At 44.3% G+C, this 288,358-nt stretch overlaps 3 protein-coding genes across 4 annotated transcripts; 2 read left to right on the plus strand and 1 right to left on the minus strand.

Annotated features, from left to right (window-relative positions):
- The first annotated feature begins 35,263 nt into the window (after positions 1–35,263).
- On the plus strand, positions 35,264–139,566 carry CCNY (cyclin Y). The gene is made up of 10 exons (XM_081882676.1): positions 35,264–35,593; positions 99,598–99,672; positions 106,569–106,603; positions 117,158–117,258; positions 119,247–119,282; positions 123,576–123,633; positions 123,759–123,878; positions 133,114–133,280; positions 135,041–135,203; positions 136,134–139,566. The coding sequence occupies exons 1-10, from the start codon at positions 35,440–35,442 to the stop codon at positions 136,248–136,250; spliced, it is 1,026 nt and encodes a 341-aa protein (XP_081738802.1). The 5' UTR covers positions 35,264–35,439; the 3' UTR covers positions 136,251–139,566.
- A 1,779-nt stretch (positions 139,567–141,345) lies between these two features.
- Positions 141,346–148,764, plus strand: GJD4 (gap junction protein delta 4). Of its 2 annotated transcripts, XM_081883527.1 has the most exons (3): positions 141,346–141,437; positions 142,868–144,005; positions 146,542–148,764. In XM_081883527.1, exons 2-3 carry the CDS (start codon positions 143,942–143,944, stop codon positions 147,717–147,719), a joined length of 1,242 nt encoding a protein of 413 aa, XP_081739653.1. In that variant the 5' UTR covers positions 141,346–141,437; positions 142,868–143,941; the 3' UTR covers positions 147,720–148,764. The 2 variants fall into 2 exon arrangements, with proteins under 2 accessions (XP_081739653.1, XP_081739652.1); XM_081883526.1 differs by lacking the exons at positions 141,346–141,437; positions 142,868–144,005 and adding an exon at positions 145,600–145,884.
- Positions 148,765–158,589: 9,825 nt separating this feature from the next.
- Positions 158,590–161,531, minus strand: FZD8 (frizzled class receptor 8). The gene has a single exon (XM_081931725.1). It carries the CDS (start codon positions 161,396–161,398, stop codon positions 159,290–159,292), a length of 2,109 nt encoding a protein of 702 aa, XP_081787851.1. The 5' UTR covers positions 161,399–161,531; the 3' UTR covers positions 158,590–159,289.
- Positions 161,532–288,358: the final 126,827 nt, after the last annotated feature.

Below are 288,358 nucleotides of genomic sequence, written 5' to 3' on the forward strand. Positions count from 1 at the left end.
GTTTATCAAGATATGCTTTAAACATGAGATGTGTATGCAGCCACAATTGCTGTCACAAACAGGAGCTAGGGGGGATTTCCTTTTGCGTGAACATAGCCGTGCTTCCTTTCTCTGTGATAGCATCCTTGGGCCTTTTTTAATGCCTGCAGTTAAACCGGATAGAGTAAATCACAAAAGACTTTGCAAACAAATATTTTGAAAAAGAATACTAGAACAGATTCATTCCAAGCACCTTCTTAGATGATGAACTGTGGATATGTGCTGTAATTAAAATGCATTGCAGTTTATTCTTCTGTTTTTAAAAAATGAAATAAAAACAGTAAACAACGAGTACCAATTCTACCGATTTGATGATGGATCTGCTAGAAGAAATTCCTCTAGTTGGCTGCCATTTGCTTTTCAGAAGATAGTGGAAAATAGATATCTGGAGCACTTCTCAAGACTTCAGCTCATCGCATTTGGCCAAAGAAAAGACCAGTGTTTCAGTTCTTTTAAAGTATATGTGAAGTGCAATAAAGATGTCATGGTGAGGTAGGTGCTTGTTGCTTCCACTTTACAAATGGTAAACTTGAAGCTGAGAAATTGCAGTGTGTCCAGGCCTAGTCACTGGAAACTTGCAAGGAGACCCTGGAACTCCTGTCTTTTGCAAACAGGTTACTACAGGCTGCACCAAAGCAGAAGGAGTTGATAAATGTTTTATGTGCCATAGAATCCCAGAACTGTAGAACAGGAAGGGACCCTGAGAATCATCTAGTCCAATTCCCTTCAATGCAGGAATATGCAGTTTTCCCATATGGGATTGAACTTACAACCTTGGCACTATCAGCACCATGCTCTAACCAACAGAGCTATCCTTGGAGTTAAATGGCCAGCAGCAAATTGTTGGTACATGTAGTTGTTCTAGAGGTTTATTGGAAGGAATGCCTTATCATTTCAAGTTCACAGCTCTAGCCAGACAAAACAACAGGCAAGAGATGTGGCAGTTAACCTTCAATAAAATAAAGCACACAATGTTGTTAGAGAAGAACAAAATACTTGCTTAGAAATAGGGTACTAAAGGTCTAATGAGTACGTAATTCTTGCAAAAGCTTATAGAATTGGTCGGTAGCTTTTGTTATAGTCTCAGTGAGATTGATAAAAATATTCATAGTAAATAATAAAGGATTTTGTCTGTTTCCACACTATTTTTGCCTACAGTTTTACTAACAGGTGTTCCTAGAGGTCAGACGTCTTACATTTTAGCAAAAGCACACGCAAGGAGGATTCCATTTGTTCTCCATTTTTATAGAAATGTTTGTCCCCATGTGTGCTCTGTTGTTTAACCTCCTCCAGTGTCCCGCTGATCCTGTGAGGTAAGTCATTACTCCTTTTTTTCCTGGTTTTGTTTTACCAAGAAACATCACCAGCTGCGAGTTGGTAACTTATCCAAAGCCATCTGATTTCAGTCTAATGTTCTAAATGCTACGTTTAATTTGATTTCACCAGTGAGAGGAAGTAGGTGTTTCCTGTATAGGTGACGGTTTGATTCTGGTTCTGAAGTTGCCGGGTCTGTCCTCATCAGCATTCTGTTGTAGCAGGATTGCAGCTCCTAGTGTATAGGGTTTCGATCCTGGGTGTTTCCTACTCATTCCCAACATGTTCTTGCCATTGCACATCACACATCTTTGGTCACCGATGACTAACACAGCTGCTGGCACTAGGAAATATGACTCATGTAGATTTAACAGAGAGGGCTCTAAATCACGTTAACTGCATCTTGAAGTCTCTTTAAAATCGGTGGCAACAACAAGGGAAAGGAAATGCTGTTACCCACTGAGGCTTTTCCTGCCCTTTTAATGACTGCTGATTGTGTTTGATGTGGGTAGCCCAACACAATGATGGGTTTGGATATTGATGTCACTCTTACATCTTTGTTTTTCCAGCCAAGATGTTGTTTTGGCATGTGGTTCATTGCAGTTTGAGGGCTTGTAATTTCTCTGTGATCTGTTGTTTAAAAGTTTGCGGTGGCAGCTGCAACCACATTTTGAAGCTCACCTTCTGAAATATGGGCAGGTTTATGATGCCGGATCAAGAAGCGTTGGGAGATGTATTCGTGACACTTGTTAAAACCAGCCTGAGTTGGGGAGAGAAGTGTATGACGTGGGAGGGGTGTTCTACTAACTTTGGAAGAGTAGATAGTGCACATGTTATAATTTTGTACGTCTTCCGAATGTCCCAGTGGCATTGTTGTTGTTTAATTGTTTAGTCGTGTCTGACTCTTCGTGACCCCATGGACCAGAGCATGCCAGGCACTCCTGTCTTCCACTGCCTCCTGCAGTTTGGTCAAACTCATGCTGGTAGCTTCGAGAACACTGTCCAACCATCTCGTCCTCTGTCGTCCCCTTCTCCTTGATCTTTCCCAGCATCAGGGTCTTTCCCAGGGAATCTTCTCTTCTCATGAGGTGGCCAAAGTATTGGAACCTCAGCTTCAGGATCTGTCCTTCCAGTGAGCACTCAGGGCTGATTTCCTTAAGAATGGATCGGTTTGATCTCTTCTTGCAGTCCATGGGACTCTCAAGAGTCTCCTCCAGCCCAGTGGCATTAGTAACCATAATAACTTTTATGTAGGCAAAATGGTGTGGATTACACAAAGTAAGATTAAGTTTTCAGGCCAGAGAATTTCATGATATTTGAGGATTCTGTGTGGCTGGGATCTCAAATCAATCCCACGAACATAAATAAAGTTGGGTCAGTGTGATTTGGGTCACTGGATAAAGGCCACTTCTACATCATTGCCTTTGCTAGTTGCATACATAAAAACCTAAGAATCCAGCTGAGTCAGTTGAAAAGGTCCATCTGGACCAGAACCTTGTTTTCACAGGCACCAGCCTCTGGGAAGCCCACAAACTGAGCATGAAAGCAAGAGTACGCTCCCAGCGTCTGTTCTCAGCAACTGTGTCAGCATGTAATGCTAAACCATGGTTTAGTGATATGTGGACAAAACTTTTGTCAGCATCCTTCGGGGATTGAGATGCCAGCTGGCTAGCCCTCAGCTGGATCATGCCCTTCCAGCCATGACAATCCCCCGATCTCTGGTGCCGTGTAAATCAGCGACCCAGGCTTCAAAAGCCTGAGCATGCTATATCAGCAGAGCATACTGCGCAAACAGAACAGGCATGAGGTTTGTAGAAACATACTAATAGCTAAAGATTTATTAAACATAAATCAGGACAAAGAAAACATGTCGTCTCCCTTTCTTCTCCTCAGAGAGACAGAGAAAAGCAAAAGCTATACACAAACGGAAGTTCCCAGCATACTGTGCTGGAATGTAAACAGACATGTGACATGTAACAATCCCATGTCTACTCTTTAAGCTGGAATGGAAATTCTCAACAAAAACTACCTTGAGGCAAATGTTTGGCTCATGTGTTCCTCTTCATGTGCCTGGGAGGAGAGCTTCAGCATGGTTTAGTTTAAGTTTTTACAGAATCTCAACTTCGACAGTGTTCACACTTCTGTTTACTATGTGCTCACTGCATTTCCAGTGCTGGGATTTTAACCTGTTTTCACACAATTTAATACATGTTAAATTATTGGCTGCAACTGAAGGAGGTGCTGAAGGAGGGAGAGGCAAATGTGGACCTCAATTGAAGTGTTTTGCCGTGGCCTGTTTAAGGATTTCTCTGTGGTCAGAAGGGCTAGGACTCCCACACCCAATGTGCTTTATTGGGGTGGGGGGATGAGATGCCTGGGATTACAGCAACAGCCATCAGGCTATATAAGAGCAGGGGTGTTTATTATAAATACAATATCGATATGAAGTTACAAGTATTTCATGTGTTAATGAATTTGGTTTGTATGCAATGACAGAATTGTATGCAATGACAGAAACTTCTTCAGCTTCCCTGAAAATCTATTTTGCTTCTCTATTCTGGAAGAAGATGCTCTCAGACATGCAAAAAGCTTATATTCTCTCCCAGAAATTCCAGTAAAAGGTATTAAAGATACCAGCGATCAGCATTTTAAAATGATTTTAGTCTAAAATGCCCTTCTTTGCAAAGAAGCGTTAATTTGATGAGTTTTGAAACATCCCCACTAGTTGGTATTCCTGACCATAACTGTTGAATGGTCATCCATTTGTATGAAGAAATGGGTCTTAAGATGAGTGTCTGAAAAAGTTATGTCAGACGCCTTTCAAATTCAGTTGCTGGCAGTTGAAATTTTAAGGGCTCTTCAAGAATAACTATTTAATTTACTTCAACCTCTGACTTGTCCACATATTTTAAGATTGAGGTGAAGCGAGCAGCTCCTGCTGTTGACACATCATTTTTTCATCCTCTGATACATCACGGTCTGCTAAACAATAGCATTTTTATCTCTGATGTTCTTTCACAATTCTCTGACAATGCCTTGTGAAACTTTCAATATTAGTTGTACAATGCCATCTTGTGGACACAAGGAGCCTAAAATATAGATAAAAGTGTACAGCAGTGATGGCCAAACTTAGCCCTCCAGCTGTTTGGGGACTACAGTTCCCATCATCCCTGACCACTGATCCTGTTAGCTAGGGATGATGGGAGTTGTAGTCCCCAAACAGCTGGAGGGCCAGGTTTGGCCATGACTGGTGTACAGGTGTAGAATTAAGAGGTCAAAAATGTAAATGTCAGGGTGTACTTCCTTAAATCTCTGAAAGTGGTAGCTGTATACTTTATGTTCCAGTATATTAATTAAAATTCCTCTCCGCTAGAGAGCATTATAACTGCTCCTCATCAGCTACATACCATAAAAGGGCATGGCACCAAATGAAATAATAATCCCTTTTCCATATAAGGATGTTTCTTTGTTGGAAATACTTGGTTGCATTTTGCTGTTTCCATCGACATACCTCAGTGTGTTGGAAGCACTTAGCTTTGGCAAAAGTAGAAAAGCACTTTGGTTCTCCAGAATCCTGCTAAATGGACACTTTCTGTTTCATCCTGCTTTTTTGCTTCAGGTAGGTAGCCGTGTGGGTCTGACGCAGTCAAAATAAATTAAAAAATTGTCCAGTAGCACCTTAGAGACCAGAACAAACTTTGTTGCTTTTTAGCTGTGAGAATATGCTATGTTTCCTTAATTTCCTTCTATACCTAAATGTATGCCCTGTTCTCCCTCAGTAATCGGATTCTTTGTTTAATAATATTTCTGAATTTTGTAATGGATATTTGGGTTTAATTTGGCCTGAGTCCACATAGGATTAAAAATTAACTATTTTGGAGATTTACGGTGTGCCTTACCACTGAATAATTCTTAAGGCAGTTTGCAACAGGTTGCATTAATACTGGGCCCCCTCCCAAGCTTACACAACCCAGTCTTCTTGTCTTCTTATTGATTGATGGGGTCAGAGCATCCTGATTCCCTTCTGTTATGCATACCCTCACAAGTAGCAGTTGAAGTAGAGAGCTCTTTTAAGCAGAGAATTGGAGAAGCATGCTGTCACGGCCACCCAGGACTGGTCCCAGCTCACAAGAGACCTCACTCCGTTGCAGCTTATTTACAGGAAAAGTTTATTGAAGATTTCTGCTTCTCATACAGTTCAGCATTGTGGCCGTACGTCTGCCACGTTAGACCGCTGAAGTCCCCTCTGACTCCTCCCCTCTTCCGCACCAACTTAATAGCCTGGCTCTAGACCACCTCTTCCTCTCCTTTCTTTTCCGCAGGGTCTTCCTGCCCCCCTGGGTTCCCTCTCTCCGTGACTCGCCTGAGGCTGAATCCTCTGCCGCCTCTTCCCCCCTCTTTCTGGCTTTAGGGCCGGGCTCCTCCCCTGAGCTCTCTCCACTTCCGCGCGCCTCTACGTTTGAACTTGGCGCGCGTACGTTGCTGCTGACCTTTCTTTCGACCGCTACACCACCCCCTGCTCTGCTCTCCACCCTTTCCGGCTGAACACCCTGCTCCAACCCCCTCTCTCTGTTCTCTCCTAATCCTGCTCCCTCCGAGAGGCTGACGACTCCACCCCCTTTACTCCGTTCCGGCTGAGACGTCTCTTGCTTCCTCTGTCTTCCACTGGGCTCCTCTCCGCTTCTCCCTTCTCCTCCCCTTTGCTTGATTAAGGTAACCCCCTTTTGAGAATCCTCTGACTCGCTGCTCAGACTCGTGGATTCCCTCAGAATTCCGTCATCTTCTTCCTCATCCTTCTGCCCCTCCTCCCACTCGCTCTCCGTCTCCTCTGTCATCTCCTCCTCTCTCCCAGAAACCCTGACATCCATCCCCCCCTCGAAGCCCCCCCTTCCCCCCTCCCGCTCGCCGGGGACCGGTTGTGGAAACTGCGGCTCTTCGGGGGTAGGCTCAGGATACAGGTCGTCTACGTCAATGTTCTCTGCTGGCAGTTCTGTGTAAGCGTATTCGAAGTCGGGTTCTTCCCCCAAATGCTTCTCAGTCTCTGCTTCCATCGCTACTTCCTCCGGTGCTGCCCGCCAAGGACCTATCAGCCACCTCTTACGCCATTCCTCCTCTGGCTGCTCCTCCCACCAATAAGGGGTTTCCGTGTCCACCCCCGAGCACGATCCCCTGGGCGGGCTTGATTCTGGTGTTCTTTCCTCGGGGGAAGAGAAACCCCTGAACGTGCTATCTGACAATGTGGGTGTGAAAAGCCAGTCATCAAAGTACTCAGCTGGCATGGGTCTATGTGGGAAAAGTGCATGGAACTCTTCTTTCAAAAGGGGTTCGTCTAACTCGTAGCCTGGCACCCAACTATTAGCAGCGGCTGGTGTGCCCTCCCTGGCGAGAAAATATTCAACTCCCTCCTCCCCCCATCTCGAGTCCAGTATCTCTGTGACCTCGTTAAGAGGTCCTGGTCTTGGCGATTCCCCCCTCTCAGGCGCCCTCCTACGTGGCTCTGGGGGTGCTCCTGACTCTTGAAACCTGTGTGGGGTTTTGTAGGGAGTGAGCACCGACCTATGAAAGACCGGGTGCACCCTGGAACCTTCCGGAAGGGCTAGACGAAAAGCCACCGGATTGATCTTAGCCTCAACTTGATATGGCCCTAGCTGCCTGTGTCCTAACTTCTTCTTGGCCAATGACCTGGCCGGCATCGCGTGGGCTGCTAACCACACCCAGTCCCCAACCTGGATGTCCTCTCCCGCCCTCCTGTGCTTATCGGCCTGCACCTTATACGCCTGTTTTGCCAGCTCCAAATGTCTCCGCAGCTCCTCGTGCACCTCTTGCAACTCCGCTGCAAACTGGTCGGCATCTTGAGGCCCCCCCCCTCCTGGTGCCGCAAATCTCGGGAAGGTTCTGGGATGACGGCCATTGTTCGCGAAGAAAGGCGTCACCCCGGTGGAAGCGTGTTTCGTGTTGTTGTAGGCGAATTCAGCCATCGGCAGATAGTCCACCCACGCCGCAGGTCGCTGGTTGGCGTAGCACCGCAGGTACTGCTGCATGATCGCGTTGACCCTCTCCGCTTGACCGTTGGTTTGTGGATGCCTCGCCGATGTCAGGTTGATTTTGACGTGCAAGATGCCCAGAAGCTTTCGCCAGAAAGTGGAAACAAACTGGCGCCCCCTGTCGGACAAGACGGACTGCGGAAGTCCATGCACTCTGAAGACGTGATCGATGAAGAGCTTTGCGGTCTGTTCTGCCGTCGCCACCTTGGCACAAGGGATGAAGTGCGCCATCTTGGTGAACAAGTCCACCACCACTAACACCGCCGTCTTACCTCTGGAGCTGGGCAGGTCTGTAACAAAGTCCAACGCTACCCTCTCCCATGGTTGCTGCGGTGTCTCCAGCGGTTCTAGCAATCCCGCCTGCTTCTGGTGCACCGGTTTGGACCTCTGGCAGATATCACACCTGGCGACGTAGTCCGCCACCTCTCCTCTCATCTGGGGCCACCAAAAGTCTCTAGCCACCAACTCCATCGTCTTCTCTTTGCCGAAATGGCCTGCACTAGGGGCGTCATGCAACTGTTGCAGAACCTTGGCTCGAAGATCGTCGGTGGGCACGTAAAGGGCACCCTTACGAGTCAAAAGTCCATCTTGTAATTGAAACTCATCGGTGTGTCGCGACCCTCCGCGTAGCTCCTCCATCTTAGACTGTGCAAACTGATCCCTTTGCAACGCGCGTCGCACCGCGTCCAGGTCGACTGCGATGGTAGCGCACGTCCACGCCTGCGGTGCGAAAATGTGCTTTGCTGCGATTGGAGCTGCTTCCTCCAAGTATTGCGGCTTTCGGGACAGCGCGTCTGCAATAACATTGGAGTCTCCTGGGATGTATTCTATTTTGAAGTCGAAATCCGCAAAGAACTCCGCCCAGCGCATGTGTCGCTGGGTCTGCAACTTAGCCGTCCGCCAATACTCTAAGTTCTTGTGATCCGTGCGGACCTGCACCGTGTGCTTGGCTCCTATCAAGAAGTGTCGCCACGCTTTGAAAGCTGCATGAATGGCCAACAACTCCCTGTCCCATATGGTATAATTGCGCTCCGCCTTGCTGAGCTTCCGGGAGTAGAACGCACCCGGTCGCCAGTTGCCTTGCGAATCCTCTTGCAAAAGAACGGCCCCAACCGCTCTATCTGACGCATCGGTCTCTACCCGCATGGGTCTGCCGGGATTCACGTGGAGCAGCTGCTCTTCGGAGGCGAAAAGACCTTTAAGCGTCCGGAAGGACCGCTCCGCTTGTTCGGTCCAGACGAACTTCTTCTTCTTGGAACTGAGGGTGTCAGTGATCGCCGCCGTCGCGTTCGCAAAACCTTTAATAAACTTGCGGTAAAAATTGGCAAAGCCGATGAACCTCTGGACCTCTTTCCGATTTCGAGGGCTTTTCCAGTCCAACAGCGCTTGAACCTTAGCCCTGTCCATGGCCAGTCCCTCGTCGGACAACTTGTAGCCAAGGAAATCAACCTCTCTGACATCAAACTGGCACTTTTCCAACTTGGCGTACAGCCTGTGTTCCTTCAGCCTCTGCAGGACCTCCCTCACGTCCTTATCGTGATCCTCCGGCGATTCCGAGAAAATCAGGATATCGTCGAGAAAGCAGACACACTTCTTGTAGAGGAGACCTGCTAGCACGTGGTGCATAAATGCTTGAAAAACGTGGCTGCCATTTTGGAGTCCGAAAGGCATGACTCTGTATTCGTATGTGCCCAGAGGGGTGAACATGGCGGTCTTCCACTCATCCCCTTTCCGGATGCGGATGAGATTGTAAGCTCCACGTAGGTCCAGCTTGGTGAAAATCTTGCCCCTCCTGACGGTCGCTAAAAGGTCGTCAATCTTGGGCATGGGGAAAGCTTTGGGCTTAGTCAAGCTGTTGATGAACCTGTAATCCACTATAAGCCTTTTTTGGGGCGTGTCCTTCTTCTTCACAAAGAAAACAGGGCTGCCTCCCGCTGCTTTAGATTCCTGGATGAAACCTCGCTTGAGGTTATGGTCTATGAACTCCCGAAGCTCTTGCATTTCGTCCTCCGACATGGAGTACAGCTTGGCAGCAGGCAATTGCGCCCCTGGCACTAAATCAATCGCGCAGTCGTAAGGTCTATGAGGCGGCAACTTGTCAGCTTCCTTCTCACAGAAAACCTCCAAGAAGTCCTGGTACTTGTGAGGCACTGTTTGCACCATACCCAGATGCAATGGCTGCTCAGCTTCTCCTCCCTGATCGGTCTGAAAGCAATGCTGAGCACAATACGATGAACAAAAGTTGATCTGCCTCTGGTACCACGCAACCGCGGGACTGTGCCTCTCCAGCCAACTCATGCCTAACACGATGGGTGTGTCCGATAAGTGGGTGACATTGAAACTAATAAGCTCTCGATGGTTGCCAATCTGCATCATCATGGGAGGGGTTTGCTGCACCACTTGCCCCCCCAGCAACTTCCTGCCGTCCACCGTGACCACGTTCAGAGGCGTCGTTGCAGGCAGGAGCGCCATGTTGTGCTGCTTAACGAACTGCAGTCCCATGAAGTCGGCGTTGCTTCCCGAATCGATCGTTATTGGAACCTCGAGGAGTCTCCCATCAGGCAACTGGAGTGTTGCTGTGAGCAGAACTGCCGGTTTGGGAGGCAAAGGGTCCACGCTCTGCAGTGATGCTGGGGGCTTGTCTACAGATCCGCCTGGCTGAGCCCCAGTAGCTCTGCTTCCAGCCAGGCACTGTCGTTTCCCTGAAGCTGCTCCCCTGGTTGCACCTCTGCTGTTACAGTTGCCAGCGCCGCAGTGTGCTTCTGGAGCCTCTGGGGGCACTCTTTCGCCATGTGGTGCGCACTGTCACAGATGTAACACTTCCTGGTTCCTCTAGGAGGCTGCGCTTTGGCTGCACCAGGGACAGGGCTCTGGGATGGCTTCTGAGCCCTAGCACCACCAATCTCCATTGGCTCCTCTCTGTCCTTCCCCATTGGCGAGGGGTGCGCACGGCTGAAGTCCCTGTGCACAAAAGGGAGAGTCCTTGCTTGCGCACGCGCTTGGGGCCCGTCCTCCTCGTGCCACGGACGCCCCTCATGTCGAATTCCAAGAGCTAAAGCCCGTTGCACCACGTCTTCTAGGGTCTGGGGTCTGTCCCCCCTAGCGATCTCATCCTTGATGGGGGGGCTCAATCCCTCCCAAAAAAGATCTCTGACCGGTTTACTGTCCTTTGGCCAATCTAAGGCGGTGAGCAATGCAAAAAATTTAGAGTGGTATTGGCGCACAGTCGCTTTCCCCTGCCTCAGCCCGTGCATTTGACGGCGCGCAATGTCCACATCCACAGAGGATTGAAAACAAGAATCCATCGCTTTGATGAACGCAGTTGAATCGCGACGGGCCGGTCCATCTTCGCGCCACAAATTGCGTAGCCAAGCCCTGGCCTCCCCATGCAGGTGCGAAACAATGAACCCCACTCTCTCCTCCTCATCTTTAAAATCGTGACGGAGTAAGTGCAGTGCATATACAACGTCCGCTCTGAAATTGGGATAGTCTTGCAAGTTGCCATTAAAATGCGGAACTAGGGCACCCCCCCTTCGTCCAAGCGCAATGCCCTCCGCTCTGGATCCTGGGGCCCCCGCCTTGTCCGCGCGCTCCCACCTTGCCTGCAAATCCTGGCACGTCTTCTCCAAGTCGTCATTCTTCTTCTGCGAAGCAATGACTGCCGATGTGAGAGCGGTAACCTGATCCCGCAGTGCAACCAGCTGCTCCTCAGCGCTCATGGCTGCTCCCGTTCGTGAGCTTCGCAAAAAAAAATTTTTGCTTTCAGAGAGGGGACTTACTGTCACGGCCACCCAGGACTGGTCCCAGCTCACAAGAGACCTCACTCCGTTGCAGCTTATTTACAGGAAAAGTTTATTGAAGATTTCTGCTTCTCATACAGTTCAGCATTGTGGCCGTACGTCTGCCACGTTAGACCGCTGAAGTCCCCTCTGACTCCTCCCCTCTTCCGCACCAACTTAATAGCCTGGCTCTAGACCACCTCTTCCTCTCCTTTCTTTTCCGCAGGGTCTTCCTGCCCCCCTGGGTTCCCTCTCTCCGTGACTCGCCTGAGGCTGAATCCTCTGCCGCCTCTTCCCCCCTCTTTCTGGCTTTAGGGCCGGGCTCCTCCCCTGAGCTCTCTCCACTTCCGCGCGCCTCTACGTTTGAACTTGGCGCGCGTACGTTGCTGCTGACCTTTCTTTCGACCGCTACACCACCCCCTGCTCTGCTCTCCACCCTTTCCGGCTGAACACCCTGCTCCAACCCCCTCTCTCTGTTCTCTCCTAATCCTGCTCCCTCCGAGAGGCTGACGACTCCACCCCCTTTACTCCGTTCCGGCTGAGACGTCTCTTGCTTCCTCTGTCTTCCACTGGGCTCCTCTCCGCTTCTCCCTTCTCCTCCCCTTTGCTTGATTAAGGTAACCCCCTTTTGAGAATCCTCTGACTCGCTGCTCAGACTCGTGGATTCCCTCAGAATTCCGTCATCTTCTTCCTCATCCTTCTGCCCCTCCTCCCACTCGCTCTCCGTCTCCTCTGTCATCTCCTCCTCTCTCCCAGAAACCCTGACACATGCTCTCTGTAGCTGCTCCTTTTCTGGCTGATGGATGAGGCTAGTCTTTCCATTGCTGGTGGCAGAGGCCGGAACATGTTTTTATCTAAATGCCATTGAAACAAGTCAGTTTTTCCGGGTTCGTAGCAGGGAAGGAGAACCTCTAGTCTTCCCAATGTTGTTGAACTCCAACTTCCAGCATGGCAACATGACCAATAACAAGGGATGATGGGAGTTGTAGTTAGCAACCAATGGCAGTGGATGGTGGGAGCTGTAGTTAAGACCACAAATGAACCAACCCTGATTTAAGAGATCAAAGTAAAGGTTGACTTTATGTTTATAATGCCACATGATTCACCTTAGCATTGAAAAACATTTACTGGCACATAGTTAATCTCCAATCTACTACCCAATTAAAAGTATCAAATAAGATTGCATATTAAAAACCTCTATGTACATGGCTTCTCAAAGCAATGAAGGAAGTGTATGATAACTTGCAATTTAATGCACCTCTTTAATAACATCTCTTTCATTTCCTGTTGCAATAACACATCTAGGCCCAAACTAACTTTAAAAAAGGAATCTGTGTCTTTAATTCTCAGCTTCACTGACAAACATTTACTTTAGTGATTAAAACTAGCCTCTGCTAATGAATCATCATTTTTGCAGTGGCGTAGCGTGGGGGGTGCAGGGGGGGCCGGCCGCACCGGGCGCAACATCTGGGGGTTAGGGTTAGGGGGTGCAAATCCACGGGTTAGGGGACGCAAATCCACGGGTTAGGGGGTGCAAATTACTTGCTTGCCCCGGGTGCTGACAACCCACGCTACGCCACTGCATTTTTGTTAATTTATTTATGAAACCAAAGTTTGCAGCCTAATAGAAAAACATTTAGCAAAAATTAGCATTTGCAACAGATTTATCTCAAGAAGATCACTAGAGTTAAAATGGCTCAAGGTAAAGACCAAAACAACAACACCATGATGGTAAGTGTCATCATCTTTTAAAAATGGTTCCCGTTATTTTGACACTGAATGCTTCCTGATAAAGAAAATGAAAGGTATTGTATCTGTGGATAATTTTGTGTGCATGAGAATTTCTAGGCATATGCAATTGTTCGTGGTGATGCTCTTCTTTCCAGTTAACCATGTAAGTATGGGTCAGTGTTGGCATGAATGTGTGATAACAAATTATCCACTGCTGATAGCTGTCAGAAATGAAATACTGAGTAATGAACTCTGAAGTGCAATATATGTACTAACATGGCCTGAGAGCAGTAATACCCCCATACATTAGGAAAAGGGTTTTTAGGGAAGTGGCTGAAGGCCAAATTTGTGACATCACAAAGCCACTGGCCTGCTATTCAGCCAGTTAGGCTCAAGTGTTCCTATAACGCTGATAGGAAGTGATTCAGCAAGTTTTACCTCTTCCCCATGAATGGGGAGATGGAACCAGAATAATTGGTAACTAGGGAATCCCCTGCACGATAATGTGAAGTGAAGTGCTGGAATTACTGGGCTCTATGATTGCAGCTTGCACAGAAGTAACTGAGGTTGCAGACCTATACACCTGGGAGTAAATCCCATTAAACAATGGGGCTTGGTTCTGAGCAGTTGCAGATAGGGTTGCACCGTGAATCTGTTCAGGGCATGCTCCAGCTAAAGTTAAGTATTTTTAAGTTCTGCTGATTTCATGGGATATACTTAAGCATGTGCTTCTCTGCAGTTCTGAAAGTGTTTTGCCTTAAATACACTTAACTTTGACTAAAATGTGCTCTACGTCAACCTCTGGCCTTCCAGATATTGGTTTGCATTTGATAGTCGTTTGCATTGAAACCGCTGCTAAAATGGAGGAGAAAGCTCCATTTTAGCAACAGTTTGAACAAAAAAATTGGCAGGTAGGTGGGACAACCCACCAATCACCAGGTGTTATTATGATATTATGATATATTATGATATTAGATGGTTATTCTGATATATTATGATATTAGATGGTTGACAGGTGGGTTGCGCCACTGACTGTCAAGGTTGCCCCACAGTATGGAGACAAAGATCTGCCTCCCTGGAACAAGAAGGTTCCTAACCCCTGCCTTAGAAAGTATGCAAGTAATTCTTGGTCTTGCTTGCTTGCAGAAACCAAGGATTAAATATAAACTATTAACAGATGATAAAGAAAGAGGGGGCTTCTCTCTGCCAGATCTAAAATTGTATTATGAGGTGTCTTGTCTCTGCTGGCTAAAGGAATGGATAACTTAAAAAAACACGAAGATATTAGGCCTTGAAGGTCATGACAACAAATATGGATGGCATGCATATTTGTGGTATGAAAAGACCAAAGTGCATAAAGGTTTTTTTAAATCATGTAATAAGAAAAGCAATCTATGGTATATGGGAAAAGTATTAAAAATTGTTGGAACAGGAAACACCATGGTGGCTTTCTCCAACAGAAGCAATATCCTTAAAAAGGGTTAACTCAAAAGCTGAATGGGCAACTTAAAAAGAGTTGCTCACTGAGGGAGAACAATTGAAATTAAAAAAAAATGGAAGATATAAAACATTTAGTTACAGATTGGTTGCAATATCATCAAGTAAATGATGTGTTTAAAGCAGATTTGAACAGAATTTTCAAGGTTTGAAAAGGAATTACTGGAAAATAATGAGAAACTATTATCTAGAATGTATAATTTGTTGCTAGAATGGCATACGAAAGACAAAGAAGTCAAATCAGTAATGATAAAATGGGCACAAGATATAGGGCTTTATATTAAACTTGAGTCTTGGGAAAAACTATGGAAGGAAAATCTAAAATTTACAGCGTGCTGTTCGTTGAAGGAAAACTGTGAAAATGATGTACCGATGGTATTTAACACCAGTAAAATTAGCAAAGGTGTGTAGAACTGCTTCTAATGTATGTTGGAAATGTAAAGAAAAACAAGGCATGTTCTACCATATGTGGTGGACGTGCAAGGTAACAAAAGCATTCTGGGAAATGATATATAATGAATTGAAGAAAATGATTAAAATAACATTTGTGAAAAAACCAGAGGCTTTTTTTAATTAGGTGTTTTAGGTACAGAGATTCCAAGAGAGCAGAAAATACTTTTTATGTATGCAGTGACAGCAGCAAGAATGATCAGAGATGAAAAGAATAAAAAGTTCCAACCAGAGAGGAGTGGCTGATGAAGATGATGGGCTATGCCGAAATGGCGAAATTGACCAGGAGAATCAGAGACCAGGATGAGAAGTTTAGGAAGGAATGGGAAAAAATTACAGTCTATTTAAGAGAACATTGTAAACAGCTAAAAACTTTGGCAGGATTAGAGTAATACTTGTAAAAGACAAAATATAATGGGAAAGTTAATAATCGATATAACAAATTGGGGGAGAAAGGATAAGCTGAATAAAAAGGGATTGACAATGAAAACCAGAGAAGGGCGGGGAAAAGTCAAGGGATTCTGAGAATCCTAAATGTGTTTAAATTGAAATCTGTTGTGTAAAATTTAATAAATTTAAAAAAAAAAAAAAAAAAAGAATGCAAGTAAACCAAGAAAGGTAGGGGCAGGGTCATAGCTGAGCACTTGTTCTGCATGCAAAATGTTCTGGGTTCAGTCCCTTGCATTGCCATGTCAGCTGGGAAAGACTCCTAACTGAAACCCAGAGGAACTGCTGCCAGTCAGTGTTGACATTATTGCACTAGATGTAGCAATGGCCTGATTCAATATAATGCAAATTCCTGTCCCTTGTTTGTGTACGTTCTCCACACACTCATGTGAATGTGCACCATCACCAATGCTTATTTGTGCTCTCTGCTGAATTTGCATGACTTGCTGTTTATAATTGGTGCCTTAAAAAACAATGAACGGTCAAGCTGCAACGGTCATGTGCAAACGGCAATCTGTGTGGCGACTGAACACAGAATGATATTCCAGGTTAAAGCCACTGGAGGGAGCCAAACTTATTCTGAATCTGGGAAAAGAACTGCTGTCTTCTGTATCTCTCAGACAGACGTTTGAGACTTTTAGGCAGCACATGAATGATTTGGGTGTGTTAGCGCCAGTAAAACTGCTTCAGCTTCTGATTGCCTCGTCTTCAGTTTACTGGCAAAATCGTGTGTAAGCAAACTAAGTGCTGGGGGCCAGATCTGGCAAAATCACCTTCTAAATCCGGCTCACGGATGGTCCAGAAATCAGCATGTTTTTACATGAGTGGAATGTGTGCTTTTATTTAAAATGCATCTCTGGGTTATTTGTGGGGCCTGCCTGGTGTTTTTACATGAGCGGAATGTGTGCTTTTATTTAAAATGCATCTCTGGGTTATTTGTGGGGCACAGGAATTCGTCATCGTCGTTTTTCCAAAATATAGTCTGGCCCCCCACTAGGTCTGAGGGACAGTGGACCGGCCTCCAGCTGAAAAAGTTTGCTGACCCCTGGGCAAAATAACTTTTGTGTAAAATTGCTTTCCTACCTGTACCGTGAGAGCCAACACCTTTTCCTGTGCACTGTAAATGCAGCAAACAGATGCTTTCAGTACTATCATGCAGCCCACTTTTCATGGAGCTTAACTCTCTTTTCAGTAGACACTTGGTGTCAAACCGAGTTTTACTACTGGGGAAGGTGGCCCTGAGATTAGAACTATTCAACCTTGGCACACCAGTTGTACTTGGGACTACATCATCCCTGACCATTGGCTAAGCTGGATGGGGATGGTGACAATTGTAATTGAATAATATCTGGAGAACATAAGCTGATTTCGGAAAAGGACTTAAAAAAATTACTTTGGGTGTGAGCAGTGAATGATCTGGGAGCACAGATGCTGTAGCACTATTGACAAGGTTGTTGTTGTTTAGTCATTTAGTCGTGTCCGACTCTTCATGACCCCATGGACCAGAGCACGCCAGGCACTCCTGTCTTCCACAGCCTCCCGCAGTTTGGTCAAACTCATGCTGGTAGCTTCAAGAACACTGTCCAACCATCTTGCCCTCTGTCGTCCCCTTCTCCTTGTGCCCTCCATCTTTCCCACATTTTGAAGCTCACCTTCTGAAATATGGGCAGGTTTATGATGCCGGATCAAGCGTTGGGAGATGTATTTGTGACACTTGTTAAAACCAGCCTGAGTTGGGGAGAGAAGTGTATGATGTGGGAGGGGTGTTCTACTAACTTTGGAAGAGTATATAGTGCACATGTTATAATTTTGTAGTTCTTCTGAATGTCCCAGTGGCATTGTTGTTGTTTAGTTGTTTAGTCGTGTCTGACTCTTCGTGACCCCATGGACCAGAGCACGCCAGCCACTCCTGTCTTCCACTGCCTCCCGCAGTTTGGTCAAACTCATGCTGGTAGCTTCGAGAACACTGTCCAACCATCTTGTCCTCTGCCATCCCCTTCTTCTTGTGCCTTCAATCTTTCCCAGCATCAGGGTCTTTTCCAGGGAGTCTTCTCATGAGGTGGCCAAAGTATTGGAGCCTCAGCGTCAGGATCTGTCCTTCCAGTGAGTTCTCAGGGCTGATTTCCTTCAGAATGGAGAGGTTTGATCTTCTTGCAGTCCAGGGACTCTCAAGAGTCTCCTCCAGCATCATAGTTCAAAAGCATCAATTCTTTGGCGATCAGCCTTCTTTATGGTCCATCTCTCACTTACATACATCACTACTGCGAAAACCATAACTTTAACTATACGGACCTTTGTTGGCAAGGTGATGTCTCTGCTTTTTAAGATGCTGTCTAGGCATCAATAAAGAGGAACTACTGACAATAGTTCCTCTTTATTCTATGGTAGCCATGCCTCATCTGCAGGACTGTGTCCAGTTCTCAGTGCTTCAGTTTTAGGGCCCCATCTGCATTACACATTTAAAGCAGTATTAGCCCACTTTTAAACAGTCGTGGCTTCCCCCAAAGAATCCTGGGAGCTGTAATTTGTTAGGGGCCTCTGAATAACTGTCTGCAGCACCCCTGTTCCTCTCACAGAGTTCCAATTCCCTGAGTTCCCTGGGAAGAGGGATTGACTGTAAAAACCACTCTGGGAATTATAGTTTGGTGAAGGGAACCAATGGTCTAAAGGGCTGAAGTTACAGAAAGTTAGACCTCCATTGAACTTCTTTGTGACAAAAGAGGTTTGACAATGGAACAAAACGGGTGAGCTCTCCAATCTCTGCTTGTCTTAAAAGCCTTCAGCGAGGAACAACCATCTGTTGAAGGTGCTCTAGTTCTTGATTTCCTGCATCAAAACCCCTTTCAACTCAAGTGCATAAATGCCTACATGTTTAACTATACTTTAAATGCATGCTGCAAATGCAGCCTCCACAATGCTGTGAGCATAAGCAGGTGAGGACCTCACCATCAGTCTGGGACACCACCAGTAGCTCCATGTGAGAGCAAAATATAGCTATAATAAGGGCAGAAAATACAAATTAAGGCCAAGAAGGCCAAATATATAACTGGGAAATTAAACTTTTCTACACCTTCCAGGTCATCCAGAATTTTCATATTGTTATGCGTTTTTTGTGGGGGTGGGACAAACTTCCAGGTGCAGTCAAGGGTTAGAATTTGAGTAGACTCATAAATTCATGAATTTAGCAAAGGCTGGAAATAACAGCAGCTAGTTTCATCATGAGGACAGCCTGGTGATGGCTCACTGTGGGTAGGTTGTTGAAGATGCAAAAGGCTGATAATGGCTTGGTTTGTTTGATAATGGTTAGCTATCCACAAATGTAAGACACTCTGCCTGGCATGGAGCAGAAAGTTTTTGTAAGTGGAAAGGGGAGAAGTTGTTTCTGCAAGTGGTTCTGGGAAGAAGGAGGAAGTTGGCTGAACACCATCCAGGGCTGAAGAGAAGAAGTCATAAAGTAGAGACAAGGAGATGGCATTCTGGCTACCTTTAAATCCAGTGCTGCATTTTTTGTAGCATGCAAGCCCCTCCTGAGATGTGAATGCTCTGAACTCACTCTCTCCACAGTAGACTCTGGTGCAAAAATAAACCATATATCTTAAAGGCACTGCAGTTTCTACTGTGCCTCATTTCCAAAAGAGAAACAAACCCTGGGCGATCTCCTGGAACCCCTGGAATCTTGTTACCTCTCAACAGAGATTGGAGGTGGCATGTAACTATATTTACAGTGATTATTTGTGAATTCTCCAATAAAGCTTGTAAAAGTAATAAAGCTATTTGTTTTCTATTGTTTAATGCTTTAAGTAAAATAATAATAATTCACGCTAGCACCTTCATCAAACAGCACAACTGCAACAGCCAGAGGCAACTCTAGCTGGAGATTTCCCTGCTTTGTTTGTTTGTGGTGATTTTGATTTATTGCATTGCAATAAAAAATGGAGCGCTTGGTTCATAACTCTGTGACTTCTCTGGTTCTTACATCAATCTGTCTTTGCACCTAATAGAGTTACTGAACGCATGACTGGTCTATAGCATTAGCTGTGTAACACTCATACAGTTTACCGATCAAAAATAAGAAGGAAAGAGGGTTGTTCTTCCATGCATGATGAAAGCAGGTTGCTGTGTACATTACAATTACTGGCTCCAAAGTCCATTCCAAACTATAACAGAAAGTGATGTTGACATAATCCCTCTGTCGGCTCCATCCAAGTATGACAGGTTCCCCACCATATTGGCAGGTAGGTTGCCTAAATGTGAATCTCAACCACACAAAGATCTGAGATGTGAACAAATGCATTTGCTAAACCATTCCACCCGCCTCTGCAGCCCTTAAAACCCATGGATCTTTTCTGAGAACCATGGACTTCCTAACTTTTATTTTAAAGAAAGTTTGGCAACGCGGTGGGCGTATGAGTGACAAAATGAAGATTTCCAGAGGGGTAGCTGTTATAGTCTCTTGCAGTAAAAAACGAGTCCTGTTGCACTAGAGTTTAAATAGAAATAATCCTTAATGCCTTGTTTTCCATAGTTCATTTTGTAATGTTGTTAAATCCTGAAATATAAAACACATCTATGGGCTGTAGTCTGGCATTACATATAAAACACATCTATGGGCTGTAGTCTGGCATTTCTAATATTAATACAAGGTTCTAATTCATTTCTGACCTGCTCCAACCCTGCAAACTAGCTTCAGTATGTTACTAAGGCTGATACTGAGTTTCCATCATTGGTTACATGGGCAATTCCAGTTGCTGGAAACCTCAGAAGGGGATAGTGCTTTTGTGTTCAGGTCTTGCTTGTGGGTTTTGCAGCCACTTTGAGAACCTTGGCAGCCACTTTGAGAATGGGAAGCTGGACTAGATGGGCCATTGGCAACAGGTCCTTATGTTCTTTTGTTCATCGCTGAGAGCTCCCATTAAAGAAGCACAATTTTTGTCCAACCAAATTGCAGCTTCTCACAGCAACTACAGTGGTACCTCGGGTTACATACGCTTCAGGTTACAGACTCCGCTAACCCAGAAATAGTGCTTCAGGTTAAGAACTTTGCTTCAGGATGAGAACAGAAATTGTGCTCCGGCGGCGCAGCGGCAGCAGGAGGCCCATTAGCTAAAGTGGTGCTTCAGGTTAAGAACAGTTTCAGGTTAGGTTCGGACCTCCAGAACAAATTAAGTACTTAACCCGAGGTACCACTGTACAGGTAATAATGGTACTCTGCCAAGGAACATCCTCTTTACCTGTCTGAAGTTACTGAAGGAAGCTATTGCAGCATCTTTTCCAGGTTAACCCTGGTGGATTCCTTTAGCGTGCCAGTTCATTTGATTTTATTGATGCGAGAAACAATTCCCCTCCCCCCTTACTAAATGATTTTAATTATACATCAGGGCAAGGTGAAATAGTGAGTTATGTGGGTGGTATAAACCCTCTGGCCAGAATGTTTTTTGTTGACTAAGAGGTTTTCAGTAATTTTCTGGCAGGGCACTAAAACCATGTTTAATAGTCCCCCTGAGCTTCATGTTATGTTTGGCTAAGATAATATGAGATTACTGCCTGTTTCGGAAGTCCTCTTTGCTAATCGACATTTTCCAACGTTCTCTCAATTCACTTGATTAATTAAATGCAAATCTTCTGGTTTTAACTTGCAGCAAATTTAGGACTTAATCACACACTAATACTGGTGGGATTACTCCAAACGATGTCTACACAAGTGCCAAACAGGCAGCTACAGCCATGAGTGACTTGGATGGCTGTAAATGTGGTTTGGACAAACCCACGGAGGACGAAGCTATCAATGGCTGCTGCCTCAAGTGTCAGAGCCAGTACAGTGGTACCTCGGGTTAAGAACTTAATTCATTCTGGAGGTCCGTTCTTAACCTGAAACTGTTCTTAACCTGAGGTACCACTTTAGCTAATGGGGCCTCCCACTGCTGCCACGCCGTCACAGCGTGATTTCTGTTCTCATCCTGAAGCAAAGTTCTTAACCCGAGGTACTATTTCTGGGTTAGCGGAGTCTGTAACCTGAAGCGTCTGTAACCTGAAGCATCTGTAACCCAAGGTACCACTGTATGTCTCTGAATACCAGTTAATGTCCTGCTTGGAAGGTTCATGTAGGTGTCTGGTTCACCACTCTGTGAAAGGGATACTGGACTAGAAAAGCTTTTGATATGATCCAGCACAGCCCTTCCCATGTTTTGACCAAAAGGGGCAAATGGATAGAGGAAGAAAGCATCGAAACTAGGGATGGGAAACTTGTAGCTCTCTAGATGTTGGGTTTCAACTCCCATCAGTCCCAGTCTTCAGGGCCAGTGGTCAGATACGATGGGAGTTGTATTTAATCCACATATGGAGAGACAAAGTTTCCCAATTCCTCATCTAAAAAGTGACAAAAAGTGCTAGGAGAGTGTTGTGTGCCTGAGAAACCTATCACCTTTCAGATGTTGCTGGACTACAACTTCCATCATCCCCTAACCATTGGCTATGCTGTATGAGGCTGATGGGAGCTGGAGTCCAACAATGCCTGGAGGGCCATACATTCCCCAATCTTGCTACAAGGAGAGAGTGGACATCTCCCTTTGATGAACAGAAATTGAGAGGAGGTCTGTCAACATCCATGTAGCATGGTAACAAAATGGAACTCCAGAATTCAGAAGCAATGTATCTATGAATACCAAGCACTAAGAACAAACCAAGGGGAAGACTGTTACCTGCATGTCTGTCTTGTAAGCATCTCAGAGATTGGCCAGCAATGGAAACTGGGTGCTGGACTACATGGACCTTTGGTCCAATCCAGAAGGACTGTCCTGATATTCTTCCAGTTTATTCCTTGGGAGTGTCTCATGTCTTGATTTATCACTTTACTGACCCCAGGGTGACTCAAGCGCCCTTGGTTCATCTCCTGCTGATGGGACTGGTTGACAGTATGAAGCATGAAAAGAGGAGCCAAACTTGATAATCTTTGCAAGATTAGTTACAAGATTAGCCAAGTTACAGGGAACCAGGCAGAGGGCCTTCTCGGTAGTGGCGCCCGCCCTGTGGAACGCCCTCCCACCAGATGTCAAAGAGAAAAATAACTAAGGAACTTTTAGAAGACATCTAAAGGCAGCCCTGTTTTGAGAAGCTTTTAATGTTTAATAGGTTATTGTATTTTAGTGTTTTGTTGGAAGCCGCCCAGAGTGGCTGTGGAAACCCAGCCAGATGGGCGGGATATAAATAAATTATTATTATTATTATTATTATTATTATTATTATTATTATTATTATTATTATAGTTAATATCTGATGAAGTGGTATCTAGTTCAAAAAGGCTTGTGCTACAACAAATCTATTAGCCTCTAAGGTCCCATGAATGAGACTCTCTCTCCTCCCACCTCCTTTTGAGCTAGGAGCATTGTTAGCAAGTATTGATGGTGAATGCTTTTAATTCAGGGGTAGGCAACATGGGGCACTCCAGACATTTGGACTACAACTCCCATCAGCCACAGCCAAGATAGTCAATGGTCAGGAATGATGTCCTTTCAAATGTGTTGGGGAAGGGGGAATGTCTAGTTAGTTTTTTCCCCATTTTTATCATTTTGTGTTTTTTATATTGTGAAATTTACGCTGTGAATCGCCCTGAGATCTATGGGTATAGGGCGGTATACAAATTTAATAAAACAGCTCCCCAGCAGTTGTAGTCCACATTGCACCACATTTGACTACCCCCACATCTAGTTTTAACTGTACTTGGGACTCTTGCTACCCGGTAAAAAGCTGTAAGTGAGGGAGAAGCCCTACTTTTGCTGTATCCCAGAAGCGGGAAACCTGTAGCCCTCCAGATGCTGTTGGACTACAAGTCCCATCGTCCCTGACTATTGGCCAAATCTAGATGGACTCAGTTCCCCCATCCCTGCTTTAACCTGACACAGCCAGCCGCCACTCTCTCTCATCCTTCTCTTACACTCTAGCCACCTTGTGCCAGTGTTTGCAGTGTGTGTGTGTGTTTGTGTGTGTTTGGCACTGAGATCGCTGCCTTCTTCCGTCCTGATGACTTGACGTTTTCATAGCTATAATTATCCAGTCATAGTAGGCTTTAGTGTTTATTTAAAATGGTGGGAGCTACTGCTTCCCTACCCCCACGAGAACAATAAAAGCACTTTCCAAAGGGAAATGTAAGAAACCAAACCGAGGCACAAAAACAAGCTGTGCTGCCATTAAACAGTTTCCCATCTGGTGTGCTTGCGTGACATACAAGTGTCAGGCTGTTCTGTTCCAGACCTCCTTGCCTGTTTCATCTGTCAAAGCTTAAAGGCCCAATTTTTTATTATTATTATTATTATTATTATTATTATTATTATTATTATTATTATTACAGAAGGATTATTTAACTTAATGCAGCATCCACGTTCAGTGCAACTGTCTCAACCCCACCATTTTAGTCTTGCTAAAAACACCTCAAAATTATTCATGCTTAAAAAAAATAAAATAAAAAATAGAGCAGCAAATCACACTGCAACAAGAAAACACAGATTTGATGCCAAAGGAATTGCATTACGAAGATAAATAACAGAGATTTGCAAAAACTTTTTGTCTGGGTATTCTATATGGATCCTCTTTGCATCTACAGGGGAACAAAGGACACCCCACACCACCCCTTTGGTCAAGAAATGGATTGCAACATTATCGTAAATAATAAGTATCTGCTTTTTATGCAGATAGAGGATGAGATCACCTCTTAAAAATGGAACCCAAACTTTGGGCCAGGCTTAGGGTTATCAGACGTCCCTGGTTCCCCTGAGACAGTCCCCAGATTTGCAAATTCCATCCCCGGACAATTCTGTCTCTGGAAAGGTCCCCAGATTTGCAAATCTGTCCCTGGGAAATGTGGCAGCGGCAGCCTCAGCAGCCCGGAGCCAGCCTGGTAGCGCAGTTGGTTCTGGCTGGCTCTGGGCTGTTGACTGCTGCTGCTGCCGCCACTGCTGAAGGGGAACTGGGGACATCTGGCAGTACAGATCTCCTGCCCCCTCCCCCCTTGTTTTGACTGATGGGGAAGGCTCGGGAGTTGCAGGTGGGCGGCCGTTGCCCAGGAGGGGTGCAAGGCACATGGTTTCTCTGCCGGGCAAGGTGCAAAGCCCTTCTTTTGCACCTTGTGAAACATAAATGCGCAGAGTTTTTTTTAAACTGGGCAATGGCGTGCTGCCTGCCCATGACTCCCAAGCCTCCCCTGATCTCCTTCCCCCTTCCCCCTTTGGTTTGACAGATTGGGGGAGGCTCGGGAGTCGCAGGAGGGCAGCCATTGCCCAGTTTTTAAAAAACTCTGCAGATTTATGTTTCACAGGATGCGAAAGAAGGGCTTTGCACCTTTTTACAATATGCATGCAATATGCTTGGGCCCGGGGTCTTTTGCCTCACCATCCTCACTACTCAGCTTCAAAACAACAACAACAACACGGGGGGGGGGAAAGAGTCCCCAGATTCGTTGAAAAAAATCTGGTAACCATACGTGCATTTGCCATTTCCAACTGTCGTGCTACAGAGCTGTGGCCAAGAATATGTAACTACAATACTCATTGCCCCTGAAGATGTGGCTTGTCTGCTGGTTACGGGATCATTTTAGGAAACACATCATATCTGGAGCCTCTCAAAGAGAATCCAGCAGCCTGCAGCTCATCTTCCAGTTCTTCATCCACCCAAGTGCTAGGAAAGGTTGGCCATATGAAAGACACTGAGCTAAATGAGCCAATGGTCTGACTCGGTATAAGCCACAGAACAGAGGAGGTTATCTCATACCGATTCAGACCCTGGGGCTGTTTTGCTCAGAATGGTCTACCCTAAATGACAGCAGCATACTCTTCACCATTTCTCTGATGAAAATAGGGACGTCCTATTCAATACTGTATTATTATTATTATTAACAACAAACAAATGAATAAAACTATTTATACACAACCCATCTGACTGGGTTGCCCCAGCCCCTCTGGGTGGCTTCAAACATATATTGAAACATTAAAGATTTAAAATTTTCCCTATACAGTGGTACCTTGGTTCCTGAATCAGTAAGTGTTCCGGTTTGTGAATGTTTTTCGGAAGCCGAACATCCGATGCGGCATCCATGGCTTCTGATTAAGTGCAGGAAGTTCCTGCAGCCAATCAGAAGCCACGTCTTGGTTTTTGAACTGTTTTGGGAGTTGAATGGACCCCCGGAACAGATTAAGTTTGAGAACCGAGGTACCACTGCACAGGACTGCCTTCAGATGTCTTTGAAAGGTTGTATGTATAGATATTTACCCCCTTAGCTCGGGGATCACATAACACTGATGAAAATAGGGACATTCTAGCACACCCTCCAACATTTCTTTGATGAAAATGTCCTAAGGAAAAGCGGGAAATTCTGGGATCAAGTCAGAAATCACGATGGCTTCTGTAAATCCCAGACTGTCCCTGGAAAATAGGGACACCTGGGGGGCTGCAGCAGCCAAATCTTTAAGGTTTCACCTTCCTGAGGATTGAACCTGGGACCTTCTGCATGCAAAGCAGGGACTCTGCCCCTGAGCTACAGTCCTTGCCCAAAGAGTCTATGTTGCTGTGTGCCAATGTTCCTCATCTCTTGTGCCCAAATCATGTGGCTTCAAGCAAGGCAATAGAGTGAGCAACGAGCTTTATGCCACCTCAAGGTTTCTGTTTTGAAGTCATGCTTGCTTGACTGTTAAAATTATAGGCAGATCAAGTGGGAGAAGGGAAAATCTATAAGGCTTTTGGAATCACCACTCATTTGCAGCTACAGCTGACACAGTGTATAGCTACCGTAAACAGAAAATATTGTACATTTCTGCTATCACTAGCCGTGTTTCAGTGACAAAAGTTAAGCTGGAAGTTCCAGGGTCATTGTGCTGCCCTGCGATATTCCCATGTGTCTCTGGCCACACTTCAAAACAAGCATGCAGTTAGTGTCGCTGGTATTCAGGATGGAGAGAAAGGTCCTCTTCCTCTCACCCACAGATTTAGCCTGGATCACAGTGACGCGTGATCCACTCCCTCCGCTGAATACCCATTGCTGGGAATTGCAGGTGTGCTGTTGTGCTCAGGCTCTGTTTGTGGGTTTTCTATGGCCATCTGGTTGGTCTCTGTGAAAACAGGATGCTGGAATGTACGTTCTTTCACATATGGTGGACCTGTAAAAGGGTAAGAGTATTGGGAAATAATTCATAATGAATTGAAAAAAAATGTTTAAAAATTCTTTTCCAAAAAAAACACACACCCCAGAGTTCTTTTTGTTGGGGATAATACCGATGGAAATTCCCATCTGTATGTGAAAAAGGTTATTTATGTATGCCACTACTGCGGCCCATGTTTTGTTAGCCCCCAAGTGGAAAGCAAGCGAGGTCCCAACTAAAGAAGAATGGCAACTTAAAATGATGGAATATGTGCAGTTTGCAGACCGAACATATAGAATAAGAGAACAAGAAGAACATACGTTTAAAGAAGATTGGAAAATATTTATTGAATATATGGGTGGGGGACTGTGTACACTTGAAAATGTTGGCAGATAAATTCAACAGTGTAAACAAGTTTTGATGGATGTAATAATGGAATCTAGACAGCATCTTAAAAAGCAGAGACATCACCTTGCCAACAAAGGTCCGTATAGTTAAAGCCATGGTTTTCCCAGTAGTGATGTATGGAAGTGAGAGCTGGACCATTAAAAGGCTGATCGCTGAAGAATTTATGCTTTTGAATTATGGTGCTGGAGGAGACTCTTGAGAGTCCCATGGACTACAAGAAGATCAAACGTATCCATACTTAAGGAAATCAGCCCTGAGTGCTCACTGGAAGGACAGATCCTGAAGCTGAGGCTGCAATACTTTGGCCACCTTATGAGAAGAGAAGACTCCCTGGAAAAGACTCTGATGTTGGGAAAGATTGAGGGCACAAGGAGAAGGGGACGACAAAGGATGAGATGGTTGGACAGTGTTCTCGAAGCTACCAGCATGAGTTTGACCAAACTGCAGGAGGCAGTGGAAGACAGGAGTGCCTGGTGTGCTCTGGTCCATGGGGTCACGAAGAGTCGGACATGACTAAATGAATAAACAACTAAATAACAACAACTACAACAATAATACTAATAATAAATTTTTATTTATATCCCGCCCTCCCCAGCCGAAGCCAGGCTCAGGGCGGCTAACAATAAAACAAATAATGGAATACTGAATGGTTTAGTTTATGTAAAATATGCAGGGATTTATGATATGAAAAATGAACCATGGAAAGAGAAGAAGGGAAGTCATTGACATTTTAAGGTTGTTTAAATGAATATTGTAAATTGTAAAACAGAAAATTTAATAAAAATTATACACAAAGAGAAAGAAAACAAAACAGGATGTTGGACTAGATGGGTCTTGGGCCTGATCCAGCAGGACATGCTCTATGTGCATAAACACACAAAAATGTAAATGTTTATGAGAAGGACAAGGTACACAACTCCCCAAGACTGCTTGATCGTGGAGGAAAGGGTGCAGTGTTATCTACACTGATGGTAGGATTTCATGATTGACCCTTTCTCAGCCTTACCTGGAGATGCCTGCACACCCAGCAGGGCCTCTACCACTGAGCTATGGCCTTTCCCCAAACACGAACCCCTTTGCCTGCATTCTGAAGTGGCACAGTCCTGGGAATAGCACACACTGCTTATGAGAACATGGATCGGCTGCTTGTTTCTCTGTCATACATCTCAATTACAACCCGGCAGCACAATGCAGGGGCCCTCAAAACCACCCTGATTCAGGAACCCGAACCACAGCTTCATCACCCAAGCAGGTGGGAAGAATCCATCAACAGGAGATTGGAACGCCAAGGTGAGCATTGCAATGGCACGGTTATAAAAGTTATGAGACTTGCCATCTTTTCACTATAAATAGAGCATGGATAAATCACCCAAGCTTCTAATGTGAGCCTGGGAAAAAAATTAGTCCCTGACCTAAAAACGCATCCTACTGGATCCTACTGGCTACACTCCACGGAGCGTAAAAAAAAAAAAAGTAATCACTGAAAAGAACAAAAGTAGATCAAGAAGCACCATATGGTGAAGGCAAAAATAGACTGTGTAAGCTGAGATAGAAGTAAAATGGTAGGAAGTACAAGGACATTATGTTATTATGATATAGATGTGTTTTAGGGAAATCATTTGGAGATGACGGGAACAGGTGTCTCTGAAGCCTTAACAAGCAACTCTTTCCCCAGCAGAGGGTGTATGCATGCAAAATCTACCTAAAACCAGTATTTTTTCTTAGTTCATCAGCTTGTAATTAGATGAAGGTTGCCAAGTGGCAACTTTCAAACTCTTACTTTTTGTCTGTTTCCTTCCACCAAAGTCTCTTAAGTTGGAATTTCCCCCTTTCCCCCAACCTCTGTGATAGTCAACAGGTAGCTCTTAAACCACTAAACCGCAGAGATACTCGGCTCTTAAAAAGTCTCAGCATGCTGTTTCGCATCCATCATGCAACCCCTCGCAGTGGGACATGATTAAGTACCGATGAAACATGCTGGTTCCTAAGTAAATGAAGTGTCTTCATAAACCAGACAGGCAAGAGAATGAGATTACATTTCTAATTGCCACGTAATTACATTTTCCTTGTATCTGCCTCCCATGCATCCTTCAGAAAGATCCTTTTTATTTTGGGGACTTAAAAAACAACAGATAATAATCTATTTTTTAAAAATAAAAAACCCTATTGATTTAATGACTGTGACCGCAGATCACTCATATCCACTGTATGCACTGTAAGGTCCAAGGTTCAGTCCCTGGGCTATTCAGTTAAAAGGAGCAGGTAGCACAGGTAATGTAAAAATACCTTTGCCCAAGGGCCTAGGGAGCTGCTGTGAGTCAAAGTAGGTAGTTCTGATGTATAATAATAATAATAATAATAATAATAATAATAATAATAATTTATTATGTATACCCCGCCCAACTGGCTGGGTTTCCCCAGCCACTCTGGGCGGCTTCCAACACAATATTAAAATAAAGTAATGCATCAAGCATTAAAAGCTTCCCTAAACAAATGTACAAATCGTTTGACCTGGCAGAAGCAAGCTTACATAGGAATATCGCACGATGCCTTGGGCCAAGTCAGACCATTTGTACATCTATTGACACTGACTGGCAGAGGTTCTCCAGAGCTGCAGACAGGAAGTCTCTTCCTAGCCCTACCTGGAGATGTCAGTGATTTAACCTGGAACCTTCTGCATTTATACCAGATGTCCTGCTACTGAGCAGTGGCCCTCCCACAGTCTCCTATGTTTATGCGTTACTCAGAACCCTTTCAATAAAGGCTGATTTGTCTGGGAGTGATTAATATAACTGATATTAATATAACTGAATGGCCCTGTTAGGGATGCTTTAGTTCGAGATTCCGAAATTGAGGTGGGCTCCATGACCCGCAGGGTCCCTTCCAACTCTGCAATTCTATGATTCTATGCATGGGATGATGACTAGAACTTATCGACGGATGTTGTCTACTCATGTTAATACTAGAAGAAATAGACTAAAAAAAATTACACCTGCAGGAATTTGAAAAAGAGAAACATTTAGAAATGGATTTGCTAGAATGTCGGCGGGATATTGAAGGAGATATAATGAAAAAGCAGAGTTATTATTATTATTACACCCCGCCCCCCGCAACATACACACATCTGTTCTCTTACTGTCACACTATCCAGCTTCATGTTGCCAAATTCTGCAAGGCTGTCCGCCCTCTCACAGATGTAGCCTGCTGAACTCTGTTGATCTGCAGAATCAGACCAGTCAATGGCAGGAGATTACCGTAAATCATAGCTCCTTCAAAAGCAACAGGTTTCCATCCTGGCGCTGTTCACCTGCCGCTTGACATGCTTATGATTTGCGGCAGTGAATATACCACCACTTCAGTCTTCCTCGATATACCCTTATTCTGGACTAGTAACTTGCATTTCTCAGGCCTGTCCCTGTTCATTTTCATTTAAGACTTCCAAAGTAATGGTTTGGGCTCTGTTCCAGTGTGGTTTAGGGGAAGAAAGGTTAAATACAATTTCCCATTTAGTTTGAATACAATTCTTTTTTTGTCTATGTGAACACAGCCTGTGGGCCACCCTACAGCCTCTGGACTTCCCTGATGCTCCCGTTTTTCTGCAGAGAGCTCCTCAGAGAATAGCGAAGCTCATGCATGTAAGCAGCAATCTATATAGTAAGTGGTCTCTAACTGAATGAAATGCGCCAAACAATATCACCATTCAATAACCCTTTAAGCAAGCCAACCATGGCACAGTGAAGAGGCTTTGTTTAACAGTGGCTCACATGATGACCATTTTTACAGAAGCATCCCACCTTTTGGGGTTTGGCTGAAATGAATTAATTTATCACCACCAAAGCTGGAGCATGCCTTTCTGACATTTAATTCCCACATTTATTTGGGTCAGCTGTTAAAAGCAGCAGCAGCAGAGGTGTGTGACATTTGCTTTCAAAGACATAAGGTGACAACTAATCCCCTTTTTATTGAACATTCTTTTGTGTTGACTTGTGTTGGCAGAAATGCATTTGCTGGCAGATTGATTTTAGAGATTATAAACTGCTTTTCGAAATCTCAAAGTGGCACACAAATCATATGATCAGATGAAAGTAAAACATCAACAAAAAAACACAAATAAATACGGAAACCAGCATCAGACCCTAAATCAGGGATTGGGAACTAGTGGCCCTCCAGATCTCATTGTACTACAGTTCCCACAATCCATTGCTCATACTGGCTGGGGCTGATGGGAGTTGGAGTCCAATATCTGGAGGGCCACAGAATCCCCACCTTCTCCTTAATTTAACCAATTGGTTGCTGACACAAGTTTCAGCTGTGAGAGGTGATTCTTCCTCTTGACACTGTCGAGGCAGGACTTTGGGGCAGAAGTGCAGGGTCCCATTCAGCAGGATTCACAGAAGGGGCTTACAAAGGCAAGAATGTTAACTCGTATCACAGTTTGAAATAAGAAGAGTAAAACACATCACAGTCTAAAGAGTCCTTTTCCATTAGACTAACTGCAGCACTAGTCCTTCAGTACCAGGCTCTGAAGGTCTTTAGAGGCCAAAACTAGCACTTTTAATGGAGTCCAGAATTGGTAGCCAGTATAACAGGAAGAAATGGAGGCAGTGAGAGATTTTACTTTCTTGGGTTGCATGATCACTGCAGATGGTGACAGCAGTCACGAAATTAAAAGACGCCTGTTTCATGGGAGAAAAGTGATGACAAACCTAGACAGCATCTTAAAAAGCAGAGACATCACCATGCCGACAAAGGTCCGTATAGTTAAAGCTATGGTTTTCCCATTAGTGATGTATGGAAGTGAGAGCTGGACCATAAAGAAGGCTGATCGCTGAAGAATTGATGCTTTTGAAATATGGTGCTGGAGGAGACTCTTGAGAGTCCCATGGACTGCAAGAAGATCAAACCTCTCCATTCTGAAGGAAATCAGCCCTGAGTGCTCACTGGAAGGACAGATCCTGAAGCTGAGGCTGCAATACTTTGGCCACCTCATGAGAAGAGAAGACTCCCTGGAAAAGACCCTGATGTTGGGAAAGATTGAGGGCACAAGGAGAAGGGGACTACAGAGGACGAGATGGTGGGACAGTGTTCTCAAAGCTACCAACATGAGTTTGACCAAACTGTGGGAGGCAGTGGAAGACAGGAGTGCCTGGCGTGCTCTGGTCCATGGGGTCACGAAGAGTTGGACATGACTAAACAACAACAACATTAACTACAATAACAAGAAACACACCAAGATAAACACCCCAACCCATTTGTATGTGTAAGAACTATGGCTTGCACACCAACAAAGCATGTTCCACGTTTCTTTAGTGCTGGTGGATGTGTCCCCTTGGCAACCAGTCAGAAGTTCTGGAGCTACTATGGCTGCCGGATCCAAGAGTGAAGGCGAGCCCTCCACCTCCCAATGCCATTTGCTTCACCCTCAAATAGCCTGTGCTGTTAAGATGTTTCACTGGACGCCTGCAGTTTTCCACTCACTGGGTCTATTCCTGCCCTCAAAGAACAAACCTGCTCCATTTGCAGTGTGACAACCCTTCAGAGAGATCTGGAGACTACCCCTTAATCTGATCTTCTCCAGGCTAAACATGCTCAACTTGTCCAGCCAATCTTCAAAAGACTTAAGTTTCCAGATAATCCTGCTTCCCTTTCTTCTTGACACAATGCAGTTTGTTAGTACTGTTCTTCAGATGTGGTGTCCAGAACTCAGCATGGTACTCTCTTTCAAATGAAATAAGGGATTTTCCCCCTAGCTAATGAAATAAAACCTTTTAAACACACACACAGACACACACGCACAAATTCATTTAAAAAATACAAAACAACCACATCCTACAACAGCCACAGGAAGCTTTGGCTGCGCACTAAGAAGAGGAAAATTACTGCCAACAATTGCTGTGATTCAGGATCTCCTAACTCCTGAAAGGGTTGCTAACCAGATAATGTGCGGTCAGAGGGTATGCATGCGTGCGCTACATGCTGAAGAAGCATAATTTGAACCAGGCCTCAACAGAGCCTGCTTCCCAAGGTAGGATGTGACACATGCAATCCAAATAGAAAAGCACTGCATTTTTGAGGAGGGCCAGCCCAATACATTTTGGTGCCAGAGGCTAAGGACAGGATGGCACCCCCACTTCCACATACAGAATTTAACTGGACTGTGGCAGCTGAATTTAAACACAGACAAATCTAACAGTTTTCGTTTCTTTCATTTTCTCATTTTTCCAATCTTAAATTTTCTACATTTCCACAACCATTTTATTTTTATTTTATTTTTTTAAAAAAGGTCCTCCTGAAAATTCATTCCCTAACAGGCAATTTTTTGCAAAGTAACTTTCCTTACTATAAAGCATTTTTGTATGTCAGATTCACTTATATATGCAAGCGTATACACCCTTTATCCTGATATAAGTAATTTTTTGTGCATGTTTTTGAGAACTGCACAGCAAAATCTGAAGAGTGAGTTTTGAAGCATGGCTATGTTTCGGTTTGCATTTTATTTCAGAAAGTGGACATTAGGTAGCTTTGCCTTTAATACAAGCTGAATCAAATCTTGCCCCCTTCTCACCGAATGTTCTTTCAAGATGGACAGTGGAACAACATCTTCCATGGTATCTGAAGGCAGTAGGATGACTTAGGATATGGGTAGGCAAACTAAGGCCCACGTGCCGGATCCAGCCCAATCGCCTTCTAAATCCGGCCCATAGACAGTCTGGGAATCAGCGTGTTTTAACATGAGTAGAATGCGTGTTTTTATTTATAAAGCATCTCTGGGTTATTTGTGGGCCATAGGAATTAATTTATATATTTTTTTCAAAATATAGTCCGGCCCCCCACAAGGTCTGAGGGACAGTGAACCGGCCCTCTGCTGAAAAAGTTTGCTGACCCCTGACTTAGGATGTGCAGAGCAGACTAGCTAGCTCAAGGGAATTAGGGAACTTCTGTTATGCCTGGCATCTGTCTCTTGAGGAAGCCGTCTTAATCTGCCTTATGGTAGGGATGGCCCTGTATTTGAGAATGTGTAGTCCTCCTAGGACTAGGTGATCCAGGTGAGGCCCCATTGCTTGATGTCAGAGGTATACCTGGGGTGGGCATGGACCCAAATGGGGCATGACCCAGACCCAAATGGGGCATGACCCCCCCAATTTTTCTATGAGTGCCCACTTGAATATATCTGGGTGGGTAAATGAATTTGGGAGAAACTGAATTTGTGTGCATGCGATCTCGGTTACTGGGTAGGATATAAATTTTGGGTAATCAATTTACTTAACATAACTTTGTGGGGGTTATGAATTGGGGGGAGATAGTGTAATTGATTTACAAAAGAGAGAAATTAATGGGGGTAAAATGAATCGAAGAGAAGCTGATTTGGGGTGCTCTAGGGTGGGGTTCAAACTAAATAATATATTTACAGTGATTGGCTTTACCTATAAATGCGCATTTGCAGATTTGTGGTGATGCTCCCCTTGCCCGAAACTTTCAGGTATCCAATAACGCCCCCCCCCGCCCCCGCTGGAAGCCAGTCTTTACATCCATCTGGGGCACTGGTGGTGCCGAGACTCGAACACAAGCCCTTGTTCCCTAGCAGCGTCTTTCGGATCGGGCCCTCTCAACCCCTAAACCAGAAGGGGCGCGGGTTATCCCAGCCCCCACTTCCAAAACTAAGCTCGGGGAGGGGGGAGGAAAGCGAAAGCAGAGCAGAAGACCTCCCACAGCGGAGCCACGCAGAGGAGGATCCCGGCCGCGGAGGAGCCTCCGGCCCGTTTCCTTCCAGGGCAGCCGGCAGAAAGGAGGAAGGCGGTGCTGTCTCTGGCCGCGGCCGGCTCTGCCGCTCCTTGCCGTGCAGGGGGCTTTTCCCTCCGCCCGCGGCTGGGATCCCCTCCCTCTCGCGCTCGGCTGCGGCCGGGCCGGGCTTCCCCCGACGGGAGGAGCGAGCAGAAGAGGCGCTGCTGCTGCTTAAAGAAACAGACGCCCGCCCGCCTGCCTGCCCTGTTTGTCTGGCAGCAGCAGCAGCGAGAGCGAGCAAGCCCGGCGTTCCCACCCACTTGAACCGGAACCGTTTTCCCCCTTTTCTTTCCCCCCGCTTCTTTTTTTCCTTTTTGCAAAAGGCAGCCTCGGGGTTCGCTGCTGCTGCTGCTGCCTCTGCCGCTTCTGCTCGCTGGCGGGGGAGAAAAGGCTGCGGTGTTGCCGCCGCCGCCGCCAGCCCGCCCCTCCTGCCGCTGCTGCTGGGAAGAGGAAGAAGAGGCGGCGGAGCGGCGGAGGGCAATGGGGCTGCGGCTCTGCAGCAGCAGCAGCAGAGGCATAGCCCGGCTTTGCAGCAGCGCCTGCCTGGGCACGAGGACTGAGCCGCGCGGCGGGGCAAGGCGGCTTGCATGAGCCTCGGGGCACACCAGCAGCCGCCGGGGAGCGCGGCCGGCGGGAGCCTCGCTTGCTGCCGCCGCCACCGTCGTCTTGCCCCGCAGCGGCGCTTGCCGTTTCCCAGCACGCTGATGGCTTCTCGACGTCGCTGGTGACTGCTGCCTCCCTCCTCCTCCTCCTCCTCCACTACCATCACCCTTCCTTCCCTTCTTTTTCCTTCCTTCCTTCCTCCTCTTTCCACGGGCGGCGGAGATGGGGAACACGACCTCATGCTGCGTGTCGTCCAGCCCCAAGCTGCGGAGGAATGCCCATTCCCGGCTGGAGTCCTACCGCCCCGACACCGAGCTGAGCCGGGAGGACACGGGATGCAACCTGCAGCACATCAGCGACAGGGAGAACATCGACGGTAAGGAGAGACCCTCGATCTCCCCCCCCCCTCGCCCACAACCGCGCGAGACCCCGGATTTTGCGGCGTGGGTGTGGGAAAAGAGAGAGAGAGAGATTCCTCACCTTCATGCACGTGGGAAAGCCTCCCTGCACGCGTCAAGCAACAAGCAACATTCCAAAGACGGCTTAATAAAAACTTGAGCCTGGGAGCGGTCTTTCTCTCTTTGCAATTCGATTCTTTGCAAACTAGAGATCGGCATCCCCGAAGAAGGAATGCGGAAGAGCGCTCCTGAGCATGTTTTGGGTGTGGGTGTGTGGTTAAGCGAGCGGTAGCCTCTGAGCATGTGCTGATTGCTCTTTGGGCGGGCTCTGCCGTTAAGCGTTGATGAGGAGAAAGCCACCTGAGGTGTCAGATTTTGGAGGTTCTATTAAGGGTTGCAGATTGTCAGTTGCATAAGAGGATTGCATTTTGATTTTTTTTCTTCACCTGCCCCCCACCTCAGGTAGCAAAATATGCCTCCCTTGCCTAATGACAGAGCCTTGGGGAAAGGGCTTGATTTGGGACACTGCTGGGTGTCTCAAGGATCCTTTAGCAGAGGCCACCAAAGAGTTAGAGGTTTAAGGCCTTCCCATCGTTTTAGTTCTGTTTATTTACTGCATGTATTTATATTCAGGATGAAAAGCCTTCCAAGGCAGCTTGTGATGGTTTGTGGGGTTTTTTTTATCACAGTAAACAGCACCAACATATAAAAAGTAACCAGGATCCTTCCTGCCACAGAGCAGTTGGTAGTAGATAGAATGGCCCAGCCATGGTGGAATAGGCCATCTGGGGCAATATGTCTCTTCTAGCTCCTGAAATCTTGATGGCAGATGTGTACCATTTTTCAAACTTCCAACCTAAGTAATATGCCTTGTTTAAAAAAAAATTCCTCATGGGCTACTAGTGAGTCTCCACATGCTGCTTGTGCTTTTTGTGTGGGGGTCAGCGCTGGAGCCATGTTCTCTTGTTGAGAGCTGTGCGCCGGGAGAGCTGTGCTCAAAGACTTTCTTGAAGCAATTGTCACGGAGCAGGTCCCACAATTTGCCTGGGGTCCAGGTCACTTCCCTTGGTCTCTTCAGCAGAGTTGCGAAGGGAAAATGTCTCTCACCTCGCCCTTCTAATTTTCTTGGTGAAGCTAGGCTTACCTTAGCCAGTGTACCGCAGAACTGGATGGTGCAGTTTTGTGGTACGTTGTGCTAGGCCAACCTTACTTCATAAACAAAACCTACAACTTCTAAGGTGGCACAAGGTAGGCACATTCTTTCTCCATGCACCATAGATGCAGCTTTACCACAGCTACGACCATGTTTGACCATTGGCTGTACTGGCAGGGGCTGATGCATAGCTGTCAACTTCCCCCTTTTCTATTCGGAATAAGGAAATTTCCCTTAAAAAAAGGGGAAAGTTGACAGCTATGGGCTGATGGGAATCGGAGTCTAAACATCTGGAGGGTCACAGTTTTTGCTCTGCCACCATACCAAGGGGGAAGAGAACTAACCCTTCAGTCTGTGAGCAAGAGGTCATGGGACAATGTTGGAATTTCTGCCCATTTCCCAATCTTCTCAAGTGTTTCATGTAAGAAGGGAAGGGAGTATCCAACAGTTGTTTCCCAACTCCAGTTCACAGAGGAATGTGTGTGACCTTGAGTTACTAAGAGAAATAGCCAGTATTTGAAGGGAGGAGAAGGGGCAGCTCTAGGTCTTTTCCCCCCTGACCGCCTTTTTGTGAAGAGACACTGAAGACGACCTTGAAAATCCTGTTGTGGTCCCATGGACACTGTGAGATGGTTCTCAGGGTGTGTTTCTAGGGTAGCCTAATTTATCCCTTAACCTGGTGCACTTTGCTGGTTTTTGGACTACAACTCCCATGATGAAGGGCACTAGGCTGGGGAAGACTGTTTTAGTGGAGTAGGAAAGGGACTGGGGTGTGCCTTTCCTCCCTCCATCTCATTACTGACTGAAATTTTATTTTTTCCTCTGGTGTAGCTCATGCCTCCGGCACTTTCATTTGAAAGTGACAGTGTCAAAATACTGTGGGTTTTTTTTGTTTTTGTTTTTTGTTTTACCTCATGCTGTTCATCCATCCACATGTGAGCATCACTGTCATTCTGTTGTGGGAAATGCTAGCATTTGTTGCTCTTGTTTTTGATGGAAGAAGCTTTTGGATGTTATCATGACACTCTGGGGGGACGGCTTTTTGGGCCGGTCAGTATTTTTCCTCATACTCTAGAAGGGAAAGCCTCTCACCCCCCCCTCCCAAAATCCCATAGTTACTTTTTGTTTAAGGTGCAGTGTGTTCCTAAGCAACAAATTTCACTCATTTTTGTGTTGCCTTTTCAACAGGAAAATCTGGGTTCTCGCCCCCCCAACCTTAAAGGATGTATATCTGTGGGAAAACCTGTAATATTTAAGAATGCTATCCTTTTGAGCTTCACAACATGTTGTGGACATATACGGGTTCTTGCAGTATACAGGCCTCCCAAGTTCAATCAAATTTGTAGGGTTGTGACCAACTAACTACTCAAGAGTAGACCCATTGAAAGTAATAGACCTAAGTTAGTCATGTTTGTTAACTTTTGTTCTGGCTTCTACTCATTAACTGGGTCTATTCTAAGTATGACTAGCGCTGGATACAAACCATAGCCTTGAGAATCTGTCTATATTCAGTTTCAGAAACAAGCTGCGGTCCATCGGATCTGAATTAGTATCATGGGATAATTGTTCTGGTTTGTGCTAAATTTCACTGAGAAATGTAGACAGTTACAGATACTGGTCAGGTTTCTTCTGTGGCAGTCTTTACTGATGCCTTCCCCTGCATGGGTTGACAAGACATTGGTATAATGGATTAATAACACTTGTGCTAGAGTCAGAGAGCTATTTGAAAAGTGTCTGGGAAATCCTGAGTTGCCTGTCAAGTGGGTGTCCTTTGCATTAGTTAATTGGAATCTTGTCAGTTCTTTTAAAAGTGTGTCCATCCACACATGTGTTTCTCTTTTAAAAAAAAGCAAAACTGGTAGCTTCAACATTCAACAGCTTTCATACACCAGATTTTATTTTAACACATTATTTCCCCATGTGCATTGGTTTGATTTGAAATATTTCATAGATAGACTGTTGTTTCTTAATAGTGTGTGGATGTTGGCTAAAGTTGAGACATTTAAAACACATTTATTATTATTATTATTATTATTATTATTATTATTATTATTATTATTATTTGAAGACTTTTTTGGGGCCACAGATGAGTAGCTGATGAGCATTCCTAATGCCCTCAGAGTGATTAATTCTTATGTTGTAACGTCAGAAGTGGCCAGGTTAGCAATGAGTGCATTTTATGACACGCTAATAGGGGGGGGGGAATCTAACCATCTGACAAGATGTGCTCAGTGCTGTGTGGTATTTATTTTGTACCTTTTCAAGGTAAAATGACAGTTCTAAAAAATAATTGCTTTGTGTAAGATTTCTTTTTGTGAAATAATCTACACTTGACTTGATTTGACCCCTGGCTGAAAGCCAGAGTGTTCACAGGGTTCATTTTGAATGAAAGCAGAGGTGAGGGTGTGGCCTAGCCTGAGCTCTCTACTCAGTTAATGAGTTATTCAGGTGTGTTTATATGTGGGACTATTAACCCCAGTAGATAAGCAATGTAATATGTGTCAAATAGATCGAAAGAAATGTTGATATTTGTTGGACTTTGATAGCTCAGCAATATACAAATATTTTCTGATATATAAGAATATATATAACCATGTGTCTTTTTTGTTAATTATTTGCATTGCTTCTCTGAATTAGATACCAACAAACTTGTTTCAGGTTCAGCACCTCAAGGTTTGGTGTGGATCAAAGGATGGAAGGGAAATAAATCTTTGTCTCTCAAACAGGCATATAGCACTGTGTATCTTTAATTTTGCAGTCATAACTATTGGAGATTTCCTAGTTGGAGATGGTTAGAATGATTCCAGCATGCAATAAAACAAATCCTCTCTCTCATGCCTTTTCTTGAAAAGACCGACACCATAATTCTTGCATGTCTTTAATTGTTTACAGCTTGAAACTTCAAAAATCCCGCACATTCTCACAGTGGAGGAATTTGTCTGGCCTTGCCCTTTTACTGAAGTTACTCTTTATCACTGGCTGTTGAAGAAAAAGATTACTTCTTGACCGTAATGTTCAGCGTTCAGTTTATGTTGAATTTATGACACCTGCCCGCCCCGGTTCAATAATAATAATAATAATAATTTATCCCCCGCCCTCCCCGGCCAAAGCTGGGCTCAGAGCAGCTAACATCAAATGTATAATACATTAATCATGCTTTAGCCGTTAAGTGATATTTGCCACCATTATCTGAAGAAGTGTGCATGCACACGAAAGCTCATACCAAGAACTGACTTAGTTGGTCTTTAAGGTGCTACTGGAAGGAATTTTTTTTGGTTTTGCCACCATTAAGACCTTTTTGTGGCGAGTGTAACAACTGGTTGCGCTCAACAAATGCAGGCCCTCTCTACCTTTTGCTAAAAGCAACTGTTTTATAAATTCCATTAATTAGGGGATTAATGCTGTTAAGAACCGGCTAAAGCATCATCTGATCCTTAAAATGCTCTTGCAACACGATCCTATTAGCTGAAGCACTGGCAAATTAGCATTTAAGATTAGATGCCATGATTTCTGCACTGCTATGCCATCGTTATCTGTGATGTTCCCACTCACGTCACACGCTGATCCAGGATATTGTAGCCATATAACAACACCAGATGCTGTTTGTGGGGTGGGTTTGAATATTAATAGCGTAATAATTTCAGCTCTGATGCAATGTTTTCCTCCCTCATGCTTGGAATGAAACTCTAACACAGTACTGGTAGATCACATCTTGCACTGTCAATTCTGGATCAGAAATCTGCATCCCATATAACTGGGCCACTAATAAAATCCATTCAGACCTCCTTTTTATGACATGTCAATCGTGTGTTAAATTTTCTGTGCATGGTAGGAGAACTCTTGACGGGATTGTTTTTCAACATGATTTATTTGCTAGACAAGGGCAGTTTATTTTCTTTAACCAAGTATGTGGGAATTTTTTTGATCAAAGGCAGAATTGTACAAGAGCTTTTAGGTTTGTCGAACTGGATGCGAAAGACTCAGGGTTTCAGAGCAGCAGACAGATTGTTTTGCAGTCTTTGCATGGCTTGCTTAAAGAAAATTTAATAAAAAGGAACGTTCAGTTAGATTGGGTCGCAACATATTCAGGACGCATACCCATAGAGCTCCATTGAGTCTGTGGAATAGTGCATGTGCAGTTAAGGATGGATTGCATTGTTAAGGAATCAAAATATTTATAGTTTTTCAAAGTATTGCTACAGTATAATCTTCCTCTTATATATATACAGTACACACAAACTTTAGAGTGATTTCATCATCTGGAATGTGAGCCTTTCAGCGCTGCTGATACTTTTTTTGGTATTTCCTTGCAGTTGACGATTGAATGAATTCTGATAAATTGTATGTCTAGTGTATTATTCAGTTAGAGGTCTGGGCAAGGCATATGCAGACAAGGTGTAAGGAAGTTGGCATATCAGTCATTTTTAATAACTAGACATAAGAATACTTGAAAATGTATAAGTGATCATACTTTGTTAAAAGGCTCGCACATTGGCTGTATTGGGACGACAAGGGAAGCCATGTGGCTTATCTATGGGAATGAGTACCATGCTAATTCATGCTGCTGAGTGCTCCTGCTGCACTCATTTATTTGCGCAAGCAGGGTAATAAACCATAAGCCTTGGGTTAGTATTGCATTTGGACTAGTGATTGTGGTTGTTTCTTCCAGGGGGAAACCAAAGGTAGCCTTTTCAGATCATGATTGGTTTGGAGAGAAACCAGCTATGAGGATTGATTTGGATGTCCCAAGAACCAATGGTTTGTTGTTCCTGGTCACACCAGAGGAGGATTGTGGTTGGCACCATTTGGCAGCATGCACTATCTGCTTATTCACAACAAACCATGGTTTATGGCTTACCATGCCATCCAGATGTGATCGCTGAAATTTATATATTATAGTTGATATTGAACTGAGTGCTCCATCTATGTTGTGTGATATGCTTATGTGGTCATTCCGCAGCCATGGCACAATTTCTCCTATTGGTCTTGCTATACATGAGATGTTGCCTTGGGAACTTAGTAGTAATGGTAGCCAGAAACTTTTCCGTTTGCACATCTCATTATAAACTCTTGTCTCTTAAAACCCTTCTGGATTCAGAGCTTGCCGTGACAGAGTGGTGCTGGCTGCCAAGACCTTGCCATTCTTTCCACTTTGATAAACGGCCAAGGAAATTTTTTGTATATGCATATTTGCCATTGGTTTATAACAAAAAAAAGTACAAAATTGTGCCTTGGATTGTACTGAGCTGTGAAAGTGGTCTTAATTCATGGTACATTGTATGGGTGTAAATTTAAATCACATGCATAATTTATTCATTTTTCATTTAAAAACCAGCTGTATTACATATTTGAAGCTTGCTACTGTGTAAAGAGTAAATGTGTAGAAATTGAAATGTTTCTGGCATATATTGCCACTTAAATGTCAAGTGCAGGAAGGCACTAGAAAACCACTTTGGAAGGCAGTGTTCTGCCCCTGTGGTTGTAAAGCTGCTCATACAACAATAGCTTTGAGAGCGAAGACCTTCACCAACCTAAATCTCAGCTTTCATTCCTGGAGGATGCAGCAGTAAAGCAAAGTATAACTAAGAGACCTGCTCCTTTTAAAAGAGGGATTATTAACTCCTTGCTAGTCTTGTTAGTTAATGAGGATACGTGGTGTATGCCAGAAAGAGTGAGTAGCAAATACTTAAGTGGCTATTCAGTGTGCTCCTCCGCTGTTAATCATTATGTAGTTTGCATAAAAAGGATTATATATGATTGGCATGTAGTTGCATTTTTCCAGGTACAGCAGTGTCATTGTGGAGAGAACAGGGAAGTTGAAGAGTGAAGTGGGTGAAGGAACCAGATCAAAGTTCATTTGTTTCCCTGCAAAGTTTCCCTTGTGCATTACTGATTCAGCAATTTATGGGTTTGGGTGTCTGTTAGCAAGTTGTTCTTGCATTCCTGTGACCTCTTCACAATTTCCAAATAATCAGTAACAGAATATGTGGTGTCTCTGTCTCTACCCCTTTGCATGAGTTCTGGAAATCTTTAGGGTAAATGTAGATGTTTGAACGCGCAATTCTGCCATGTTGCATCAAGCTCTCTTGCTAAGTTAGAGGAAGATAATAAGAGAGGACTCTGTAGCTTGAAAGCCAATTTAGATTTGGAATCAATTGCTAATTTCCTTTCTAGCTATATCCATTTTGTGTTGCAGGACCTAACAGTGACTTTTTTGTGTTGCAGGACCTAACAGTGGTGTTTTTTTTTTTGAAGGATGGGTAGGGAAGAAGTTTCTTCTTCATTTCTGTTAGTACATGAACTTGCATGCACAGATTAAAATGTATTCACTTTCTCTGTAGATACTTTGCATTTTGCTCTGGGCAAGGTCATTGAGAATGTAAAGAAAGCAAAATTGATGCTTCCCTCTCTCCTTTATGTTGGAGTAGTGGTTTTTTTTAAAAAAAAAATTAAGTAGGAATAAGAATCCATTGGGAGCTCCAGTGACAGACCCTTTTCTCAGCCTCCTTGCCTGTACTTGAGCTAGTAGAGACAGACACAAAATTGTAGGTTTCATTACAGTCTTGATAGTGACTTTAAAGGAATGTTCCTCACCACATGTCCCACTGTCCCCCTTTTTGCTGATGCACATTTATTATCTCCCATTATCCCAGTCATTCCCCTCTGCCACACTTTGTTGTTGTTTAGTTGTGTCCGACTCTTCGTGACCCCATGGGCCAGAGCATTCCAGGCACTCCTGTCTTCCACTGCCTCCCGCAGTTTGGTCAAACTCATGTTAGTAGTTTTGAAAACACTGTCCAACCATCTCATTCTCTGTCGTCCCCTTTGCCTTGTGCCCTCAATCTTTCCCAACATCAGGGTCTTTTCCAGGGAGTCTTCTCTTCTCATGAGGTGGCCAAAGTATTGCAGCCTCACCTTGAGGATCTGTCCTTCCAGTGAGCACTCAGGGGTGATTTCCTTCAGAACGGAGAGGTTTGATCTTCTTGCAGTCCATGGGATTCTCAAGAGTCTCCTCCAGCACCATCATTCAAAAGCACCAATTCTTCGGCGATCAGCCTTCTTTATGGTCCAGCTCTCACTTCCATACATCACTACTGGGAAAACCATAGCTTTAACTATACGGACCTTTGTCGGCAAGGTGATGTTTCTGCTTTTTAAGATGCTGTCTAGGTTTGTCATTGCTTTTCTCCCAAGAAGCAGGCATCTTTTAATTTCATGACTGCTGTCACCACCTAGCAACCCCTTATTAAGAGAGTTAACATTCTATAACTTCTTTTTAAAAAAAATCTACCTATTTTCATTACCTCTACAAGAAAGTTAGCATAATGCATAATGTACGTTTTTATCTCCAGTCAAAAGGATTATATGAGAAGACTCTGCTTTCTTCTCCTTTACAGATCCAACTTAACTCACGTGCTGCTATAGCATTCTGTTTTCAACTGGGATCTATGGCACACAGTCTCCCTACTTGGGAGCTCACACCAGAGAGTGCATATTCATGAAGCAACATCACTCAGTCAATCTGCTGGTATACTGGGCTCAACTCCTTGACAGCTTTCCCAGTGCCAGGTCCAGCCGCTATACTTACAGAACTATTTACGCTTAACCTTAAAAAAAATGGCCTCCATGTGTAAACAAATATGACTGTGCCCAGTGGCTTCTTGTGCTTGGGAGTTCTAAATGGGCATGTTCCTTTTTTCTCCCTTTGAAGCTTTTTGATGTGTGACTGTGCAGTGTTTTGTGAATATGTACGCCCTTAGGTTTGGTCCGGAAGCTGCAGCTCGTGCAGGATGTATGGGAGCCCCTCATTTATGGCTAGGGTTGTCTTCTGTTAACACATCACCTCAGTGCTGAGGGAACTACACTGGCTGCTATTACGCTACCGAGCCAAGTTTTAAGGTTTTACTGTTGTCGTATAAAGCCCTAAACAATGTGGGACTAGGATATCTGAGGAATGACGTCAGTGTCTATATACCTTCCTGCCCGCTGCAGTCATCTACAAGGGGTCGTCCTTGTGGAGCTGCATGCCCCAGAGGTTCATTTCATGGCAGCTTGGGCAAAGTCCTTCAGCTATCCTATGGAACAGAGTGCCTGTTGAAGTTAGATTCCAGCACTGTATGCATTTTGTCAGATGCTAAAAACTTTTTATTTTTTATTTTTTATTTTCTCAGGCTTTCTCAGAAGAATGAGTTTACTCGCAGGCAGTATTTGCTTTTTTTCTCTTTTTTTAAAGAACTATTCTATCTGTTCTTGCTTTATTTTTATTATTGTATACCACTCTTGTTTTATACTGATGATACTGTGATGTGTAGTAATTCACAAACGCTTCATTTTTAAAATAAGCATTTTTATTGAAAGTTTTCAATAAATACAATAAAAATCAAACCAAATAACAAAAATTTTAAGAAACCCAAGAAATGAAAGAGAAAAGAAAAGAGAAAGGAGGGGGAAAATAACTATAAGGGGCCTTTATCACATTTCTATCATATATATCATTTCATTTATCCACACACAGAAAGGTAGACCCTTCCAGTTCCCACCTGGAAGCCTACCTCATAAACATTCCAGATCAATCAGAAAAATAATATATGCCGTAAATCGCAATGTACTTTGTGTACCAGCAAGGAAGGAATTGCTGTCAGATATGTCCAGCAGGAAATGTACAGTGAAATTGAGGCTTTGTGCCCAGTATACCTTGACAGTGTACTTGCTGAAAGTAGCAACCTACCCTTTGGCCCTGACAGTAATTGCCAATTCTCTCTTCTTTAGAGAATGTGACGACTGTGAGGGCCAGGTTGTGCCAGGGGCATGATTTGTGACTTCCCCCTCACCCTTGATGGCGGCTGTCTAATAACTGCGTCACATGTCTCCTTCCTCTTCTCCTGCTCAAGTAAACTGCGAGACTGATTTTCGTGTTACTTAGTTAGTGAAAGTAGCTGGCACTTAGATGAACGAGCAGCTGCTGTTGGCGCTAAGTGGTGGGTGTGTAGTTCTGGCACCCAGAAATTGCCTTAACCTGCTGATTGTTTCACCTTCTGGGGATCACAGAGGAAAGGGCATAAGCTGACTGGTGAATTGCTGGGAGTGAGCCTTGCAGCTGAGAGTACAGTGGACGCTCGGGTTGCAAACGTGATCTGTGCGGGAGGCACGTTTGCAACCCGCAGCGCCGGGTCTGCGCACGCGCGGGTCACGATTCAGTGCTTCTGCTCATGCACAAAGCATGATTTAGCACTTCTGTGCATGCATGAGCTCCGAAACCTGGAAGTAACCCGTTCCGGTACTTCCAGGTTTCGACGCGTCCGTAACCTGAAAACTCACAACCTGAAGCATCTGTAACCTGAGGTATGACTGTATGTGATTGTCCCTTCTAAAGGTTAAAAAATGAGGATGCAGGTCTATCCCCACTATGAGGACAATGAGTTGTATCCATGCTTAGTCCTACTCAGAGTAGACCCATTGAAGTTAATGAACACAGAGAACTTAGGTGTATTCATTGGGGGGGGGGGCTACTCTGAGTAGGAGTTAGTTGGCTACAGCCCAGTGTCAGCATCAGGCCTTGGTTATGGTCTGGATAACCGCATCCTCTCTCCTTAGTCTCCTTTTGGTTGCCTTCTCCCACTCCTGCTTTCTGCTGTGTTCTTTCCTGTAAGCCTGGCATTACCTTCTTTGGGACCTCATCCTTCAAGAAACATGTGATTTTAAGAATCCTTAGAGAGGATTCATAGCAGTGTCCAGAGGGGGAATGACTTCTGGGAGGAGCGCAGAGAGAAGAAACGCCATGGTGCATCTGCTGCAGCACAACCAGACACCTTTGTTTGCCCCGGTGGCAACAAAATATGTCTCTCCAGCATCGGTCTCTACAGCCACAGTAGGGCAAGAAATGGCGCCTTGAGTTTTTGGCGAGGGGATACCGATAGTGGCCGGGTGGATCAGAGTGTATAATAAACACAAAAACCCCTCAGCACCGTGTGCTGCCTTCAACTGAACAGTAGCATTAAGTGTGAGCTGAAAATACCAAACAGGTAGGCAAGATATCGGGACGTGGGTGGTACTGTAGGTTAAACCACAGAGCCTAGGGCTTGCCGATCAGAAGGTCGGCGGTTTGAATCCCCGTGACGGGGTGAGCTCCCGTTGCTGGGTCCCAGCTCCTGCCAACCTAGAAGTTTGAAAGCACGAAGTGCAAGTAGATAAGTAGGTACCACTCCAGCGGGAAGGTAAACGGTGTTTCCGTGCACTGCTCTGGTTCGCCAGAAGTGGCTTAGTCATTCTGGCCTCATGTACGCCAGCTCCCTTGGCCCATAAAGCGAGATGAGTGCCGCAACCCCAGAGTTGTCCGTGACTGGACCTAACGGTCAGGGGTCCTTTTACCTTTAGGCAAGAGATCAGATGATTGCAAAACCTGTTAAGAAAGTCTCCCTTCACCTGACCTTTCTGGGCTTACCTTTTCTATGACGTCTGCTGCTTTCCTAGTACGCATAGTTAGTATTCTGCAATGACTCCCTATCATCCCATAAGGGTAGCATAGGAACAAGGAGATCTGTCCTATACCAAGTCAGACAATGGGTCTATCTTGGTCATTATCATCTACACTGGCTGGTAGCAGATCTTCAGGATTTCAGAAAGGGCATCTTTCCCTGCCATGCCAGGAGAGGCTGGGGATTGAATTTGTGGACAAAAGCATGGGTAGGCAAACTAAGGCCTGGGGGGCCGTATCTGGCCCAATCGCCTTCTAAATCCAGCCTGCAGACGGTCCGGGAATCAGTGTGTTTTTACATGAGTAGAATGTGTCCTTTTATTTAAAATGCATCTCTGGGTTATTTGTGGGGCATAGGAATTCGTTCACCCCCCCCAAAAAAAATATAGTCTGGCCCCCCACAAGGTCTGAGGGACAGTGGACCGGCCCCCTGCTGAAAAAGTTTGCTGACCCCTGGACAAAAGGGACCTACCACTAAACATTCCTTTCTCCTTCCATGTGTATTTTCTTCTGTAAACCCTGTAGGTAGAAACCATATCGTATTTGCATCCAGCAGGAGCATTGGCCTCAAAGCCAAAAAATACAAATAGAGTTGTAGACAGAGGACAAGGTAACGTTTCTACAATATACGCAGGTATTTAGAATAGAAACAAGAATGCTTGGTGTGTTTGATCTACCACCTCTGCCAGGGTCATTTTCAGCTTTTTGCCTGTTGTTTTTGGAAGGAAATGAAAGTGTTTCTTGGTTGAATGTAGGAAGCCAGGGCTGAAATAAATATATAGCTCCATTTGTCGTCTTTGGTACTAAGGAGCATTGTTCCTATCCAGCAGAAAAGACTCTCTGTATTTCTGGGCCCATTCAAGGAATTGTATATTTTAGATTTCACAGGAGTTCATATCAGCTGAATAATTTTGTCTTCTGCTCCAGGGTGACACTACCCGGGGCTTTTCATTCTCATTTTCCCCCACCTCCCTGCACCACCACTGTGTTTTTAAAAAATACAAACAGTATTCACATTCAGAAAGCTGAGTATAGCTTTGTGCAAGCCAAGCTGCCCTGTACAAGGCTACATACTGTTTTGATGGTCATTTTGGAAATGGTTATTTAGACGTTGCATGTACGAGCCCTGTCTGTGCCTGCCAGATAGTTCTGCAGCACATTTGTTTGAATGAAGCCTGCCCGGCGATTGCTCTCTCCAGTCAGTGTGTGCTGACACAACTTCCAAGTCCTTCTACAGATGACTTACTGACCTCCTTTAATGCCTACAGTCAATGAGGCAAGTTGAACAACGAGACTCCCCATCCACTCCGCTGGTCGTAATTTTTCCTTAGAGGTATTTGAACTGTAGTGATGTTTGTGTGTGTAGTTAATGCTGAAACAAAAATCAGCTAACAATATACATACACCCCTTTACTGACCAATTATACTAAATGAGCTAGAGAGAAATCCCCAGGAATTTTTCCTCTTGAATTGCAATTAAGAGGTTTTGATTAGTTAAAACACTTCCTTGTTGTTGCTGCTTTTGTTTTGCATTTTAGGAACCCAATCAAGGTGTGATTCTTGATGCCCTGCATCAGTGCACTTGGGACAGAATCCATCAGGGATGCCTCCTTTGCAAAACGCCTTTGACATTTATGAGAGTTGTGCCAGATGAAGAGATGTTGGTGCACAGCTCCGTTTCATAACTTTTGCTTGGAGATACATTTGTTTGGTTCCTTCCTGGCACACCACAAGTGACTTCCCTCCTCAGTCTCTCCACAATTTCAGGGGGTGTGCAAAAATTGTGATTGTTCCACGTTGTCACAGATCCTCTGACTTTTGAACATGGTTGTCAGGTGTTTAGCGCCACAAGCAGGCAAATAACATTGCTGGATATTATTATTTTATATGACTTTTCGCCCACATCGGAAGGCAGCCCTGTTTCAGGAAGCTTTTAATGTTTGATGTTTTGCTGTGGGTTTTTTTTTTTGTAGTCTGTTGGAAGCCACTCAGAGTGGCTGGGGCAACTCAGTCTTATGGGCAGAGTACAAGAAATAATAATAACAATTATTAGCAGCATTTGGAAAAGGCAGAAAAGAAGACAAGTTAGTAGCTTGTTCATATAGGGAGAAGCTGGTGGTCTCCTTTGGTGATATATTCCATGTTGTTGTTGTTTATTGTTTAGTCGTGTCCGACTCTTCGTGGCCCCATGGACCAGAGCACGCCAGCCACTCCTTTCTTCCACGGCCTCCTGCAGTTTGGTCAAACTCATGCTGGTAGCTTCGAGAACACTGTCCAACCATCTCGTCCTCTGTCATCCCCTTCTCCTTGTGCCTTCCATCTTTCCCAACATTAAGGTCTTTTCCAGGCAGTCTTCTCTTCTCATGAGGTGGCCAAAGTATTGGAGCCTCTTGCAGTCCATGGGACTCTCAAGAGTCTCCTCCAGCACCATAATGCAAAAGCATCAATTCTTCGGCGATCAGCCTTCTTTATGGTCCAGCTCTCACTTCCATACATCATTACTGGGAAAACCATAGCTTTAACTATACAGACCTTTGTTGGCAAGGTGATGTCTCTGCTTTTTAAAATGCTGTCTAGGTTTGTCATTGCTTTTCCCCCAAGAAGCAGGCGTCTTTTCATTTTGTGACTGCTGTCACCATCTGCAGTGATCATGGAGCCCAAGAAAGTAAAATCTCTCACTGCCTCCATGGACAGAATGGACAGAACTGTGAGCTTTTGATCACTCAGTGGCACAGGATTGGCTGTTTGGTGTCATCTGATTGTCCAAACCAGGAGGTTCTGGGCCGTGGTCCAAATGTTTCAGCTTGATACACCCACTGTTTCCTCCTGGCCAGCAACCCTCGGGATGCAACGCCACATTATCAGATGGACAGAATTGCAGCTGTGGAACCTGACGACTGGTCTTTTGTGGCAGCAGCGGCACATTTTTCACTTGCTAAGGGGCGTGTGCCGCTGTCTTGTCTGGTGAGCAGGACAACCCCTTCCTCCTTTCTGAGAAGTGGGTGGGAATTGTTCTGGCAGCTGTCCTGCCGTCACCACCTCTTTCCCACTCCATGGTTGGAAACAAGGCTGAGAGGGATTTGGCCACTGTGCTACGGAGGTGATCTGGCCCCTTTTTTCTGCTTTGGTGCTGGGGTGGGGCACTTTCAGCAGGGAAGGGCAAGCACCCAGAATGTTGGGCTTGGCTTCCAAAGGCATCACAAAACTGTGATCGCCAATGGCAAAGAGCAAGCTGCTTTTGGCCTCTGTTGTCTTTTGCTGCTGACATGTTCTTTTTAGTTTTCTGTGAGATCGTTGAACTGAAGGAAAAGTACTAAACTGCATGGTCTGCAGAAAATGGCAGCATGCTTTCCCTCCTCCCTTTTTGCACCGTGTGCTTCTCCCAGCACGTGTCAAGAGTGGTAACTTCCATATGATTGTTGAAACAAGGCCCTTTGTGGGAAATAGCCCAAATTGCCTGTGCTGCTTCCTGAGCCTCACCTTCTGTTATGAGCATTCCTGTTGCTAGCAGTCATTCTGACAAGCATCTCTCCCTGTGTAAATCATGCTGGGCTAGTCCACCCTTGGTTGGAATACAGTGTGCTAGCTTGGAATACCTGGTGAAATATATGATGGCGTAAAAGGCTGCTGAATAGCTTTGCCTTCGCTTGGCATGAACTAGCAAGAGATTGCCTTGGCTGCAAAAAATATAATAATAATAATAATAACAACAACAACAACAACAACAACAATAATAATAATAATTTATTATTTATACCCCGCCCATCTGGCTGAGCTTCCCCAGCCACTCTGGGCGGCTTCAAAAAAATAAGTGTGAACCTTCTTTGACTCCCTCCCACCTTGGTCAGTTCTGGAAATGGAAACTGCAGTACTTTTCTATTGCTGGAGCAGTTGTTGAAGAAATAACACAGGGAAAAATAAAATCTTCCAGGATGCAGTTCTATGTACACTTACAGGTGCATAGATCACTCTGAATAGAGGGGTACTTCTGAGTCAGCATGCGTAGGTTTGTTGGTTTATGACCCTATTTGTTGCCGATGGCTTTTAGCAAAAGCGACAACTCAGTGTCAGCTGAGTTGCTGGGGTTTCATTTGGGTCCAAATTAGATATGAAGGTGGCAGATCTGTGTTTTAAAATACTGTCTTTTGCAATCATATAGAACAGTGGTTCCCCAAACCCCACCCCAATAGACCGCTTGAAAATTGCTTATGTTCTTGCTGGACCACTTAATTGTTTTTCTGCCTGTTGTAGCAATTGTAATGGGACGTGTTAGATGCTGTATGATTTCCACACAATTAAAATCTTAATATAATAGAAGAAATATAAGAAGAAATAAGAATACAAGTAAAAATCAAACTGAATGTTTTGTGCAATGGATGTGCTACCTCCCATCTTCAGCTGCACATTCACAGACAGACTGAGGGCCACCTGAGTGAAGCTTGCAGACCGCTGGTGGTTTGTGGGCCTTGGTTTGGTAACCCCTGGTGTAGAAGGCAGGAGGAATCTGATTTGAGCAAGACGAGCATGTGCTGAAACCCTCCTATACCTGTGAGTATTTTATTATTAGTTCTCTGCATATTTATCCTACCCTTTTATCTTAGGAGGTCAAATATAAAACCACGCTCCTGTACTCTCTCCTACAACTTGGCATGCTAAGAACAACACTATGTTTATGAGAAGTTAGAGAATGCAGTCTTGTTTTGCATATCAAATAAAGCTGTGTCTGTTGGGAACTTTTCTTTGGTGTTTTCAGTTAAGACAGAAGGAATAGTTTTGTTCATCTTAATATGGGGAATATTGGCCCAGGAGACCTTTTTAGGGCTGGGAATTTCCTGCAGATGAAAATGTTAGGCTAATGTCATTATGAATCAACTCGTTTAGCAGATAAATCTGTCATTGGATGAAATTACATGTTTTTTTCTTAAAAGTTCATGGAGCAGTAACCTAGTTTTACACACACACACACACACACACACACACACACACACTTATCTTTATCCTCCACCCAGACAAGCAAGAAGTCTTATTAGAGTTCAAGGACACATTCCAGCAAGGGAGAACATGCAAGGAGGGTACAGAGCAGGGCTGGTAAGAGATGCGGCTTGGAAGAGTGTGCAGCCCGGAAAGAGTTATGAGGCCTGGATAGAGAGGTCTGTAGGGGCCATATTTGGTCCCTAGGCCTGAAGTTCCCCACCCCTGGCATATATCCTATTATCGCAGTCACCCCATAAGCGAGAGCCCTGACCTGGACTTTCTCAAATCTCTACTACTATTGCCAAATAGAGCGCATGACTTGTTACTCACCAAGCTGAGCGTGGCTCAGCAGCCATGGATGACAGGAGTCTTGAAAACTTCATAAAGGAGGTTGATGGGGGTGTTCTCTGTTCACCTCGGTGGTTCACAAGTTGTGTAGGACTGTAGTGCTATGAACTGCACTGGAAAAAAGCAATTTTCCCTCCTTTTGACGATTCCAAGATTTGTAGTTTGAAAGGCACTGAGAAATCTATTAGCGTACAGTGGTACCTCTACTTCCGAACGCGATCCGTTTTGGAGTGCCATTCGCAGCCCGAAAAGTCTGTAAGTAGAACGCCGCTACTGTGCGTGCGTTAAGCGCGATAGAGCGCTTCTATGCGCGTGTGTGCTGTGAACCCGGAAGTAAACACTTCTGGGTTTGCCACGTTCATAACCTGAAAAGCCGCAATGTGAAGCAAACGTAACACGAGGTATGACTGTACACCTTTTAAATATATAGGTTCAGACATAATGCCAAACTGTTTTCATGTGGTCTTTGATTTTCCCTTTTACTACTTCTTTTTAAAAAATAAGTTTATTTATAATTTTCATTTATAACAAACATTTCAATTTTTAAAAAACAATTCTCACATATCAAACCTTGACTTCCTTCCCCCTCTTTCAGCGGTGCTGTGAATTTATCCTCTTTCTTCTTCTGCATATCCCAGTTGACTCTATTTATTCTTTTCCTCATCTATTTTATATGTTTTAGAAACTGCGAGTTTTTACAATAATCCGGCTAATGTCTAAATGATTTTCCTTTTCACTTCTGATTTAGTCGTGAAACATTGTTTGCCATTCAACTGCAACGGGAAACAATGGTTTGCTGCTAGATCATTAGCTGGAGAGAAATCTGATCCCAGGTGAGGGAGAACATGGAAACAGAGCTTGTTTAGTGTGATATTGCACCTCTGTTCTCTCTGTTCCTCCCACTTGTTGATGGTTTTCCAGTCCAAAGGATGGGAGGAGCAGGGCATCACAAGATAATATGGATTCCAAGAAATCAAAGCAAAACTTTTAGGACCCATTCCTGACCACATCTAAACTTCAGATGCACCATTACAACATTGCTTGGAGCCCGCCCCCCTGCCTCAAATGTTTGGCACTCTTATCTTCTCTTGCAATCATCCTTAGCTGGAATCCTGTCAGATTCAGGACCGACAAAGAAAGTAGTTCAAGGCACGTATAGCTGAACTTTGGAATTTGCTCGCACGAGATCTAGTAGTTGCCACCAACCTGAATGGCCTTAAAAGTGGATTAGACAGATTCACGGGGGGGGGGGGGAATAGGGCTATCAGTGGCCGCTTGCCATAATGGCTGTGTTGTATATCCATTGCTGGTGAGAGCATGTTTCTATATACCAGCTGCAAAGAATCATATGCAGGGACAGAACTGCAGCACTCAGGTCCTGCTTTGGGGTTCCCACAAATACCCGTTTGGCCACTGTGAGAACAGGGTGCTGAACTAGATGGACAACTGGCCTGATCCAGCAAAGAGTTGCACAGGTAGAGCACACCTCGCTTCATTCCTTTGGCCAGCAAACCTGCTGGTAATGCAGTTATATGTGGAGAATGTATTCGTCAGGTTTTTACCTTCAATTTAAACCATGCTGTAACTGGCATAGGAGAGCAACAAGTAAATATTACTGAACGAGCACTTTTCTTTCTTGGCATATGGACCTGCTTAAAAAAAAAAATCGCCAGTGTGACATTGAGCTTAAAGCCCCCACTTCTTATGAGAAGAATTTCCATTACCTAATGGTTATGTGCAAAAAAAGAAAAAGGATGTGGGAAGAAACACTCTCTCTCTCTCTCTCTCTCTCTCTGTGTGTGTGTGTGTGTTGAATATCAAAGAAATGATATTTGGCACATTTGGGTGTGTGGGGAACAAAGTTATATGTACAGGTTGAATTAGTCATGGCCTCCTCACTGGAGGATGCTATAAACCTGTATCCTCGGGTTCATCTTTATTCACATTGCAACCTAGGGAGTTGGAAGAATGCTGTGCTACATAATCCAGCCGCTCTGCAGACAGAGTCTCTCTAAAAATACTTGATCCCTTGTTTACTTGATTCCCTGTTTTTAGAACTTCAAGCACTCTTAATTTTCTGGGAAATCCCAATAAATAATGCTAATGCCATCAATTATCTGGAAGTTAGCATCCTTCTTAAAGGCTCAAACACATTCTTTAATCCCCAAGATTGCATTATGCCTCTTTCCAATCCATCAATTTGTGTACAGTAGCAGCTGATTTCATAGATAAGCACAGATGAGTTTAATCTTTCAGAGATGGATTTACCTCACTTCCCCCCTCTCCCCGTGCTCTGAGTATGATTGGGTCTATATAGTTACTTAGATGATTTTCATGCATGGCAAAAAAAAAAAAAATATTTAAAAGGTCTTGTGTGAAACAGAACTGATTTTATGGACTTCTTGGTGTCCATGCTGAATAGCTTATGGAGTTTACAGATATTTCTTTTCACCATCTGATGCACAGTCATTAAGTCTGAGAAGGATGCGAGGAAGCAGGCAGATTAATCGCTGCACATGTTAATTTTGAACAAATGATTTAGTCATGCATGTTGTGCCACATATTTCATCACTGAAGAATAAAACTCCAGTCTTTGTAAGTTGGAGGGAAGGAAATGATGTCATGTTTTGTTTCTGGTGGCTGATTCAGAATGGCAGCACGTAAGCTCGTTGGTGAACGCTTCCATTTCCAGGCCGGCTGTCAAAAGTAACAAGCACTGAAATTGGGATGGCAGCACAGCTATTAAAAATGCTAACTTCTGGAAAGATAAGCAAACTTTTGAGTGTTAAGTAAAACATAGTGCATGGACAATCTCTTTCTATAAGATTTGGAATAGTAAATTTTAGACTAAAGTTCTAAACCAGGCTTCCTCAGCCTCGGCCCTTCAGGTGTTTTGAGACTACAATTCCCAGCATCCCTGACCACTGGTCCTACTAGCTAGGGAACATGGGAGTTGTAGGCCAAAAACATCTGGAGGGCCGAGGTTGAGGAAGCCTGTTCTAAACTCCTCCTCTTCCCACCCACCCCATGCTGAGATCCAGCACTGAGGGCCTTCTGGTGGTTCCCTCACTATGAGAAGTGAAGCTACAGGGAACCAGGCAGAGGGCCTTCTTGGTAGTGGCACCCACCTGGTGGAACGCTCTCTCATCAAATGTCGAGGAGATGAATAACTAGATTACCTTCAGGAGGCAACTGAAGGCAGCCCTGTATAGGGAAGCTTTTTAATGTGTAATGTTTTATTATGTTTTTATATATGCTGGAAGCCGCCCAGAAAATAATAATAATAATAATAATAATAATAATAATAATAATAATAATAATAATAATGTCACTATCAGCTCAACAATTCACTATTAACTCTGAGCACTACTTTGCATGTTACATAGTGGCAAATCCAGGTACGGACTAAGCAGGGAGCTGCAGTCATTCAAGGCTGTGTGATATAAGAAGATAAGGTGCGCCTGCTGGATCAGGCCAATGGCCCATCTGGTCCAGCATCTTGTACTCACAGTGGCTGACCACTGCCTATTGGAAGCCCACAAGCTGGCCATGAGCACAACAGCACTCTGCCTACCTACGATCCCCAGCAGCAGGTATTCAGAGGTGTAATGACTCTGCTAATGAAAGTAGAACATGGCCATTGTGGTTTGTAGGTGTTGATAGCCTTGTCTTCTTCCATGAATTTTAAAGCCACCCAAAGTTAGTGGCCAGGATTGCATCCTGTGGGAGTGAGTTCCACAGTTTAACTTTGCACTGCTTGAAGAAGTACTTTATCTGTCTTGAATTTTCAGCTCTATTGGATGCCCCTGAGTTTTAGTGTTAGGAGAGAGGGAGAAAAGCTTTTCTCTATCCTCTTGCTCCATGCCATGCATAATCTTATAAACTCCTATCACATCACGTTTCTCTAAACAAGTGCATCTCGGCGGTAATGTCAGAGAGCCTGGTGAGAAAAGGGTGACAGGTGAAGATACTTCTTTCTGCATGACTCCTGCAAGGGATAAGCTGAGAATTGATCTGTCTGCTGTTTCCCTTTCCAGAGTTTTGAGAACCAAATGTGTGGAAGAGATTTTTCTCCCCTTCGGCTGAGTACAACGAATTGAAAAATTTGTGATTATGTGGCATCAGAAGAACTAATGTTCTGTTGCTTAAGTGAGCAGTTTTGCAAGCTGTTGATACTGGTTTGAGGTTTACTACCTATAGTAACATGGGGTTACTAGCATATAATATCTAACATATTAAAAACAGTGTGATATAGTGGATTGTCTCTTAGGGCTGGTCTGAAACTGCTATCTAGCTCCCTGGGTAGCCTTGAGCCAGCCATACCTCTCACCCCTGTGAACCCAATGGACAGGATAAAATGGGATAAGCCCCATTCTAGGGGTAGGTGGGAAAGAGGGAGATAAAGCTGACGGATATTCATGGTGCTTTGAAAATTACCTAAATGACCTTACTCAACTGTAGAATGCACTCTTTACAACGCATATTTGAACATGTTTACTTAAGCTGAAATTCGGGTTTGGAAGCATAAAGTTCACATTTTTTCTTTATGCTGCGTGTTAGGGTTTTTCCTTTCATCTTTGGGAAATTTCATGTGTGGTCATTGATGTGTAAAAGGCACTTAGGACGTCTGCCAGTCTGATGCCCTTTTCAAAGGGAGAAATATGCAGTGTCCGTTAGGGTGTGCCGGAATTTCTGAAGAGGGGCCACTAGACTTTAGAAGTTGAGGGTTTTTTGTTGCTTTTCCAGGATAAATTTTAACTCTCTTGTTGCTGTGCTAGCAGGAGAAATGTCTGTTGGATAGTTCTTGCTTGTACATACATGGTCTCTCATCTAACACATTTGCTGGTTCTGGCATCTCATTCCTGGTTTCAGAGTGGAAGGTGGTCAAGCCCGATTGGCTCTTTGGATATGTTTTAGTTACAAAAGGACACACACACCCATTTCAGTTTGTGCTTCATTCTTATTTTGCATGTGTGCTGCAAGCTTCTTGCAATGCCCACAACAACAATTAATTTCCCTTTTAATGGAAGCCTGTAACACCTTTGTCTTCAATTCCTCATTTGAGAGAATTAAAACGGGGAGGTAGCAGCTGTGTATACTCATCACAATATTAAAACAAGTCAACGGCAGCACCAGAGTAGTCTATTATTTATTTCTTTACACTCCCTTTTGCTTTGAGCAGTGGGAGCTGATCCATTGGATCCACCACCCTCAGTCTGTCCTCACCTAGCTGCTACCTGCCTACTTTCTTACTTAGCCTAACCCTGGCCATTAAGCTTCCCTCTCCTCCTTAGCCTCAGTTTTGCCCCTTGTAGAACTCAGAAAGGAAGAGGATGGGGACCAAACTGGAAGAACTGCCTGTCATGGGCTCTAGCTCTGGTTCCACCTACAGTTTGGGCTCCTTGCCTTCTGCCCTGCCAGTCCCAATGGGTACCATCCACCACTGGCTCCGAGACATTCAGACTGTAGTCCTGTTTGCATGTGTACCTGGGAATAGGCCCTATTGAACTCAACCAGAATTACTCCTATATAGGATTGCCTTGCCGGAGGAGTCTTCCATCCTGGTAAACGTACAAAACTTAAGTGGCTCAGCTTTGCCTTTTGTCTGCCCTTCTGATATTATTGGGCTACAACTCCCAATGTCCCTGAACATTTGCCATAAACAGCTGGCATGCTGCTGGATGGGGCTCCAGCAATATCCAGAGGGCACTACCTCTGCTCTAGGGTATTTGTGTTGACCTAAGAAAGAAGAGAGGGACGCAGGTGGCACTGTGGGTTAAACCACAGAGCCTAGGACTTGCCGATCAGAAGGTCGGCGGTTTGAATCCCTGCGATGGGGTGAGCTCCCGTTGCTTGGTCCCAGCTCCTGCCAACCTAGCAGTTTGAAAGCACGTCAAAGTGCAAGTAGCTAAATAGCTACCGCTACGGTGGGAAGGTAAACAGCATTTCCATGCGCTGCTCTGGTTTGCCAGAAGTGGCTTAGTCATGCTGGCCACATGACCCGGAAGCTGTACGCCGGCTCCCTCGGCCAATAAAGCGAGGTGAGTGCCGCAACCCCAGAGTCGGTCACGACTGGACCTAATGGTCAGGCGTCCCTTTACCTTTAAGAAAGAAGAGGTTCCTCCCTGCCCCCCCGGAAGTGGGGCGAGAACTTTGGAAGTAGCTTCATGTGATTTCAAGGATCACATTCTCCATGTAGGGTGTTGTGTTCATTCCCCGCCCCGCTGTGGGGGAGCATTTGAACATGTAAGTTCATCCTCAAGCCAAACTACTGTGGTCCAGAAAAGTGTTACTACTCGATTCTGACAGTGCGAACTGACCATGATTCTAGACCAGTGGTTCTCAAAGGTTGTGGTAGGAGAGGATGGCAAGAGTGGCAGGAAGATTTCAGGACAATCACAGAAACATCGAAACATTTCAGTGTAGTATAGTATCAAAAAAATAGTTTTATTTGTTGGCAGAATATGGAGATACGTCTTTTCAAAACAAGAGCAAGAGCATCAAGTGATACGGAGGACAATCCTAATTGTGCTTTCCAGTGTATTTTTTGTCAATGAGAAATTGGACATGGCGTGAGCAAATTTTTATTCTGAAAATGTGTCGCAGAGAAAAAAGCTTGAGAACCTCTAGACAGTCACTGGAAGAGTTATTCAACTTGGATAAAAAAATAGGTGTGTGCTTGTTACATTTCTATACTGCCCTTCATCTGAGGATCACAGGGCAGTTTGCAATATAAAAACACAAAAATATATAACATTGTAACAAACAAAAACAATAAACACTCCACAGTTTAAAAGGCCATTGATTGATTAATGAAGCAGAGGCCTGGGTGAAGAGGAATGCTTTTGACTGGGACCTATGATATGCAATGAAGGTGCCAGGCGAGCCTCTCTGAGGAGAGCATTCCACAAACAGGGAGCCAACATAGAAAAGGCCCGTTCTGTTGCTGCTGCCCTCTGCACACATACTTGCTGTTTTCTAGTTATGCCCAGTGTAGAAGCAGTTGGTATTAACCACCATCCATCACAGAATTTGGAACAAAAGCCCAGTGAAATCTGTGAGCATAAGTGCACTGAACTCTTGTTGGGCTGGAAACGTTGAGCGTGCAAGGTATGCATGGAATTCTATTCTGTGATACAGGAAAAGTTTGTGAAAAGCAATAGCTCCGCCCCCCCCCCCCTCTCCAGTTATCATGCTTGTGGAGTTAATCTCTGTTCTGCTGCTTTTGCTCTCAGAAAACTTTCCCCTTTTGTTTGTTGTCCTTTTTACCCCTGGAAAACTTGCTTTCGTCAGTAACAGGAAGACTGTTTTTCCTTCCTCATTGCAGAGTTGATAGCAAAACATGAAGTAGTTTACTGGGGCATGGTTCAGTAAGATAGCCACTGGTCCTGTATTTCCTCTTTTCAGCAAGTGAGTGCTCCATATTGGGTTTTAGAAATCGGTTCCTCTATTGATTATGACTGCTTTAATTTGCTTGATTGAAGGATTCCACACACACACACACACACACACACACACACACACACACTTAAGGTAGCATATGTTGTGTGGTGTTGTGTTGTAGCCCAGCCTCTGCCAACATGGTGCCCTCCAGATGTTGAGACTACAACTCCCATCAATCCCAATTAAAGCCCCCAAAACACATGGGTTGGACTGACTGATTTTAGCTGTCTCGTGGAACTAGCACCCTCCTGGCGTGGATTCCTTTTACACACTACAGCTCTGTCACAGGAACTGCTTTGAAGCATATTTTCCCATGGTGCAGCTGCAGTTTTTCCAAGACCCACAACCACAGGCTGGTGGGGTGGGTACGTGACAGGAAATTGGTATCCTGCTGGAATTGAAGTTGCTGGTTCTGTAGCTCACCCATATCACTGGCCTCATGCTTATACTTGTGGGTCTTCAAATGCTACAGCTCCCCACAGGAAGAACCTGCACTAAAAATGGACCCATGGCAGAAATGAAATACCGTATTTTTCGCTCTATAGGACGCACTTTCCCCCCTCGAAAAATGAAGGGGGAATGTGTGTGCGTCCTATGGAGTGAATACAGGCTTTCGCTGAAGCCTGGAGAGCGAGAGGGGTTGGTGCGCACCGACCCCTCTCGCTCTCCAGGCTTCAGGAAGCTATCCGCAGCCTGCATCCCGAAGCCCGGGGAGTGCTGCGCAGCGTGCCCCGGGCTTCGGGCAGATATCCGCAAGCCTTGGGAGCCTGGCGGGAGTTCCCGCCGGGTTCCCAACGTTTGCGGATAGCAGCCTCCAAACCCGACCTGGTTTGGAGGCTGGCAGTGGGGAAAGCAGCGCTTCTCCCCACCGCCAACCCCACAAGTTCGGGGGACAGCGGGGCGGCGGAGCGCCGCCTTCAAGCTGTTCCCCGACCTGGTCTTTGGGGCTGGCGGTGGGGGAAAGCAGCGCTCCCCCCCAGCCCCAAAGTGCAGGTTGAAAGGAACCCAAAGCCTCCAGACCCCAGCGGGAACTCCCGCTGGGCTCCGGAGGCTTCGGGTGAACGCACCTTGAATGCACAGAACGCACCTTGTTTTAGAGGTCCTCCTATGGTCCGGTGCATCCTATGGTCCGGTGAGTCCAATAGAGTGAAAAATACGGTAGGTGTAGGGCAATCGAAGATCTATTGGTATATGTGACTGATATACATTTTTTAAAATGGGAGGTTGTCCTCTGTTTCATTCTCTGTATTGATGTCTACCTTCCTCACCTCCATTGATGAACTTAATTCTATTTCCTTCATTGATGAACTTAATTCTATTTCCTTCATTCTGAACATTCATTCATTGTTTAGTACTGAAATGCTGGATAAATAGTTGTGTACATTAAGGGATTCCTTTTTCTTCATTGGAAACTTACCGTATTTTTCGCCCCATAGGACGCACCGGCCCATAAGGCAAACCTAGTATTTTGGGGGGAAATAAAGGGGGGAAATTATTCCCCCCCCGGGCATGGGGGTGGGGCGGGGGAAGCCTGAGCTTCCCCCGACCCCAGTCCCCAGAACAGGCAACTCTCCGCAAGCCGTGGGAGCCCAGCGCTGGGCTCCCACGGCTTGCGGAGAGCTGTGCGAAGCTTGAAGCCTGGGCGCGCTGAGCTCAGCGTGCCCAGGCTTCGGCATGCAGGCAACTCTCCGCAAGCCGTGGGAGCCCAGCGCCGGGCTCCCACGGCTTGCGAAGAGCTGCACGAAGCCTGGAGAGCAAGAGGGGTCGGTGTGCACTGACCCCTCTCACTCTCCAGGCTTCAGCGAAAGCCTGCATTCACTCCACAGGACGCACACACATTTCCCCTTCATTTTTGGAGGAGGAAAAGTGCGTCCTATAGGGCGAAAAATACGGTATGTGTATTGAGAATTTTATGCTCAGTAAATAGAACTGCAATCATGAATATGTTATCTTTCTTTAAAATATCTTATCGGATGGGGAGTCTTGCAGTCATTAGGCGCTTCGCCTGTCTGTCTTGCTCCTTGTTTCCTCTCAAAACGACTGTCTAGTGGTGTTGTGGAAGGGAAGATAGCAAAGTGCAGCTCCAGGGTTTTTCCCCCCACAATAGGAGTGATAATTTCATCTGTGTTGGAGTAATTTACAGACCACCCTGGCTCTGACAAATGAATAATGTTGAGACTTTCTAGTTTGTTTGTGATAGATTAGCATTCTGGAAGTTGGAGAAAGAAGAAAACAATTAAGCAAGCTATTTATTTCCCCCTCTTTCCTTTAGCAAGGTTAATTGATGGGCCTAGTACTTTAAAGGGCAACATTTCTTTGCTTACATTTGTAAGTAAGCGATAAGTACCCAGCTGTCAGAAGATGCTTCATTAAAGTTCAGTGAGTTTTGAAGTTGAACCTATGCAAATCAGAAATAAGTAGTATCATTAAGTTCAGTGGAGCTTACTCTCAGGGAAAATGCATAGGATTGCAGGCATGCATAAAGTGCTGCTATGTCTGCATGTGTAGAATAATAGATCAACTTAGTTGCCTGCATTTGAGAACTCTCCTTGGGGCACTGCTGTTTCGGGGGTGTCTGGTTATGGGGACTGTCAAAATTTAGCCCCTAGTTCTCAAGAATCCTCAGTTTCTGTCCTCTTCTCCTTCACTTTATCCATTATTCCCTCTTCTTGCGTGGTTGAGGTCCCCAGGGCCACCCCAATAATTCACACATCACACAGAATTTTTTGTTTAAGGTTTTTGGCATAATTTTGGCCACAACTTTATTAAAATACAAAAATGTGAGTGGTTGCTTAGGCATTGGTTGCGACCATGGGGGACAGACTGACATTCCGCACGATGCAAAAGTCAGAATAGGGGAATACACTTGGGGGTAGCGACGGAGCAGGGAACCTGCCCTCAGCCCTCCCCAAATGCAACCAGGAGCTCATTGCTATGGCCCGAGCCCCCTTGACAGAGTGGACAAGCAATAGTTAGCCCCCGATTCCTTTAACGGAATCCCTTGCAGCAGCAGCATTAGAGGGGCAGGCACAGCCAATCCATGCCCCTCAACCAACCAAACCATAAACATCAGCCTAACCGCAACCTTACAAGTTGTGACGATTTGCTACGCAGTAGGCAAAAACCAAATGGCCCCAGCCAATCAGCCAGATGGACAAAATTCCTACCGGGCCCCTGCCCCAAGAGCAGACGACCCCATGACAGACATATCAAGGTCAAAGCGAACAGCCCTAATTCTAGGGAGGGGGGGACGGGCAGTCCGATGCACGGGCGAAAAGAGGAAGCCCTAGCCTCGTGCAAGCAGTTTTAGCATTTCTGGCTGTCAATCAACAAATGGCAACATTAACTTCTTCCCAACAACAAGGGAAGCCCCAGTCGCATCAGTGGCCAACGATCAATTAGCCCGCCCCCAACTTTGGAGTGTCCTGGCGGCCCCCACCGCAACACATGCTCTCCATGAAGGAGAACACGCTTTGTCCACAACTTTTACAGTCAGATAATTCCAAATTCTCAGCATCTTAGAAGCAAGAATTAGTTATGCACAGTAAATAATATACATATAGAGCTACTTGTACATGTCATTATGGGTACATTACTATTTGAAATCTCTTGGCACTGAATTTGGATATATTTCTAATGTTTTTGGGAGGCTCCCTGGTGTATCTTTTGGAGTTGCACTGACAATCTTTAGAATACAGGCATTCTGACAATAATTATTTTTAAATACTTTGGTGTGAAATTTGAAGGGGCATGTTCCTCAGAACCGGTTGGCTGATGATTCATAACGCCCCTTGAGTTCCTACTTCAGTTGGGTAGATGTTGACTTTAAAGGCACGTCCTATACTAGAAAAAATGACCCTGTTTTTGTTTCTGGATTTAATGAGGATATCAACTGTGTTATAACTATGTTCCAATCGCTGACAAAATTATGCATCTGAAGTGAGTGCGTGGGAGTCATTCAAAGTGCTGCTCATGGGCACTTGCAGAAAATGAATAGTTACAGGAATTTTTAAAAAGTAGTCCCTGGTGCCCATGTGTGGGAGCTTGCAAGGACTATAGGATTGGTTGGGGGAGGTACAACTGTAGCAGAGTAAGAGGGGAAATGAAAAGTTTTGTTGAAGAGCAAGTAAAGATGCAACAGTTGAAGAATGGCATCAAAGAGGAGGGAGGGCAGCAGTGAGTTGTGTGGGTTCAGTTTTTGACCACTGAAATGTTTTTTCAGACTGTGCTCTTAAGCTTGGGGACTTCTATCTATTACAGTGGGGAAGGGACCTTAAAGTGCAGTTGAAACAAAGTGGTTTCAATGTGGAACTAAAAGCAAAGTGTTTGTTCTAGCCGCAGAACTAGATAGCCTTCATGGCAGAAATCCCATGATGTTTCCTACAACTGGTCACATGAAATTTGTCATGGGTCTGCTTTTATTGATGGATGAAGAGCAGCTGGTTTCCAAGGACTATCAAATGCCATAAATGTGCCAGTATGCATAGTACTAATTTGTCCCTTGTTCAGAGCGCGTGCTGTTGGATAGGGATGAAAGCTTCCTTCTCTGCCACCGCCAAAGGAATTATTTTCCAGTTGGTGTTTTGTAATTATCAAAAGCATTGTGTTCAGAATATGTGCAGTATACAAATCACAAAATAGATGAAAAAAATATGTCAGAATGTTAGAACAGCTGTGCGGTTTCTGCATAAGGGATTTCCTTGTCTCTCTGACTTGGGGGTAGTGAGGGATGCCTCAGAGAGCGGGGTCTAAAAAGAAATTCAGTATTTTCTTCTCTTCGTAACATGGCTAATTTAGGTTCATATCAATATATAACAGTTATGCAGGTGGATGTGAGCTATCCTTTCTCTTGCAGTGTATAACATATATGACTACCTGCCCACTTGAACATAAGTTGCAGCATGTGCTGGGTGCATTGAGCTCCTGGCTTCTCCAGTTGCAAGTTGAGCTCAAGGTTGCTGACCTGGAGAAGCTTAGAGGCTTGCAGATGGGGCTTTTAGGGATGTGATGGCAGCACCCCACCCCCCCAAACTGGCAGCTCCTGTTCTGTCATCATGGATGATGAGGGTCTTAGGGAAGGAGGATGTCAGTGGGGGGAAGAGAAAGTGAAGAGAGGGGTTTTGGACCTCTCAAGCATTGTGGACCAAAAGAGAGAGCAAAAATGGTACCCGTCTCCTTATGCTTAATATCAAAACAAGTGGTAGAGTAGCTTTTAAGCTCACCCCTGAGGGAAAGAACCAATAGGATATGGTTACAAACTTCATTGGGACACCAGGGAAGAGTGTACGGGTGTTTCTCCATATGTCAAAGAGGGCATGGAGCCAAATGAGCTAGAAATCCCAAGGGGTTAGACTTCACTGGTTGGCTATAGGTGGCAAAACTTGACCTCAGTAGTAATTGGGTATGGAGGACCAACATTTTCAGGGTGATATTGAAGAGGAGTATGGAATCAAATGGGCATTCAAAGGAGAAAGTGTTGTTGTTAATGGGTGACAACAACAATTCCCCCCATGCAGATTGTCAAAGTGTGTTCTAGTGATGACAAAGAGGTAAAATGCAGACACCCTAAGTGACTGTTGTAGAACAGTTGGACATGGAGTCAGCTAGAGAGGCGACCCCAAACTTAATGCTAAGTGGTGACTGAATGTTGTGGATGCAGTTGGAAACAGTGGCTAGAATGCAATTGCATTCAACATACACGTAAGTGGACAATCACCAAGAAAGTCCTTGCAATCACAGTTGACTTCAGAAGAGGAAATTTTCTCCCAAATGAGGGGATTGGTTAAAAGGAAGTTGAAAGAGAATTTGAAGCGGGCCACATCGCTCTGGAATCCTCATGGGTTGAAAAAAAATCGCAATAATAGAAGCTCAGCTAGAATGTATTCCACATGTCAAGAAAGGTGCCACTAAGGCCAAGAGGATGACAGTATGGTTATTGAGCAGACTTCCTTCAAAAATTGAGAAGTCTTTGCCCAAATGAGAAGAATGAAAAGGAACACAAACTTTAACAAAAGAAACGTAAGCAGGCAGTATGGTATAAAAAGAGGAGCATATCACTAAAGACATAAAGACCAACAATAAAAAGAAGCGTTAAATACATTAGAAGCAGGAAACTGGTTATTGAGCAATAATCAATAAAGCTTTAAGGTTTGCTGAGGAGGGGAAAAAAAGATTGCAGAGAGTCTGAATGAATTTTTTGCCTGAATTACCTTTCACAGGAAGGGAGTCTGAAGACCTGAGGCAAAAAGGGGGGATGAGAGAAGGAGGGGGGGAAAAGAACACACCATGCTTAGTGACCATTTGACAAAAATATGTCCCTAAGTTCAGCCTCTGCTCCAGATGACTATAATCAGCCCAATGGAACACTAATTTTGATAAGAGATCTAGGCTATTACAGGCCAATTAGCTTAATATATATTCTGGATAAATAAAAATTATAGATTGGTGACTAGCTGAAGAACAGGAAGCAGAAAGCAGGGATAAGTGGACAGCTGTCACAATGCATCATGCCTCTAAATACTAGTTTCTGCATAACAAGAGCAAGAGAGGGCAGTTGCAGTCATGTTCTGCCTTGGTGCTTCCTATCAGAATCTTTTTGGCCACTGGGATTTAGGATGCTGGAACCAATAGACCTGTAATGGTTCTAGGGGTTGCTCGTGCATAAATCGACAACCACACCTGGCTAGGTTACCTGGGTGAACCCTTTCTGTCTGGACAGCCTCTCACCCGTGGCTGTCTCAGTCGCTGGCAGAATCCGTCAGTGGGCGTTTCTTGAACTTCTTCCAGCAAAGAAGCTCTTTGCCGCCTACTCTCCCTGTGCAGAAGCCTTCTGTGCAGGGAGGGTGTGGGCAGCGGAGGACCCGTGCTCTCCCCGCTGGTCTCCGGCGAGGAGTCATGGAGCCACCTCGCCGATTCCTCCATCTGCCCCCCTTCTCCACTGGTGCTACGCTGAATTCCTTCCCCAGCAGATGGGCTGCTTCTCTCCCTCCCGCGACGCTCTCCTGAACCCCTCTGGAGCCCTCCCTCTCCCTCTGGCTCTGATGGCAGTTCCCTGACAAGACCTTTTGCCTTATCCAGCATGTCTTCAGTAATGAGAGGTTTTTGAAGCTATTGGGCAACATAAATTAATGCAATTTATATATTTTAAAAATCATTGAAGCACACAATGAGATGCACGCACCTTCCAACTCTTCACCGCCTTGGAGAAACTGGGCAACGTTGTAGTGGAAAGTGAGCAGTAAAATCAAGGTTAAAAAAGGAAGACCGGCAATGAGTCAAGAGATCTCATGGGTTAGAACTAAAAAGCTGTGTGACAAAAATAGAAGAACAATAAACATTTCCTGAAATGATACATATCGACCACATGCGGAAGTGCTAAACTCTTACTGACATTTTAATGTGTGACTTTTTTTGTGGGGTGTCTGCATGTTGTGGTGCAAATTTGTGTAGTACATTGGGCTATATGCCGATCCTTGAATATCAGGAAGAGAAATTATTGGTTAAATTATTTCCTGGTGTATGTTGTAGTATGTACTTGAAATGATAAATGTGGTTAATACTAATAGCCTAATCCATACAGCGCTGCAGTTGCTTGCCATCCATCTCTGTCCTGTGCCAAATAACTCGTCAATCATACTTCCTACTTAAATCTGGAAGGGGGAGCAGATGTTGTTGAACATCAGCTCCAGCCAGCATGGCCAGTGGTCTGGGAATTTGAGAGCTATAGCACAGCAACATCTGGAGCACCATAAATTCCTCAATCCTGAATCAGAGGAATGAAACATGGACAGTAAAAAGGTAAAGGTAAAGGATCCCTGACAGTTGAGTCCAGTTGCAAATGACTCTGGGGTTGCGGCACTCATCTCGCTTTATTGGCCGAGGGAGCCAACGTTTGTCCGCAGACAGTTTTTCTGGGTCATGTGGCCAGCATGACTGAGCCACTTCTGGCGAACCCAGAGCAGAGCGCGGAAACACCGTTTACCTTCCCGCCGGAGTGGTACCTATTTATCTACTTGCACTTTGGCATGCTTTCGAACTGCTAGGTGGGCAGGAGCTGGGACCGAACAATGGGAGGTCACCCCATCGCGGGGATTTGAACCGCCGACTTTCTGATCGGCAAGCCCAAGGCTCAGTGGTTTACACCACAGCGCCACCTGTGTCCTCAACATGGACAGTAGCTTTGGTAAATTCCAAAATCAGCACTGCCACGTTGTCACCAACTGTGCCATCTCCATTTCCTGATAGGTTCTGTGCAAGTGGTCCATGTCTGAAGGCCCTTGGTGGACCAGTACCATCAGCAAGGTCTGTTTTACTAATTCAGGTTGCAGTTTTCTCTTTACAGAATTACAATTCATGGTATTGCATTGTTAGGGCTCTATTGCTGCCAGAACGTTTGTATTCCTCTGCTAACGCTGTAGCATTCTATCCCTGGGTGTTGCCAGTAAATGGACTACATTTCATGTATGCTGTAGAAACAATGAAGAGACTTCACAGCACAGGAAAGACTGACAAATTTATAATGGTGAAATTTTCATGGAATAGAGTCTGCTTCATTAGGTGCTTTGTTGTAGGTTATCTTTTGCAGGTAACTAGGGAAGAAAAGGTGAAAAGCGTGTGCAATTCTGCCATCTTTTTTGTCTTAATGCCTCCAGCAGCGCTTATCAGTATCTCACAGATTTGTTTAGAATTTGGCACTTTTTGTCTCACCCAAACTAGCCTTCATTCTGCACTGTGGCTCATGCAGAACAGTAATTTGAATTTAAGATAGTGCTGGTGATTAGTTTACAGGACTATATCATATTAGTTTATATAGTAGGATTAGTTCACATAGAAGGACTGTGTTAGTTTATAGGACTATATCATAGTTATATTGTGGGTTAAATTATGCCACTTCATAACAGAGATAATTGGCAACTCATACAGTGAATGTGTGTGTGTGCTGTGTGTATTCCAAAGTTCTTAAGTAAAATTTTAGGCAATCTTAAGGTTTATTTTTTAGGAAATCATTAATACTTTTTTGGGAGGCATGTAGGAGGAGGAAGGTATACAATGTAATTATGACTAAAGCACAATTATATGCTTACAGTGTTAAGATAATTATAACATGGGCTGACACCATAGAGCTGCTATAGTTGCTAATGGGCTTGGGAACATGTAATGCTTAATCATGGTTAAACAACTGGAAGCAATCCTTGGGGTTGTATACTGTATGGTATCCTCTGAGTGCAAATTCTCTCCTGCTAGCCTTAACAGCAGTTAAGTGTGTTACTGACACTCTTTAGCAGAGTTTGTAACCAACTTGAAACCCTGATTGGTTTGAAATCCTGGTTCTTTGCTGCTGCTTGCAATCCTATAACTGTGGTTTAGGCAAGCAGGGAAAGGGGCTGGGATTTGAGCTGCGGAAAGGAGGAGCCGTGGGGAAGGAGCTCCTGATCCCGTATCCCATTTACAATTGCTTAGCCAATATTAAGTGTTTGGGAATGTTTGTGAGCTTCAGTCCATTTGTTGCCCTTATCTTGGTTACAGAAAAAGTCAGATGTCTCTGGCATCTTTTTGCACGTGGCCTTTAGTTTCTGTCCTCTTTCTCTACTCCTGACCTTGGTACCATCAATAATGTCATTTTGACATATTGTCAGAATGTCATAAGACTCTGTCATCTTCAACTAGAATCACGTGCAGAAACCTTCTCCTTCTCCTTGTCTCTCTGTTGGTGCTGATCAGTAGGTCTTTTGCACGGTGGCGTAGCGTGGGTTGTCAGCACCCGGGGCAAGGCAAGTAATTTGCCCCCCCTAACCCGTGGATTTGTGCCCCCTAACCCCCAGATGTTGCGCCCGGTGCGTCTGGCCCCCCCTGCACCCCCCCACGCTATGCCACTGCTTTTGCATAGGCTTTTTAAAGGTGCCACACTCATGGAGGAATAAGCTGCCTCCAATGATACAACTTTCACAGAGAAAACAATTTCCCATTTTATGTTTTGGCTTACTGAACTTGGCAGCAAGGGGATTCTTCTCTTATTACCATATTTATTGATTTCTGCAATATGCGTGTTTCATTCCAGACCTTTACATAATTAGAAGCTGCAGGCCTGTGGGGATTTCTGCTCATGAGAGCCATGTTCAGACTGAGATACTGCCTGAGCAGAAACCGCCGGCCACTATAAATCAGCATGAATGCCTCTTTTTTTTTATAAAAAAAAGAATATTTTTTTATTATTATTGTAATGGAGGACTCATTCAACAGCTTTAGCAGACCTTGTTGTGTATGTTTGCATAGTGTTTATTTTGAATGTAATGATATCCTCATTCAGAATTTGGTCTACTTTGACTCTTGCTCATCCAAATAGTCTTTATTTAGTTATACAGTATACCTCTTAATGTCAAAATAGACTTTTAGACTGGGTTTGGAAAGTATGAAAACCAGTTACACAATGGAGAGGAAATCTTCTCTTTCAGGTAGCCTGGTCCAGAGTTGCTTAAGTAACAGGACCTTAAAACTGACTTGGTGGCTAATAGACAAGCCAGTGCAGATCCTTCAACACTGGCCTGATATGTGCTTGGTATTCTGTACCAGCTGTAGCTTCCAGACCAAACATAGAGGAAGCCCTATGTAGAGCACACTACAGCAGTCTAAAAGCGAGGTTACCAGCGCTTGATTGACGGTGGCCAAGCCATCCTTGCCCAGGAAAAGGGCACAGTCGATGCACCAACCAAAACTGTTAATATTATTATTATTTTTTATTAAACATATGTACTGCCTACTTGTCAAAGTGGCTTCTGAAAGGTTGACAAGTGTAAAACTGGTTTTTAAAAAAACATGATTAAATGTGCAATAATGGCAACAAACACCCACAATTAAAATGTACAGTGAAACAAACTCATTAAAAGAGCACACTCATTAAAACAGTTGAATCAGTGAGTAAAACAATACAAGAGGTTCAGGTCAGGAGATCAGGGGAATGCTTGTCAGACAGGTATCTCTTCAAGAGACGGTAGATAGACACACTTTTCCCTGAGATTCAGAATATTTTTTTCTTGTTTTCCTCCTCCAAAAACTAGGTGCGTCTTGTGGTCTGGTGCATCTTATAGAGCAAAAAATACGGGTAATGCAAGATTTGTTTTCCAGAGGGCTAGGTGCATTAGTCTTTAGCAGCATTTCACTCTTATGACGCTGTATTTTTCAACAAACAAACTTTAAAAGCTTCTGAAATTTCCAAATTAGAATCCAACTCTTGGATAAATGCTATCAGTCTGAACATGAATAGAAACAAGGGTTTCTGGTCCCACCACAGGTGTTCATTAACACAGCAGGTCGGGAATAATTGCCTTATCACCAATTACTCCTGAAAGGTCACTGTTCTTATTTTGAATACGTTTAACCTTTAATTGATACGTATTTGAAAAGCTGAGAATGACAGCGGATGGAGTGGATTCTAGACTACAAAAGTTTATTTGTCTTTTAAGGTGCTACAAGTTTTGCCTTGGTTGCCACTGGAGCAAAAGAGGCTGTGATCCTTGATTCAGACGTAATTGGGATCCTTGATTCAAACCAGGGATTGTGGTTTGTTTCTCCCAGGCACGAGTAGGAAGAAACAAAACCAGCCCATTAACTTCATAATGACATGCTCGTGTTTTGATCCCAGGAAAAAGATGTTAAGGTTCTGATCTGCCGATTTCCCAGATCATGGCAGTTGCAACTTAGGGCAGATCCCACTTTTGTTCCATAGTTTTAAGAATTTCTTCTAGGGTTTTTTTGGGAAAGCTGCTTTGTTTCCCTCAGATCAGATGCTTTGCTGAGAATAAGCTCCCTGTAGCTTCCTACATGATGACCATATAATAGCAGTTCTATAATGTGTAACTACAGTGGTACCTCGGGTTAAGTACTTAATTTGTTCCGGAGGTCCGTTCCTAATCTGAAACTGTTCTTAACCTGAAGCACCACTTTAGCTAATGGGGCCTCCTGCTGCTGCCGCGCCGCTGGAGCAAGATTTCTGTTCTTATCCTGAAGCAAAGTTCTTAACCTGAAGCATTATTTCTGGGTTAGCAAAGTCTGTAACCTGAAGCGTATGTAACCTGAAGCGCATGTAACCCGAGGTACCACTGTATTACAAGTGTGTATAAAATAACAGAATTTCTGAGTAGTCAACCTTGAATGCTTTAATTAAGATCTAAGAGGTTGTTTGCAGGGCTTCTCAAGGTCCTTCCCTGACTGAAGTGCTTTGCACTCATTCTCTCCCCTTTCCCCTCCCCATTCTCTGTATGCCTGAAGCTTCGTATTCATGGAATCATAGTATTCAAAGCTGTTCAGTTGCTGCCGCCTCCCTGACAATTATTTCCAAGTCCTCCCTTGAACCTTATTGATTAAAGAGCTTTTCTGAACATTTCCCTTGCAATCATTAGTTGGTAAGTTAGCAATAGTATCATCACTGTTGCTCTTCCACAAGATAAAATTAATTTGAAGCAATATGAGACATAAAGGGAGATACAGCTTGCTGTTGTCATTGCAATAACCTTAGTCATTGCTAAGTACGTTTTCATTTATTTCTAGACTCTTATATACTGGCTTTCTTTCCTAAATGGAAAGTTAAAGGCAATTCAGAACCATTTCAATAAGTACAACTGAAAAATCTTCAGCAAGTGGGAAAATATTCCACAGAGTATGGCGTCAACAGTGTGTTAAAAGTGCATGTAAAAAACCACAAGCCCTAGCAAAACATTCTTCCAGCATGTTCTGGGCAGGGTGGGGGTGCTCCTTTTCAGTTTTTCTCCAAGAGACCTTCCTTGCTACTACCTGAAATCCACACCACCCAAACTCCTTCATTCTTGAAGATCTCTCTAGTTGTCCTTTCCCTTCTATTTAGGTCATGGGTAGGCAAACTAAGTCCTGGGGGGCCTGATGTGGCCCAATCGCCTTCTAAATCCAGCCCATGGACAATCCGGAAATCAGTGTGTTTTTACATGAGTAGAATGTGTCCTTTTATTTAAAATGCATCTCTGGGTTATTTGTGGGGCATAGGAATTTGTTCACCCCCCCAAATATAGTCCCCCCCACAAGGTCTGAGGGACAGTGGACTGGCTCCCTGCTGAAAAAGTTTGCTGACCTCTGATTTAGGTGTACACTTTTGGCCATAGTAGAGGCATAGGCTAATGCTGCACATCTGTGCGCGTAGTAGAGAAATTAGCCTAATGCTGCATATCTATGCACACATCCATGTGCATACATGCATGCAGTCACACAAACTGCTTTATGGGTAGCAAGCACAGTGCAATCCCATGGCACAGAGAGAGAGAGAGTGAGCGCCAGAAGGAGGAAGTGAAGGTAACCTTGTTTTGAACTATGGAGTGTGAGACCCTTGGCGGCAGTTATCCTGGGCACTTGTTGTCCTTGAACATAGGTGGCTGCAGTCCAGACTCAGGAGGTCTCTGGCATCTTGGTTCTGGAGTTCTCAGACATCTTGGGCTTGGGGGACTTGGGTTCAGCAAGTCCCGCTGAGTCTGTGCTCAGGTCCAGAGTCATGACAAATGGGAGCAGAATTGGTCATGCTTCTGTTTACTGGAGTGAAATATATTCCGGTTATTATTTGTCACCCGAATCTTACTGGCTGCAAAATCACGGTCTGCAGATGGCCATTCTGTTATAATCCATCATGTCTTTTCAATAATATCTGCAAATGGATTAGGTTGAAGAATGAGCTGGGCAGTAAGTCATATACAGTGTAATACACTTTTTGGAAATGAGGTCTGTGTATTGTGTTACACCAAACCCAATACCTGCTGCTTTTGTAATCTGTTTGGCTTTGGTGTGATGCTGGGACATAGATGTGATACATTTCAGATTTATTTTTTTGCCTGCAAGTAAAGATGTATGAGTTTCTTACAGTTGCACACATCATCATAGGCAGCTGATGATCTTATGACTGCCTATTTGTTCTTGGACAAGATTGAACTTTTGGGTATTTTGGTTCATCAGACTTTTTTTGGCGGGGGGGGGGTAATTGTTTATTGCCCCCTGCAGTTTCTACATTTTTTGACATTTACTGCCATATTTTTGAACATGATACTCAACGATCCTGAATGGGGTAACTGTGCCTCTGAAGGACCAGGTGTGTAGCCTGGGAGTCATTTTAGACTCACAGGTGTCTATGGAGGCGCAGATCAATTCTGTTTCCAGGACAGCTGTCTACCAGCTCCATCTGGTATGCAGACTGAGACCCTACCTGCCCGTGGACTGTCTTGCCGGAGTGGTGCATGTTCTTGTTATCTCCCGCTTGGGCTACAGTGGTACCTCAGGTTACATACGCTTCAGGTTACAGACTCCACTAACCCAGAAATAGTACCTCGGGTTAAGAACTTTGCTTCAGGATGAGAACAGAAATCGTTTATAAATACATAATATGACCAGTTGATGCAGCACAGTAGCTAAGAGATTGAGCTACAACTCAGAAGGCCCTGGTTCAAATTTTGTCTCTGCCTCTGCCATCGACTCACACTTTCTGTAAGCTTCAGTCCCTCCTCTCTGTAATTTGGGGGGGGGGTCATAATTCTGACTTCCACACAGTGTTATTGTTAGGATTAAAACTAAACCAGAGATAGCCATCATTGTGCTCTCCATATGATTAGGAACTCCCATCATTCCCAACTGGCAGGGCCAGTGGTCAAAGATGATGGAAGCTATAGTCCAAACATCTGGATGACACCTTCTTGGTTACCCCTAAACATGATAATTCATGTGCTATGAAAGCGCTGTGCAAATGCTAGGTGAACTAGTCTTTGGGCTTTTTCGGTAGTCTTCTGTGTTTTATGCTGATAACCTTGTAAACTGCCTGCAGAGTTTGAGAGAGCTAAATCTCTGCTCTTATCTCTTGATTTCTCCGCATTCCAGCTTTCAATATCCTCTTTTGGCCTTGCACGTAGACTGTTGCTTTAGTTTTCAAATATTGTGATCAACTTGTTCTGCTTTTGCATTGTGCCATAAAATATGTGGGTGTATGCCTACAGAGGAAGAGAGATCGGCTTTTGTGATATTATTAGCTCGCAATTCTGTGGAGTGGTCTTAAGATTATTATTGTTTTTGGTCCTCACTAGTTTGTTAAAGAATGTCTGAAGTCTCATGAATTTGTGACAGTTGGTGAGTGGTGTTTGACGTAAGAAAGCCAATTGAGTGGGACAGCTTAGGGACATCAGTGGCATTTGTGATATGATGTAAGTGATGTGTTGCATCTTTTTTAAAAATAATCCTTTGAGAGAGGGCTCTTTTATCTCTTTAAGTATAGCCAAAGGTGGTAGTGGTGGCTCTGACACTAAGGATAAACAGAATTTATGGCTTCATGGTGTCAGTCCATATTTTTGGCTGCTTGATGAGTCCATCCAGTGGTTGCTTGATTCTTGTGGGGAAATGATGATGTATTTAAAGAACAATTCATAGGATTAAATTACAGTAATATTAAACATCAATATAAATAGAAATTAAACTGCGTAAAAAAAATGGCTTCAGTGCATGAGAACCTCCCAAACTCTTAAGCGTTCGGAAATGCAGGGAGTGGGGTGGGGGTGGGAGTGAGGCCAAAATTTGACACCCCCCCAACCCTTCCACTGCCTTATCAAAGCTCGCCCGGCTTTGGGGAGGAGGTGCAAGGCTTTGGCAAGGTCCTAGAGCTGCTTCCCAAAGCGTGGAAAGCACTAGGACCTTGCCAGAGCCCTCACACCTCCTTCCCAAAGTTTGGCACCTCACTTACCTGGCTGTGGGGGGTTCAAATGTTGCAGAAGGTCACATGTGGCCCATGGGCTGCATGTTAGGGCACCATGATCTAGGGGCTTGCTCTGGTCACAGCCAAACCACGCCCAGGTAATTTGGCTTATTTTCCCACTTGAGCTATCTGAAGCGGTGCACAGAAAAAAATATTGGCAGTGAACATTCAGGAAACTTACCAAAACAATGTATTTTCATTTCATGGTGGAAGAGGTCTGTTGTTGTTGTTGTTGTTGTTGTTGTTGTTGTTGTTAAGTAATGTTATGTTGACTTGCGAATTGCAAGGTTTAGCAGAAACCTTGTCTTAGCAGAGCAGAGGGATTTCTCAAACAGCAAGGGAGTATATGCTTTTTGTACTCCCGCAGACTTTGTGTGTGGTATTCCAAATACTACTGTGTTGCTGAAAGGCCCCTTGCGATGTTTGTTCTTTAGAACAGCATTAGAACATGTTTGTCTACAACACAACAGCAATAAAACCTTTCTAAAAATAAGGCCCCTACAGACCCTGATTTCTGGCTCGTAAAATGAGAGCAGTAAGCTGAATTGTTAGCAACTGCATGACACCTATATTCCAGTTCCTGAGCTCCTGAAAGTGATTAGGTGATATTTTCAATAATTTGATGCTGCTTGGCTCGCAGGAGGATATATTAGGGCAGTGCCACAGAAAAACGAAGAAGATCAGAAGTGGGCTTTCATTCGCAGTCATGCCACACATGTTCTTTTCTTCTCAACAGCCTTTCATGGAAGGAAAAGGGAAGCATTATGACAGGCAACGCTCAGCTTGGTTCCGGTATTTGCTCACTTCATATTTGTTGATGATTACAGGAAGAACAGGTTGGATGCCAGCTGCTGGGCAGCTGCTGAGAACCACACCCCATCAGGAGGCCCATTGCTAACATCTGAAGACTCTTGGCTTCCATCCTTGTCCATCTTCCCCCTCTAAGCATGCGAGCAGAGGCAAGAGTGAGGAGAAAGAGCAGTGGTGCTCTGCAAGCATTGTGTTCTTCCTCTAAGCATTGTGTGGAATGTGTCCAGAGGGAGACCTGAGCAATAGTGACAATAGCAAGGGGGAAATGGGTCTACTCAGCACATTTTGCTGAATGGTCCCTCAAAACTTTGAACTGGTGCTGGGAAGATAGTTCAGTGATCTTCATAGCAGTGACAGGTAGAGGGTAGATTATGATCTTCTCTGTGTGACTTGCAGTAGATCAGCAAAGATTCTGACAGTTGTTTGACAATTTTTGATTTTTTTAGCACTGAAGTCCTCCCTCCTCCCAAAAGCCTTTTAAGTAGAGGTCTTTTTCAGTCTGCCTCTGTATTGGAATTGTTTTTAAAATGTTTCACTTCTTTTATTGCTTGTATGTTTGCTGCCTCTTTAGGGAGGAAGGACGGGATATGAATTTAATAAATACTGTAAATAAAAGACGGGAGTGGATTTTTGAGTGACAGGACTGCAAGCTCAGTGTGGGTCCTAGAAACAAAATCCTGGGCTTGGCATGTGCTCAGAGGCATTCTAGTCCTTAATTCTAAGAGGCTGTTTCTCGTGGCTGCAGCTGATGTATCTCAGGGTTTGGGTAAAAGTCAAGGCAGATCAGGAAGTCTGGAGTTTCCGACCCCTGCTTTAGTGAAGTATGTAATAGCAACGAACTCTATTGTATTTAGTCTTTGCAAATTTCTTCTGCAGTGAAAGTTAAAAACAACAGCCTGGTCCTTTGCTTTACCTTCCTTGTGTGACAAATGTAACAGATGATGTTATCATATCAATTCTGTGAAGCTTAATCTGATTCCGGTCACACATGCCGACTACGGTAAGTTATTATTTATATTGTGGAAACAGAATCGCCTCTGAAAATCTCCCCCAGAATATGAAAGGAGACCATGCAGAAACGAAGGCAGTAGGTTTTAGCTGAATTGGAAACAGGATAAATAAGGAGTACTGTCTGATTGTATGTATTTCTCCTTCTTTCTTTCTCTTTCACCTACAATAGGGCTGCTTCTCTATACCATATTTTATATAGCAGCAGAATTAGTGTTTTGCAATGATCTGTCATTATAGACCCCTTGTCGTTCAGTGTGGGCAAGAATTACTTGTGCTCCCAGTGCCTTCCTGGAAACCAACTGAAACAAACAAACATCCCCAAATGCAAATCTAAGGTCTTGTTTTTCCAACACGTGGAAAGCATCGCAAGTTGGTTGCAGAAGAGTAAGTGCTCTTCAGTAGTGCATTGATATTAATAGATAAAAAGGCTCATTTTGTCCTAGGAAATGAAAGCAGGCTCCTTTCTGAAAGAAGCTTTATTATTTAAGACTGGCAGGTGCACAATCCAGCTTCCCTTGCTCATGTTCAGTAGCACCTTCCCCAACACCAGCATACCTGTGGAGAAAAATAATTGCAATGCATATCTGGCACGGTTAGCAAACTTCTCAGTGTAAGTGCAACATAGAGATTGAATGTGGCTCAGTCCATCTCAACTTGCTTCTTTCTATGTGATCTGTGCTTGTGGCTGTGTAAGCTAATCACACGACAGAGCAGACATGCTGTTGGCCATTTACCACTGAGCTTTCATGTTTCTCCATGGATTACATGAGCTGTGTGCTGCCCTCCCGCGGTTATGGTTGAGGGGAATAGCATGACAACAGGGTACCAGATTTTTCTCTGCCCTGCTAAAATAGCCTGAACGTCCAGTTTTTGTCTGTGTTTCTCCAAAGCTCATGGCCCTCACTAGGACAGGCAAGAGGCTTTTGAGAATCAGCAGCAATTGTCTGGGGCAAATAGACAGGAAGCTCCATCTTAAATATTAACATTGCCACATCCTGTTTTGTCAATCAACAAATAGCAAGGAATAGTTTCCAAGGTGTGAGGGTCCAGGCAACAGGTTGTAGGAATAAAATGAGTCTCGTTGGAATGGTGGCTGGGGGAGCACAGAAAGATGAAACACCATAACATCGTAGAGGTGGAAGGAGAGATCACAAGGGCCATCCCTCTGCAACCCCCTGCAATGCAGGAATCTCAGCTAAAGCATCCATCACACATGTCCATCCAACCTCTTCTGAGGAAGGAGCTACACCTTCATCAGCACAACCAGACACCTCCATCTGTCCCATCTGCAACAAAACACGTCTCTCCTATATTGGTCTCTGCAGGTGCTGTAACTCTCCCGTGGTTTGACTTCACCCCTGAAGGCACACTCTTCTGTTACCTCCTGAGCAGACGGATGCCAAGCAGTTGTTACAGGGAAAAGGAGGGCCAGAAGTGAAAATCAGTCCTGGCACTCTGGGACTGGCTGGCAGAAACCACAGACATTACAGGAGCGAAGGACCTGTTGACAAGCAAGCCCTTTTTTGTGGAGTAGCCGTTGTGGATATGTGGATAGCCCCACCCCGGCTCCCCCCTTTGCTCGTCACATTGGTACCCCAGGTTGGTCTCTGGCTGCTCCTTCAGCGACGCAGTGGCAGCTGGCTGACCTAGCCTCACACTTTGCCTGCACAAATCTCAGGCCCTCCCAGCAGGATAGTAGAGCAACTAGAGTCCCAGATAGATTTGAGTGTGAGTGTTGGGTGGGTTCCAAGTTTTTGGCATCAGCTGAAGACCTTATTCACCCTGACTTCTGCTGGATCTTAGTGCTGAGCTTGTTGGTTCTTAATTAATTCTGGTTATAAAATGATTGGTTGCTTTTCTTTTCTTTTTAAAAAAAATATTTTTATTCATTTTCACCAACATAGACAATAACAAAAACATACAAAACAAGAACAACAACAACAAAACAACACAAACTAACACTAATGTGACTTCCCCAAACCTCCCCTTCACTGCATCCTTAGTTTTAAAGTGTTAATTCTTAGCAAACCTTTGATCAATTTCAAAACTCTTTTTCCTTAAGTTTTCTCATGTTTCAAATTTAACCGCTATAATTCTGTATCTCATACCTTTTGACATTTTAACATTCCAAAATTTTACAACAATTCTTAAGATAGATTTTAAACTTCCTCCAGTCCTCATCCACCGTCTCTCTCCTCTGGTCACGAATCCTGCCGGTCATCTCAGCCAGTCCCATAAATTCTGTCACCTTGATTTGCCATTCTTCCAGAGTAGGTAGTTCTTGGGTCTTCCAATACTTTTCCAGTAGAATTCTTGCCGCCGTGGTTGCGTACATGAAGAATGTTCTGTCTTCCCTTGGTACCATTTGGCCGACCATGCCCAAGAGAAAAGCCTCCGGTTTTTTAACAAATGTCCACTTAAGGATTTTCTTAATTTCATTATAGATCATCTCCCAGTAGGCCTTAATCTTTGGGCAGGTCCACCAAAGGTGGTAAAAGGTTCCTTCACATTCATTACATTTCCAGCAATTATTATTGGGCAAATGATATATCTTTGCTAGCCTGGTTGGGGTCATGTACCACCTATAGATCATTTTCATTATGTTCTCTTTTAAGGCACTACATGCCGTAAACTTAATGTCTGTGTTCCATAACCTTTCCCAGTCTGCAAACATAATCTCATGACCAATGTCTTGTGCCCATTTAATCATCGCTGATTTTACTGTTTCGTCCTGTGTGTTCCATTTCAGCAACAAATTATACATTCTAGACAGAATCTTAGTATTGGGCTCCAATAATTCTGTTTCTAACTTTGACCTCTCCTTCTGAAATCCTACTTTCCTGTCTTGTTTAAACGTCTCATTAATCTGCTGGTAATGTAACCAGTCTCGGACTTTAGGTTTCAATTTCTCCATACTCTGTAATTTAATCTTTTCACCATCATATTCTATGATTTCACCATATTTTGGCCAGTCTGGATCCATTTTAAGTTTTTTTACCGCCTTGGCTTCCAGGGGTGACAACCACCTGGGGGTTTTGTTCTCCAACAAATCTTTATATCGGTTCCATACATTAAACAATGCTTTCCTGACAATGTGGTTTTTGAAACCTCTGTGCACCTTTACCTTGTCATACCATAAATATGCATGCCAGCCGAAATTATTATCATATCCTTCTAAATCTAAGATGTCTGTATTCTCAAGAAGTAGCCATTGTTTCAACCAGCAAAAAGCTGCTGCTTCATAATAAAGTCTTAAGTCCGGCAGGGCGAAGCCCCCTCTTTCCTTTGCATCTGTTAAAATTTTGAATTTTATTCTGGGTTTTTTGCCCTGCCAGACAAAATTAGATACATCTTTCTGCCACCTCTTGAAACAGTCCATCTTATCCAAAATTTGCAGTGTCTGGAATAAAAACAACAATCTCGGCAATACGTTCGATTGGTTGCTTTTCCTGTTTTTTATGATTTTTGGGGTGTGGGTGTGTGTATAATGTTATATTCTTGACTTTTAATTGCAACCTGCTCTGGGGTTGCTTTGCAATGGAGAAATATTTTAGATGGATAAAATTCCGTGTGGATTTACATTACAGTATCCTGCTTTCACATTCAAGCCCAACAGAAACCCATTTTCAAGAAGAATTTTCATGTCTCGCGAGTGAGCAAGAAAATGATTTTGGGGCGGGGCTGCAGTTTTTGTTGACGTGTCAACACTGACTTTGATGAATGAAATGTGCATGATTTATGACTGTTGATAAAACTGTCAAGTATTTTAGAACAGTTGTGGCAGCTTGAAACTGAATCACTTTCATTTTTGGACAGGCATTTTTAAAGATCAGAGGCTATGAGTTTTATGTCTGCGTTGGTATACGTGCTTTTGTGTGAGTTAACTTTTTGATATCCAGTCATTTTAAAAAATGATTTTTTGTTTGTTGGTGTGATCTTTCTGTACATATAGAGCTGCCTAATTATAAATCTGGTCCACGAAAGCAGACCTTTCTGGCCAGTTTTCTGTTGACTACTCATTTTAGTGCCACATGTCTCATTCTTTGAGCATGTGTTCATGTTTTGCGTGATTTTGAGCACCATAATTGCTAAATGACATCACCCTCTTTAGAGGCAGCATACCTTTGAATATCAGATGGCTGAGACCAAAAATAGAAGATGGCTGTTGTTTTCATTCCTTGTTGTTTGTGGATTTACTAGAAGTATCTAGTAAGTACCTAGTAAACAATTGAGGACCAGGTTACCAGAAGCAGCATCTGCCTGTCTATAGACCTGCAAGATGACTTACATCATCTGAAGAAATTTTACTCATGGCACCATAGACTATCACAAGGCAGGGATCCAGAAAAGGACATTTTCTCCCATTGCCCCTTAATTTCGTAATTCTCTTCCTTCCGCTATGCATGAAGCATCATCCACCAGTTGCTTCAGACACCTTGTGAAGACTTCTGTTTTTTGTGACATGGATTTTACTGGCCCATAAGGTTTATATTTTTATGCTACTGTTCCAGAGGTTTTTGACTACTGCCTAGAGATTTTTTCAGTAATGGACAATTAAGAAATACTTTCCAATCAATCAATCAATCAAACAAACAAACAAACAAACAAACAATCAAACAATCTGGCCAGTGTTGGAAACTGGATGTTGATCTGCCACATCTTTGTTGCACAGCTCTACTTTTGTGGTATGTGTACAGTATGTAGGATAGGGTATGAGGGTCTAAAGGTGAGGGGGAAAGCTTCTAAGGAAAGTTTGACTTTTTCAGCCCACCCAAGCCCTTTGACTGGGCAACAGGTGGAGTGCCAGTATCCCCTCTCCCAGTTTATGCAACTTGGTTAGTGGTGGGCCACTTCTCTTTGGTTTACAAGTGTGTGAGGTATTGCACATTACTTATTTACTCAGAGGACAGTAACTCCCAAGTAAGTCTCATGAAGAGTGGAGGCTCACTATGATGGACTTCAGGAGCCTAATACACAAGTTGTGCTGACACAGTTCACAATACGTGTGTGCCCCTATTATTGTGTGTGGCTAATGAAAATACTTCAGATGGTAGAAGGTGGGTTTTCAGGACAAAATTCTTTTATGCTTGGCAATTATTTAAGGAAGGAAGTCAGTGAACTCACACCATCATCTTGGATGTACACTGTGTTTGGAGACATGTTGTTGATGTTGCTCACCTTTGCCTGTATCTATACCAATGAAACAATTGTTGCTGAGCTACAACCCACATTATCCTTGACCATGCTAATGGGCTGATGGAATTGGAGTCTGCAGGTTTCCATCTCTGCTTGTATGTGGGGTCTTGGAGCTTGCAAACAATAAAACAGATGGTGTAAGAACCAGCAGACAATGGGGGAAGTTATTTCCCAACCACAATGATGGAGCCATATATTAAAGTCTTGCAGTCTTTTGGTGTGCACCCACAGCTTGGGGGACTCCTTGTTGTCCATGCTGGTATTATATGAAACCATTCTTTCCTCATTCTTTCAAGCACCCTTATTGGAGAGGTGTCTGGATTTGCAATGGCTGTTTACTATTAAATCCACCCCCACCCCAAGAGGATGATTGGCGTGAATAAGAACTCAGATGTTTGCTGAGAGCTTGTGAACTGAGAAGAGACCTATCACTTCTTGACATTTAATTCTTAAGTCTGTTTTGATCTTTCCAGGATTCGGCTGCCTCTGTGTGTTTGTATCAAATCTGGGTCAGCTCCATTGATGTTTTGAAGTTAAGAAACTTGGATTTGTTTTTCCAATATCTGCATACCTTTTAGCAATCTTTAACCAGCAGTAGGAAATGGTAGGGGATGATAAAGCAGAATGGTGAATTTATCGCTGTAACCGCAATAACTGGCTGGGAGCCTGCTGGATCAGGACAGTGGCCAATCTAGTCCAGCATCATGATTTCACAGCGGCTAACCAGATGCCTAGGGACATGGGTGGCGCTGTGGGTTAAACCACAGAGCCTAGGGCTTGCTGATCAGAAGGTCGGCGGTTCGAATCCCTGCGACGGGGTGAGCTCCCATTGCTCGGTCCCAGCTCCTGCCCACCTAGCAGTTTGAAAGCACGTCACAGTGCAAGTAGATAAATAGGTAGCGCTCCAGCGGGAAGGTAAATGGCGTTTCCGTGTGCTGCTCTGGTTTGCCAGAAGCGGCTTAGTCATGCTGGCCACATGACCCGGAAGCCGTACGCCGGCTCCCTCGGCCAATAAAGCGAGATGAGCGCCGCAACCCCAGAGTCATCTGTTACTGGACCGAATGGTCAGGGGTCCCTTTACCCCTTTACCTTTAACCAGATGCCTGTGGGAAACCAGCAAGCAGAAAAACAGCATAAGACCACTCTCCCCTCCCATAGGGGTCAAAATATTCATGATTTCCACCACCACCACCTCATCCAGAAAAACAACAATGCATGTTCTATGTTCTAATATATTTTCATCTCATTCTATTTTCTGGTGGCTTGTGTCATCAGACTCTCTTCTGTTGAGAGTCTCTTGCATACGCAGAGTAAAACTGCGTAAAAAAAAGTAATGTTGCTTTTTTCAACATTAGACAGCTTCGCAAACAGATTACTACTGAGTGGGCGAATCATGTGAAGTTTTCCCAGAGGTATCTGACAGCACATCCTCAACTGTGAAGTTTTGAAATGTTATCTTCAAAATAGAGTTTCTTGAAACCTAGGTATGTTGTTTTATTCTCCACACAGTCTGAGCCGTTCGCCTGCCACGTGCATTTAAAACACGAATAAACCCCATTGTGCATGTGAATAAACCCTCCGTGCAGTTGAGATTTTAGTGCCTTCAACTTGGATTCTGTAATATTTGACCCTGAGTCAGGTCGGCTATGTGTAGATAGAAGCAGATCCCTAAATTGATTCAGCATCTTACAATAGCTTAGTAAATGCAAGTGGATAATAGGCAAATATCCCCTTCAAGTAAGCATTGGGGAAAACATTTTTTGCTCGTGTGTGTGTGTGTGTGTGTGTGTGTGTGTTCTGGTGAAAGATACTCCCCTCCTTATTATGGGATAATACGCACCTTGTTTTGAGTTGCAGCTGAAATATTAAAAAACCCCACAACCCTCATTGAATACAGTGGTACCTTGGGTTACATACGCTTCAGGTTACATACGCTTCAGGTTACACACTCCGCTAACCCAGAAATAGTGCTTCAGGTTAAGAACTTTGCTTTAGGATAAGAACAGAAATTGTGCTCCGGCGGCGCGGCAGCAGCAGGAGGCCCCATTAGCTAAAGTGATGCTTCAGGTTAAGAACAGTTTCAGGTTAGGAACGGACCTCCGGAACAAATTAAGTACTTAACCCGAGGTATCACTGTATAAGTCAGCAATCAACAACTCTGCTATTCTCTCCCCTGCTGACATGGGGCTATTCTTACCAGAATTAGACACTGATAGAGAAAAACAATAAAATCCCAGCAGTACTAGACTGTTGGCGAGCAGCAGTTCAGCCTCATCACATTTTATGGCAGGCATTCTGATGTTCGAATGAGAGAAGCTACAGGATGGCAGCGGATAGCAGTTTCCAAATTTTGTAGCAGGCAGGAACTGCTGCTGTAAATGGCTTTCTATCTCCTAAAGAAAATATAAAACAGAATCTTTCATTTCCTTCTTCTGGAATGTGTCCATTAAACTGTGGGAGTATGTTTCTGAGGGGTTGCTCAAAACTTTGAGGTAGCCCCTGCCCTACCTTCTGGGAATACCCTTCTGGATACCCCTGCCTTAGGGTCTTGCTCACATGAAACTTTACCAGAAGCAGGATTAGTGGGGCTACTATAGCATAGGTTAAAATAATTGATTTGCTTGAAAACTTTATTTCTTCCAAATGTCTTTTACCCTACAGTACAGCCAGGGAAGCATTTTTAGCCTGAGGGCTAGATTCCCTCTTGGACAACATTCCAAGCGCCACATCACCATCATCATCACCCTTCCTACGCCCCTGGCACCAGGTCAGTGAGGACCACTTGCTTCATTAATGATGATGATGATGATGATGTACACTGCTGAGACACTTTGTTAATTGTGGTATATAAAGAGCTTAAATAAATATTTGAAAATATGCTACAAAATTGCAAATTTTAAATTTACTGTCCAGATTTTCAATCACACCCTGTCTCTGGCTAATTTCAAGCTGCTGCCTGTAAAGTTTTGCTAAAGATCTTGAATGACTCTCTGCCACGTTACAGTGTTAAGACTAAGAATGAAGTCCTGCTTGTTGCAGAGACACTGGTGGTCAGTGTCAGGGCTGGAGTCAGACGCTGGTCAGCACGAAAGTCACAGGGCTCCATTGTCAGTGGAGTTAACTCTTTATTCAAGGAAACAGCATATAGCTCATCAACACTTCCTAGGAGGTCTTGCCCCTATGGAGCAGTTGCCAGGACTGGAGGTCCCTGCCTTCCACCCTCTCTAAGGCTCCTCCCAAATGTTTCCCAAGCAGTCTCAAACTACGCCTGTGCACCTCTGGCGTCTTTTCTGCTCACCTCATTATACTGCATGTTCTTGGAGACCAAGGGAGTGGGGTGCTTGTCACAGCAGGAGAGGGAGAGTCATTGAATTCTGCAGTGGCCTCTTGACCCCCCTCCTCTGCTTCAGCCTCAGAGTCTGAACTGCTCCCCATCAAAAGCTCTTCCTGCTCACTAAATCCTGTTGCCCCTTCAGCATCTGGCCCTTCCTCTCAGTCCTCTCCCTCTGACCTCTCCTCTATGTCCCACCACCATCCCCTGGCTCTAAACACTTCTCCTCTGGGGTTTCCATTGAGGGTTTCCCGGCTGGTGCCTCCCACCCACTCCTCTTGGTCCAGCCAGTCCCTGATAGTCAGCTGCAGAATATTGCATCTGCAAAATCGGTTTTTTTGTTGTCAGTTACTGACTGAGATCATAGTTCATATTCTAACAGGAATTAGAGCAGGGGTCAGCAACCTAAGGCCCATGGACCACAATCGGCCCACGGGAGTCATTTAACTGGCCCACAAGCTGCCCCCAAACTGAGCCGCCCACTCGGCGAGTCCACGCACGCTGCGCTAAACTGGCACAGCATGGCACAGGGACTCACTTTTGTGGTGCCGGAAATCGTGTCTGCACAGATGCAGACGCTGAAAATCACATCTGTGCAGACCCTGGAAATTGTGTCGACGCAGACGCTGGATGTGCACGCACGATCTGGCCCACAGAGGAATCTCCGCTGGAGTGAACCGGCCCAGGCAAGGTAAACCTTGCCGACCCCTGAATTAGAGAAAGAGAATGGCAAGTTTTCTCCGGAGTTGTCCTATTCAGAGATTCACAACTGCAGTTGTGTTAGGAAAAGTTATATATATTTTGTTTGTACATGTTTTGTTTGTACATGTTTTGTTTGTAATGAATTTGAAAGGTCAACAGTGAGGCTGCTGTCTTTCCTCTCTTTATTTCTTCTCATATAGCCATTGTCATTAATGGAGGCGCTGTCGTGTCAGCAATCTCTTGTAAAGAGTAAATACGATGACTTAAGAGGATACAGGAAATCATATTCCCATGTAGGCCTGGGGAAACGTACACAAGTTCAGTCACAAGTTCTCTCTAAGTACAGTAGAGAGAGAGAATTGTTTTAAAACAATGGCAAATGGATATGGAACTCCTGTTAGTAATTCTCACAAGCACAAATAGTTGGAAATGTCATGAAACAGATGACCTTTAATGAAAAAGTCCTGGGATGGGGGTGATATCTCTCTCTCTCTCTCTCTCTCTCTCTCTCTCTCTCTCTCTCTCTCTCTCTCTCTCAGTGTGTGTGTGTGTATCTGTTGCAACCTAATGATGGAGAAATATCATATCTGGTCACAGCAACAAGAATAGTTTGTGTAGGACATTGGACGCAACCTGCTAATATTATCAAGCATCCCTTCTCTGCCCTGTTGTCTGGCTTGGCCATGAGGAGCTTATTGGAAGCACCCACATTCAGATTTTGGTCACTGTGTCCAACTGTTGCTTCTTGAAACAAGCCAATGTCATATTGTGGTTTTGCTTCATCCCAGGTGGTGGTCTCAGCTTGACAGAGCTCTGGTCTAAGCAGCTTGCCTCTGCTTGCTGCTGGAGACCAGAGTCTGCTGCTATGAGTCTTTGGCCTGAGAACCACATAGAGTGAGCCAGAGAGTTACCTGCTTTTCTTTGACATTGCCATCTTGGAACTTGGCTTCTGATTTGCTTGACTTTGCCTCGCCAAAACTGGGATGACGCTTAACATCACCCCGCTTAGACTAGAACCCAGTCAAGCTGAGACCACAATCTTGTATAAGTTTCTGATAAAAGAGACATTTCTTGATTTCCTCACCCCATGAAAAGTACAGGTAAATAATAATAATTATAATGATGATTAGATGTATTTGTTCTGTGTATATATGGAAAGACTGTGTTTCCCATTTCAGCATTTCAATATTTGAGTTGCTCAAAGAATTAAAAAAAAATCAAAGAAAAATATTCTACAATAGAGCAATAAGCAACTTCCTAGCAGCAAGGTATCTCTTGCAAATTTCAGATCTCAGGATTTAGTTTCACCAGTTCTGTGGACCATGAATAATTCATCTGGCTGTTAAAAATACATGCTGATTCTTGGATCAGTCTGTTTCCAGGCTATAGTTAATTTATGGATTTATTTCTTGAAGGAATAATTCAGATTTGGGCTGACAGATCTTTAAAAACTCAGATAATATCATCGTTTTATTGAGGCTGAAGGGGGTCCTTTACAGAGTCTGATATGGATTATATAACCAAGTACAATAATGGTTAGTAGAATACTAAGATATCACCTGGATGTAATTCAAAGGAGAGAAACACCAACACTTTTACATTCTTTATTAAATAAATATTATGCCAGTATTATAGGCAGCATGGAAGAGTTAATCTCTGTGCATGAGAGGAAAAAATAATTGGGCTAAAGTGAATCCCTGCAGTAAATTTTATTCTGATTTATTTTGTTTACTTAAGGCCGAATTAAGTGAAAACAGCAATTCATTGTTAATTTTGCCTCTTCCTCCCTGCCCTAAGGTCATATATAATCATTTTATAGTTTGCTTTATCAATTTGTAAAAGATACCCAGAGGGTGATAATAAAACATTTTAAACAAAGACAGTTGAACAACAAAATCTTAAGCAAGGTAAATTAGGGGGAAAACACATAAAACATACAAATACAAATGACAGATAACACAGTGGATTCATTATAAATTGGTGGATTAAAATCATTCAAAATAGGGAAGCCAAATCTTAACCAGACACATGTAACATAATGTTGAGGGTGCCAGGCTAGGCTCTCTCTCTGGAGTGCATTCCACATGAGGTGCCTCCAGGGATAAGGACCTCTCTCCAGTGGCCACATGCTTCACCTTAGTTCTCAGACAAGTTCATGAAAGAGAAGACAGTCCTTCAATGCACTCCAGACCCAAGCTATATAGAGTTTTGAAGACCAGAGCAAGTACTCTTGAGTTATAACCAGAAACAAATAAGATGACTGTGAAATTTTCAACCCTGATGCCGTAATGCCCTGGCAGCCAGTACCAGCCAGTCTGGGTGCTGTGTTATGCAGTTTATATTTCTGCAGGATTTTTCAATGATGTTTCAGATACATACGTTTTCACTTAAACACGCAGTGACTTAGAACGTAACCCCTGCGTGAATTGGGAGTTGCCTGTATAACATGTCGTGATAGCCCTTTTTTGTGTGTGCAAAGGAAGTCAGTGTAATGAAGAGTGTGGTTCAGAGTGCTCCTCTGTGAAGTTCATTTCCGTACGTTTCTGAGCACAATTCAAAGTGTTGGTGCTGACCTTTAAAGCCCTAAACGGCCTTGATCCAGTATACCTGAAGGAGCGTCTCCATCCCCATCGTTCTGCCTGGACACTGAGGTCTAGTGCTGAGGGCCTTCTGGCGGTTCCCTCACTGCGAGAAGCAGGGAACCAGGCAGAGGGCCTTTTCGGTAGTGGCACCCGCCCTGTGGAACGCCCTCCCACCAGATGTCAAAGAGAAAAACAACTACCAGACTTTTAGAAGACATCTGAAGGCAGCCCTGTTTAGGGAAGCTTTTAATGTTTAATAGACTACTGTATTTTAATATTCTGTTGGAAGCTGTCCAGAGTGGCTGGGGAAACCCAGCCAGATGGGTGGGGTATAAATAATAAATTATTATTATTATTATTATTATTATTATTATTATTATTAATAAATTTGCCTTCTTGAAGCTGCCATTCTGCATGGTCTGCAGAAAGTGGATAGGCTGCTTCCTAATGCTAGCACTCAGGCCAGTGAAGCTGAATGGTGGAAGATTCAGGACAGAAAAAAAAGATAATTCTTTTTCAACCTACACATAATTAATGATGGAATTCACTCCCAGAAGATGTAGGTAGTAATGACAAGCAATTTGGATGCCTTTGAATGAGGATGAGGCAGTTTCATAGAGGATGAAGCTATCAATGGCCACTAGCCACTGCTTGAGGCAGTCTGCCTTTGAATACCAGCTGAGCATTGCAAGTGTGTATGGGGGGAAATGCTGTTGTGCTCAGGTTCTGCTTGTGAGCTTCCTATTGGCGTATTCTAGTAACGAGGACTGCCTTTGATCATCGGTCTTCAAAGAAATTGGATTAATTTGTAATATAACATGTAGGTTCATCTCCTTTGTTTGTTGTGCTAGGAATAATAGATCCATCAAATCAACATTTATCTCACTGGGATATGTTGACATCTTTGCTCTGCAACAGACCTGTCAGTAGAATCATGGTATACTCAGGTGTAGTCCATTGCTGCGGCCGATAAATTGGCCTGCTAGGTAAGGGTGTCCAGAGGTCAGATGAGTCCTTTATCATCAATCAGTTGTTAGCCCACACTTTCTCACTGCTGTGGGGTGGTGGGGGTGGGAGAGCACCAAATCCACATTAATTGTGTAACCAAACCCCACCGCAAAATTGCAACCATCAGGAAGTGGCCTTAGTGTCATGTACGAAAATGCCCTTAGAGCAACGTTACATTACTATATGGCAATAAAGTCAGGTCTGCCATCAAATGTACCTCTGGAGATACATCTGGCAAACCTGTATGATGCATATGTTTCTTAAAAACACATTCGTTGCATTCACATGTTACATTTCAAGGCGTATACTTAAAAGAAATGTGGGAAGGGGCCTTCAAAGGGTTTGGGGGGACTGTGCATACCGGCGTGTCAAATAAATGTGTACAGCTTCAGTTCTCATATTCCCTTTTTTTATCTGGAGGTTGTTGTACTATCTCCTTGACATAAAAATATGTGCAATAAATTATTTAGATACTGTTTGTCCAGAGAGGGGCTTCCTTTCCCACACATTCTCCTCTGTCTCATTTTGTCGCTCTAGATGGTGATGTTTTTGGAAAGCTGCTTTAAAACTGTCAATTGCTAGCCTGGTAATTTTCGTCTTGTTGCCATGTGCATGTATTTTTTGGAAGGGGTGGGGAAACGGGATGGGAGGGGTGGCATTTGTCCTTTACCAAGCCCCCTCCTTTGTCTTCTGCAGAAAAGATTGCAAATTATAATTCTGCATATTAAAGAAGCAGCTGTGTTATCCTTGAAATCTCAGATTTCACCATGCAAGTAGCTTCTAATTATTTTCCGAGTGAAAAGGTTCAAAGTAATCTGAACAAGGTTTGTTTTTCGGTTTGTACTCTGTAACTAGGCATAATAAATGGGTCAGCATCATTATGAGTTCCACACACCCCTCCAATTCTATACACAAAGAAAGTCGATTTAAGACTTTCAGGGATTCGATAGAATTTTTCAAAAACAAAGGGCTTAATGAGTCCTTATAGCTCATAAAATGAATGCTTGAGGCTTCTCAATGTGCTGGAAAATGAAGATGGTGTAAAGCAGATAAGCATTTTTTAAAGCAAAAGAAGGGGGGATATAATAAATTTCTGTGTATTAACAAGAGAAAAAACTCCCCTCTTTCAACACTTTGGTCACATTCACACCATACATTTTAAAGCACATGTTTTCCTCCAAAGGATCCTGGGATCTGTAGTTTGTTACACATACTGGGAATTTTAGGTCTTTGAGTGGTAAACTAGTTCCCAGCACTCTTGGAGGGAAACTCGTAACTGTTAAAGTGGTGTAAATGTGCTTTAAAGGTATGGCGGACTTCAGTACATGAAATGGTTTGGGGAAAACATGATATAAATTGACTATTTGGTTGAGCTGAAAGGCTGCTTCACACATTGCAATGTTCCTAAACAACATGTAGGGAGAGATCTTTTGGACTTATGAATGTCACCCTGCTCTGAATTACATTGCTGTTACTAACGTTGCTGGGTTTTTCTTAGAATTGTTGCAAATGTGATAAAAATTTGAAAAATCAATAAAAAATATTATTAAAAAGTATGAATACAGAACAGTGAAGAAGTACCCTTGTTAGAGAGTTGTGATTGGCTTCAGCTACCACTGATTGTATACTTCGTGGCAAATCCAGATTTGCTGTTCAGTAATGTGTGATTACGGTTAATATGACCCTTAATTCTCTGGCTCTTTGCTGCTACTTCTAAGAACTTTTGGCAAATACTGTTTGTTCTGCTGCTGCAGGTCATGAGAAGGGGAGAAAGGGACTGCCTAGGCAGTTCTGTTGGATGAAAATCAATCTCTCTCTCTCTCTCTCTCTCTCTCTCTCTCTCTCTCTCTCTCTCTCTCTCTCTGTGTGTGTGTCTGTCTGTCTGTCTTATCTATCTCTCATCTATCATCTATCTATCTATCATCTATCTATATCTATCTATCTATCTATCTATCTATCTATCTATCTATCTATCTATCTATCATCTATCTATCTATCTATCTATCATCTATCTATATCATCTGTCTATCTATCTATCATCTATCTATCTATCTATCTATCTATCATCTATCTATCTATCTATCTATCTATCTATCTAATCTATCTATCTATCAATCATCTATCTATCTATATCTATCTATCTATCATCTATCTATCTATCTATCTATCTATCTATCTATCTATCTATCTATCTATCTATCTATATCTATCTATCTATCTATCATCTATCTATCTATCTATCTATCTATCTATCTATCTATCTATCATCTATCTATCATCTATCTATCTATCTATCTATCTATCATCTATCTATCTATCATCTATATCATCTGTCTATCTATCTATCTATCTATCTATCTATCTATCTATCTATCTATCTATCATCTATCTATCATCTATCTATCTATCTATCATCTATCTATCTATCTATCTATCTATCTATCTATCTATCTATCATCTATCTATCATCTTCTATCTATATCTATCTATCTATCTATCATCTATCTATCATCTATCTATCTATCTATCATCTATCTATCTATCTATCTATCTATCTATCTATCATCTATCTATCATCTTCTATCTATATCTATCTATCTATCTATCTATCTATCTATCTATCATCTATCTATCTATCTATCTATCTATCTATCTATCTATCTATCTATCTATCTATCATCATCTGTCTATCTATCTTCTATCTATCTATCTATCTATCTATCTATCTATCTATCTATCTATCTTCTATCTATCATCTATCTATCTATCTATCTATCTATCTATCTATCTATCTATCTATCATCTATCTATCATCTAGATCTATCTATCTATCTATCTATCTATCTATCTATCTATCTATCTATCTATCTATATCTATCTAATCTATCATCATCTATCTATCTATCATCTAGTGCAGCACTCACACAACTGATAATGTATCTTATTTTAGAAGAGTATTTGTGTTTGTGTGTGCAGTTCCAGCTCTTTAATTACATTCTGAAAGCAACCATAATGCACTGCTGATTGCTTCTTCAAGCAATAAATGCCTTTATTTTTCCTGGGTTGTCCTTTGCATATGCCTGTACCTGAACATAATCTTAACCTTGCACTGTTAACCTCTGTAAGAAACAGAAAAAATTATGAATGAAATAATGGTAAAGAAAGATAACTGTTTTAATAACAGAGGATAACGCTGGGCTCAGCAAGATTTACGTTCATTCACTTAATGAGGTCGCAGAATCAAGGCAGTGTGTTCTCCAGGAGCAGCATGAAATGATAAGTTTCACCTTATTCCATTAGAGGGTGGAATTAACCTCCCTGGTAATTTTGTCGTCATTGGACTGTCATGTATTCAGCAGCCATAAAAATGCTTCCCTCCCTCTCTTGTCAGTTCGCCTAATATATATGCAGGGGAGTTTTTGGTTACCAAATTGCTGCTCAGTTTTCCCTTTGACATGTGAACATTTTCAGGAGCAGAGCATATCCGCCTAGACATAAAGCAATCACAATGATAGGTTCTTCCCTTTTCTCAGAATAGTTGACCTGACATTCTTCCCTGGGAGACTTGGTCTTCCTCCTTTCACTAGAACAGAAAAGCAACCGGCAAGCACCTGTTTTTCATTGTGCTCTCCTCTTCTTGAGTTATCGCCTTATGCAATGAATTTTTTTAAATTTTAAAAATCATTTGTACTTGAGTGAAAAGCTGGTACTCAGCAGCAGCTGTTATTCCAAAGGGGTTTCACTGCCAAACAGCTGAAATTAGAAATGAAGAGGTGCTATTAGTCAGTCTTGCTCGCCTCTTTCAGGGTGTTCTAAGAGAACTTTATTAGTGATGCCAATGCCTATATGATTAGACCAGAGGGACTTCCTTCAATACAGTTTCTCAGAATCAAATGCAGGGGTCAGTGTGAGTGTGGTTGTGTGTGTAAGAATGCAACAACAGATGGCTTATTTTAGGTCTTTATCACTCTCCTGAAAGGGCAGGCAACTCGGTGGCCTTTGGCTAATTAAAAAAGCTATGGCTCACTAGAAGGACACATCCTGAATCTGAGGCTCCAATACTTTGGCCACCTCATGAGAAGAGAAGACTCCCTGGAAAAGACCCTGATGTTGGGAAAGATTGAGGGCACAAGGAGTAGGGGACGACAGAGGACGAGATGGTTGGACAGTGTTCTCGAAGCTACCAGCGTGAGTTTGACCAAACTGTGGGAGGCAGTGGAAGACAGGAGTGCCTGGCGTGCTCTGGTCCATGGAGTCACGAAGAGTCGGACACGGCTAAATGACTAAACAACAGCAAATGGCCTTTTAAGCAGTGGGGGGTGAAGAGTGGTATCCATAGCAAGGAACTGATTGAAGGCATTATCAGTGCAGAATGTTTGTGCACCATTTTTTATTCCTGCTGAGAGGCATGTATAGGCTGTCTGCAAGAATAGAATTTTGATTGCTGCTGAGAGGAGTGAGCAAAGGATTATATAACTCCAGCTGGTATTTGTTTAGGCTGTAGAAATCTAGGGAGACAATTTGAGAATATGTGCTGGAACAAGAAGCGTACAAAAATAGAATTTAAAAATCACTTCCAGAAAAGCAGCATGGATTCGTTCTTGGGTACAGAATGCTGTCATGTGCACATGGCAAACCAAGTTGAGGAAAGGGCAAAGTCTGTAGTAAAGAGTCTACTAGTCCTGGGACTAGTGAGGAATACTTTCTAGAAGTACTTTTTAGCATTGATGAGTAATCTTTGGCCCTCCAGATTTTGTTAGACTCCAAGTCCCATCAGCTTCAGCCATTGTGGCTAATGGTTAGGGATGGTGGGAATTATAGCCCAAAACATCTGGAAGAAAACAGGTTCCCCACCTCTGATTTGCAGTTGGGGGATATTACCTTACCTGCTCTGGGCTGTTGGTGGTCAACCACACCAGCAAGGAAGTCTTTCATCCTCCTGTCACTGCTTCTGCATGACCACAGAAAGGTAGCGATGAACTGACTGAATCCCTGCTTGATAACCAAATTAGGGCGATAGGTGCAGGTCAGAGTTTGCTCATAAAGTCAGGGTGAGCTGTAGGTAGCTGAGTTGAGCCAGGGAGTTGTTGGATCTTTAAAGCCCCAAATACTTAGTCCCCAAATATCGGAAAAATCACCTCCATTCCTACAGATCTTCTAGGGCACTGTTTTTCAAACTGGGGTCTCCAGCTGTTGACAGACTACAACTCCCCCCATCATCCTGCTAGCTAGAGATGATGGGAGTTGTAGTCCAACAACAGCTGGAGCAACACTGCTCTAAGATGCAGGTTCCAAAGATCTCAGGAGCTCTCTCTACAGTAACTCAGAGCACTGCTTCTAGCATGGCTGTCCTTGTTCTGTGGAAGAGTATTTCTGGTGAGATACAGCAGGCACCCATTATCTGCACTTTCCCTAAACAATTGAAGATCTTTTTTGGTCCCAATAACCCCTCCAAGTTGGATGAATAGGTCTTTACCATGGGTGACTACTTGGTGTTGTTGTTTTATCTGCTACTGTTACTTTGTCTGCTGAGGGGTTTTTTAGCTGTTTTATTGCAGTCGGTACATCTCCTTGAGATGTGCATGGAAAGCAATAAACAATATACAGTGGTACCTCGGGTTAAGTACTTAACTCGTTCCAGAGGTTCGTTCTTAACCTGAAACTGTCCTTAACCTGAAATACCACTTTAGCTAATGGGGCCTCCTGCTGCCACTGCGTGATTTCTGTTCTCATCCTGAAGCAAAGTTCTTAACCCGAGGTAATATTTCTGGGTTAGCGGAGTCTGTAACCTGAAGCGTATGTAACCTGAAGTGAATGTAACCTGAGGTACCACTGTAATAGTTGGCATCGGGATTTAATGCAAGTTACGATTTCTGCTCTTCTTACAATTATTTAGGAAAGGCACATCATGAGTCAGATCACATTAGATTATTCCTCAGGAGTAGCTTTGAATCTCTGGTTATAATATATAAAAATATAAACTCAGCAAGCGCTCTTAAAATGCATTGTGCTCTTTGTACCTGAGTCATGCCTATATCAAAGGGCAGGCTTTTCAGCCGGAAGGTGAACCTCCACCCCTTTCCTGGTCAGGGAAACTTGAAGTGGCATTCCTGCTTTCTGCTTGAAAGTGCTTCGTTTGTTAACAGGAGTTGAGTGCAAGCCTGGCCCATGCGAAAGTATCAGAAAATAAGTCTGAACTTTCCCTCCAAAGTGTCTGTGTGCATTCTTGTTCCTTCAGCTTGTTTCTGTAACATTTGTGATAAAACCAGGCAGCAATTGCTAGTGTTTCCTATTGCACACCCAGGGAAGCTGTGATGAGAATTCTTCAGAAGCAGCTAGTTGCTAGGATACCTGGCCTTCATTCTTTTTGTGGCTGTCTCCTTCCTGTGCACTAATGAGTTTAAGGAATTTCTCTCCCTTTCTTTAAAATGATACCAGTAGGCTTTCACTTTTTCATTCCACCTCACTTGCATAATTATTTTTCTGGTCACTGTTTTTAAATCCTAGTGTCCCTTAAGTGAGGGATTGAGAAAATTTGGAACAATACATAACAAGCTTATTTACTAATATTTCACATTTACTAATGAGCCACCAAGAGGCAGTTCTGTCCTGAGTGCCTTTGAGGATCAGAGTATATATAGAACTGGACTGAGCAAGTACCCAATATTCTGGGTGGCCTGGAAGTCTTCTGTTTGGTCACTGAGTTCTGATTGGAAAGTTTGCCTGGCTACATTTCCCTGAAAGTATAGTGCATTTTTAATAGGCACAATCTCATGCCAACTTTTTCCAAACAAGATAAATGGCTCCTGTTTTGACCTTTGGCATGAACTTAAGGAAATGCCTGGCAGTTTGATTTGTGTGCCCAAACCATATAATAAGGTGATTTACAGCTGTTTACATCATGACTGCCATCCTTGCATTGCCAACTTTTCCCCGTCTTTCCCTTTTTCTGTACTTTTAACATCAGGTGATAGTGTGCATGCCCGTGCTTTAAAATAAAATTCCCAGGCTGACTTCTGCTGGGAAAGGCAAAAGAACAGATCAGACTGGTCCCTTCCTCCCCAGTTAGTTTGCAGATCACCCTAATGGATGGCACAAATGAGAGGACCATTTTCTCACATTGCCCTGCATTTGCTGCTAAGTGTACATTCAATAGTGACTTCCTGGGGACCACAGGGACACCTGTGTTTGAAAACACTCATTTGCCAAAGTCACACGCTTTTCCTTTTAGGTGCGCTCATGAAAACATAATGTATGAAGACGTCCTGTATCATTTAGAGAATCATCCAGCAAGTAAATTGGGTGTTCATTCCTGCCCAAGTTGGCAGATCCCTGTCACTTCCAATTCATCTCCCAATTCTTCCTTGTGGACCTCTCAAGGAGAAAAGTAGGATAATATCCCATTCTCCCCATGCAATGAGTCTTTTACATGGAGAAGCATTCAGACATGTAAACCCCGTCCCTAAGCAGTATAAAGTGGTACAGTCCAGAGCAAACTAGTAGCAGGTATTATTTCTGCATGCTTGTGTGAATCCACCATAAATCATGGCTGGCAAAATAAATTATGTGATGTGGTGTTGACGACCTCAGTATTTGCTTATGTCTTGCAAATGGCAACCAGTGAAGTGGAAAAGGGTCAGGGAAATGCTAAGTGGGATGATGTTGGGTCACAAGCCTTCTTCCACTATATATTACTGGGGAGATGTGGGTCAGCAGCCATGTGTCCCTCGTTACTTCTAGTTCAGGCCTTTTAAGCAGCATAGATTACACGGAACTCAACAGCTTGCTACGGTAGAAGGAGTAAACTGAGATTCTCAACAGCTTTGACTCTTACCATAATAGTGGGGGCATTCAGAATGGGTCCGCCTTTAATACCACAGAGCCTAGGACTTGCTGATCAGAAGGTTGGCGGTTCGAATCCTCGCAACGGGGTGAGCTCCCGTTGCTCAGTCCCTGATCCTGCCAACCTAGCAGTTCAAAAGCACGCCACAGTGCAAGTAGATAAATAGGTACCACTCCGGTGGGAAGATAAATGTCATTTCCGTGTGCTGCTCTGGTTCGCCAGAAGCTGCTTAGTCATGCTGGCCACATGACCCGGAAGCTGTACGCTGGCTCCCTTGGCCAGTAAACCCCAGAGTCATCTGTTACTGGACCTAACGGTCAGGGGTCCCTTTACCTTTACCTTAATACTTAGCTACAAGTCAGCCATTAAGCTGGTGGGAGGTAGCTGGGGAACCTTCATTGACTGTGTGTGAACCTTCATTGATTGCTGTGTGACTAGATTAGAAATGAGCTATTGAAAACCACCCTTATTCTTTCTCCTCTCCTGTGTGTGTTCCTCATACATAGGAAGTGGACGTAAGTGGAAATGCACCTTTTTTTGCCCACATATGTGTTGACCTATTTTTAAACTCAGAAGGAGTTACCCTTCTTTAGCAACCGCATTGCATTTAGCAATCACTCAGCTAATAGTCACTCAGTGCCGCATCATTACTTATAGCGGTTTAAGTCTTCTGCAGCGGGTGGGTAGAGGTACACTCATAAAAATGTGTGATAATCAATTCCATGCTTTTCAGGTTGTTTTAGTCCCAATGCATCTCATCCTGCTTTGGTCATTACTCTTGAGTTGGTAATGCAAATAAGAGAATTTTGGGGAAAGGGCTGTAGCTCAGGGCAGGGTGTCTGCGTTCTATGTAGAAGCTCCTGTGTTCAATCTTCTACATCTCAAGACAGTGTTGACAATATGGAGCCACATGGACCTGGTGGTCTTGACTCAGTATAAGTCAGCTTCCTAGGTTCCTGTATCTCTTAACTCAGGCTAACCAGGAAAAAACAACAGTCACTCATTATGGGATTTGGTGAAACAAAGATTAATAATATTATTCCTCCCTATTAGTGAAGTGGGTATATTACTTGCTAGGCATCAGAACAGTGGGAGGGCAGTATGTTGGATCTTGCCAGCTGTCAGTTCCATATCTGAAAATGATCTGACAGTAGTTGGTGTCCTTATATGAACGATTTGCACAATACATGTTTATGCTGCAGTACAACTGATTTTTGCAACTACAAATCCTGCTTCAAAATATATCTGAATAGACTCAGCTCTTTAAAAAGAATTGGCTGTAGGAGTAGGGTCTCAAGGCCAAAGTTACTTAAATATGAACTCACGTGGGGCATTATTTTAACGTTATCTCTCTTTTCTTTCAAGATCTGAACATGGAGTTCAACCCATCAGATCATCCACGGGCCAGCACAATCTTCCTCAGCAAATCTCAAACAGACGGTAAGTCACCAGTGTTATTATAGAAACAACAAAAGATTCATGTGCACTTTATAACATACGCTTCATGCATAGTTTATAATATGCATATAGCCCTATTGCAAGACCATACCTGATAACAATTTGGATAGATAATTAGCTATTATATTTATTTTATTTAAAAAGCTGTGGTTTGTGGCTGACCTGCTATTCAGAGTGGGCCACTGGCTTGGATTGTTTTAACAGCAGCATCAGAAATGGAAATTAACCATGCAAGTCTTTCATCCTAAACATGTTCAGGATCCTAAACATGTTTAGCATGAGAGTCTTATTGACTTATTTCCATTTTTTAGGACTTTAACAAAATGATCTGTGAGAGAGAAATAATCTTGCCTTCTCTTGAGGCATAAATCTGAACTCTCTGTTTTTAAAGCATTCCATCAGCTAGTGGGCTTAATGCAAACTGATAAATGAGGGCCCCATACACACATAATCCTTTTTCCAAGACCACTTATGCGCCTATGTGCTATTGATTCTCAATAAGGGCTGTATTTCATAGTGAATTGTTATGTTTAGACTACTGGATTATTTATTTAGATCCCCCCCCCAATCTTTTGTGTTTATCAACAATTAATCTTTTCCCATTATACAGACACAATTGTATAGTTAAGTGTTTTGAAATTGATGTATTGTAGCATAGAATTCTCACATATTAACTCGATACAAATCTTCCTTTTGAAAAGACTGTGGAGTAAGGTCTCACTTTGTACTTAAGTTGTTGTGCTTTATAAGAATTTAGGTCGGTGAGGACCAAGTACATCTACAAAGACTGGTCCTCTCTTGTACCAAATAGGCTGAGAGACAGTTCTTTTGCTCAAGGCACTGTTGCTTTGCAAGGACCTGAAGCTACTTGCAACAAATTTTCCACTGGACCACACAGGCTCATGTTGTAAATGATGACTTGTTTTACAAAACAGGGAAGAGTTACTTATTGGAAACTTTAGGAATAATTTTTCAACAAGTTAGTTCAGTTAGAGAGGCCTCAGAGCTGAGGTGGCTGATTTATAGCATTTTGCTTGCAGGCTGCACATTTTAAAAATAAAACAGTCTTTCTCCTTGCACTCATTGATCAGTGGAGTCGAACATCATCATTTATTAGTCTTGGTTTCTACAGCACCTGGAAATTAACAGTATTTGCCTTAGAGTGAACCTTGATGCAATCAGTGGAGGGAGATTCATTTACTGTTGGCTTATTCAATCTGTAGTGCTGGGCCTCAGTGATGATAGTCCCCCCTTGTTCTGAAGCTGTCAGGTATAATAAATGGCAATCATTTTGTCTCTGAAATGTTTTCTAGATATCCTTGACAAAAGTCAACCCTCTGTTAAGTCTTCTCTACACCTGCTGTGATAGCATGTCCTGATACATAGCAGTCAACTTTTCCCTTTTCTTGTGAGGAATCCTATTCGGAATAAGGGAATTTCCCTTAAAAAAAGGGAAATGTTGACAGCTATGTCTTGATATCACAAGCCAGTGCTGAGGTGTGGGAGCTCTGGGAAATAAGCTGTGTCCCCCCCAACCTAGTGGACCCTCAAGGGAAAGAAAGAAAGAGGTCCTGCTGCATATTATGTTGCTGAACGCCAAGGACCAAGCTGACCACTGCCACACTTCTCTGCATTCAGCCCAGTGCTCAGCAGAAAATTACCAGTGGCTGCTGCAGCTTCCACCATCTTTGTTTTCCCAGAATGCATCTATAATTGGCTGGTGTGTGTCTGCTAGAGATGTTCACAAAACAATTGCATCAAGACAGGGAATAAGCTCTACAAGAGGGTAAAGAAAGCTGTCTCCAATGTGTTTTGGACTACATGCTGGCAGAGGCTGAGGGGGTTGGAGTTCAAAACTTATGGAGGGCTCCAGGTTGGGAAAGACTGATACAGAGGTATATGATTTCAAAAAGAGAATTGTTTTTCTGTGCAGTGTTTTCTTATGACTTAATGCAAGAGGAGCATTGGGAAATCAGGACTGTATCCAACTCTGTTCTACACAGTGTAGGCCCATTGGAATACAGACCATTAATTTTAGTGGGTCTATCCTGAATTGAACTAACATGGAATACAACTCTCGGTGTGTCATGTGTGATCTATAAAATCCTTTTAACACTTATGTAACCTTCAGTGGTTGCTGAAACAGAGATGAATCCCAAGGGGGGAATGATTTCAGTAAACCCTTCTGCACCATGACAACACCCTTCAGTGGTTTATCTGGGGTGGTGCAGATCAGAAGAAGCACCGTATAACTATAGATTTGGCTGCAGGATAGTTTCACTAAAGACCGACTCATTTCCTCCACTCTTAATGGAGTGTGAAAGAAGGATCACAATTGCATGGTACCAAGACAAGTAAATTACACAGTTTGGTTAACAACAGAATGTCATATTGATCAGTTGGGGCAACAGGAACAAGCTTACTTTCACTTTCACTTTCCAGTGCCCATTTACAGCATTGCACTTGCTTATGTTGGCCTCCATTCTATATCATCTGGTAGTCTGACTTTGTGGTACCATGTTATTCTAATGTTCTGTGTGCAAGTCCTCATTGGCTAAGATCATGAAATGAAGTAGGATTGGCAACAAAATCTAGAATTGGCAACAAAACACTTGGGAGATAACCAATACAAATAGACATGAGAAGTGTGAATGGTCAGAAAAATATTGGGCTAAGCTGAAAAAATTCACAGCCAATATCATCATGAATTCCAGTTTCTGGAAACCTCAGAAGGGGTAGACTGCTCTTGTGCTCAGTTCCTGCTTGTAGGTTTCTCACAGGTATCTGGTTGGTCAATGTGAGAACAGGATGATGGACTAGATGGGCTCTAGCAGGCTTTTCTTATGTTCTAGGTTTTCACATCAGAAATGTTTGTAAATGAACATTTGGTGCAGTCTTGCAGTTTTGTGATTTGTTATTCCAGCGTCAGTTGGGAATATTGCATTCCAGTGATTGTAAAAGTGGATTATTTTGCGGACCATTGTTCCAATTCTGGTTTTCTTTACAATCTACCACAGTCTTACATTAACGCCCAGAGTGTGAACAGCTTCTCAATTATAAAACACCTTTATAATCAAGTGTAGTTTTCCTTTACTTGCAGAGTTAAATCAAATGGAAAGCATTGCTAGGCAGTGGATTACTTCCTAGATTTGTTTTTGGATGTCAGTTGATCAGGATACTATTGTCTAGGCCTAGGCAATATCTGGTTTTCAACATCATGATATATATCACCAGCTAAACATCACGATATACGGATCCCGAGGTTTCCGCAACCTGAGGACCGCTTCTGCGCATGTGCAGATTGCTTCTGTGCATGTGCGCACAGTGAAACCCGGTAAAATACTTCTGGGTTTGCCACACACGCATCCCAAAGTTTACGTAACCAGAGGGTTACGTTAACGGAAGTACGACTCTATATCGTCCAGCCCTACTATCGTCCTTGTCCAATTTTGTTGTAGCTTTAAGAACAACTTTCACTTAGAAGAATTTTCCTTGGGGCAGGGAGATAGCCTGTGCTTTGCAACACTCTGTAATTGCTGTGAAAAGCCAGCCAGACGCCTAGTTGCATGCTGGTTTTGGTCTTCTGTGTGGACATCTGCAAGCCAATGTAGGCTGACCAAGTGCCAGTACTGCAGGAGTTGGGAGTGCTAAAATATATACCAAGTACCTGAAACCTGCTGAAAGATGGCCTAAGGCAAAACAAAAAAGAACCAACTTTTCCTACAGCCTACTCAGATTATAGGCAGTGGGTCAAAACAGATTAGCCTGGGATTTGAATAAACAGTGGTTATGATTTTTATTGTTGCCGCTGGAATTTTACTAATTATGCTGTTTTGTTGTTGCATGATGCTTCCTGCTGCTATGTTGACTTTGTTTTTGTAACTTTGGACACTTTTATAATCATGTTTTGCTGTGTTTAGATTTCTTAGCTGTTGTGCTTTTAATTGTGGGTGTTTTTTATTTATTTAAAAAGGTGGAACACAAATAAATAAAATAAATATATATTGCTAGATTGTGCTTTCTGACATTTGTCAGAGGGATTTGGGTTCTGTGCTGTTGCTCGGAGGAGACCATGGCTATATATATGCCCATTTCTGATCCTCTGGATTGCAGCCCGCATCTTTGTATAATAAACTGGAACATCTTTTATTGTCGTGCAGCCTCTCGCTCCCGAAACGCTGCTCAGAATTTCTAAATTTAGGCCGTGCCTGCAAAAATATGTGAAATTCCATTCCCAAAATAAAACCGGTGGCATTGTGGAAGCCAGAGAAGAGCAGTTGGCAAGTAGGCTCTGGTGTTAGGAACAAATTCAGGTTGCATTTGAATTTGCTAGTTGCACACAAAACAGTTTGAGATGTATGTGGTGCTCTCATGTGAAGCCGAGGGATTAGCAGAGTCAGAAGAAGAACATGATGCAGGTCCAGGAATAAGTTTTAAAGTTGCAGTGGAAAAGGAAAAAAGTGAAACGGAACTCTGAACAGGAATGAGGTGATAATGGGACTCACAGGCAGTAACCCCCTGGACCTGATCCTTGTCACCGTCAGTAGGTGACGATACATACACCCCTCTCCCACCCTTTCCCCTTTGCCTACCTCCTCTGCTGCTGCCACTGCTTCTCACCTCCCGGAGGCATTTTGGTGCAACCCACAGTGTGGTGCGGCCAGAACGACCGTTTCCTTGACATGCAGGCCACTTCAGCTATGCCACTTAGTGGTAGAACAAAGCAGTCCTCCTCTACAACAAAATGGCATGCCCAGAGTGGCCCACATCAGTGATGATGATGAAGAGCCACTGCAGGAGTTAGTGATAATTATGGTGAGGAGGTGGACTCACTGTGGAAGGGGGCTCCATGGAGTCCTTAAGGGTAAAGGGGACCCCTGACCATTAGGTCCAGTCGTGGCCGACTCTGGGGTTCCGGTGCTAATCTCGCTTTATTGGCCAAGGGAGCCAGCGTACAGCTTCTGGGTCATGTGGCCAGCATGACTAAGCCGCTTCTGGCGAACCAGAGCAGCGCATGGAAACGCCGTTTACCTTCCTGCCGGAACGGTACCTATTTATCTACTTGCACTTTGATGTGCTTTCGAACTGCTAGGTTGACAGGAGCAGGGATCGAACAACGGGAGCTCACCCTATCGCAGGGATTCAAACAGCTGACCTTCTGATCGGCAAGTCCTAGGCTCTTTGGTTTAATCCACAGCGCCACCCGTGTCCAAGTGCCCTTAAAAACAAAACCATTCAAGCAGGGTGGAGCAAGGCCAGTTAAGGCTGTGGCCAGTACAGGAGGTGTGGCCTGTGTACAGTCCCGAGGGCCACATAGAGAGGCCTGCATTTTGCTCCCAGGCCTGAGCTTCCCAACCCCTGCCCTAGAGCAATGTTGTTCGCCTTGGAGTACATTCTGTGGATGCACCGCTTTAGATTTAGCCTCCTCCCTGCTTGCTTGCCTCAGTTGAGTGAGATTGTGCTTGTTTGTTGCCAGTATGCACTTGTCAGCTTGAAAAGACCAAAGAAAATTCCACTTTTCATTTTAAGAGTTGAGAAGAAACCGAGTCAGCTTTTCTTTGAACTCGTGTAGTCCTTTGCTTAGATCAGTACCAGACAATTCCCTTAACTAGAAGAAACATAGCTTTTATTTCTGTACTAAATTATTTAAAAGCTATCAAAATGCGAGAGGTTGTAATTGATGTGTAATTATTAACTCAAGGATATTGCCTTTTGTCCTTTTGAAGTCTCCCACTAAAATTGTCTCTTACACACTGCACAAAAGACTACAGAAAAGCACAATAATAAGGGAAAAGTGCCTTTTCTCCCTTAATTTTAATGCTGCTTAATTTCACCCTACGGCACTAAAAAGCTTAACAGTTAAACTACACTTTCAGAAATTAGAACTGGGCACTTGGCTTTAAAAATAAAGCAAATTAAGAAACCATAGAATGCAATTTTTGTTGGTTGTTGCAGGAGCTTGTCAGCTGAACTTTTCAACCTGGATTTGATTGTATTCAGTTTCATTGAGGCTTGCAGCCTTACACCTGGGAGCTGGTCCCTTTGAATTCTGGCTTACTTCTGGCTTACTTCTGAGTATACTCATAGAGTGTTGCACTGTTAATGCCTGCTTTTTTCATCATGCACCATCTTTTCAGCTAGGTGTCCCTGGCACCTAAATAAAACAGATAATTATTGCATTTTGTTCTAAGGTCACCATGTGGTCAGCATGAGATGATATGAGATATGTTCAAGAATTCTTGTGGGGAGCAGGGGTGGAACTCTTATAGGTGTGGGGACTCTAGAATGTTGGTTATATGTCCTGCATCAGCCATTCATTGATGGAAGAAAAGGGGATGGTGGAGTGAAGTAGTCCTGAATGAAATAGTTTAAGGTTCTGGAGGCAGCTTGTGTCTAATTTGGTATCAAAAACTTTTGGTTTGCCTTTTTAGCATATTGAAATATTTGAAATTGATCTGCAAGGATGTTTATTAACGGGTAAATCTCAATGTCTGTTAACATTTTCACATTGTTAAAAACACATTTAATTGGCAGGTGCCATTCAAGTACATCAAAAGCTTTCTTAGAGTTTATAACAAAGTTACAATTAAACTAAATGGGCTGTGCTTTTTTTGTTTTGTTTATAAGCATTTATAAACCATCTAATGTTTAAACATCTCAAAGCAATGTACAACATAACATTAGCACCATTTAATTTAGAAAGCAGAATTTTAATACACCTTGTTTTACTTTACACATGCCAAGCATTTGATTATTCACTAACTTAGCATTGAATTTAGTTTTTTCATTTTCCAATGATAGATTCTGTGGTTGGGAGAGTTAACTAAAATCAAACAAATTCATATAACATTCCTACAATGTGTTTTGTGTTTTCACAGTGAGAGAAAAGCGGAAGAGTCTCTTTATAAACCACGTAAGTGAAAAAAATGCAACTTTTTCTGGCTGAATAGCATGTTTTGAGTTTACACTATTAAATCTAAAAGTCTGGTTTTCAAGCAAATCAGCTGTCTAAATGTACAGCCAGTGGAGTGCCAAAAGTTATTTAGAGACTGTAGAAGGAGACCTCCTGTATTATAGGAATCTGTTGCAGAAGCCTATGGCAAGGAAGTGTGCAAAAATTACATTTTAGATGCAGTTTTAGACTGGAGATGCACTTCTTCTTGCCACATATTAGAACAGAAAAGTAGGGTGACGAGGCTAAATGAGCTGAATGGTTTTGCAGATGAATTTTAGGCTCAGTTGTGAATAGTATACATATATCTACATTATCATTTTTTCTCAGCAAAATGCATTCAACTTGAGACCTGATCTGTTGCCATCTTGCTGTGTAGTCAAGCAAAGCAGTAATTTAAATATGCATGTGTCATCTATCATGATCGGTTATCTGTGCTCCAATAACCTGTTATATAGACTGTTGCAATGTGCTGTCAGTGGGGCTACCCTTGAAAAAGTTCCAGAAGCTGTGACTGCTGTTGAATGCTGCTGCCTGGCTGGTTTTAGGGTCAGCGAGAGGGAATTATCTCCACCCTAATTCTTAAAACACTATACTGGCTGCTAGTGTATCTTCTTGACCAGGGATTTGAAGGAGCGCCTTTCTCAGTATCTTCCGACCTGACTTTGTGATCAGTGGGAAGTCCTCTGATCGTGGTTCCATTAGTGAAGGTGGCAAGGAGGACAGCCACACAAGGCAGAACATTCTTCATGGCAGTACTCCACCTATGGAACTCCCTCCCATGAGAAATCTGCTTCTGGCTACGTTCAGGCACAGTTTGAAAGCTTACCTTTTATCCATGCCTTTGGGTATGATTGGTGTTAGGGGAGTATTTTCTGCTATAGCTATTTTTACAGACGAGGATCTAGTTGATGTTTCAGGTGTTTTAAGATTAATGAATTGTTTTATGAGGTTAATGGCCCTGTGCTTCCTTTTGGGAAGAAGGTTGGGATATAATAATAATAATAATAATAATAATAATAATAATAATAATAATGATGATGATGATGATGGAACTGAAGTGCTTGTATTTTTACTGAAGGGTGTTTCCCTAAGTACTAAACATTTACTAACTGGTGGTCCTAGGATTAGGTGAGACTCCTTTGTTATCAGGGTTTAATAGGAATGTGAGTGTTGCATTTTCTCTCTTTCTCTTCCTCCCTCCCTCCCCCAGTGCCCCCCACCCAGCTCCTAGAAACTTACATAATATTAAACCTAATATCTGGCCTTTTCCAAAATATATAAATGTAGGTGAAACTCCAGCAAGTGAAAATTCATCTTTTGACAACAGTCCATATGCTTTCCTCATAAATATACTGTTTTGCAGAACCAGGGAGAAATATGGAGAAAAAAAATTCTTTTAAAACCTGAGAGCAGATTCTCCTGTTTTCTTTTCCTTACCCCCATGTTGATATAAGTAATTTTGTTAATGTGTTTGCAGTTTCATTTTTTCTGCGCTCTCTCTCTCTCTCTCTCTCTCTGTGTGTGTGTTTGTGCGTGCTTAGGAGTTGTAGCATGCAGAGAGGTTGAAATTCTTGTTGAAAATCACCCCCTGATGATGTTGTTTGCTGAACTTCCATATCACGTCAGCCAAAATTCATAAAGCCTCATCTTCCTTCCTTCCTTCCTTCCTTCCTTCCTTCCTTCCTTCCTTCCTTCCTTCCTTCCTTCCCTCTTTCCAGCAGTGGTACTCATTAAAGGATGAATGAATGAATGAATGAATGAATGAATGAATGAATAAATAAATAAATAATATCAGACCTGCTGAAGGAAGGAAGCAACTTAAATGTAATCAAGGTAGCTGAGTCATTTATGACAGTAATTCTGAAGAACAATTTGGCTTCCCCATGCTCCTGAGCTAGTGTAACTAAGGATTTCTAGCTGGAGCCAAGATGCTACAAGGTCTTTTCAGCAAACAGTATATGTCAGTGGATATTAGCCCTCTACTAAAATGAGTTTGACATTGCATTGTCTAGGGTTAACACGGGCTATTTTCTGATAACTGATATAAATTAATAGTTGTACCTGCACATAATGTGAAGAAGCCATGGTTTGTTTAACCGTGGTTTGATCAGCAAACTGCAAGTTGTCACAGATAGGGTTGACCTTGCCATCAGGCAAAGTAATTACCTTAGTTGGCAGGTGCTGGGCAGCAGTGACAGCAACCCTCTGGCTGTTCCCCCTAAGCCCTCAGCCATTCCCCTCTATGGGATGAAAGAGCTGTGTGTGCTAAATTGCCTGTCCTGACGCCACCCAAACTGGCCTACTGACTTTAGGTGCTATGAAGGATGTTATCCTGCCACCAGTGTTGAAAGAAGATTCAGCTGCCAGTCCAGTCAGCATCTTTAGATGGAATGAGGAAGGGCACCATCTTATCCTTTGCATCAGTTGGCAAAATATCTTGACTCTGCTCTGCTTGCGGATGAGCGAACAAACCATGTCTTTTTCTTCCAAAGTTTGTTTTTTTCCAACCGTCCCCCATCTACTTCTAGTATACTCACGGTGTTATTTTCCAGTTGCTCTTACCTTGTGCCTTTGCAGCTTGGCAAGCATCCGGGTTGGATTCCAAAGTAATACATGGTTAAGCAAAGGCTCTTGGGTTTGGACATAATTCCAAACCATAGTGGAAAAAAGGCCAAGATTTGTATGGATCAGAGCCAGTTTTGGACTGTGTTGCCTCACTGAATAAAGCATATCATACGTACTTGAAAATGACTCCTTGCCTTGTGGTGCTTTTTTATATGATGCTTAAAGTCTGAAGTACTCTGATCTCAACTGCTGTTTGTTTTGTCTCTCCAAACCTTTTCATAGCCCCTTTTTTCAACCCACCTGGTTTTTTGATACTGTGTCATCTGTTATTCGGCTTTCAGTACTTTGGGTAGAGATATCAAGGCTTTTCCCTCCCACCCCCGCACACAACTTAAAATACTCCAGATTCTGTTAACATTAGAATAAAAATTGTCAGCCATAAAGGAATTGATAAAACAGCAAAGTGAACTACAAGTGCTTCTGAGCTTGTCCATTTTAAAAATATTTTTATCAGTGACTCTCAGGCTGCAGACTGTTCTGATTTTGATAAGAGGCATTCTGCTGAAGATTAGAGCTGTTCAGACATTTCCCCCACAAAAAATAAAATAAAGTAGAATAGCTGCTACAACAGAGCTAAACAGTGGGGCTTTGAAAGTTCAAAAATGATGCACAGTGGTGAACCTGTGTGCCAAATAGCAGCAGCAATATATCTCCAGAGTTCCAAATGCGTTGTGGCAAAGACAAAACAAGAAAATGCCCCTAGCAATAATGTCAGAACTTTGGTTCCTGGTCATTTCCTTTGTGGTTTTCTTTTGTGATTTAAAGGCCACTTGAAAGCAGGTGTTGGGGAAGGTTACTCTTGTTTTCCAAGCTGTGCCTTTTTTCTCAGTTTCTGGCAAATGCAACTTGATCCTCAAAACACAAACCACTGCTTCCATTTTCTCTGCCTGCTGTCTTACAATGCTTTCCACAACCACAGCTTGTGATCTTGAGGCCCTGTTCAGATACTACTTACTGGGCCCAGGGTAGGCCGGAAGCAGTGTAGTTATAGGCTGGTTCCAGAGGCAGAGTATTTGGAAGGCTGGAAAGTGGGAACTTAGGTTGGCAGGATGTTTTTATCGGGGGATACGTTGATGAAACTGAAGAGCAATCGGTCCTCAAGGCTGACACTTCTTAGAACCAGGAAAAGCTGCATTGGTCCACTAGATCATCTGTTGGGGCATCTGGGCCTGGGTCCCAGTTCAGCCCTAAAATGCTGAACTTGGTGCCCCCAGAAGGGAAGGTGCTTGAATCTGGCTGGTAAGGCTGCTGATTTGAGACCTACATTTCCTTTTGTGGCTTTAGATGGCTCTGCCATTGCTGATAGGAAAGGGCAAGTTTCCGTCCTGGCATGTAAGTTTGCTTGACTTTGCCGACACAAGTTCCGGTTTCACTCCTACCTTGGCAGCACAGGAACTGCATTACAGTTCCCTATTTTATAGAAAAATAGGGGTGGTTGGGTTTGCTGCCCAACTCCCCAAGTGACTGAGTCCCCTAAGTCCATGATCGGTCAGAGATGAATGAATGGAGGCAAAATGCAGAGAAAGCAATGCAGATATTTATTTTTCTGTTGCAACAGAGTTCCCTCCCCTCCTAGCAAGGAGACAAGAGAGACCCAGAACCAAGAAGAAGCATCTCTCTTAAGGGTTTGCATTTTGGAGTGGAGAAGAAGGACATTCCCTCTACAAACAGTCAGAAATGACATCACACATCAGGTGGGGTTTCTGTGGTTCAGGCAGACCAAGGTGTGATATCCCTGAGGATTCACATAGTTCCAGACACAGTTTACACAAAACATGAGCATTTGATAAGACAATCAGAATGCCTGTCAGACATCCTTCGGTGCAGAGCATCTGGGCAAACAATGAAAATTAATACAAAGGAGGTTCATAGATACAGGAGAGGAATTTCTTCAGGAACTTCCCCATGTTCTCAGGCAAGGGGGATTAAGGAGGCAGAGGAAATATCTAGAGTCTTTAGAAGAGCCAAGGTGGCTTTTGGATTGCTCTCCTGTACTATTTTAGACATGTGTGTTTACCTTGTGCAATTACCAACATTTATTCTATATTTGAGACCTTAGAATTCCTATAACACTACCCTCAGCCATGGACTCTCCCATGCCCTGGGATCTGTACCGCATCCTTTTCAAACCTGGGACGCAATGCCCAGCAGTCCATTTGTTACATTCTCCTGATGGTAATGGTATGGGAAGGAGGCAATTGCCAGACTTCTGAGACATGAGGTCCAGAGTGGATGGACCTTTGGTCAGAACCAGTGGGGCTCTTCTTTCCTTCTGAAATAATGTAGAAACAACTTCTACCAGTATTTTCTTGCAGTCAGATCAGGGCCAGCTGCACTGGGGAGTTTGTGGGGGGGGGAGGGTTTGACATGGGACCCTCTGGTGACCTCCTTTTCATGCTGTGGGCCCTCTGCATGAAGGTGCGGAGTCTCTCCCCTCCTATATATTTCCTCTGGAGGCACAATAAGGGCACAGTAATACCAGCCACAGCTCAAAAGGAGGAGGAAGAGGAGGAGGGGTGTGTGGTAGTGGCACTCTACCAACATATACCAGTCAACTGTCATTATATTTGCCCCTAATGACATTTGGCCTGAGTCCGGTTATTGCAGGTTCATTACGCATGTTTTTAGACTGCAATCATTTGCAATAGGCACCCATCCAGCAGACACGAGCTGAACCGGAGCCAAGGCTGCCACTTCCTCTTGTGCTAGTAGTCCTGGCTTCATTTTGCTTTTTATTTATTTTTACAAAAAGGTATCTTGAAGGAGCACAGGGGAGATGGTGATGATGATTGTATTTAAGTAGCCAACACCCTTTCTTCAGCTTACCAGAGTCTCTAAGCCTGTAAGCTTATCAGATTGTTACCAGCTTATCAAAGTCTCTAAGCCTGGAAGCAATGTTCCCAGAGACTTTAAATAAAACCTTCACAGCAACTTTTCCCAGAATCTGATGAAGGTTTTCGGAATTGCCTTGGTTCATAATGAACAGCACTCCAAGAAATCTTCACCAGTTTCCTGGATAAAGGTTGTTTGTAGTCTAGATGTGGGGTTGGACTAGATGACCCTCAGGATGTCTTCCAACTGTACACTTATTACTTCTATGGGAAGATGGAAATAGAGAAGGAAATAGTGGAAGAGGAGAGCAGAAGCCCAGGAGATCTAGGAAAGCAATTATCTGTAAAGCCCCTTCATAGTTTTGGATAAAGTAGCAGTGGACTTGGTGTCCACACTTTCTGACAAACTTTGTTTTTTTAGAGTTGTTGGTTTGTGCTTTTGTATTTTATGTTTTTCCTCCGTAAGTGCATGGTGTATCTCTGAGCAGTGCAAGTTGGCTCCCCTGTACTGTAATTCCAGAGCAGTGCTTTCTCTCATTTTTCCTAATACAGACAGTGTGCTTTTTAAAAAGGCAATGTGGAAAGGACAACTGAGAGGTGCTGATGTTTGTTGGCATTGTACAGAAGTGTTAGAAATAAATACTATTGTGGTAGCGTTGAAGATAGCAGTGCCATAGAGTTCATGCTCATTGAAACCAATGGGTCTCAAACTGTATAGGGAGGGCACAAAATTCCAGGGAGTTGGGACCCAGCAGCCACCACTATCCATTACCAAGGTAGATTGAACACCTTTCCCAGTATAGGGTTCCTCATTGATCCATAAAATTTGTAGCATTGGCTATGCAAGACGGTAGGTAAAGGTAAAGGCACCCCTGCCCGTACGGGCCAGTCTTGACAGACTCTAGGGTTGTGCGCCCATCTCACTTAAGAGGCCAGGGGCCAGCGCTGTCCGGAGACACTTCCGGGTCACGTGGCCAGCGTAACATCGCTGCTCTGGCGAGCCAGAGCCGCACACGGAAACGCCGTTTACCTTCCCGCTGGTAAGCGGTCCCTATTTATCTACTTGCACCCGGAGGTGCTTTCGAACTGCTAGGTTGGCAGGCGCTGGGACATGCAAGACGCGCTGGGACATGCAAGACGGTAGCTCAATATAAAAATGCTGCTTTTTACCAATGATGATCCAAATGTGTGGAGTAGCTATACCTCAGTAATAAAGTGCATGCTTTGCATTTGCAAGGTTCCCAGGTTCACATTCCAGTGCCCCTTGTTCAGTTATCTGCAGTAGTAGCCTTAAGAGAGCTGCTACCAGGCAGTATGGACAATACTGGGCTTGAGGTGGACCGGTATTCCAACACGATATGATTCAGCTTCATCTGTTCTGTGTTGGGTTGTTTTTTTTTAATGTAGAGCTTTCGATGAGATTTGAATTCAGCTTTTTGCCAGCTTGATCTGTTTTTTCTTCTCTTAAGGGTCAGCCTGTTGGTTCTAATATGTGTTCAGAGGCTTAGATGTGTAAAGTAGCAGGGGGTGGGACAGAAGTTGCGAGGCTCCTAAGTCATTTCCTTCTTTCATCACAGATAATAGGTATTTCTACAATATTTACACACCATCCTCTGATTGCTTAGCACAAAGCCTTTGCCAGCTTGGTGATCTCCAAATATTTTGGACTACAAATCCCATCAGCTCCAATGATCATGAATAGCTCCACAATTGAGCCTGGTTCACCACTTGCACATTTATTGGCTGCAGTATCCAGTCTTGATAATGCAGCCCTGTGTGGACTGGAGTAGGTAAACTTTATGGGTGCATACTTACTAATAATCCGCCCCCCCCCCTTTATCCTGTTTTGGATATTACCCAGCTTATTCTTGGTCCTGGAATAAAGGTTATGATGAAATAGCAGCAGGACACCCCTTACTTCTCATGGTCATTCATTGGGAGTGGGAGTGGATTAGTGAGAACAGAGGGATGAGGACACCTTCTTAGTGTACCCATTACACATGGCATACATGGAGCTGTGAATATATATACCGTATTTTCCCCTCTATAACACACAGATTTTTTTCTCCTAAAAAGGAAGGGGAAATGTCTGTGCGTGTTATTGAGCGAATGTGTGGTCCCTGGAGCCAAATGGCAAAATGGTGCAAAAACGTGGTTAAAAAGCATGGATCCACATGGATCCTCAGAGCAAATAGTATGTCCATGGCTACACCATCAGAGCACATAGCATGTCCATACAGCCTGCCCCCCAAAAATCACACACCCACTGTTGCCTGGGGCTGCAATGGTGCAAAAACGTGGTTACAAAGCACGGATCCACAGGGATTCTCAGGATTTTTGCATTGGGTCACCCCAAATTCACCATCAGATCACATGTCTGTGGCCACAGCATGAAGCACAAAAATGATACATCCGCTGTTTCATTCAGAATGTTTTTTCCCTTGTTTTCCTCCTCTAAAAACGATGTGTGTGTTATGGTCAGGTACGTGTTATAGAGCGAAAAATACGGTAGCATCCATTGTTAGCTATGTAGGCTGGGCATAGGTCTCTTATCTGCTTTTCAGTTTGAAGACCAAAGAAAACCAAATTAAGAAATTGTTTCAAAGTCTCTGCTGAAAGACACATATTTGTTTACTTCTGAAGATGGGGTAAACCAAGATGACCTCCTTCAAGAAAAATCCCTTTGCTGGATAAACCTCTTTTGTTGTTGTTGGTTTCAAATCTTCCTTTCTTTTGTCTCATGGAGAAGTGTTGACTGAGTACAGAGATGCCTGAAGTTGATTGGGCATGTGGTAGATGGCATAGTCACACATATTGTGGTGGTGAAAGGGGCAAAGAAGGCTAATTTGGTTTTTCCATCACATCCTTGGGTAGTTGGTCAGCAGAGCTATTCCATGTGGAGAGTGGACTTACCGTCCTCCTTGCGAATGCTTCGGGTTTCGAGCTCCGCTAACCCAAAAGTAGATGCTCTCGGTTGCAAACTTTGCCCCGGGATGTGAGCGGAAGTCGTGTGGCAGCAGCGGGAGGCGCCATTAGCAAAAGCACGCCTCATGTTATGAGCGATTTTGGCTTAATAATGGACCTCCGGAACGAATTCAGTTCATAACCGAAGGTACTACTGTATTGGAACTTAGGCAATAAAATAACTTGTCGGCTTGTTGAGTTGAATGCTCCCATTATAACAGATTCACAACTTCTTGCCTGGTCTTGTGGGATCAGTTTAATGGTAGACCAAATGCTTGTATAACATGCTCCCTCGACCCCTGTGCATCGTAACTTTATTTAAGCTAGCTGAGTTGGATAGGTGGGTCCGGGAGTGGTTGGTGTGTGTGTGTGTGTTGCCACAGTAACAAATGCTCCTTTTCTGGGTAAGGTGCTTCCGCAGGTGGTAGCAGTCCAGCTGCAGAAACTCTTGAAGGAAACTGATTACCGTATATACTCGAGTATAAGCCGACTTTTTCGGCCCATTTTTTATGCTGAAAAAGCCCCCCTCGGCTTATACTCGAGTGAGGGTCCTTTCAGGCTGCTCCAGAGGAACGAGCAGGCTGAAAGCAGCCCTTTTGGGCTGCTTGTTCTTCCTCCGCCGCTGCTGCCACCACCAGGTTTGTGGTGTGGTGAACCAGCTTATACTCGAATCAATAGGTTTTCCCAATTTTTGTGCTAAAATTAGGTGCCTCGGCTTATATTCAGGTCGGCTTATACTCGAGTATATACGGTATGTTGATTCACTTCAGTATGGGTTCAGGCCTGGTTTTGGGACAAAATCGGTCTTGATTGCTCTGATGGAGGACCTTTTTCAGGAGAGGGACAGCAGCTGGGTTTGCTGTGTGGAGCATCTGTGTGATCAGCTACTGCTAATGAGCTGCTGGGTCAGATTCACAGTTTTGTTGTTAACATATAAATCCCTGAACAACTCTGGACCAAGTTACTTGAAATATAATCTGATCCTGTATAGACCACTTAGATCATTTCAAAAGTTCTACTCCTGATACTGCAGCCTGCAGAATATCATAGGGTAGTGAACAAAAAGCAGGTACATTCTTTTGTTTCCTCTGTAATATAGAATGGCTTTTTATCTCACACACGTGAAATGTCAACTATCAGTTGCTTCAGTCATCTTGTAAAGACCTCTCTTTTTGCCCAGGCTTTTCCTCACCCATAAAACCAGACCCTTAAAAATAATTTACAGGAATTCCCTGCATTCCTCCTTTTATTTGTGTTTATATGCTTTTATGGGACGCAGGTGGCGCTGTGGGTTAAAGCCTCAGCGTCTAGGGCTTGCCGATCAAAAGGTCGGCGGTTCGAATCCCTGCGGTGGGGTGCGCTCCCGTTGCTCGGTCCCAGCGCCTGCCAACCTAGCAGTTCGAAAGCACCTCCGGGTGCAAGTAGATAAATAGGGACCGCTTACCAGCGGGAAGGTAAACGGCGTTTCCGTGTGCGGCTCTGGCTCGCCAGAGCAGCGATGTCACGCTGGCCACGTGACCCGGAAGTGTCTCCGGACAGCGCTGGCCCCTGGCCTCTTAAGTGAGATGGGCGCACAACCCCAGAGTCTGTCAAGACTGGCCCGTATGGGCAGGGGTACCTTTACCTTTTTATATGCTTTTATACTACTGTTTTTGTTTTAATAATATTGTTTGTTGCTTTGTTGTTCTTGTACACCGCTTAGAAAATTTAAAAATACTAAGGGGTTTAGAAATGCCTTTAAAGAAATAAATAATAAGTAAACCAGTTTCTTCAGTCCTTTAGTCATTGTATTTTGAAATGAAAGTGTGGTGGTTGCATTCTACTTATGAACCCATGCAAACATTTTGTGTGTGTGTGTTTGAATCAAATTGTCCCCATTTGCTTTATTGAGCAACTAGCAAAGTCTCATTTCTGTGTGATTCATGAGGTACCCAAGCCCTGAAAAAAAAGAATTCCCAGACCCCTGTTGACTTGAGTGTGCCTACGTGTGTGTGCAAGAGGCAGAGAGGAACTGTTTACTCAGTGTTGTGCTGTCTAAGGAATGCCTTTGGTCCAACGTCACTGCCACTATTCTTGTATGTTTGCCTTCTAGCATGCTCCTGGTCAACTGAGAAGGAAATACAGTTCCTGTTCCACTATTTTCCTGGATGACAGCACAGTCACTCAGCCCAACCTCAAGTATACAATTAAAAGGTGGGTATGGTGGTGTTTTTTTGTTTTTGTAATTTCTGCATAATTGCTTCTATAACAGAGGCACTCCAAAAGAGGAGGGAGGACCTAATCCAGCCTTTCCCAACCTGGTGGGTGCTCTCCAGATGTTTTTGCAGTATATCTCCCATCATCCTTGGCCATTTGGCCATGCAGGGTGGAACTGATGGGAGTTGTAGTCCGAAACAGCTGGGTTTGCTTTGAATGAAGCACTCCAGTAATAAACCACATGCTTGCTGGCTTGTTCAGATGTGGTCTGAACGCTTGAAGTCAACATTTGGCTTCAGAAGTTTTCTACGTTTTGTTGTTTTACACATTAAACTGAACACAGGTACAAGCTATCTCTGCACACGTACAGGTGTTTGTGTGAAAGAGTGTTTTTGTACAGTTCAGCTATTGTGTATACAGCAACACAAGATTGTGTACACATTGAACTTTCCATGTGAATAACTGTATGAGTGTACAGCTCAAGTATGCTGTACCCAAATTGTACACTTGTGAAACTGCTATAGTGAAAGAACTGTGCCATCAATGAACACAAACATTTGTTTTTCCACAAGGAAACTGTTGATTTTGCTGCTGCAGTCAGGTGTTTAGTTATCTGCTCAGACTTTCAATATGTACATGTGGATACAAACACACCATAAACCTTTGACCCATTAACATCATTGGTGTTCATATTCAAAAGTTGTGGTTGAGCTTTGCAATTACTATGACACCGAAATGCTAGCATATTTGTTTGTAAAAAATAGTGCAAACTTCTAGAAGAGGCATAAATAACCCCTTTGTGTCCTTTCTTCCCTCTCCTCCCCAATTTGCTCCCAAAAGCTTTTGAAACCCCATAAAAGGCAAATCATAGTATAATTGGATCGTGCTGTCTGTGTTAACTCATGATGCATTGGAAAACTAGTGGTTTTCTTGTAAAAGTCCTTTTGAGGAGAAAATCTAGCTAGACACACACACACACACACACGTCTATAAAGGACACAGTGGAAAGTTGCAAGCCCAGATAAGACTAGCAAACAGTAAATTTTTGATAATAGAAGTAGATTGTTGTTCAAGAAGTAGATACTATAAAATATCTTCTCTGTTTTTCTGCTTCCTTTAGGTTTTCTGTTCATCTCCTCTGCACAGTTAGAGCAATAGTTCTTACTGCTTCCTCCTCTAGATTACCTGCTATTATTCCTTTTCCATAGTCAATTGATAAAACTCTTCTCCCCAAACTGATATCCTTATACCAAGTATACCCCCTATTGCTGGTTTGTCTTTCTGTTCTCTCTCTCCCTCCTTCACTCAGTTCAGAAATTGTCCTCCTTGCTGCAATTGCATTTGACTTCTCTGTAAGTTTCTGCACTGGATCCCTCAGTTCTGCAATTTGTCCCCTTTTCCCATTCCACTTTTGTTCCTCCCCATTGCAACTCCAGGGCCTATCCAAAATATTTTGCAAGTTGAAGTATCTACACTTTGCTTGTGGCGCTGCAAAGGATATTGGGATGCACTGCTCCATTTGCACTAGATTTGCTGGTGTGCTAGTTTCACTGATGCCCCTAAAAGTATTGCATTCCCAAGCTACCACTTGAACTACTTGCGAGGCAGGTTGACCTGCCCCCCCCCCGCCTGATGCTGCTCTCGGCACACGGAAGACCTCTGCCACCGCTGGCGGTTTCAATTCCCTCTCCTCTTTTGAATCAATTTCTTTTAAAATGCGCTTCTCTCAGAGATCTGAAGAAGCACTTTATTTAGTGCTGCGCAGATTGATGGGAGCTAGCCCTGCGTGCTACAGGTTAACCTCCACCACTTTGTTTATTGATCCCTGCTCTCTCCCTTGGCAAGAAACGGTTCCTACAGGTTGCCTGAGCCTTCTCGGAAGGTTAAAAATGGTTGTCAAGGCTTAGCAATGTGACTTTGTAGAAAACATTAAATTTGTAACCCAGATCACTAACTCTGTATTTTCACTCTGTTTTCTTTTACAGTGTAGCTCTTGCAATATATTACCACATCAGAAACAGGTACGTTTATGTTGGGAGAACCAATTATTCCCCCGCCCTGCCATTCATTAGTTTCCTCTCACCCTCTGTTTAATTGCCTATAGTTAATGTGTGCAAGCAATAATACCTGGTGTAGGACCAATCCATATGTTACCTCAGCGGCAACAACAGTTCTCCAGGACTTCAGACGGGGGTCTTTCTTAGCCCTATCAGCAGACACCAGAGAATTGCACCTGGAACCCTCTATCCTGGCCTTTGACACTTTAGATATATATATTTCTAGGGCCCATCAGATTGCTAGGACTGTAATTTGTTTTAAATTGTTTTAAATATTATATTTTGAAATGCCTGTAGTTTGCCCGGGCACCTTGTGGTAAAGGGCAGGCAAGAAATCTAAATAAATAATAAAGAGGATTAGGCAAATTTACAGAAGGCAAGGTAATCAGTGGCGGCCTGCCACAATGGCTATGCTCTACAATGGCATTATGCCTCTGAATACCACTTGATGGTAATCGCAGGTGGGCCGAGTGGTGTTGCACTCATGTCCAGCTTGTCCCACAGATATCTGGTCAGCCACTGTGAGAACAGGATTATCTTTATTTATACCCTGCCTTTTCTCCCTAATGGGACTCGAGGCAGCTTTATAAATTGTCTTGCCAAATGCAAGGTGGTTCTTTTAAAATGGGATTCAGAAGTAATACAAAACACAAGTGAGTGAGAAGATTAAATATTTTATTCTAAACAGCAAGCAATATATACATACCAAGTAAGCACCTCAATCTGCCCCTTGGAAGCCCTCGAGACACGGTGAAGTGACTCCCCAGGTAGCCTCAGGTTGCACGGCCCCACAACTGTCAGTCCGTGCATGAGCTTCTCTCTAAAACTCTGCCCACAACCATCCGATTTATAGATAGCTATCCTGTGTGGTTTGCCCGACTGGCTACGTGCAGATTATTCATTAGCCACTCTCTCCCAATGCCTCACTTTCTCCAAACAATGTCTAGCATCCAAGAAGGTACCTAGCCCTATCACTTCCTTCTACAGATTAGGACATTAAAGGCTGCTCTCATGCCATCAAAGAATTTAAGAGACAAGGAGAGGAAGAAGGAACAGAGGGCAGGAAGAGGGCAACCATGTCAGATCACTAACTCCTCGAAATACAATGTTATCTTCCGGATAGATTGCCCATACACAAATAAGAACTGCTAAAAACATAAGAGAAAATCATTTTTTAAAAATTAAACAATAATAGGATTAAAACTTACATGCATTTATAACATCTATTAAAACCATACCAAGAATTGAAAGAATGGAATGCCACCAGCCCTTTCATTAAAAGCAGTGAGTTCCCCAAAAGCCTGTCTGAATAAAGCTGTCTTCACCTGCCAGTGGAATGACAGCAAGGGGGGAGCTAGTCTAGCTTCTCTAGGGAGGGAGTTTCAAAGCCTGGGAGCAGCCACCAAAAAGGCCCTCTCTCATGTCCCCATCAAGCCTGGTGGAACTCAGAGAAGGGTTTCTCTCAATAATCTCAAAACCCAGGCAGGTCCTGTACTAGATTGGCCATTGTCCTGATCCAACAAGCTCGTCTTATGTTTTTAAGATGACAACAACAAAAACAACACTATTGGAAGCTTTTGCTCTGCAACTGTGATATGAATCCTTCCCTACTTGATCATCACCTGGAAGAGCAAAGAAAGAATAAAAAAGGTGTAAATTGGCCATGCCCATATGGCCCTGGGATTCCAAACACAGTAACAACACTATAGGATGCGGCTCTTAAAATAAGGCCAGGTCTCAACTTTCTTCCATCAAATGTTCATTGTCCGCTGAGTTTGCGTAATTCTGATGACGGCTTTTAAGTTTCCTTAGAATTTAGACCAGCTTAGCAAGTTCCTTAGGCAGAGAGCAGGAACGCAGGGCAGGTGTAGGGTGGAAGGAGAATATACTCACATCCTGAAAGTAGCAGGACAGCAAAGCCACTAAAATCCCATCTCCTAGAAACTGGAAGTCTTGCCAAAGATTCCCTTTTAATTTCTTGGTGTTTCTGCTGACGTAATATTAGCTGGTCCTTAACTAGGGTTGATGGCTCAAAGTCAGGTTTGGGGATTATGCTCCCTTTGCCATTTCTCTCTCCCCTTGCTCTAATTTCCCCCTCTTCCTATACTGATTATCACAAACTTAGGTGTCCTCTAAAAATAGTTTTCAGAACTCTGGAGATGAGCTGGGCATGAGCTTGGGGGCAGGTAAGAGCTGCAGCTGCTGCTGGTGGTTTTGTTCTTTTACAATCTAACCAGTAATAATTTATAATAATTTATTATTTATACCCTGCCCACCTGGCTGGGCTTCCCCAGCCACTCTGGGTGGCACCCAACAGAACACTAAAAACAGAATACAACTTCAAGCATTAAAAACTTCCCTTAAGCAGGGCTGCCTTCAGATGTCTTATAAAAGTCAGATAGTTGTTTGTTTCCTTGACATCTGACAGGAGGGCGCCACTACTGATAAGGCCCTCTGCCTGGTTCCCTGTAACCTCACATCTCACAGTGAGGAAACTGCCAGAAGGCCCTCGGAGCTGGACCTCAGTGTCCGGGCTGGAAGATGGGGGTGGAGATGTTCCTTCAGGTATACAGGACCAAGGCCGTTTAGGACTTTAAAGGCTAGCACCAACACTTTGAATTGTGCTCGTAAACATACTGGTAAAAACAGTAATTTTTTTCAAGTGGAAATTGCTGTGGGACTGTTATTGTGGTTGTCAGTACACAGCATGTTCTCCATGCGCCCTCTGCTGGATCTCAGTGATATTGTGCTTTGTTCTGAGCTGGCTCAGAGCAAAGGTCCTATCTAGCCCAGCATCCTCTTTGACCCTTCAGGCAGCTAGCTAATGCCCATGAGAAGCCCTCAAACAGGGCAGGAAGACAGTAGCCCTCTTCCATTGTTCCATAGCAACAGGTTTTCCATAACAAACTGCCTCTGATCCTGGAAATAGTATATATTTTTATTATTATTATTATTATTATTATTATTATTATTATTATTATTATTGATATTGTTATTATTATTATTATTACTCAGTCACTTTTTAATGAAATGGAATCTTAAAGTGACTTACAATATAATACAAAAATTAAAACTAATGTAAAGTTAAATCAAAATAAAAGCTGAAAACATGGATATATGTAAAAACCAACCTAACAAATCCCATCCACTAAGAGAGGCCTTTTGCAACAGTTCTATTGCAGAACAATCAGTGACTTAAGACTGGAGCAATTCCACTTCTTCTTTGCATTTCAGCACAGATTCTCCCTCCGCAACCTGTAGAATAGGATTTCCCAAACTGTAGTCCATGGGCCGCTGGTGGACCATCAGCTTCGTTCAGGTGGCCTGTGAGATGTCTGTAAACAAATCCAATTAAAGCTCGTACAGAGTACATCACAGTAAATATAGCCATTAGCCATCATTATTCGTAGCCTGATCCTCTGTGAATTTGCCTGATTGTTTTTTAAATCCATCTAAAGTACTGGCCATCCCTGCATGTAATGACAGTGAATTCTGCACATCTATTATGCATTGTGTGAAGTTTCACAAGAACTTAAAACATAAAATAAATGGGAAAGACTTTCACATTATGTTAATAGTTTGAGGTGTTTTGTTTTTTTTAATTGTCCAAAGCAGTAGTTCCCAGTTAGCTAAGTATGGCGGACCCCGTGTTTTCAAAAGCTAAACCATCGACCCCCTGCTTTTGAAAAAATTGATATCTTTATGGTAGTTTTTGTTATGTGAATGGTGCCACAGACCCCCTGGGTCAGGTCCCTCCTGGGGTCCACAGGCCACCAGTTGGGAATAGTAAAACAACCCTCTGTCAACAATATTTAAATTTGTGCTTCCGCAACCAAAATTATAAGCACAAGTTTCTGTAATGCTTGTAGTTGTTTCTGTAGAGCAGCCTTCCCCAACTTGGTGTCCTCCCATTGTTGTTGAACTCCAGCTCCCATCATCTTTGACCATTGGCCCTGCTGCTTGGGGCTGATGGAAGTTGTAGTCCAATAACATCTGAATGGCAACACATGGGCTATTCTGGAAATTAAGCAATTGATTAATTTAATGTGATAGGGCAATATTTGCATGAGATGCAACTTTATTATTGTCCACAGTCATGTGGCTCTTTCATATATATTACTGGAGCAAAGAGAAGTGATTCCCAGTGCATAGAGTTCTTTCATTTTGCCATAATAATAGTTTCCCACTTCCTCCTCTTTCACCCATCATGGAGTAACAATTTTGTGTTTTTCTCTTTTTCCTGTTCTCTCTTTCCAGGGACACAGATGGAAGGATGCTCCTAGATATTTTTGATGAAAACCTCCACCCCCTTACGGTAAAGATCATCTGCCTCATTCTTTCATTTGTTTCTTCTTGAGGTGCATTCTACCCACCCCTGTTAATTGCTTCAGAGCCACGGATTGTAGTTTGCTCACCTTTTAAATAATGCTGTTCCTGCAGAAATCCGAAGTGCCGCCAGATTATGACAAACATGACCCAGAGCAGAAGCAGATTTACCGCTTTGTGCGGACGCTGTTCAGCGCCGCTCAGCTGACTGCTGAATGTGCCATTGTCACCCTGGTGAGTATGCAAAGCCACTGTGCTGTCCTCTAGGTTGAACCATAACTCATTGGGGAAGGACAGCATCTCACTGTTAAAGCATCTGTTCCGTGTGCAGAAGGTCCTGGACCACTGGTCCTGCTAACTAGGAAAGGTGGGAGTAGTAGTCCCATCAGCAGCTGGAGTCCCAAGTTTGAGAAGTACCGCTACCTGGATTTGCAGTGCTACTGCCTCTTTAGGATTGCCCCGATGCCGCTTCTGGTAGTACACACTCTTAGGACATATTGTAAAACCACATGCCCCATTACAGGTGCCCATCCCTATCTTACTGTATGCTTGTGAAACATGGACCACTTATAAATGCCATCTCCAACTCCTCGAAAGATTCCATCAATGGTGTCTCCAAAAATTTGTACATATCACTTGGGAAGACAGGTGAACTAATGCCAGTGTATCGAAAGAAGCAAAGATCATGAGCTTCGAAGCAATGATTCTTCAACATCAACTGGTTCAATCATCATTGAACTGGTCACGTTGTTCGGATGCCTGATTATCGCCTTCCAAAGCAGCTATTCTATTCTGAACTTAAAAATGGAATGCGTCATGCTGGTGGTCAACAAAAGAGGTTTAAAGACTCTCTCAAGGCAAATCTAAAAACATGTAGTATAAATACCGACAACTGGGAAACACTGGCCTGTGAGAGCTCCAATTGGCAAACAGCCTTTACCAAAGGTGTCATGGGCTTTGAAGATGCTCAAACTCAGGACGAAAGGGAGAAACGTGCTAATAGGAAGGCACGTTTGGCAAATCCACACCGTGATCAGCTCCCGCCCAGAAACCAATGTCCCCACTGTGGACCCAGAATTGGACTCCACAGTCACTTATGGACTCACTGTTAAGACTGTGTTCATGGAAGACAATCTTACTCGGGTAGGAGTGATAGCCAAAGAAGAAGAAGCCCATCCTGAGGCATGAACATGATCAGCATGGCAATCACAATTGTTGATTTTCCCTTGGGGCAGTAAAGTACAATTTTTTTCTTGTAAAGAGATTGAGTGGTGTTGTATGCAGCAAGACACCTATGATTGGGGTGTTTTTGGGGGTGTGGGTGAATGGGGAGGAGAGTTGTAGCCATTGCTATACAGTGGTACCTCTAGTTACGAACTTAATTCGTTCCGAAGGTCCGTTCTTAACCTGAAACTGTTCTTAACCTGAGGGGCGCTTTCGCTAATGGGGCCTCCCGCTGCTGCCGCGCCCTCAGCACATGATTTCCGTTCTCGTCTTGGGGCAAAGTTTGTAACCCAAGGTACTACTTCTGGGTTAACGGAGTTTGTAACCTGAAGTGTTTGTAACCCGAGGTGTTTGTAACCCGAGGTACCACTGTATACAGTAAGGGAATCTATTTAAAGAGGGCTTTGCCTAGATTATAACTTGGCTGTGCGAAGGGATACTATTACACTCTGCCCTGGTGATTGATTCATATAATACACAGGTGGGGGTTGTAGTCGTGCAGGCATCCCGTGGATGTTGAAGTCTGGAACTTTTCCATGTTTGTGTGCGGCTGATTGTAAATCATTATAGCTTCAAGCAAAGAATCTTGGACAACTGTCAACAACAGACAGGAGCATGAATAAAAGCTGATGGATGCACAAAGGGCTGCGTGAGTGACTGGCACACATTTGTGGCTGGTGCGAAATGAGGTCTTTTTTTTTTTTAAGAATTAATCCTGCATACGCGTCTTGCTGGCGCGTGCTGGACTATCGAGCAATGTTGATAGCTGAGGGCGAGGGTCACCCACCTAAAAATAAGCCATTATTGCTTAAAGATCAAGCAGGCTATTGCAAAGCTGGACAAGGTTCAGAAAAGGGCAGCCAAAACGATCAAGGGGCTGGAGCTCTCAGGAGCTGAGCTTACACTATTTGGGGCTTTTTTCGTTACAGGGGGAAAAAGGCAAGTAAAGGACTGAGGGCTGATAAAGGCATGTAAGAATACAGTGGTACCTCGGGTTAAGTACTTAATTCATTCCGGAGGTCCGTACTTAACCTGAAACTGTTCTTAACCTGAAGCACCACTTTAGCTAATGGGGCCTCCTGCTGCTGCTGCGCCGCCGGAGCAGGATTTCTGTTCTCAACCTGAAGCAAAGTTCTTAACCTGAAGCACTATTTCTGGGTTAGTGGAGTATGTAACCTGAAGTATATTTAAGCTGAGGTACCACTGTATGCACAGTATGGGAAAACTCACATGCATCTAAGGAAGGTGAATGCTGGAAGGTTCAGCTATTTCTTCACAAAACACATATCTGGAATATGGGATTTGAGGCCACGATAGACACCAGCCTTAAAGACTTTAAAAGAGGATTGGACAAATCCATGAAGGCTAAGGTTATTGATGGCTATCAGCCAAAATGGCCCCGTTCTGCCTCCACAGGCAGAGCTCATATAGCTCTGAGTACCAGTTGCTGGGAGCTGCAAGAGCAAAGGTTTTATAGATGCAAAATCTTTGGCTGACCCCATCATAAGTCTTGAAGGCGGATTGTCTGCATGCAAAACCCCATCTCTGTCCATTGGGCCACTGTGACTCTCTTAGAGAGCCAGTGTGGTATAGTGGTTAAGAGCGATAGACTCGTAATCTGGGGAACTGGGTTCACGTCTCTGGTTCTCCACATGCAGCTGCTGGGTGATCTTGGGCTAGTCACACTTCTCTGAAGTCTCTCAGCCTCACTCACCTCACAGAGTGTTTGTTGTGGGGGAGGAAGGGAAAGGAGAATGTTGGCCGCTTTGAGACGCCTTTGGGTAGTGATAAAGTGGGATATCAAATCCAAACTCCTCTTCTTCTTCTTATTTAATCTCAGCTGCACTGGATATGTTCCAGGACCTTTCAGTCCTGTGGTATAATCATTTAGTAGTGTCACATGTGTGCCAGTTTAAGATGAGGCAGAGCAAAACCCTTGAAGTTGTCTAGCCTTTGCTGTCAGTTGTTCATTACTTCATTGGCTGAGCTGCAAAATGTGAATGTTTCTCCTCCTCGCTTCATCAAAACTGCTGTGGATTTTTATAGCCTCACCATTGCTCTGATTTCTACTGTCTTCCTATTTTCCATATCTCCCAGTGAGTGGCATCAATGGCTAGAAGATTGCAGCCAGGGAGACCTCAGCAGAGGTCCCTGTACCCTGGACAGCTCCAGGCAGGGCTCACGCTGACTGCTTGGTGGAGACATGTCTCTTCTGCAGCAGCTTACACTCGGAATGAGCCTTATATAGGGACTGTGTCTCAGCAGCTGCCTGTGCCTTCCTGAGAGGTTCCTCTTAATTTAAAGGGCCCCAGCCTTCTTCAGCAGACTGACGCCTGACAGAGAAGGTGAGACTTCAGTTGCACTAGGGCTTCTGAAATGGACTCCTCCAGATCCAAGGAGACCAGTGCAATGTTCTCAGGCCGGAGGATTACTGGCTGCATGGCTCTTCTTGCAAAAGCATTTCCAGTAGGTAAGGAGTTTCTGGGATCTGCTCCGAGGGCAGTTCCCCTTTCGAATAGCCAGGCTCATCCACCAAGGAAGGGGAGCCAAAACACAGGATGGTCCCAACTGGGTTCAAATCCTGTCACTGGCTGATCACACGTTCTCACCTAACCTGCCTCACAGTGTTGTTGTGAGGATAAAAGGTAACCATGTGCAATACTGAGCAAATTGCAGGAAGATCAGTGGAAGGAAGGAAGGAAGGAAGGAATGTGTGATTTTTTTTATGCTCCTTTAAATTGTACCTTCATTTTTGTCCCCTTGGTCAAATAAGATGTGATGGCAGCAATATACAATAACTTTATTTTTTTACTATAATGTTGATAGTTTCTTCTGTTTTCAGCTTTTTCTTTTGCCTGCTTCTCTTAAACAGGCAAAAACTAAGTGATGCTAGGGTAGCTCCATTTGTAACCAAAATTAAAGCATTTAAAAGGAACGCCAATTAAATTTGCAATCAGTATCTGAATAAATTGTATTTTATTCTATAACAGAATTATAGATAAATGCATTTTATGTTCCTAAAGTAATAAAATGACCTTAGCTCTGTAAAGGGTGCCGAAGAAAGTATTGCCTATTTTTCAATACTCCCCCCAATTCCATTTAAAGCTACACGTTTTTTATGATGCATAATTTTCAAAAAAATTACATATCTGTTCTAAAGAAAGGAGAGCTGAACTCTCTTTCCTTCCTTGGCTTATTTGTTGGTCATCTTTACAAAATAGTCCTCTGAGGTCAATATGGTTTGGGGATGTCTGATAATTTGGGAATGCTTACGGACTGCTGTGGTGGAGCTATTTCACTGTGCTGTCTTCCTGTACCATCCTGCAAACATGCATATGAAGGAACCTACTCGGCAGACCCAGTAATATGTTTCTTTCCCATCCAAGGAAGTTCCCTCCACATCCAGAGATGTGGTGGGAAGAAAAATGAGTGTCAGTCTGCAAGGAGGCATTCCATGGAATGGTAGAGGGTTCTTTTCCCCTCACCCAAGGAGTTTGGATATGGGACTGCATGGGAGGGGAGAGGATACAGTATCCCTCACCCAAGTTCCCCCCTTTCTTGTTCCATACACTGGAATAAATCACTCTAATTGGAATTGCTTAAACTTAACCCTGTTTCACACAAGGCCCGCTGCTTTACCATCACTAGATTCAGTCTCCAATTGTAAGCTACTTGGATCCATGTTCTTTGCGCAGTTGCTGCTAAATCAAGACCCATTTGCACAGTTGCCCTGCAGCCCTGCATCTGGAAAGATGGAAAACATGACCTCGGACTGTATGTACAAGAAGTTGTGCTCCTTGCTTTGAAATTGGGAGACACCTGGCTGAGTCCCCTTCTGTGACGAGGCCTGCCAGGAACAGAACGCAAAGAACATTTACTAGCCCTTTCCTTACAGGATTCCAAAACCACATCAAATATATTTCCAAAATCCTGTCAGTGGGAAGAGCCTGTGGGTGGCTCTAGGCCAATAAATCCTGGTTTGAAGAATTAATGATCATTCTGTGTTAGCTTGTGGTTCTCATTTTACAAGCGTGAACCCCCAACTCTTCCGAGCATTGTTCTGAGGCTCTCTGTCCTTCGGTTTCTTCATGCAGTCTTCTCCTTCATACTGTAAGTGGATCCAAGGTCTGTTGTGTGCTTTTAAATAATAAAATAAATCCATTTTTATTTATACCCCACACTTCCCGGTTCAAAAACCGGGCTCAGGACGGCTAACAATAAATTTAAAACAATTATAAAAGCAGCATAAAATACAGTATAAAAACATGAATAACAATAAAATAGAAAATTAAAAAATCAATTATATAATCCACAGGGCTAGCTGGCTGAATTGGTCCTACTTTGAGACTTATCAACCAGTTTACAATATTTCTCCAGGGAACTTAGACCTTAACAATGCAGTCGAATTTACTCTACACATTTGCTTTCTTGCACATAACATTTTTAGTTGTGAGCAAGCTTCCTTGCTTGATCTCTCTGCAATAGACCAAAGGTTGACCTGAATCCGCAGCTGCATATTTCTGTGTTGGCATGCGGACAAAAGAGATGTGTCAACCCCTCTTGAGACATTTCACTAATCGCGCTGAAATATTTTTTGTTTTCTTCAGATGTTTCATCTGAGGAGAAATCTTCAGATTTGCCCTGTAGGTAGAATCTGGTGATAGCTAGTTTTAATTATAAAAATGTAAGCACAGTTTTACCCCACCCTTCCTCCCAGGAGCTCAAGGTAGGGCACAGCAGGGCTGGCTTTTGTCAGATTCAGTGGGATTTGCTGTAGCCACTAAGCTAGGTGAGTTCTTCCTTTGTACTGGAAGGACGGGTCTCCAGCAGGGAAAAACTAGGAGAGGGGCAAATTGCCAGCCCTCCGTGCCTTTCATTAAGTTATTTCAATTAAAACCTGTTTTAACTCTACAAGAAAAGGCGAGTCGTAATTAAGCAAAAACTATGTAATTTTTCTCACCGCTTCCAAAGCTGCCAAGAGATTTTGTGTTCTAATAGGTGATGAAATTAAAACGGGAGGGAAAGACAATTAAATTATGATCCCACATGCATTAAAAGCCTTAATGAACATTAATTGAATGTTATGAATTTTATTTTTCAAATTGCTGACTGAAATGCTTTTGGGGTTTTTTAAAATTAAAATGCAGTCATAAAGCTAGGTTTTTTTGTTTTTACTTTTTGAACTACTTTTATCTGTTTATAAGAATTTTTCTATACCATCATCTCACAAAATATCAGGATGGTGTACAGCAATATATATATATATATTTGGTAACAAACAAACAAACAAACAAACAAACAAACCCATATATAACAGGTGGGAGAAAGGCTTGAGATATATGAAATTCTATGTGCATTTACTATACCTGGGAGTTAGTTCATTTACTATACCTGGGAGAGCCAGTGTGGTGTAGTGGTTAAGAGTGATAGACTCGTAATCTGGGGAACCGGGTTCGCGTCTCCGCTCCTCCACATGCAGCTGCTGGGTGACCTTGGGCCAGTCACACTTCTCTGAAGTCTCTCAGCCCCACTCACCTCACAGAGTGTTTGTTGTGGGGGAGGAAGGGAAAGGAGAATGTTAGCCGCTTTGAGACTCCTTCGGGTAGTGATAAAGCGGGATATCAAATCCAAACTCTTCTCTTCTTCTTCTTAGGTTTTTTGAACAGAGTTGGGCCTTGCTTCTGAGTGAACAGATAATCCTGTTAAAATAGGATCTTGGTGTATCCTGTGACTCCATTACAATGGGCCAGGAGCAGTAATATAAGTGAGTGGCAACAGCTGTGCATTAGAATACCAGCAACACCATTCACTCAACTTGCAGTGTTGAACATAGAATAAGTGGAAAGTTAGCTCTGGGGGAAAAACATAGAAGTGACTTCTCACTCTGCCTGCCAGAAAACCCTAAGAGGAGCTGTGCAGGATCAGACCAAAGGCCCATCTGGCCCAACATTCTATTTTCACTGTGGCCAACTAGATGCCAATGAGAAGCCCATAAGCAATATTTTTGTTCCCTCAGATGTTTAATAGCTACAAACCACAGCTGACTAAGCTCAATTAGGACATCTTTAAATAAGGTGTTTTTATATGAGGATATTTGATAGTGGAATGCTCACTAGGGCAGTCTGCAATGAAGCATGAAGAACAGGCTTGTGAATACTGCTTTTGGAGTGCAATTTGCTGACGTACATACTTAATTTCCCCCTGATAACATTGGTTGAGTTTAGTGGATAGGATTCAGGCCCTGAAGCCTGCAAAAACCACTCCCTGGAGACATTGACTATTGCTTGCTTGGAGAAGAAGCTCTATTTCTTGAAACCTCTTTCCTAAGCATCGAACAGCAAACACCCCCCCCCCAAGGGAAATAGTCATTAGGTGTATACACCTAGCGTTCTAGCAACCTTAGCCAAGAGGCAGTTACTATTAGATAACACAAAGATGGGTGTGAAGTGGGTGTGTAAATAATAACACACATATTTCTGAAGTGGAGGATAATGCATACTGCAGGAACACCTGGAATTACTTGTTTTGCACCAGAACCGCTAGAAATACTGCTTCCTCTGATATAGGGTATAATGTTTTAATTGAGTGCATCTGATGTTGCCAGTTGTAGAAGCCAAGGCAGATATGACACTGATGATTGTGTGTGTGTGTATGTGTGTGTGTGTGTGTGTAATTTTTATTTGATTTTTCAAGTATAAATTTATAACAAAACCAATTACATTTCCATATACAGTCATACCTCGGGTTGAAGTAGCTTCGGAATGAATATTTTCAGGTTGCAGAAAGTAACGCAGCGTGTTACTTCCGGGTTTCGCCACTCGTGCATGCGCAGACGCACAAAATGACGTCACGTGCATGCGTGGAAGTGGCAAAACGCGATCCACGCATGCGCAGATGCGCAGTCGCGTGTTACGTGTTACGTTCGCTTCAGGATGAGAACGGGGCTCCGGAATGGATCCCGTTCGCATCCAGAGGTACCACTGTACAGAGATTTCTCTTAATTTTGCGACTTCCCCCCATCCCCTCTGTGGGTCCTAATGTCTGCGTTTCCAACTGCATATTATATAATAATCCATATCTTGTATCTGTCCATATTATCCATCACATTTGTTACAAGTGCGATTAGAATCCTGCTAATGTTTTCATCTGCTTACAGTGGTCTCCTAAATAAATAACACTGATGATTGTTTTAATCACGGTTACATTTGCAAGCAGCTGAAGAGATCATGTGCTCCCTTTGGGCTTATCTCTCTTCCAGAACACTAATTTCCTCTGCTGGGAAGTTAACCATTGCCAGCAGTTTTAACCATGGTTAGGGCAAGTCAGGGTTCTAGCCTAACTTTGCATCTGATACCTGTGTTCGGTTTCTGTGTTAAGTGGCAAGGCACTTCTGGCGCCTTTGGCTGATCTACATTGTCCTGCTTAATTCATGGTTGTCCTCCAAACAGTCCTGTCTATGCTAAACTCTCGTGTGGCTAAATACCTCAGAATACTATTTCCCCACTTACTTAGATGGCTTGGATTTGAAAATGCAATGCTTGAAGTTACCTTGATTTTTACCTATGACTCCTGAAGCTGTATTACCATATCAGTACTGATGAAAGCTGTCTCTCTGCAGGAGTCTGAAAATACCAGCAGTAAAGGGAGGCTAAATTGCTGTGGTTTTTCTTGAATATGGACCCATGAATGTTGTATCAGGAAAGTATAGGAAGCTTTTGAAATGTAGGGAAGACAAGTCTCTAGGGAACAATTATGTGGCAGTAAAGTGATGCTGACAGAGTACCAGCAATCTGGTATTTTGGGCCATATGGAACAAGTAATCACAAGGAGAATGGAGGGAATTAATTTCATAGGATTGTGTTTCAAGGTACTATATGTGCAGCTGGTGGGAGAGGGAAAATTCCAGTGGCAATAGATATATACTTATGAATCTCTAGAGCATAATCCAGAGGTGAAGAACTGAATTTGGCCAGTCCTTCTCTCTACCAATAACTTGGGCCGACTTTGACATCACTATCTTCCTCATCATTATTAAGCCACAGCATGTTTAAATGAAACACATTGTGCATTTTTTAAATTAAATAAACCCTTGCCTGCCCTGCCTACCCATCTCTCCCCCCCCCCATCTTCTGTTTTTTTCCTTTTGTCTGTTTTTAGATTGTAAGCCCCCTTGGGGTAGGGATGTGTCACACTTGTTATTCGTAAAGTGCATGAATGAGCGAATGAAAATTCTGTGTCTTTTCAGGTATATCTTGAAAGACTTTTAACTTACGCAGAGATAGATATATGTCCAGCAAACTGGAAGCGAATTGTGCTGGGTGCAATTCTACTGGCATCAAAAGTTTGGGACGACCAGGCTGTGTGGAATGTGGACTACTGTCAGATTCTGAAAGATATCACCGTTGAGGACATGTGAGTTCACTGTTCTTTCTGTTGTCCCCATGACGTACAATAGAACTGACCATTATTTTGCCTTTTTTTAAAAAAAAAATTGTTGTTGTTTAAATTTATTATGATGATCCATCTTGCATTGCACACCACTTTTGGAGCTATTTGGTAGAGAAATAAACACAACAGATAAATAAACAAGGTTGGAGCTAGACTAAATTAGTTGAGATTAGGTGCCATTTAAATCAATGGGAAGTTAGCCATAACTTAAGTCCCACTTATTTTTCAAAGAGAAGTAAGTTCAACTAATTTAACTTGGATTCAACCCGCTTAGATGGGTCTTCTGTCTTAACTATTGGCATTCTCACAATGGCTAATAGAACTACCACTCCGTAAAGGTAAAAGGACCCCTGACCATTAGGTCCAGTCGTGGCCGACTCTGGGGTTGCGGCGCTCATCTCACTTTATTGGCCGAGGGAGCCAGCGTACAGCTTCCAGGTCATGTGGCCAGCATGACTAAGCCGCTTCTGGCGAACCAGAGCAGTGCACGGAAACACCGTTTACCTTCCCGCCAGAGTGGTACCTATTTATCTACTTCCACTTTGATGTGCTTTCGAACTGCTAGGTTGGCAGGAGCAAGGACCAAGCAATGGGAGCACACCCCTTCGCGGCGGTTCAAATCCCCACGACGGGGTGAGCTCCCGTTGCTGCATAGGAACTGGTGTTTGGAAGCATGCTACCTTGGACAGTAGATGATAGCCATGCTGGCTGGTAGCCATTATTCTAGTTATTCTAGTTATGCTTCGCTGCAGGCTTGAATGATGGCAGTCCAACACATTGCAGAGTGGTTTCCTTTATGGTCTGCTTGTGTGGGTGCAATTGCTCACGCTTGATGTACCTTGGTGTACCTAAACAGAAATCAAGCAGATTTCTAAAATCTTTGCAACTTTCAAGAAGACATGGGTTAGTTTTACAGAGTAAGGAGGAAGGGAAGCTTTAGTCAAACGCATGAAAGACGAAGAGAGCAGAGGAGGCAAGTGAAGGAGCGGCTTTCAGACTTCATCAAAGTAGGATGGTTCCTTGGCTTATACTCCCTTTGCCTCAGGGTGTTCTGGTTATACCTCTTCTTCCATTGTGAAGCATTGGAGTTTCCTACACAGGTACATCAAAAATGGGGAAAGTCGATCTGAGCTTGTTTATATTTATGTGTGTTAGCTTGAGGAACAGATGCTGCTTTGGAATGAAATTCAACAGTATACAAAAAGCCCTATTTAAAAGCTCATAAAACAAAGAGAATTTGATTCCCTTACAGATTATATTGTGTAGTCCTGTTACAGTCCAAAATTCCTTATACAAGTCAAAATGTGCTGGAACTTGTCTGACCAAGTAAATCACAAGCAACTGAAGCACATGACTGATCTAATGCAATTTTTTTATTTTTTTTGTATTGACGACTGAGCATCTGCTGTTAAATTTCATACTTGGCCATTGCTGGGAAGTGAGCCACAAGCATGCAATGGAAATGAATGCTTGATAGTCCATTAACAAACATGAGATAAAAGCTTACGTATGACAACCTTTTGTTGAACCTGAACATTTGGGTGGGTGGGGAGGAGAAACTGTCCCCAAACTGCCCGGGCTGAAGATAGCTCAGGTTCCCATGAGATGTCTGTGACAAGCTTAAAATACGTTTTCTTTCTCTGGCGTCAGCCTGTTATAAGACAAAGTAAATTATTGTCCTTCGGGTCAAGAGTTTAAAACGTGCCTTGCTATTTATTTTGCAGGAATGAGTTGGAACGCCAGTTTCTTGAGTTGTTGCAGTTCAACATTAATGTTCCCTCCAGTGTTTATGCCAAGTATTATTTTGATTTGCGATCCCTGGCAGAAGCAAACAACCTGAGCTTTCCATTGGAGCCGCTCAGCAGGGACAGGGCATATAAACTTGAGGTGAGACCCTTGATCTCCTCCCATCGCAAGCACCTTGTGGATGTGGCAAGCTGACCTTTTATTTTGCACTCTCTGAAAAAATTCAAACAAGATGTAAGCCCACTAGAAAAACTTGAGTGTAGGCTTTAAGGTGTGTGTGTGTGTGTGTGTGTGTGTGTATACACACAACAAACAGAGCAATCAATTTACAACAGTGTCATACTGTACAATAGCAAGATAAATGAAAGAGCAAAGTTGGGATGTCACAAAGTTGGGAGAGAGAGGGATCATTGCCATTGCTAACCACCAGAGCCGGTGTGGTGTAGCGGTTAAGAGCAGTAGTCTCATAATCTGGGGAACCGGGTTCGCGTCTCCACTCCTCCACATGCAGCTGCTGGGTGACCTTGGGCTAGTCACACTTCTCTGAAGTCTCTCAGCCCCACTCACCTCACAGAGTGTTTGTTGCGGGGGAGGAAGGGAAAGGAGAATGTTAGCCGCTTTGAGACTCCTTCGGGTAGTGATAAAGTGGGATATCAAATCCAAACTCCTCCTCCTATCTGGATGGGCTACAAAATTGGAGTAATGGAACAGGAAGAGGGTTAGTGAGCACCTGGGTGGGCTGCATGGCAGACAGGCTGTTTTTAGCTTGCTAGGGTCTCAACTTCGCCAGGCTTGGATTACAAAGAAAGATGGAGGGGTCATAGCTTAGGTGGCAGAGCATGAGCTTGCAAGCAGAAAGCCCCAAAGTAAAGCCATGGCATCTCCAGTTTTTTTGGGAAAGCAAAGCCCAGGTCTAGCCCTGGTATTTCTAGTTAAAAGGGTCAGGTAGAACGCAGAGGATGGGAAAGACTTTCCTCTTCCTGAAGCCTTAGAGAGCTACTGCCAGTCGGAGCAGTCAGTACTAGGCTATTTCACATGTCTGACCTTTCTCCCTTGCCCATCTCCCTACAGGCCATCTCCCGCTTGTGTGAAGACAAGTATAAGGACTTCAGGAAATCAGCAAAGAAACGGTCAGTCAGTTCGGACAATCTGACTGTAGTTAGGTGGTCACCTGCGATTATCTCCTAATGTTTGAAGTCCTGGATAGTCCTCAGAAATACTGTTTCTATCATCAACTTTGGGAGGGAGGGGGTTGTTATTTTTTCCCCTCGTTCTTTCCCCCCCCTCTCCTTATTCTTGTTTTTAGATCTGCCTTTACAGTGCCTCCCCCATTGCGTAGCACACAAGAATAAATATACGGACAGGAGAGAGACGTCAGTACATCGGGAAGAACTTCGGAAGAAAGCTGGTTCTGTTGTTTTGCTGCAGATTTGTCCTTTTTTATGTGAGGAAAAGGCAAACTACATACATATGCTTGGAAGAACAGAAAAGCAAGTGTGTGTGTTATTAAAAAGAAAAAGATCCTCAGCAGAGACAATAGCATGGGAATTTTAAAAACGCACCACAAGATCGGCTTGGAAGAAGCACTATGAGAGAGGATTTTGAAAGTATTTCACTTTCTCTTCAGTGTTTTCCATTGGCTTTCTGGGTTTTATATCTTTTTTCATTCCTCCCTTGCTGTTTGTCTGGGAGTCGCTTTTCCTGCCTCTGCAAAGCAGCAAGGATGAAGAAGGCAGTATCTACTGTAGCACAAGCCTCCGAACCAGACGCCATCGGTTGTTTTCTTCTCTCCCATCGCCTCCATCCACTAGGCTTCCCTTCATAAGCTGTTTTATTAGCCTTTTCTCCCCCTTAATTATTATGCATATTTTGTTTCTCGTATGCCTTTGTTGTATTTTTTGAAAAAACAAAATTTGACTTGATTTCTAGTGCTGAACCAAAAGTATACAAAAAAAAAAAGAAGATCAGGTGATTGTTTGGAATTCTTTCTTTTTTTAATTTATAGCGACCGTGTCCGTGGTGCGTTCCCACAGGTTGCATCTTGGATACTGGCTGCTTCATAGTATATGTGGCTGCATGTGCCTTCCTATGTTCTTTGGGATAGTTTTATTTTTCCTTACTATAAAGTTATGGTTGTTGGAAGGATCCAGGTGAGAGTGGAACTTGGGCCAAGGAGGTGAAATTTGCATTGGATGCAGTAGTCCTTTTTTTGTTTGCAAGTTTTTTCACTGCATTTAGAGATTTAGCAGAGATTAAGTGAGAGAGAAAGTGGGAGAGAAAGAGAGAGAATCTTCTTTTGTATGGCAGAGACAGATGATTCCCTTCACTTCCTGGTTCAATGTTGCAAGCAATAGCCTCAAGTTTTTTATATGTTTACTTTAAATGGAAACCAATCTGTTTGTATAAAATAGAAAAAAAAATGAAAAAAAGAGTTTTTGTTTTAGTGGAAAAGGGTCCATGGAAGAAGAAGGAGGAAGAAGAGGAGGAGGAGAAGAAGAAATCTATATTAATTTTACCAAGTGTTTTGTCACAGGTTAGATTTCAGAATAAAAACCGTTAAAATGCATTTTTCAGTGTAGGTGCTTCTAGAAATTTAAACAAAATGCAAACTGTGAAGAAAATTTTGTTGCTTTGTTGATTATATAGTACTTACGTTGTTGTTACTACTGGTTCCCACCCTTCTTTTCCTTAATGGGATAAACGAGTTGAATACCTTTTTTATATAAAGCAAATCACGTTATCTCTGAAAAAAAGGAAAGGGGAAAAAGCCTTGTGCTCTATATAAGCATCTATGAATTATTTTGCACATTTTGAGAAGGATGCCATTTTACGATGCATAAGACAAACAAAAACCAAAATCAGTTGTGCAGTAAGTTCCGTGATCTTGAAGCTCCACAAATTCTCCTGTGCAAGCCACAGCGAAATAGACGAGGCCTCGTCTTCAGTGTGTGGCACTTGCTCTACATGCACTCCTCGAGTGAAACCATACACACCACATTCCACCAGAGCGTCTTCTGCAGAAACTCCTATTCCATATGTGTACTTGCACCCTGCTCTCCTTGGGTGTTGTGCAGGACAAGCTATCATCCTGAGCTACTACCATTAACTTCAGTGTCATCTCTTGCAGGAGACATGACCTTACACATTTCTTTATCTGGTCTCATTGAGCCTTAAAACCCCTATTAGGAATTGTTCACTTGACATTTCCAACCCAACTGTTTCATGTGACAAGAGCACATCCATGCGGCTCTGATTATGGGAAGCTCTTTGCTTCCAATCCCTACAGGATGCCAAAGAGGAGGTATGTCTGCACACCTGAAAGTTTTTTCTCAATTTCTTCTGCGACAGCTCCTGTTACTAAAGAGGCAACCGAACAACTGCTCCCTACTGGTGTGAGCTGCTGCATAAGAAACAGAAAGCGCTTAATTCTCTCGTGTGAACTCATGTTTCCGTCTGGGGATCTTGACTAAGGAGTGCAAGTTAGGGTGGCTTAGACATGCTGGTTCCCAGCAGGCCTACAGTCAAGGCTCTTATCACCTACACAGCCAGCTCCCCAGTCCTGGGTAGGCAGGAGATCTTGGTTTTCTTAGGACAGAAATGGGGAATCTGTGGTCCTCCAGATGGTGGACTCACATCTCCCGCCAGCCTCAATCAGCATGGTCAGGGATTATGGGAGTTGTAGTACAATATTAGAAGAGCCCCAGCTTCCCTTCCCTTCCCTGAGACACTTACCATGCTACTAGCTTGGTTCCACAGTGCCGAATCAGGAACACAGAATGATGCTCCCTCTGTGTTCCCTAAATATGCTTATGACCCCAGAGCACTAAAGGTTTTTAGCAGACAACTGTGTCCTTGCTTATGCTATCTGCCTTAAAAGGGTAACACACACTGATGAGGTTAAATTGCTAATAACTAAGTAGAGTTTTCTACTAACATGTATTACATGACATGAAGGTTTTGCCCATCTATGTTCCCCAATCAGTTTAATTCTCATTACTTTGTTATTGTTGTTGCTACTATTTTTATTACTGTGCCAATATAGCGAAACTTCGATTCTATCGAGTTTTGAGGGTCCCCCTTTTGCCTTTGCCTTTTCCTTGACTAGAATGTTTCAAATTTTAAAATTCTTTAAAGAAAAGAGAAGAGCGAGAGTGAAAAAGGCCAGCTTTTGTTAGAATTGGGTTATGGTGCCTCTCCCAATAGAAATGTGATTGTACATGGAGTTGTTTTATCAACAGTCTGCAGAACATTTTGGGGCTGACTTTCTAGCAAGCACAGTTTGCAGTGGGTATAGGACAGCCTTCCCCAACCAAGTCCCTCCAAATGCATTGGATTACAACTGGTTTGGACCAGCGGGAGTTGTAATCTAAAACATCTTGAGGGCAGCAGGTTGTGGAAGGCTGGTGTAAGGGAAGATCAGAAAGAGAGCAAGGTTTGCATTATGTAAAGTTCTCAATGCATCTACTATAATTTTGTGAAATTTATTAAACAACTTTAAAGATTGTATAGTCTATTTATTGTAAAATTTCAAGTGGATTCCGTAAAACCTGGCTCAGTCTTGTTTAGACTATATTGGATATCGTTTTAGCCTTGTGCACTGGATTCTACCTCTGTATAGGAGAATTTTCCATATTCTTCAATTAGTACTGATTCTGTGATTTAACTTGGTTATGTTTCTTGCACTAAAAATTAAAAAACAAAACAAAATCTGTTAAATGTGGGTTTTATTTTTAATTTTGTTAATTTTACTTTTTTGCACTACTTGAGCATTATTATTTTCTTAGGGTTCTTCTCTGGATGATTCCATAAAGTTTACTGTTCCTAGGAGATCTGTTTCCCTTTCATCAAAGGTTGCTAAAAACTGCTGGAAAATTCTGGCTTAATATTGCCCTGTGTTTTCAAGCTGATTCACTGCTGTGATTACAAAGGTGTACCCCTATTGCAAAAAGCAAACCCCATTATGCACTCATACATTTGATCTGTTTATTATTCTATTTACACCCCAACTTTCTTCCAAGAAGCTCACTTCTTCCTCTGTTTTATCCCCATGACAATCCAATGAGGTAGGCTAGACTGAAGGAAACTGACTGAACCAAGGTTGAGTGGCGATTTGAACCCTAGCCTCCCAGATCCTAGTCCAATATTCTAAGCATCACACCGCTCCAGCTAAAAGCAGAACTGATCCAAAAGGACATTGCTTTGCAAAGAAGCATTGGCAAACAGCAGTGCATTTAGATAATTGTAGACTCTGCACTTGCTGGTTTTACTGGGCAGATAGAGCTCTTTAGATAGTAAAGTGCATTACCTTGCTTCCTTCAAAATGAGTTCAGCCAGTTCTGGTGCATTTGGCGTCCCCTGTCCATTCTCCTGACTGGGACCCTGGTCTTCTGCCCCAAAGTGGCACCCTTGTTTAACACGTGGTCTTGGCAGAGCTGGTGTTGGTGTTGGTGGAAGCTTAGCATGTGGTGTTGTGGTATTTCCCTTTTATAGATATGAAAAAACGCTTGCAAAGGTATAGGGCATGGGTAGGCAAACTAAGGTCCAGGGGCCGGATCCGGCCCAATCACCTTCTAAGTCTGGCCCACGGACAGTCTGGGAATCTGTGTGTTTTTACATGAATAGAATGTGTCTGTTTATTTCAAATGCTGGATTATTTGTGGGACATAGGAATTTGTTCATTTCCCCCCTCAAAATATAGTTCGGCCCCCTACAAGGTCTGAGGGACAGTGGACTGGCCCCCTGCTTAAAAAGTTTGCTGACCCCTGGTATAGGGAAAGCCTGCTGAAATCTCAGCAGCAAGAGAGGAGGCTGAATAAAATGTCCGGTGGTTGGAGGGGGGACTTTTGGCTCCTGCCCATGACTACCAAACCCAGAATAAATGATGCAGAATAGTTGAAATTACTGTGGAGAACAGGCCTTCTCCAGCACTTGCGACTACAGAATCCTCTCCCTCTCTTCCCACTTCTCCATTGGAGTTGTCACCCTTGGTCTAGAAATTGGGGGCGGCGGGGGGGGGGGAACCCTGCCTATCTCACCTTCTGCTCCCCTTTCCTTCAACCCGAAAGAGTAGATAGATTTTGAACACAGTTTTAAATCCTGCATTCCCAGAGTTTCCTTTTGGCACCGCTGGAAGATGGATAAGCAACATGAAGAGTAGGGTGGCCCCCAATCTCTGTGTTTTCGTATCCTTCATGTGGTCTCTATGCAGCCTCCTAAGAACGTCAAAAAAGAATTAAGGGGAAAGGTGTTTGTTGCTTTCTGCAACAGGGGAAGGACAAAGAATGCCTCTCGAAGCGTTGGTTGTTTCTTTGCCACGATCCACACACTCTCAGTCCTGTGTGTGTGGCTACTAAAAGAGAACAGGCAAAATTATAGGTAAGGAAACCTGTTTCATAGCATCAGTTCATTTATCGTCGCTTTGGTCTCTGTGCCCTAGTTGAAATGCAGCTTCTGTTTGTGGATATCACTTTTTCTTGCCAAATTCCAGCGGCCCATCTTGCCACCATCTCTCTTTCTCAAATGGCTGGAGGGGGTGAAGCGCACACAAAACAGTATCTTCATTCAGTAACTGAATAAACAGATTTGAGCTTTGTCTTTTAACACGGTCACTGGAGAAACCCAAGAATCTGTAAAGGATTCTTATTTTAACTCTGCAGTGGTGACTTATATTTTATTTTTTTAAAGCAACTTTAATAATGCACCTACAAGGACCCCCCCCCCATCGCCAAAATAATAAACGCTTCGTGAATGCTGCAAAGCAGCAATGTGCTTGGGTACCCTCCTCTAGTTACTGCATGGAGAAATGCCATAAAACTACAGTCTCATAGCCTAGGCCAGAAGTTCCATTCAGACAAGGGAGTGGGATGGTGGAAGAAGGACTGATCGTTCCTTCTGTGCCAGCTCACTTGATATCAGCCCTGACCACAAAGGAAGGAAAGTCTCTTCCTCCGAGGCCAGCACAGAAATGCGGTGAGCTGGCAGATAGACAGGATAGAAAGTGAACCACCTTAAAAACTCTTTTCTTCCTGTATGGCTGTTTTGCTGGCACAGGATGGGGACGAGGTGAGGGAGAAGTAGTGTGGTTTACAGGAAATGGGCCATGGGAGTGCCAGGGACTGGAGTAAGAGGCATGGTTATCCGGATTAGGTCTGTGGGCTGGAGTTCCTCCTTACCAGCTGTAAGGAAATATAATGTGCTAGATGGGGTAAGAACAGCACCTAACACAGACTTTGTTATCAATTTTGTAATATTCTTTTTTTCTTCCAAATTCTGAACTGCCTTTCACCCAAACAACTCCCAGAGCTGGGTGTGTTTGTATTAAGGTGACAGGCTGAATCGATTTATTACGGTCACAGACCAGAGATTTGGACATATACGGCAACAGAGGACATGTAAATAAAAATAGGTTGAAATTAAACTCCCTCAGCTGGAACATAGTAAATAATACAGGTGTAAAACCATTGAAATATGTATGTGGCAGGTTGTATCTAGGCTTAGTCCTACGTCCCATTGAAATGTTTCATTTTATTGGATCTGCTCTTTTAAGTATGATGGATGGAGGCTGCAATCCTAGCCCCACATATCTGGGCGTATGTTCAACTGAATTCAGTAGGGCATACTTCTGAGGAGACACAGTTCAGATGGTGCTAACAGTTGGGGAGTGCTGACCCTGCCACCTCCATCTACCGCCAGAGGCGATTGCCTCACTTTGCCTAATGGTAGGGCCAACTCTGCAATCAGTTATCTATGGAAAGTCGATAAGCAGGATGTGAGTGCAACATCTCTCTTCCACTGGTGTTTCACAGGGACTGCCACACTGCCCCTAATACTTGAGGTAATATATAAGCCACCATGACTAGTGAGCATTGACAAGCCTTATCATCCATAAATGTAAGTAATCCCCTGCTAAAATCGCCTTCCAATGTGGTGTCCACCACAGCCGTAGTTGTAACTAGGCACAGTGTGAGTGAATAAATATTTCCTTTTGTCTGACCTGAACCTTCTGAAATTCAGTTTTATTTGGCTGACCCACCAAGTTTTATTATTTCTCCATGTTTAATTTCATATACCTCTTCCATTAATTTTCTTTGAGGGGCAGAATGTGTGAGGAAGGAGATACTGTATATTATGAGCACCTCTGCGGAAGGCATTCCGCACAGACACACTTCTGCCGCCACCTCTCAGCGTTCGTGCTTTTAAAGACCAGGCCGCCCAACACTGAGGGAGCAAGGCAGGTTTCATGCCCCCAAGTTCAGGGCTTTGTTGTCCCACAGGAATAAATTTCCTGTTCATTTACTGAGGAGAGTGAAATAGGAATGTGCAGAGACACCACTGATTTCCGTTGGTGACGCTACCGTGTGACCATCTTTTGGAAGCTGGATTTTATTTCTCGTTTCATATGGCGCTGCTGTAGAGGAAAATGCCATTTGCAGACATAACACTTGATGTTTCAGTATCCTCTTTCCTCACGTTATCCATTTTTATCACTTGTCGGGGGAGAAACAAAGCCGCTTCTATTATTTCTTCCACTGCTTGATTTCTCTTTCACCACTGAACTATCCCAGCAATTTCAGGAGGCTGGAATGCCCCGGGAGAGTAAGAATAGCCGACAATGGCAGAGATAATTCCTGTTGCCTTTTGTCTTCTTGCAGTTGTCGGGGCAGAGGTAAGAGCAATCAATAGGACTGTGAAGTTGTGGTATTTAGCTGGGTCTCCTAAGGAAGGCTCATTTCTCTCTGCAGAGGATTTTGTTATTCCTGTTCCTGGCCAGCTCTCGAATGTTTTTTGCCCTCTCTGTTTAGATCGCCGTGGTTTTTGAAAATGCTCAATTTTTTCGTATTCCTTCAGTAAGTGGGGGATCCCTGCAAGTGAGTTCAGACATGGAATGTTGGGATTCAGTCGGCTTTTTAATCATTGCTGTCAGCTACAATGTGACGATTATTGGTGAGTATTAAAAAAACAAAAACCCACATCTTAATTTTTGTTCAGGGTTGGCACCCAGTTCCTGGAAACTGTCCTGGTTTTTGTTCTGTGCGTGTGTATTTTTGCTTGTTTCTAGAATTCACTCATTTGCATTTTAATAACATTTGCTTGTAAATGAAAAATTTGCTTGATATTGCTGTTTGACGTCTATCCTTTATTTAAATTTAGGGCCATTTTTGGTCTTTCTCATTAGTTGTTTCGGGGCTTTATTTCCTCTCAGATGGGCACCAATGCCATTATAGGAGAACACCTCTTTTTCTAGAAAAATAGCAAATGAAGACAAATGCAGATGCAAGAACGTGAACTTATTATGCCTTGCATGATAGCCTAGTTTCACTTTTATTAAGCAATCATTTCAGCAGTGCAGATCCCAGATGAAAATAAGGAGGCTTGAAGTGATTTGATGGGCAACTGCTGAACCAAGTTCTCACTGAGTCCTCTGTTTGATTTTTGAGGCCAATAGCTAGCATTTGTACATCTGGTTCCCCCCTTAACTTTGCACCGATCAAAAAACTTGATTCTGTCAGTCCTCTTGGTGAGAGTGATTTCTGTGGGTGTTTATACTCACATTGCCTACAGCAATTTGGAGTAAATAAATTAACGAAGGTCATTGCTAAGCTCTTAATGGGTTCAAGGCATTCTAGAATTGGCTCTCTCTAGAGCTGAGATGCCTTGTGTTCCCAAACCTATGTGCTGAATTTTTATTTTTATTTAATTATGTATTTATGATATATCTCCCCCCCCTGATTTTTTCCCTCTCCCAGCAAATGGGGCTCCACCTTCAAGGTAGCAAACAAGCAAGCAAGAACAGTACTAAGAGTGCACACCAAAAGCTTTGCATTTCCTCCGTCTCCATTTCTCTTCTCTTGTGATGAAATGTTGGGCTTGTTGACCCTCTGATTTCTGTCTGTGCAGAACTTCCAAGGCTTTGGGCAAAAGGCCATAGCTCAATGGTAGGGCGTCTGCTTTGCATGCAGAATGTCCCAGGTTCAATCCCCAGCATCTCGGGGCTAAGAAAGAACCCCAGAGAGCTGCTGCCAGTCAGCGTGAACCGTACTGAGCTAGATGAACCAATGCTCTCATTCAGCATAAGGTAGCTACTTCTGTTCCTGTGCTTTATTAAAAAAAAGGGGAAGGGAAAAAAGCTTCTCTCAAATGTTCACCTGAGGTAGAACATCCACCTATGCTTCAGAATTGGGAAGCCTCTCCTGAGAAATGTTGCCAGGTGCACCTTAGGAGAAATCCTCAAATCGTCTGTACAGTGGTACCTCAGGTTACATACGCTTCAGGTTACAGACTCCGCTAACCCAAAAATAGTGCTTCAGGTTAAGAACTTTGCTTCAGGATGAGAACAGAAATCGTGCTCTGGCGGCGCGGTGGCAGCAGGAGGCCCCATTAGCTAAAGTGGTACCTCAGGTTAAGAACAGTTTCAGGTTAAGTATGGACCTCCGGAATGAATTAAGTACTTAACCTGAGGTACCACTGTCATAATAGCAAACTCTGTTATCTGAGTGCTGCACCCCAGATAGCCAAAGTGGCCCATCCATGAGGTGCTGGAGGAACTGAGGGAGGCTCAAAGGAACCCCAAGGTTTGCTGAGGTATTGAAAAACCTTCTGAAAAGAACATTAAAGTGGGTGGTGGGGTGGATGGAACGCAGGCCAGTGAGGACAGGGCCTGTTGTAGTCCCACAATGTTTTGAGCCGGTTAGGTTGTGGAAGGCTGATAATCTCCAATCTTCATTTCGTTTCTCAAGGATTTCTACATTATGCACCTCAGCCACTTTCTGCCATGCGAGTCAAGACGCGAGTGAAAACCCTTTCACATCCCTCCATTCCCAACGTGAACAGCAACAGAGCCTTCACAGAATTTATCACCATAGAATTTTAGCATTGGGAGGATCCGTGAGGATAAGCAGGTCCAGCCCCCTGCAATGGAGGGATCTTTTGTCCAACGTTGGGCTCAAGTCTGTTCATCTCAGCTGTTGGCTCCCATATACATGACAAAAGAGATAAATGGATGTAATCAGCTGAGTGTCAGGGGTGAACTCTTAACCAAAGCCCTCTGTTGCTGTATGCATGGAATATCTAGAGTAGGGTTACCATACATCTGGAATTTCCCAGACATAGCTGGAATACGGCAGTCGGAAACAGTGTCTGAGCGGAAATCTCTGAAATCTCCAGGGAAATCCAGATGTATGGCAACTCCTGTCGGAAGTCTAGATTTTGGCGAATTTCCTGAAAAATAGCTCAAAACTTAAATTCTCAAAAAACAACAACAACACCTCAACAACTTTTGTGTTCACTTTTTGAAATATGGCAACTGTAATTTACCCTCTTGCCTGCTGGTTGGCTGGTGTATGAGTGAGCCAATTGGTGAAGCTGGTGTGTGTGTGTGTATGTGTGTGGTTGCCAACCAGGGTAAAAAATATGCAGGGATTCTACAATACGACACAACTCCCTTAGCGATGACATGTCTACCTTTGTTCTTCCTTTCTAGGGAAGATTTGGTTAACTCTTGTCATCCTGCTGAGGTTTATGGTGATATTCTTAGCAGCCTACCCTCTCTACCAAGATGAGCAGGAACGCTTTGTCTGCAACACTTTACAGCCAGGGTGCTCCAATGTGTGTTACGACATTTTTGCTCCTGTGTCCCACTTTCGCTTCTGGCTCATTCAGACCGTGTCCGTCTTGCTCCCTTATGCCATCTTTGGCGTCTACGTATTGCACAAAGTGTGCAGGCAAGTTGTGAAGGCACATTCCGCAGCCTACCATCGTTACAAAGAGGTCAAACCTTCGGCGGGCGGCAAAGTCGCAAAGAAATCGTCCAAAGGGAAAAGAAGCAGAGTCGCCTATACAGGCAACGAAATGGCTGTTCCTGATTTTTCCAGGGCGTATACAGTTCACCTTCTTCTGAGAATATTGACAGAGGCCAGCTTTGGAGTGGGGCACTATTACCTCTTTGGATTCTTTGTTCCAAGACGTTTCTCCTGTAACCAATCCCCTTGTTCGAGTTACGTGGACTGCTACATCTCCAGGCCCACAGAAAAATCCATTATGATGCTTTTCATCTGGGGGCTCAGCAGCCTCTCATTCTTCCTCAGCCTTGTTGATCTGGGCTTTGCCTTCCGAACCAACGCTGTGAGGAATCGGAGAAGGAAGCTGCTGTCAGAAAGTTTCACGGCCGGAGAGAAATGCAGTCCTAGCCTGCTGCACCAAGGGGACAAGCTAAGCAACGATTTGCTGGGGGGCCAAGGCAACACAGCCGTCATTGACAACTGCAGCAACTGTTTGCTTGGCCGAGAGGTGAAGGAAGTGTGCTCCTTTCAAGCTGTGTTCAATCCTCAGCAAAAAAATGGCCCTAACCTCAACAGCAGCAACAGTAGTAACAAATCGTGTGTTGGAGCTGCCCACCCAGAGGGCAAAGGGGTATCTTTCCATGACAGTGAGCAGCCAGAGATCTCCTGTGAGCAATTGAGATTCGAGCAGCCGCCAGGCGTTCTCAAAGGAGCGTTGGTTTTTAAAACCCTGGACGGGTGCCGTTATGGAGCCCATTCGCCTGCAAGTAGCCACAAGCCCTCGGTTCATTATTCTTCCCTTGAGAGAAAGGCTTCGGATGTCCAATCTGTCTGCAGCAGTGCTGGCTGCTCCAGATCCAAAAAATCCGAATGGGTGTAAAATGTCAGAATAGAGTGGCAGAAAAACTACTACCAAATACTGCCAATCTAAAGAACAGTATAGGAATAGTCTCTTTGGTTGAATATACGTATTGCCATTCTGTGCATGCAGCTAGATGGTTTGTTTTCTTTTACTAGGGAGACTCGCTAATGAAGTGTACATGCATGCTACATCTGGAGGTGCTTATTTATACATTTTGGCCACAAACACAGAATAGCTAAAGCAAAAGGGGAAATAACTAAATCTTCCCACATGTTTGCAATTGGATGGGTGGGGGCAGCAAGGCTCTGGTTGCTGGATGTGGCCCCTCCATCAACTGGCTACCCACTCTGCATTGGGAAGAAGATCTGAGGAGTGGATCCTGCTCTGTGCAGACAGGCTCCTCATGTGATTTAGAACCCTGTGCGGTTGGGGTACAGAGTCACACAGGGAACCTGTGCATGTTGATGGAGCTCCCATTGTCAGATCTTTCTCCCAATGCATGGATGGGGGAGTGGTCTGATGGGGACCCAAAGTAGAGCTGAGAAGGTAATCATAAAAGGGAGAGCCCCTGTTAAGAATGAATGAATGTGCATTTTTGAGGCAAAATTCAGGGCTCTGAGACTATTGGCTTGTGTGTGTGTTTTACAAAAAAAAAACCCAACATGTTTCTGGACTTAATGATCACAAGATAAGCTCTAAAATGCAGATTGAAATATCTATTGAATTCTCAGAACTCCAAACAAGAATTTCTGTGGTCTTTACTGCTCTGCCTAGCTCTCTCTTTTGCAGCTCCTCCTCTGAATAGCAGAAATAGAATACTGTGGTACCTCTGGTTGCGAACGGGATCCGTTCCAGAGGCCCATTCGCAACGTGAAAAGAACGCAACCCGCAGAGGCGCATCTGCGCACACACAGGTTGCAATTCGCCACTTCTGCGCATGTGCGTGACGCCATTTTGCTCATCTGCGCCTGCGCAAGCGGCGAAACCTGGAAGTAACCCTTTCCGGTACTTCTGGGTCACCGCGGGACGTAACCTGAAAGAACATAACATGAAGCGGACGTAACATAAGTTATGACTGTATTTTATATATATATATATATTAAAGCAAATCCACGCACCAAGACTTGGATCATGGAGTCGCATAGCTTGGATTCCCCTTGTTCAAGAAACTGGCTTTAAAAAGGGCCCATTCATTTTCAAGGAGGGTTTGAGGATGGGGGTCCCAGGATGCCTTGCTTCCTCTGTTGGAACTTGCATGCCTTTTGGCTTAGTTGCAGAGAAGTCATTGGAAGCAGTACCTTTCGAATGCTTAGTAGCAGCCCTTTTATTTTCAGCTTTTGACCAATTTAGAAGTGCTTACATGGCAGCAGATACAAAAGGAAAGTTGTTGGGGGAGAGAGGAAGTGTCCCACATTTGTTTTTGTCCCTTCGATATTGCTCATTAACCATTAAAATATGTGTACAACATGTGCATTGACAAATATTTCATTCATTTCCTGAATATTTCGACATTCACAATTTCAGATTTCTTTTTAAAATAATAATAATTATTTATTAAATTTATACACTGCCCTTTACCCGCAGATATCAGGGCAGTTCACAACATAAAACATAACATTTCTTCACTCATTCTGGAATCACTTAGGTGTCAGAAGACATACCACTTTGTATTTTTAAAAAAGAATAATTCATCTTGAAAAGCGCGTGTTCTGTAAAAGTGCACAGAATGTAGTAGATCAGTACAGAATACGGATTGCTCCAAACGTCAGCTTTCTTATTTGAAAGAGAAAGCATCTAGTCTTCAGCATTTGTGAAACATATGCTTGAAAATGTGGGGGCAATGCCTGCTGAAAAATTCAAAATTTAAGGTTGGTATAAAATGTCTAATGGTCAGAGATGGGATTTCAGTGCTCCAAATGGCAACATATATCTCCCAAACCTGCATCATGACAATTGGTTTGGTTGCATGATGTCCAACATTAACAGAAATATATAGCTGTGGTGTGGGATTATTCTGATAGCACAGCCCTATCTATTTATCCTCTTACTGGAATTTTTGAAAGCTTGGCTTCTGATCCATTTCTCCCCAAAGTTTGCTAGAAGTGCAATTGCAGGCCTGTCTGTGCTATTAAAATGAAATCTCCCCTTTAGTACAATCATGTGATCGACATACTGCTCTCTGTAAGAACTGGAAGAGTGTAAGATTTAAACCAAATAAGTCAGTACTTGTTTAATTTCAAAGGGTCTACACTTTGTATGGCTAGTACTGGATGCAACCCTTTACCTCCATGTTGCCCACCCTAAGAACTAGCAGATATCTTAGCAGAGTAGAAGTTGTTGAACATGTTCTTGCTTCGTTGACAACTGGATGCCTACAAAAGTTGGCCTTGATAAATTCTACAGCATTGCAAACTGCCCAGTGTTTTAGGATGAGTTTGATAGACCAGGCTGTGAAAGGATGCCTGGCTTATAATGGAAGACAGTAATCAAAACTCTTCCAGAAAATCTGGATGAATTTCCTGTGAATGAAATAGGGAGGCTATCTCATTCTGCCCAATTTGATTTTCTTTTATTTCCCTTCTCATTCCTGTTCTCTTATTAATCATTTTAGCTACTGCCTTTTTTTCAGACAAGTGTGGTTTCAAGACTGAACTTGGGTTTTTGTTGAGGGTTACCAGGGAAGGTGGTAGAAGTTATGACCCTCTTACACTTTGCTAATCTGGTATTGGGTTGAAATGCACCACAATTAATTCATGATTTTAAAACATCAGTGTGAGATATTTGTCTTGTAGTGTATTGGGTGAATAGGTTTATACATTTTTTAAACCTCTTTGAGAGTTACTGTTACCTCTAAAATTAAGAATAGGTTTTCATTTCATCAGGTTATGGATGAGCTGGAGATTTTACTATTATAGCATTAAAAAAATAATAATATTGCTAATATTTTACACATCTTGCGTTTATGTGTTACTATTCCGAATGTTCTCACTGGAGTAGGATAATAATCCCTAAAATATAAATTCTCTACATAGATTCAAAATAAAACAAAAACTGGTTAATTATCATAGCTAACTGGCCTGAAGATACATTTCCTTTCAGTTGAATCGCTTTTACTAGATATTTATGAATTTCATCCTTTTTACCAGCAGAGGGCATGGTGCAAAGTTCTGTTCTCTTATTCCATGGAAGGGAAAACATTAGGATACTTCTTGCTCATGCAACACCGTATAGGCAACTTTCTCTGAAGCCAGATAGGGTAGGATATTGGTTTGCCTGGAGCCTTTACGTTTGGCATTGTTTCTTAACAAGCGTGCCTGCAGCTAAATATTGTCACACGCCGCTCCAGTCTCCTCTAGTGGTGCAAGATTCCAGGGGGTTGCAGACGTTCTTAACGGGGTCTGTGGGGGCAATGAACCACGGCAGAGACCCAGTTAAAGAGGCTTTGCTCTCCCAAAGGCTCATTTTAGAGGCCTGACCGGGAAGCAATTGTCCCACGTATCTGTGTCTGCCATTCCTGCAGTTAGAAGAGTAGATGCCCCATCAGAAAATCAGAACTGGATGATATAGGTGGAGCAACTTTCAGAGACAGAACCTGCAGCCCAACTTTCCCTTTGGGAGTCTGAAATGAAACATTGCTGCGTTTGCAGGCTGGAGTTCAGAGCACCAGCCAGTCCCATGCCATTCCAACCCTTAAAAGATTGACACACTGAATGAATTTGCTAGTCCTATATAGGATTCCACCTCACCCAGTCCTAACATTTCCCTGGGTATACTTTTTGCTTTGGGCTCCCATTGATCTATTGTGCACCATTTCCTTCTTGGCTTTTCTGCCAGCTGACCATCTTCTGTTGGGTATAAGTAGCTCCTCTCTTCACTGAGCCTGATGTGAACCCACTTTTTACAGGAGCCGAACCATAGCTTAGTGCAAACATGGCTACATACCCTCCAACACTTCTCTGAGGAAAATAGGGATGCCCCATTCCATAATAATTTTACTATTTATATACCACACATCTTACTGGGTTGCCCCAGCCACGCCAGACGGGTCCCTATACAAGATTGCCTTCAGATGGCTTGGAGGTAGGTAACTCCATGCTGTCCAACATTTCTCCAATGAACATAGGGACATCCTAAGGAAAAGTGGGACATTCCAGGATGAAATCAGAAAGTGGGACGGCTTCTCTAAATCAGGGACGTCCCTATAAAATAGGACACTTGGAGCATCTGTGGCTATTATATCTAGATTGCTCCTGCCTGGTCATTCTGCTATGCCACTGTCTTGTGCTAGGCCACAACATGGCTTAGGCTGTTGTCCAAACTCTGGCTTGAGTGTAATAACCATGTACTGTAACCGAGGTTTGCCCCATGGTTTACAACAGGAGTTGGCCCTCTAAATGTTGCTGAACTACAACTCCCATCAGCCCTAGCAAGTGTGGCCTGTGATTAGGGGTGATAACAGTTGTAGTTCAGCAACTTCTGGTGGGTCAGAGTTTCCCCATACCTGCTTTATGGCTTGTGGTTGTGTATTCAGGAGAGCTAAACCACAAACTGGGTTTGAATGACACGGTTTACGTCTGTGCTGCAAATAACCAGGAAGCAGCAAAGTGGCTGTGAGCTCCTCTCCAGGAACATGCACATGTGCATTAAGTCATGGTTTCAGTTTTTGTGACATGCAAACCAGGCCAGTGGTTGCACCTGGGGAAACCGGTCATATATGCCTACTGAATGTCCGCAGCATCATGGAAACTGGGATGGTGCTGGTGTGAGAAGAGCAGAGGGAAAGCTCATCATTATGCTACCCACTTAAAAATGTACACATGGTAAATAGAAGGCTAAGAAACTCCACCTGCAACTTCCTAGTTTGAATACTTGCTGTGAAATACACAAACGCAATTGTCACATGCAGTGATGTGCTCCATGGCCATTTTCTTGATACACAATCCTTGCCCAGAATGCAAGAGGCAGATCATTTATTTCCCAGACTACAACCTGCACAGAACCAAGAAATCAGTACTTCACCCCAATGAGCACGTTCTTCTCTGGTACCAGAAGTCAGGGGACTTTTTACCCGGAAAACCTGTAGAGTTCTGTGTCTCCACCAATGCTCCAACTCTCAGTACTTTTGCCAGCAACAGTGTTCCTTGGGAGTTTGAGACTGAAGGAATGATGGGCGCACATTCTTATATTTTGAGAAAGTTAAGGGTACCAACTCAAAACAAAGAAGGCAAGCTGCAAAGATCCAATAGCTGATAGTCCCCTCAGTGGACATATGCTGCATTGGTTAGTTTAAAAAGCCATACAACTTTGCCATTCTGCTAATACAAACATTGTAGCATTTGGGTCCACATCAGCTGCATCTCTAAACACAAAAGGGAGCAAACCTCTTTTGACACAGCGCACGGAATTGTGCATGCACAATGTTAAACTTTTAAATAGAGAATACTTAATCCACAGTAAGTTCTGTGGTCACAAATGCTAATGGCATTCTCTGCCTAGATGTTCATTGATTAACTCTCTTCCTTACACCAGGGGAGGGAAACCTGTGGCTTGTCAGAGGTTCAGTTACCATCATGCCCAGCCAGCAATGGCCAGTGATCAGGGATGATGGGAGTTCTGGAGCACAGCAGGTTCCCCAAAACTAATCTAAAGAAATCAAAGAGTGGTCAGTGTGTAGGTAGGAAGAGAGTGGTAATTAATATTAATAGTTGTGATTACAGAACTGTAAGCAAAAGGAAGTGAAATGTTTAAAGGGAAACTGTGGTATGTGATTTGAAGCCTCCTCAAGTGTCCAGCTCAGTCCTATTGCTTTTTCACTTGAAAGCAAACCCCATTGATTTGAATGCAGCTTCAGCATATTGCAACTTGACTCTTTTTAAAATAAATTTAAATGCAGACTAATTTAACCTATACATATGAATACAAAAAATCAGATAGTATTCAACTAAGTTTTCCTCAGAGCTGCACCACAGAGATGAATGATTGATTTAATATGTTTACTCTGAGTAGAATTTACTTGTAATACCACACATAGTAAAAATACCCACTAACTAATCCATGCAGCAGCCATGTAAACCTGGATTAGCTTACTGGTGATAAGACAAGTATGCAGTCCTATATACACTTGCCTCGGAATAATCCCGGTTAAACTCAATGAGACCTATATCTGAGTTGACCTGCCTAGGATGGCACTCGCAGGATGTACATGTATATATTATGAAGCCATAATGTGGACTGACACAATTTTCCTACATTAAAGTGAGTTGAATGCAGGGTATTAATCTTATGCGAAGCAAATCTAAAGAAGTGGGGGTGGGAGGTGGGAAGAAGCAGCAAATTATGACTGCCTGTTCTGAAACCAAATGTTAAAATGCACCTAATTCCCTTCATTCTTTTTATCAAGAGTGCATACTATTTAAATTAGCACAAGTCAGTTTTCTGTTCCACTTTGCAACCTTTCTATTCCACTTTGCTTGGGGTTAATTTCCTGTGTGGCCACTAAGCGGCACTGCTCCCTAACTATTCACAGCACATTTCCCACTACTTTTCTAAATTCGTCATTTCCCCAAAGTCGAATTCAACAAGAAACCAACTTGACTAATTAGGAAGAGTGATCTTGAGAAACATCCACTTTGTAGGGTGTTTATAATTTTATCCCATTTGTTTTAACTGTGAGGAGTTCTCCAATGCGGTCATGAACTTTCACAGCTTTCTACAGATTCCTTCAGGCTTGTTTTGTTTTTTTTGCATTGCTTTTTAGCCCAATCTGCTTCCTGGGGAAAAAGCAGTATTTCTTAAAGAACCAACCCACCACCACCTAGATTTGCAACTAATTACAGGAATTTAAAGAAGCTGTAAAGGGCACTTCGCATGTAGAAACACGTGTTGTTGAAATGTGAAATAACCTACAGTCCCACTGTAGTTCAGCCTGGAGAGCTCAGTTGGTTAGAGCATGGTGCTGATAATGCCAAGGTCGCAGGTTCAATCCCCGTATGGGACAGCTGCATATTTCTGCATTTTTGGGGGTGAGACTAGATGATCCTCAGGGTCCCGTCCAACTCTACAGTTCTATGATTCCACCCTCGGGGCTCCTAAGACTTTGAATGACTGACGTGTGGTGAGACAAAAATGGAATTTCTGAGTACTATTCCAGCTAATAAGGAAAAGAACAATTCTGCCAACCAATACAACAGTAACAAAGTTTCTCCAGGCCTTTTGCATTCATGCAGCCACTGATCATATACTACAGAGTAAACCCATTGCAGTCAGTGGGCTTAAGCTAGTCAAGTTTATATATTTCAGTGGGCTTAATCCAAGGATGACTTTACAGTACACTATGTCTTATTTCAGCCTGTAAGACAAAGTGGTGACTACAACTTTCCATCAGCCTTGACCATCAGTCATACTAGCTGGGGCTGATGGGAGTTGGGAGTCCCAAGCATTGGCTACCCCTGCCGTACGTCATTGTGTTGCACTGGATAGACTCTTGAGAGTCCCATGGACTTCATGAAGATCAAACCTATCCATTCTGAAGGAAATCAGCCCCGAGCGCTCACTGGAAGTACAGATCGTGAAGCTGAGGCTCCAATACTTTGGCCATCTCATGAGAAGAGAAGACTCCCTAGAAAAGACCCTGATGTTGGGAAAGATTGAGGGCACAAGGAGAAGGGGACAACAGAGGACGAGATGGTTGGACAGTGTTCTCGAAGCTACCAGGATGAGTTTGACCAAACTGCAGGAGGCAGTGGAAGAGAGGAGTGTCTGGCGTGCTCTGGTCCATGGGGTCACAAAGAGTCGGACATGACTAAACGACAACAACAACATCTCTTGGAAAGAGCACAAGTTGCTCCCCATTTGCTAGAAAATGCACACTCTAAGCTACTTACTGCTTGGACAAGTCAAAGCAACAGCTTCACTCCTCAACCCCCATCTCACTTTAAGAAAAAAATAAAAAATGCTGACTGGGCTATTTTAACTCAACAGGTTGTGTTCTGCTTCAGCAGCTGAAATCACATAGGAGCCAAATAAATAAATTTTCTTTGGACAAAACACATACGGTAAGTTAATTTCCCATCTTAAGTTTTCCCTTATACAGGGAACAATAATCAAATGAGAAAATCCCTGTTTGGGGATTTTTAAAGGAAGGGAAGAGAAATGATGTGTCACACAATGGTAGTTCTGCACTTGCAAGGAATTGATTTGTTAGTGTGGCAGAACTTAGGCTTTGGAACTCCCAGCCCATGGATAATCATTTTACTGAACCTTTTTGGGCACCTACTAGAAACCCTTTTTCTTTAAGCAAACCTACCCAGACACATAATTTAATTATGTTTTTCATAACACTTATTTTAAAACTGATATTATTTTTGGGGGGTGGGATTAGGCTAACTTTTTTTAACATATGGTCTTATTGGTGAATTTAATGTATATTCTATATTTTATGTAAATCACTTGGAGGTTTTGATGGTTAAGTAGTATATAAATCCTGTTTAATAAATAATAATGGGTTGCATTCAACTAAGTTTTACTCAGAGAATACCCATTGAAATTAGTCATGTTTGTTAATTTCAATGGATCTGTTCAAAGTACAACTGAGTTAAATACTGGTAGCATGGAGGCAAATGTGAAAAATATACCAGGGCTACCCTCTCTCACTCAGTGGTGTCAGGGGATTTAATATGTCACCACACTGGGAGAAAACGGAGTAGACCTTCCCTTTTCACAGTTCTGTTTGCAATTGTGGCCTTAAGCAAAATGGCTGCCTAGCACCCAACAGTCCTGGGACAGTTTCGGGGTTTGTTTTTTTACTGCTGACATGCCCTCTGATCCATTGAGCATGTATTCTAGAAGATATAACAGAAGCCACAGGCATACAAATATGAAGCAGAATATAGCTTTTTGTGTATTGAAACGTTGGTTCTAAAACAAATATTGTAGTGCTGGAATTTCAAGCACTGAAGACTTCCCTTCACTCACACACACACACACACACACAATGTCGTGTTGGTAATAGTTCTCCTCTGGTTCAATTAGTGGCTATAGAGAAGAATTTTGTTCTCCACAAAAAGAAATGCTTTAAATTGAAGCAATTGTAAGAAGACCACCTGTAGAGTATTCATGGATTACTCTACCTCCCCCCCCCCCACCTTTATAATACTCTAAAACGTGGGCCTTACTGCCTGCAGTCTGACTAACAATGCTAGGAAAATCTGTTTAAAAGGCTGTTCTCTCCTTTTCCTCTGGTGTTCACAAACTGTTACAAGTCTCCCTTAAAAAAAAAAAAGAACGAAAAAGCAAACCCCACATTCTTTTTAATTGAAGGACTCCGTGGTGGCCAATTGGTCTGCAACAAGAGAGTCTGGGCAGGAGGTGGGATTTTTGGGGGGGGGAAAAGAAAAGAAAGCCACACCACACACTCCTATGCAGTACATTTAGAGAAAAGATCAAAGTTTTTCCCCAATCACAAAAGGAACCAGGATCCTGACAGATTAACCCTATTCATTTAGTTCCTCTTTAAAAGGAGATGTTCTGAGCCACTGGTGTAGACAGGTAAAAAGTTCAGCTTCCCCCAACCCAGGCATTCTGCTAATTCCACCGCCTCTTACCCCAATCAATTAGCTTTAGCCTTGACAAGGACAGTCTCCCAGAAGGGAGATATCTATCCCTAAGTGCTCCCCCCCCGCCACTCAAAAAAATAAAATAAATGCTTCTGACAATTCTCAGCTTACTTTTCTTCCCTAAACCAGCTTTAGCAATTCTGCCTCAGCCTGCAGAAGGGGCAGGTGCTGATCACCCCAACAAGCATGGACAAAAACAGGCAAAATGGAGCATGCAGGTCTCTCGCATTCCTAAAGCAACATTCATTGGGCAGAAGTCAAAACAAAGCAGCCAAGAGAGACGAATACCCGGCCCTTGTTTATATTCCTTGTGACAGGGCAGCAAACGGCTGCAAGAGAATTGATGGCCCACAAGGAAGGTCTCGAGTCTCCAGTACATCTGCTCTAAAGGAGACCTGAAAAGTCTCTGGGAGGAAGCAGTTTGGAGTACCACTCTGGAATGGTTCCCTTTCTCTTTTTTTCCTCACCATAGCGAGTATCGAGTTTTGCATCCACCCTGAGGATTTTCTGCTGTTTAAAAAGCAAAGCTCTGAGGCAAAATACCTCAGCTGCCCCTCCCAGCCTGCCTCAGATTTCAGAAGGCACTATTCAAAAGCAAACTACTTGTAGATTGGGAACCTTTGTATACTTTTGAGTTAACAAGGCTGCTCCCCATTGTCAAATCATACTCAGCTCCAGAGTTGGCAATGAATCTTAAAGGAGAAAGAACATGGGCCCTCCAGAGGTTGCTGAATTACAACTCCCATGAGCCCCCATCAGCATTGCCAGTGGTCAGGAATGTTGGGAGATGTAGTCCAACAGCATATGGAGAAACCATAGGCTCCCTATCCTTGTCTTTTAACAGCTGTTCAAACTACATCCCCCACCAACCCTGGCCATTAGCATGCTTGCTGGGGCTGATGGGAGTTGTAGTTCATTAACAGCTAGAGGACCAAAGGTCCCCCACACCTTTCTTAGAGGAACACTAAAGCACAGGATGGAGAATCAGTGGCACTTCAGATGTTGCTGGACTCCAGTTTCCATCTTTCCTGACCAGGCTGGCTGGGGCTGATGGGAGTTGGACAGCAACATCTGGACTGCCACTGATTCTCCAACCCTGACTTAGAGGGCCATTTAAATCTTGAAGGTGCAAACCCTAGACCCCTTTAAGCCTCCCATGATTTTTTCCTAGTCAACTCTGCTCTTAGATGATATGCAAAATTTCACACTTACTCCAGAGTCAACCCACAGGAATAATCAGGGCATTGATAGGGGGATGTTTCCCCTCCCAAACAGATCATTTATCATTATTTTATTGACAAAATAGAATACTCAAATATTTGCTCTTAAGAGGGAGCAGTTGGTGGTAAGCCTCTAAACTTTTTTCTTTTTACAAAAAAAATTTACAGACTGTAAAGCATTTGGGTTATATACATATCTTACACATTTTGTACAAGGTACCAAATAATTATATAAATACATCTTTTAACATAGGAAACCCGTATTTATTTGGGGTGTATAATTAAGACACAACTTGAATGTGTTTAAGGCATCTGCCAGTTTGTTCATTTGATTTTTGTTTTTTAAAAAAGAAAGTCATTTTGTTTTTGTTTTTTAAAAAGAAAGTTCCCCAAACCCTGCAGTCCTATCATAGACACCTGCTGCTTTGATGTCACCTTCTGAGTTTGAAAGCAGGAGAAAAAGCAAAGCAGGGGGAACCCCACCCAACAACCAAGAGGACTCCCGCCAGTCCAAGGAGCGTCTCAAGACAGTCCTTTGCTTTGGGAGGCTGGTGCCTTGAAGTATGGAGCACGTGACTAGACAAGGAGTGTAGGAAGGGGGCTGAGGAGGAGCTGGCCTGGCACTTGACAGCCTCCAGCAGCTGTATCCGTCCTGCACCTGGAGAGGCCACTGAGAAGCTTGGGAATGAAGGGGAGGTGGGAATGATATAGTCAGCTTCACCCTCTCCCCACCTGTCCCCAAGAACTCCATCTTTTACACCTGGGACAAGGGCATCTGTTTTGGATAGGAGACTGAGCTGGCGGTGCCAGACCTCCACGTTAAGCCGGTGCTGACGTCGCTGTACATGGACCCCGCTCCGCCCCCCAGTCCCCCCACCGCAGCGGCAGTCACCATGCCCCCTCCGCCGCCGCCAACCGCTCCAATGCTCCCTGCCGCCACTGCGGCGGCGGTCCCCTTGCTGGCCCAGCAGCAACGGGTGCAGAGCGCCTTCCAGGACTCCAGAGTCTTGCCGGACCAGACCCACACTCCGGACGTGATGCCCACCACCAGGCACATGAAGTACTTGAGCATAAAGACCGCGTAGTCCGGCCGGCGTGCCTGGTCGGGCTGCTGGTCCCGCAGGCAAGGGCAGTTGTGCGTGGCCTCCCAGCGGGGGCGGTTGTGCTGCTCGTAGAAGAGGCAGGCCACCACGCTGGCGGCCGGGACCGTGTAGAGGACGGTGAAGAGGCCCAGGCGGATCATGAGCTTCTCCAGCTTGTGTGTCTTGGTGGGGCCCCCTTGCTGCTTGATGACGCTGCGGATGCGGAAGAGCGAGACGAAGCCCGCCAGCAGGAACATGGAGCCGATGGCCAGGTATATCAGCAAGGGGGCCAGCACAAAGCCCCGCAAGTTCTCCAGGCTCTGGTTGCCCACATAGCAGATGCCTGCCACGGGGTCCCCGTCCACCGAGCTGAGAGCCAGCACGGCAATGGACTTGACGCTGGGCAGCAGCCAGGCGGCCAGGTGGAAGTACTGCGCATAGCCCGCTATGGCTTCGTTGCCCCACTTCATGCCGGCCGCCAGGAACCAGGTGAGCGACAGGATGACCCACCAGATGGAGCTGGCCATGCCAAAGAAGTACACCAGCAGGAAGACCACCGTGCACAGGGCAGGGCCAGTGCTCTCATAGCGCACGTGCTCCGCCACGGCTAGTTCCGGCTGCAGCTCCGCAGCGCCCCCTGCCGCCCCGCGCCCTCCGACTGCCGCAGCTGCTCCTGCAGCGCCCCCGCCGGCGCCCGCCGGCACTGCACCCGCCGCCGCGCCGCCGCTGCAAGCCACTTTCTCGTGGCCGGCGACGAGGCGCACCAGGTAGCCCAAGGAGACGAAGAGGTAGCAGGCGGCCAGGAAGATGATGGGCCGCTCGGGGTACTTGAAGCGCTCCATGTCGATGAGGAAGGTGGAGACGGTGGCGAAAGTGGAGATGAAGCACAGGATGGACCACAGGCCGATCCAGAAGGCGGTGAAGGCGCGCTCGTCGGGGCTGAAGTAGGGGTTGTGGCAGGGCAGCGCGCAGTTGGCGATCTGGCCGGTCTTGACGCGGTTGTAGAGCGGGTGGCGCTCGCTGGACACGGAGACCATGGGCGCGCGGCACTGGCAGCCCGGCTCGCACGGCGCCGGAGGCCGGGCCTTGCGCAGGGGCGGCTCGGCGGGCGGCGGCAGCGGCGGCGGAGGGACGGCCGCGCCGGGGATCCTGGCGCCGCCGCCGGCGGGCTTGCGGTGCGGCGGCTTGGGCTGCGGGGGCGGCGGCGCGGCGGTGGCCAGCTCGGTGCGGTTGTAGTCCATGCAGAGCGTGTCCTGGTTGCCCTGCTCGGGCAGGCGGTCGCAGCGCATGCGGTCGGGCCAGGCGAAGCCGTACTGGCGCATGAGGGGCGCGCAGCCGGCCTTGGCCCGCTCGCACACGCTGCGGCACGGCGGCAGCGGCTTCTTGTAGTCGTCCAGGCAGATGGGCGTGTACATGCTGCACAGGAAGAAGCGCAGGTCCGCCGAGCACTGGATCTCCACCAGGGGCCAGAACTGGTGCACCTCCAGCCCCGCCTCGTCCTGCGTGTCGTGGTTGAACTGGTTGGGCATGTACGTGTAGTTGTAGCCGATGCCTTTGCACAGGGGCACCGTGATCTCCTGGCAAGACAGCTCCTTGGCCGACGACGCCGACGCGGACGAAGAAGACGCCGAAGAGGACGACGACGACGCGGCGGCGGCGGCGGCTGCAGCCGCGGCGGCAGAAGCGGCCGAGGCGGCGCACCTAGAGCGCGGCAGCCCCGGCGACCAAGCCGGCAGCAAGAGCGGGAGGAAAGCCACGGCCAACAGGTAACTGCGCTCCATGCTCGGCCCGGAGCGGCGGCGGCGGCGGGTCCAGGCAGACTCCTCGGGCGCCGAACGAGCCAGCCACGCCGGTCCTCCTCCTCCTGCTGCTGCCGCTGCCAAGCCGATCTCCTCCTCCGCCGCTGCTTCGGGCGCCACCTCTCCAAGCTCCAGCTCGCCTCGCCGCCTCCTTCCCGCGAAGCAAGTGCGCCCTCTGGCCCGGCAGAAGCGGCGGCTCGGGGGATCCCCCGCCGCTTTGGGGCGCCGCCTGCTCCTTCCCTTCTCGGCTCAGTCCGCTTCCCGCCGTCTCGCGTTCATCTCTTCCCCGCTCGGCTTTGTCGCAAGGACGGGATCGGCGGCGGCTGCTGCTGCTCGCTTCCCGCAACTTTCCCCCAGCCGTGCAGTGTCAAGATGGCTGAGGAGCCCCGAAAGCTGCGGCGGCGTTCCGCGCGCTCTCCGCGCTTCCCGGGAGATCGCCGGTCCCCCTGCGCCCAGCGAGTCGCCTTCCAGATCCCCGAGCAGCTGCGGGAGACTTGCAGCGCTCGCTCGCTCCCGAAGAAGCGCTGCCACCTGAGAAAGAGAGAGAGGCTCGCGGAGCGGCAGTGGCGGCGGCGGCAGCAGCCCCGCCAGTCCCTTTGGCACAACTTCTCGCTCGCTCCAGCTCCAGCAGCGCCAATCCGGTGGCCGCGCTCTCAGGGATATTTATAGAGGAGGATGCCAGGCCCCGCCTCGCCTGTCCCAGCTACCTATCACGAGGGCTCCGGGCGGGGAACAGGGACCCCGACCCAGCAGGCTCGCTTAAGGTGGAGCGGGTTTCGCACCGGGGTGGGAAGGCGACTGCCGCTGCTGGCCCTTTAAGGCCCTGGGCTCGCTCTCGGTTCCTCGGTGTTTTTTTTCTTTTTAAAAAAGTGTAAATGTCCCGCTTTAACACTTTGGCAGGTAAGTTGCATAAAAAAGGGTTTCTGGTCCAAACAACACCCAAGCTAAACACCCGTTCCCAGTCCTATAGTGGCTAGTATTCAATTCACATATAATAAAAACGAAGATTTCTTCCCCAGAAGTTCTGTGTTACATTGTTAGTGGGGCTTATAAAAACACTTTTCCCCAGGCTTGAAATACTTGAGCTCAGCAGGGGCGCATGCAACAGCGTTTCCTTTTAGTTAATAAACAGTGTTGCAAACAGGTGTCCTGTGTGTCTTCGTGCAAATTCTGCATCCGAGGCACTCCCTTGGGAATATTATGGGAATGGGATGAGGCGCTGCTTCAAATGGCATCTATCTAGCTGGAGCGGCTAATGGTAGCAACTGCTGCTGCTGGCTTTGCTATGCAGATTTCACTGAGATGTGGAGAACCAGTACGTTTTGGTCTGGGTGGGTTGGCAGCAGGTGGCACCAGTTTATTCATTGCCTTCCCTGCCAGGTTCAGCAAATATTCATCCTTCAGGCCGTTTCTCTCCCTCTCCCTTCAAATCTTGGCAGTCGCCTTTTATATTATGTATTTATTTAATATGGACTTGCCTATCCCACTCAAAGGGACATGGGTGGCGCTGTGGTCTAAACCACTGAGCCTCTTGGGCTTGCTAATCGAAAGTTCGGTGGTTCGAATCCCCGCGATGGAGTGAGCTCCCGTTGCTCGGTCCCTGCTCCTGCCAACCTAGCAGTTTGAAAGCACGTCAAGTGCAAGTAGATAAATAGGTGCCGCTCCAGTGGGAAGGTAAATGGCATTTCTGTGCGCTGCTCTGGTTTTGCTAGAAACGGCTTAGTCATGCTGGCCACACGACCTGGAAAAACTGTCTGCAGACAAATGTCAGCTCCCTCGGCCAATAAAGCGAGATGAGCGCGCAACCCCAGAGTCGTTCACGATAGGACTTCACTGTCAGGGGTCCTTTACCTTTTTTTTATCCCCCTCCAACCCCTTACTGTAAGTGGGGAATCTTCTTCATCCCCATCTCTGTAAGCATAAGGCTCTTAATCTCAGGGTTGTGGATTCGAGCCCCACATTGGGCAAAAAGATCCCTGCATTGCAGGGGCTTGGACCAGATGACCCTTGTGGTCCCTTGCAACTCTACAATTCCATGATGCTACACACAGCCCTGGAGGCTGCATTGCCCAGGAGACTAATTTCTACGCACATTGGTGTCCTCCATCCAAGACAGGCAAGAGGGCATCATCAAAGGACACTTTCCAGCCAGGGAAACCACCTGGGGGTGCAAAGTGAAGGACTAGTGAAGGGGTGGGGCTTGGGGAGAGTCCAGCCAGCCAGACCGAGAGGTATGGAGGGTCACATTCACCCCTGGGCCTGAGATGCCTTGTCCCTGGACCTCTACAAAAACCCCTCTTCCTACTCTCCTTAGCTAATTGCACCATTTCCACTGTCACAGTTTGGGCTCTGGGCTTAATGGTCTTCCAACTCTTCCCTGGGTGGCAATGTGTGTTGGTTCGCTCATTTCAAAAGTTGGCAAGCCAACCAGTCCTACTGTGCTTAGGGATTATCCTGCCCGATCCACTGAGTTGGGGACCCTGGTCTTTGGCCCCGAAGTCCTGCCCTTACGGCACCACAGACAGCTAAACCTAAGTGTGTGTATTCTGACTCTGTCTCTTCTTGCATCCATCCTCTCTTGTCTCTCCTGGTCTGAATTTTGGATTGTAAGCTTATTGGGGCAGAGACCCTGACTTGGATGTTAAGCGTTTTGTTCATTAATGGCATAGCATCTTTTTGCTATGTCAATTTCCTTCAGAGGCCAGGAAGCAACAATAGAGCAAGTGTGTTGTTTAGTATGTGTACCAAGCAAATTGTGCACTTAACAAGTTTGAAATGGGATTTACTTTTGCTTAATGGGTTTATCATGCAGGCGCAAGGGATCTCATGTGCTCCCATGATAAGCCCATTAAGCAGACACAAATCCCATCTATTTTGATGGCACTTATCTTCCACTACAGATAATGTTTTGCAAGTGTGCTTAAATGGGCCCCCCACTTCTAAACTTTTTCTCCATTTGCTTCCCTGCTGACCCACCACTTATCTGCCTAACCAGTGAGTAAGCAGAGATCATTGCACACAGAGATGTGTCTCCCATTGCTGCACTGAATAACTGAGGAAAAAGTTTGCCAAAATAACTTTCAACAGGAGTGCTGCCCTTTTCTTCCCCTTACCTCCATATTCTTGCCTGCTTTCAGTCTCACTCACTAGTGAGCTTAGGGTTTGACAGCTGCTCCATCCAGATAGGGGCAGGGGAAGAACAGCAAGAGGGAGTTAACAAGACCTGTCTGCCTGCTTGCCCCAGGCAGTGACCCAAAGCCCAGGAACTATGAAGCGCCTTATTTCAGCAGCTGCAAAATGGTTCTGCTCAGAGTCTCAAACACAGAGGGAAGTTGCATGGGAAGGTAGGTGCTTGTACCAAGTCAGGCCAACAGTTCATCAAGCTCAGTACAGTCTAGGGTTTCAGACAGTGAACATCCCCAGTTCTGCCTGGAGATGCTGTGGCCTGAATCTGGGACCTCCTGTGTCCAAAGCAGATGTCCTACCACTTAGCTATGGCCCTTCCATACAAGGGCACTTTTAGGATGAATTGACCATCTTCTGGCCACTGGCAGCAGCAGATCATACATGGAGTCGTACTGCACACTTTGACAACTCTGGAAGTAAAACATATCATTCATTCACAAACAAACAAACAAACAAACAAACAAACAAACAAACAAACAAACGGGAGCTCTTATATTAGATCAGACCACTAGTCTTATCTATCTTGGTTCTGACTGGCAGTAGCTCTCTGGGATCTTGGGAAAGCTTTTTTTTCTAGTCCAGCCCCCTGAGATCTATTTTAATCCAAGAAATGAGATGTGGAACATTGGACCATTGAACATACTCCAGCATAGAGCTTTGGACTTTCCACAAGTGTTGGTTCCTTCAGTGTGAATAGAAGGGAGCCTGCAGAGCTAGCAAGGGTTAGGCAAATTCCACATCAGGCACCATTAGGAAAGGGGTCAAAAATGCCAATATTGTCACATGTCTACAGTGCGGCCACACTGGGAATACTGCTATTCTGGTTGCCACACCTCAACAAGGATATAATGGAGCTGGGAAAGGGCCACTGAAAGCATCAAAGGGATGGAGAAACATCTGGGGCTTTGCAGCTTAGAGAAAAGATGCGTAAGGGGTGCATGAAAGAGCTGTGTAAAATTGGGCATGGCACGAACAAGGTTCTGGGCCATCATGTTACTATGTCCTTGGGTCATCTGAAGTAGATAAATGTTGAGAGACTGAAAATACATTGTCCTATGCCATAGTTAAAGGAGGGAATTGCAAGCTGTACTGGTGGCCACCAGCCTGGATGGGTTTAAAGGGGGAATTAAACAAATTCATGGCCACCAACAGCTACATGATTGTTATATATTAAATCCGGGATCAGAGAAAGGATGCTCCGATTACTGGGGACCGTGAGCATGAGAGTGTTATGTCCTATTGTGGGCTTCCCATGGGTTTCTCATTGGTCTCTGGGAGAAGCATGCTTGACTTGATGAGCCTTTGCTCTGGTGCCATGGAGCTTATGGGATGAGGATATATAAACCCCCAATGCAGAGATATATTCTAAATATATTTTGCATACACCATGAGGACTAGAAACTGAATTTTTACATCCCCTCCATTTTATCACATGAGTGCTACATATGAAAACATCATGGGTCCATGGTGTGGAAGAGCTGATGGATGCTCCTGATCTGAAGTGACCTAGTGAAAACACAGTAAAAAGAAGAACAAATCTTCATCCTCAGAGCTACATCCCTCTCTGGCACAAACAGATGCACATGGTCAGATTGCAGCGGACAGCATGAATAAGCCTAGAAGAAGGATACAAATGTGGCTTTGCACACTTAATGGGTTATTGGTTGCTATTCAAATTAATTTTAGTAGGGGTGTGTGTGTTTTAAGAGGGGATCCATAACTAGGAGCATAGTGACAGAAAGCTTGCGTGCCAATGGAGGAAGTATTTGCCTTCAGAAGTTTTACAAAGGTTGAGCACATGATTAAGGGTGCGATCCAACCCCACCTTTGGCAAATAAATGAAATAAAAATTGGAAGCAAAGTATCACAAATGGAAGGGTTAAATGCTGAGTAACAGGTTAGATACTGAAACCCCAAGATCATAACTGTCTTAGCCATTAAAAAAGGAGTGGGATTACAACACTTTTCAGCCCCAGCCAGCATGTGCAATGGTCAGAGATTATGGGAACTGCAGTTCAGAAATATTTTTAAAAGGCCACAGGTTACTTACCACCCCCACTTTAAAAATAGCCCCAACCCACATTAAGCCCAAATGGTGGCCTTAGGTTTCTTTGGGGATCATTTCCAGAGTCCTGAAAGAGAAGAGCTTTGCTGTCTGTCTGTCTGTCTGTCTCTCACATGCAGATCTGGATCCAGACAAGTAGAGGCCTCAAGCACTGAAAAGTGTATGGCCCTAGACCTTTTGCCATTCAAAATAAAAGCAATAATATACTGTGAAATAAAAATTTAAAATAAAACACGGATTTATTGCAGCACATAACAGGAGCTGATTTTCCCACATTATTTCCATCTGGGTTAGTAGGACGCCTCCTGGTTTTGTTGGGAATAAGTATCATAGAATTGCAAAATTTGGAAGGGACCACAAGGGACATCTAGTCCAACCTCCTGCAATGCAGGACTCTTTTGCTCAACGTGGGGTTCAAACCCACGACTTTGAGATTAAGAGTCTTTTAGCAGAGAAAAGCAGGCAGAGCGTGCAGTGGAGTTCTGATTCCACCCCACGCCCCAGAAACGCCACCTTTCATGTTTTTTATTTTTATTTTTTTGGAAATGTAACATCCTTTTAAAGAAAATCCTCACGGGGGGTGGGGCATGGTCCCCCTGCTTTGCTGCTGTCCCCCAAGCGCGCGAATGGTGAGCCTGTTGGGCGACCCCGCGCTGCACCCCCACCTGTTGCTCTCCATCCTGGCCAGCCACCTTAAGCGAGGAGGCGGCCGGGGAAAGAGGAGGCGGCTGAGGCGGAGAAAGAGACGGGGAGGGGGGCGCCGGGCGGCGCTCAGGCAGCCTGGCAGGTTCATTTGCGCCTGTTCGGCCGTCCCAGGGGGTTGTCTTTCCTTTTCCGACGGAGTGTTTATTTTTTAATTGATCTGCTGTTTCATTTAGCGCTGGTGTGGAGCTCACGCTGGGGCCGTAATTGCTGCCGTCTCGGGAACGAGCGCTCCGCTGAGCCCAAGAGGGTGGCGAAGGAGGGACAGCAGCAGCAGCAGGAGGAGGAGCCGCCTTTTCTGGGGGGGTGGGAGCGGAGTTGGTTTGTCGGAAACGAAAAGTGGAAAGGCTGGAAGAAGAGGAGAGAGGGAGAAACTTTCCAGCCGCTGCAGATCTCCTTTCGCCTTGCACGGAGGGAACCACGTGGAGCAAAGTAGCCGGACGCCCCGTCGAGGACGCAACTTTGGGGGCTATGCGTGTATGGAAGGGGCGCGTCCCTTCGCTGGGCTAGGCACATTTTCTGGGGAGCAAGATCCGCTGTGAAATCCTAGCTCCGATTCTGGGAAAGCTCGAACATTAAGGGTTCAGTGAACCACTCGGTTTCCAGTCCTCCTTCAGTCCGGGTGGACTCGCAGTTTATGCGCGTTTATGCTGGGGGACAGGAGCTAGTCCCTGTGGGTCTCGCCATGTCCACGACTGGGTGGTTATTTACTGTGGTGTAAAGCACAACTTGCCCACGATCTGGCGGCATGAAACGGCCACCCTCGCCAGCACACAGAGAAGACCGTTTAAGCGTGAATGATCAGTGTAAAAAAACCCCAAAAACCCTATCATGAAAAACTGCCAGAATTTGCAACGATTTCATCAGAGGGTTCGCTTGTGTTCGTCTTTAGCCTTAGTGCATCTTGAACAATCGTATTACTTCTAAGGAGCCAAGTTGCCCTAAGCACATGAGCCCCTTTGAGTTTAATTAAACTTGCTTCCAAGCAAGAGTGCTCAGTGCTGAGCTGTTCAAGAATGGCTCGATTTGAAATGCCTTTGCGACTTCGATAGGCTGTTAAGCAGAAGCAAGCCCTCTTTTAAGTTCAGTGGGGCTTGCTCCCAGGTAAGTAAGTACAGGATTGCAGCCTAAATGGCTTAGGTTTGGCTGCACTGTGCCTGGAGTTTATTGTGGGCAATATTTTGTCACCTTTCTCCCCCTACTGCAATCCATTTTTATTAAAAAAACAAAACCCACACACATTATCTCTCACACCCGAATAGTAACTTCTAAAACTTCTTATGGAGTATGCTTCAGATATGATTATATACACATATGAGTGCCTGCTAAGCTTATATATAATATAACTTATACGCATAGATCGTCCCCAAATAATCTTGGTGCCCTAGAGGTGTCAGACCAGAAGCCCTGTTAATGTATTTTATGAATGGGAACCAGATGTTCATAATGTCATACTGCAACACACCACTAATCAGCCTGCTCTGTTGAGTCAATTTCCTCTGCTGAGAGACCAGCTCCATCAGGCTCCTCCTTCGACTATCATCTAGCACTGGGCTGTCCAACAGGTCAATTGCAGTCTCTTGGAAGTTGGACAGCCCTGATCTATCGTATCCATTCCATCAGGCTACAGGAAATTGAGAGAAAGAGGGCTGTGGGACCCCTCCATTAGCCCTGATGAAATACAAGCAGCCTTTAGCCTTTAGCAATCCTTGCCCCAACTCCTGCTGCTCAGTACAAATTCTTTGTATCTAAGAATTAGCATCTTGCTTTTTTCCTCCTCCCTCCCAATCCCTTTTCCTTTTGTGCTGTACATCATAGATTGTGAGACTGAGAACAGGGACTGTATTTTCACTGATCTTTTCAAGTTTCCTTGGGGGCATTTTTCATCTGAAGAGTGGGATAAAAATACCTAATAATATTAATATAACTTAAAAAAATCCCTGGTACTGCTTTTTCCGGACCACTTTTGAACTGTAAAACACAGGGACAGGGAGGGCGACTCCTGCATTACTTCTGTTTCTTTATAGTCCCAGGAGTCTTTCTCCATCCTGTTCTGAGCTTTGGGCTCCCAGCTATGATTTCTGTGCCATTGAGAGGCCTTGTGTTATCACAGTGACTGAGCAGCCACTAGCCTCATATCAGAGTTCTCTTAAGTGGAAATGGAACCCATGCTCTGGAATACACTGGGAAATTAGGATGGGGCAAACAACCTTGAGTTCCTTGGAGGAAAAGTGGGATATAAATTAATTCTATCATCTATCTCTATCTATCTATCATCTATCTATCTATCATCTATCATCTATCTATCTATCTATCTATCTATCTATCTATCTATCTATCTATCTATCATCTATCTATCTATCATCTATCTATCATCTATCTATCATCTATCTATCATCTATCGATCTATCATCTATCTATCTATATCTAATCTATCATCTATATCTATCTATCTATCTATCTATCTATCTATCTATCTATCTATCTATGTATCTATCTATCATCTATCTATCATCTATCTATCTATCTATCTATCTATCTATCTATCTATCTATCATCTATCTATCATCTATCTATCTATCTATCTATCTATCTATCATCTATATCTATCTATATCTATCTATCTATCTATCTATCTATCTATCTATCTATCTATCATCTATCTATCTATCTATCTATCTATCTATCTATCTATCTATCATCTATCTATCATCTATCTATCTATCTATATCTATCTATCTATCTATCTATCTATCTATCTATCTCTCTCTCTCTCTCTCTCTCTATCTATCTATCTATCTATCTATCTATCTATCTATCTATCATCTATCTATCTATCTATCTATCTATCTATCATCTATCTATCTATCTATCTATCATCTATCTATCATCTATCTATCTATCTATCTATCTATCTATCTATCTATCTATCTATCTATCTATCATCTATCTATCTATCTATTATCTATCTATATCTATCTACCTATCTTTTTAAATTGATGGGTGGTTTATAAATAACCTAAGTAAATAAATAAATGGTCATGGCTGCTGAGGTTGGGTCCATTTTGCACTTGGGCCCTAAAGGCCCACCTACCTTGAAAGTGTGTTTGTGTTTCAGGAATGGGATGGTGGGTAACCTGCCGTGGTGTTCTTGGCAATCAAGGTTGAAGGGCCACAGCCCTTTGTACTTCCAGCTCGCTCAGCAGGTCATCCTGCAGTTCTGTTCTCCAACCTCCGCTGAGTGGTACCTATCTGATGGGCCCCAGATTCAGGAATAGGTATTTGAGAGCAGATGCCCAGCCAGAACAACCACACATGAGCCCAAAGGCAGAAGAAGAAGAAGAAGACACACCTGTTTTCCGGTAGCATCATCTAGAGATAGAACCCAACTTTGAACCCCTCATGGGGCTGCCCTCTGACCACCTTGGGTAAGCAAATCAACATGGTGCCCTCCAGATATGGCTGGACTTCAACTCAAGCCAGCCCCAGTCAGCATGGCCAAAGGTTGGAGATGACCAGTGTTCAAAATTAGCCAGGCACCAGGCATGTTTCGTTTCTGGTGTGGGTCCAGTTGCAGTCACGAGGAGCTCATTTGAGGCAAGGTTCTGGCTGGCCCCTCCAGCTTTCCTAAGCAGGTAAACAGAAGAGCTTATTCATTGCATTTATATCCCACCATTTTGTGTGTCAAGACCCCGCAGCCACCCCCTTGGAAATAACTCACACAAGGACACGGATATTAGGTTTATGTTACTGGGCAAATTTTGGCCACAACTTTATTGAAATTACAGAATGTGAGTGGTATTGGCTTAGGCATTGATTGGGCCTGACTATATCTGACTCCTGTCCATTGTGCAGGAAGTCCAGTAAGGGTCAGCCACCAGTAGGGGGAGCCCTGATTGAGGAAGCAAGCCAAAGAGGAAGTCCTCTGGCTTGCTCCTCAGTTTAAACGGCCTCGGCCACGCCCCCCAGCCAGCGGATTGGCTGGCCAGGCTCCCCTGGTGGGGAGTGGGTGGCTATGCGGTCCACCGCAACTCCTCCCCACTGGGAAGTGGAGCTGATTTCTCCAAGGAGTACAGTGGTACATATGCTTCAAGTTACATATGCTTCAGGTTACAGACTCCGCTAACCCAGAAATAGTACCTCGGGTTAAGAACTTTGCTTCAGGATGAGAACAGAAATGGCGTGGCGGTGGCGCGGCAGCAGCTGGAGGCCCCATTAGCTAAAGTGGTGCTTCAGGTTAAGAATGGACCTCCGGAACGAGTTTAGTACTTAACCAGAGGTACCACTGTACATGGTTTACTCCCTCCTCAATCCCTACAATGACCCTGTGGGGTAGGTTAAGAGGCTGTGGCTGGCCCGAGGTCACCCAGTGAGCTTCATGTCTCCCAAGTGTGCCTAGACTAGAGCAAAAATATTTCTCAAGGGGCAGTTTGTGTTGCATCCAGGGTGGCCGGGGAATAACTTTTATGAAAGATAATGAAGCCAAGGAAGGTACTTTGAGTGCTATCCACAGAATCGTCAGCTAGCTAATCAGACTGATTATTCCGAGTCAGTAAAAATAAAATGTTTTGTTTATTTCTTTCATAAAATTATGTACTGCTTGAATGTAAGAAATCCTCCAGTGTGTACAGTAATGGCCCATGATAGGTCACCATTGACCCTTTTTACAGATGGGGAATGGAGACTGAAGTCAGCAGATATCAGTGCAATCTATAAAGTATACAAAGGAATTACAGCTTAAAGAATAGTGCTGCAAAGGTGGAAATTAATGCATCTACCAGCAGTGGTGCCTGATTGTGAGTTAGGTGTGGCTTGTTACAAAGGGCTCTTCTGCTCTCTTCTCCCTTGCTTGCATAGTATCTAATAAGTGATAATGTCGACACTGCTTACTGGTAAAATCTCATTGCTGAGTATGTTTGCTCTGCCCAGTGGTGTTAAATGATAAGACACGAGATGAGGAGTAGGCCAACTCTGCCCAGTAATTGCTCCCTGGAGCTATCAGCAGTGGGATCCAAACTTCTTAAGGAGAAGGGGGTGAAGGGGGTGGGGTGGAGGAGGAAAGTCTAATACACTTCCAGCCTTAGGAACAAAAGCAGATGGGTCGCTTCTGCAAATAGCAGCTGATTCTTTGCAAATGAAAAGTTAGCTAGCTAACAAGCATTTAAGTAGAGGAAGTGTCCTATTAAGAAGAGTCAGAGTTAAGTGCTACACTTTTACACAAGTTTTCTTAGGTATTGGATGTGAAAAATGCTGCTGCCTATGAAATATTCACATTTCAGAGAGTTGTTTTTTTTTTTTTAAGATAGAGCTTGGGAAACGAGCCAAGGTTTAACAAATCTAGTTCTTTGTCTCATGGTTTGCCAGTTATGATAATTGGTTAACTGTAAAGAGTAAATTGTGGGTTTTAACTGATAATTTACTTTGTAAGATGGAAAAAGGAGAGTTAAGTGCTAGCAGCGTTGTTGCTACTCCTTTGGTATTTGTTAAAATTCAAGCAAGAAGTTCTAACATTGCCACCCCCCAAAATAATTTAATCTGCATTGATCGGAAAAACCCCACCTCTTCAAGAAACCTGTTCTATTTTCAATGGCTAACCAAGTGGGTCTCATTCAAATGTGCCTGCAATCTTGTTTGGTTGGCGTTCAGGTTAGACTACTGTATTATGCCTCAGGTGGGGCTGCCTTCAAAGACTGCTCAGCAGTGGCGTAGCGTGGGGGGTGCAGGGGGGGCCAGCCGCACCGGGCGCAACACCTGGGGGTTAGGATTAGGGTGTGCAAATCCACGGGTTAGGGGGTGCAAATTACTTGCCTTGCCCCGGGTGCTGACAACCCACGCTACGCCACTGCTGCTCAGGAACTACTGCTGATCCTGGTGGTGCCCATGGGGTACTGGTGGGGTAGAAAGCAGGGAGTCCAAACAGTAGGTGGAGCCAGAGCCAGTAATACACAGAGCCAACTAATTCTAGCTTTGTCCCCATCCTCCCTGCTGAGTCCTTACAAGGGCAACCGTGGCAAGGAGCTAAAGGTAAAGGTAAAGGCATCCCTGACCATTAGGTCCAGTCGTGACTGACTCTGGGGTTGCGGTGCTCATCTCGCTTTATTGGCCAAGGGAGCTGGTGTACAGCTTCCGGGTCATGTGGCCAGCATGACTAAGCCACTTCTGGCGAACCAGAGCAGCGCACGAAAACGGTGTTTACCTTCCTGCTGGAGTGGTACCTATTTATCTACTTGCACTTGATGTGCTTTCGAACTGCTAGGTTGGCAGGAGCAGGGACCAAGCAATAGGAGCTCACCACATCGCGGGGATTTGAACCGCTGACCTTCTGATTGGCAAGTCCTAGACTCTGTGGTTTAACCCACAGCGCCACCTGTGTCCCTGTGGCAAGGAGCTACTAGGCCACAATTTAATTGAGTTGCATCACTGGTGGGGTGGATACAGGCCACGATCCCATCTGCACTATACATTTAAAGCTGTGTCACTCCACGTTAAACAGCCATCGCTTCCCCCCAAGAATCCTGGGAGTTGTAGTTTGTTAAGGGGGCTGAGAGTTGTTAGGAGACTGTTATTCTCCTCACAGAACTACAATTCTCAAATTGCTTCAACAGTCAATCCTTCTTCACAAGAAGCTCTGTGAACAGTAGCTCTGTGAAAGGAGTAGAGTCTCCTAATAATGCGCAACGATCTTAACAAACTACATTTCCCAGGGTTCTTGGGGGGGGGAGCCATGACTGTTTAAAGCAGTATGAAACTGCTCTAAATGTTTAGTGCAAATGGTCTGTATCTATCCATCCATCTCATCCCACACACCACCTAATGATACCACTCAATTAAATTGCAGCCTAATAGCCGGCTCACTCATACATACTCTGTCATTTAAAATGTTTGCTTGATGACTGGCAGCTGCCTGTGTGAACCGATTCCCTTGTGTTTCAGGGGAGGTGGGTGTTGTGTCTTAACAGGCCATTTGCATATGGAACACATAATCTGATGCTGCAGTCATCAAGTGTGGCTAGCCATACATAAACCAGCCTGAAGCCGAGGAATGCAGTCCTGGCAAGGAATCTACTGCAGAGGAATGAGAAAGCACGGTGCAATTATACGCTCCTGCAAAAATTAAAAGAAAGGGAGCAGGTGCATTGAATCTGTTAAGCAGATCCAAGACAGAACCGGATCCCTGTTGTGTGTGCAGGGTAAAAGAGGAAGAATTCATGAGTACTGTGGTTGTGTTAGGAACATTTATTTATCATTACATTTCTATCCTACCTTTCCTCTGAAGAGCTGAAGTTGGTGTACAGTGGTACCTCGGGTTAAGAACTTAATTTGTTCTGGAGGTCCATTCTTAACCTGAAACTGTTCTTAACCTGAAGCACCACTTTAGCTAATGGGGCCTCCTGTTGCCGCTGCACCACCACCGCACAATTTCTGTTCTCATCCTGAAGCAAAGTTCTTAATCTAAGCTAAGGTACTACTTCCGGGTTAGCGGAGTCTGTAACCTGTAGCTCGAGGTACCACTGTACATGACTCTCCCATTTCCCCCCTCCATTTTACCCTCGTAACAACCCTATGAGGCAGGCTATTTATTTGTGTAATTTATATCCTGCACTTCCTTCTGAAAGGCCCATGCTTTAAAAAAAACACGCAACTAAAAATAGAACATATTTAGGATGATTAAAAACTGTTAAAGACATTTAAAAAGTGTGAAACAATCCCATGAGCATAGCTACTAAAGACACATACTCGTACTAATTTGGTCGTTTCAACTAACCTATGCACCTTGATCCAATAGGTATATCTACTGAGAAGGAAGTCCCATTGGTTTCAATGGGCCTGGTTTCCAAGTATGTGTGGTTAGGATTACACCTTAAATGTGTTCTGCTTTTGAGGCACACGGCAACATTTTTTCTGTGCCCTTTCTCCCTAAACCAGCAGAGTGTGTCATCGTGTAGATGTTTAATAATTTCATAAAAATCTACATTGCAATCAATAGGAAGGACATCCTAGACTTTGGAGGGGGCTGTGCCACAACCCAAAGTAGATCACTTGATGGTGATCTATTTAAGGCTGCCATCTTTTACATTTGACTACAGGAAAGCTTGTTACATTCCTAAAATTAGAATGCCCCCCCCCCTGCCCTTGGCTTGGCCATACTGAATTGGGGTTAGTTGTTCCTGCCCAATGGCAGGAATTCTTAGAGTTGAACTGGCGTATTACTGAAATGTGCAGCATTTCATCTTCTCAGAAACAATGGAGTGTTTAATTCCATTTAATTGCAACCTAGCTGCTACTTTGGCAGAGGGATGGGGGATTGGAGAATTCTGGAAAGGTGTACAGGCAAATATACATACTTATTTTTTTAAAAAAAGAAGCCATTGAGAGATGAATTCCATTCAGTTATTTCTCCTTTGTATATTGTTCCAAGTCAATATGTCTGCAGAGCAAGCCACCCACTGTGTAGGATAGCTACTTGGAAAGGTGAAAAGTTTAATTATGAGAGTTTATATGTTCTAGGGTAAGGAGACAATCTTCTCACTCTCTCCTCTCACCCCTAGCTGCCTTTAACTAACTAATGGAAATATAATTTTACACTGTTTACACTGACATGTCTGTGATAAGAGGAGAACACCCCCTTTGAAGTGGAGCTACTATGGAGGGGAAAGCAAAAGTGGGGAATTTCAAATAAACTGGTGAATTCAGAGCTCCTATCATATGGATGCCCACTCTCACCCATGAGGCTACATGATAAATGAAGCACAGGTTATGGGATAAATGTTTATTTTATTGCAGGCATGTATCAGCTGGTCATTTGTTTATACACCACACCACCCAATACATAGATTACATTAAGCAGAAAAAATTGGAGGTCCCTGCTCCAAGGAGGTTCCAATCTGAATGTTGACATTGTGGGCATGCACACAGACATTTGTTTACCTGTGTGTGCAGCCAATAATAAAAAAGTGTGCACGCATGCACACACACCCACACCCACACACACACCCCTAACCAACCGAATAATACAGACAGATTCCAAAGATCATATAGAAAGCAATACACATGAGTGAACCATGCATCTTCATTGCACACTTCTTTGGAAATAATATATCTATAAATGCCAAATTACAACAACAGACTTGATAAGTTAAACCTTGAAGTGAACCAGTGGCATAATGTCTAAATAAAGAAAATCCAGAGTATTGGGATAACACCCCCCCAAAGTATTTCCCCCCCTTACTTATTGAGATACAAGCTTTCTGATATATTAGACTTGCAAAAAACAGTGGTATAAAAAAATGAAATTAATGTCTGTGTCTGGCCCTGCCTGTAGCCCATTCTACCTGCATTCTGAAAACCTGAGATCCGTTGTAGTATTGTGTGCAGCCAGTTTGTTTTTTAAAGAAAACAATATACAAGCTTTTTCAATATATGAGACTTACACAAAACAGTAGGCTAATTTTTGTTTTGTTTTTTGCCGAACCCTGCCAAAGCTCACCAAGGAGCACCTTGCCAATGGAAGTAGGGGTTGTGGTGATCGATGCGGTGATAACCAGCCACAGATCACCAAGCATGTAAACAAGCAAATAAACCCACCTTCACGATGTCCACAGCTGGGTAACCTGCGGTTTAACATCAGATTTATTCCCAAACCCAATTGCTGCATTATCCATGCATGAGAAAAATGTAAATTAAATGGCGGGCAGGGAGGAATGTGTGCTACCACTTGAATAAGGACAATGTCATATGGACATTTCAAAAAAACAGGCACACATGGGATGGCTTGAATATAGGGACACAGCCTTCTCCCCTGTGATAACTAAGCTATCTAGGGATTTATTCATTGACTCCAGACAACTTCTAACGTGCTCTTCATTAAAAATACTAGTATAATGAACAGAATAAATAATAAAATGTTATATTGTGCAAAGGTTTTAAACACCACCAGCAGCAAAACACCTTGATCCATCAGGACAGGCACACCCACCTCCAATAATAATTAGTAGCTAACAATAGGCTTGGATGCAATAATGCAGCCAGGCTCTTGCAAGACAGCTTGTAAGGGATCTCGTAAACTTGCTTAACTGGGACTGCACGGCTGTTTCGCAAGGACCTCCTGACAAAGGAAGAGGCATAAAGTAAGATTGCTCTCCGGGTGACCTTGATTTAGTAGCAGGGCAAAAGGTTCAATTATATAAACCGGCTAGAATGAAAATGGGCACGAGGCATGGCGGAGATGGCATGTGCAAATAGTTTTATGGGTGTGCATTCAATAGGCAGTGGACGGTGCATATTTGTGCTAATGGGCCTCTGGAAAGGGCACCTCTTGCCTGCAACCACAACAAAAGTAGCTTGCACATTTTACTTTTCCTTTCCTGAGTGACTACAAATGTTAGGTGCTGTACAGAAAGCTAAAATGACCAATGGGAAGCTTTAGCAAATAAGCCAGTCTGTACAACTGGTATGGGACGCTGTGGTCTAAACCAGTGTTTCCCAACCTTGGGCCTCCAGCTGTTTTTGAACTACAATTCCCATCATCCCTGACCACTGGTCTTGCTAGCTAGGGATGATGGGAGTTGTAGGCCAAAAACATCTGGACGCCCAAGGTTGGGAAACACTGGTCTAAACCACTGAGCCTTGGGCTTGCTGATCAAAAGGTCGGTGGTTCGAATCCCCATGATGAGGTGAGCTCCCGTTGCTCAGTCCCAGCTCCTGCCAACCTAGCAATTCGAAAGCATGACAGTGCAAGTAGATAAATAGGTACTGCTCTGGCAGGAAGGTAAACGGCGTTTTCATGTGTTGCTCTGGTTTCGGTGTTCTGTTGCACCAGAAGCAGCTTAGTCATGCTGGCCACATGACCCAGAAAAACTGTCTGTGGACAAATGCCGGCTCCCTCAGCCTGTAAATCGAGATTAGCAGTGCAACCTTAGAGTCATTCGTGACTGGACTTCACTGTCAGGGGTCCCTTTAACTTATACAGTGGTACCTCGGGTTAAGTACTTAATTTGTTCTGGAGGTCCGTTCTTAAACTGAAACTGTTCTTAACCTGAAGCACCACTTTAGCTAATGGGGCCTCCTGCTGCTGCTGCGCCGCTGGAGCACGATTTCTGTTCTCATCCTGAAGCAAAATTCTTATCCCGTGGTACTATTTCTGGGTTAGCGGAGTCTGTAACCTGAACCCGAGGTACCACTGTACATTAAAGGTGCATTAAATAGTGCATTAAAAATTAGGTTAAACAAGGAAACGCAGCCATAAGAAAACTTCCCAAACTTACTGGGGCAGTACCTTTTTAAGATTATTATGACCAACCAAAATGCCACAAAATGGTGAGCAAGATTTTAACTTCCCTGGAAATCATCACCATATATTATGTCTCAAGGCACACTGCAGCACCTTTCTCAGAACGTTAGTGTTCACAGCTGGGGAATCACTGGTCTGGGATATTTCAGGCAACAATAATTTTATCCCCCATTCCCTGTGAAAGCACTCCGCTGCTGGAAAGTTCACCTTGCTGTTGCAGCATGATTAAACCAGCGCTGTTCCCCTTTGCTCTGTTTCTGTGCTGTGAAGAAAAAGTCGTAGCTATCTCATATTCCCTTACATTGAGAGCTAAGGTGTATGGAGGATGCCGGTCTTTGAAAAGAGCACTCTACCCAATTATTTCTTCCCAAGAGGTTACAAGGAGTTAATCTGAAGTCCAGAACTGTCCATGCTGCCTCTTTCAAGTATCCCAGGGGAGACAGCAGTAAACTATGGCTTGATTTTTCCAACAGTAGTTTAAACTACTGCAAACTCTGTAACAGGAGGGACTCATCCAGCAGCATCTTCGAGAAGTGAAATGCCAATGCGAATTCACCCTTAGAATCCAATTTATGCTGCTGTCTGTATGTGACTGAGATCAGACTCAATTAAAAATTGATTGACAGCTTGATGACAACTCCCACCCCTCTCCTGTCACTCTACGGCATCATTGGTGATTTTCTTTTCCTCTTTTTTTTTTCAAAAATAGAATAGTTATGGAGGTTGGAGTGTCACTCTCTTTGCATTTCCAAGCCTTCCCAGGCAGCAGCCGGAACGGAATGTATTTATTACCTTAAACACAGGCTTTTAAAAAAATGGGCTGAAACAAAAACTCCAGCCACATAACAGATTAATTTCAGCCACCAAATGCTAGCCCAGGTCCATTGGCTGTAACAGCAACACAAAAAATGGGCCAGTTATACTGCAGTGGTAAATCTGGAGGGTTCAACACAATCTCAACCATCCCAACAACTCTAATGTTGTTGTAGAGCAGGGATGCCACACCCTCCAGATGTTGCTGCAACTCCCATCATCTCTGACCCATTGACTATGCTTGTTTGGGTGGATGGGAATTGGAACCCAACAACATCTGGAGGGCCACATGTTATCCACCCCTGTCCTAGGCAGAGGTGAAGGGCCGGCTCTTCCATTACGCAGAGTGAGAAATGGTTAGGATTCCACTGCTATGTGTCTTCTTACAGCGGCTGCTGCTGAATAGGTGCTACTGCATCTTCTCAGTGTTTCACCTTTGGGCCTGTTTAAGTGGACAATGCAGAAGGGAAGGTGTCTCAGAACTGGCAAGGGCTAAGGCAAAAACAAGGAGAATTACTTTTTTCCTTTATTTTTGGCCAGCCATGTGTGTGTGTGTGTGTGTGTGTGTGTGTGTGTGTGTGTGTGGCAGCAGGGAAACAGAGAGGGGAAAATGTATTTGAGTGGGATCTTTGGGAAACAAATTTTTGGAAGGGGGAATAAGTTTGGCAAGGATGGAAACTTGGATAGTGAAATTAATTTGTGGGTAAATTAATTTTTGAAAGGGGAAATCAGGGCTGAGGAATGGGAAAGTGATGTTTTGAGGCCGGGGGGAATCTTGGAAGGAGATTCGCCTATAAAGAAGAAATGTTTTCAGTGCATGTGTGGGCGGCAGAGGAGTGGTCAGTTGGGTTTGGCGATTGCATTAGATCCCTACTGGGTCAGGGCAAGATCAATCTAGCCCAACTTGTTCTGTTGGAATGCCCTATCGGATAGTGATGCAAGCTGACAAATAGGGCATGAAAGTGATGCCCATCCCATGTGGGACTTCAGTGAACTTAAGAGGCATACTGACTCTGAAGAAGAATGATCTATAGTACAGGAACACAGGAAACTGCCTTGTACCGAGTCAGACCTATCTAGCTCCCCATTGGAAGCATTAACTAGCAGATGTTCCCTGGGGTTTAACAAAAGGAGAGCGTGCTGGATCCGGCCAATTGCCCATCTAGTCATCTAGTAGCCAGGTTGCTCACCAGAGCAAGATGGTTTGAGCATATTACACCAGTCCTGGCCCAACTGCCCTGGCTACCAATTAGTTTCTAGGCCCAATTTAAAGTGCAGATTTTGACCTATAAAGCCTTAAACGGCTCAGGACTGCAATACCTCAAGGACCGTCTCTTCCCATATGAATCTACCCAGACTCTGAGGCCCTCCTTCATGTGCCTCCTCCTCAAGAGGTCCGGAGGGTGGCAACATGAGAACGGGCCTTCTCCACAGTGGCTCCCCATCTGTGGAATGCTCTCCCCAGGGAAGTTCGCCTGATGCCTTCATTATACACCTTTAGGCGCCAGGCAAAAATGTTCCTTTTTAACCAGGCCTTTGGTTGATTTGATTGACATCCAGTGCCCTTTTAAAATGTTGGGGGATATTTTTTTTGGGGGGGGTGTTATTGGGTGGTTTTTGTTTTTATTTTGATTATGGATTTTGTGGTTTTATATTTTGATTTTATTCTGTAAGCTGCCCAGAGACCTGCAGGTATAGGGCGGTATATAAATTCAGTAATAATAATAATAATAATCCAGCATTGTGTTCTCACAGTGGTCAACCACATGCCTATAGGAAACCCATAAGCAGGATCTAAGCACAATAGCACTCTCCACTCCTGTAGTTTCCAACAACTGGTATTCAGAACCATCCTGCCATAGAGGCAGAACAGAGTCACCATGGCTAGTAGACATTTATAACCTTATGCTCTATGGTTGTGTCAAATCCTCAAATCCAAGTTGCTGGCCATCACTGCCTCCTGTGGAAGTGAGTTCCATAGTTTAACTATGCACTGCATGTCCTTCCTTTTATTTGTGCAACTGGCATAAAAAAGGTAAAGGTAAAGGACCCCTGACAGTTAAGTCCAGTCGCGAAAGACTCTGGGGTTGCGGCACTCATCTCGCTTTACTGGCTGAGGGAGCCAACGTTTGTCCACAGACAGTTTTTGTGGGTCATGTGTCCAGCATGACTAAGCCGCTTCTGGTGAAACCAGAGCAGCGCACGGAAATGCTGTTTACCTTCCCGCTGGAGCGGTACCTATCTATCTACTTGCACTTTGACATGATTTCAAACTGCTAGGTTGGCAGGAGCTGGGACCGAGCAACGGGAGCTCACCCCGTCACGGGGATTCAAACCGCCGACCATTCGATCGGCAAGCCCTAGGCTCAGTGGTTTAGACCACAGTGCTACCCGCGTCGCACAACTGGCATAACTATCCCTTTAATAAGGAGACCTTCATAAAATGGCACCAAAGCAACTTTGCTGTGAGTTTGGGATTCTGTGCTTTGGGCAAAGTTATTCCGGCATGTGCAGGGTAAGTTCTTAGAGATCTTTGGGATAGAAATGTTTCGCTTGGCCTTAGGGATTCTCAGAGCTGAACCTGCTGGCGATCTTGACGAGAGACCAGTCTCAACAGAAAGACTTGGCTGTCCTCCTTCTTTCCCTTCCTGAGCTTGGCAGCTTCTCCCGAACACAGGAGACACTTTGACGCTGGCTGTGCCTGTCCCTTGGGTGCTGAGTGTTGAGAAATATTACCCTGAAACTGGGGACATCTGGCAAACCGTCAAGGAAGGCAAATCTCCTCCTCGCTCAAAAGGGGGCTTTCCCACACTGGCGCCTTGTGCTGCATTGGTTTCAAATTTCACACAACTTCAATCTCTCTCTTGGTTGTAGCTAGTGGATGGGGCATGAACGCTCCTCGCCCGGGATCAGCAACCTCTCACTGCTCCCCAAAATGGGGAAATAGCCTGGCTAATAATAATAATAATAATAATAATAATAATAATAATAATAGATCGGTTCCAAACATTTGGAAACTTTGGCCTTCAACCTGGATGGTGGCAACTGCAGCCGGAATTGCGTGGTCTCCATTCCTCCCTATTGCCTGGGATACCAAAATGGCTATGTCCCAAGTGGGGTGGGACTGGGAGCGTCCCTGAAATATGCAGTTTCCCAAGGCAGCTTAATATTTAGGTGCCCGTGATATTCTGTGTTCCAGGACTCCTTGTACTTGGAGCACTGTCATGAGCATGCTCAGCAGGTTCCCAGGAACCCAGGGAGACAGTCGACCTTTCTCCAGGTGCCTGGTGTCCCTGCACAGGTACCCTAGCAAGTGACACGCCGCAAAGCTCCTTGCTTCACATGCCTACATGCTTGGTTTACTTCCCAAACTGGGGGACAATTCTGGGTACTTTATTTGTAATGCGGCCAAGCATCAGGAGCTGGAGAAGCCAGGTAAGGGAACAGCCATTCCAGCAACGCCACTTGATGCAGCAACTGTGGAATGCCTAGGAGCCAGCATATCCATATGGAACTTGCAACTGGATCTTTTTTCGAGGGGGCTTTGTTCAGTGGCAGAGTATCTGCTTTGCAAGCGTCAGGTCCTGGGTTTGGCCCTGCACAGCATGCAGCTGGGAGAAGAGGGCTAAGCAGAAAGACTGCTTATGGATCACCTGAAAAAGAGAGAGAAATGCATTACAGTGGTACCTTGGGTTAAGAACTGAATTCGTTCTGGAGGTCTGTTCTTAACCTGAAACTGTTCTTAACCTGAAGCACCACTTTAGCTTATGGGGCCTCCTGCTGCTGCTGCACTGCTGCCTCGCAATTTCTGTTCTCATCCTGAAGCAAGGTTTTTAACCCGAGGTACTATTTCTGGGTTAGCGGAGTCTGTAACCTGAAGCATCTGTAACCTGAGGTACCACTGTACTGTAAAAAATGACACATATTTGCATATGAAAATGGATCAGTTGGGTGTGTTTTGCCTGGAAAAGAAGAGACTGAAAGGAGATATGATAACCATCTTCAAATAGCTCAAGGGAAGATGGTGCAAGCTTGTTTTCTCCTGATCTGGAGGACTCAAACCAATGGACTCAAGTTACAAGAAAGGAGCTTCCAACTCAGAATCAGGAAGAACTTTCTTATTGTAAGAGCTGTTTGACAGTGGGATGGACTGTCTCAGGAGCTGGTGAACTCTCCTTTGTTGGAGGTTTTTGAGGAGAAGTTGGGTGGCCATCTGTCATGGATGCTTTACTTCAGATTCCTGCATTGCAGGGAGTTAGACAAGATGACCCCTGGGGTCCCTTCCAACTCTACAGCGCTATGATTCCATGAAATCATTCCCATGGTATAAATATAATTCATCTCATCATAGCAGGGAAGTCTATAGCCAGGTGATCTCCGTGCCTCTTCAGGCTGCCATCCAGTGAGATGGGCAACGTCAACGTGTCCATTATCTCTTCTTATGGTTCATTGTCGTTTCCTTATACAGAATCAGACCACTGGTCCATTTAGTCTAGAATTGTGTACACTGCCGGGTAATGGTTCTCCAGGGTCTCAGACAGGAGTCCCTCTTAGCCCTACCTGCAGATGATGGGGGTTGAAGCTGTGACCTTCTGCATAAGAGGAAGATGCTCTAGTGCCGTGCTATGGCCCTTATTAGACTTGGACCTGGCAGTGCTTCAAATAGAGGACTGTCCTCTGCAAAGTGGGACACGTGGTCACCCCTGGCCTCAGCCTCTCCCCCAAAACTGCCTCTCCCACTCACTTGACTCCCAGTGAAGTTTCCAGAGCCAAATTTAGCTGGAGATCCTCATTTCCTGGGGCGTTTTCCTGGGGCTGGGAAATGACAGCAGGCTGGTTAAGGCAGAGAGAAGCTTTGCTAGCTCTATTAACATGATGTTAACACTTGGCGGTGTCGGCAGCAGCAGGGTGGAGGCAGGATCCACCACTATCCCTGGAACAAATAAGTAGGCGGAATCTGATAAGTATCAGTAAACACTAGGGCATGCCAGTTTCACCATCCACGCAAAGCACCGGAAAGCATTTGCAGAGATAAGAATAAAATTCTTCTTATCTATGGAATGCTACAGATTTTTTTTATATATGATATTTTTTAAAGCACTCTGCTAAAGAAGACTGCATATCGGTGACAGACAGAGGTCTCTGGATTCAACTGTACTAGTGGGTAACCAACTGTCTCTCCTGGAGAGGGTACTCCCCACCTGTGGGCCAACTACTGGAAAAACCCTTTTATCCATCACCAGCTGCCACACTTCTAGTGGCAGAGGGACTTACTTGGAAGAGGGTCTCAGGTGATGATGACCTTGGGGTCATGTTGATGGTATTTGATGGCTGAGAGATGCTGGTGATGGCAGCCATGAAAATATTAACTGTGGGGACATGTGATTGCTTTTCAATGTTTTTAGGTCTTCTTTTTTTAAAAAAAAAAAGTTTTTCAATGGTTTTAAATATGTCTTGATTTGATTCTAAATTGTACTATATTGAAATTTGGCTTTGGGAGGAAGGGAGAGATGCAAATTGAATAAATCATCGCCACCTTAATTTCTAACTGTGTGGCATCCCACCTATCTTTCATGCTAGAACTCAAGATGACCTGTGTAGGTTTCCCAGGTGAGTTCCCATCTAACCAGAGGGAGACCTTAACAATGTGATTAAATGTGGCCACAGCAAACAGTGAGCCGAGTAATGTTGTTTTTGCAGAACCTGAACTTCTGTGGAATGGAAACACTGCTGCACAGGGTGGAATGCAAAACGATGCCGTTTTACCTGCCCGTCTCTGGTTGTTTTCATAGCAGATAGCTTGGTGAAGATGTCAACTTGGTGTGTGGCAGCTGTGAAAAAGGCACATTCCATGCAGGGATAATTAGGAAAGGAATTGAAAATAAAACTGCCAACATCATAATAAAAAAAATCCTTCCAGTAGCACCTTAAAGGTAAAGGTAAAGGGACCCCTGACCATTAGGTCCAGTCGTGACTGACTCTGGGGTTGCGACACTCATCTCGCTTTACTGGCCGAGGGAGCCGGCGTACAGCTTCCGGATCATGTGGCCAGCATGACTAAGCCGCTTCTGGCGAACCAGAGCAGCGCATGGAAACGCCGTTTACCTTCCCGCCTATTTATCTACTTGCACTTTGACGTGCTTTCGAACTGCTAGGTTGGCAGGAGCAGGGACCGAGCAATGGGAGCTCACCTTGTTGCAGGGATTCGAACCACTGACCTTCTGATTGGCAAGCCCTAGAGTCTCAGTGGTTTAGATCACAGCGCCACCCGCGTCCCTCGCAGAGCGTGTACTTGTGCTCAAATCCTACTTGCAGGTTTCCCACAGGCATCTGACTGGCCTCAGTGGGAATAGGATGTTGGACTCAATGGACCATTGGCCTGTTCCAATAGGTTCTTCTTGTGTTCTTATGCCTTCCTTCCCTAGTTTCATTAGACATTTCACCAGCCTGCCCACCCACCAGCGTTCTTCTGTCCTGTGATGCCAACCATATTGGTAAGCTGAGTTAACACGACTAATTCAATCGCTTCTTGGTGGGGCTTCCTAGCAGCACTTCAATTGACAAGCCGGAGTGCATGATGAGTGAGGTGCAGCCGTCGTCGGCGGGGAGTCCATTTTTGCCGACTACTGCCAAGAGTGTTACATTCTGAGAGCAGCATTTACACTCAGCGGGGAATGGTGTGTGATGATCAGCAGGGGACATGATGTGAGTAACGGCATCAGAAGAGAACATCAATTTTCCATGAATCTCAACCGAGATCGGCAGAGCTGCAGCCTTGTCCGGCTGAATAGTTGTGTGTCGATGGCTAGGGCTTGGCTGTTGATGTCTTGGGCCCTGGGTGGGGTCTGCAGGCAGCCATGATAAGCATCTTTTGTATTTGTTCCTTGTGTAGTAGAGCTGTTCCTTTTGAATCACCTCAAAAGTTGGATAAAGGTTTAGTTGAGTTGGATAAAGGTTTAGAGCAGTGGTTCCCAAAGTTTTACAGGCCACTTGGTTCCACACACTCATCCCCAGTGCCCCCACCCATGGGCAGCCCCCCCATCAAGTAAATAAATAACAATACTTAAGTAATTGACCAATTGAGTCACAGATAGCTCGGTTCTACCCCCCCAACATAAATCCTGGCTACGCCCATCCTACCTTATAAAAAGCTCAGAAATTTGCATGAACCACCAGTTATTTGAATCTGGGGCTGTGTTCTGCTTTGCTGTGAAGTACTCTTGCCTAGTCACTCTACTGTTTCAAAGTCCAAGGGAGAGGCACTTTTGACCATGCCACACATCCTTGAGGTCTGCTCTGTGACTACTTGCAGAAAGGATTTTAGCACTGCTACACCTAATTTGTGGAATTCCCTTCCTCTGGAGATGCAGCAAATACCTGGTGGTGCTTTGCTGTAGACACTTAGATCCCGTGGAGAGATGTGTGTGAGTGTCCAGAGGTGTGTAGAAACTTGCCAAAGTGGGCAGAGCATCTGCAACCAAGCATGTATCTGGCTGGCTGATCTTTGACTATAACATTCTTCAAAGTAAGAAGAAAGGATGGATGATGTGGTGGTGACCAGGTGGCCCCAGTGGACCCTGGTCTACTCATGCCAACCAAGGCGTTGACACTGGGCCTGTTTGTCACTGTCTCCATCACCAACCTGTTTCACTTGACATGGTAAACCAGACTATGGTTTATTGGGACCATGCAAAAATCTGGGCTCCTTGGCTACAGCTCATGGTTAATGAGGAAAGAGCTTTGCCATGCATCCTGGTTTGAATAACAGGCAAAGACAAACGTTTACAGTGGTCTTAACCTCGGGTTAAGTACTTAATTCATTCCGGAGGTCCGTACTTAACCTGAAACTGTTCTTAACCTGAAGCACCACTTTAGCTAATGGGGCCTCCTGCTGCCGCCGCGCCGCCGGAGCACGATTTCTGTTCTCATCCTGAAGCAAAGTTCTTAACCTGAAGCGCTATTTCTGGGTTAGCAGAGTCTGTAACCTGAAGCGTATGTAACCTGAAGCGTATGCAACCCGAGGTACCACGGTATTTAATTTTATTTATTACTGCATTTCTATCCCACCTTCCCTGCCCAAGGAACTCAAGGTGGCATACACACTCCTCCCTGTGATGTAGGATAGGAAGAGAGAAAGTGACTGGCCCAAGGTCACCCAGTGTGCTTCATGACCAAACAGGTCTCCCAGCTCCTAGTCTAGCACTACACCATGCTGGCTTGGCTAATCTCAGAGCAGTACAGCAGTAAAAAGGACCAAGGAGGAGCAAAGTGGTTCTGAGCTCCTCTCTGGAAACTTGCATGTTCCTTAGTTCTGGTAAGCCTGGTGTGAACCTGGCATCAGTGTTGTCACCTGGGGGCCCCATAGGCTGATGGGGTCTTGGACATTAACCTCCTATGTCCCACACAAGACGCTTGGAATAGGTTGTATGCTCTGAAGGCATCTAAGCAGGTCTTATACTCCCCTCCTTTCACTGGCATCTTCTTCATCTCTTCACCTCTACTTTTTTTTTTTGCTAGCGAATTCTGGTTCTCAACTCTTCTCTCTCCTTGCTGCCCCTTCTGCCCCCCAAATTTTCCTTTTCTCCTCCCCTACAACTCTCTAAGGCCTAATTATGAACCGGCTTCAAATAAATACAGAAATTTCAACCCAAAGGAAAACCCCCACCATGTTCTTGCTTCCTGGGAACAATTGGCTGGATCTCCCCCTTTCTTCGAGGGGAGTTTTCATTCAGTTGGAGTGCTTTCTGCGGTAATCTCGGCCTCCGATTTCTGGGAGCTGTAATTGTGTCTCATTAATTCTTACAGTAATGTATAAGGAGCATGCAATTAGCGGTCTGGTCATTGAATGGAGCAGTTAATCAGCAGACAAAGGAGGGAGCTCAGGACCCATTAGGTTGAAAGGATGTGTTACTATTGTCACAGCCTGCTAGGAATGCTTTGCTGACATGCCTTTATGCTTGGACTGGTTAAGAGGGAAGTATGTAGGTTTCTCTGCTAAATCAGTGGGGCCTGCTTCATCTAGGGAGAGGGGAGGGGCCTTTCTTGACAGCACTGTCTTCTACCTTAACTTCTGTGGCTTGGCCTAAGAGCTCTGAGCCGTGTCCCTTCCCCTCCCTTTGCCTCTAATAAAGGCACTTGAACTCTCTCTCTCTACACACACACACACAGACACACACACATACACACACAAAAAAATGAATAAAGAATCCCATCATAAATTAAAATCGGCAGAAGGAATGACCCAAGACATCCTTGGCTGACCTTGCTGTCATCAGAAAAGTGGGAAATGAATGGAGAGGACCGATAAAGTTTTTCAATCGGCCTTTGTGTGCTTTGCTGTCACTCAATCATATGCCAGGAGTTTGTCTTCCTAAAGTGAACCCTTGTTTCTCTTCTGAATGGCTGTGCTTTTTAACACATGTAAATGTATGCAAATAATCATAGGCTTTTCTTTTGCTTTTTAAAGGGCAGCTCTCATGGCAACCAACAGCTCTCATGTGAGCTTTTTGGTGAACTATGCCCGGCTTATATTAAATAAATGCACTGAGGAAATCCCAATATGTTGCCCCGATATTGTACACTTGCTCTGGGGTCTGGTGATGTGATTTCGCTGTGCATCCTGTGAAATGTTATGTGAACTGCTGATGATCTTATGGAAGGGCAGCTGATCTTCGTCCGTCCCTCCATCGCAATCAAAATTTCATAGACCAAATGCTCCATCCTGCATATATTTCATTCCAGGATATATTTCATCTGTAGGCATCCTGAATTCAATGGGACTTACTCTCAGATAAGTGTGCATAGATTTGCAACCTAGGTTCCAGTAAATGTTGCTTCCAACAGGATAACATTCCCAGACTGAAGCAAAACACACTTCTGGTATACAGGACCTGTGGTTGAAGGCCATGAAGTCCTCTGTTTAAGGGGTTGTCTGAAAACCAAGCCTTATGAGGAACAGTTGAGGGAGTGGGGATATTTAGCCTGGAGAAGATTTGAGAAGTGATATGATAGCCATCTTCAAATATCTGAAGGGCTGTCATGAGGAAGATGGAGCAAGCTGCTCCAGAGGGTAGGAGGCGAACCGAATCACAAGAAAGGAGATTCTGACTGAAGATTAGGAAGAAACTCCTGCTACAGTTTGACAGTAGGGTAGACTACCTCAGAAAGAATGCTGCCACAGACTCTTTCCTGTGATGCGTTCCTGAATAAAAAGTTTTAACTAATTGGGAAACTGGTTTGGGCCTCCAGAGGGAAAATTCCAAAGGGAATTTTCTCTTGTTTCAGGTAGGTCTGCAGCTAGAATTCTCAGAGTTGTTTAGCAATCAATCCTTCTTCCCAAAGAACTCTGGGAACTAGAGCTTTGTGAAGGGAATAGGGGTCTCCTAACCACTCTCAGAACCCTTGACAAACTACACTTCCCATTATTCTTTGGGGGAAGCTATGACTATTTTAAGTAGTATGATACTGTTTTAAATGGACAGTGAAGATGTGGCCTCGGTATAAAGCAATTTCCTATTATATGTTCCTGTGCCCTTTCACCCAACAGGTTTTTAAAAAAATATTTTTAGCTTGCCTACATGGCAGCCAGGTGTACTGCAAAATGCAGTTCTGATGAGCCCAAAGCGACCATAATTTGCTCAAATACCTTCATTGCATTTATACCTATAAATCAGCATGTGTAAATTTTATGCAAATTTTGCTTATGGACTTGTGCCCCAAGGCTTTTAATTAGCAACATCTCTGCATGTCACCTACATATTTACTTCTATAGAAAAAACATACCAAGTTCTTTCAGAGTTCCTGACCTGGAGTTGTTCTTTGTACCACTGGCCATTTTCATTGCCCTCCTCTGAACATGCATACCCTCCAACATTTTTCCGATGAAAAGAGGGACATCCCATTCCATAAGGCTAATTTTGCTATTTATACCCCACACATCTTACTGGGTTGCCCCAGGCACTCTGGGCGGCTTCCAACATATATAAAAACATAATAAAGCATTAAACATTAAAAAAAACCTTCCCTATATAGGATTGCAGAGATGCAGGTGGCGCTGTGGGTTAAACCACAGAGCCTAGGGCTTGCTGATCAGAAGGTCGGCAGTTCGAATCCCCGCGACGGGGTGAGCTCCCGTTGCTCAGTCCCTGCTCCTGTCAACCTAGCAGGTCGAAAGCACGTTAAAGTGCAAGTAGATAAATAGGTAAACGGCGTTTCCATGCACTGCTCTGGTTCGCTAGAAGCGGTTTAGTCATGCTGGCCACATGACCCAGAAGCTGTACACCGGCTCCCTCGGCCAGTAAAGTGAGATGAGCGCCGCAACCCCAGAGTCAGCCACGACTGGACCTAATGGTCAGGGGTCCCTTTACCTTTATATAGGATTGCCTTCAGACGGCTTGGGGGGTCAGATAACTCCATACCCTCCTACATTTCTCCAGTGAAAATAGGGACATCCTAAGGAAAAGCAGGACATTCTGGGATGAAATCAGAAACTGGGACAGCTTCTCTAAATCAAGGACGTCCCTGGAAAATAGGGACATTTGGAGGGTCTGAATGGGGCCACCTTGCTTGTGGTCTTCTTAAAGAGCATCACCCTTAGGAAAATGCACTAAAATGTGGGTAGAGATAAGGGGCATGTTTAGGTGATATGCAGTACATCAGAGGTGAGGACCCTCAACTGCAGCCCTCCAGGCCTACCTATCTGAGGCCTCAAAACCTTTGGATTCTATGTCTACATGATTGGAGATAGTTTCATGATTGCCTCATGCATGAGAGAGAGAGAGAGAGAGAGAGAGAGAGAGAGAGAGAGAGAGAGAGAGAGAACGGACACACAGAAGGAAGGGGCACAAGTTGAGAGTTCTCCAGCCAAATCCACAAAGTGTATTTCCCCATGACTCTCTGTTAGTCTCAACCCTGCCCTCTGCTGACTGGAGGCATGTAAGGTTGCTTATACTAAGGGCCAGATTTAGGTTTGATGAGGCCCTAAGCTACTGAAGGTAACGGGGCCCTTTATATGTCCAGCTCTTCTGTAGCTCTTCTGAGCCAGTCAGCACTGATTGCAGGCATGGTGTATCCTTGCTTGCATTTAATCTCTCTATACTCTCTTCCCCCAATCAACCATAGGGGAGTTTTAGAGCCCCCTGTTTCTTAGAGTCCACAGGTGCCACTGGGATTTTATCCTCCTCCTGAGAATATAATAAGATTACTCTCAGAATATAGAATACCCTTCCGCTTTGCATGCAGAAGGTGACAGTCAGTGTACGTAATACTGAGCTAGATGGACCAGTGGTCTGATTCAGTACAGTGGTACCTTGGTTCTCGAACATAATCCATTCTGGAAGTCTGTTCGACTTCCGGAAACGTTCAAAAACTAATGCTAAATGTCATGCCCTTTACTACTGGTGGGGTGTGTGTGTTATGCACAAGGGCCATGTTTCTTTATTGGTAGCTTTCTACGGGCCACATGCCAGTGGTGGGCAGGATGAGATGCAAAACTGGGCAGAGCAATGAATATAAATTTTGTTGATTATAAGCAGTGCTGGATTTACGGGTAAGCTAAACAAGCCATAGCATAGAGCCCCACTCTCTTGGGGGCCCCCCAAAAATCAATGGGGGAAAAACTAAATGTACATTTCCAAAATATAAGATTTTTTTAAAAATGAAATAAAACCTACATACAGCAACAGTGTTTTGTGGTGTGGAAGTAATACAGGCTGCATAAATACCATACATTTAAAGCATATTTCCCTCATTCCCAAGGAACCCTGGGAGCTGTAGTTTGTTAAGGGTAATGGGAATTCTGTTTTGGGTGGTAAAATGTGACCAAGTATGGTGTGTACACAGTGGCAATAAATGCCAAGCTTCACATGGCCTGCATCTTGAAGCACACATCCTATCTCTGGTAATGACGTCTGATTTTCCTCTAGCTTCACTCTGTACCACACTTACTGCTGGGGAGGGGGGGGGGGGAGAGAAAAGGAACTGATATAGTTATATCGTTCAGCCTCATTGTGAATCTTCCTTCAGGGCATTGCAAGTTCTTTCTGCAGTGGAAAAATCCATGATGGCAAATATGGAATATGTAAAACACGAATGAGGAAAAAAAACTAGGTTGTGTTGAAATAAAGAATAAGAGATGACTTGTATTATGTGTGTGCAGATTCTCCACATGGGTGGTGAAAGGGTGTACAGCAGTACCTCTAGTTAAGTACTTAATTCGTTCCGGAGGTCCGTTCTTAACCTGAAACTGAAGCACAACTTTAGCTAATGGGGCCTCCTGCTGCTGCCACGCCCCTGGAGCACGATTTCTGTTCTCATCCTGAAGCAAAGTTCTTAACCTGAAGCACTATTGCTCGGTTAGTGGAGTCTGTAACCTGAAGCGTATGTAACCTGAAGCGTATGTAACCTGAGGTACCACTGTATATGGGGAATACATTATTGGATCACCACTTCCCTCCCCTGATCTGTGCAACTGAAGACAATTTAACTAGAGCTTTGCATGCTTCTTTGACTCTTGGATCAGGCTCCCCAGCCCTGGAGAAGATATATGCAATGACACTCCTTCTTCTTCCTCTGGCATTTTGGGGCATGACAATGAGTGGCTGTCAAGAGATAGCAGCGCTAGAACCAGGAACCTGGGCTCTGGGAACTGCTTGAGGTGAGCCACTGAAGCTAATGCTTAGAGCATTCCTTTGGTGTTACATGACCCACCCAGACTGGCCATTGGCTGCTTTACCAGGAGGAACAATGGAACACCCATTCACGAAGAGCCAGTGTGGTGTAGTGGTTAAGAGCTGTAGTCTTGTAATCTGGTGAACCGGGTTTGTGTCTCCGCTCCTCCACATGCAGCTGCTGGGTGACCTTGTGCCAGTCACACTTCTCTGAAGTCTCAGCCTCACTCACCTCACAGAGTGTTTGTTGTGGGGGAGAAAGGGAAAGGAGAATGTTAGCTGCTTTGAGACTCCTTCGGGTAGTGATAAAGCGGGATATCAAATCCAAACTACTACTCCTCTTCTTCTTCTTCTTCTTCTTCTTCTTCTTCTTCTTCTTCTTCTTCTTCTTCTTCTTCATCCACTCTGCTGAAAAAACAGATCTATCAGGCTGCTCCTTCAATTAGCATCTTTCACTTCAGTCATTCCATCAGGCTGTAGGAAAGCTGTGGAGAATTTTTGACTCCCCAGATGTTGCCGAACTACAATTCCCAGTCACCCAGCAAGCATGGTTAATGGCTAGGGATGATGGGACTAGTAGTTTAGCAACAACAGGAGGCCCAAAGGTTGGGAATGTGGAGAGATGGACTCTACTCTACTGAAAGACCAGCAGTATTTGGCTCTATGTTTCCTTGAAAGCTTTCCATTCCAAGAATTCTGTAACTAAGAAATTGTGGCTGAGTTGTGGTCTTTACTCAGAGGAGTTCACATGGTAGCAGGGGTGTTGACTTGAGTAAAATACTGTGGGAGCCCAGGTAAGCCTTGTCCTGCATAATTGATCACAAGAAACAGCATACACACACCATTCGAATGACAATGCTTATCAACCTTTTTTTTGGGGGGGAGCTGGCTCCCTCAAATATGTTATTGGGTGGGGGGGGGGACAAAGGGGCCTCAGCTCCCAGGAGCTGGCACCTATACCTGGTGGAAAGGAAGAACAAAGAGCTTGATGACCCTTCCTTCCAAGGTGAGGGTGACTCACCAGCTTGGCAGGACAGCCAACTCTATGGTCTTAACCCCTTCATGCATTAATTAGACTTAAGCATGTTGGTTGTATGAGGTTGGTTATCCCACAGGGGATTAACAGCTCTCAATACCCTCAACAAACTGAAGTTCCCCGGATTCTTTGGGGGAAACCATGGGTGTTGAAAGAGGTACCATAGTGCTTTAAATGTATGGTGTGAATGTGGCCTTATTCCATTCAGCCCTAAGGTTGGATTTCCCTCCTTCTCTTCTAGCTCACTAATCTCCCCCTCCACCACAGTCTCATGAATGTATACTCTATTAACTGGACTTCCAAACAGCTGCCCTCATCATACCTCCCGGGCTTCATAATTTCCATGATAGTTGCCATTCATTTGAGTCATCTGTTTGTTTATCCTAGCTCTGTATACAGGGAGAAGGCTGAAATCTTCAGGGAGGGTGTTGGCTGTGAATTAACTTTCACCGAAGCTCTGTTTGAGACATGATGGATAGGCTGGGCAGAGAGGACCAGGGTGCTTGTTCCAATTGGTGGTACACAGAGTTAGCATCATGTTGAGCAGTGACATGGGAGTTCAACCACAAGTATCCTTGAAGTGTTTCAGAAAAATAAATAAATACTGGAGCACGTTTTCATTAATTCCATTAATTCCATTTTCATTAATTCCATTAATTCCATTTTCATTAATTTCATTAATTTCATTAATTCCACCTTTCCCCTATAGAATCCAAAAGAGTGTCCCATCCAGGCATTAAGCGGCTACATGAATCATGAGCTCTAAAACCAGGCTCTGCTTTCCACATGCTGGGAGTGTCTGGATTCTACAAGTTGTCCTGTTCCTTAACTGACGGACAGAAGAGAAGCTTCTAATTTTGACATTTTGCTTGTAAGCAAACATTAGAAGTGCTTGCTGGATCAGGGCAATGGGCCATCTAGTTCAGCAACCTGTTCTCAGTGGCCAACCAAATCTCATACGCAGGACCTGCACACTAGAGCCCTTTTTTGAACCTTCTCCAACTTTATCCTTTTAGTGGTAAAGAGACCAGAACTGCACGCAGTGCTCCAAATGTGGGAGCTATTTTGTAATGTGACAACTGCATTAGGAAGCTGCCTTATATGGAGTCCAACCATTGGTCCATCTATCTCAGCATGGCTGGCCCACCCATGAGGCAACTGCCTCAGGTGGCAGGATTCACCCAAAGTTGATCTTGCTCTCCACCCCATCCCTGCCTGTCCCTTGTTCCCGGTGTAGAGCTTCCCTCACACTTTCTTCCCTAGTGGGGAGGGGGATACCATTTTAGGATCTGCCTCAGGTGCCAAGAAGTCTTGGGCCGGCCCTGTCATTCAGTATCATCTACTCTGACTAGCTGTGGCTTCACAAGGTTTCAGAGAGGGAAACATTCCCAGCCCTAACTGGAGATGTTGGGGATTGAACCCGAGACATTCTGAATGCAAAGCAGATGCTCTACCACTGAACCAAGGCCTTTTCTCCAGTGGTCTCCCATCCTAGCTCTAGTGAGACCCATGCCTGCTTAGCTTCAGCCAGGTTCCTCTCTCAGCTGCCTTTAGTTCTTTCCCCCTGCACTCAGGACCTGCCAGAGATTTCATTTCCTGCTTTCACTACTGGTTTGAGCCCATCATAACTGACATCTATTCAGCTTTTCTGTCTCTGAATGTAGGAATTCTGACTTTACATCTGCTGCAAAATCCAGAATTTCAGTGCACTAGGAAATAAGCCAACGATCACTCAAAAGTTTCCAAAATGAGGTGGATAATTGAATGATGCTATCACTTTAGCTTCTGCTGCGTATTCTCCCCCCTCCCAGTTATACTTGTCCCCTTTCTAAATCAAATCTTGTTTCAGAAGGATAAATTATTGAGAAGGATACTATTTTCCCTCCTGCATTTTGTGTAGCCAGGGAATACATGTCTCTGCTGAAGGACTATGGGGTAAGCAAACAAAATAGCAAGCCAGGAAAACCTGAAGGAAGGAATATTTTAAAAGCTGGTGTTATTTTGTTGTCAAGGAGGGGAAATGGGCTAACCATGTTTTCCTAAACTGGGTGTAGGAAATGTCAACTTTGAAGAAACAAGATGTCACTGAGCCTTTTTTTCTAAACAAAACTACTTGCACCAATTTGGTTTACGTAATTAAACGTGTTTATTTTGTTGGACCTATTTACACCTTTCTTTTCACCCTAAGCCAGATTGAAATGGCCCTCTTCTCGAAATCAAAGTAAGGGTGTTTAAACAGGACTTCGGAGCACGGGCTGAGCGAAACCTGATTACAATGGCATCTATGGTAGAAATCTGCATTCAGAGCTATTTTTGGGGGAGCGTATGGCATCTGCCGTCCTTAAAAACCAATGGGTTGTAGCTGTGATGGGGGACAAATTTGATCCAGTTCACATTAAAGCTGAATTTATCAAAATCCACACTTTCTGAAACTACATGAGAACCGAAACAGCCCTCCTTTGAAATTCGCACTTTTCTGAATTTTGCAGGGCAATTGCGCAACCTTTCATAGAATCATAGAGTAGGAAGGCAAACTGAGGATCATCTAGTCCAGCCCTCTCTAATGCAGGAATATGCAACTACCCAGCATTTGCAAGTAGTAGTGCCCATAAAAATGAATATATTAATGAAAATAGGATGCAAAAATGGTATTGAATGAAAGGGTATAAACAAGGCTGTTGAAAATAATTAATACCCATACATGAATTTATCTTTAGTTAGGCTCAGAAGGTTCACAATCCCACTGAGCTATGGCGCGTCCTCATTTAAGAGGCAGTTTCATACACCCTTTGGTCTTTCCGGAGTTGGACAGCAGACTTGAAGTTTCTTCTCTGCTCTGCCTCTCTTTCTTTACAGAGTAATATATTGGTACAGATCTCTGATTACAAATGAAGTTACATAATGAAAAATAGCAGTACGTGGTCTACTTTATGAAGATTAGGAGTTTGGTAAAATCAATATTCTAACTCCTGAGAGCTTCAGGAAATACCTGCCTGGGAAAAACTAGAGGAGAGGAAACTTAATATGGTATTTGTAAACCTGCTTCTCTATTTAAAAAATAATGAAAAGAAAAAGTCCTTTGAGAGAGAAACTTCCTGCTAAGCCAATTTATTTCCTAGATAATAACAGGAATGGTCTAGAAGTGGTGTTCTGAAGGAAAACACAGTAATCAATTTGTCACCGGAACCTGAGGGGTCCTCTTCCACTTATAGGTGATAATGAATGTTTTGCATGTAATTAGCAGGAATAATTAGCACATTGCTAGTAACAAACAGACGGATTGGTACTCTGCAAACAAAACAAATTGTTGTGCTAACACAGGCAATTGTCTGGCTGGTGCCTTCAGTTTGCACTAAAGATTACTCCATAAGCTTGGTGCATTCAGGGGCAAAAAAAAAAGCCCTGAACACTGTACACAGTCCGTTTGGCTTTGGAAGCTATTCCAAGGCAAACACTAATCTCCTTGATCAAAAATCTCAGCCAACAGTTTTCCGTGTTCACTGTGGGTTTCACAATCTGCGAAGGACAACTGGCTCAGCTTCACAGAGGAAGTCAGTGAAACTACGTTAAATTTACCTTATTAATTTATAGCCACATTTTAGACAGGTTCCAAAAGCTTGAATAAAGTATAAAATGTTGACAACTGAAATTTAAATAAAATAAGCAGAAACGAGGCGGTAGCTCAAGCGCAGAACACCTGTCTTGCATGCAGAAGGGCCCAGGTTGGAGCCACCATCTGAAATCCTACAGCACTACTGGCAGTCAGTGTAGACCATACTGTGCTGGAGAGACCTGTGGTGCAACTCAGTTTAAGACAGCTTCCTATACCCTTGTGTCCCTAACAGTATAAAGCGGGAGGAATCCACCTGCTATAACTCAGGCCACTTTGCATTTTCACAAATCTGAGTATCTGGTGGAGGAAACCATGTGCTGCAGCACAAGCCTAACCGTGTCTGCTCAAAAGCATTTGCTATTGAGTTAAAGGGAGCTTACTCTCACCCTACTTACCTGGGAGTAAGCCCCGCAGAATTCATTAGGACATACTCATGAGTAGGCATGGTTCAATTTGCGCTGTTAAGTCTCTTTCAGCAAAACCAACTACATGGCATCTTAAGAGACAAGCAAATTTCTCGTGGCAGAAACTTTCATGGGCTTCTGCCTGCTTTGTCAGATGCATGAGATGTGCGAGATGAGATGGAGGGTGATCATGGTATCTCCACTGCCAGGTAAGAGGCTGGAACTGCCTGTCAGCTCCCTCCTCCTTAGCCCTAGTGTCTCCTTTGTTGTTGTTGTTTAGTCGTTTAGTTGTGTCCGACTCTTTATGACCCCATGGACCAGAGCACGCCAGGCCCTCCTGTCTTTCACTGCTTCCCGCAGTTTGGTCAAACTCATGCTGGTAGCTTCGAGAACACTGTCCAACCATCTCATCCTCTGTCGTCCCCTTCTCCTTGTGCCCTCCATCTTTCCCAGCATCAGGGTCTTTTCCAGGGAGTCTTCTCACCTCAGGAGGTGGCCAAAGTACTGGAGCCTCAGCTTCAGGATCTGTCCTTCCAGTGAGCACTCAGGACTGATTTCCTTAAGAATGGATAGGTCTGATCTTCTTGCAGTCCATGGGACTCTCAAGAGTCTCCTCCAGCACCATAATTCAAAAGCATCAATCCTTTGGCGATCAGCCTTCTTTATGGTCCAGCTCTCAATTCCATACATCACTACTGGGAAAATCATGGCTTTAACTATACGGACCTTTGTTGGCAAGGTGATGTCTCTGCTTTTTAAGATGCTGTCTAGGTTTGTCATTGCCTTTCTCCCAAGAAGCAGGCGTCTTTTAATTTCATGACTGCTGCAGTGATCATGGAGCCCAAGAAAGTAAAATCTCTCACTGCCTCCATTTCTTCCCCTTCTATTTGCCAGGAGGTGATGGGCCCAGTGGCCATGATCTTCGTTTTTTTGATGTTGAGCTTCAGACCATATTTTGCGCTCTCCTCTTTCACCCTCATTAAAAGGTTATTTAATTCCTCCTCACTTTCTGCCATCAAGGTTGTAAAAGACAATAAAGAGAAGGTTGTGGCAGTGGCGGAGCTTCATGCTCCGGTACTGGGGGGGGGGGGAGAGCAGGCGGGGCTGGGCACGCTGCCTGCGGGGTGTGGTGCCCAGTGCAGGTGGGGGCGCAGCCGTGATGGCACCCCACCAGGATCGCACTGCTGGGGGCGGTGCGCTCTCCCCGCACTCCTCTTCCACCACCAGTGGGTTGGGGACAAACTTAGCATTATTTGGCTCTGTCTGTTATTGGCTCTGGCTCCGCCTGCTGCTGCTCTCCCTGCTTCCCACCCTGCTAGTCTCTTTTTACCACTTTCCCCTCCTTTCGCCCCTCCAGACTCCCCCCAGCAAACATAAAATTAGGCTAATATTTGACCATAGGTTCCTCACTCCTGCCAAAAACAATTAATTCAGAGTCAGGTTTTGAATTTGAGATACAAACTTGGGGAGTCTTTCTTTGGGCACCTGCAGACCCTCAACATTTTGGGGGGAGGGATTCAAGTGCATCCTGGGAAATTTAATCCACCATTAAAGTGGATTAGCATTCTCTGTTGCCCTAGCACAGGGCTTTGGAACCCTTGTCCGTTTGGATGCCGCCGAACTAAAACTCCCGTCATTCCAAACTATTGGCCATGCTGGCTGGGTCCAACAATGTCTGGAGGGCCCAAGGACCCCCAGCCCTGCCCTAGCAGATTATACATTAAACACACACAAAAATCGGGACTTTTGCAGTTATGGGAAATGCATTAAAGAATGTGGAATTTGCACCCTGCCAGCTCATTGGGAAGAATGGGGGACAAATGCTCATTGTAACCTCTACAAAAAATGAGGCTGAAGTTGGCAAAAGCTTTACTAGATGGATAAATGACCTGATTCAATTTATTCCACATTCACACCAAATATTTAAAGTATCCCAAGAACTGCAGCTTTTTTTAATGGTGCTGGTCTCACAGAGCTACAATTTGTAGCACCCTAAACAAACCACCGTTTCCAGGATTCCCCAAGGGCCACGAGAGTGCTTTAACTATATCATGTTCATTTGACCAATAAGGCAGGTTCATCGACTCTGGCGAGTTTTTGTGCTGTGAAAATTTCTGCATGGGTGGTTCATTTGGGTTCGCATTCTCCATGTGCTAATTTGTTTGTGTTAATTGGCCCTTATGCGGGGTTCCATGTCCTCCGGGGACTTGCTGGGAGCCCAGACTCAGGCCCTGAGAGCTCCAGCATAAGTTGATTGTACAATGAATCACAAAAACAGATCTGAGTATCCGGTGAAGGATATGGCAAAGAACGAAAATGCTCTCACAAATGTCTTACGAAGAGTAACATGAAATAAGTTTGCAAATTATGTCGCTCTTGCTTTCTCCCTGCCCCCTTATTAGGATAAACAATGTTAGCTCATAGCAACATCGATAGTCTGTGTTTGCAAGCACCGTCCCCTGGTTCCTTATTAAATATGCTGACTGATGCTTGCCAACGGAACCATCTAAAACATTTATCTGCTGTCTGATTCCATAAATTTCATGTCAAACTGACTGAGTTTGCACGAGGCACCAGTTGCTTAAGGAAAGCAACAATCAACAACCACAAGCTGTGTGAACCTTGGAATTCAAATGATTGTGTAACAGTAATTGACAATTTCCAGCAATCAAAGGAAGCCAAGTCAATAATCTATTGGGTAAATACGGTAATGCAATACATTTCATCACATTAGTGGGACTTTTTCCAAGAAGGGGGTGGCAATAGCTGTTTCTTTGTGCCCCAAAGGGGTGATGTCTTACTCAAATTATCCCCTCCGATGCAATCTTGTTTTTGCTTAATTGGGTGTCTGGAAACCTCGCCTAATAATACAATCGATTCACATGATATGTGTTGATCACCTACACACTCTTAAGCATGACGGATGCTTTGCAAGAGGAGGCTGCTGAACAGAGATCTCAGCCAAGTGTCTATCTGGAAAGAACAGGAAGCTTCGAGTGGAAATGTCTCTGGGCCAGCCCAAGACCAGCTGTGTTGCTCCCCCTGCCCCCACCTCCAACCTCGTCTTGCCTGGTTGTAGTCATGGGACAGCCTTTCGGAACAGCTGGATGCAGAGCCACTGCCCACTAGGATATTCAAGGCTGTGCTGGAGAGAGTCTCCCTTGATTTTGAAGAAGAACAGATGTGTGTCTAGCCTAATGCCTTTTCAACTCTTCCACTCCACATGTACCTTTGGAGTGGGAAGGAAGCAACGGAGAGTAGCCACTTATACATCGCTTAAGATGACATGCATTGTACACCAAAAGAAGACAAAAAGGGATACCGATCTGCATAAAATGTGTACTGTTAATATTAGGGCATATCCCATATATATATATCCCTAATGTCCATATCCCAGACATTACCAGGATTTCAAAGGCGGAATTGACATCTGGGGGGAATTTCCAAAAGGCGGTGCTATGCCTGGATCTTAGGCAAGTCAATCAAAAGAATTGTGTTGTCTTGGCGTTTTTGTAAAGCAAAGCTCAAAAACTTGGCTGTTTTCTTTAATAAAAAGGCTCAACAATTTTGGGGTCTTCCTAAAAAAGCTCAGCAACTCTTTGGGTATCCTGGTTTTTACTTCTTGAAATATGGCAACCCTAGTTAATATTGTCTTGGGAAGAACCACGCACTTCTGCAGCAGGGCTGCTTTTCAGTTCCTTATTGTGGCTCCAGGCTGTATGACTGGGAAGGGAGGATCCACAGAAGGCCGCAGGTTCAATCCTCAGCCAGGCAATGTAGACCCTCCAGGGCTCAATTGCCTGGCCTGGTGTGAAGCAGCTTCCAATGAATGGCTCACCTGTTTTGTGTAATTCAGTCATTCAGGGCTAGCCAACATGGTACTCCACAGATGTTGTTGGACTAGAAGACCCATCACCTCAAGCTTTGATCATGCTGGCTGGGACTGATAAGAGTTGCAAGCAAGAACATCTGGAAGGCATCAAACATAGGTTACCCTTGGATGAAGACCTAAGGAGAAGAGAGCATAATTCTTAGAGCTCAAAGGAAAATCTTTGTGGGCATGTTGAGCATAATGGGTACCACCCTTTTGCTTGCCACAAAAAGGATTGATTGGGCTGTAGGTCAGCCTTCCCCAACTGGTGCTCTCCATGTCTTCCATCATCTCAGGTCATTGGCCAGGCTGGCTGAGACTGATGGGAGTTGTAGTTGGAAACATTTGGAGGGCACCCAGTTGGGGAAAGCTGCTGTAGACTGCAGGCTGTCCAGTTCCTGACTTGCAAAGCTTTAGTTGGAAACACCTTTGCAATCCCTCCCATTTCTCCTAGCTGTAGTTGACATTCCCGTCTTCCAGGAATTTGCTGTCTATTTACCACTTGTCTATATAACTGGCCACTCCCTGCTTTTCTGACTAGGGAGTTCCTCTCTGCCCACAGGCTTTTCAAGCTCCATTTTAATTTCACTGCATACCCTCTTTGCTCCTCTGTTAAGCAAAACAGACAATAAGGGCTCTCCTGCTCATTGCAGAATGGGAAGTGTCTGAAAGAAATGTTGGAGAGTATGGAATTATGTTACCCCCCAAGCCAAGGAGATAAATAACTATACAATCTTTAGAAAACACCTGGAGGCAACCCTATATAGGGAAGTTTTTGTGTTAATGTTTTATTATGTTTTTATATATGTTTGAAGCTGCCCTGAGTGGCAACACAGTCAGGTGTGTGGGGTATTATTATTATTGAATAAGGTAAAGGTAAAGGGACCCCTGACCATTAGATCCAGTTGTGGCTGACTCTGGAGTTGCGGCGCTCATCTCACTTCATTGGCCGAGGGAGCTGGCGTACAGCTTCCGGGTCATGTGGCCAGCATGGCTAAGCCGCTTCTGGTGAACCAGAGCAGTGCACGGAAACGCCGTTTACCTTCCCGCCGGAGTGGTACCTATTTATCTACTTGCACTTTGACGTGCTTTCAAACTGCTAGGTTGGCAGGAGTGGGGACCGAGCAACGGGAGCTCACCCCGTCGCAGGGATTTGAACTGCCGACCTTCTGATCAGCAATCCTAGGCTCTGTGGTTTAACCCACAGCGCCGCCCACGTCCCTCATAGTCATCATAGTTAGTAGCTATTGATAGCCCTCTCCTTCATGAATTTGTCCAATCCGTTTTTAAAGGCATCCAGGTTGCTGGCAATCACTGGCTCCTGTGGGAGCAAGTTTCATGGTTAACTGTAGGAGCCACAGGTCCCAATCCCTGCTTGATATTGTCAGCAAACAGGAGGACTAAGTGGTCTTTGGTGGAGGCATCAGTTTCCAGGAAGGTTTGAGTTTTGATGTCTCTGGCATCTACTTCATCTTGCTGGGTGTCTTTGGGAAGGCTGCAGTTTGGGTGAGAAGCGGCACCTCCAGACTGTCACTCTTTTCAGGTGGGATTCAATCACATAATGACAAATTCAGTCGTAGCTGACTTTCTCCAAATGATCAAATTTCTTGCAGTAGGCAAAGTTACAGGGAAATGCATCGGGGATGTGTGCATTTGCTTTGACACAATGCCACCAAACCTCCCTGCAAGAAGATCAGGATGAATGTTCCATAAACAGCCAACATAATCCAATCTCCCTGCAAACACATCGAGATGAATGCTCAATGAACAAGTTGTCTGGAAAGGCTTTAGATGGTGGTGATCAGCTTGTAATTCTTGGCAGTGAAAGATGTTCATAACCAGGAACTGGAAGCAGAATTCAGTATCTCAGCGAAAAACCCATCTCTGTAGCCCAGGTTACACGTTGGCCACTGCCAAATGTTCAACTCTGTACAATGGGGTAGGAAACCTCAGGCTGGGTGTGTGTATCAAGTGAAGCCCTCACAACCCCTCTGCCCAGGCCACATTCCCCCCTGACCTTGCTTTTCACCCTGAATGTTTTTAGTGAGAGCTCAGTTGCTGGAGCGTGAGACTCTTAATCTCAAGGTTGTGGGTTCGAGCCCCATGTTGGGTGAAATATTCTTGCATTGCAGGGAGTTGGACTAGATGACTCACATGGTCCCTATCAACTCTATGATTCTATGAATTCTATGAACCTCCCTCGAACTCTTATCATGCCTGCCTCTTCCTTGTCTACATGGAGGAGAAAGAGAGAGCTATGGATTAGCGTGTGTAGAAATTAGCCGACTGTACAAATGCAAACATCACATTTCTTGCTCTGCCATATTTTGCATTTGACACCACCTCCCTCTGGCAAGTGGCCCTCAAGAGTTTGTCCTGAAGGGAACACAATCCCTTGGACTGAAAATGTTTCTTCACCTCCGCTGTAGAAGGTAGTGTTCCAGATACAAGGAGCACAAAGGGATTTGCTCTTCTTACTAATTGTGCAACACTGCCGTAGCCAAAGCCATCCTGATAAGATCTCTTTATTCCGGGAGCTGGGAGCATATTTTCCCTGTACTGCACTAGAACAACTTCACTATATCTATATCTGGGTCTAATCCAAGGTGCCAATGATTACCCTTTAAACCTCTTTATAGCTTGGGATAGCAGCAGCAGATGGGCTGTCTGGTTCATTTGAACCTGCTTGGTTGCTGAGATCATAGTTAGAAGTCTTTCTTCAGGTTTCCCCACCATTGCAATTATGGTGGGTGGCAATGTTCTTTATTTATTTCGACACCATCTTCATGGCTAAGCCTCCCAGGAACCTCTAACAACCCTCTATAATTCATCCTCATAAATAGAGCACATATAAAGCACAGTTCATACTAAAGTATGCAAGCTCTGGCACAGCAGCAGCAATTTAAAACAATGCAGGGCACTATGCGGGGCAATTAAAAGCAGCTCAATATAAAGAATTAGATCAGCAACGGATGAAGAAAACAAAGGAACCAGGAGAGAACTCCAGACATTAGATAAAAAGGAAGGGTCTCCATTTAAACACTGGCCAGTTAGGAACATGTGTACCCTCCATGAGAGGGAGTTCCAAAAACATCAGTGCCACCCAAAAAGCCTTGTCTCTGATGCCCACCAACCTGGTGCATCTTGATGATGGATCCATGAAGAAGGCCACTCAGGCTGGTCTTAAGGCCCTGGCACAGTGGTGTTGTGGGAAATTCTTTTGAAAGGAGGGGTGGAAGGCTCAAAAACAAACAAACAGTCATAATTCTGATCCTTTGAATATAGCCTAGCAAACATGGAGTGATTTCTCTTCTATAGCAGGATATACCAACTGTTGTGTGCACCCCAATGTCTGAGTGGTGGGAGGTGCCAGGGCTTCCAGTGTTTACCTAGGGTTCTGTTTCCTTGGAATATAAGTCAGGGGAATTTTTAGGATACATGGTTTTATTTGCACATACAGTGGAACCTCGGGTTACGTACCATCCACCCAATGAATGCTTCGGGTAACAAGCTCCGCTAACCCAGAAGTAGATGCTCCTTGTAGCGGGATGTGAGCGGAAGTCACGCAGTGGTGATACGGCAGCAGCGGGAGGCCCCATTAGTGAAAGCACGCCTCACGTTAAGAACAGTTTCGGGTTAAGAATGGACCTCCAGAATGAATTAAGTTTGTAACCGGAGGTACCACTGTATATACAACCCGAGCAGAGGCTGAAAAGGCTCACAACCAGTAATGCTCCAACAGATCTTGCCTGCCTATTAGGTTTCCAGGAAGACCATAGCATTGGTTGCAGAACAGAGCATGTGTTTCCAGCTTTCAGCATCCAGAATCAGGCAAAACTGTCTCTCTCACAGAGCTCCCCATGGCCTATTGTTCTCCATCCTAGGATGATGTGGCATCCAGCCAGATATGGGGGCGGGGAAAAGGCCCACCCAGTTGTCTCTATGGAAATAGAGCAACATGTTTAGAAATGTAAACAGTGGTACTTTAGTTAACTGGCCAGTTTAGGACATTGGCTTAACCAATAAACTTATTGGGCTGGTTCATCAGGTTTCCTCATAGATTCTAACCCCACAGATACAGGATCTTAGGTTTGGAAGGGACCAGCAAGTATCATCTCAATTGACCCTCCCAAACCTATAGCACTATGATAGAATTCTTCTCACTACTTTTGCTATTTAGTCTTGAGTGCCATTGTTTAAGTTGCCAAAATGGCATCGCCCATTCACAAGAGGATGAACTGCATAGCTTACAGAAGTACAAAAAAAATAATCCTCAAAGTGTGTGTGATTTCCCAAACAGTCGAAGGACTGGGCATGATCAGTGGTTGTGGAATGTTGACTGAGGTTGTGTGCACATGAGCAGTTTAAAAAGCAGTGAAGTTGCATTCTCCCCTCTGCATTTCAAGTCTCATTTAGACGGTGTTGTAAGGTGTGATGTATTTCTCAATTACCCGCTGCCTGTCCACACCAGTAGGAGGAGAGGTGGTGGGGATCCAACCCCCCCAACTCCTGTTCACCAAGCCATCATCTGCACACGCACAGCGGCTGTCTCAACTGTATGCACACCTCAGCTTAACTACAAAGTGAATGTGTTTTCAGTTTTCGATTGGGATGGAAGCTGGTTTGAGGGAAAACACATCAAACAGAAACATTTGTCAGGCAACATCAGGACAGATATGAATTGCAACTAACGCCTTTGTACATAGCTTTGAAAACTAGCAGTGAGAGTGCACTGGATGCAGAGTGGAAGGTAAGGTGTGTGGTGGAGGAGGGACATACAGAAAACTGGGTGAAAGGGGGAATGGAATGGAGTGTTCTGAAAGAGGGAGATTCATCAAGAAGGGGTATGTCACACTGCAACATTCCATTGCAGGATCTACTTGTTCAACTCCTGTTGAAGTTTGATTCCCCCCGCCAAAAAACAACAGTTGGTTTTGAGGTTGAGAGAAATCCATCTCAAATTCAAGCCCTGTTAATGGGAACAGTTTCCAATACAGATTCTGAACGCTAGTTTTAAACAAACAAAGGCTTGAAAAACTTGCCAGACCTCTGATTCCAGACAATTCACCCACTCATTAGAGGAGTTAAGCAATGGAATGAGTTGCCAAGGCGTATTTTGCAACCAAAAATACCACTGGGGATACTCAAGACTAGACGAAGAAGAAGAAGAAGAAGAAGAAGAAGAAGAAGAAGAAGAAGAAGAAGAAGAAGAAGAAGAAAAAATCAAGGTTTTAAAGGCATAAGAGGAGGACAGAGACAATATAAATAAAAAGCATTTGCAGACATCATGGTGATATCTGTAGAAGAACCAATAGATTCAATCCCAAAAGTATTACAAGAGATAATTTTTTTGGGGTGAGGTTTTAATGAGTCTCACGTCTCTAGGCTTGCTACAGTTTTCCTCCTGTAGGCTCTGTGCCTTTAGCAGCTATAAGACAAATACCCAGCTTTCCAAGCACTGTTTTAGCAAGTAGAGGGTATAGGGTGGTATATAAATGATAATGATAATGATAATGATAATGATAATGATAATGATGATAATGATAATAATAATAATACTTGTCATGCTACTGTTGCCTAGATATACAGTCTATGCACCCACCCCAAAGTGAAAGTCCTGTTGATATTGTTGCACACACCCCAATCTCTGAGCGGCATGAAATTGCTGGGGTTCCAGGCGCTTGGCAGGGTTCGTGTTTCCTTTTGGGACAGCGGAGACTGTGGTGTCTTTATGATATATGGTTTATATACACATATTTACAACATGGCAATAGGATGGAGGGGTTCACAGCATTAACACCCCAAAAGGGTCTTGTTTCTCTTGCCCTGTTGTTGGCAATTTCAGTGACTACGCTATGCCAGGAATTACGAGCAAAACTTTCTTAATTGTGTCAGTGAAAGAAGAGCTAGAGCATTGGATAGAGCATTGGTCTTGTGTTTCAGATCTTGTTATCTCTGATTTAGGCTTATGATAAGTTCATTTGCAAAGTACTATATCTCAATCTTCATTTCCACATCTGTAAAATGGGAATAAGTTTCCTGCTGGATCAGGACAGGAGTCCAAAAAGTCCTATTGCCTGACCTCAGACCATATTTGCACAGTACATTTTAAATACTATGATACCACCTTAGACAGTTATGGCTTCCTGTCAGGGAACTGCCATCGGAGCCAGAGGCGGAGGAAAGGCTCCAGAGGGATGCCAGAGAGGGTCCCAGCAGGCAGAAAGGCAGCCCATCTGCTGGGGAAGGAAATCAGCATAACACCAGTGGAGAAGGGGGGCAGATGGGGGAATCGGAGAGGAGGCTCCAGGACTCTTCACCGGAGACCAGCGGAGAGAGCACGGGTGCTCCGCTGCCCACACCCTTCCTGCGCAGAAGACTTCCGCGCAGGGAGAGTAGGAGGAGACTTGGCGTCAAAGAACTTCTTTGCTGGAAGAAGTTCAAGAAACACCCACTGACGGATTCTGCCAGCGACTGAAACAGCCACGAAGTGAAGGGCTGTCCAGACAGAAAGGGTTCGACCAGGTAACCTAGCCAGGAGTGGCGGCAACTTACGCACGAGCAACCCCTATAACCATTACACTTCCTAAAAATAAAAATAAAAATCTGGGAACTCTAGTTGGTTAAGGATGCTGAGATGTGTTGTTGTTGTTAAGTCGTTTAGTCGTGTCCGACTCTTCGTGACCCCATGGACCAGAGCACACCAGGCACTCTGCCTCCCACAGTTTGGTTAAACTCATGCTGGTAGCTTCGAGAACACTATCCAACCATCTCATCCTCTGTTGTCCCCTTCTCCTTGTGCCCTCCATCTTTCCCAACATCAGGGTCTTAAGAGACAAGCAAATTTCTTGTGGCAGAAACTTTCATGGGCTTCTGCCTGCTTTGTCAGATGCATGAGATGTGCGAGATGAGATGGAGGGTGATCATGGTATCTCCACTGCCAGGTAAGACGCTGGAACTGCCTGTCAGCAACCTCCTCCTTAGCCCTAGTGTCTCCTTTGTTGTTGTTGTTTAGTCGTTTAGTTGTGTCCGACTCTTCATGACCCCATGGACCAGAGCACGCCAGGCCCTCCTGTCTTTCACTGCCTCCCGCAGTTTGGTCAAACTCATGCTGGTAGCTTCGAGAACACTGTCCAACCATCTCATCCTCTGTCGTCCCCTTTTCCTTGTGCCCTCAATCGTTCCCAATATCAGGGTCTTTTCCAGGGAGTCTTCTCTTCTCACGAGGTGGCCAAAGTATTGGAGTCTCAGCTTCAGGATCTGTCCTGCCAGTGAGCACTCAGGGCTGATTTCCTTAAGAATGGATAGGTTTGATCTTCTTGCAGTCCATGGGACTCCCAAGAGTCTCCTCCAGCACCATAATTCAAAGAGAGATTTGTTAGGAGATTTGTTAGGAGACCCCTATTCCCTTCGCAGTGCCACAATTCCAAGAGCTCCCTGGGGAGAGGGAATGATTGTTAATATCTGGGAATCATAGGCTTCGTGGTTCAGTAGATTTCATTTTCTCTGGCTTGCAACAGTCATTTGCACCCTCCCATCCTCCCCCTTGATATTCACTCTTAGCATGTCAGTGGGCAGCGTCAAACATGAAAATGCAGAAACAAGCTTCTCCTCACAAGTCTTTGAGCCATGAGCTGGACTTCAGCAGGATTCTTGCTAGTGAGCATCCTCTTGCTGAGGGCGGAGGGAGGAAAAAACTTACTTCGCGGGTTGAAAGTGTTTGCATAACTGGAGGCATTAAATCTTCATTTAGCAATCCCCAGAAGAGAGAGTATCACAAACGGTATTGGAATGGCGCCAAAACTTATCAATTTTTCACAACACCATTTGCAAGGAGCATTTTCTGCCATGCATTTTAGCTAGATGCCCATTGACGCTTATGCATGGTGCACCCCATCTAGGGTGGTTGAAAGGATTTTTGCTACTTGAGATGGGCAAGTTTTGTTTCCTACAACTCCTCCTTTTTCTGTTGCTTTAATCTAGAAATAGCTCCTTTGGCCCATTCATTTAAATTGACTGTAGAGGTTTTATAGTAGCAAATTTGGCACGGTTCCATTTTATCCTTCCTCTCCATGCTGGCAGTGGGCTCCTGATCAGACGCAGGAGGAAGAACACACACATTTACTATCTGCCTTTTGAAAAGTGGGCATGCTTGCCAGAGGTGCCGCGTATACTTCTAGATAGCTTTCCACCCATGTTAAAAAAAATTTGATTGAGCATAAGTGAAATATGCCTTTTCTCACTGTTGGAAGAAGCTCTCGGGTCACATTCACACCATGCATTTAAAGTGCTACGATACCACTTTATAAAAAGCCATGGGTTCCCCCAAAGACTTATGGGAGCTGTAGTTTGTTAAGGGTGCTGAGAGATGTTAAAGGTAAAGGGACCCCTGACCATTAGGTCCAGTCGTGACCGACTCTGGGGTTGCGGCACTCATCTCGCTTTATTGGCCGAGGGAGTCGGCGTACAGCATCCGGGTCACGTGGCCAGCATGATTAAGCCACTTCTGGCAAAACCAGAGCAGCGCACGGAAATGCTGTTTACCTTCTCACCGGAGTGGTACCTATTTATCTACTTGCACTTTGACGTGCTTTCGAACTCCTAGGTGGGCAGGAGCAGGGACCGAGCAATGGGAGCTCACCCTGTTGTGGGGATTTGAACCGCTGACCTTCTGATCAGCAAGTCCTAGGTTCTGTAGTTTAACCCACAGCGCCACCCGCGTCCCGCTGAGAGATATTTTTTGTTGTTGTTTAGTCGTTTAGTCGTGTCTGACTCTTCGTGACCCCATGGACCAGAGCACACCAGGCACTCCTGTCTTCCACTGCCTCCCGCAGTTTGGTCAGACTCATGTTTGTAGCTTCGAGAACCCTGTCCAACCATGAGAGATGTTAGGGTACCCCTATTCCCCTTCCTGAGCTACAATTTGCAGAGTGGTTTAACAGTCCTTCACTAGGAACTCTGGGAATTTTAGATTTGTGAGCAGAATAGGGGCTTCCTAACCACTCTCAGTACCCTTAGCAAAATTGCAGCTCCCAGAATTCTCTGAGGGAAGCCATGTGTGTTTAAAATGGTATCATAGCACTCTGAATGTACGGTTTGAATGTGGCCACAGACATTTTTACAGGATGCTTAAAAGACAAAACACTTTGGCTCTCTGAAAGTTGGACAGTTAAGGAACAAGAGAATGATGATGATCAGACTATTGTTTTTTTGCATGAAGGTTTTGGAGAAACACTGCAAAAGCAGCAAATAGTGTTTCTGAAGCAAAAGGCCATTCCTGTGGTGTAATGAGATTTGTTGCTTCGTTTCTTAGTTCAGTCTCCATGCCCTGTAGCCTCTCACCTATGGTTTATTGGTAGTGGTTTGATAAGTGCAGGCACCTGGGGAGCCGTGGGATATACGCTCCCTTGCAGATGTGGACAGAGCTGGTGTCATTCGCCTGTTTGGAAATATTAATATTTGCTTGAGGGAATATTTGCAGAAACAAGATGAAACTAAAAGGAGCACTTAAAGGCACGACAAACAGGCACTTCAGCAGTTCAAAAACAAATGAAGCCATGTAAGAAGCAGGGAAGCAAACTGCAAACCCTCAAGGCTTAAAGAATTATTCTCTTTAAGGCAAGACCTAAGCGGTGCAGTATTTTTTTTAAAAAAGGAAACGGAAAAAGGCTAGCCTGCAATTGTCTCCTGGCCTGCTAGTTGTGTGTGTCAGGTGAATGTATGTGTGGAGGGGTGTTTCGTGTGGGGAACGTGCCAATATTTGAACCAGCTCTACTTGAAGTATGGATTGATACAGCAAAGGAATAAATAGGCAGTGTTGCGTAGTGGCTAGAGGCCCCATTTGCACTCTGCACTTAAAGCAGTTATCACTTCACACCACTTAACAGTCACTGCTTCCCCCGAAGAAGCTGCCATTCTCAGGGTGGTTTAGCAGTCAACTGCTTTTCACAGAAAAACACTGGGATTTGTAGCTCTGAGCGAGGGAACAGCTTCCTCTAACAGTTCCCAGGATTCTTTGTGGGGAGAGGAAGTCATGATTGTTTAAAGTGGTCCAATAATGTTTAAAGGCATAGTGGACATGGGGCCAGTGTTGGATTATGACGGCTGAAGGGATCTGTCTTAAAATCCCCATTCATTCATGAGGCTCAAGAATGATTGGGCCACCCTTATTCTTTCACACTGAAATCTACCTCACAGGGTTGTTGTGAGGATAAAAGAGGTGGTGGGTGAAGCAGTCAGGTATGCCACCTTTATTTCTCTGAAGTGAGGTCTAAAGATTGCATCACTTCCATTGATCTGTGTCAGACCCTCCAAATGTCCCTATTTTCCAGGGACGTCCTTGATTTAGAGAAGCTGTCCCGGTTTCTGATTTGATCCCAGAATGTCACACTTTTCCTTAGGATGCCCCTATTTTCAATGGGGAAATGTAGGAGGGTATGGAGTTATCTGTTCCCCAAGCCATCTGATGGCAATTCTGTATAGCGAAGGCTTTTTAATGTTTAATGCTTTATTATGTTTTTATAGATGTTGGAAGCTGCCCAGAGTGGCTGGGACAACCCAGTAAGATGTGTATAAAGAGTAAAATTATAATTCTGGAGTGGGACGTCCCTATTTTTATCGGAGAAATGTTGGAGGGTATGTTGTGTTTTGGGACGCAGGTGGCACTGTAGGTTAAACCACTGAGCCTCTTGGGATTGCCAATCAGAAGGTCGGTGGTTCGAATCCCCGCGAGGAGGTGAGCTCCTGTTGCTCGGTCCCTGCTCCTGCCAACCTAGCAGTTCGAAAGCACGTCAAAGTGCAAGTAGATAAATAGGTACCGCTCCGGCGGGAAGGTAAACAGCATTTCCATGTGCTGCTCTGGTTTGCCAGAAGTGGCTTAGTCATGCTGGCCACATGACCTGGAAGCTGTACGCCGGCTCCCTTGGCCAATAAAGTGAGATGAGCGCCGCAACCCCAGAGTTGGCCACGACTGGACCTAATGGTCAGGGGTCCCTTTACCTTATGTTGTGTTTGCTCCTTTAATTATTTGCTAGCAACTCTTAAGCTGAATTTCCAGGCAGCACATTGTTGCCATATTTGGTAGTAATGTACCAGATTTGGTACAAATTTGACTCCTAATGTAAAGAAGAAGAGTAGCTTTGGATTTGATATCCCGCTTTATCACTACCCTAAGGAGTCCCAAAGCAGCTAACAATCTCCTTTCCCTTCCTCCCCCACAACAAACACTCTGTGAGGTGAGTGAGGCTGAGAGACTTCAGAGAAGTGTGACTGGCCCAAGGTCACCCAGCAGCTGCATGTGGAGGAGCGGGAAATAGAACCCGGTTCACCAGATTACGAGTCCACCATTCCTAACCACTACACCACACTGGTCTACTGGCACTGCTACCACTACTTCTACTACTAAATTATTAGTATATAATATTTTTGTCTTATTGTCTTTTTTCCTATTTTCAACTGTAGAAATATTAATTTATAAATCATCTCTCCAAAACCTATTCTCACAAATCAGGAGCCCAGAAAAGAAAAGATAAGAAAAATGCAAAAAGGGGTCAACAAATGCTCATTGAATTTGGATTAAGTGTGGCTACAAAAAAATAAAAATAAAAATTCATTGAACTCACCTATAGAATTGGAGCAAGAAGAAACAGTTGGAAACCTTATCCCCAAACAAGGAGCAGTTGATCTGAGTGATCGTGCACAATATTTTGATGAAGGCATAGATTCAGGAAATGAAAATGGGAACAGGAAGAAAAACACAAATGCATGTAGAAGTGAATCTGGAAGATGAGAGGAGTAATCATAATGCAGGCCTTCACGCTGGATGTATCACAACTGAGTTTCCAGCTAAGAATGAAACAGAACAGTATATTACAAATGGTTGTGGCTCCTAACAGTATCTGGAGCAGTTTCTGAAAAGTATATTGACTAGACTACTATTCCACACAACATGGGCAGTCACACTAAAAGCCCTGTCCAAAGTTTATTATAGAATGGACTTCTGAGAACTTTGGAACTTGCAGGAGAAATTCATGCAGACCAGTTATCTACTGTGTGCATAAAGGGATTTTGATTCTGCAGTCATACCACTGATTTTTGTGAGGGCACTTTCAGTCACATTCAGGAGGTGGAAACCAGACTGGAATGTGTCTAGAGTGGAGATGGAAGGAAGAAAGTTGACTCTAGAGGAGAAGCGAAGTGTGGTGGGAGTTAGAGATGGAAAGTGGATCAAGGTATGTTTTTCTGAGAGTAGGAGAGATGTATTTAAATGCAGCAGAGAAAGAGCAGGAGAAGGGAGATTTCAATTATACGATGAGGTGACAGGAGATATCCTTTTCTCTACCATGTGGAATTTTATGGCTGTAAACAGCTCCCACTTTGCAATTTCAGGAACTCACCTAAATGGAGAAGTGGCAGAAGTGATGCTTATGCAACTTACTACCTGGATGACCCCTTTCCCCTATTATTATTATTTTGTAGTGCCAAATAATTCCTGCTGGCAGCATGTCTTCTGTACTCCCTGAGCAGAGACTGAAAGGTATCAGGTGATCAGGCTTCAAACTCTCCTATTGGAAGGCTCACCAGTTTAAAAATGAGGTGGGGCAGGGGGAATTATACGATGTGCTCAGCCTTGGGAAAGTAAACTGGTTGGATCACTTAGATGTTTGTATGCAATGTATATTTATGACTACAGACTAGACGAGATCCTTATCTGTTGGGAATGGTTCAGGAAGAATTTCATGATTGTGCTATAAAGCACCATTTCCCAAGCTGGTGCCCTCTGAAACATCTGAAGGCCATCAGCTTTGAGGGTGCTATAAAATGCAGTCCCATGATACTTTGGCGATGCTGGCCTAGAATAAAGTGCCTCCCAATCTAATGTTTTTTCTGTCCCTCTGGTTCACAGTTGGCAGCCTATGGGTCTTCTCTCAAAGATGGACTCAGAAAAGAAGGAATTTTCAATCAAAATGGGAACCGGAATGGTCTCTTTTGTCATGACTTCTGATACATCTCCAGGTGCTCTGTGTTATGAAGGAATATTATTTTTTGGAAATGATTTATAGATCAGTTGCGTAGTGTGTCTATTCAGAGCTGTGTTTATTTATATCTAAGTGGGCAGAGTGTTTGTCTTGCATGCAGAAAATCCCAGGTCTCTGCGTCTCCAGGAAGGGCTGGGAAAAGCTCTTGCCTGTTACCCTGGAGAAGTGCTGCCTGTCAGAGGAGACAATCCTCTGAGCTAGTTGGACCAACGAGGGCTCATCCAATACTTCTGCTTGTCCTGTGAATGAAAGCATGCGTTCTTCCACTTTCCCCCAGAAAACCTGCTCTTTAGAGCTAAATCGGAACAGATGGCAATCTGCAGAAAACCCAATTGCCGTTTGTTCCAAATCAGCTCTGAAGAGTGGGTTTCCCTGGGGGAAAGTGTCAGGGCAAATGGAGAGGTGGCTAAGCCCTCTGCATAAGCATAGCTTCCTGTAGTGTCATCCACTGTACTCAGTGGATGAATTTTTGTGCCCCCTAACAATTTTGTGCTACTGCATGGAGGGGGGTGATTGCCCCTGACACAAAATTGTTAGGGGGTACAAAAATTCAACACCCAGTGCTGCCTCAATACAGCTGTGCACTTCCGTTGCTGGACTCCATTGAAAACGGTTTGTCCATGCAAACTAGGACGTGACCTCTCCAAACAACAGAACAACTCTTCTTTACTTATCTCTCCTGGGTGGCGTGGATGCCATTAGGAAGTCGAATGCATACGTCTTCCTTTTCTCTCCCTCCCACCGACCCTCCTCACAGCCCCGGGCACTGGCAACCCATGCTACAGCACTGACTTTACTAGAAGGTTGTAGGGGTGCAGAATAGGCTTTGTGGCACCTTGGTCCCACAACACTGCCAGAAGGATGTTGCCCTCACCCTCAGTATCTGCCACTGGAGGAGGTCTCCTCACTCTGCCTTATGGTAACGCCTGCCCTGTGTGGGTTTCATGCTGTGTTTCATCCAGAGGCTTCCCCCATTGTTTCTCTAACCTGACAGTTATTATAAAAAGAAAAGACATACAAACACTTGATATTCCCAGTGAAATTTGCTAATAAAATATTATTCACTATTTAAGTTCTAGATGCTTCAGAAATGAAACTGTTGCCAAAGAAGACCTTCATTCTCCTGAAGTGTAAGTTTGGGGTGGGTTTAGTTTCTATCCTAAAAGCTGCATTTGAAAAAGGGGTGGGTGGGTGGCTGGGGGAAGAAGGAGTCTGGCCCACTTCCTTCCCAAAACATCATGTGTATAATAAACGGAAACCAAACAGTGTGTCATTGTGATGCTAATTTCTTTAACAACTTCATTTTGCCAGAATTTGGGCCTTCGATATGAATGTGTGCTGGAAGGTTCTATTCCCGCCCCCCCCCCCTGACCGCACAACAGCCTCCTTGCATTATTATTTAATATTTGCTCTTGCCACAGCCAAAGGTTATAGCACTCCGAGGAAGGGAAGGAGAAGGGCGGGGGGTGAGGGGAAGCTCTGCAAGAGAAGAAGTTGCAAATCAGCAAAATTCCAGCAAAGGGAGGAGGGAGAGAACAGGAAAAAGCAGAATTTGTTTTAATGGCTTTTTCATATTGGGGCTTGCTGTATCTTTACAGCAAACAGTTTATGGAAATTTAATCAAGATGTGTTCTCCACCCGCCCGCCCCCCCTCCATCCCTTTTCAGACTTCATGCTTCCTTTGCAACATGCCGTTTCTTCTGTTTTGGGTCTCTAGGCTGCGCAAAAGGTTTCGCTCCCTCTTTGCATTTCCTCTCTCCAGTCCTTCTCTCCAAAGGGCAAACGAGACCCCTGCTTGGCATGGAGAAGGAGCCACACAGTGGTCTGAAATCATAGCCGGGTGGAGATGCTTTTTCTCAGCAGGCACCACAGTGATGGGTCCTTTCTTTAGGTTTTTCATTACAACAAGTGGCCGCCTGAGGCTGCTGCTCCTGGAGGTGCCATTTGAAGGGGAGGAATTCCCATGGTCCTATTTTTTCATTATTTCCAAAAACAGTTATTTACAACATAGCTTATAAGCTTGAAACAATCACTCCACTGGAGGCCTGCATCAACATCAGCCTGTTGCAATTTTCCAGGTACAGCAACCCAGGATTTTTGTTGGGGAAAGGGAGAACCTCCATTTGCTATGTATTTTTATTTACAGTGGTACCTCTGGATGTGAATGGGATCCGTTCCAGAGCCCCGTTCACATCCTGAGCAGAATGCAACCTGCGCCTGCAGATCGCGACTCACCACTTCTGCGCATGCGCGTGACATCATTTTGAGTGTCTGCGCATGCGCGAGCGGCGAAACCCAGAAGTAACCTGTTCTGTTACTTCTGGGTCGCCGCCGAACGCAACCTGAAAACGCTCAACCTGAGGCTACTTTAACCTGAGGTATGACTGTATTAAGGGAGGGCAGCTGCCCCCCTGCCCCTGCCCATGGCAGCAAGTGTCAAACACAGCTTTTTCAAAAGGAAATGCCCTTGTCTCCGACAAACCTTCGGTGGAAGTGAGGAGCCAGTCCACTTCATTCACTGGATCCCTGTGTACCAAGCTATGCTTAGAAGGGCACTTTTGGCACAGTGCTGCAGTGAGTCAATTCATTTCTTGCCAAGGGACTTTAGCTCCAGCCAGTTAACACTGATGAAACGTTTGCATTCTTATCTTGTTCCTTTGGGTATGCTCATGGCATTAAATATGGACCCCACCATGCTTAATGTAGAAATAAGTAGCACTTGGGATCTCCTAATAAGAATGACATTGCTAAATCAGATCAAAGGTCTACCTGACCACAGTGATCCATGCGACGGTCACATCCAGGCTTGATTATTGTAACTCGTTCTACGTGGGGCTGCCCTTGAAGCTGACCCAGAAACTCCAGCGGGTGCAAAATGCCGCGGCGAGGCTCCTTAGGGGGTCCTTGCCGTGGGACCACATTCATCCAGTGCTTTACCAACTGCACTGGCTCCTGGTGGAGTACAGGGTCAGGTTTAAGGTGCTGATTTTGACCTTTAAAACTCTATGTGGCCTAGGACCCACGTAGCTACGGAACCACCACTCCTGGTATGCCCCATGGAGGAACTTAAGGTCTACAAATGACAACATTTTGGAGGTCCCAAGTCACAAGGTGGTTAGTTTGGTCTCAACTAGGGCCAGAACCTTTTCAATAGTGGCCCCAACTTGGTGGAACGCTCTGTCACAAGAGACTAGGGCCCTGCAGGACTTGACATCTTTCCACAGGGCCTGCAAGAGAGAGCTGTTCCTCCTGGCCTTTGGTTTGGACTCAGTCTGACCCTTATGTTCCCCTCCCCTTATGTTTTGACTTTTAAAATGAGGTTGCATTTTGAATTGTATTTTAACCTGTATTTTAAATTGTTTCTTTTTCTTTTTTCTTATTATGTTTTTACTGAAATTTTATTGGTGTTAGCTGCCCTGAGCCCGGTTCTGGCCGGGGAGGGCGGGGTATAAATAAAATTATTAATTAATTAATTAATTAATTAATTATTATTATTATTATTACCTTGTCCAGGATTTTGTTGCTATAGGGACCAACCATACATTCCTTGGAGGTATAGCAGTGGCATACAGTCCCAGTTCTCAGTAACCAGAGGTATACTGCCTTCAGATCCAAGGGTCCATTCTTAGCTACCATGATGGTTGCATATAAATTTCTCTATTCCTCTTTTAAAGCCACCCAAGCTGGTGGCCATCACTTCCTCCAGTATGAGTGAGTTCCATAGTTTAACAATGCACTGCAGTAAGAATATCCCACATTTAAAGCACATGACTTCCCCCAAAGAATCCTGGGCACTGTAGTTTTCCACTTCCGTTTGCACCACCCCTAACAAACTACAGATCCCAGGATTCTTTGGGGGAAGCCACGTATTTTAAATGTCCATCAGATGTGCTTTAAATGTACTGTATGGTGCTGACCAATTTCCCAAAAGCAGATAACAGAAAAGGTTGCTTTTTATTTTTTATGCCTTGGGTAGACTTTTTTTTTTTTTGCAAAATCCCTTTAATCATTGTGTGCACACACACAATGAAACCTGTGACACTTAAATAAGGGACTCTCCTTGTTGAATGATCAAAGGCACTGATAAATGTGCTCTCTGAATGACAGCTTTGCTGTTCGACTAATCAGACTGTTAATTTGATTTGAAATGATGTTCTTTTTTTGGTTTTTCCTTAAAGAGAAACCTATCAGCATTAGCTGCTAAACATGGGATTGGATCAAAAGCTAATGTTATTCAACATCAGTGTACTGATTAATGTGGACAGATGTTGGTTATCTGTCACAGTTCTAGTACAGGTATTTAATGTGCGGTTTGTTCAAAGAAGGACATAGATAAAGTGATAAACCTGTGGCCTGACTATTCTTTTTTCTTTCTGCAGGAGTGTTTTTATGACTTTCTGTCTTGTTTTCTGTATTTGTTGCTCAGGTATTGTTATTATCTCCTTTCCCTGCCAAAAAAACTGGTACAAAGTGACTTCCCCTGAAAGCCCATGTGTATTATTTGAGGGGAGTTATTCCACATTTTTCAAGAATAACTGGGTTGGGTTGTTCTATGGAGCAATTGTATTCCGTCATCAGGAAGAAACCTTCAGCGTTAAGCACTGTGAATCAGTCTGATGCTGCGATTTGTGGCAATGGTGTTATTTATGGGCATTTAATTGCTTTCTTGACAAGGAGAAAGTTCATAATGGTTGTACCTGACACTTCAGGGATGGGATCAGAGAAGACATTGCTGCTGAATTATTTTCCCTCCTGTGCAGTGTAAGGTCAGGAATTTCCTGTCATGGAAGATGAGTAATTTCCCTCAAAGTGAGGAGAGCTAGTCCCTGAGCTTATCTATACCGCAGATTTAAACTGGTTTAGCAGCCCAGGAAACAAGAGAATTATTGGACTCATAGGTCGGGGGAGGGGGGGGAGAAGAGAAGGAAGGCAAGAGATCTCAGACAGAGTTCTCAGCACACATATCTCATCAAATTGCAATTCTCAGAATGCTTTGAGGAGAGCCATGCCAGTTAAAAAGAGCTGGTGTGGTGTAGAAATTAGTGCCCAACTAGTACCTGGGAAATGAGGGTTCAAATCACCACTCAGCTCACTGGGTGACTTTGGGCCAGTCACTGCTTCTCAGCATAGCCAACCTCACAGGGTTGTCGTGAGGATTAAAATGAGGAGGGGCAAAACCACGCATGCCACTGTGAGCTCCTTGGAGCGAAAGGTGGGATATAAATAAGTCAGGGGGAGGGGAAACTGAAGCAAGATTATCGCAGAGAGATGCCATCTTTGTGTTGTCATCTTCTCTGAAGTGCACTTGAACTCATGGAGGCCAGCAGGTAAAATCCTGTATGAACAGGGGAGGAAATGAGCAAACAGGCCTATGGCCTGTCTATCCGCCAGGATTCTAAAAGCAATAGGAAGCAAGGCTTAGTGCTTAGGTTAAAGGGCTGTGAATACCTTTCACCAGCTTCAGCCTGTGAAACAGCTTGTGAAGCAAGTGCTTATAGACTGGAATAGCCTGGTCATGAGGGGGAAAAGAGAGGGGAAAAGGTGTTTGAAGTCCAAATGGGACAGGGGAAACTTTTGTCCAAAAATGAGGTGATCCTGTTTTTGTGGGGACAGGTGGCAACCCTACCTGGTGTATCACCCAGGTGTGGTATAAATCCTAGGAGTCGGTCCCTCTGTCCTTGCATGCTCCAAGAGAGCAGTTCCTTCTGCCTCCTGAACTTCCTCAAGCACAATGGGGTGCAGAGTGCATCTCCAAGCTTTGGTTTTGTTATGGCTGCCCATAGCCCAGACCTGGCCTTGGCACCAGTCAACAGGAAGGGTGAGTCAGGAGTCTGCTGAGGACTCTGTAAATTTGAGGAATTGTGGGGAGCTGCTCCCTTTTCCCATGCCTCCTACAGTGGTGGAATGTCTCAGGCCTCCACCCTGTAGCCTAAAAACCTGGGTTTTGGCCCAGTGTGCTCTACCACACCCTATAATCTGGAAGACGGCACGCTGCATTCCTTTATTATATAGGCTAACCTATTAGGACCGATGTGGCTGTGCTTCACACATTGCTTGGAGCACATTTGAATTGGAGATGTTTGAATATAGGGAATTCTGTGCACAATGTTGGAGTCGGGATTTTTCCGTAGTGGCACCTCCCTCCTGCTGCATATCAGAATAGACACTGTCCTTACTGCCCTTTCAGTGTCTTTTGAACACTTTCCTCATTCGATAAATCTTCTAGGTGGATTGGTTTTTTTTTTAAATCCCATTCTGTATCTGCCCTGGATTTGAAATTGTTTTTATATATGTAATTGTTTTTCTGCTTGACACAGGGACACACTGGTCCATCTAGCTCAGTGGCTATTCAGGGTTTGAGAAAGGGGGTCTTTCTTAGCCCTGCTGGAGATACTGGGGGTTCAGCCAAGGACCTTCTGCATGCAAAGCAAATATAATCAAATAATAATAATAATAATAATAATAATAATAATAATAATAATAATATATTTATACCCTGCCCATCTGGCTGCGTTTCCCCAGCCACTCTGGGCAGCTCCCAACAGAGTATTAAAAACACAATAAAACATCAAACATTAAAAACTTCCCTAAACAGATGTCTTCTAAAAGTCAGATAGCTCTTTATTTCCTCGACATCTGATGGGTAGGGCATTCCACAGGGCGGGTGCCGCTACCAAGAAGGCCCTCTGCCTGATTCCCTGTAACCTCACAGTGAGGGAACTGCCAGAAGGCCCTCAGAGCTGAATCTCAATGTCTGAGCAGAACGATGTGGGTGGAGACGCTCCTTCAGGTATACAGGACCAAGGCCGTTTAGGGCTTTAAAGGTCAGCACCAACACTTTGAATTGTGCTCGGAAATGTACTAGGAGCCAATGAAAGTCTTTCAGGACTGGTGTTATATGGTCTCCATATTCCACCACTGAGCTACAGCCCTTTCCTCTCATTGTGTTATGTGTTGCCATGGCTTTGTGACGGAACAGGGATTCCCCCCCCCCACCAGATCCCTCGATGCCAGATTTCCCCCTCTAGATTCTTGGATGCTGGGGTACAATTGGAGTTTTGGTAATTAAGGTGAGCTGTGGATACACCAACTGGCTGATTGTCTCCAGGCTGGGACAGAGGCCTTAAGATGGCGTTCATGATGTCTTGGAGATCTAGTGCTCCACCGCACAAGCCAGTCTTGAGATGCAAATGCTGTAAACCATGGGTAGGCAAACTAAGGACCAGGGGCCGGATCCAGCCCAATCACCTTCTAAATCTGGCCTGTGGATGGTCCAGGAATCAGCATATTTTTACATGAGTAGAATGTGTCCTTTTATTTAAAATGCATTTCTGGGTTATTTGTGGGGCATAGGAATTTGTTCATTTTTTTTCTTTTCAAAATATAGTCCGGCCCCCCCATAGGGTCTGAGGGACAGTGGATTGTGGACTGGCCCCCTGCTGAAAAATTTTGCTGACCCCTGGTATAAACTCTGCACTCCCTTCATCTACACACAGGTTGTCAATATTTCTTTAAGACATGGCAGTCTCCACCACGCCTTGATTCCTAAGGGAAACATGACCCTGGGTAAGTGCCCGGAACCCCCTGGGATCTTGCTACCACTCAGCAGAGATTGGAGGTGTCTCATAGCAAGTGATATATAAATGAAACAAACAAAGGAACAAACAAAGAAACAAACAAACAGACTAATTAAATATATATATATATATATATATGCTTTCGTAGATTTTCACGGGTACAGGAATGCAGGTTTTGGTGTCCTCGGGTGTCTTCCCGTGTAAAAGTTGGGGTGTCTAGGCGACGTTTCGACGAGGTCTCACTCGTCATCTTCAGGCTGGTGCTTTCGGCTTCTTGTTACTGGAACAGAGCAGGATCTCAGTGTTTGAGTTCCTATAAATACTGTTGAGGGGGTGTGGTGTATAGCCTCCAATGTTCTGGGCAGAGAGGAAGTTCCCAGGCTAGTGTGCCTTTTCTTCTTTTGTTCCTTAATTACTTGAGGGATATCTTGAGTGATTTCTTGAGTGATATCCTGAGTACCACTTAGGTGGGTCATTAGGTGTGGATTAGTTGCTAAAGTCTTTGTGTCTTGACCTCTTGAACTTTGTGAAGAGTTTTTCTGAGAAGATGGCTGTACTGCACTTAGTTGTGCTCTGGCTTGGCTTCGTGTATAGGGGCGAGCTGTGGTTTTGTGGCCTGTGTCAGCCAGATCTGTGTAGGGATTGCAGGGAGACCTCACATAAGACAGACACACACACCAACAAACTCCACAAACTAGAGAAACGCCAGAAGCCCAGCCACCCTCCACAACAACCCATGAAACAAACAGTACATAACATATCAGACAGGATCCTCACCACAACTGAAACCAAAGTACTCTCCAAAGGTTTCAACTTTGCAGTCGCCCCGAGACGCATCCCCACGGAAAACATCATATGCGGAGTCGAAGCTAGCCTAACCAAAATCAACCCAGATGAAGCCAATAAAATCAGACTTGAAGTCACCAACATCCTCTGCTCCAGCAAACCACCCAGAAGCAATTTACACAAAGAAGAACAGAAAGCACTCACCAACCTGAGGAAAGACAACAACATAATCATTCTCCCAGCAGACAAAGGTAATGCCACTGTTGTGATGAACACATCGGACTACCAAGCAAAACTATCAAACCTACTCCAAGATCCTACCTACCAACCTATAAAAACAGATCCCACCACCTATCTGGAAAAAACCACCAAATCCAAAATAAAAGCCTCTCCTATCAGTGAAGAAATCCAGCTAAGAATCATCCCCAGAGAAAAATCATCCAGATGCCCCAAACTCTACGGCCTCCCCAAGATACACAAAGAAGGAACACCACTCAGACCAATAGTCAGCTCCATAGGCTCACCTCTACAAAATCTCGCTAAATTTCTCGCCAAGCAACTTCAGCCCTATGCAGAATCCATCTCTTCACACGTTCCAAACTCCTTCCAGTTCATAGAAACAATAAAGAAGCAAAACCTACATCCTAATGACCTACTTGTGAGCTTCGATGTTGTATCTCTCTTCACACAAGTGCCCATTAATGAAGCCTTGACAGCCATTCAAAACAAATACAATCCCCCCGAATACATCTTGGACCTGACCAACCACTGCCTAACCAACACGTACTTCATCCACAATGGACAAAGATACAAACAGATAGAAGGAGCACCTATGGGATCACCCCTCTCACCGGTCATCGCAAACCTGTACATGGAACACTTTGAAACCAATGCTTTAGACAAGTCAGAACACAAACCCAAACTTTGGCTCAGATATGTTGACGACACCTTTGTAATTTGGCCACACGGGAAAGAAAAACTGGATAGCTTCCTCACACATCTCAACAGCCTACACCCCAAAATACAATTCACTATGGAAATAGAAGCCAACAACCAACTTCCCTTCCTTGACGTCCTAATCTACAAAAAACCTGATGGCTCCCTAGGACACACTATCTACCGGAAAAAAACACACACCAACCGCTACTTACATGCACAATCACACCACCACCCTGCACAAATAAACTCCGTAGCCAAGACTCTCATCTCCAGAACCAAACGCCTGGCTGACAAAGACCACTTGACAACTGAGTTACAGAATCTCTCAAATGTGTTAATTGCCAATGGATACCAGCAAAACAGGGTTACGAAGCTAATCCAAAAAGAAACACCCCCCAAAAACCAAGACACAGAAGAAAACAATGGCATGGCCCTCCTTCCTTATATCAAGGGCACTACAGATAAAATTAGCAAAATCCTCCATAAACACAATATCAAAACAGCCTTTTGCACCAACCAAAAAATAGCCAATATCCTCAGAAACCCCAAGGATAAAATCCAGTTGGAAAACCAAGGGGTCTATGAAATACCCTGCAAAGTCTGCCCAGCCACGTACATTGGACAAACAAACAGACGAATAAATGCACGTATCGCAGAACACAAGAATGCCGTCAAAAAAGAAGAAAAAACTTCCTCTCTTTTCCAACACATGAAAGAAACAGGACACGAAATTAATTTTGCAGATTCCAAATTGCTCTTTAACATGGAACATCACCACAAGAGAATAATCATGGAAGCCATCGAGATAGAGAAACACCCTCACAACATGAACAAGCGTGACGACACATCCCGCTTGCCAGACATCTGGAAATTAGCCCTCCCCACAAAAACTGACACCAGATCCAGAGGCACACAGAACGCTATCACCAATCAACCACACCAGACCCAAACCCAGACCCTCTCCACAGATAAATTACAGACACCATCCAGTAGCCAAACCATGGTGGCACCTCCGGATGCTGCACCCCCCTGCAATCCCTACACAGATCTGGCTGACACAGGCCACAAAACCACAGCTCGCCCCTATACACGAAGCCAAGCCAGAGCACAACTAAGTGCAGTACAGCCATCTTCTCAGAAAAACTCTTCACAAAGTTCAAGAGGTCAAGACACAAAGACTTTAGCAACTAATCCACACCTAATGACCCACCTAAGTGGTACTCAGGATATCACTCAAGAAATCACTCAAGATATCCCTCAAGTAATTAAGGAACAAAAGAAGAAAAGGCACACTAGCCTGGGAACTTCCTCTCTGCCCAGAACATTGGAGGCTATACACCACACCCCCTCAACAGTATTTATAGGAACTCAAACACTGAGATCCTGCTCTGTTCCAGTAACAAGAAGCCGAAAGCACCAGCCTGAAGATGACGAGTGAGACCTCGTCGAAACGTCGCCTAGACACCCCAACTTTTACACGGGAAGACACCCGAGGACACCAAAACCTGCATATATATATATATATATATATATATATATATATATATATATATATATATATATAATAGGTTATTGAGCTGCAACAAAGACCAAAACTTTTAAGTGGTTACGTGCAAGATTTAGCTCCTCTTGCAAAAGAAGAAGAAAAGCACAGAAGTAAGAATCAGATTTAGTATTGGCTTGCAGACATGCCTGTCCTTCCTCCTCTGTAGCAGAAAATCTCCTGCAGGAATTCTCTCCCAAAGAATATATATATAATATGAGGAAAAGGGATGATTGTGGATTAGAGTAGCCTGAAAGCCTGCTGCAACTAAATTATTAACTGGGAATCTACGCCTCTGCATTGGCAGTTTAGCTCTTGTTCTGCTTCAGGGCAGCTTTGGCAGTAAGTACAGTAATTGTTAACCAGGGCAGGGAGAAAAGTCGAAGAATGGAGAGGAGTTTATACTTGAAAATTGTTATCGTGAACCTACCTTGCTCTGGTGTCTTGACTTCATTATAAATAAAAATGTATGGGAAGGTTATGATATTATTATTATTATTAATTATTATTATTATTAGCTCATTAGTCTGTATTCTTGCTGAGGGAGAAAATACTTTATATGTACATAATTAGGAAATTGAGACCACAGTGTGCACAACAGGAAGTCAGAAAGCATTTGCCTGAAATATTCACAGATTTAGGAACTTGGTTATGCTATCTATGTCTCCAAGGGGTGGGGACCCTCAGTCCCAGGGGTCAAATCTGCCTCTCTAGGATTCACTGTCTGGCCCTCAGGAATCTCACTAGGCCCAGTGGCAGACTCTGGGCTCTCAAATTTTAGCGGTGCCCCATGTGATGCTAAAATTTGTCACCCCCCTGCCTGTCAGGCTCTGTTCTGCAGCGTTGTTGTGGCGCCCCCTGCAGTGCAGTGCCCACAGCGACTGACCTGGTCATGCTACCCTAAAACCATCTCTTTTAGGCCACACCCCTCTTTGGGCCACACCCCTCACTGCCCCTGCTTTGTGCCCTCCTCATGTTTTGCATGGCTGGCATGTGTCCTTGATCTGCGATAATGCCCCTTGCATGCCTGGATAGATGGAGGTGTGTCTCCCTGCATGTAGAGAACCTTTGCATGGCTGAAATGTAGCCTTCTATGCAAAGGCAAGTTGCTCTGCCCACTTTTGCCTCTGACCACGCCCACCTCTGACATGCAGCCCTTGCAATGTTCTCTGTGATCTCCCATCCTGAAATCAGTGTCAGCTCCAGGTTTTGAAGGGCCCTCTGTGGGCAAGGCCCCCTCCATGGGCCCTCTGCTCCCTGTGACTATCACCAGCTTTTCCTCCTCTTCCTCATCACCAACACTTGCTTGCCAAGCCAAGGACCAATGACTTGGCATCCACACAACGGGTGTTTCCAGTTGTGGATGATTTTGCTGCACACACTTCTGGAATCTAAATAATGTTATGCAGCCAAGTGGTGCACCCCAAACTTTGGTGGCATTTTCGCTAGGATCATCGGGTGAGTAGACAGGGTTATATGTTCCCAACTCCCTCATTACACCCCTGATCATAATTCTTCCCTCTTGTAAATGAAAGTGGGAGAGGAACACCCACCCCCAATACAGATGTAATGGACAGATGCAAAGGCATTTGGAAAAGGAAGGGTTAAAGTGATATGAGTTGATTCCTAGAAAGGATAAATGGAACACAGAAAAGGAAATGCCTAAATAGATCTACACATGTCATACCAGTCAGAAAAGCTATGGGATAGCTACGCAATAGGCTATTTGCACCTGGGGAATTGTGCAGCTGTTCCATGGTGTTAAAAACTTCAGAATTTCTGAGGGCAGGCGGAGAAAGGAAACTAAGGAGGAGAAACATTGGAGGAGTGTGTTACGATAATGATGGCTTGCAAATGGCATCTCCAAAGTGTGTGAAGAAAATGTGACTCTTCCTGAGCAAATGTCTCAGTGTGGAAACAGCCAGTGTCATCCTGTGTTTTCCTGTGTTGCTTCTCAGATGGAAAAAAGTGGACTGTTTTATTTCCCTTCTTACCTTTGCAGAATGTTAAAAAGAAACAAAATAACTTGGATCTATTATGAAGCCATTAACTCAACTATCCACTCAATAACTGAAACAAGCAATACCAACAGTTTGCCTTGAAAAGCTGGCAACGCGCTACATTGAATTACAGGCTTGCATGTAATTATGGCTTGAGAGCCCATCTACTTTTGGAGAATCATTTGCTTGCGAAACATAAAAGTAAAGGTGAAGGGACCCCTGACCATTAGATCCAGTTATGCCCGACTCTGGGGTTGCGGCACTCATCTCACTTTATTGGCCGAGGGAGCCGGCGTACAGCTTCCGGGTCATGTGGCCAGCATGACTAAGCTGCTTCTGGTGAACCAGAGCAGCACACAGAAACGCCGTTTACCTTCCCACCAGAGCAGTACCTATTTATCTACTTGCACACATGGACCACTTATAAACGCCATCTCCAATTCCTCGAAAGATTCCATCAACAGTGTCTCTGAAAATTTTTACACATCACTTGGGAAGACAGGCGAAGTAATACCAGTGTACTGGAAGAAGCAAAGATCACCAGTGTTGAAGCAATGATTCTTCAACATCAACTTCATTGGACTGGTCATGTTGTGCAGATGCCTGATGATCGTCTTCCAAAGCAACTACTCTATTCTGAACTTAAAAATGGAAAGCGTAATGCTGGTGGCCAAGAAAAGAGGTTTAAAGACTGTCTCAAGACAAATCTAAAAAAATGTAGTATAAACACTAACAACTGGGAAGCACTGGCCTGCGAGCGCTACTGTTGGAGAACAGCCTTTACCAAAGGTGTCATGGGCTTTGAAGACACTCGAACTCAGGATGCAAGGGAGAAACGTGCTAAGAGGAAGGCACGCTTGGCAAATCCACACTGTGATCAACTCCTGCCCAGAAGCCAATGTCCCCACTGTGGAAGGACATGCGGATCCAGAACTGCCTCCACAGTCACTTACGGACTCATTGTTAAAACTGTGTTTATGGAAGACAATCTTACTTGGCTATGAGTGATCGCTGAAGAAGAAGATTTGTAGCCACTGGTTCTGTAAGGTGCTTTTTAAATAAACTACTGCATGTGCCTAGATTTACACCACCTTGAGGTTCTTGGTGGAAAAAGTGGGATACAAAGCCAACAACCAACCAACCAACCAACCAACCAACCAACCAAGAAAGAGGTTGGCTCATTAGGCCAGATGAGACTTTGCTCCATCAACCACACTCTGCCCTCAACCAGCCCCCTCATTTCCTTCCTTCCTTCCTTCCTTCCTTCCTTCCTTCCTTCCTTCCTTCCTTCCTTCCTTCCTTCCTTCCTTCCTTCCTTCTTACAGCCATTCAATAGTGTGACACTGGCTGTCACTTCATCCTCTCCTGCATTTCAAGATTGCCCTTGTCAAACTTAGCAGGGAAGATGATAGAGACAAAACAACAATCAATTGGTTCTTCCCTCCCATTGGCTCTACTGTTTGCCTCCTGCCTTACACCCTACCAGTTGCAATGGGCGCCAGCCACCAATGACTAGGAGAGAGCCGCTCCTCCTAGCTACTTCATGGTCCTGCTTCCCAAATGGCAGCTTTCAAACAGGAACCAGAAGTGAAGGTAGTGGTCACTCTAGGCCACAGGTGGGAATTATTTTCCAGCCCAAGGGTCCCATTGCCTTCTGGGCAATCTTCCAGGGGATAGGCAAAAACACTCTGGGTGAGAAGCTGAGTCAGTGAGAGATGTGGCCTTTAGAGAGTTCTGAGGGCCAGAGAAAGTAATCTAGAGGGCCATATTTGGGATCCCCCACCCTCTGCTGATGCCTGCAATTCAGTAATTCGTAGTCAGTTTGGAAATAGATAAGGAGCACTTTTAGAGTAGATGTATTTGAGAGGTATGCTCAAAAGATTCCATTGTTAGTTCTGCCTCTTTCTTGCTTAATTTTGAAAGACTGCTAAGGTGTTCCTTGAAAACTTACCTATCTTTTCTTTCCCCAAATCACCTCCTGTTTACTTTAATTTTCTCCTGAGCTGCTTACAAGTCCTAAGCAGGGAGGAATTAAAAAATCAAGCTTGTTTCCTGAGCCACGGACAAGACAAAACTGAAGCAAAACCAGGGATTGTCTGAGGGAGACAAAAAATAATCAGAGGTGCTTTTGTCTTGCAAATCCTTTCAGGAGATCCCTTGTTTTCTCAAGGCACTACAGAAAGGCTAATTTGCTAAAGTGTTCGGAAGGAATTAGCGAAACGAGAGAAAGAAACACTACCTTGGATTGCTGCTGCCTGTTTTGCCAAGAACAAAAATAAAACAAGCCAAGGGGGCAGAAGCAGCAGATCCGGTTAAATAATGAGGTTCCTCCAGCAGGAAGTCTGTCTGTATCAGCTGAAAGGTGAGACATCAGCATAATGGACAAGGCTCAGTGTAGAAACTCTGGGGCAGAATGAAAGAATCTGCAATGACTCAGCGCAACCCAATAGAACAATGGGTGTTGTTTGGAGCCGAAACACTGGGTATCAGTCATGGTGTGCGGTTGGGAAAGCAGCGTGCAGGATTGGACACTCTCATATTAGTTTTCCTTCACGGAAACTAATGAGTGTTTCATAATGTAACATGGAGGGTTTCCTAGCTATGCAGGAAGGCTGACCAAAGTTTTACCCCAGGACATATACTACCACAGGGGCCGGTTTAAATCAACCGGCAGGCCGGATTAGGCCCCTGGAACGGACTTTGGACATGCCTGGTGTAGGCAGTGCTGGGCTAGATGGACCAATGGTCTGATTCAGTATAAGGCAGCTTCCTACGTTCTTACATTTCTAGTTGCAGCTTCTCATCGTCGCTCTGCTCATTTTTCACCCTGAGCCAAGGAACCTGCATTTTTACCTTCTCCATTCAAAACATCTCTGGAGGAACACATTAGAAAAAGAAATAAAGGTGTGTGTGTGTTTCTCAGAAATCCTCGTATCCTATTCCCTCACTGAAATTAACATGGCAGATTTACTGGCTGCAGCATCCTTCGTTTTCTAGCCTGTTGTGTTTTGCAGCTGCTAAGCAACAGCAGAAGAGGTTTGCTGTCAAGTGACTGATACAAAAGCTCAGTTTAGTATTATTTTGGACTGTGGAGGATGAGATACTTTTAAATGTTGCATAATTTGGCTGAGGGCAGAAACAGGTGGTTTCTCCAAACTGGGGAACGCTTTCCTCCGAGGTTTTCAATGCAAGATGTCAACGCTTGCTAAAAATGGTAGGCACTGGAGTTAGGAAGGCCAATGAGCCATCGCCTGCTTACTCACCTCCTTGGCCTGGCTTAATTTGCAGAGCAACAATAGTTCAGCCATCCCAGGCTACTCTTGGAAGCACAGCAAGGCTGAATCTGAGTCAAAACTTGCTGTGGTTCACTTAGCTTTCCGTTAGTCGCCAGCTTTCGTCTCGTCTGACTGCCATTGAATCTGGAAGAATTAGCAGGTGATAATGTTTTGTTCCCTATGCCATAAAAAGTTTCATGGGATGTGAAGGATATGGAAGTGTAAGGATTAAGGCCAGGGTCTCCTTCCTCCCCCTTTTTTGTTCTTGGCTACTTGGCAACCTGTGTTTTCAAGGCCACGGAGCATGCATGGCCAACCACACAAACATTTGCTGACTCAAGTGGCCATCCGTGGCCCACAATTGTTTGGAATTCTGCAAAGGATGCTTGGGGCACACTTAGGCACTGTGGGCTTCTTGCACTGGTGCCCCTAAACAATTGCTGGCCCAAATGGGTTGCTTGTATTGTTAAGCAGGCTCTGGGAATATGTGATATAATGATAGTAAAAATAGAAAAAGGGAGAGTGTGCCTGACTAGGGCTGTTTCCTTCCTAGTGAGTAATTACATCCAGCCAGCCACAAACTTGGCATGTCAAGAATTGGCAGTGATGGTGCATATATGTTAGAGCACCCTGTGCTGATATCTGCCAGCATTTATATATTATTTTCAGTGCCCCTCGATGGCTTCAAGGGCAGAGAGGAAGCTCCTCTCTGCTGCATGTGTTTAGGAGCGTACCTAGGGATTGGTTAGGTTGGCCAAGGATACAGGCTGGGGGGTCTCCCACAAAAATCATGCCTCTCCACTGTGGCTTGGAGTGGCTAGGAGCCTGTCTGCCCATCCATCCATTCCCTGGGCCACTCCTCTGCTGCACATGCTCCTTTGGGTGTCTCAGCAGAGGAATCTTGTTGTTGGCTTTCACAGTAGCCCTGCAGGGTCCCCTCCCCAGTCAGAGGTGGAAGGGAGATGGAGCTGAGTAGACTTGACCCCGATGGCCACAGAGGAAGTCACTGACGAAGTGCAGAAGGCAATGAAAAGCAAACTTTTTGAGTTTCTGGTCCATGGTTTCTCCCAGCTTCAGAGGTGCTGAGATAGCTCCTTGCCAAGGGTGCAGGTACGACTCTGCATGCATCCCTTTGAATTGCTGGTGTTGGTTGCTGGGAACCCTAGGAGCACACCTGCACACACAGACCTAGCCTGCCCAGCCCATAGGTGCTTCAGGTAAGTGGGCGAGTGAGCTCAGTCCAACATGGTGATGGATATGAGGAACTGCTTCTTCCATGGAATTGAACGAGGAAGCGAAAAGCACACCCACAGCAAAGACGGCATCCATCACTCTTCGCTGGTTTGCCCAGCCACCGATGAATCAGAGGCTGGCGCACACAGACATCCAAAAGGTGTTTGCCATAGCTTTGTTTCAATTGCCACAGTTCCCAGTTTCCTTGGAGAAAGTTCTCAAAGAGTTATTGGGAGGGGAGGGAAATATGAGAACAAGTTGAGTGGTCTGGCAGAATGCAATTACAGAGCAACATGTAAGGGGGGCTCACAGTTCTGAACCTCTGAACAGAGTCATAATAAATAACGTTCCGGGACTTTTGTTCTTTGGGATATAGTAGAGCAAGCAGAATAGTTATGTGTAGACTCCTGTGAATGCTGCTGGGGTGATTATGAGCATACAAGGATGAAACATAGTCTGTTCAGCAAAATTAGCTCCCTTTCATTGTTCTTCTAGTTACAATCAAAGACAGGGAGGGAGTTATTGGAGTTATTCCAACTTGCCCTGCCCCCAACTTCCACATATTCAAAGACGCTGTTTGCAAGGAGCCTGGAGACATACCTCCCCTGTGCATATGGACCCAGGTACCAGCCTGTGCATACAGAAGCCTACACACATTTGAATGGATGTGCATAAGCTCTGAGTGATAGAATAGAAGAGCACAAGCTCTAGGATCAAAAGGTTCAAACTCTGGCATGTGTGGGGAAGGCTAGGGAAAATGCCAGTCTAAAACCCCAAAGATGGACGTTCCAATCAGTGAAGAGTAAAGACAAGGAATCTGTAGCTCTCCAGATGTTGTTGGACAAGCGCACCTTACATTCTTGTCTATTGGTCATGTTGGCTGCGGCTAATGGGACTTGAAGCCCAATTCAAGAGATTTCCCCCTCCCTGGTATAGACAATACTGAGCTAGATGGACCAATGATCTAAGGTATGGTCAGGCAAACTAAGGCCCGGGGGCCGGATCCGGCCCAATCGCCTTCTAAATCTGGCCCGTGGACGGTCTGGGAATCAGCGTTATTTGTGGGGCCTGCCTGGCGTTTTTACATGAATAGAATGTGTGCTTTTATTTAAAATGCATGTCTGGGTTATATATGGGCATAGGAATTCATTCTCCCCCTCCCCCCAGATATAGTCTGGCCCACCCCAAATGTTCTGAGGGACAGTGGACCAGCCCCCTGCTGAAAAAGTTTGCTGACACCTGGCAAGGCATCTCCCTATGTTCTCCTTTGCTGTGCTCTGACCGTAGCATGTGCATCTGCTGCACTAAATGACCACCCACACTTTCTTCAGTTGCACAAATTGCACACTATTTATGCTGCACACTCCTTGGTTTCAAAGTGTATGCCTTCATTTCTTCTGAAGCATATGTTATCTCTTGCCATCATACTGGTTCTATACAATTACCAAGGGTGTCTCGACACTACCTGTTCTTATTCCTTAGTGCTGTTCTGGCTTCCTCCAAAGAATTGTGGGAATTGTTGAGAGGGCTGAGAATCCTCTGTAGGTGGTCCTTAAGCCCTCCTCCCACCTTGAAATGACAGTGCTCAGGATTCTTAGGTGATAGGAAACGTTAAAAGTCTCATGTGTCTTGACTTTCGTATGCATGTAAAAGACACAAACCCCTATTCTTAGGACTCAGTTCTGACTTGTGTTACTAATTACAGATAGGTAGCCGTGTTGGTCTGCCATAGTTAAAACAAAAAAAATTCCTTCCAGTAGCACCTTAAAGACCAACTAAGTTAGTTCTTGGTATGAGCTTTCGTGTGCATGCACACTTCTTCAGATACACTGAAACAGAAGTCAGTGTATCAGTGTGCAGTATCTGAAGAAGTGTGCATGCACACGAAAGCTCATACCAAGAACTAACTTAGTTGGTCTTTAAGGTGCTACTGGAAGGATTTTTTTTTGTTGTGTTACTAACATTGCAATATTAATGTTCCACTCCAATCTCTGAGCTGTGTGAGATTTCAGGGGTGCCGGGGTTCGTGTTTCATTTGGGACTGAGGCACAGTGGAGACATTATATATATATATATATATATATATATATATATATATATATATATGGAGATGACGAGTGAGACCTCGTCGAAACGTCGCCTAGACACCCCAACTTTTACACGGGAAGACACCCGAGGACACCAAAACCTGCATTCCTGTACCCGTGAAAATCTACGAAAGCAATATATATATATATATATATATATATATATATATATATATATATATATATATTAGTTGGAATGGATTCCACCATCCAATGTTTATTGGGGAAAAAATCTTTAGTCTATAAAAAAAAGACCTTTTCTTTCTCAACCCCACCCCCTCCCCACAACAAGACAATCCAATTTAAGTCGTGGTGGTGCCATTATTTACTTATTTAATGAAATTTATACACTGCTTGATTCTGATGCTGCAACATTCTGCAATAACTGCGGCTTCCAGTTCAAAAGGCATCCTCCCAATGTCAGCCTCGGTCACACTCCCCGTCCCACACTCTGCAAAGGCCATCCATCAGGACAACCAAAGCAGACTAAGTTCTGTGGCCAGGTCTGAACAACAGATTGGAATTCAAGACTATGCTTCCTCCATAGTCACACCCTTCTGGGCATTGTACTCTTCCATGCTTGCCTCAAATTTGCTGAATATGTGCTGGCAGATACCCGTGAGATCCTCCAGCCCCTTCTGGAACATATCGACAGCCGGTAGGCCTCCTTTGGTCTGGATGCGGAGGTTTATTTTTCTTTCAGAAGGACAGGTGATGCTATATCCACAGAACTCCACTTGAGGGTTTTTTATGACCATGTATCGCAGGGAGTTGCCAAGGGTGTGGTCCTCATTGTGGAGCACAAACGTAAAACAGTTCTTATCTGTCCCATCTACCTGTACCATGGGAGCCGCAGTCCACTTATATACATATACAACCTGAGCCAGTGTTGGGAGGTTCACAGTATTAACACCCCCAAAGGGGCTTTTTTCTCCCATAGCCAAAGCCTTGGATTCAAACAGAAATCAAACATGGTTCTTACTCTCTCCAGCTTGCTGCTATTCCCTCTGGCTCACATCACTGCAAAACCCTGCTCTCAACTTTGGCTTTGTTATTTGAGGGAGGGGCGTCACCCATTTGCCATTTTGCACAGAGCTCCTTAATCCCCCAGCACCTCACCAGGAAGCTTGCTTGGCTATTTCCAGGAATTAGAAGGCTTGATTAGTTTCTAACACTTGCTGGACCCAAGGATTACAGGGGCCTGGCAAACAGTTTAACACCCCCAACTCATAACAATAACTTGTAACAGCAAAAGGTCTTAATATACACATTGCTTTCCTGCAATCCACAATTAAAACCTTTTTTGAATTTGTTTCTCCCCTAGAAATGTGAAATGGTCCCTTCTTGCTTGAAATTGTGCCCTGCTAGCACAGTCTTGTTGATTGATTGGAAAGACAGGCTTCTATAAGACTTTGATTCTGGGATTAACCCGTCTCATTGATTCTAATATAGAGCATTCCTAATTTCCCTTCAGTCCTTCTTAAAACAATGGTTTGATTATGAGGTCAGAAAGGAAGCTATATTTTTAAAAATCTTCATGTTTCACCATTTATAAAATGCATGCAGTGATCGTATCTACGCCAATGAATAATGTTTTACGATGGCACTTATTTACAGTTGCAATTACTGTTGTTTGCTTTTGTAGCATTTTCCGTATTGGAAGAGTTCCATTAGCTCCCACCTTGTGTCAAAACTATGAGTAGGGTGCTTAAACCATTATGGAAATCTGGTTCCCACAAAAGTGCAAATTATGAATTCCATTCATCTTGTAACTAATAAGTGTTGCATGTATCTCATAATATGTAGATCTAAGTTCAAGGATTGCTGCAATGGAAGAAAAGAAAAAAATTGATCTCAATCTTGTCATAATTTCAAAACCATGGTTGTTTTGTTAGCATGTGTTTGGTGATCTGCAGGCTACTACTTTTCAGACTTTTGCAACCAGGTAACCCCTTCCACAACTACTTATCTAACAAGAAACCACTACATGCATGCTATAAAATCCCTGTAGATTGCAATTACCTGTTCTGATATGTGCTGGAAGCAACCCAGCCAGATGGGCGGAGTATAATAATAATAATAATAATAATAATAATAATAATAATAAGATAACCCCAACCCTGGAACTAGCCTTGGACACTGGGTAGACCTCCTGGACTTCACAATTGCTATATAAGTGCTGGGGAGGGTGCACTTGAACATATACTCATGGCTGTGCATTGCAGGGAAGTTTTTCCCTCACTGACCTTCTTATTGGGAATTGTTTGCCTGCAGCTGGTGTCAGGCTCCAAGCCAATAAGTTCTAGGACTTGGGGGCGCTGGCTGTCACTCCTCGTGGGCCAGAGGCAGCCGTGTTATCCAAAACAGCCAGGGGTCAAGTTGCAGGGCAGCAAATGGGTCAGAGGGCCACAGAGGCAGATATGATGTCAAAATCTGGCAGGAGTTAAGGAAAGGAAGCAGGTGCTTAGAGGTTTCGTGACCTCAAGTCCAAAACAAGTTGCGTACGCACAGCCAACTTAAAGTGCAGTGATGTCATTCCACACACCCCGCTGTGTTTCAGATCACAATTGCACATTGTTGTACACATCACTATGGTTGGATATGTTTATAAATCACTTGTTGTTTGTCCGTAGTGATGGATGGAGAGAGATCATGGGTGTCTCCATGTGGCTTACGCTTTCACAGCTGTTTTTGAAGGGAAATGCACTGAAACGCAGCATTTCTCAAGAAGCAACAGGATAGGTGCGGATTGTGCCTGATGTCATATGTTCATGGCAAACCAGCAGTGGGAGCACACTGGATGCAGAGTAAAAACACATTTAAATGCACATTTAAAGCACACGCCTTCGCCCAAAGCACCCTGGGAAGCTTAGCTTGTTTAGGGTATTGAGACTTGTAGCTCTGGGAGGGCTATACTTCAGTTCCCGGACTTTGTCAGGGAAGTCACTTGCTTTAAATGTGCTATAAATGTCTAGTGTGTATGCAGCCTTAGGAGACTGCTGAGCAAGATTGGAAGCTAGGACTTTATATGGTGTGATGGACAGAGACTGGCCCTCGGAATCAGGCAAGCTGGGACAGTAGACTCACAACTTGCATGAGGGTCATATTCTGGGGGATTATACATAAAGCCAAAATCACACATAGCCAGAAGAACCCTGAAACTCCCCCTGTGTGACCACCCCTTCCTTTGCAAAGCTGGTGTCCTGAGTTGGCCTTGCCCCTTGGACAAGGCAGAGAGCCTACAAGCTCTTTCTGTGGTGGGAAAACCAGGTACGGAAAGAGCTTTTAAACTCTCCACCTTGTGTGGATTTGTGCAATTTAATTTGGGCAGCTGGCTGGCCACCAGGCACGTAAATCTGTGATTGCACAAGTTAAATTGACACAAGTTTGCGAGTGGCGAGATGGCACTCTCAAAACACGATGGCACTCTCAAAACATGGCCCTCACTGCGACACTTGCAGAGGAAACAGAACTCTGGTGACGCAGGAGGAAATAAAGAAGGGGAAGGTTGGTTGCTAGGAGCCCAGGGTTGAGATGGCTTCTTTTCTGGCACCTGACAAGAACTTCTTGCTAAGCTTCTGAGGCACCTCAGGGCTCTTGAGAATAAGGCTTGAAAGCTGCTGAACCAGACTGTTGTCTTGTGTAGTGGAATTGTAAGGATCCTAAAGTGTAAGGTTGCTAAAAGCCAAGCTAGGCATCACGCCATGTGCTGAAATTTGGGGCCAGGTTCCCACATACAGTTCTTTCCCACCGTTTTCATGGAGGTAAAAAAAAGGTAAAGGACCCCTGGACATTTTAGTCCAGGTGACTATGCGGTTGTGGTGCTCATCTTGCTTTCAGGCCATTTGTCCACAGACAACTTTCGAGGTCATGTGGCCAGCATGACCAAACCTCTTCTGGCGCAACATAACACCGTGATGGAAACCAGAGTGCTGTTTACCTTCCCGCCACAGTGGTATCTATTTATCTACTTGCACTGGTGTGATTTCGAACTTCTAGGTTGACAGGAGCTGGAGACCCCACATACCTTTACCTTTTATGGGGGAACAGAAGCACACATGTGCCTAAAATGGTGACAACATGCCCAATGACTTCTGCAGCTGTGTCACCAGCTGTGCCCACTGGCATGAATGAAATGTAGCACGACAGGGCAGTATATTGATCAAAAAAGCCACCGTTCCATAGCACGACAAGTACGGCAGTGTAAAAGGAAGGTTACAAACCAGGACACAAAAAGTAACGTTACCACCGGGAAAAACGAACGCAGTAATACCCACATCTGAAAGCTTCCAGTGTCTTGGTGGTTGGGGAAAGCAGATGTAGCAGTTTGGAGAATCTGGAAGTAGCCAGGTATCACACCTGACCTTCTTCAGATCTACACCATACATTTAAAACACTTTAAAGAGTTGTGGCTCCCCCCTGCCCACAAATAAATAATTCCAGGAACTGTAGTTTGTTAAGAGTCTCCTGAAAACTCTCACAAAATACAGAATCTTGGAGTCATTTTTGGGAGGCGAGGCAGAAACCATAATGCTTAAAGTGGTATTAGAGTGCTTTAAATGTACCATGTGCATGTGACCTCAAGAATGAGAGTGGTTTTTTTTTTAAAGCCCCCTCCCTCTGCTCCCCTCCCTCATTGTTTTAGCTGTTCCTTCATCTGAACAATGCCTTTGTGAGTGACAGGCAAAACGCACTGGGGAAAATCCCATCTCTCCCCCACTTTCCCCGTTTGCTTCGAGTGCTCCAAATCAATAACAAGGTTTTGTTTGGCCCTATTCATATCCCAGAGACCAGGGTAACAAAGTGAGCTTCTCTTCCCTCTCTGTTTTCGTTCTCAAGCTGAAAACAGAGAGGAGGTCTGGAAGAAGCGTTTTGGGACAGCCTTGGGAGGCAAGCACAAAGCATTTCCATTCCAATTTTCCACTGGAAGGTATCGCAGGGAGAAGTCAATGTTCCCTCACAGTTCTTAAGTAAATATTTCGCTGCTAATATTTCTGACAATGCTTTTCACCTCAGGGCCAGGGCTGATGATTCCCTCCCCCCCCTTTTTTTTTAAAAAAAGAGAGAAAACTAAGGGAATGCAAATAAAACCTTGTCTTTCAAACCACAAAGGGGTTGGGGTTGAGGGTGGAAGGGAAGAAATATAATATTTCATGGTTTTATCCTAAAGGTTAATGTGGAGCTTGAAAAATAATTAAACATGTTGGAGGAATTGTATCTGTAATCCTTGAGGGGGCTTTAAAAATATGAGAAAACAGTAAATCAACTGCCAGTCAAAAAAGCTGAGTTCATATTGAGTGGAAACAGCTTCTCTTTTTTTTATTGTGCGCATATATATATATATATATATATATATATGCATGCATTTTGGCTAACTGTTGTCCAAGAATTTTGGCCCTTGGATGTCTTTTGCTCTTTTAATTTGGATGCAAGTCTTTCCCCTGAAACAGTACACTAGGCAACTGTCTGGGGATACTGTAAATCTTGGCTTTTCACTCCACCTAAATGGACCGTCCGAAGCTTAAGGCAAAATAATATGGAGCGGATTGAGAGTAGACATATTTTGCAGAGCGGTCTGTGATAATGGATGCTCTTGCCATAAGTCCTTAAACCTCTGTTACTTGAGGACTGACTTCCATCTTTAAAATGAAAAATAGAAATAGAAAAAATAAACCCTAATGTTTAAAAAACCAGCATGTAAAAGTATCAGAATTTTGGGGATGAGAGCCCAGGAAACATCCCCAGAATTCTGCTCCCATGATAGGAGTTCCCCAATCTCCTTCAGTTCCCTGTGCCCCCAGATGAAATGAAACCGACTTCACATATGTTTATGGGTTGTAATTCTTCCAGTGGGAAGAAACCACTTTTTAGAGATCCACCCCCTCCATGTGTAACGACCTTGTTTTCCTACCCAAGGGTGTGACTGCAAGACCACATTGTCTCTCCCCAGATGGCATCTTGACTCTTGAACTTAATGTGAACGATCATTGTGTATGTTCAAGGAAGCCTCGGCAGTAGCTGTTTGCCAGGCAACTCCATGGCTGCAAAATTAACCTCTGACCCTCTTCTTGGCTTAATCAGGAAATAAACTTCCCAAAGCATTCCTCAGCCTTGGCTTGGTGGTTAAAGTTAAACATTACTAATAGGAAGTCTCGTAAGAGGAAACAGTGTGCACACTAATCCACACAAACAAAAACAAACTCTGGGGCTTGCAGGCAGTTTTTATGGGAACGTTCCTTTGGAGTCTATTTCCCCTTCAGTAAATCAGTTAAAAACTACAGATTGCTGTTTAAAATCTCCATGTTTCTTTTGGTGGGCACTCGAACTGCAGGTCTATTAAATGTCTATAAAATATTCACCACGGCTGTGAAAAAGCTGAGAGGAGTTTTCATCATGCTTGGATGGGCCTTTCATTTGCCATTTGGTCCACTTGCAACTGTAATTCCTGATTTGAGATTCAGCAAGGGCGTTATTTATTAAACGTAATAAACAACAAGAAGCGTTAATGTTAAACATGCCTGGGAGATGCGGACATCTAGCAAAAGATTAACTGAACCTAGACTTGCGGCTGGTCCAGTCCATTAAAAAATCACTAGTGTTTTATTGGCTAATGTATTAGCCGGTGGAACAACTGTGTATTTTACAATGCTCCATCTGGGTTTACACCCCTGCAGCCTGTCCTCAGGTGCTTTTCTTCATAGCCAAGCTCTGATCCTGGCAATGAATTCAGCAGAGAGAAAGGGACTTGGAGAAATGGGCTGCCTGAAAGTAAACAGTGGGTACAAGGATGTTTCCTCTCCCTTCAGACAGGCAAGAGGCATGTGAGTTCAAGGACACATTCCACCCAGTGCAACTGGGAGAGAGACCCAGGGGTCAAATGCAGAGACGTGGAGGACCATATTTGGCTCACAGGTCTGAGGTTCCGTGTGGTGTAGTAGTTAAGTGCAGTAGACTCGTAATCTGGTGAACCGGGTTCGCGTCTCTGCTCCTCCACATGCAGCTGCTGGGTGACCTTGGGCTAGTCACACTTCTTTGAAGTCTCTCAGCCCCACTCACCTCACAGAGTGTTTGTTGTGGGAGAGGAAGGGAAAGGAGAATGTTAGCCGCTTTGAGACTCCTGAAGGGGAGTGAAAGGCGGGATATCAAATTCAAACTCTTCTTCTTCTTCACCCTTGCTTTACCATATAATCTGGATTTTACTGTTTCCTCCACTGCCTTGAAGGCTATCTTTGGGAGAAGAAAAGGCTAAGGAGTAAACCCTGCACAAATACAGAGTGGAGTCCCTAAGTTAGTTGGATGGCGCCTTGCATGCCTCCTTCTGGCAACTCCTGCAGCCAAGCTGGTGTCAAATGTATTGCTCTGCTTTCCTTTGGACCATATTAGTGAAGCTGAGAAGGAGATCTTGTTGTCTGGAGAGCCCAGGACCTCCATAAACACTGCCAAGGCTTGTGTTCTGGCCTGGAATGGTAACTTCAGTGCTGCTAACACAGTGGTTTGACTTCACTCCATTGTCTCTCGAGACACACTGATGCCAACAACAACAAACTATTTTCATGGAAAATTTGATACGTAAATAACCTGTGGAAATGACAAATTTGGGATGGTGGTGGTCTGTGGGATAGCATTTTGATGAGAAGGAATACACGTGCATTCTGTGTAAATCCACAATAAACTGCTGTGTTGAAGTGCCTACGGTCATGTGTAGATTAAGCTTGAGAGATCGTGGTTTATGTTCTCTGCCCAGAATTACAGCTGTTTTGTTTCAACATCCTTGCCCTTCTGCCTTTCAGTTAACACACCGTACCCAAGTTTTAGTGGGAGGCTTCCAGAACACTTTTAATTGTGTTATGGCTTAGCCCATACCCTACCTTTCCAGGTATGCTTAAGCAATCTCTACCCCTCCCATCTGAAAGGAGCTGACTGCATGCAAATACAGGAAGAAGAAAAAGTGCTTTGGTGAGAAAGCCTTAATCCAAAACAAAACACTTACAAAACCACTAATCACCATCTCCGGAATAGGGAACAATGAGGCAGCATTCATTATAAAATGACTCACATGTAAGAGTGACTCTTTTTCAGGCATGTCTGATAAGCAACCATTTGGAATAAGTTTGTGGTTCAGGGGCAACAACAAAACCCTTCTTCATCCTTCTGCTCTGACGGGCACCTCCTCACAGAATTAAATTGTTCCAATTCATGCCTGTTACTTTTACTGAAATGATTAACAAGTTGTTTGGTGTCTTATAGATTTGCCAGTCGCTTAGAGACACTTCTGGTGGAAGCGATGAATAAATGCTATGCTACTACTACTAATCCCCGCGATGGGGTGAGCTCCCGTTGCTTGGTTCCTGCTCCTGCCAACCTAGCAATTCGAAAGCATGTCAAAGTGCAAGTAGATAAATAGGTACTGCTCCGGCGGGAAGGTAAACAGCGTTTCCGTGCGCTGCTCTGGTTTGCCAGAAGCGGCTTAGTCATGCTGGCCACATGACCCGGAAGCTGTATGCTGGCTCCCTCGGCTAATAAAGCGAGATGAGCACCGCAACCCCAGAGTTGGCCACGACTGGACCTAATAGTCAGGGGTCCCTTTACCTTTACCTTACTACTACTGATATAGTAAAACCTGGATTCTCTTATATTTTTGTTGTAGTTATTGTTTAATTTATACTGCATCCTTCCTCTGCAAGGCCACAGAATAGATCATGAGTTACCACCCTCGCCTCTCACTTTCTCCCCAGTTATGTGGTAATTTATTTTGTGGAAAAAGAGGAAGCTTCCTAATACTGAAGCAAACCATGAGTCTAGGTAGCTCAGTATTGTCTACACTGTCTAACAGTCAGTGTTTCAGGCTTGGGACATTTCCTGCCCTTTCTGGGTTTGATGGGGTGTGAATTTGGGGCCTTCTAGGCTGCCCCACTGAGTGGCAACCTTTCTTTCCTCAAATTGTGCTAATCAGTTTTACACTTCAAAGGTACAAGAACTCAAGCCCATGCATGAGCTGAAGTTAGACATCACTATATCAGCCTTGTTAATTTTAGGGCTATGCTTGACATCTGCCCTGAAATACCTAGTCCAAATTAATGGGTTACAGAGTTGACCACCAGCCATTATTTTCATGAAACTGGTGGACAGTGCACTTTGTTTAATAGTCCTCCCTTTCTGCCTTCATACTGATTGATTTGGTTCCCTCCTCCACCCACCCACTCCCAACCCCTAGGATTTTGATTTTCTATATGAAATCCCATGTTATTCGACCTCAATTGACCCCCCCTCCCAACGATATCACATTAGAAACACTGGATAATTCTCAAATGCAAGAATGTGTGACCTTACCCCTGAAATAATTAGACGCAGAAAAGAGTAATGAGATACTAAACTGGTCTATATCATACTTTCAAAAAAATTATTCAGCAAAATTTATATACCACTTCAAGGTAAGAAAACCTTGAAGTGCTTTACAAAAATATGAAATAAAATATTGAAATTCTCAATTAAAAATGCAAAGTTAAAAATAAGCAAATGAAAGCATTCAAAAGATGATTTAAATCAACAGGCAGTAAAAAATACAACACATGTAAGCTCTACATGCCCAAACAAAAATGTTTTAAGCAGGTGCCAAAAATAATATAGCCAAGGCGCCTACTTGGTTTCAATAGGCAGAGATTTCCAAAGTGATGCACTTGCTAGCTAGCGAAATTGGTATCCTTACAGGGAGTTTTCCACCTCCTAGTTGCATCAGTTAGTACAATTCACAGTGTAAGGGCCCCTCCAGATTGGGGGAGCATCACAGAACGAACTTAATCAAATTAGGGTCAATGGCGTAGCATGGGTTGTCAGCACCCGGGGCAAGGCAAGTAATTTGTGCCCCCTAACCCGTGGATTTGCACCCCCTAACCCGTGGATTTGCGCCCCCAACCCTAACCCCCAGATGTTGTGCCTGGTGCGGCCGCCCCCCCTGCACCCCCACGCTACGCCACTGATTAGGGTAACCATATTTTGAAGTGCAAAAAAGAGGATGCTGTGACGATGACTCATTTTAAATACCCCTGCTATATGTAGGCTATAGAAGCTGTGATATATTGCTGATGGGGGCAGGAGAAGAGAAGAGGAAAACAAGTCTTCAACCACCAGTTATGTCTCATTTTAGGAAGTATAGCCAGAGACATTTTGGCAAATTAAAAAAATCCACCTGAACAGAAATTATACCCCTGAAAAAGAGGACGTGTCCTGGAAAAAGAGGACACATGGCAACCCCAAATAAATTTAGCACAAATGTACTAATATTGCATCAGGAACACATGGCAGAATACACTTGCAGCAGAACACCTGTCTGGATTGGTCCAAAGTGATGGTCATCAAGTAGTGAAGTTACTTCATTCTGGCCTTGACAGCCAATCCCATGGCATGAGAAGGGAACAGGAAAACTCAGTAGAAATAGTGTCCTCAACTGACTTGGCTGGTTGCACTGAATGATGCTCCTGGGAGGATAGATGGTGGAAAAGGTACAGAGGCTCACACCCAATTCACAAATTGGTCAGACTTTATTCTGTAATGCATCACAGGACAGAGTCCAAAGAGTCTGCGAGAGCATTTCTGCTAAGACCCGCACTATAGGCAAATATATTTTAGCTCTTCATCTACTTTCTGCTACCCCAGCACTTCACCTTCTCTCATCCAACCACAGTCCATGAAACACAACTTAACTCCCACCTGCTACAGGTCCCAACAGCTCTCAAAAAATCTGCACCCCCCCTGCAGTCCTGCTGCATGGAGCTTGCACCACTGCTAACTAACTAACTAGATTCCAGGGAGCCCCCAAATTTTGTGAAAGAAGATGTAAGGAACAAACCACACACATAGGAGAGAGGTGATTACCTAAAATAGCCCAATAAGGGCTAGGCACAGAATGTTAGCTGACATTTGCGGGAGGAGATGTAAAGCCAGGGGAGACAGGGACTGGAGTGGTATTTTTTGGAGAAATGTACATGGTTTGGTTGCTTTGAACCCTGAACAGTGTGAGCACGCCATGCTGCAATGTTTAGTTGCAGGCGGCACTAGTACAGTGGTACCTTGGGTTAAGTTCTTAATTTGTTCCGGAGGTCCGTACTTAACCTGAAACTGTTCTTAACCTGAAGCACTATTTCTTGGTTAGCAGAGTCTGTAACCTGAAGCGTATGTAACCTGAAGCGTATGTAACCCGAGGTACCACAGTATATGTTTAGTAACAATTCCGAGAGAACCTGATTTTCCAACTAGAGTCTAGGAAGTATGCATGTGAATGTACCCCCCCCCCCATCACTTTATTCTATATCTGGGAGCTTGAGTCATTCAGGGGCAGAGTTTAATTTCCTATCTGCTTTCGTTCTGGAGAGAGCACATTGTTAGTTGCCCAAGTCTATTCAGCCTCCAGGTGCTTCTGTGCTTGCGATTCTGTGATTCTAGAGGAGAGGGGGGTCGCCTCTACTGAATGCACTTTTGAACCTTTCCACAGCTAGGAAAGAAAGGGAGGAAGGTAATTATTTTAATTCCGGGTCTCGTCGGCAACAATGGCGAGAGATGTAACAGTCCGCACAATGGGGAAGGCAGCCTTTTGCTCATCAGGTGTTCATTCTCCACAACTGTTGAAGTCACATTTTTCTCTGGCCTCTGCAACAATCCCCAGCCTCCACCCCCCACATGCCTGTCATTTTGGACATCGCCTTTTCATTCTCCCTGGGCATCCCATCTTGATTCGTCCCCAAAGCAATGGTGGGATTGTGTCGAAAGATGCAGGTGGTGGTAATGGTAAGTAATACAATCGCTTTGCCCAGGAGCCAGCTTGCCTGGCCAGGAAAAATGCACTCTAGAAATCAGGGAAATATCGGGGAATGAGATCTGAGCAAAGCGCATCCACTCTTGACTCCAAGGGACGCTTTCTAACAATTCCGCTTTTTAAATACAAGTTTTCACATGAAGTATATCTGCACATAAAGTGTTTGCTCACCAAAGGGGTCAGCAGTACTGGCCTGGCATGTGGTCCACAACTATTAAACTGTGGATGGGGACATTTTAAAGCCTCAGGGCCACATTCCATGGCAGGCCATATTCCAGGGGCCAAATGCAAGACAAGAGGCAAATATACGGTTGTATTCAGACACAGGGAATCTGGTGTTAGTTACCCTGATTACAACGCCAGCAAATCTGTCCTATTTTGTATTGTTCCTTTTACACGGCAATATTTGCGTTATGGACTCGTGGCTTTTTGACCAATATATCAACATGCACTAAATTTCATTCACTCCAGTGGGTGTGGCACAACAAACATCATTGGGCAGTGTTGCTACTCCTCCACGCCTTCTGCACATATGTGCTTTTGTTTCTCCAAGATTTAACGATGAAAACGACAGGAAAGACCTGTATGCCACCAAATATTGTCACTTTATTCCTTTATTCCAGGTTAAAGGTAAAGAGACCCCTGACCATTAGGTCCAGTCGTGGCTGACTCTGGGGCTGCGGCTTTATCTCGCTTTATTGGCTGAGGGAGCCGGCATACAGCTTCTGGGTCATGTGGCCAGCATGACTAAGCCGCTTACTGGCGAACCAGAGCAGCGCATGGAAACGCTGTTTACCTTCCCACCAGAGCTGTACCTATTTATCTACTTGCACTTTGACGTGCTTTTGAACTGCTAGGTTGGCAGGAGCAGGGACCAGGCAACAGGAGCTCACCCCGTCACGGGGATTTGAACTGCCAACCTTCTGACTGGCAAGTTCTAGGCTCTGTGGTTTAACCCACAGTGCCACCCTCATCCAGGTTAATGGGTTGCTAATGGATTCCCTCCCCCTGAATCAAATAATATGGAAACAAGCCCTAAACATGTGCTATATTGCACTAACTTTCTAGAAATAGCTTTTTTCAGGTGGGGACAATCCTGGACCTACCTGGAGATGCTGGGACGTGAAAAGCAGGTGCTTTGCCACTGAGCTACAGCCCTTCCTAAAGACTTTGGCCAGCCTTGCCCAACCCGATAGCCTCCCAAAGGCTTTGGACTACAACTCCCATTATTTCCAGCCAGCACAGTTTGGGGAAGGCTGGCATGGGCTCCTAAGGAACAAGCAAAGATGAGCCCCAGAGGAACGAATATTTTGTCCATTTCTTGGGAGGAATGTGCTGTCTATCTCCAGACACGCTGCCATGATGGTGATGACACTCCAAAAACCCAAACCTTTTCACCAGAGGCAACCTTCTTCTGATACTAGAACTCAGAGACGTTCAATGGCTCTTAAAGTAGTAGTTGTAGTGGTAGTAGTAGTAGTAGTAGTAATAATAATAATAATAATAATAATAATAATAATAATAATAATAATTTCTTTATACCCCACCCATCTGGCTGGGTTTCCCCAGTCACTCTGGCAGCTCCCAACAGAACATTGAAAACAGAATAAAAGATCAAATATTAAAAATGTGCCTAAACAGGGCTGCCTTCAGATGTCTTCTAAAAGTCAGATAGTTGTTTATTTCCTTGGCATCTGATGAGAGGGCGTTCCACAGGGCGGGCGCCACTACCAAGAAGGCCCTCTGCCTAGTTCCCTGTAACTTCACTTCTTGCAGGTAGGGAACCACCAGAAGGCCCTTGGCACTGGACCTCAGTGGCCAGACAGAACGAGAACAATGGGGGTGGAGATGCTCCTTCAGATATACTGGACCGAGGCTGTTTGAATTGTGCTCAGAAATGTACTGGGAGCCAATGTAGGTCTTTTAGGACAGGTGTTATATGGTCTCGGTGACCACACCCGTCACCAGTCTAGCTGCCACATTCTGGATTAATTGTAGTTTTTGGGTCACCTTCAAAGGTAGCCCCACGTAGAGCACATTGCAGTAGTCCAAGCAGGAGTTAACCAGAGCATACATCACTCTGGCAAGACAGTCTGCGGGCAGGTAGCTCTGTCTCAGCCTGCATACCAGACAGAGCTGGTAAACAGCAGCCCTGGACATGGAATTGACATGCACCTCTATGGACAGCAGTGAGTCCAAAATGACTCCTAGGGTGTGCACCTGGTCCTTCAGGGGCACAGTTGCCCCATTCAGGACCAGGGAGTCCTCCACACCTGCCCGCCCCCTGTCCTCCAGTTGGAAGATTCACAACAGACAAAAGAAAGCAGAGAACATAACCATGCTATGGTTTGAAAGAGGGTTACATGGATCCATGGTGGATAAAGCCAACAGTGGCTACTAGCCACAGTGGCTTTGTTTTGCCTACACCATTGCAGTGGCGTAGTGTGGGTTGTCAGCACCCGGGGCAAGGCAAGTAATTTGTGCCCCCTAACCCGTGGATTGCGCCCCCTAACCCGTGGATTTGCGCCTCCTAACCCTAACCCCCAGATGTTGCGCCCGGTGCAGCCGGCACCCCCGGCACTCCCCACGCTACGCCACTGCACCATTGGCCTCTGAATTCCAGTTGCCTGAAACTGCCAGGAGGGGAGAGGGCTGTTGCACTCAGGTCCTGCTCGGGGGCTTCTTATTGGGGCATCTGGTTGGCCACTGTGAGAACAGGATGCTGGGTTAGATAGGAATTTGGCTTGATGCAAAAGTGCTCTTCTTCTGTTCTTGCATTCAGCTGCTTAAGGCTACACTGGTAGATCATATGTTCTCAGTTGCAAGGGGAGGAGCCAAGAGCATACTGACAGTCTCTGCTTGGAACATTGATCCGCTCACCATACTTTGAGCTCAAGCCGTGATGTCTTCTTTTCACCGTCTGCGAGGAACGAACTGTCTAATGGAATAAAATAAAATCCTGTCAGTATTTCAGCAAACGTTATGAGCAGCCAATCTTTTTATACTTTAATCCATAAATAAACATTTCTTCCTTTGAACTTCATTAAAATTGGATGTGTTTTCATTGTAAAATGCTCCAGCTTCTCTATCATTTAGACGTATATGGGGAAGATTTTTGTAATTAATTTTCTTCTCGAGGCACACTGGTGGTCTAAAGCACACGGAATTTATGCCAAAAATATGTAAGTAAATAAAGAGTCAAACAACGAGACATGCTGCTTATATCAGGAATTTCAGATCAAGAGGATAAGTTTCACTCCTGCTGCTTAAACAGAATGTGCCAAATTCCTCCTTGGAGCAATTCTCTCACAGGCAACGGTGTTTATACCAGTGCTGAATTTGTTCTTTTGCTCAGGTTAAACTTTCTGGTGGTAATATTACTTGATAGATCATATCCTAAACTCTCATCTGTTTTTATTTCTGCTCCTGGCTTGAATTGCCCCAGTTCTTAAAAGCTAACCAGTCATTTTTCCATGGTGGAGATGACTAAGAAAAAGCCACTGGTCATTTGGTTCATCGCAGCATTGTTGACATTACAATCCTGGGAAGAGATCCAAATTAAATCAGAAGAGATTGCTTAGGGCTTCTGCAGATGACCTACATATTGAACAGGCATCCTGATTTGCTTGCACAAAACTTAACACAGAGGTTAGATGATATCTGGTCTTTATTGTGCATGTGTTTTGATTTGTCTGCAGGGAAGTTATATGATGTGATGACCAGCATTGATCCTGATTTGCTTGCAGGGTGCTTAAACATCTTCCTGGGAATCAGCATAAGTAAAATAAAAAAAGGGGGGGGAATACAGTTAACATGTATTAATATTAGGGAATTTATTTTGGATTTTCCATGAGAGAAGGGAATGAATGACCGCGAGACTCTTGAACTCAGAGGAAATATTGTCTAACAGAAAGTGGAGTTGATAATAGATGTTCGTGTTGGCTAATGGTTTTAAATAGTTATATCTTCCTTTCTTTTGGAATTTTTGTAAATGCTTCCCCATTTTTACTTTCTTTGCTTTCTTTTCTTTTTCTCTCTCTTCACTCTCCATATCTCCATATCAAGCCCAAGATGGATGACATATTTCAAAAAGTAAAAACCAGAACACCCTGAAAGTTGTTGAGCTTTTTGTAAGGAAATCACAAAAACACCCCCCCAAAAAACCCCTGTGATTTTTCGATAGACTTGCCTTGAGATCCAAGACAAAGTACCGCCTTTCAGAAATCACACACCCCCTCGATGTGAATTCCACCTTTGATATCCTGGTAGCGTCTGGGAAAATCTGGGTGTATGGCAGCCCTAACAGAAGTGGTCTCAAATTGGGTGAGATCTTGCCTGAAAGTGCCAGAGGGGGCAGGCTGGGCAGAGAAGTGGTGCCAGCAGCAGTGGCAAGGCAGCACAGCACTTTCCATTCCACTTCAAGCAGCAAAATATGTCGCCCCTGGATATAGTTCAGCAGAAAGTCTCTGGTTCAATCCCTGAGGTTCCAGATAGGGCCAAAAATCAAATCCCCTGCCTGAATCCCTGGAGAACCACTGCTGAGCCAGGTGAACCAATGGACTGATTTTGACCCAGGCATCTTCCTACATTCTACCATCTTCTTACTATTTTTTAAAATTTGTAGTTGAGGATGGCCAGCTGGATATCTCCATGGTTAGAGATGCTCATATTATTATTTCCAATATATTACCCTTTCATAAAACAAAATGGTTCTTATTCCCAAGTAAAATATCTTTCAGATCAGGGCAGCAGATGCAAAGACCTCATTTTATTCCTGTAGTCATGATGGGGCTATGATTAAAAGTGAGTTAAAAATGCAAAACTGCAGATGTAAAGAATATTTCTTTTTTCCTGGTCAGGGTTGACAAATCATTTGCCCCCTGCTCTAATGTATCAGCAATGTAGGAGCACTTGGAAAGCATGGAGGAGGGAGGGGACGAAGAATATAAATTTTAATTGTGTGCTTCACACCTGGCCATCTAAGATGTGCCCCCTCCCATTAAGACCATTAAGCTGTAGATCTAAAAGCTCCTTTGGCAATTGCTCTTGTTAAAGTTAAACTCAAAAAGCTCAGCAACCCTAAGACAACAGGTATACCATATCCAGAACTGACAGAATATCAGTTTAGACTTCCGAGTCCCCAATACAATTGTCAGCTATTTTTGTCAGCTATTCTTCCTAATCTTTCATATGGCCAGAGCGAAAAGGACTACTTTATGTGTCACAAAGACACTGTCATCGCTCAAAAGAAACTGAACCCTCTCAATAGAGGAGAACCTGCTTTCCTGTGTTAGCAAATGTTTCAGCAAGCAGCCCCTTGGCTCTGCATATAACGAACAAGTTAACATGTAATGGGAAATTTCCTCTGCTTAAGGTTGCCCACATGTACAGAGCCTGTCTTTGTACAGTATCTTATTACAACAATCATCAAGAACTCAGGACGAAAGGGAGAAACGTGCTAAGAGGAAGGGGGGACGTTTGGCAAACCCTCACCATGATCAACTCCTGCCTGGGAACCTATGTCCCCACTGGGGAAGGACGTGTCTCCATGGTCACTTATGGACTCACTGTTAAGACTGTGTTCCTGGAAGACAATCTTACTTGGGTACGAGTGATTGCGAAAGAAGAAAGACAACAATCATCAAGAACTGCAGAGGGCATCATGCAAAAACACAGCTCAGTAAAAGCACTTCTTAATGAAGCCAGTGAGAGCTTAGTCAAATAATGTGCGCTAAAACGACAGGATGACACATTGACTTCACATGCACACGTACATGCACATACTTGAAAAATTCAAATATGTCTCTTTTCTTTCCTTTCTCCTTCCTCATTTTTTGGGGGGGGGTTGGGGAAGCAGGCCTGCAGAAGCCTGATCTCTGTCTTTCTACATGACCTGCTTGTGACCCCCTTGGCAAAGGCCTTGTCTGTGACTGTAATGTTAATTCAGGGAAGTGTGAGAAAAGCTGAACTGTGCTGGATGATGTGACTCACCTTGGCGAAGTCAATGTTTTCTTACTGAGGGATAGCGGAAAAGTTTCAGCTCAGACTGCTGGCTCAGATGTGCTAATGGAGGTTACTCCAGCAGAGCCAATATCATCCCATCCATCTTGCTCAGCGGGTTAATGGGAAAAGCAACACATTGCAGAGCACCCAAAATGCTTAATGACCTGCGGTTCTTTCATTCCCGTTGCTGAGTAAAGTACTAGATGAATTGGCTATAGCATCTTTGCCGTCATTGATCCAGAACGGCTAGAATATCCATTGAAATGTGAGTGGGGGAAAAAATTATATGGCGCCATAGATTGTGTTATACTAGACCCCAGGGGTATCCTGTTGAGCTCAGTGATGACAGACACAACAAAAATGAGAACTTCAAGTAATCCCCACAAATACACCTCCAGTTTGTCTTTATTGATTTATTTGGGCTGCGATTGTATCATCCTTGGGAAGGTGTCCCAGGAGCAGGAATGGAATGATCTGTTAATTTGAGTTCTGTTTCTCATTATTCTCATTATTCTCATTATTCAGATCTTTGCAGCAATTTACAAATCTTTTATTTTATTTTATTAAAAAACAACCTTATGGAAATTCATTAGTATTTTAGTTTGAGTTTCACCTAATAAGCACCATTTTATATGCAGTTTTGACTAATGTACAGATTTTTCAGTGAAACCCGAGTTCTAGTTTTCTGATTCTTATGTCACATGACATCCACACAGGAGAAGTTGGCGAAGGAGGGGAGACATTTTAATAATAATAATAATAATAATAATAATAATAATAATAATAATAGAGATTAAAATGATTGAAAGGAACCACTGCTGCCATAAAAGCATAAGAGAGTTTTCAAAGCTTTGGGGAAATGTCAGCTCCATCCTTGATTCCCCCCCCCCCCGTCTCCACCCCAACACCATCACCGCTGCACCTTTAAAACCAAAAGTTCCTTCAGAATAACTTTCAGCTCAGTGTCTGCGCTGAATATCAGATTTTAAACGTTGCTGAACATTCTGAGTTGCCGCTATTCTACAGTGTGTACAAGCAGATTGCTGCGAGATTAAACATCCTGTTAAAAGCTTTTACTGTATTTAAGAAAGGCAACTGTTATGACCTGTTTGCTAACATACTTAGCTTCAATAGTCCAGTGAAGAACAGACTCCTGCAGAATGCATGGATGCAGCAGCAAAAGCACAGTTGCTGGCAAATGGAGTGAATGGGCAACGGGCAGTGATGTGTGGTGCAGAAAATTGAGGTGACAAGAACATCCCTGTTTTCATCTGTGGATTGTTGGGAAAGTATAGTTAACTATGGGTGTGTACCTATGCATGTTGGGGGGGAAAGTGTTCCTGCAGGCAAGTGCGTGGCAAAAAGACACCCAAGATACTGGCCTTCGTTCTCTAAGGTCAGGAGATCATTAACCATCTCTGGAGGGAGTCAAGACACAGGCTGGGAGGGGTAAGATTAAATGTTTGTAGTACAGCGACTTCTCTCTCATACACTCACTGTAGCTGACAGGAACCCTGCCCATAAATAATACCCAGTAATATCATGCAGGGGAAAACAAGCAGCTCCAACATGTTGCTGCAGGCCCCTTGCTGCTAGTCAACATTGAGAGTGCATGCAAAGAGAGACGGGTTGTTGTAGTTTTTTTGCTGTGAGAGCTGGTGAGGAAAGAGAGTTTACAGGCTCACAGATCTGCAAAGAAATGGATTCAGCAGAGAGAGGGAAGGAGGGAGGCTTGTCCACATTTGTCCTGTACCTAGAAAGCACCAGGCTGAGTCTGAGAGGTTCTCCATTTGCCCATTACACGGTTGAATGGTGTCTTGTACACCTCCTTCCAGCAACTCTTGCAGCCAAGCTGGTGCCAAATGCATTGCTTTATTTTCCTTTAGGGACGCGGGTGGTGCTGTGGGTTAAACCACTGAGCCTAGGGCTTGCTTATCAGAAGGTCGGTGATTTGAATCCTTGCGATGGGGTGAGCTCCCGTTGCTTGGCCCCCACTCCTGGCAACCTAGCAGTTCGAAAGCACGCCAAAGTGCAAGTAGATAAATAGGTACCGCTCCGGTGGGAAGGTAAATGGTGTTTCCGTGCGCTGCTCTGGTTCGCCAGAAGCAGCTTAGTCATGCTGGCCACATGACGCCGGCTCCCTCGGCCAATAAAGCGAGATGCGTGTCGCAACCCCAGAGTCAGTCATGACTGGACCTAATGGTCAGGGGTCCCTTTACCTTTACCTATTATCCTTTGGACCACATCAGTGAGACTGAGAGGGAGGTCTTGTTGTCTGGGCAGCCCAGGACCTCTATAAACACTGCCCAGGTTTGGACACTGAGAAAGTCATTTCAGTGCTGCTAATGCAGCGGTTTGACTTCACCTCCAGAAGTGCACTGCCAACAACTGCCTGGGGAGGTAGTACATAAGCCATTGTGGTTAGCAGCCATGCGAGAATGGCTGCATATAATCAGATGAAATGCTGTGTGCGGTTCCTGACCTGCCGGTTGCCCATCCCTGTTCTAAAGGCACAGGAACAGGGCTAGTAGAAAGAAAAGAAAAGTTGGCAACCCCATGGGGACAGCTCCTTTAATTACCCCTTAGTACATGCCTCCGCCCTTTCCTCTCCTCCTCAGTGTCTGGGAGAATTGCTCATTCTCCTTCGCCACAGTCATCTTTCCAACTATAGATTTTAGTCAGAAGCCCTCAGAGTGATGGAAACCTATAAAACAGGTTCACAGTTTAGATCAGTGCCTGCTGAGCGCCTGCCAGTATTTTGCCAGGTTTATAATTTTAGGGGGAGTGGGGAGAGACAGAAGAGCGATCATCTTTGTTTTTAATTAATGGAATCATCAGCTTCACTTCAATATGTCACATGCATTTGAAATCAAAAGCTTCTTGTACAAATAAGAAGAGGATGTGGAAAAAGGGAGGAAGTTTTCCTTGATTAGTTGAACTTTTTTATTATTATTTTAAGGAGGCAGATAACGATGCTACTGCTGGCAGTTCAAGGTTACAATGAAACAAAAAAGGCCTCTTAATAGTATAAATTATTGACTTATTCAAGTCCCTTCACCACAGGAGATCTACCTGCTGATTTTCATAGGATTCCGCTAGATGACCCAATTATTGAGTATCCTGATCCTGGTTCCCTGTAACCTCACTTCTTGCAATGAGGGCACCACCAGAAGGCCCTCGGTGCTGGATCTCAGTGTCCGGGCTGAACGATGGGGGTGGAGACGCTCCTTCAGGTATACAGGACTGAGGCCGTTTAGGGCTTTAAAGGTGAGCACCAACTAGGGTGAACTAGGGTGCTAAGAGGCTGTGTATGCCTAGGGGTCCAAACACTCGTCCCCCAACATCACTTTCTGGACACGGCCCAGGAGCAGAACCACTACATAACAGTATCCCCAGCTCCCAACCCCGCTAGATGGTCCAGAAGGCTGCTTCTTGGAGACACCCTCCCACATACATATCTGATGGAATAGTGGAGTGTCAGTTCAGCCTTAATTACAAAATATTCCATCAGAGATAAAGTAAGCAAATATGTTTTTCTGGGAGATTTAATCTCTTTACTCTGTGCAAACAGGATGGTTGCGGTTCCGTTAAACCAAGATTCAGAAGTGACTTTGGCTTATACCTTCCTGCTGTTTTGTTTCAGCTCATCAAAGGGTATCACTCTTTTGTGCTGAAAAAGCTGTCAGTTGGGTTCTACTCTTACAGCTTTATCAACACATGGAATCTCAATTGGATTAAGGAAAGGTGTCAAACCAATCAAATAATCAATGCTTTTAAATCCCATGCGGACAGTGAGGTTTTATATGCAAGGTGACAGATAGCTGTTTTAGACAAACTAAAATTAGGAACATAATCCAATTCCACTAATGCAATTGACACTCGTCATCTTTGCATACTGAATCTGCCTGTTAACTGATTAAGAGTATCTTGATCGAACACTTCAATTAGTCAACATCTCTCTGAACCACTGAACACTCACCATCTCAGTGCTAAAGCTCCCTTCATTTGACCTGCCATCACTTTTGAGCATGAAATCATCCTATTTGTGTACTTGGCCTAAACCAAGTGCTGTCAACTTTTTAAGGTGGTGTACAAAATAAGACCGAACAAGAGAGGATAATCTAGCTATAAATACTATCATTTATTATTATTTGCTTCTTATGGATATTTATTTATTTATTTGTTAAATTTCTATCCCACCCTTCTTCCCAAAGGAGCCCAGGATGGCAATTTTATACTTTAGTGTGTTGGTGGACAGTTGCTGTACATGGCCTTGATTTGTGGTATATGCATGGGTGACTAATAAATGTGTGTGTGTTTGTGTGTGTCTATCTTTGTATCTATTTCAAAAAATAAGCCATTGAATTAAACACACACACACACACACACACACACACACACACTGAAAACAACTTTACCAAACACTAAAATGCAGAAACTTTAAGAACTGTAACGTTGAGGACTTGGCCTAGAGCTTGTTTTTCCTCTCCTCCCTCCCCTTTCTTTTTCCTTATGTGTCACATCTTTTTAGATTGCGAGCCTGAAGGCAGGGACAGTCTTAGAACTGACTTTTGTAAGCTGCTTTGAGAGTCCTCTTTGGCTAAAGGGCACCGTACAAACCCTGTAAATAAATAAATAAATAACAAATAAATAAATAAATAAATAATAAATAATAAATCTAATGAGGTCCACCACCTCATTTTGACACCTATCTTGTCATAGCTACTGAAGACAGATCTTCATGAAAACAGAAGACTGCAGCAATTTATTCCTCACACAGATTTTGCTGGGGCTCTTGATCCATTGGCTTGGAATCCTGCCTTTGAAACATTGTCTTTGACTGCAAATGTGTCCAAACTCTCTTGCACTCCTCTCTTTACACAATTTGTGAGTCTTTTGTATCCTTTCTGCTAAAATCTTTGGGCATTCTGGTAAAACAGAGTCTTTGTCTCTTAGATGTGCTGGTGTGGCTATCTTAAATCTATCTGGCTGTTCATTGTTGGTGGTGGTCACTTCTTCCAAAGAGCACCATTGATGATTTCTCAAGTTGTGCAAATGTTGCTTGTTGACAACCAAGGACATGATGCTTGTCAATTAGTGTGATTGTCAAGTAGGCAAATTGCGCTTCTTCCTCAAACTGAAGTTTTGCACACTGACAACAAGATTCCCAATGGGAGTCCAGTCTCCCCATTTTTTGTTTTGTTTTCCCATACAACTGCAAATCTTGAGCAAAGTCTGCCACCTCAGTGTGCTACCAGTTGGTGAATGGCTTTGTTTGCAACAAACAAGCAAACATCTTGAGGAGCTTTAAAACTGTAAGAGCTGGTTGAGTCATAATAATGCTATTCTTTATTTTCAACCCAGGATCTGTGAAGAATCACATCGACCATAACAAGCTGGTCTTGGGATACAGATTTAAGTTGACAACTGTTGTCAAACTGGCCTTTAAAAGAGGTTGGACATCCAGCTATTTTCCTGTCTTACCACTTTTGTGAATCAGAGATAGTACTTTTTCACTTAAATCGTCTCTGCAAGCTTGACCCTGTGCCTTGCCACTGTTTCAATGGGTTTGTCATGTTTTGTCATGAATTATACAAGGCATGAGGTAACTAGAAGGCAGGCCCATGAGGCAAGGTGAAGCGACTGCCTCAGGCAGCAGGCTCTACAGGGGCAGCAGATCCCAATGTAGATATTTATTTCTCCCCTTGTTCCAGAGGTCATTCATCACTCACCCCTTGTTCCCTGGTGTGTGGCTGCCATTTTGTGGTTTGCCTCAGGTACCAAAATGTCTTGGGCCAGCCCTGATTACAGGCATCCACAGATGGCTAGTGGTGGAGTAGTGGTTAGAATATCAGACCAGGACCTGGGAGACCAGGGTTCAAATCTTCACTAAGTCATAGAAGCTTGCTGGGTGACCTTGGGCCAGTTGCTACCTCTAAGCCTTACCCACCTTGCAGGGTTGTTGTGAGGATAAAATAGGGGGAAGGAGAATTACGCATTCTCTCGAGCTCCATGGAGAGAAGGGCACTAGATAAATGCAATTAATAAAATAAAGAACATATTCTGTTAATTTCACTGTTACTTCCCATCACTGTGTGAGCCCTGCTTTGCACCTTTTAACCAGGTCCCCCCCCCCCCGTTTTGAATACAGTATGTGTTTCCTCCATTCTTTTCATAGTATTTTCTATATCATTTATTATCTCAGCAAAAAGCTACTTTCATGTATCGCTGTGCTGATCTTTCTTGCAGACTCACTTCCACAGCACTTACTCTTAAGCCTGACCGAACATCTTGCCTGGTATTTCGCCTAAGTTTTCAGCAGAAACCAGTTTGGGAATAAGTTTGCTGTTTAGTTGTTCAGTCACTCACTGTCAGTTCTCATTGTCGACATCAAAAGTTGAAGATTCAATAATGAATTGCAAGGGAGATCTAAACCTCCACGCGAATAAAACATACAGCTTTGATTGTGTGTGGCTTTTGACCAACAACTCTTAATATGGATTGTCATAGTTGACCGTCATTCCTTGATGTCAGGAAGCTTTTTCGTGAGAGCTTAGTCAAGTTGTAATGTAATTCACATGTTTGGTGTCAGGGCTTTTCTCTGTCTGTGATGGTGCTGCTTTTTTCATTCCATTGTGGTCTCTTCTTAAAAATTCTTCTGAACACATTTTTGTGGGTGACCCATCCACATTTTGGAAGTCTCTGGAGATGTTTGGCCAAAGGAACAAAACCTGAAGTTCATGATGCTTCACTGGTGTCATTTTCACAAATTTAGCACAAATTCACGGTCTTCATGTTTGCATGATTTGGTAGGGGCATAAATCTTGAGCTGATAATCCTAAATCCTAGATCAGGAGTTATCATTCCTCTCTTCAACCTCCTATTCGCTTCCCAGTTATGTGGTAGCTTAGGAACATGGGAAGCTGCCTTATAAGCTAAAGTCTTATCAGCTTTTGGCACAAGCTTTTCTTAGCTACACAACACAATCGCTTTGTTTAGAAGTTTCAGATCAATTGGCATAAAGGCAGCTAGCTGCTTCTGCTAACCTCAGCTCTGTACTCAGTGTTGACCTTCTTCAGGCCAGATTATTAATAGGATACAACATCTATCCTAAACTTGCCCAATCAAGGAAGTGAATCTGTTGGCTTCCAAACATAGAGCATTGCATTTTATGTGGAATAGAAAACTATTGTTCTGGGGCTTCAGAGTTTATCTTCTTATTTGAGATTTCTTGGAGAATGGGCGACATCCCTGTGGACTGGAGGCAAGTTAATGTAAGATGGGGGACCCATGGCTTGCCAGTTGTACATGGAAAAAGGATCTAGGGGTCTTAGTAGACCACGAGCTTAACATGAGTCAACAGTGTGACGCAGCAGGAAAAAAAGTGAATGCTATTATAGGCTGCATCAACAGATGCATAGTGCCCAGATCAAGGGATGCAATAGTACCACTCTATTCTGTCTTTGTCAGACCCCACCTGGTACTGTGTCCAGTTCTGGACACCACAATTTAAGAAGGATCTTGACAAGCTGGAATGTCACAAGTAGTGCATGAAGACCTCAAGATCAGGTAGTGATGGATATGCTTCCTCTGAACCTTCCCAGTTGTGAGAGAATTGAAGTAATGGAATACAGCAGCTGGGCAAGGTCTTGGAGACAGGGTGTGAGATGGTAACTCTGCGTCTGGAATATACCAGACTGCAAGTGCACAAAACAACAACAATGGAAACTCTTACTTACACACGGAAAACTGACATGTTCTCCTTGAGTTGCTAGTTTCCTAGTAGGGGTTTTTTGTGGGGCATGGGTGGGTGGGGAGGAGAACTATTCTATCATATGCAGTCCCCAACCACAGTCTGAAATGGTAGAGTCTAGAGATAGGCTCACTGTCTCATCTGCTGTGAGAGAAGTAGGGCTCAGTTATCCCATGATCCAAACAAATGCAGCTTCCTGCATCTTTGCACCCTTAGGTTGGAAAGAGCATCACATTCTTCACCTCCTTCAGTGTTGCCAAACTCTGGTTCAGTTTAAATTCTATGCAGTGTTATTCCAGTTATCCAAAGGGTATGCAGCTGAACACAGAGGTCTAATTCTAATTCAAAAAATAACTCTTGACTTGGGTCATCTAAATACTTCATGGTGATGGCGAGGAGAGCTTAAAAAGGAAGGAGTTGCTAGATGCTGGCATAGCACCAAGGGGAAGAAGGAGAAGGCTCACCTTTGTTGACTTTAGACCAGGCCTGGCAGGCCTGCTTTTAGTCAAAGTGAGCAAGAGTTTGCCAGCAGTGAAAAATCAGATAGCCATACTCTCCAACATTTCTCTGATGAAAATAGGGATGTCCTATTCAATGATAATAATAATAATAATAATAATAATAATAATAATAATAATAATACCCCGTCCATCTGACTGTGTTGTCCCAGCCACTCTGGGTGGCTTCCAACATATATAAAAACATAAGAAGAAGAAGAAGAAGAAGAAGAGTTTGGATTTGATATCCCACTTTATTACTACCCTAAGGAGTCTCAAAGCGGCTAACATTCTCCTTTCCCTTCCTCCCCCACAACAAACACTCTGTGAGGTGAGTGGGGCTGAGAGACTTCAGAGAAGTGTGACTAGCCCAAGGTCACCCAGCAGCTGCATGTGGAGGAGCGGAGACGTGAACCCGGTTCACCAGATTATGAGTCCACTGCTCTTAACCACTACACCACACTCGATCTGTTAATAAAATGTTAATAAAACATTTAACACATTTAACACAAAACTTCCCTTTATAGGCTTGCCTCCAGATGTCTTCTAAAGATTGTATAGCTACTTATCTCCTTGGCTTGGGGGTAACATAACTCCATACTCTCCAACATTTCTCTGATGAAAATAGTGACGTCCTAAGGAAAAATGGGACATTCTGGGATCAAATCAGAAACTGGGATGGCTTCTGTAAATCCAGGATTGTCCCTAGAAAATAGCGACACTTGGAGGGTCCGGTTAGCTAAGGGTCTAAAATGGAAGGCAGGACCATAAATAGGATGCAGCACTACCTCCATGGTTTTTGGGTTAGAAGCAACACACATCCCTGTTTCTTTGTTTTATTTTTTCTATTCCTCTCTTCTCCTCCCATGGAATCCAAGGCAGTATATGTGAGATTCCTGAGAAATCTCCAATCCAGGCACTGACCAGGCACTGACCTGCTTAGCTTCAGGAAGGTGGAGACTTCCTGTGCCTTCAGGTTATACCTTTGGTTTCTATTTTGCCCTCACAAGGCAGCATCCAAAAGTTCACCCAGAAATAAACCATTGCAAATAAATCAGAAAGAGAATACTCAGTAAGGAACAGATATTCCTATAATGTCCACACAAGCTCTGTGCAAGCAAAACAAGTAGACCAATGCGGCTACCCCTTTGGAACTAAATAAATAATAATAATACAGTTGTTTATATATATATTTAATGCATTTTATTATTAATTTATGATTGAAAACCATCCTGGGATCGTCCACAGATCTTTTACATTGCAAATATATAAATAGATCGGCTGTCATGTGAGGCTGATGGCTACGTTTGACTTGCTGGGTCCCAACTTGTGCAGGCCTGCTTGAAAATAAACTTCCCATCAGGAAATAACAACCCACCTCCTTTTTCTTTTCTTTTCTTACCAGTGTTCATTGATAGGAGGTTGGGAAATGATTCTGCTTATCTGGCCTTTTCTTCCTCGTACATGTTCTGCAAACAGAGCAATTTCATCCATTATTCAGGCATTGGAAGTCTGTCAAGATCTGCTGGCTGCAAAACCTGGTCTTTTTTTTTAAAGCCTTCCCCCTTTTTTGCAAGAGGGGGAACTATGTTTGCTCAATTTGATGTAAAGAAAAATGAAAGAAGGTTTCTTCTTCTACCAGGCAATTCGTTTTTGTGATGTCTCACAGCCTAAACTACTTTCATCTCTCCCCACCCCCCAAAAATAAGAAATTGGGATTTCCCCCATCCCCCTCACCTTTTCACATTAAGCTACCAGCAGTGAACCTCCCATATGATGAATATCATTCTGAGCAGGATCTGGAGAACTCATAGAAGGGCAGGAGGAGGGAAGAATCTCAAAGTTCTCCATCACATGAAGCTAATCTAAGTAGCAGCCAGCTCCCTGCATTTTTATAAATCTAAAGTCCTTCTGGTAAAATGTTTTCCAGGCTTGGCTTTCAGAGCCGATGGAATAGGCAGGAGAATTCTAAAAAATAAATAAAAATGATTTATATTGGTTTGCATTTCATCCAGCTGAATGCTTGAAGAGATTTGTAAACTTTTTTTTTTGCAGTTTTGCATTCTTAATGAAGCTGAAATGGTTCGTCTTGTCCATTTTGCTACTCCAGTGAGAAACTTTGCGCTATTAAGGTAGCACTGAGAGTTGGACACCTCATCCCTGCTTCCAGAGTTGCTGCTTTGAGACTCCATGGGCCCTAAAGGTAAAGGGACCCCTGACTGTTAGGTCCAGTCGCGGATGACTCTGGGGTTGCGGTGCTCATCTCGCTTTATTGGCCGAGGGAGCCGGCATACAGCTTCCGGGTCATGAGGCCAGCATGACTAAGCCACTTCTGGCAAACCAGAGCAGTGCACGGAAACGCCGTTTACCTTCCCACCAGAGTGGTACCTATTTATCTACTTGCACTTTGATGTGCTTTCGAATTCCTAGGTTAGCAGGAGCAGGGACCGAGCAACGGGAGCTCACCCCATCACGGGGATTCAAACTGCCGACCTTCTGATCGGCAAGCCCCAGCCAATAAATTTGTGAAGGCCCATATCACAGTGATAGACAGACCTTGCCTACTTGCAAGGGGAGAGCAACTGCTGGTGGAGTAAATGTGCTTCTCTTTTTAAAAACAAAGCAAACATTAGAAGCTCTTCTCTATCATCCTTGTATTTGGGATCTGGCCTGGGATGAAGTAGTCTTGCTTTTATCTTGAGGATCCTAAAAACAGGCGGAAGGAGATTCAAATACACACTCTCTCCGCTCTGAGGATTGTAACATGTCAGTCCTCAGATTCACAGAACAAAGGGTAATCCCAATTCCTGTGGTGGGTGGAAGTTGCAGGTACTACTACAGCAAACTGATGAAGATTTCTGGGGAACTAAAAAGCTCACTCACTATTGCATGACCTTTTAGTTGACCTAATAAAGGTATTGCTCAGCTATTTGGGATTTTTCTTATGGGCTAACACGGCGACTCTTCTTTTTTTGTATCATAGTAGTGTAAGGCTTTGCATACACCATTGTGATCACTGGAGAAAGCATTTGAAATCTATGCTTCATTTCCCCTTGTGAAGTCCTGACAACTTCTGTTAATGACATTTTTCAAGAAACCATCACAGGCCTCTCCTCCTTCCCATCTTTCTATGTCACATGCAACAGATTACAGTGGTACCTCGGGTTACATACGCTTCAGGTTACATACGCTTCAGGTTACAGACTCCGCTAACCCAGAAATAGTGCTTCAGGTTAAGAACTTTGCTTCAGGATGAGAACAGAAATCGTGCTCCAGCAGCGCGGCAGCAGCAGAAGGCCCCATTAGCTAAAGTGGTGCTTCAGGTTAAGAACAGTTTCAGGTTAAGAATGGACCTCCGGAACGAATTAAATACTTAACCTAAGGTACCACAGTATTGTTTTGGGGTTATGGGTAGACTCTTTCCTCCTCTCCTCCTTCTGCTCTTCACCATAGGTTTCCCAGGGTGGGCTACAATAATTAAAACATAATATGAAAAAGAGTTTAAAACAACTTAAAACAAGGTGGGTCCTAAAAAATATAGGTTTCAAGTGTCCAAAGGCAGTGCAAAGAGGTGCTTTACTGAAGTTCTGGTTGTATTGCATTTTTATATGCTGAAACCAACTCTGGGACCTCATGAAGAAGATTGGCTAGGAAATATAAATCACATGGCTAGGAAATCACTGCTGGATGTGTGTTGCACTCTAAAGGTTTTTCCAAAATTGCATATGAAAATATTTGTCCTTTTCTATAATTGAGAATGGAAGCCTCAGTTGGTCATGTTCATATAACTGGGAAGTTCAAGCCATTCATGGTCAACTTTATTAGGCTGTTTCTGAATGCACAATGCTATTCCTGGCTGAAGGTGGGAGGGAAATCTATCCCCAATACTTTATGGATTGTAGCAGGTAAATTTTCCTCATACAGGCACAAAATTGCAAGAGGTCACTGCCGTGATGCTCTTGTAACAGAGATGTAAAGGAGTGGATCTATTGGGAGTTACAGTAACGACTAATACACAAAGGGCCAATTTGGTAGGAACAGTTAATCATAGCTTCTTCTTACAAACAGGCCACTGTCTGAAATGCCTAATTACAGATCGGTAATTGCTGATAACAGAGCAAAGGAAAACTGAGGAAGCTCTGTAGTGCCAAATATTTCCCCTCCCAACATTTTAAATATAGGTTTTACAAAATGAGCAGTTATCCCCATGTAATCCTGTTTCATCTTAACATCCTTGTTCCCTGGCCCTACCTGAGCTAAGTCTTCTTTTGATCACTTCAAACGGGTCCTGGCAGAATCCACAACACCGTTTCCCCCTAGACTGGAGTTGGGATCTTTTTCTTCCGTTTAGGACGGATCTATAGACGTCTTTGTTTTCTTGGACCTCATCACATCCTGCTTGTGGTTCTCTGCTTTCAGAAAAGGATAATGAATCCCAGGATTAAGCAACAGGCACTTGGGGTTTATTCCTGGTCATAATAATTCAATAGCAGCACCTATGCTTGGCACAGATGTTTTGACTGCTTCCTTAGCAAAGTTCTTAAGTTGGAGCTAAAATGCAATGAAAGAATGAAGCTTCGACAACAAGAAACACAATAATAGCAGATATAAAAACACCCCTGGCTGTTCCTGCAGTGCAAGTTTTTTGTCTTGTCTACTCAGGAGTAAGTCCCACTGAGCTCAATCCTATGCCTGCTCACCTGAGAGTAATTCCCACTGAACTCTGGATAGACATATGTAGCAATGAAGCCTTAGGGGAAATTGCCTGGTACAACAAATTACCAACAGAGGATGCAGGAATGACTCACAAACTCAAAGTTGTCAGATAGGTAAGAACCAGGACTAATAAGGTATGAGGGGACTTGTGCAAACCTTGACCTTTGAAGCTGGGTATGGATGATCTTGATTTTCAGAGATGGTATAAGTACAGTAACACTATCGTTACATAGGAGTAAACAGGGTCCTTTCCCCCCACTTCTGTAGTAGTGTCTGGTTCAACAGGTATTTCAGGTTTCTGAAGCACGACAAAACCTCTTTGTCCATAGTGGGAGACAACAGCTGTGATTGTGTCATATTGCTGTCAATGATCATCTGTATCAAGAACATAACCTTGCAATAGTTTTTGGTCTAGGGTGGCTTTGTGTCCTACTTTATAGAGGGCAGACCTCTGTTGTTAAGGCTGTCTAGTTGCAGCCCAGTTTAAAGATAAAGGCTGCCATTCTGTATACATTTACTCCATTGGGGAAAAAATGAGATTCATTTTGGAGTAGACATGTACAAAAAAGCATGAAGTTAACACCTAAAGAGCAGCAGACTGAGCAGACATGCAAGCCGCTTGAGTCACAGTCTAACTCATGATAGTGAGGTATATATTCTATTTCTATTTAAGCTATATTAATTATTTTATGTTTCTATTCATATAAATGAGCACAAGCGAATTTCATGTGTCCCCCAAGCCTTTGTTTTCCAAAAGCTTTTGCTCCATACTTCATCAGTTGACTCATTGGAGAGCACTAAGAGCAGATTTATTATGGCCCAATCAGTTACTGATTTATTATGGCCCAATCAGTTACTGAAAGGTTTAAAAATGACGATGACACAGGATAAGACTTTATTTTAATAAATAAATATGATGTGTGGCAGTCAACTAAGCTTTACTCAGAGTAGACTTGTTGAAATTAATGGACCTAATTTACTTCAACTAAAACTTAGTTGAATGCCACCCATTGCCCAGTTTTAGTGCTATTGATTTCATTTAATATTCCTAGTATGTTTTTGCCACAGAGTGATGGCCTTGATCAATTCTGCCCCCTTGCTTCACTTGGGATATGTTGCTCTTTGTAGCCTCATGCAGGCGCCTGTGAAGAACGGCATCTAGGCTTCCTCATGTGCATGCAAAATGGCACCATGCTTTTCCTGGAAGAGTTGGCTTCATTCCCTCTCTCTCCATCTCAGTGGTCAAGTACATTCTTGCAACTGGCAACGTGCCACCCATAAATGGTTGCTGAGTCATTTGCAGGTTTCCTAAGGAATCTTCTCTGCATACCACAGAGCTTTGTTTACCGAACAATTACCAAGCACAACAGCATTTCTTGTTTTGGGCGCTAGCGCCGTCCACAGCTGCAGTGCAGGTCAAGCTGACCTGTAACGCCATCTGACTCTGCCATTCCAGATGGCATGCCAGGGACCAGTGGTTGCTGGCGAAGGGAAGATGATGACCCTAGGGTGGCCTGACTCTCTTTGCCAGGGCTTCAGCAGCTGCTCTCCAGTCCAGCCAGCTTGCACAACCTCCATCCGGACTGGCAGAGCCTGATGGGGAACTGCTTGCTGGAGACTCTCTGAAGGCACTTGAACAGCAACAGCAAATTAAGCCGGCAGCAGAATTCTCTGAAAGAAGAAATATACCATATGGATGACACATTGAACAGAGACGGAAGAGTCTTGAGTATTACTTTACACTGGGAAATTACTTACTTGTATTATACAAGTATAATACAAGTAAGTAGCAAAAAATAGCATTTCAGTTCATTTTTATTTGCACTTTCCTCTCCCACTTTATTTTCATGACAGTGCATGGGTAAAGAAAGCTCAACTGGATTAAGGGAAGTGGGGAAGGAATGCAGCCGGACACTTTGATGCCAACGATGCTTTGGGCACACAGCAATAAACTTGCATGCATGAGGAGCACCAGGCCCATGATAGACACCCACCTGGATTATTTTTTAAAAGAGAAAACCAGCTGCTATAGAACTCTTTGTTCAAACCTTAGTAACAGTACAGGGTGGTGATGGCATTCAACTAAGTTTTAGAGCAGACCCATTGAAACAAATGAACATGACTAATGGGCCTACCTGCAGGGTCTTGAAGCAGCATTACATAGAGTCTGGCCACTGATCCATATAGCTCACCACTGTCTACATGTCATGGAGGGATGCTGGTGGCACTGTGGTCTAAACCACTGAGCCTCTTGGGCTTGCTGATTGGAAGGTTGGCGGTTCAAATCCCTGTGATGGGGTGAGCCCCCATTGCTCTGTCCTAGCTCCTGCCAACCTAGCAGTTTGAAAGCACACCAGTGGAAGTAGATAAATAGGTACCACTGGGGCAGGAAGGTAAACAGCGTTTCCGTGCGTTCTGGCACTCGCCACGGTTCTCTGTGCGCCAGCAGCGGTTTAGTCATGCTGGCCACATGACCTGGAAAACTGTCTGTGGACAAACACTGGCTCCCTCGGCCTGAAGTGAGATGAGAGTCGCAACCCCATAGTAGCCTTTGACTGGACTTAACTGTCCAGGGGTCTTTTACCTTTACCTTTTTTACACGTCATGGACTGGCTGGATGTTGAGGAATGGTGGGAGGCACCAGCTAGGGAACCCTCAAGGGACCCCCCAGGGGAAGAAGACTCAGAGCCAGGAGATTAGTGGTGGGATGATGATGAGTGGTCTGTGGGAGAAGCCTGGGAGGAGCAGGTGTCGGAAGCTGAAGAGGTACAGAGATTAGTGAGCAGGAAGTGTCTGTGGAAGAGAGTGGTCCAGATTAAGAAGTAAGAAGTAAAAGCAGTTAAAATACAATTCAAAATCATACAACATTTAGTGCTTCATGTAATTGCTATAACAGGCAGAAAAATCATTAAGTGATCTACCAAGAACCAAAATTTTCAAGTGGTCCATGGGGAAAAGAATTGGGGACCGCTAGTCTGCATTGATTGGTAGTATCTCTCTGGCTGAGCCTAGGGCTTGCTGATCAGAAGGTTGGTGGTTCGAATCTCTGCGATGGGGTGAGCTCCCGTTGCTCGGTCCCAGCTCCTGCCCACCTAGCAGTTCGAAAGCACGTCAAAGTGCAAATAGATAAATAGGTACTGCTCCGGTGGGAAGGTAAACGGCGTTTCCGTGCGCTGCTCTGGTTTCGCCAGAAGCGGCTTAGTCATGCTGGCCACATGACTCAGAAGCTGATTGAATGTGGTACTTTTGCATGTAAGGCAGATTGCTCTACTATTCCCCCAATAATTGTGTGTGAATATTCCCACCGGCCTATTCACACTGCTAAAACAAGTGCTATTTTCTTCTAACCAATGTTGGAGTGTATAAACCGGACAGATTCTTGTCCTGAGCAACCGTATACTTTTTTTAAGGGGAGGTGACAAAATAAATCAATGTAATCCCACCCTTAGATGTTTGCATGTATACCCAGACAAGCTCTACGAGTCCAGGTTGAATAGTCAATGTTTGCCTTCAGAGTCCACAGCAAAGTTGGTACACAAACATTCCAGGAACTGGTGCCAGACTGACCCGGCTGAGCTGCTCCAGGTGTAACCAGCTGTTTTCAAGAAAAGGCAATGGAATTAGAGAGGGACTTATCTCTTCACCTTAATGGCCTTTACAGAAAACAAACAATTCTGGCTACAGAGATCTTCCCAGCTGCTAGACCAACCTGACTAAAGGAGAACCTCTGATAAAAGGGGTGCCTTTTCCCCCACAAAAGCTTTGGTTTCCCTTTCCAATTCTTTTGTGTTAAACATCAAGTCTTCTCAAAACAAATGAAAGAAACACACCCTGGGCTAATGCAAGACATAGGAAAAGGGAAATTTTAAAACTCCTCAAACTTTGAAGACTTGACCTTAAGTGAAGATGCCAAAGTCTTGAGTTCCCTCACTGCCCATTAAGTTCACAAGTGATGTGCTGGAGGGCAATGGTGGTGAAAATGCATGAACTCCCTACAACTCTTCTCATACCATGGATTCTGTGGCAAACTGACTGTACTTTCCCCTCTGGACCAAAGTCATTTACAGTATTTGAGTGTCTGGAAAGTGGGAAGTATGACTATGAAATCCTTGCTTTGCCTCAGATTCACTGACTGACCTCAAGTAGTCTGCTAGCTTCCTACCTACATTTGTAAAATGGGCATAATGTTGATATTACTTAGAATTGTAGAATTGGAAAGCAGATCAATTGTCATCTAATCCAACATCTGTCAATACAGAAATTTGCTGCTACAAGAGGCCACCTAGCCTTCCAGAAGGTTCACCAACTTCTCTATTTCACTGTCAAATAACTCACACCACCAATAAGTTCTTTGAATAATAATAATAATAATAATAATAATAATGCATGTATCTAGGCCAGAGTGAGGAACTATATTGACTTATGATTTGGGGCACTGACTGCAGTTTGAAATCCAGGCAAACATGCTATGGATTTTAAAATTTTATTTAACAAGGTTTATATATCACTTAATCATCATTATATTACATTAGATTGTTTACATAGAACAATATAAAATATGTACATTAAAATACCAATAAAATCCAACGTTAAAAACAAGTAGACAGAAAATATAGTTAAAATCAGCAGTTATAAAAGCAATGGGCACAATAAGAATACATGGCCAGGTAGCCTTTCGTAAAACAAAAATGTTTTTAGCAGGTGCTGAAAAGAATAAAACAAAAGCCCCTGCCTAATACCAAGGGGCAGGGAGTTCCAGACGGCAGGTGCTGCTGCCATACTGAAGCATCAATTCTTTGCAAGTGCAGAATTAACATTATATGGTGAAAGTTCTGCAGATCAAAGCAGATGAGCAGGCGCATCCAGGGTCAACACCAAACCATTTCCTGCATGCTATGTGGTGACACCTGGAAGTCTTCAGCCAGAGCGGAGGTAGGCAACATAGCAAAGCCCTGCCCCCGATCTTTTGGTCTGCAATTTCCATCAGCCATCATGGCCGATGGTCAAGGATCATGGGAATTGCACTCCATGTCTGGAGGATACCACGTTGGCTACCCCCAAGCTGGAAGTTCAACAAGACCTTTCCATTGGGCTTGGCTTTGGGAAGAGCTTTGATTTGGCTGAGATAGAAGCATTTACAGTGGTACCTCTGGTTGTGAGCGGGATCTGTTCCGGGGGCCCATTTGCAACATGAAAAGCCTGCAACCTGAAGTGCCATATCTGTGCAGGTGTGCGGCGCGATTTGGTGGTTGTGTGCATAAGCGAAGCGTGATTTAGCGCTTCTGCACATGTGTGAGAGGCAAAACCCAGAAGAAACCCTTTCTGGTACTTTTGGGTCGCCACGGAACACAACCTGAAAAAACATAACATGAAGCAAACGTAACATGAGGTATGACTATATTGTAAACTGGAATAGTCCATGCATTTATTTTTTTGAGGCATGTATATACTTCCCTTCATAATATTTATCCCAGGGCAGCATCCCACTCGCAGCTCTTATGGCAGATAAATAAGATGGGAAATAAAACAGGAATCTCTTCCAGGGCCCCCACAGTGCAAGAGTTATCTAGGCAACAGATATCATTCAATTAAAATGAATGTTCATGGGAAATGCTAGAAAGCAGGAGAGAGAGGGAAGGAGGGAGGGAGGGAGGGGGGGAGTGGAATGGAAGCAGAGACTGCATCAGAGACTCTTGCTATACATGCTTCCATTTCTTCCCTCTTTTACCACCCTCTTTCACTTAATTTCCTTGTTATGGAAGCTGCGAACTCTTCTGTGATGTCACAGAGCCTCTCCTTCTGGTACCCTGCGGGTTGTACAAGATTCCTGATTTCCTTCTGTCATTGGATGCCAACAGGCAGCTGTCCAGGGGATCTTTAAGCTGCAAGTCTGTGCAACCAAAGAACTCCGAGGGGAGGGAGCCTGCTTCGATTGACTGACAGCAGTAACAATGCTGCTCCCGCATGGAACTGATGTAGCCTGAAGCTGCGCGGCATTAATAAATGACTAGATCAACCCCCCTCACCTCCCAGGTCGTTCCCTTCCCCTCCTCCTTCCCCACCCCCACCCCCGCAAGTCTAGTGCTAGGAAGCGAGACATGAGTTCATGCCTGCTGCAACTGGATTGATCATCTGGGGGAAATAACAGGAAGTGTTCTTCTTGGCTGCTGGAGATGAAATGGTGAGAAGTGAGCTTGCTAGAACCCAAGTCCTAGGTGTGTACCTAAAGTACTTCTAAGGATGAGCCTGGCAAGGGATGTAGGAAGTTCAGTGATGAAGCCACTGAGAAGGTCGCAAGTTCAATCTGCAGCATCTCCAGATAGGGCTCTTCTCTGAAACCCCAGAGAGCCTCTGCCAGTTAGTGTAGACAATACTGAGCTAGATAAGCTGTTAGTCAGACTAACAGTTGCTGGAAAATGCAGGAGGGGAGAGTGTTCTTCTGCTCAGGTCCTCCTTGCAGGTTTCCTGCAGGCATCTGGTTGGCCATTGTAGGAACAGGAGTCTGGACTAGATGGACCATTGCTCTCATCCAGGAGGCTCTTCTTATGTTCTTATGAAAGGCTGTGACCAGGTGACCTGATTGGCTGCTCATTCTCTTGCCAAGATGCTGTTGATGGGCAATGCCAAGACCCCTGCTCTCTCTTCTGATGGTTCCCCATCTTTAAACCAGGCTTGGACCAGACAGCCCTCAAACAGAGGACTATCCTCTTCAAAGCAGAAAGTGCACCCCTCCTGTCCAGTGGTCTGACTCCATGCAAGGCAGGTTTTTTAAATTATGTTGCTAAAAGGAACTGTTGCTACAGTCAAAAGCTCCACTTCCTCAAAGTTCAGATGGTTTGCAGGAAGTGATGCGAGGATGCACTGGAAAATGTGTCATCACACTTGCTTTGATGCTACGGCATCTAACCTCCCCATGAACAACCTGGAATAAGTGATCATCAACTTGTCAACATCCTCTAATCCATAGGAGCCAACGTTTAGGGGCTTTGGTCCCCCCTCCCAAAATATTTGAGGGACCTGCCCCCCCAAGTTGACGGGCATTGATATTCAGCTGGTGTGTGTGTCATGTGATTGATTATGCAGGATGGGGCTTACCCCCCCTTTTATTCAATTTTGTACCTCTGCTCTAACTTCCCTGCAAATGAATCAGGATGAATGCTCAATAAGCAGGTTTTCTGGAAGCCTCTCTCTCCCCCCCCCCCAGCATAGTGGAAGAAACCCCAAGCATCCTCTTACTGAACAGCTGCAGTCCTGAAAACTGCCAGGATGATTGGGAATGTATGGATCACTGTGTGAAACCATTAGGCCCCTTCATGAAACCTTCTGGGCCTTCCTCTGCCTGCTCTCCCCCGTCTTCCCAGTCCCTTTCCTTGGAATCTTTGGATTCGTGGAACGAAGTTTGACAGGCTGAATAAATCAGCTTGCTCTCCCACTAGCCAAGTATCTCCTAATTGGAGTTGGATGGTGTTGCCGTGTGACTGAATGCCTGGGAGCGAGGAGGCCGTGCTCTGCCTGTGTGAGTGACTGCTGACTCCTGGCACTCTGGGGAGGTGCTGCTTTTGGTTCAGAGAAGCGATGGTGGCAGCTGCATTCGCCTACTATTCCACCCCCCCCCCCAAAAAAATCCCCACAATTCGCCTACTATTAAAACCAGCAAGGTGCATGGAAAATAAAACTTCCTTAAAGCCAGCAGGCTGACAATCTCAGCTTGTTGCAGAGGTCTGGAATATTGAGTTGTACAATGTGGTTAGATCACTCTGTCCTTGTCTTGCAGCTCACCTGTCTCTGAGGGGCTGAAAGTAGGCAGTATTTTTATTTCCGGGGGGGGGGGGGGGAGGGGAGGAAGAGGAGCATGGAACAAGAAGGGCTGTTTCCAAATTAGTGCTAAGCAAGCCTTCCATCAGAGTAAGGATTTCCACTTGTGCAAAGGGACTTCCCCCTCTCCTCCCCTTGTGCACTACCTATACCTGTTCTGGGTTTCCCCACAACTCTCCAGAGCAGACATGGGGAGGGCACGAGGCCCACATGGGGTAAGGAGGGGAGGGGAAATTCCCCATGCATAAGCAGAAATCCTTGCACTCATGGGATGTGCAAGTTTGATAAGTAAATTGGTTTTGTTAGGGTGAAAGAACCTTTTAATCCACTTTAAATTTCCAGTATCCGATTGTCAGTCTTTTGCAGGATTAAATCTGGAGATTTCAGCAGCAGTAGAGAAGTTAGGAGCAAGTTTGGAAAACTTGCTTTTGGATGCATTCAATATTTTTTTAATGACATGTCAAATTGAGTCTTTTTATTTACCAAAATATATTTAAAATATTTATACCTTGCCTTTTTATCACGGGAGACATCTGAGGTGGCAAATACAACGAGCAAATAATAAAATCAGTAATTGGCAATGGCAACGAGGGAAGTGTGTGGTCTTCCAGATACATTTGGACTGCAACTCTGATCACCATTGACCATTGCCATGCTGGCTCGGACTGATGTAGGTTAAAGTCCAATAGCATCTAGGTCTGGGCAGTCCAACTTTTCATACCAAGTGGAACTCACTGGCCACACACTGCCTTGTAGTGTTTGGAGAGGGGAGTGAGACCAAAATTTGACGCGCTCCCTACTGTACTAGAAAATAAATAAGACATTATTATAGATGATAAAAATTAAAATTATTTTTCCCCCTCACCTGCACTGTTACCTGCACTGTAGCTTTTATCCATTTCCACGGTCACACAATCAATCAATCAATCAATCAATCAATCTGAATCTGAACTGGGTTCCACACAGTCTCAAAAACAAATTAACCACCAAAGCCTCAAAAACAGAAAATAAAAAGCAAAAACGAAAGTGCCAAACTTAATCCGTTCCGTTTTTGACTTCCAAAATGTTTGAAAACCAAGGCGCACCTTCTGATTGGTGCAGATGCCCTGGAAACAATAGCCGGCAGCCGCATTGGACATTTGGCTTCCGAAAAATGTTCGAAAACCGGAACACTTACTTCTGGCTTTTCGGTGTTTGAGTACCAATGCATTTGAGAACCAAGGTACCACTGTAATAATAATAGGAGTAGGAGTAATGGGAAAGTGCTAACTAGGCTTTGGGAAGGAGGTGGGGGCAGTGGCGGAGCTTCATGCTCCAGCACCGTGGGGGGGGCAGGTGGGGGCGGGGCTGGCACGTGTTCTGGGGATGTGGTGCACCACCCACAGGGACGTGACAGGTGTCCTGGGGGTGTGACACACCTGGGGCGTGGCACACTGCCTGCGGGGGCGTGGTGCCCAGCGTGGCCAGGGGGGCAGGTGCGATGGCACACTACTGGGATCGCGCTACCGGGGGCGGTGCGCTCCCCCCGCACTCCTCTTCCTCTGCCACTGGGTGGGAGGACTCTAGGACCTGTCAGAGCCCTCACACCTCCTTTCCAAGACCTAGCAGCTTGCTTATCTGTTGAGGGTCACCAAAAAGGCCTTAAGGGCCACACCTAGAGGGCAACAGTTGTTCTCCTCCTGAGCAATGGAGCAGAAACAATGGCGCATGCAGTGAATATATGGCAGGATGGAAAACGATGCCTTCTTACAGCACTGTTCAAATATAGGGTAACAAATATGAAATGCAAAGGTGATGATGTACAGCTGAAGTCGTAAGATAAGTGGTTCCTTATGTAGTAAATGCATTGAGCGATTTACTGCCCTTGAGTGATTTCCTCAATTTTGCAAGTGGATGTGAAACTGCTCTCTGCACAAGCATCAAACACAGTTAACTAATATGTTAGTTAAGGTATGTGTTTCCTCCCAAGGAGAAAGGGGGAATTTCCCCTGGGAGCTGGTGTAGACTAGGAAGCATTAAAGCTCCCTACCTCCCCTGTGTTGCAGTTCTGATCCAAATAGGACTGCTGTTTCCACCCCCTGCTTAAGTGCAAAAGAAAGAAACACAGCAGTACCTTTGTCTCCTTTAAAGGTAAACCTGACCATTAAAGGGACCCCTGACCATTAGGTCCAGTCGTGGCCGACTCTGAGGTTGCGGCGCTCATCTCGCTTTATTGGCCGAAGGAGCCGGCATACAGCTTCCAGGTCATGTGGCCAGCATGACTAAGCCGCTTCTGGTGAACCATAGCAGCGCACGGAAACACCGTTTACCTTCCCGTCGGAGCGGTACCTATTTATCTACTTGCACTTTGACGTGCTTTTGAACTGCTAGGTTGGGAGGAGCAGGGATCGAGCAATGGGAGCTCACCCCGTCGTGGGGATTTGAATCGCCGACCTTCTGATCGGCAAGTCCTAGGCTCTGTGATTTAACCCACAGTGCCACCCGCGTCCCAAAACAGCCTTCATGAACCTGGTGTCCTCCAGATGTTTCAGACTACAGCTTCCATAATCTTTGTTGCACCCCCAAACATCTGGGGAGTACCGCATTGGTGAAGACTGCCCTAAACTGCACATATACTTCTTTAAAGAACTTGCAAGAAGAGAATCTTATTTGGATGTGCCTTGATTTCATATGTATGGCTTGCACCATCGTGCAATGAAAATTGCCTCTCTGCATAGGAGGAAGGAAGCCAGTTCCTACACACAGAAGCCGATGCTTTGGATCCCAGCCATTGATTTATAACTAGACCATGATGCGACAAACTGGAGAGCTCAGATTTCTTCTGCCTCTCACTCCTGCTTCATTCTCAAGGAGGTTCTTACACAGTTTCCATTTCCCTTCTCTTTATCTTCTCCCGTTGGGTAAGGCTCTGCACAGCCATGAGATCTGCACACAAATGGAGTCAGTCGCATGAACATTGCCTTAGGGTAAAATTACAGAAGTGCTTCACTGACATGGGGGCTGAGCAGCTGAAATCTGGTTAAAAGCCACTGCCAAGTCAGCAATTAATTATACTCACTTGCTTTCTGTGGGGTTTAGTTTCAGTAAACCTTGACATTTCCCAAACGCTGTCGTCTCGAAGAAGGTGGTGGCTCCGGAAGAACATTTGCTCAGTGTCTCAAGGTCTATATGCAGGCTGACAAAAAAGAAAGACAGCTCAGCATAATAAAGTTATTTCCTTGCTGCTGTAACAATGTGGTAGATTTTAGGTGAGCATATTATCTTCCTGTTGGTGTGCTCTCAAGTCAGGCATAGGCAAACTCGGCTCTCCAGATGTTTTGGAACTACAACTCCCATGATCCCTAGCTGACAGGACCAGTGGTCAGGGATGATGGGAACTATAGTCCCCAAACAGTTGGAGGGCCGAGTTTGCCTATGCCTGTCTCAAGTGATCCTGTACCCAGGATTTAATTTCTACAAAGGAAGACGCCACAGCTGCAACATTAAATATCAACTGCTCTCAATAAAAAAAACCCACACACAGTTAAAAATGCAACTAAGATGTAACGGATTGAGAAGAGAGAACCACATTCTATGTGTGGAAGTGACAGGGGACCACATATTGTTTAGTGGGTGGAGTATTCTCCCTCTGTTTTATTCATCCATCCAGCCCATCCATGAGGCAAAAGGAGGCAAGCGCCTCAGGTAGCAGGATCCACAAGGGCAGCAGTGCCTGAAATATATATTTATTCTGCCCCCCTCAGTGTTCCTGATGTAGATCTTCACTCACCCCTTCTTCCCTGATGGATCACCCCCCATCCATCCCTCCATACTCATTCATTCTTTCCTTCTTCCTCTCTCTCTCTCCCCTCACACACATGTCACAAAAACACAGGAAAATAGACATGCACCCACATTCTGTCCCCTTCATTCATCCCTTTTGCCTTCTTCATTCATCAGCTATTCATCCTCTTCTTCTTCCATATTCTCTCTTCTCTCTCTCTCTCTCTCTCTCTCTCTCTCTCTCTCTCTCTCTCTCTCTCTCTCTCTCTGACTTGAGGGGCTCTATGTACCCCTGAGCCACAGGTTACCCACCTGTGACTTAAAAGAAAAAACTGATCAGCAAAACACATAGTGATAAAGCCGTACACACAATAAATGTCCCTGAACTATAGTTCTCTAAAATCATCAACAACCGAAAGTCATCTTTTTAAAAGCCCTTTGCAGTTTGGCAGAAGTCCGTCAGGGAAAGGGTGCAGCCACTGAAAAGGCCCTTAGTATTATGTGACGGGGGGGACGCGGGTGGCGCTGTGGGTTAAACCAGAGAGTCTAGGACTTGCTGATCAGAAGGTTGGCGGTTCGACTCCCCACGACAGGGTGAGCTCCCGTTGCTCGGTCCCAGCTCCTGCCAACCTAGCAGTTTGAAAGCACGTCAAAGTGCAAGTAGATAAATAGGTACCGCTCCAGCGGGAAGGTAAACAGCGTTTCCGTGTGCTGCTCTGGTTTGCCAGAAACAGCTTAGTCATCCTGGCCACATGACCCGGGAGCTGTACGCCAGCTCCCTCGGCCAATAAAGCGCTATGAGCGCCGCAACCCCAGAGTCGGCTACGACTGGACCTAATGGTCAGGGGTCCCTTTACCTTTACCTTTATTATGTGACAAGGAGGAAAATGCACTCTGCATGTGCTCAGATATGACGTCTTCTTTGCCATGACTTCATATTTCCAGGGCTGAATTTCAGTTTCAGACATTGCAAACAAGTTCCAGGACTGATCCCTGGCTTGAATTAATTCGTAGTGGTCATTTAAGGAGGCTGAAACTATTTTGATTCTGTTTTAAGCCATACAAGCAGTTCTCTTGGCTTTTTTTTTTTTTTTTGCACAGAATAGAGCAGTATTTGGAGTTTGAAGCTACATGATTATTCTTTTTGTACATTCAAGATGTATCCCTTTGGAGATAGACATCTGATTCCTTTCCAGGAGAGTCTTTTGCAACACAAGTTTAGCTTTCAGGAAAACAAGACCAAACTCATAACCTCTTCAAAATGTAGTCAAGTGAGCAAAACAGAGTGTCTGGAATTTATGAACAAGAGTTGGAAGAATTACATTTTTCTTGATAACGTATTACAAATGATCTTTCACAGACTCCCCCTCGCCCCCGCATCAGCCATGACAAAGCCAAGCCAACTCGCTTTTCGATGACATGCTAAATGGTAGACATAATTTAGCGGCAACATTAGGAATTATGCTATGGAAACTGTAACCTCATTTTTAATGTGTGATTTATTACTACTATTACTATCACTATCAATTAACAAGAATATTATTTCTAATAATTTCATTTTAATATAATTTTTATCTATCAATCTATCTATTGATAAGCAGCCCAGGACTGTGAACAACACCATATCAACAAAAAACAACTTAATGGAATTATTCTAGAAAGGGTCAATCTGGATTAAATGGTGAAAGAAGTAATAAAATGGCATTGTCATTGAAACAATAGCATGTGGATATTGCAAAAAGTCTGCATGTATGAGAATCACTGACACCCTCTCCATCTGTCAGTAAGAACCCCTAGGGATCTTCTAGTTCAGAAGTAGCCATTGTGGTGCCTCCATATGTTTTTGGAGAACTTGCAACACCATTTAAGAATTTATATGCTGCTTCCAGATTGGGAAAGGTTATGGAAAACTGATTTGAAATTCTCGGCATGTTGTACGCTGAAAGGAAACTATATGAAAATAATGTACCGGTGGTATTTGACTCCTTGCAAGTTAGCAAAAATGTATAAGACAACTACAAATACCTGCTGGAAATGTAAATAAAAAGAATGTACCTTTTGTGGGATGTAAAAACGTATTGCAGTCAAATACAACATTCCTACAATGCATATGCTGGGGAATGCTTTGTATCACTCAGGAGAAAACTTTTGAGTGACTTCTGAGCGGTTCTCAACTATAAAATCAAGACACAACAATTCCAATGGATCCCAAAATATTCTTAATATTAAAATATACAATACTGTATAATAAGCAGTTAAAAAACCCATGGAAATCTAAACTTTTTTTAAAAAAAGTTTAAATAATAAAAATCAGAATTTCAGTTGAAGGGAATGCTTTCAGTATTCTGGAATGCCTAATCAGGTGTGTCATCAGGAGCCAATGGAATGCTTCCTGTATCTCCACAAGGAGGGAAGGACTCCAGAATACTATTGCTACCAATGAAAAAGCCCTCCTCTGTATTACCACAAGTCAACAATCATCATCCCTGACCATGCTGGGCAAAGTTCCTGGGAACATTTGGAGGGTATCATACTGTTCTAGTGGATTGTGACCTTCCACTTTCTGCCCAGCCTTGCTCTAAACTGCAATAGACCTCCAGAAGAGCAATGCTTCTTCTTTAGAATTAAATAAGCAAACAATCCCTGCCCAACTATTCAGATCTTCGGATAAACATCTGTATACTGCTAGAGTTTGACACCTGTTTGAGGACTGTCGTGTATCCTTTTCATGGCACTCCTTCAACTGTTGCCTTTGCTCAGGGAATGACATATGAAAGTTTTATTAAGAAAATTAGTCTAGAAAAAGAGATCAGCCTATGACAGGAGGAAGGATGCTTTGTAAACTGATGACAGCCCCTCAGTAGACTATGGGGAAAGTTCCATGCTGTGCCGGCACAATTATCACAATGACTAGGAATATTTAATTTGCTGGATTGATTTTGATTGCAAATGTGGCATTTTATTGGGTGGGGGGAATGCCTTCAACAACACAAGTGTCTGCTTGTTAGGGTTGTAGTCGTGTTTTAATTTTTTTGCTGTTTTTGTGTTGTTAATCATCCACCTTCAGACCATTGTTTTGAACCTAGCATTTCGAAAGCATACCAGTGCAAGTAGATAAATAGATACCGCTGAGACGGGAAGGTAAATGGCTTTTCTGTGTGCTCTGGCACTCATCACGGTGTCCCGTTGCGCTGGCCACATGACCTGCAAAGCTGTCTGTGGACAAACGCTGGCTCCCTTGGTCTGAAAAGTGAGTTGAGCGCTGCACCCCATAGTTGCCTTTAATGGGACTTAACCATCCAGGGGTCCTTTACCTTTGCCTTTACCTTAGGTGATTAATAGATCAGTGATCATCATCATTGTTGTAATCAATATATTTTCTCTTCCCCAAGCCAGAATTTCCTAGATTACAAGTGATACTTTCCTTTGAGGCTTTCTCACAGAGAGAAACAACTTTACATTCTCTCTTCTTGTCATAAAAAAGTGGGGGGAAGATATATGGTGGTGATAGATGGTTCCATGCCCTGCTGACATGGGCAGGGGGAGAAAGAGCAATCTAGAATGGTGCAAAATTGTTGGGAAAGTTATAATGAGGAAATTGACCGCTTTATTTTTCATTCACAGAGTGATGAAGTAAAGCACAGATTTCATTAGAAGTTAGGACCTTTTTGTCTTCTATCTTTCTTTAAGTTTTTAAATCTTCCCTCCTTTGGGGGAGAATACCATATTTACCCGAATCTAATGCTCACCTTTTTTGGTCAATTTACGTTGTGAAAATTAAGGTGTGCATTAGATTTGATGGCACATTTATATTCATCAGCAAATGCTTTTTTTGGTTTCAAGGTTCTGAAAATTGAGGCATGCATTAGATTCAATGGTGCATTAGACTCAATTAAATACAGCGAGCAAAATGTGAACTAATCAGTTACTCAGTAGATGGTCTTAGGCAAGCACTCTTAGGCTGTGTACACATTATCAGATTAAAACCCAGCAAGGGCTGTGTAGACATCCAGTGCGTTCCCACCACTGCTTTTGGGAGCAGTGTACACACAATGTTAGCCACACTTTGTACCTATCCTGTCATTTTTAAAAGGAAAGACTGTTTTTTTGTATTTGTTTTGCATTTCCCCCCAAACCACGTTTGATCTGAATCAAGAAAAAGAACCTTGCTGTGTTTTAAGCCAGTAATATGCATGCCAACTTAGTCAGGACTTTCTCTCTCTTCCAGAACGTGCTGGAGCGCAGTTCTGGCACCTTTTTTGTCCAAGGAATCCACTCACCCAGCAGAGGAAGTTCCTGTGCGTTGTAGTGCACAGGATGGTGGCTGAAGTGGCCTCAGCAGGTGAGGGAGTGAGCAGAGAGGAGGGAGGTGTGCATGGACAGAATGGGGGCTGAAGTGAGCCTGGCATCTTTTCACATGATTTTGGTTTCAAGGTGGTGCTGGTGTCTGGGCCGGTGACTTAGGCGGTGGGCTCCAGCAGCCTTTTCCCTAGAAGTAAAGATCACTGTTGTTTTCCCCTTCCTACCCTCGATTTGGATCAAACTTGCTTTGGGGAAAAATGAACCAAAAAATAGGAACATAAGGAGGATACAACATAGATGTGGATTGTAGCTAGCCTGGTGTGTACACAGAATTCCAACTAGTGGTGGGAGTGCATTGGGTTTAGAGCAAACTGGAGTGTGTATACAGACTCTCTCTCTCAGCCCCATTCTCCAATAAGAATATTAACCTACCTTTCAGGGTTATTGTGAGGTTTCTTGAGACAACGTTGGCAAAGCTCTCATTATAAATGCCCAATAGTATTTTTTTTCAGGAGCACCCATTGACACATATTTTTGCACCTTATCAAACCTCATTCAACAAAGGAAGAGAAGAATTCAGTGCAGGCTGGATGTGCTTGTCATGCAAATGAAATATTTGCAGAATGTAGGTAGCTGGGATTATGAGCCTAGGAAAGGGAAAGTGGGCTCCACAATCACCCCCCCCCCAGTTATACTTCTGCAGTTGTTGTTCACCCCTTTTTTGTCCTCTGTCTTCCAGCTGTTGTCTGTGCAGCAGGAATTCTGCTCTTCTAGCTCTGAAACAAATCCTGGGAGTTTGGTGTTGATGCATGAAGGCAGGGAGGGGGAGACCAGGAGAGGTGGCATAACTTGCTGGCTTGGCTGAGTGACAGTTGTGTGAGAGAAATAGAGAAATAGGAGTAGGAGGAGCTAAGCTAGACCCATCCTTGGCCCAAGAGAAAAGAATTTGGAGACAGCTTGGAAGAAGCCCTTGAGGGAAGGTTCCCAGCTGCAGGCCAGTGATGGGTGGGTGAGGGGAGAAGCCTGAGGAAGAAATCATTGAAGTTGGGTGAGACAAAAACACATGGGCAGGGGGAGGAAGAGCAACCTAGAATGGTGCAAGATTGTTGGGAAAGTTATAATGAGGAAATTGACCACTTTGTTTTTGATTCACAGAGTGGTGAAGCAAAGCACAGATTGCATTAGAAATGTCCATTCAGATTACTGGATTGTACTGTATCTCATTTTGATTGCTATGGCTGCTGTACATTGAATAAAAGACACAGGGCCCCTCCAGACTGGTGTCTTATGTAACATGTTCATGACACAATAATAGCGTATTAGTGACTGATTTATTCTGCTTTAGTTTGTTCCATGGTGCTTCCCCAATGCTGCCACGTTACTACAGTCTGGAGGAGTCAAACTGTTTTTATACCATTTTCCTCTAACAAGGGCTGTATAAACATGATATGTTTGAAGCATGTTAAAAGCACCCTCTCAAGAGTCCTGGGAACCACAGTTTATCCCACAGAGCTACAATTCTCAGCACCCATAACAAACTACTGTACACTTGCCAGGAAATGGGTGTTGCCAGGATTTCTGTTATGGGGTCAGGCTTTTGTTATGCGGGGCAGAACCTCAGATTTTTATTGATTTAGGGGGGCAGCTCCCCCCCGCTCCCCCTTGGCTATGCCCATGTGCCAGGATTCTCTGGGGGAAGTCATATGTTTTAAATGTATGATGTGTATGCACCCAGAATCTGAATTTACATTAAAAAAATAACCACCAGTATATGTTTAATGATAAATGTGGGGCTGCCACTCAAAGAGCTTTGTCTCAAGTTCATTCCTCCCACAATGTGCGGTAAAATGCATCCTTTGTGTAAACAACACACCACACATTTCACTATGTCAATGGCATGGAGTAGCATAGGAAAAGGCACAGTCCCATGACATTAGGGTGGCCAAGGGGTAAACCTTGCTCTGTTATGGAGGAGGGAAAACACCATAGAGGGCTGCCATTTTGTGTGTTTGTCGTAATATGCAGTTCCACCCTTAGGGCTGTGCTTTGGCGGGGCCTCAGGAGAAGAACTGAGATTTACCTCAGTGCATCTGCTTTGGCTTGGGAATCCCTCCGCAGTTTAATGGCTTTGCTACATATCCCTCCTTGTGATGGAATTGAAGTGGACATTATTCATAAATGGATATACTATGGGCAAATGATAAGGGAAGGCACTGAAAGGGAAATAAATGGCAGGCGGAAGGATGGCAAGGCAGGCAGCCCATCTTAATGACGTGACAGACCCAGAGGCAACTTGAAAACTGTCAAGACAATTAGCAGCAGGCCTTATTATCTCTCCTGGCTTGGCATATGGTCCAGCAACTGGGAACAGAAGAAGAAGATGACGACACGTTGTGGACAAGATAATGGCTTCTTGTCTATATCTCACTGTTTCTCCCCCTCTTCCCCGCTTATGTAAGCAGAACCAATATTCATGGTTAAAAAAAGGAAGAGGAAAAAATACATCCAGGAGTAGTAGCTTTGGAAATATACTCTATATGAATTAAATACTCTACATGGATTAAATTAAATATGGATTTATCACAGCAATGTGATAGCTATTGTGTGAGAAACACTTGTGTTCAGGTACCTCACAAAGAACTCGGGAGTGGTGAGTTACTGTTGCTCACCTGACCTGCTGTTGGTTGCGTCACTGCTGCTTACTGGGAGGTAAGGGTGAAAGGAGGTGGCAAGATTGGTGAATTGATTTAGCCAATCCAGTGTTCCCGCCAGTGTGTTTGCACCATACTGACATCGCCTCCCCTTCTGGCTTCTGGTAAGCAGCAGCAGCACCATCAATGGGAGGTCAGATAAGCAATGCTTTCTATATAGCCCTCAGAACTCTCCCCAGGTCACACCCATCATTGGTCCTACTTCATACCCCAAGTGTTCTTGTCTGCCTGATAAGCTCTGATAAATTCTCCTTCTTGTTTGGCTGGAGAATAGTGTGGGGACTGTGAGTGGGTGTAGAAAGTAGCCTGCCTGGGACAAAGGTAAAATGTACATTAATGCCTGCCCCCCGGGTTTTCCTCTGGCTCCACCCACCACTGGAAAGTTGGGGAATGTGGCCCTGTTCTGAAGGATCCGCTAGAGAGCCTTCATTAGGAGTTTTGCCAGAACTGGGTTGCAAACTCTGTTCTGCATCATCACATGATGCTTCTAACCTCCAGTCTGAATTTATTTGATTTATTTATTGAAGTTATATACTGCCCTATACCTGGAGGTCTCCTTGGAGCTAGCCTTGGTCCTGGGAAACCTCTAACACCAAAGTGTGTCTTGTTCTTCCTTTCTCTTCTCAAAGGTAGCATGTGTTTATTATTTTGTTTTCTTCTTCTCTGTTCCAGCCTTCAATATAAAATGTCCCCAGGGTAGCCACTACCATCATAAAAGCCAACACATAGCATTAATATACAAATATACCAATCCAATCTGCTGTTCTGAATGGGTTTCAGATGAGGTGGAGATGTCCCTCTGTCTAGTTGTGCTGGACTCCATCAGAGGAAGAAGAAGAAGAAGAAGAAGAAGAAGAAGAAGAAGAAGAAGAAGAAGAAGAAGAGTCTCAAAGCAGCTAACAATCTCCTTTCCCTTCCTCTCCCACAACAAACACCCTGTGAGGTGAGTGAAGCTGAGAGACTTCAGAGAAGTGTGACTAGCCCAAGGTCACCCAGCAGCTGCATACTGAGAAGCAAAAGCTCCATTGAGTTGAACAGAACTTACTCTTAGGTAAATGTATACAGTGGTACCTTGGGTTAAGTACTTAATTCACTCCGGAGGTCCATTCTTAACCTGAAACTGTTCTTAACTTGAAGCACCACTTTAGCTAATGGGGCCTCCTGCTGCTGCCGCGCCGCCGGAGCATGATTTCCGTTCTCATCCTGAAGCAAATTTCTTAAGCCGAGGTACTATTTCTGGGTTAGCGGAGTCTATAACCTGAAGCGTATGTAACCTGAAGCGTATGTAACCCGAGGTACCACTGTATAGGATTGCAACGTTTATTTATTTTAGGGCAATGCTTATATACCAACTTTCATAAATAATAACAACAAAACTTAATTGATGTCTGTTTTTAGCTTTTTATATGGTTTTTATTGTATGGCTTTATGTCTGTTCCTTCTGGTATCCTAATCCCAAGCCATACCAGTTCCAGCAAATACGTTGTGCTTGAATGTGGGCCGGTAACCAGTGAAGATGTTGAAGGTTGGATCAGACATATTCCCACCGACTGGTCCCAGCCAGAAACTTTGCAGCGGCATTTGAACCAGCTGAAGTTTTGAAACAATCTTCAAAGGCAGCTCCATGTACTACATATTGCAGTAGTCCAATCTAGGGGGTACCAAAACACGAATAATGAACCATTAGATTCCCCCCCCACCCAAAAAACACAGAGGCATCAGGCTTTATGCTAAATAACTGAAAATGACCAGAATTTGCAAATAATGTCTTCCAGGAGACAGATTCTTCCAGGAGACAGCAGAGTCTAATCTAAACTAGGTTTCCAACAAAATAGTTCGTATATTGCCTGACTTCTGTGCAGTGCTTAGAAAATGCATTTGTATGATTTCTTCCTTTCTTTTCTACTGGATTAATTTAGATTCAATAAAGTAATTACAGTCACCAAAGGGATTAAGAATTGAACAGACTCCCCCCACCCCCGCCAAAGCTAATTACATGCCTAGCAATGTAGCTGACTGTCTATGGGAGAGAGGCGATTCAACCCAGATTCCTACTTCACAGAACCTGAGTACACCCAATTCTCCACACCCTCCCTCCAACCCCTGGTTGCACTTCAGGTGCATGTTTGCATGCAGATACTTGCTTCTCAGTGGCTGTGGGCCTAGGCTGTTTTGGGCCCTCTGACTGCTGAAGAAACGAGACTTGAAATGCCTCGGGTAAAGAAAGAGCCAGCCAAAACGGGAGGGGAAAAAATCAGACAGCTATGTCAAGTATGCTGCCTGACAGTCACTCATGCCCCGAGAGGTACTGCATTTAAGGTCCATGGAATTAACACACAATTACCTCTTGAGTATGGGAAAAAGAAACCTGGTGTGAAATGTTTTTCCCACAGAAAGTACATGGCTGGCACCACAGGTTGGCACTGTCCTGTGGTAGTGAGCTCCATTGTTTAACCATGTGCTGCATGAAGAAATTCTTTTCTTCATCGGTCCTAAATCTTCCAACATGGGTGCCCAGGGGATCAAGTGTTCTGAGAAGGGGAGTAAAACTTTATCCACTTTCCCAGTGCCATGGTTAATATTATGAATTCCCGTCATGTTGCCTCTAAACGGAGTCCTAAATGCCTCATTGTGGAGTTGCTTTGTGCCCTTGATCGTTTTGGCTGCCCTTTTTCTGAATTTTTCTCCAGATTTCCCCTTTGCCATCGCATGAATGTAAACCTTGTAGCATAGCCAGTGCTTTTTTCGGGGGGGGGGGATGCAGGGGTATGCATACCCCTAAACATTTTGTGAATCTAATGGGAGAAGAAACTAAAATTTATAATTTTTTAGTTTCTTCTCTAGCACGGTGAATCATCAGTTCCATTGATACCCCCAATGGCGGCCTCATTTCCTGTCACGGTGTTTCCCGAGTCTCAGACAGAAGTGAGCGTTTAATGTGTGAAGTATGAGTTGGAATCTAGCACCATGATTGGTCAGTTTTGTTGTTACCTCCTACAATGGCGGCTTCCTTTCCTTTCCCGGTGTAATGTATATTCTTTGTACTTTTGTCCATTTACTGTATTTATTTTCCCTGATTTGAACTATAAAATGGTGATTTTCTTGAGTCAAAATGAAAGTACCCCTAAACATTTTATTTTTAGAAAAAAAGCACTGAGCATAGCTATAATTTCAGTTCAGACAAGAAGGACATAACCTATAGGATCTTGAATGCGTTATATCAGGCAAATTCTTTTCATATATATATATATATAGTGCATGCTGACACTTGGCAGACAAGTTTCTCCAAGCCTTCTTATCTACAGCCTTTTATTTGATCAGTGAAGTTTTTAACATGTAATAGTAGTTTATGAGACTAATTGGCTTCAAGGCACTAAGCCGGCATGCTTGTCACTTGGTGTCATGCCTAGGAGGAAAACGCAGAATTCTGGAAAACAGCCATCACTGTTGCTAGTTGTTCAAATGGTGTCACTTCCCCCTTAACCTCACTAGAAATCTTGGCAATTTAGGAGATGTTTATGAGGATGAAGATGATTTTTTTTTAAAAAAAACAGCTTTCACCTTGTTTATTCAGAATCACCTTGTTTATTCAGAATTCAGGTTCATGTCCCTCTTTACACATTTTTAGCACCTAGAACAGGCTTCCTCAACCTTGGCCCTCCAGATGTTTGAAGACTACAATTCCCATCATCCCTGACCACTGGTCCTGCTAGCTAGGGATCATGGGAGTTGTAGGCCAAAAACACCTGGAGGGCCAAGCTTGAGGAAGCCTAACCTAGAAGGAAACCGTATGAAGCTGAAGAGGGTGTCTCTCTGGTGTTTGAACAATGCTCATATTTGCCATGATGGTGTGTCTGCTTTAATAATGGTCTTATTCCTGGCATTGCTCAAAGAATTTTGTAGGGATTCAATCCCTGTTGAGTTATGAAGCTCACCAGGTGGTCTCTTGTGGTCGGTGGTTGGGAGAGTAGAATGGGATGTCTCATTGTGCATCTCAATACCTACAGCTTCTTAGAGGATGGGTGACATAAAAATGTGCTTGACTACATTCAATCTGATTGATGTATATGTTTGGCCCTCTTTGAAGGGTTGACATGGAGTTTCATTGCCATATAAAACTCAGTATGTCCAAGACCGAACATTTTTTCCTCCTAAACCCTGTTGTATCATCTGCCTTTACAATGGGTCAAGGCTCCCATGGGCTTTGCTCCTCCAAGATCCCTTTTGCTGCCTTGCAGTGTTGAGATAATCCAAGGTTTTATCCAAACAGGGACTCTCACCTTATTAACCTGAAGCTGTCAGCAAAGTTTGTTCTGGAAGGCTGCACATTCATGCTGTCTTGCTAAGCTTTCGGTTGGCGAAGCAGCTCAGTATCACCTCTAATCTGTTGACTGGGCACACAATCTTCTTGGCCTTTTGGCTAAGATCCAGTGTGATCTTTTCTATAGAA

Source organism: Podarcis melisellensis, assembly GCF_964234715.1.
Source record: "Podarcis melisellensis genome assembly, chromosome: 12".
NCBI lineage: Eukaryota > Metazoa > Chordata > Lepidosauria > Squamata > Lacertidae > Podarcis > Podarcis melisellensis.

Excerpts from the sequence above, each read along its gene's own strand:
- CCNY (XM_081882676.1), top strand. The coding sequence starts at position 35,440 with ATGGGGAACACGACCTCATGCTGCGTGTCGTCCAGCCCCAAGCTGCGG. Across the intron at positions 123,634-123,758 it reads AAAACCTCCACCCCCTTACG|AAATCCGAAGTGCCGCCAGA; the intron begins GTAAAGATCATC and ends CTGTTCCTGCAG. Across the intron at positions 135,204-136,133 it reads ACAGGGCATATAAACTTGAG|GCCATCTCCCGCTTGTGTGA; the intron begins GTGAGACCCTTG and ends ATCTCCCTACAG.
- GJD4 (XM_081883526.1), top strand. The coding sequence starts at position 145,692 with ATGGAACGCAGGCCAGTGAGGACAGGGCCTGTTGTAGTCCCACAATGT. Across the intron at positions 145,885-146,541 it reads CACATCCCTCCATTCCCAAC|GGAAGATTTGGTTAACTCTT; the intron begins GTGAACAGCAAC and ends CTTCCTTTCTAG.
- FZD8 (XM_081931725.1), bottom strand. The coding sequence starts at position 161,398 with ATGGAGCGCAGTTACCTGTTGGCCGTGGCTTTCCTCCCGCTCTTGCTG.